The sequence below is a fragment of the Zeugodacus cucurbitae genome, chromosome 4 (genome assembly GCF_028554725.1).
Source record: "Zeugodacus cucurbitae isolate PBARC_wt_2022May chromosome 4, idZeuCucr1.2, whole genome shotgun sequence".
NCBI lineage: Eukaryota > Metazoa > Arthropoda > Insecta > Diptera > Tephritidae > Zeugodacus > Zeugodacus cucurbitae.
Genome location: NC_071669.1, coordinates 19,393,575 through 19,681,932, shown reverse-complemented (window position 1 = coordinate 19,681,932; position 288,358 = coordinate 19,393,575). Strand labels below are relative to the sequence as shown.

General features: G+C 35.6%; 4 protein-coding genes across 13 annotated transcripts; 2 read left to right on the top strand and 2 right to left on the bottom strand.

Moving 5' to 3' along the window:
- Positions 1-111,568: 111,568 nt before the first annotated feature.
- Positions 111,569-259,017, top strand: LOC105216464 (putative uncharacterized transposon-derived protein F52C9.6). 10 transcript variants are annotated; one of them, XM_054230068.1, is made up of 6 exons: positions 111,639-112,012; positions 113,929-114,733; positions 146,196-146,230; positions 185,796-185,858; positions 227,355-227,790; positions 257,083-259,017. In XM_054230068.1, exon 6 carries the CDS (start codon positions 257,248-257,250, stop codon positions 258,931-258,933), a length of 1,686 nt encoding a protein of 561 aa, XP_054086043.1. In that variant the 5' UTR covers positions 111,639-112,012; positions 113,929-114,733; positions 146,196-146,230; positions 185,796-185,858; positions 227,355-227,790; positions 257,083-257,247; the 3' UTR covers positions 258,934-259,017. The 10 variants fall into 10 exon arrangements, with proteins under 10 accessions (XP_054086050.1, XP_054086043.1, XP_054086044.1 ...); XM_054230069.1 differs by lacking the exon at positions 185,796-185,858 and adding an exon at positions 137,423-137,631 and having other exon boundaries at positions 146,196-146,227; XM_054230074.1 differs by lacking the exon at positions 185,796-185,858 and having other exon boundaries at positions 111,639-111,897; positions 114,034-114,733; positions 146,196-146,227.
- Positions 259,018-259,130: 113 nt separating this feature from the next.
- On the top strand, positions 259,131-262,854 carry LOC105216477 (uncharacterized protein DDB_G0283357-like). Its single transcript, XM_011190990.3, has one exon. The coding sequence runs from the start codon at positions 259,132-259,134 to the stop codon at positions 259,750-259,752; it is 621 nt and encodes a 206-aa protein (XP_011189292.1). The 5' UTR covers position 259,131; the 3' UTR covers positions 259,753-262,854.
- Positions 262,855-277,837: 14,983 nt separating this feature from the next.
- Positions 277,838-279,924, bottom strand: LOC105217632 (odorant receptor 67c-like). Its single transcript, XM_011192722.3, has 4 exons — positions 279,103-279,924; positions 278,571-278,772; positions 278,334-278,489; positions 277,838-278,268 (listed from the first exon to the last, which is right to left on the bottom strand). Exons 1-4 carry the CDS (start codon positions 279,894-279,896, stop codon positions 278,200-278,202), a joined length of 1,221 nt encoding a protein of 406 aa, XP_011191024.1. The 5' UTR covers positions 279,897-279,924; the 3' UTR covers positions 277,838-278,199.
- A 1,837-nt stretch (positions 279,925-281,761) lies between these two features.
- LOC105217623 (odorant receptor 67c-like) lies at positions 281,762-283,517 on the bottom strand. The gene is made up of 4 exons (XM_029043370.2): positions 282,724-283,517; positions 282,115-282,316; positions 281,884-282,039; positions 281,762-281,827 (listed from the first exon to the last, which is right to left on the bottom strand). The coding sequence occupies exons 1-4, from the start codon at positions 283,515-283,517 to the stop codon at positions 281,762-281,764; spliced, it is 1,218 nt and encodes a 405-aa protein (XP_028899203.1).
- Positions 283,518-288,358: the final 4,841 nt, after the last annotated feature.

The window sequence follows — 288,358 nt, the reverse complement described above, 5'->3', positions numbered from 1 at the left end:
TTTATCAGAATACATTATACAACATATTTCTCCAAGTTTTGTTCTAATTTTTGCTTCTGAATGTTCAATTAAGAGTCTGGGTCTATGTTAGACTACTATATAACCATTAAAATTCGAGTAAAAATTGGAAGTTGAGTTCTTTAATGAAAAAAATTCTCTGACGTTTAATGTTGTTGAACGCCTTAACCCTTTCATGTCAGAATTAAAATGGGAGGAGCTAACATTTTTTTTAGGACAGATATACATTAGTCTTAACTCAAATATGAAGTGATAAAAATTTCAAAGTCCTATGTATCCTGGTTCATTAGTTACAGGATGTTGCTTATAGGCACAAATTAGATTATTATAAAAAAACTAAACACTTTTTTCGACAAATTTATTTTTAAATAACTCTCTTATCTTTACTTATTTATATAATTCATTTTGTTTTAAAATAAAACAATTTTTTTATGTTTTTGAGCACTTTTTGTATAAACACTTCAGTATAACTTTTTCGCGAAACCGATTTTGACAATTCCACTCTGCGGAGAAGGCCTACTGAATGAATACGTGCACAGCTCATTACAAAAAATGTAACTGTAAGCTTGCACAACACATAAGTCTACATAATTGAAAAAACCGCTGGTCAAAAATATTTAAATAACGAGAGTTAGAAGCCGATAAGTAACGGGTGATTTTTTTGAGGTTAGGATTTTCATGCATTAGTATTTGACAGATCACGTGGGATTTCAGACATGGTGTCAAAGAGAAAGATGCTCAGTATGCTTTGACATTTCATCATGAATAGACTTACTAACGAGCAACGCTTGCAAATCATTGAATTTTATTACCAAAATCAGTGTTCGGTTCGAAATGTGTTTATCGACAAATTTTGTTCAGCGATGAGGCTCATTTCTGGTTGAATGGCTACGTAAATAAGCAAAATTGCCGCATTTGGGGTGAAGAGCAACCAGAAGCCGTTCAAGAACTGCCCATGCATCCCGAAAAATGCACTGTTTGGTGTGGTTTGTACGCTGGTGGAATCATTGGACCGTATTTTTTCAAAGATGCTGTTGGACGCAACGTTACGGTGAATGGCGATCGCTATCGTTCGATGCTAACAAACTTTTTGTTGCCAAAAATGGAAGAACTGAACTTGGTTGACATGTGGTTTCAACAAGATGGCGCTACATGCCACACAGCTCGCGATTCTATGGCCATTTTGAGGGAAAACTTCGGAGAACAATTCATCTCAAGAAATGGACCCGTAAGTTGGCCACCAAGATCATGCGATTTAACGCCTTTAGACTATTTTTTGTGGGGCTACGTCAAGTCTAAAGTCTACAGAAATAAGCCAGCAACTATTCCAGCTTTGGAAGACAACATTTCCGAAGAAATTCGGGCTATTCCGGCCGAAATGCTCGAAAAAGTTGCCCAAAATTGGACTTTCCGAATGGACCACCTAAGACGCAGCCGCGGTCAACATTTAAATGAAATTATCTTCAAAAAGTAAATGTCATGAACCAATCTAACGTTTCAAATAAAGAACCGATGAGATTTTGCAAATTTTATGCGTTTTTTTTTTTAAAAAAGTAATCAAGCTCTTAAAAAATCACCCTTTACAATGTTGCCTATAGGCAACATTTGGCATGAAAGGGTTAAGAGCTAAGAGCACACCTCAAATCAGGAACCACGGTTTCTTTGGCAATGGACGATGCATTATAAAAGAAACAGAAATCGTAACAACAGTAAGCCGACTGGCATTGTTATTTTCTGATACTGTATGCGGAACCCGTTTATTTCATTTTTCAAACATTTTTCTATTAACTTAGACTTAATGCTTCTGTGATTTTAAAGATCGGATTTACTCTATTTAAAAGTCAGAGATTCTTTGAAGCCAGCCTATAATTCACTTGTTTGAACAGCGAAAACCACGCTTAAGAATCAGAGTTCAAGGACCCTTTAATACTTTAGCTACCTGAAACCATGCGTTGTTGCTTTATAAACTGAATTATTAGAGATAGTTCTTGCGTATTTACATACTCGATTCATTCACATTTCTTCCTTTCTTATTTCCTATTGAATCAAGAATATCTGGTTTAAGAACCGTTCAGTGTTCAATGTTAGGAAGATGTTTCTTGTAGGCTTCGGCCAAATTGCTACAAAAGTGCAATAATCAATACCCTAAATCCAAAATTGTCCAATTCTCTACGCTTCTTTGACACCCCTCAAAGTGCAATTTTCGGATACGTATACAAATTAATAGTTTCTTCAGTAATTTTATCCCGACCCTTGACATCATATGCCTCCAAGACGCTTATTGATTCCAACACTATGCCATCATTACGGCACATTTACTTTGGTATGAAACTATTTAATACATATAGACGGACTTTATTACAAAACTGATAATATATATTATTGCAGCTTTAATGATTTTGCGGAAATTAATTTTGCCATTACGTGCAATTACCGCGATAAGGCAGCCGAACGAATGCGAATGTATGCGAAAGCTATATGAATGAATGACTGACGTAGCGATAACACGGATATCCTGGCAGCCGGTGTTGCACGTGCAACATGACGCGATAACTCAAATGGTGGCACAATTCGATTGGTAAAGACCAAAGCAGGGCGTTGAATTTGACTTGCTTCGGCGAGGAGTGCACATGTGATGATTATGAGAAACCGTTGAATGCCTTCATGAAGGGAGAGGTGAGAAATTTTTGTAATAAACTTTTGTGCGCTTGCAATTATGCAGCGTGGCCGCCATAGCCGCTGGGCTTTCATTTATCGCACGCCGTGGCGAATTTAGCCGCAGAAAAATGCGCCGCAGAAGAATGGAAAATGCGGGAAATGACAAATCGCGCGTGTCCGCTGCCACACGGCCGGACGGCGTTGCAAGTGTTGGGCTACAATGACGGCGGTGACAATGCCTCAAGGCCGGTTTGTTGCACAAACGGGCGCGGCAACTAACAGCCAAGCGGATCGAAATGTGGCAAAGTGGCAGGACAAAAGTGCAACACAGAGACGCCTTTGCGGTGTCGAGGAACATGTGGCAACATACAAAACGTGCAACACACACCTATATTGTATATGTATGTGGCTGTAGAAGGCTTTAGAGAACATTACTAGGTGGATCGCTGTGTCAGGATATGTTTGAGGGAGTGCCCACCTCCATATACATATGTATATGAATTATTTATTTTTATACCGTTGTGCAGTTGTGTAGGTGGCACTTGCTGTAGGCGCTACAACTGTTCGTGCGCAATATCCGTTTCCACCAAAACACGCACATACATTTTTCTACAAATACAAGAAACATGCCTCAACTGTTACTAATGCAACAACAAATACGCGCATTATGCTGCAATTAGAGTGTTGTAAAATAACAAAAACAACAGCAAAACATAGAATAACAAGTGCGCTTGTAATAACAACTGCAATTATGTGCATGTGGCAAGCAGCAGTTTGCCACAATTTTTATTATATTCTTCTGCGCTCCGTGTATCCTGTTTAGCCTGCAGGGTGGATATGTAACTTGTACATGCTTCGCTGACATTTGTTGTACACTCGTGTGTTTTGTTTGGCGTTGCTAATGCGACAAGTTCGATAAACAAACGTTTATAGTGAGCACAAACACACATACGTAGATATACGTTGCCAATAAATGCTTGCAACGCGCACTTTATCAGCCGCAACTATTTATTGTGGACAATTATAGAAACGCAAAACAACGGTATCGAGTTGAGCAGTCGACGGTGCCACACACACACCAACACACAACCACATTTATTTATAAAATATCCGTAAACACTGTAGTCACATCAATTCGCAGCTCACTTGGGCGAAACAACGAAATTTATGAAGCGTGCAATATGTGCTTGCACATGTCCTCATGTCCTTTTTGTGCACCACCACTTGTGTGTGCCACATGCAACTTACCTACAACACGTACTGCATACAATTAACTAACTGTTTGTGGCATACAAATTGAAGGTGCATTTATTGTACACGTACTTATCCACCAATATACTAAATATATATGGAGAGTAAGGGTAGCAAACAAGTTGCCCCACTTCATTTGTCCAATTTATTACTTTTTTACCGAGCGCTTATTGAGTTTTCCACTGTCCACCGCTTTACGAAGTTATAGCATACATATGTATATAGAAATAACATTTATATTATAATGCTTGCCTCAATTTGTTGCACAAACATAACATTTTACAACAAAGTTTTGTTAGTTTTTTATAACAAGCGTATAAAAATTGAATAAACTTTGGTGTAATTTGTCATATTGATGAAGGAAATCGACGCGGAGTCAAATTTGACTGCTATAGAAAAGTACAGACAGCAAAGAAGTAAATATAGGGGTGGTTGAAATGGTAAAAAATGTGCAACACGCTTGAAATAAAGTTAAAATGAGACACTAGTAACACTACATAAAGATATATTTCAGGGATGTCCAGAAAGTCATTGGAAAATGTCTGAAAAATCTGAGAAGCCTTTATGATTATTTTCAAGAAAGATACTATAATGCACACGATCAATACTGACAGAAGAAAAGGGAGCATTGGAAAGAAAAGTTGAAGAGCTACTTGGTATTTCCAATAGACGCCAAATTTCAAGAAGGTGAAATGAAAAACGAGGTTGTTGTTGTAGCGCTTACCCAGGCCTGCCTGAAACGACAAGCCTAGCCTAATTGCCATAGAAGTTATCTAACGGGAGGCCCAGAAAATGAGCTGTTTCGATGGGGTCGGACCAAAGGGAAAGAGGTGTTAGATGATTAGAGTTAAGGGGGCTTGCAAAGAAGTGGTTACTGTCATGCGGGGACTCTTTGCATGCAGGACATATGTTGAGTATGTCAGGGTCTAATCTGGATAGGTACAGTGACCAGAACGAAGTTGCGCAAGGGTCACTCTAGTTTCGCGAGGCAACTCGAGTTCTGTGTCTGCAACGGGGGGTGTTGTTTCTCCAAGTACATCATTCACGGGGACGGAGTCAATGAAAGTGTTAATAGCTCATCTGTGAATGGCGTTCAGAGCTTGTCTATGGCTAGACGCATTCGAAGTCCTGTCGGTGATGGCTCTGGGAGGCGGCTCGTCTTCCAGCAGCATTCCAACAGAAACTGCTTGGTAAGCCTCATTATGAAGGTGCTCGACCGGAGACATCAAGAGGCAACCTGTGGCTGTCAGGAGAGCGGTATTTTAGCATGTCTGAAGCTTCCCCATCTGCGTCCTACTGCATCCAGGCGACCATATTGGGGCTGCGTAGTTAAGGACCGACCGGCCGATTGCCCGGTAAGTTGCCAACAATGTTTCTTTGTCTTTACCCCAAGTGCTGCAGGCTAGCGACTTGAGGATTTTGTTGCGGGTCTGTACCTTGGTTACAATCGCGGTGGGGAGTAAAGGAGTACAGGCTATCCAATGTAACAATAAAAATTTTGGGGTTATTAACCGTCGGATTTCTAATACCATCGACTGAAATGTTCAGGTCTAGACTGTACTCTTTCGTCCAATTAGTGAATAGTGTAGCTGTGGATTTGGTAGGGGAGAGTGTTGGGCTCCTAGCAGTGAAGAAGTGAGATAGGTCGAGGATATAGCCGTTTAATTTCGAACACATGTCATCGATTCCATTGCTCGACGTCAATATCGTACAATCATCAGCTCATCAGTTTCGAAATGTAGAAGTGAAATAGTAAGGGGGATAGAACACCACCCCTTGTTTAATACTTCTTTGCTTGGATGCTTGCCTTCGAAACGTTACTATTTTTTTTTTATTTAGGTCTTATTGATAAGAGCAAAAACAGTTTGGGATATCAATGAAATTCTTTATTCATGTGAAAGTACATTCCATTATGTATGGAACCCGATACTGCCGCAATTTCATGTTCGATATTCGTACGAAGTTCATCAATCACCGCTGGCCGAGGCGCGAAATTGAAAACACCTTTATAATTAAATTTCCAATCGAAATTTTAGAATTTTCGGAATAGATTTGGCACGATCTAATCTTCAGATTGGATCCTATTTCGATTAGGATGAACGAACAGAAAATGAAGTTGTCGTGATTTCGGTAAATTACATGGATGTTATGAAGGAAGAGATTCAGGCCTAAAAAGGTTATTTGACAAGTAACTCAATTGTATTATATCAACAATATCCGTAAAGAAGGAGCTCTTTCATTGAGTCTTGAAATTATTAAAGTGTTCCCGAGAGTTCTAGAGAAGAACAAATCATATTGGTGAAAGTACACCATATAATTTTCAATAATATGGGAAGAGAACGCGTTTCGTTTGTGTTTTTTGAAGAGTTCGTGTTTTTGGAAAAACATACTAATATTCAAATCCTTGTTGACTAGACATTTAGTTATGGTTTTCAATATGTCGGTGTTACATAAACAAATACATTCTTCATAAATTTATCAGGAACAGAACAATATACATTTTTGAGTCCATTTTGCTACAAATAATCACGGAATCAGTAACTGCGGGACCAGCATAGATCAGAAGAGGGCAACAACTATGCATGGAACTCTGCTTTTTAGATTAATTGTTAAAGAGCAGCTAGAGTTTTTGGCTGTTGAGTCGAAAAATGTCTTCCAAAATGATTCTATATTTCATTATGATATTTTCCATGTTCAAAGTGCTTTATTACTAGGACATGTTCTTATATGTAACATATCTAAAATCACGAGTTATTAGTTAGATATATGTATGTACGAATATGTAAATATGTACGTGTTTCTAAGTTCAGTGTTTATTTCGAATATTTTCTGACAAAATATAACTAACTAACAAATATACACTAATTCTAAAGCTTTTGCATGTAAATATTGAACTCGAGAGTCAAAAAGCTTGAAACAAATATTTTCAATACCCCCATAGAGGCATTTCTAAGCGCATATATGTATATATTCATATGTAAGTGTTTGCAAAACAATAACACCAACAAAAGCCTGTACACACACACATGTGCGCGAAAGGATGAAGTCAACAAAATGTCAATCATTCGCGCCGAAAATGTCAATTTGCAACATAAATAAATTTCTATATAAATATTGCATGGTACAATGTGAGCATATGCACATACGATGCCGAAAAGCGTTGAAAATAAAAGTTTGGGAATTCCTAAAATAGCCGCGTATCGCTAACAAATCCGCTAATAAATATTGCAAGCAATGTCAGAGATGCACTTTGATGGCATTAATGGACGCTGGCGGCAAATACGCGTTAGCAAATATGTTTGTTTAGACACACACATGCAACATATAACGGTAAACGAGAAAATAGTATGCTCCTAAACAATTTGTTGTTGCTGTCGTGAGGATTAGATGCCAGCGAAAACGAGCGAATAAACAATTGATTGCTCGCGCGCAAAGCACGAAGTGATGGCGCGTCAATAAAACATAACAACAACAACAATAACGGCAAGGGCACTCACTACAAATAGTCAAGAAGTGTAACACCACCGACTACCTATAGTTACAAGTCGCCCACCACCTCTACAATAATGGCGCCACATTATTGCCCCCTAAAACATTGACAGGTTACTGCGAGTTCCACACACACACAACGAAGATGTCTGTGTCTGTTGTGGCTGTTATAACGCGCTCTATTTGCCATGAACCTGAGCTGTTAAAAAAACATGGAAAGAAGTATAACAAATCTGCAAACGTACCGAAAACTGACTGACAACATGTTGAACATGTAACGACATGGTGTTGCAACAACTTGCTACCGTTACAGGGATTTATGTGTTGCACGAACAAATAAACATAGTTATGCACCGATGAGTAGTGGCATATGCATAAGTGAGGTCAGTGAGAAACACAGAAACACAATGGTACAGAAAGGGTCCGTAGGAAGCTCTGCAAGTGTTCAGAGATTGGTACTAAACCAGAAATATAGAATATGTAGCTTCTTAGTGGTACATATCTTGCTATAATCCAAAAGGAAAATTCACCAAGACTTTAGCCATCTCTTTTCTAAAGACCACAGTCTTGATACTAAATGATCTCGATTTGGGGCTGAGCTTAGCAGTCAAGTCCAAAAACCGACTTTAGTTAAAAAGGCTTGCAGAGGTCTTGAAAGTAAGTGTCACACAAGTTTTAATTGGCACTGTTTTAAAGCCCTCGGAATAAATGGTAGAAAGATGTGCAAAACTATATTTACTGTTTCCGAGATATCCTATAATTGAAATGAACCAAGATCCAGACGTATGGAGGCTCTATGTGCATCTAGGAACTATGAGGAAATGTATGTATGTAAGTAAGATCCGGACGAAATAAGTTCCGATCCCGATCAAAAGAGATTCGTACTCTCAATAAAGAGAGCAATATCAATATATCCAGACTGATAAAAGATGTCTGAATTTCACAGTTCTTAGAAGTTTCCCTATCCATTTATGATATTCGATGACGTACGGTTAATGCTAGCTAATATAGACCGAGACAAAGATCGACTTCGAGATGTAGTAAAGACAACACCCTTTGCTTCCAAACGAGAGAGAGAGCTTAAGTGATACCCGTTTTCTAGCGAGCTACAACTTAGATTCGTGACTCTACATCCCATACAATTGGAAGAAACTCGATGCAAGCATACTACAATTCGTTGGGTCTTCGAGAATATCAACGGCGATAGTTCATGGACCAAAGGTCCCATAAATATAAATCTTATTCAACTACTGTCTTCTCGAATCATCAGATTTAATTTCTGAGTCTCATATTTTATCGATGTTCTTAGATCAATTTAAGTTTAACTCAAATACAGAAACTACATTTATCTCCAATCCTCATCCGTTTATTTCACCTACCATTTCCTACCAACCTCACGAATATCCGCAACACCTCAACTGCTGTATGCACAAAAGTGACAAAGACGACAGAGGTGAGCAAATATTTTGACAATACAAAGCGGATCGGGTGCGCATGAAAAACTCGCGACTTATTCGTACCTGCAGCCATCACGGTAAAGTAACTGTGATATTATTTGCGCGCGCTTTTTTGTCAGCTTTACCAGTTACCATTCATACATACAGACATACGAGTGCATACTATACAAGATATGAACACGAACTTGTTTTGTTGCGAAAATCCGTCTCGTGACAGTTGACAAAATGCGTAAGCGACTTTGGCATGTCCGTTGTGTGTCTAAATAATGTCAAACAGATCACATTGAGATACGCTTAAGTTGAATTTGTAAACATTCAAATGCGAAAAGTCAATAAGCAATCAAAATTCAGAAAATATTATTCGTATAATCTATAAATTATCACTAGATTTGTTGTGTTTGCGGTTTTGCACAAGACTATCATATATATAGGGTGCAAAAGCTAGTTTCTTATAAAAAAATATATAATTTCGTGATCTTTCTCCACGGTAGTTCTTCTAGGTTCTGTAAACTCTGTTTTGAAAGATCTGATGCCAGTGCTTATCTCGACCTCATCAATAACTCTCTCTATAATCACTTTAAGAACCTGATACGTTGATGGATAATATCCACATGTCAAGGGACCCACAAATAAAAAGTATTAAAGTAACCGACCAATCAACCTCCTAAAGACAACTCATACCGTCATTTGTCGAGAAAAATTCGACTTTTACATAAGTTTTGTGTTATTGACCGTCATTCTGCTCAAATATTGGCCAAATTTCGGTTCCAAAAAAGTTTAACTTGCTTCAGTAGTGAATCGCATTTTGGTTTTCTTCTGGAGATTCACAGAAAACCTTAGCCAAGGACTTAAAATAGATGCAGAGCTAGACTTTAAAATCACCCAGTTTCCAACTGATATCATTTATTGGTGAATCACCCTTTACCTATAATATACTCAATTAAAGTGCCTTGTACTATATTACCATCAATATAGCAACCACAATAGTGGCCTATCATAATTTAGAAATTTTTATTTCATTAATTTTTTGGTGTGTCATATTAAATTTTTACACTTGTTTAACTAAAAAATTATGGCATTACCAACAATAGCTGTAGTCATTGCTGAACGTTGGGATGACTCGTCGTTTTACAAATATTCCATAGAAACAATAACATTATTTTGAATTTACAACATAAATTGTATGGTGTTAATTGTTTATACCAACATTGGAGGCGCACAGCGCACCACAAATGGCTAGAGAGCCCAAGCAATGGACCAGTCGAGAAATTTAAAATATTTCAGCGCTGCTGTGAATTGGCGACTGCTGGTGGTTGCCTGTAATCGGCGCATTGGTGCTAAATTGCTTTTAAGTGATTCCCAGAAATACTTGCGTATATTTATAAAAAAAACCTCGCATGCCAAATGGTCACTACAGCGCTAACTCCACTGCGGACTCTGAGCTCTGTCAGCTCCAACGTTCGACTTTCCACATCACTGTCTCTCGCCACTTTGTCGCATTGTTGATAACCAGTCGTTCGCTCTGTTTATCTGTTAGGTGTCATTGTTGTTGTTGTTTTAGCACAACAAAGTGTCATTCATGTCGGCGGCGCTTTGAAACCGGTATTGTATTAACCGTTCGATGCGTCGCGACGCGATGTGTTGCCCTGGTTGTGCCCGCTAGCTTGGGGTCCGCGCGCCTCACGGTCTCGCTAACTGCCGCTGACGCGCATCTTTTTGACATTTCTTTATGTTGATGTGCGAGTTTCGCGACAGCTTGGATAAGCATTTCAAAGTACTCATCAACTCGGGCGCTTTTTCCCGACACGGCTTTGTTTCCCACTCTTCAATGGACCTGCCAAATGTTGATGTTATTGAATACTCTGAATCATCACATGGTCGGTTGTTGGAAATGTTGTTGTTGTAAATTCAGAAAAAAACCGTTGTTTAATTTATAAAATGTGTGGCATATTCGTGACTTTGTTTGCTAACCGCCGCAATTAAGGAGTTATGCGTCGGCTTCTCATGCACTTTGCAGTAAATTGTTACATTGTGGGTTCGGATACAAAAATATACACTGAAATACACACACTCCTGTAGATAAATAAATATTTTTGAAATTTTGCTGACGTTTTGGTTTACTTTGAGTGCTTTTCTTAAGGTTTTTAAGACTTGTTACCGTTATATGGCTTTAGCATCGCTGTGAATAGCTCTTAGTTGCGAATTCGTTGGAACTGTCATTTTGCGAGGTGTGGCTTTACAATTGCTAATTTTGTAAATAAATATTTATTTTGAAATTCAGTTGATCAACAAATGTCCATTATATCGGTTAACTTAACCTAAAATATCCAATGTGCTACATTCCAATGAAATGATGACAGAAAATGAGTCAGTTGACATGCTAGCTCATAGGTCAGATAGTCGAGATAACGTTTATAGTATACTACAATATTTAACCTAACCTACAAATATATCATCCAAACCATATCAACTATACATCTTTGTTACACTCGAATAGTTTGTTATTAGAAACAAGTAAGGAAGGACTAAGTTCGGGTGTAACCGAACATTTTATACTCTCGCAATTTATTTATTTAACTTTATTTATATTATATAATATACAATTTGACCCACATATTCGTCATATATATTGTATAAAGTCCATTGAAAGTTGGAAACCATAATATTAGGTTAGAAGCACCGAGGTCCTCGTGTTCGATATATGGGGCCTTAAAAACCTATTGTCCGATTTCGGCGATTTTTAGAATGGGGCTGCCACACTATAAACATAGTATTTGTGCAAAGTTCTGCACCGATATCTTCACTTCTTCTTCTTCTTCTTGACTGGCGTAGACACCGCTTACGCGGTTATAGCCGAGTCCAAAACAGCGCGCCACGTATCCCTTCTTCTGGCAGTTTGGCGCCAATTGGTTATTCCAAGCGAAGCCAGGTCCCTCTCCACCTGGTCCTTCCATCGGAGTGGAGGTCTCCCTCTTCCTCGGCTTCCACCAGCGGGTACTGCATCGAATACTTTCAGAGCTGGAGCACTTTCATCCATTCGAACAACATGACCTAGCCAGTGTAGCCGCTGTTTTTTTATTCGCTGGACTATGTCTATGTCGTCGAATAACACATACAGCTCATCGTTCCATCGTCTGCGATATTCGCCGTTGCCAATTCTTAAGGGACCACAAATCTTCCGCAAAACCTTTCTCTCGAAAACTCCTAGTGCCGTCTCATCGGATGTTGACATCGTCCACTCTTCTGTACCGTAAAGTAGGACGGGAATGATGAGAGACTTGTAGAGTTTGGTTTTTGTTCGTCGAGAGAGGACTTTACTTTTCAATTGCCTACTTAGTCCATAGTAGCACCTGTTGGCAAGAGTGATTCTGCGTTGGATTTCCAGGCTGACATTGTTATTGCTGTTAATGCTGGTTCCCAGGTAGACGAAATTATGTACAACTTCAAAGTTATGACTGTCAACAGTGACGTGGGAGCCAAGACGCGAATGCGCTGACTGTTTGTTTGACGACAGGAGATATTTCGTCTTGTCCTCGTTCCCCACCAGACCCATACGCTTCGCTTCCTTATCCAGTCTGGAGAAAGCAGAACTAACGGCGCGGGTGTTGTTTCCAATGATATCGATATCATCGGCGTACGCCAGTATCTGTACACTCTTGTAGAAGATTGTTCCTTCTCTATTTAGCTCTGCAGCTCTTATAATTTTCTCCAGCATCAAGTTAAAGAAGTCGCACGATAGTGAGTCACCTTGTCTGAAACCTCGTCTGGTATCGAACGGCAAAGAGATGGTGTGTGTCGATCCTATTTTCACGGGTCTTCTCCAAAATTTGGCGCATGGTGAATATCTGGTCTGTTGTTGATTTTCCAGGTCTAAAGCCACACTGATAAGGTCCAATCAGTTCGTTGACGGTGGGCTTTAGCCTTTCACACAATACGCTCGACAGAACCTTATACGCGATGTTGAGGAGGCTTATCCCACGGTAATTGGCGCAAATTGTGGGGTCTCCCTTTTTGTGTATTGGGCAGAGTACACTGAGATTCCAATCGTCAGGCATGCTTTCTTCCGACCATATTCTGCAAAGAAGCTGATGCATGCACCTTATCAGCTCTTCGCCGCCGTATTTGAATAGCTCGGCCGGTATTCCATCGGCCCCCGCCGCCTTATTGTTCTTCAAGCGGGTAATTGCTATTCGAATTTCTTCACGGTCGGGCAATGGAACATCTGCTCCATCGTCGTCGATTGGGGAATCGGGTTCGCCATCTCCTGGTGTTGTACTTTCACTGCCATTCAGCAGGCTAGAGAAGTGTTCCCTCCACAAACTCTGTATAATCTGGTCATCAATAACTAGATCACCTCTGGGGGTCCTACAGGAGTGTGCTCCGGTCTTGAAACCTTCAGTCAGTCGCCGGATCTTTTCGTAAAATTTTCGAGCATTACCCCTGTCGGCCAGCTTGTCAAGCTCTTCATACTCACGCATTTCGGCCTCTTTCTTTTTTTGTCTGCAAATGCGTCTCGCTTCCCTCTTCAGCTCTCGGTATCTTTCCCATCGCGCTCGTGTTGCGGTCGATCGCAACATTGCGAGGTAGGCAGTCTGTTTTCTCTCCACTGCGAGACGACAATCCTCATCATACCAGCTGTTTTTTTGACTTTTCCGAAAACCAATGGTTTCGGTTGCAGCTGTACGTAAGGAGTTTGATATGCCGTCCCACAGCTCCCTTAGAGCAGGAGTGCAAGTCGATATCTTCACTAGTGCTTACTTTATATATTGTAAAGTAAACGATTCAGATCGTCTCCAAAGTTCTGGTATATAGGAAGAAGGCGTGGTTGTGAAGCGATTTGGCCTATTTTCACAACATATCATTGGGATGTAAGGAAACTATTACAAACCAAGTTTCAATGAAATCGGTCTAGTAGTTCTTGAGATATGGTTTTTGACCCATAAGTTGGCGACGCCACGCCTATTTTCCATTTTGTAAAAAAATCTGAGTGTAGCTTCCATCTGCCATTTTTTATGTGAAATTTAGTGTTTCTGATGTTAGTGAGTTAACCCACTTTTAGTAATTTTCAACCTAACTTTTGTATGCGAGGTGGGCGTGATTATTATCCGATTTCTTTCATTTTTGGACTGTATTAAGAAATAGCTAAAAAAAACGACTGCAGAAAGTTTGGTTTATATATCTCTATTGGTTTCCAAGATATGTACAAAAAAACTTTTTGGGGGCGGGGCCACGCCCAGTTTCCCAAATAAATTACATCCAGATATGCCCCTTCATAATGCGATCCTTCATACCAAATTGTATTTCCATAGCTTTATTTATGGCTTAGTTATGGCACTTTATGTGTTTTCGGTTTTCGCCTTTTTGTGGGTGTGGCAGTGGTCCGATTTTGCTCATTTTCGAAAGCAACCTTCCTATGGTGCCAAGAAATTAGCAACTTTTGTTGCGAGAGTATAAAAATATATCTCTTGACATTAAAAAAAAAAAACAATAAAAACTCCAATTTTCCGGAGTCAAACTTCAAAAGGAGTCTAAACTTCGAAAATGTAGAGATCTTCGTCGTCTTTGTCAGCTCGTAAAACCCATCGTGAACCACTCTTTAAAAACTATGTTAACTGTATCCAATGATAAAACTGTACCTAATCAAGTGGGAACCCTTTGGTTTTCATAAGTAAGTAAAAACAATAGAGTTGGAGATCTATTTCGCAAAACTTAAGTCGTCTGGATCTCCCGAAGGTTATAGAATAACTATAGAGTATATAATAACTTTCGACGGTTATGGAAAATACTGTTGAATATGACTGCTTCAATCCAGGTGCTAAGATGAGGGTAGGAAATTGTGAAATTTTCTTAAAACCAAAGATTTTCGAATTTATATTTAAAATCTTCATCTCAGCTAAAAAGTGGATTAAATTAGGACAATATTCGTGCGATGATTTTTTACAACTTTCGACGTGGATTAACTCAGCAACAGAGCATCGTTGATCTTAAATAAATGTTTGGCGATGATGCTTTATCTAGGACAAGTGTTTATCGATGGTCTGGTGAATTCAATCGAGGTCGTGGATCACTCCAAAGTGAATTTCGTGAAGGTCGTCCAAAATTAGTTGTTGTTCCGGAAACTATAGATGCTACGCTCAAACTGATATTGCAATATCGTGACCTTGAGATTGAGACAAAAACAAACTACGACGACGGAAATCCCACCACGATAATGTGAGCTAAATTTGCTAAAACAACTGCAAATAAACATCGATTTGATGAGTCAGCCACCGTATGATACTGACTTGGTCACAAATGACATTTTATATTCCCGTACATAAAAAATAAACTAAGAGGCCAACGGTTGTCGACACCCGAAGAGGTTGTTGCGTTCAGAATGCATGTTTTGTAGATACTTCAATCAGAGTTGCAGAAGTGCTTCGAGAATTGGTTCCAAAGATTTTAATGGAGAATATTTTAATAGACAATAAAGCGATTTTCGTAGAATAAATTTTTCTTGTACTGTAATCTCGAAATATAAAATAAAACCATCGTAGAATTGTTTCAGAAATATAGAGAAGAAGATATTCAAGAACGCGGAGTTTATTACAATTTAAATTACCGTGAACAGTATTTGTTCGGGTATATAACGCTACAACCTTGAATTGCAACAAAATTAGTCCGCTGGGTAGATAGTTATGTATTATAATTTCTGATAAAATTTGTATAGAGAAATTTCTCAATCCCCAATTAGAATACTTGAAAGTAGATCGAAATCGTAAAACGTTAACCTCAAGTTAGTTCACACCTACAAATGACTGTTTTGCAAAAAGTAGAGTTCTTGAGCAAAGTAAAGGTATTGAAGACGATTGAATGCGATTGACAATTCTTAAAGTTTCTGTTGTAAGGGTTGGTCTCCAGAAAAAAAGTTCCTTACTTGAAAAAACTTTTCGTGTTCCATCAAAAGCGACAACCAATTCATCTTACTAATTTGACTAAGAGACTTGTAATGCAGCACAAATTACAAATTTATAGAATCTTCATGCTTTCAATCAAACCGAATCCGCGCTAAAATGGGGGACAAAAGCAGGAGTTAGATAAAAAGACAAACATACCAATATGTGCAGAAACGTGAGAAAAGAGTGAGCAACAACACCAGCTACACCACCACCACCAAATCTCAAGAGCACTACAGTATTTGGGGTCAGTCAGAAATCGTTTAGATGCGAAGCACTTGATAAAAAAGCAGCATAAAAGAAATCAACTTAAAATTGCATTACCCAGCTACCGAAGCAGCCGAGCAGAATACACTTAGCAGCAGGGTGAACTATATACGAATGTTTATAGATCTGGCCGAGTGGCAGATAAGAGTTCTGGAGGGGTGGTGACTACTGCTAGTGGTGGTGGTGGTGATGGCTAGACATGCATTAGTTATCAACATGTGCACAGCATCCCCTCATGAAAATTGATTATTTTGACTCACACCGCGACGTCCCACATTCCCATAGGACCATCCTTCCTAACCGGGGCATATCATGTTGCAACATCTACATTTAATCGCAAACTATGTATAATCTATGGTATGCCAAACAATAGTGATGAGCCGAATAGGAAAAAAAAAACAACAACAAACATAAAATAAAATAAAGTAGTGGAAGAAAGCATATAATACGAGTATACTATATGGATGTGTAAGCACATCCGCAATCCGCTGAGCGACGGGTGGCGGCAGCAGCCGCATTCTTACGCATTGTCTGCCAAATCGGATTTTAGTTTTACACTAATTTCTCTGGTCTAAGTCGGTTTGGGATTTTTGTGTTTGTGGTATATTTGAATTCCTTTTTTTCTGTGGTTGTTTTTGTTTTTGTGCTGATGTACCGTTTATTGCGCACATGCATGCAAACGCACAAACAAATAACGCATTAGCACGCCTCGCTGCACTTTAAGAGAGTAACCGGCTGCAGCGGCAGCACCACCACTAGCAGCAGCAAGCAAGCCACGCCGTGGCACACGCGTTTGATTTGAGCTTCCCTCCTGCCGCTGAAGCGCTTGCCGTTTGTTGGCTGCTGGTGCGTCTGCTGTGCTTTGCTGCTTGTTCGACGATAAGATTTGATCTATTCCCACTATCAGCGACCAGCTCACAGACAGCCGCATTATATGAGCGTCGTAAGCCACTTTGCCACATGCCTGACTTTTTCTATTACACATTGATTACCGTTTTTTTTTTGCTTTACTCTGTTTTTATTGTTGTTTTGTCTTGTCTAAAAAACGTAATTGGCTTAGCATTATCCTTTGAGTCGTACTTTTTACACAGCCGCCGAATTTATTTTTTTGCGGTTTGTACTTGCTTGCTTTCGCTTCCCTTCTCATGCTTTTGAGTTGGTGTGTTGCACTGCTCTCAGGCTGCTTAAGCTTTGTGCAAAAATTAATTGTGTCTACTTTATTGTCTGCTGCTGTTTCCAATTAATCAGCATTATTTTGGTGCTCTACAAAATGTTCCCACATTGCATTGGTCCACTGATACTATGTAGGTTATTCAAGTAAATAGGATTATTTTGAAATCCTTATTGTTAAGTTTGGTATCCTGTTTGGAGGTAATATGGGCCTTCTTTTTAAGAGCTTCATTATAATGCGCATTAAAGACATGTTGGCTATTTTCCGAAATGGTAACGCCGAAATGTAGCTTTCCCTTGCTAGGTTCGGCTTCAATATGGTCTATAAAGTTCAAACTATGAGGCAGCAGACCCACTTTAGAAGATCTAGAGAATCTCTCTTAGATATTTGTCAATATACAACTAACTTTTTATTCGAAATGTATAGTAAATATAGAAAAATATAGTTTCGTTGGCCTTCCGTTGAATTTTAGGAGTTTCATTTCTCATTATTTCGTCCAGCTTTAAAACTTACTGATCTGAACTAGTTGAGAACTTAAAGTAAATTTTCCTCGTAAATTCAAACATCTGTAAAAACGGAACGAACCCTAAGATACACAGATCAAGAACAATATTCTCAACACCAAAACCTGAAACTTTCTAATTTTCCAGATTACAATTTGGTAGTTATTTAGCACCTATGCGCCTCGCTCTCATGCGTGAGCATTCCAACAACATTTAAGCTTTCAATACCCATATGCAGCAGAAAAATTCATCCGAATCTGGATTAGACTCAATGGCAGCTCGGAGAAGAAGAATATAGAGCAACCCTGCTGCAAGGAGTTGTTCCAAGAATGGACAAATAATCTTACAACTTATCAATGAACCTTATCCAATCGGGGTTAAAATAACTGCGCTTGGTCGGATAAAATGCGGGTCTATTCCAGTAACGCAGAACCGGCTGCTGTGGAAGTTGAATTTATGCTTCTTAAATGCCGCTTCATAGTTTTACTAGTAGCGTCTCTTTCGAACACGGTATTCAGTTTTTATACTTCCAAGATTTCAATACCATCTTTGAAGCTTTTGTGGGTTGCTTAACTTTCGTTTATCCAATTCTATTCCGATTTACCTCTTTTTGATAAAGCTCATCGAGACAGCATGAAGCGACTTCTGAGTTTTTCTAGAATCATATTCTTCGAAATACAAGCAAGGCCACCTTGCGTCATCGATAACTCCATAAAATACATATATGTAAGTAAATTATAAACCAAACTGTTTTGATGAAAGTTGGGTCACCGGAACAGACTCAGTGCTTTTATACTGTCAACTCGGAAGCTTTCTAAACATTTTTAATTTACATATCTGTTATTTTTTGTGGCCGATATCATACCTTAATATCCCCTGAGTCATTTCGATCAAGTAGCGCTTTACTTCAGTGCCGTTTTAAATTCTAATTGGTTTTATTAGATACTTAAAGCGTTTTCCTTAAGCAGCATCTTCCCAAATAAAAAAAAAAAATGAACGCTCCTTTTACGATGCCTCCCACTCCTTGCGCTCTCTGCAGGTTATATCGATTACTTTTTTCCGTTTGTTTATTATTTGAGTTTCTAAGTGCATTTCCCTTTAAGTTGAAGAATAACATTTTTCTGCGCCTTTGTAGAGCGCAGAAAAAGTCATAACCACTCAACTTTAATGTTGTTGTTGTTGCGTTCTCTTTGCGCTGAAAAGGCCACTTCACTCACAGCTGAATGATTTGAAGGATAGGTAGCGGCGACTTGGCGGCAAAAAGGTCATGTGATAAAAACGAAATAAAAACAGCGCAAATAAGTGAAGTAAAATAGAAATTAAAGAGTAAAGCGGAGCGGTCAAAGTATGTTTAAAATGGCTGTACGTCGGTATGTACGCGCCTAAAAGTAAAGTAGCACCAAGCATCAAATACAAATAAAAAATACGCAAAAATTCTAAATATCAACATTGGTCATCAAAAGCGGAAACGGATACTTGCTGGGTAAACTCATGGCGGTGGTACGCGGAGGGCAATTGCTTTAATGTACGCACAGGAAAAATGTGGCTTTGGCATAAAAATGCTAAATAGCAACAAAAATACAAACAAAGCAATAACAACAAGTGAGGAAGTAAAAGTATATGCGAAAAATAATAAATTTTAAACCCAACACAAAAATTTACGGTTATAAAAAGTTAACGGTTTTATTACTTTGTGGGCAATTTCGTAAAATTTTTTTCATTAATACTACTTTCATGAATAGCTGTCTTTGATTTTGTAGAATTTGTCCAGTTTTGTAAGTGACGAAGCGAACAGGCAACTGGTATAAATTCCATAAACTGGTATAATCGGATTGTGATAGAGTGAGAAACAATTAAACCACCTTATGGAGGTGAGATACAATATTGTCTAAACTTGAACTATTTCTGGATACAGACCGAATAAGAAGGGACTCAAATTACAACTGATTGAGTTTTATCATAGGAGTTTTACTGATCTGTTGAGTATCATGATCATGATCTAAATCTGAAGATTAGATATTAGATTTGTGATCAGCCGATCCAACGTTGGTCAGGTCGATAGGGTAGGCAGGCATTTGTAACGGAGCTCTTTTCCTGGAAATTGTTCCAAGCAAGCCCAATATCTGCAGTCCATTACACGTTATTATAGTTGAGAAGTTAGTCAGGGAATACCTACTGATTGAAATACCATCCAAAAGCTTGGACTCCCTATTGTAATTTCCACGACGCAAGTAGAATTCTGCTTTAGTTTTTACGAAATTGTCATATGAGACTCATATAAAGACTTACTAATATCTGATATTGCTTCGAATGTTGTATGTGTAATCTAGCTCCCTAGAACGATTTAGTTTTGTGACTCAGTATTAATTTAAAAATGTGTGAAGTGATTGGGAGGGAAGGATCCCAGATAAACAGTTTGAAAGAGGCTACGTATATAAAGGAGCGAGAAGTTCTATTGAATATGCGATCGCCTCTAGTTTGCGCTATGAAGTATTTCCGAAATTGATATACTTGATGGAAGCTGTACAACTTTCGATTTTTTTTTTCGAAAGTGCCAAGCTTTACTCGAGCAAAAATTCTGTTTACAAGTGTTTAAGCCCTGGGTATAATAAAATGAAGCCAACTGAGAAAAAAATTCATGAAGAATTTAAGTGTTTAAATTGCGGTTGGGTGGCTACCGCGCTGACGGAGAGCCATAACTGCGTGTATGTGTCTGTTCCACCGGCACTTGAGCTGTGTCCTTTCGTCTTGGCACGCCACTCGTATTGACCGCAAAAAGGCTGCGTCAATTTGTTGCTGTTGTTTTATAATGGCGCACGAGGACGCTAGACAAACCGGCAGGACGTAAACAAATACAAATAAATATCTATGCGGCCTTTTCTGCCAAACGTTTCACCTTTCACGTTTAGGGCACTTGAGTGAATGGTCGGTCATCAGCGCAAGCACAACAACGGCAACAACAGCGTGGAGAACAACAAAAAACACTGCAAATATTAAAAAGGCCAACGTTGATTTCTAGGCTGATGCATTTTTAATGAACATTATTATTGTTTTTGTTTTATTTATTTTTGTTTTGTCTTTCCTCGTTGTTGTTGTTTTGCATAGCACGGCTCAGTCAGTTCTTCCGTTTGGCAGACGGAAAGTCAATGAATATGACAGGAGAGGAGGCGCACACGCCATTCACTGCTCATTTCTGGCTATTTGGCGCGCTTAGAGCAAGACTTATTTCCATTTGGTTGCACAATTATAATATTGACAAAGTTGAGTGGACAGCATTTTGCTTGACTTGACTGCCGGCGATGGACAGCAAGCGGCAAGCGGCAAGCGACAGCGGTACGTGGGTAGGTGAGCTTTCAGGTGGAGGCGATGAGAGGGGTTTCGTTTGCGTAGGATTTTAGGTTTCTTCGCGTGTTTTCGTAGTACAAAGTAAAGGATTTATTACACAGCCTTGTGCTTTTTTTGTAATAAATATTTGATGTTTTACTGCTTTCGGAGGAGGTATAGCTTCAAATAAATACCTTTTACCTCCGCTAGCAGTCTCTCCGCTTTCTTAGCTCCTCTTCTTCCAGCTAATGTGCTTTAATAGCGTCCACCGTCTTTGTTGTGTTTCCGTTTACTTGCTGTCGCCACATAATTTATGCAACACAAATAATTACTAGACAATTTCTATGTTTTTGCAACAAACTTTGCCGGGTTCTGCGTGGGTTTCTTTTATTATGAGTGTATGTGGGAGTTGTGTATATAAAAGTACTTATATTCCTAGAAACACTACCATATTTCTAAAGGGTCTAAATATCGTTATACAATTTCTTAACATTTTCATGTGAAACCCTTTTATATTTTTGCCTACTTTGTATTTTATTTGCTTATTAACTTTAACAATTCACTCTAAATATTTAATAAATAACTAATAGCAGCATAAACATGCAACACATGAAAGATGTTTGCTTTATGTTTGCAGAATTCTAAGATGAAGGTTTTATATTTGGAAGCTCAAAACTTTAGGGTGTTACTGTATTTCTTTGAATTTTTAAACAAAGAATTTGCTACATATATTATTAATATTACAAAAAATTGTTTTTCCATCATTATTAGAATTAATTTATAATTTAAATATGATACTTATTTTATAAGTGCAAGATTTTTACGAAGCTCTTCTGTTCTTAACTCATTAAAATACAGTAGCAACATATGCCTCCAAAAATGCGTCAAGTAAGATTTAAAGATTTCGTCAACTAACTATATACTGTAAACGGCCGCGTTCCAAGGATCTTATGCATATCTGAGGTTCAACAAAACGACTATGATAATATACTGAATTCAAACTGCCGTCAGCCTATTTAATAGATTTTGAGCGCATTTATTGTTTTTCTAAACTTAACTCACCAATTTTGAAACTTCTTGATCGAAAAATATGAATTAATATACGTTTTTTTCAGTTCTAAAAAAAATTGTGTGATATTTTTCAATGTTACAAAAATTCTAAAAAGGCATTATATTATATTTAGCCCTAACAGTCTCAGATTCATCAGAAGATATCCCTAAATAATGGACCGATTCGACACTAAATCGGAGCAAAGTGCAGTTTGTAAATTTCTTATGCAAGATATTTCTTCATGTCAACACAGTTTACAAAACATAATTCAATGAATTTTTGCATTGAAGGATTGTTTGGAAACACTATCAATTTTAATGTACATATACTAAGTATGGCAAGTACATGAATTAAATGATTTCGCTAAAAAAATATGAAATGTTCATACGTATGCTATGTATAAAGCGCTACAGAGCTTGTATCTGGCAATCATCGCCCAGGAGTTGGGAGTTAGTCACCAAACCATTTTAAACCATCTGCAGAAGATTTGATACACAAAACAGATTGATGTTTGGGTGACGCATGATTTGACGCAAAAAAAAACCTTCTGGACCGAATCAACGCCTGCGATATGTGATGAAACGGAACTCGAACTCAACCTATTTTTGAAGCGGATGGTGACTGGCGACGAAAAATGGATCACATATGGCCAGACGCGTAATTCTTCCATCTATTGCGAACAACTGGACCGCTTTAAGCAAGCGATCGACCAGAAGCGACCAAAATTGGCCAACAGGAAGGGAGTAGTGTTCCACCAGGACAACGCCAGACCACACACTTCGTTGATGACTCGTCAGAAGCTACGGGAGCTCGGATGGGAGATTTTATCGTATCCACCATATAACCTGGACATAGCCCCAAGTGATTACCACCTGTTCCTGTCCATGGCCATTGGTGGTGTAAAGTTGAACTCAAACAGGCTTGTGAAAAGTGGCTATCCGAGTTCTTCGCAAATAAGAGAGAGGATATTATGAAGTTGCCGTCTAGATGGAAACATATTATCGAACGAAACGGCGCATATTTGAACTAAATCTGGTAGCTTCCTTTGACTATAATACTCAAACAAGCCAGAGCAAAAATACAAAAAACTGACTGGCGCATTTCTTCAAATGCGATCGATTTATTCGATATTTTTTCCAAGATTTTCATAATGCTTTATAATAGACAGTGAGACAGTGCACGCTCATCTCAAAACGCCTATGTATCTGATTCAGTGCTATAAAGTTCTCCTTCATTCGGTTGCAAAGCGAGGATTGGGATGGGGCTGAATTTCATATTTAGAGCCTAAATCCATATCCGATGCACAAGGAGCCTTACTGTTGATATCAGTATATGGGGTTGATGTAGCCTTCTTACTTATCCAAATAACATTGAAAAAGTCTTTAAATCCTTCTGGAACGCAATGCTTCTGGCTAAGAAGTTAGCAAAAGTCAAATAACTGTTAAGAAATCTTGACAAAGCTTCTAAGGAGACTATGTCTAATTCATCTCGCCGTTAGATGACACTGAGCATTCAATATTCTCAAGCTTTGAGTCGCTTATATTAGAGCTAACTCTTCGGCAGTATCAAGTAGTAATGATTTCTTCGAAAAAATAGAATTCACGTAAAAAGGATTTTGACTAGGCCGTAATTTTTATACTGTCTCCTAGAAAATTTTGCCGTCTTCACGTCTGATAAATTTCCTTTGGATCGATTGTTCTATACAAATTATGACAAACCATTTGCGAACTTCAGCCAATATGGGGACTAACCTTTGGCCTGTATTCAAAGCTCTACATAATCGGAATGTATGTGGATATATAGCGAGTTAAATACTGTCAGTTCAGCAGTGATTCCCAAACTCTATATTAGAGAAATATGGTATTAATTGTGATGTTATAGCAACAACAATTTGTGAAAGAAGTTTGATAATTTCTTTAATATTTTCCGATATTACACAAGGGTGTGGTTAGTACTTTGAAACTCATTTACTCGGCTACTTTCCTTTCTCATGTGAATAGTTTTGTATGTAATTAATGCTTCAAACATAATGATATCCTGCTTGTCATTTCATACAAAACTAATAATTAGTGTGTTTTAATAACACGATTTTTGAATGTAATAGATTTTCGCGGAATTGTTTTCATACGCATTTACTGTGCAACAAAGTATAGCGCTGCTATGAAAATGAGAAATTGTAAATAAATACTACAAGTACTTAAGCATAGTAGTGTCATAAATACCCAACCGCAGCCCTTTCGGCGCGCGAGTGTGCGCATTTAACCCCTGCTACAGCGGCAGCATCATTTCCGTTGCTTTTATGTCACCGAGGGAATCGTTGGCAGTGCGAAAATTATTACTACTTCATACAAAGTCGTAATGCACAAACACACACTCATTCATATTTAAGGACCGTATGCGCAAATGAATATGTCAACCATGGCGCGTATATAATTAAGCTGTCAGATTATTTTGACACATAGTACAAGAAATGGGAAGTAATGAACGCTGAACACTGAAGGGGTCGCAAAACAGGCGGTAAAGTACGAGCGCGGTAATTGCAGGGTAAGCGGCGACCACAAAATCTGCGATACATTTTTGCAACGCCACTTTTTTGTTGTTGCCTTTGCCTTGTGGTGAACCATAAAAAACCAAAATAAATTACAAAATAATAAATGTGAAAAACACACACACATACATACATAGACGTCTCGAGGCAAAACAGTTAATTTGCGAGCGTTTGTGTGTGTGACACACCCTTCCGTTTGGCGTTTAGCAATAAAAAGGGGTGCAAATCGCCAGCAAAGAATAGCTGGAAACTGCGTATTTTCGTATACATTACAGACGCGAGGTGCGTGAAAGAGAACAACAACAATAATGATTTTTGGCAAATAACTCACCGCTAGCAACATTTCCACATTGAATTGCGACGCGCGCTACACAAAACCTTTTACAATTTTACGATTTTACAGCGCAATTAAATTCAACAGCATCGCCCTTTACCAATACGCGGCAGAAAAAGTTCATGCGGATTAAATTTTCGCTACCCATAGCGAAAGAATCAAAGCGCTTGCCAGCAATTGGGCGAAAAAAGTATCAATGGAAATCGACAAAAGGCGCGGTCCCAAATCCAAATGGAGTATCGATTTTGTCGCACGCCATTGTTGCTGTTGTTGTTGTGTTCTGCTATACTTCCTTTCTATTATCACTCACACGACTGCCACTGCTGCTGTGCGCGTAATCCCCGCAGGAGGTGCGCTCGTAAATTGAAAAGTAAAAGCGTTTTGTGTGCACATAGGGAGCAGCGCGTATCGTCAAAGTTTAAATTATTGCATTGGCGCTGGACAGTTCCTGCATTCATTCACACTCGGCGCTCGCATACAGTGCCTGTGTTTAGTATGTGGACACTCATTTACAAACGTATAAATTAATATTTCAATACAGCAGCGTAGTAGATATGTGCACTAACGGTAAATAGGTTGCGAGCATGGGGATACAAGCGTGCACCACTAAGTAAGAATCGTTGTAGGACATATGTATGTAGTTGCTGCTTAGCGCGAGTCTGCGTTAAATGGTCTCACTTGCTACTCAGGAAAACTGGGTTATCGTTTGTGGACAGTCGTTAACGGGTTGTTGGCTTCCAGGCAGCTTAAAAGCACGAGCGGCGTGAACACTTATGGAAAGAAAGAGCATTTTCTAAAATACTGAAAGTCGATGAAAATAAGAAGCTGTGAGCTTTTGCGGATGAAAGCTCTCTTCTGGAGCTTTTGTGAAAAAAATTTAGTCTATATTGTATACTGAAATTTTACGAAAATTATTTGAAAATGTTTTTATACGAAGTTCGAGTAATACATCTTTCCGTAAAGACCGAGCTTTCTTACTAATGCTCGAGAAACCCCGATTGCCTCCTTTTATTTCGTTCCTCATGATATTGTGCTTTATTTCCAACAGCACCTTTATGATCTTCGAAGGCTAATTCTGGATTGCAAAGTGGTCACCTTAGATTCACTTTTAGGTCGGATCCCGCTTTATACGAGTATTTTTGTTTGAAAAGTGAAAACCACTAAGAGGCTTAACATTATACATCCAACAGAATGAAGTCTCAGATGTAGTAGTAAACCAGGAAGATACGGTAGGAGGTAGCTAGTGCGATTCACTGCAAAGTCTAAAATAGGGAATATTGATCGGCTATCCTTTCGCCAGGGAACTTTTTACTAAAAGGACAAATAAGAGTATTAACCTGCATAGATAATGGGTTCATCTAAACGACTTTGACTGTCTTCTGAGGTAACACTCCGACTATGTTCTTCAATTGACCAGCAATTTTAGAAATATTTTATACTGCTGCTATATATATTTCTGGCCTAATAATGAAAATAGGAATATTTATCAACGAAAATGGTTTTATTGTTTTTCAAAATATTCTCCATCAAGATTTATACACTTTTGCATGCGCTCAAATCAATTTTCGAAGCACTTTTTTGAGCCTTTTTTGACCGATTGTCAAATTGTGCGGGATCCAACGAGAACAAACCTTTTTTATGGCCAGGTGTTCATGCAATATCGAATGTATGCTGGTGGGAGAAATGCATAGGCATGCCTCTATCTGAAGGTATGTTACATGACGATCTTGCATTATCAGTTCACTTACTTTTTTAAGAATTCACGATTAAATGACAAAACGTTCTGAGTGATGTTATGCTAAAAAATGTCAAACTTTCCAATGGAAATGTCAGATTGCACCTGGCCAGAAATATATATAGCAGCCCTCGTATCTACGAACCTTTAATACCTTAGGAATTAAAAGAAGGTTATATGGAAGAAGGGTTTCTTTAGATAAGCAAATAGGGATCCTAACTGACGTTTTATAAACAACCAGAATCGGATGTTAAGCTAATCCAATTTAAATCTTTTTTGAATTGAAAGCCTCTTTAGATGAGTTCAACTAAGAGTGATTTGCTCTCTCTACAAATCAGTTAATAGAGAGAACTAATAAGCGAGGTAATTCATGAAGAAAACTGTAGTCTCATGGTAAACACCTCAGAATACCCAAAAATCTGAAGCAGCTACGGCATGATAAAAACCAATGCATGAGTAAAGAAAGAACCCCAAAATCCCTCTTTGCGGATGTCGCTGTTCTTACGTTCAGCTACACACACTTTCCTATAAGCATATTCAATATCCAAACATGCTTAGTTACCCTTTCCTTTTTTCTCTTCCTCTCCCTTATCCTTTTGCACTATTTCACTATGCGCTTTCCGCTCTCCACTCTTAAGGACACATAATTTTAAACGACGTATGTATTTATTTAGCGCTACTCTTTGTGCCAACCCGCTGATAGAAATACAGTTTATATTCAATACATATCGCTGTCCGCAGGGATATAAAAACGAAATCAAAGGGAGGAATAAACGCAATCCTGGAGTAGGTTAACTACACATACGCACTCAACTAGCTGGTAGCTACCATCAGTAAGGCTGTTGGAAGGTTGGGTCGTCGTATAATTTCCTTGGGGGATTAATAAATACTCACTTGTCATTACAAATGGTGTCACTGTCTTTTTAATAAAGTTTCTATATATTCATTAACTATTTCCCGTGTTGCTTGTTTGCCATATTTCAATGAAGTTCCTGCCATTAGATACGGGGATTTGAAACCGGGTGAGATGGGTTAAAGATTTGTGTTTTTGAGTGAGAGACTGTTACATTTTTCTGATTTATACAAATATAATAACACCTTGTATCAACTGTATAGAATTCATGAATTGTTTCATCAAGCTCAACAAGGTATGAAAAATTCCACAAGGGCTTATTTAAAATCTCAAAGTTTCGATACTTGATGTACTATGGGACGGTTTTATTGATTTGTTTCCTGAACGATGTTAGCCCATGATCATATCTATTCGTCGGGCAAATCTAACTGACTAGTTAACTGGTGAGAACCGTGGTTTCTCTATATGAGACTATGTACAGAGGCTTTACAGTTTGTTCAGAATAATTGAGAACTAAATCTGCCATTCATGATTATTGATTCTCTTTTTCCTTAGACAAGGGTAGGGACTGGAAATTTCGCTAGTAATCCTTACACATATTTCCGAAGATTTCTCCTGAATTGACTCATTATTTTGAAGAACCTTTCGTCTTTTGAACACTAATTCGAATTGTTCTACAAGAATGTCCGTTGTAGACAAATTGTTGTCATTGATTAAATAGTTTATATCTTTGATAACATTTGATGTAGTCACGGCATTCATTGGCGCTTTAGAGATTGCCTGTTTTGAAGACCCTCTACTGAGCTCAGTGGCTCTACTATTGACTCATCACTATTTTTTCTTTCATATGAGAATTCGGAAAATAAGATAAATCCTTTCTAGATCGGGATCCTGTGGGTTCTTTGGTTTTTGAATTTTGAATTTTCTTACAAAAAAGCTCATAAGCTTTAGGCGATTTTGAGTGTTATATATCTCTTTAAAAAATTAAAAAATGTCACCTCGAGGACATCATTCCACGGCTAGCGTGAACACGTGCAGCCAAGCGTGACAAGTGGATCACCCAGCTAGTTATCTACATATAGCATGCAGATTTTATGGAAATTCACACCTCAATTTTCTCATATTCAAAATTAAGTCGCTATCTCTCGAAATCTACACATAATAGCATATAATATATAATTTTACTTTTGTTTTGCCGCGAAGTTGTCACAAAGTGAAGGTCCTTTCGCGTGCTTGAACAAAATATAATACTTCATACAAACACACCTGCAGGCGCAACTACGAACTACGCAGCGTATCGCGAGTGTGTGTGGCATGCAACGCGCCAGCTCAAGCTCTGTAATTAGCGCGCTTAACGCTTTGAGGCACCCGCCGGCGTCAACGTCATTATACACAAAATTATCAACATTTTTCATCATTCTACGTAAACAACAACAATAACAACAACAGCAGTCGAAGTAGCGCGCCACTTAGACAGTTGTGGGGCTGTCAGCCAGAGCTTGCATTAACCACTCAGCGAATTGTGTTCATGTATGTGTGTGTACCTGTGAGCCGGTGCTTTAAATTATACATCCATGTGTGTGTGTGTCATGCAGCCGGCTGCATGTTTCGCAAGGATCTCATAATTATCCACTTTAATTGAGTATTTCCGTTGCTTTTGTTTGATGCAAAGTAAAGTGTTGCAACGTGGAGCTTGATGAGTAGATTCTAATGTGTCTTGGCTCTGTGTATGTATATCTTTGAGTTTTTATAACTGTTGTTGAAATGCTTAAAAACTTTTAACGAAAATACTGGTCCGAAAAAAGTATAGAAGTAGTCCAGTTGGAGAGAAGTCTTGAAAGAAATATAATTGGTACTCTTAAAGTCCAGGTCTATCTTGATATGATCAACCCTAGAACTGTATCAATCTAAATCTCATGATCCAGAAGTTTAAATATATCCTTCCTGGATTTTATCAAACTAAATCCAGGTAACTCTCCTTTATAACTGAAGCTTCATGAAAAAGCATCCATCATGTTGTTACTAACCAAATCTTCAACCTAAAGAACCACTACCGCTCCAAAAAGGGTTAGTTCCTCATTAGTGAGTTGAAAATCGTAGTCACGTGATTGTCGCTAACTACCGTTGTTTATACCTTTCTTCTAATGGGTGTTTTTGTGAACTAATTGACGCAATGATGATGATGTTATCACAAACACACGCGCATACAAAAATTCACGTGTTTAGCGTCTAACACGCTCCGTGTATTAAGGCAACGCTTGCAATTAGTCAAGGCGCGCCTTTTGTGCTTACCCCAGCGGGCCTTGAGCTACAAACGTGCTTACGTTAAGTGTGTGAATTCCACAAAGGTAGTTGTTACAAACTTGATAAGAAGCAAACAAAGAAAGCATAGATTTTTTTCGCATCTTCGGATTAAAGTGGAGGTGTGAAATTTAAAGTGAATATTTTTTTTTGCAAAATTAAAAATAGAAAAAGAATTATGAAATTTAATTAGGAAAACTTGTTTTTTTCATCATTGATTTTCAAGTTAGGAGAGATGGAACTCATAATAAAGATGTGTTATGTGAGTTATATTTTCGTCGTGTATCTTTTACAATAATATCTCACTCTTGGAATTGAAACATTTTGGGCCATTATTTTCGAAATAACGTCTTTAGAGTCACAGTCATATGTATCAGTTTAATCATTAGTCTCAAAATGAAACTGATAAATTAGATCTTTGCAAACAAAATATACATATATTAGTTAACGCAGGTTAAGGGGATATACCAGTGTAATCCAAGAAAAATTAGTCGAATTTCGTGAATTTTTTTAAAGAAAATACTCGATCGAATGTTTCGAAGTATTTTGGACAAAATAATGTATATTTTCAGGTATATTTTAAGATTTTTGTTTTTACAAAAATATTGAAAACAAGTAAGGAAGAGCTAAGTTCGGGTGTCACCGAATATTTTATACTCTCGCAATTTATTTATTTAATTTTATTAATATAACAAACAAATTGACTCACATATTCGGCATATATGTATAATGTATAAAGTCCATTGAAAGCTTGAAAACCCTAATATTAAATATATGGGAGATAGGGAAGTTATGACCCGATTTCACGCATTTTTGGCACGGAGACATATTATTTGAAAAAACATATTCGCTCTGAATATCTTCAAAATGTTTGACAGACTTACCTATATTTTCGGTAAAAAGTTTGTTAGAAGCACTGAGGTCCTCGTATTCGATATATAAGGTCTTGAAAATTAACCGATTTCGATGATTTTTAGAAGGGCGATGCCACAGTATAAATGCAGTGTTTTTGTTCTGTTTCGATATCTTCACTAGTGATAACTTTATATATTGTAAAGTAAAGGATTCAGATTGACTTCAAATTTCTGGTATATGGGAAGTAGGCGTGGTTGTGAACTCTCATTGGGATGCCAATAATATGAACCGAATTTAATTGAAATTGGTCGAGTAGTTTCGGAGATATGTTTTTTGAGCCTCACTTTCTGTACAATTTTTATAATGAAATTTGAGCTTTCTGGTGTTTTTCCACACAGAATTAAAGAATTTTTAGTAATTTTCAAAAGCGGGGCCACGCCTAATTTCTCCAAAAAAATACATCCAAATATTCTCCTTCCTAGTGCGATCCTTTGAACTAAATTTTACTTTTTTAACTTTATTTATTTCACTTTATCTATTTTCGCCATTTTGTTAGGTGGCAGTGGCCCGATTCCGCCCATCTACCAACTTAACCTTATTATGGTTTCCTTGTCACCCGTGTACCAAGAATCAAGATATCTCAATTTGTACTAATGATCTAATGACCCTCGCCTATGCTTTGCTCCATATAAAATACGAATTGTATTTTGTTCACCAAACTGTGGAGGGTAGTGAAGCGAACAAATAACAAGTGTAATTCACAAAAACTGGTATATAGATATGTAGATAGGAATGAAAGAGGTTACACCACTTTATTGAGGCAACCAAACTTCTTACATAGAGATTCTCATCAGTTAGATAAGTTCGCTGTGATTTTAGTGATTTTTAACGCAAATCAAAACGAGTGCACATTTGTCTAGTCTAATCCTTGTATTTAATACCACACAATAAGATCTTGATCTAGCGCTGAGTACCTCTGTTAAAGCTACACAAACTTCACTGCACTTTACCTGCGGCTGCAGCAACGCAGTTATTTACAAATCATCAATTCCACAAATGTTACATTTCCGCAAATATGCAACCACATATAATAAGTACTTTGTGGAATTGCAAAGCACCGAAAAAAATGTACATAAAAACTGTAAAAAATTACACCCTTCACTGCATGCTGCACTTGGCATATTTTCCCAGCGAATGCCAGCATTTTTGTGCTGCTCCCATACTGCCTACATTCTTCCGCTCGCCGCTGGGTGGGGAAGTTCTTTTTCATTTGCTTAATGCGAATGAATATTGTTGTTTTTGCTGCTCTATCTACGCATATTTGTTCGTTATTTTTTTTTCTTAGTCCGCTGTTATGTCTGCATTCTGCGGTTGCGCTATTTCTCGATTCAAATGTCAGTCGGTATGTGGAAACACACACTCTACATACATACAACCATTCGTATGAAGCATAAAATATGTTCTTGGAAATAATTTTCCGCTGCTTGATCGGTTTCAGTGCAATGCACAAATTCATTTGAAGTTGTTTCTTTGACTTTCCATCGCGATTGCAGCGTTGCATTGTCGTCTTTGTCGTCTTTGGCGAAACGGGTATCACAGGAAAGCGTAGACAACATAAAGAACGCGACAATTGCATTTGTTGCTGTGAAATTGTCGAGGTGTGAAGAGCAAATAATTGCTTTAGATAATTTTCTTAATTCCTTTTAATTGTTAAAGGCAGCCGGGGTGACTGTGGCATGTTGCAATCAGAGAACTGCAATTATTCCCTTTTTTGAGTCATTGGTTGAGTAACACAAAAAGTAGTATTAGTGCATATAAGTCAAAAATCATCAAACACAAAGATCCACTAAAACACATTTACGCACAGCACACAAAGCGAGAACATGAAAAATGAGTAAGTTTCTCTTCATACGTATCGTTGAAGTGCTCAATTGTTTCATGAGCCAATAATTCAGTCAAGTTAACCAAAAATGAGCCATACCACCAAAATAACACCAATAGTATAGCTAAATAAATAAAGTTATACGAATAGGATCAAAGTAAAACTGACGAAGGCTGTGCCGCCGCTAGGCAAAAGTGCCCTGCGGGAAATGACTAACGATGTGTTTTGTTCTTTGATGTCGTGTATTACATTTAATGTTTTAAGTTAATTAATGACAGTAAAGTTAATACTTTTAGGTTCTAATATATATCTTTTAATAGTAATGTATTGAAAATAAATAAAGACGCACGAAAATGCATGTTCAATGAAATAATGAAACATGTAATGTGACAAAGTTCTCACTGGGTATCTTTACTTTCGTGCTCAGCTACGAAGTCACAATTCCACTCATACCGATCAGTGTAGCGAGCTCATTCAAGTTTATTCTCATCGTGACCAATGAACAAGTGAGTAAAATGAAATTTTTAATATACGCTCGTTTGAGTCATAAATTGACGGCACATATAAGTGTAGAAATACTATGAGTTTTTTTTGGTTTGGTGGAAATGAGTCTTTGTCATTTTTGATATTTGTATTAGTACTCATTTACACCAATTTGTTTGGCTCATGAGTTTGTGCACTAATTTCATTATTACTCAATGCAGATCTCTGGTTGCAATGCCATAAATGTAAGGTTGATGTAAAGGGAGTTGCAGTGGTATGTCAAACTCATTACTTGATTATTCGTTAATCTCATTGGTTTAGTAAGGAATATGACGTGTAATATTTGTATTATAATTTTGTATAATTATCACCTGCTTGACTTGGGTCGTTACACCTTGCTGCCTTCTTTGAATTTCTACGGTTGCATAAATATAAGAAACTTCTCTAGAACTTATTATTGTCTGTTACCTTTGTTTAATAATCAACCAGAGTTTGCCAATAACTCAAAGATTTGTGGTCCTACCATCAACATTTTAATAGCTAAAGCTAGTTCCTAACTAAATTCGTTTGTAAGGGAATGATAAAGGAATTCGTAGGTCGTGGTTTAATGGTTAGACATACGCGTTAAAAATGTAAAAAAAACTCCATCTCCAATTTTCTGCTTAATACTTTGTATGACCCGCCGTTTATCGAACTACAAAACCTAATATAAGATCTCCGCAAAAATCGTATCTATAGCAAATAATTTAAGTAGGATAAATCAAAGTATTTTCAGTGAACTTCGGGTTCCAAGACCCTTTTCGTACCAGACTTTCCTTACATCAGCTGGGATTTCACAAATAATGTACATAGTTGGTAATACTACATTCATTCCGGTTACCAATTATCCATATTATGAAGCCACTATACTGCTCTTTAACCTTTCTAATAACCGGTAATTATATACTTAATGAACGGAAGTTGCTGAGAGTTCTCTTTCTACAATAAAACACGTTAATTGAGCCTGGGAAAGTCACTGCCGCTCCTGCTATACTTTCGAACACACTGGTATTATCGTCGGTAGAAAATTTCGAATGACTTCTAAAGTATAATCATAGAAATCACAATGTATGGAAAAGCTGAAATCGCCGGTCCTTTGACCCAGCACCTTTTGAGTCTAATAGCCACCTACGCAGCAATACACTATACATGGAATGGTGTTGAGTGTCAACGTGGACATTAATGGTAACCATTTTTTACCTTCTTTCATCCACGAATATTATACGTTTTCACCTGATTTATTACTTATAATTGGAGTGGTGCACTGAAGCTCCTATTATAAATTTAGAATAAGTTTAGATTCTTGGTCATAGGGTAAAGATTAAATTGCGACTTGATCTTTTGACAAATATATGTGTTATACTAAAAAGCAACGTTCCCTTTTTCATTTAGAAGTCCGTAGAATATCACTAAATAAAGCGAGCTTGAGTTTTTGCCAGTATAAGAGTAATACACCAAACAAAAAAATTTACGACCTTCATGCAACCAATTTTAATCATTAGTCACAGATCTAACCAGAACGAATATATGCATGTTCTCAAGCGAACATTAACGGGTTCAACACAGCAAATGAATTGGCTGCTTTTTCAGCGCTGCGCCGCCAACGGATTATTTCCTCACCAATTCCGGCGGCCAACTCGAGCAATTCGCAACGCAAATACTCCAGTTCTTAGCACTGCACTAGAATGTGCAGCGCCTTCCTTTATTTCGCGCATTTTTCAATTTAACAACTTTTTGTGCACTCCACTCCGCGGCTCGGCTCAGCTATAGCAATGTTGTTTCTCGGCTGTATCTGATTTCCTTTCTCTAGCTTTAGTTAGCGCGGCCTTCATTGCCGCTAGCAAAAACTGGCAAAAAGAATACGTCGAAAAAAGTAAAGAAAGAAGCTAAAGCCAGTCATCCGCAAGCCAGTCTTTGCCACTATAGTTCTCACAGTTTTCCAGTGCAACCGGTAAAGAAAACGGCCAGCCGAAGAATGGTAGGCAAAAAATCATTTCTACAGAAATACACAACGCAGAAGAATAAGTGCGGCGGCAATCCAGCAAGCGCGATAGTGGAAGAAATTGCTGAGTGTTGGACGGACTGGCGCTCTTTTTTGTTGCTATTGTCGTTGCTGTTGTGTATGGGCTCGCAAAACGGCGATCGCTGCCGGCGGCAAATCGCAAAATTGCAACAGACAATGAGCGGCTTGGTTATAAATACGCATTGTTGTTGTGTTGTTGCTGTGGTTGTAGTTATTGTTGTTGTTTGTGGTGGTGGCAACTTCAACGATATCACCAGACTGCAGCTGTCGGAAGTGGGATGCCTTTGTCGCACCTTTGCTTTGAACTCTTTGGCCAAGCTTCGGGTGCGAGTTTTTCGCCGCACATAATGGTTAAATGTATGCAAGATTATTGTTGCTGCAATTGTTGTTGTTATGCTTTTTCTTTCTTGTTCTACTTGTGCGCTTTGCTTAGCAATTTTCTATTTCTTATTTTCGTCTTTTTTTCTTCTATTTCCAATCGCTCAGCTATTTCCTTTGTGTTCTCATGCTTTTGTCCATTTCTTTGCGTTTCGAATTGTGTGGCCGCGAGGCTTGTGGAATATTAGATTCCATTCATAACAGTTCAGCATTCAACGACAGAAGTGGGTTAATTTTATGGTGTATGGAAATTTAAAAAGAGTTGTTCGATTGTTTCTGAAATGCTTTGCCTTAAATGGGGAAATCTCTTTACAGACGCCCTCGGGCTGTACAGCCATTCTCCCACTTAGCAGTCGCAGGTGTCTTTTTTATGTGGAGCTCGCTGATTTAGTTAGAAACATTATTGGTATTGAATATTAAATTAACTCTTTTGTTATATGGTAGGATCAGATAATCTTAAACAAATCCTCGACCTCTAGAAGCTATTTTTGAATTAATGGGTGATGCATTTCGAGGTTCCCTACTTTTTTAAAGAAAAAGCACACACATTTGATGAGAAATATTTATTATCATTCGAAAGAACATTCTTTGGCATTTATTTTTTAAAGATTATCTCTTTGAAATGTTGGCCGCGGCTACGTCTCAAATGGACTTACCGTTGAGTCCAATTTTCGATGAGTGGTTTGAGCATTTCGATTGGTAACTGGCGAATAACACGCATGATGTTTTTCTCGAAGCCGGATTGTCCTCTCAATAAATCTAGGAAGTGTTGCCTTCTTGTTGAAACCAAATGTCGCCGAGTCACGATCTTCAATTTCAGGCATCAAATAGACGGCGCGATAACAGTCGCCATTGACGGTTACGTTCTCACCGGCATTATTTTTGAAGAAATATGGACCGATGATTTCACTGGCCCACAAACAACACCAAACCGTTGATTTGTCTGGAGGAAATGAACAAAAAGGAACAAAAATAACATGACAGCTTGACACGACTCACCACTGATCTGTCAAAAAAAAGCTATTGAAAAAGGTACCTCTACTTGGAACACCCGATATGCATACATATATATTTTAGAAGTTAGAATGTTTGAAATTAAATAAGCAATGACAGTCGAAAAGAGACGGACAAACACCTTGAGAACCTTTACCAAATAAGAGCAAATAGCAGAATAATTTTCAAACAGTATGTTCGACAGACATAGATAGGGAGACGAGTCCTTGAAAAATAAATCAGGATATGTTGCCATATATCTTTACTTAATGACCAGACGTCTTTATATATTTTATGAAAGCTATGACTACTGCGGGGCTCTCAAGTACTATATATAGCTTTGTTAGAGGATAATAATTCCAACGGGGCCAGATAATTACCAAAGCAGAATGTTTCAAATGTTTAAAACGTGATCCTTTTCAAATAGTTCATTTTTCATAGTACCAACGAAATTTAGTATACATAGTTTCCTAAAACTTATGGGATAGCAAATTATTTCTAATTGTCGTTCAAATATTTTTAGAGTAAGACCATTTCTGGTTCACCAACAAGGTCTTTTTCTTATTCCCCTTCTTCAACTTATTGCCCTAAGGGATTTCCAAAGATCTCAAAACTGTAGAACTTGAATTGCTGGTCGATGAAACACATTCTTGTCTCAGGTTCCTGTGACTTTTTCATGAACTGATTTTGAGAACGTTAATGAAGACCGAATAGAAGATTTACTTCACTCTTGTACCATTGGAAACCTCTTCCTGCCTAGTGGCCTGCTTAACTCGGCAGAAATTCGCTTGGTCTCAAGCGTAATCTGTAAAAAGTTGCATGTCCGAAAATGTGTTTGCCATTTCTGAGCCTTTCCCTACCTCATTGTACGGTCACAAACAATCCGCATAATTATCTTTGATATGCGTTTAAATGTATTATTAAATCGTCGCGGATCAAATTATCAGCGATCGTCGACTTGGCAAAAGGTACCCCCAAATATAATCCGCACTAATTGCACCTCTATAAAATCAGACGAAATACAAAATGAGGAAAAAGGAATTTTGGAATACCACACCACAAAGATATGACAATAAGAACTTTGATTTCCAAAAGGAAGCAGATGAAAGAGCAAATGAAAGGCCTGGCAGTGTACAACAACGGACAAGTAAATCTCGCGGACATCACTCAAGTTCACAGACAAAAAATCATTTTGAGCTTTTATCTCGAGCAGGCATAAGCCAACGTAGCCGTTCGTGGCAGCTGAATGCCAAGCCAAGTGTAGTAAATGCATTTTCGAACTTTGCTGATTAAGCCGCGACTGCAGCGCTTTGACAAAACTCCACTTAAAGAAGTTTGAAAGAGTTTCCAAAAAAGAAGACGACTCATCGGACGGAGGTGAGTAATAAAAGTTGGCAATAAAAAAGAGGAAGATGTATGTTTATATACCGAAAGACAAAAAATTATGTCCCTTGACGGCAGCAGCTGACAAGACGGCGCAAGGCGGTGGACGCAACCGGCACGGTTCGTCGTTGAGTGGAGATGTCGAAAATTTTACGACACGTCGTCACGCTCTTTTGACATTTCATCCGCAATCAGCGTATTGTCCGACATACACCTCATACCAGCGACGACCCGACAACGCGAACATCTCAAGACTTGGCAACACAATGCACTCGCGCTGCCGAAAGCCAGGCATACATAAATACATATACATATAGCAGCATATATAAAAGGGATTTGATGGACGCGCCACATTTCGGGTCCATCAGCCTTACTGTTTGTTGATTATGCAAAAGCCAGTCGCCTGAGCAGCAAACCGCCAACCATTGTTTCGGCTGTTCGGGGCCAGTGTACCAAACGTCAGCTGCTGCAGCACGACACGCTACACACAACAATGGAGACTTTGGGCCGCGGCGCACAAAAAACAACGAAGCTTTGCGGAGTCAGCAAGCGCGGGTAGTTGAAGCGACCTCGACTGCGACGGCGGCTTACAATCCTTTTACGGTTTTAATGCGATTGATGGTCAGCGTGTTTGACAGGCGAACACGAACGCAGATTGATGGATTCACATTAACAGGCATATTTTTTCCAACAGTTTGTCTCCACGAGCACAGCGACAGCATCTTCCTTCTGCCAAATCCGCCACGTCCACACTTCTTCCGCCCGGCCACCTTTCTAGTAGTTTTCGGCTAAAAGTTTTTTCGCAAAGTTCTTTTCAATTCGCTCCGCGCTGGCTGCAGTAAATCTATCGTCGTTGTCGGTAAGTGCTTTTTGTCTACTGCAGCAACAACTCCGCCGCTTTCAGCTTACGACCTTCACTTCACTGGCGATCTTCATCCCGACTCTATCTTGTGCCTCAAGTAAGCCGACAATATTCTGTTATTATTATTATATTCACTGGACCACTTCAATTGGCGAATTGTTGTTGATTTGCTGACGGGCTTTGAGTTATACATATATTTCTTTACTTTATTGTTGCCGTTGACGACATGATCTACAATTCAGCTCAGCTCGGCTCAAAAAAAAGAGATAACCACGTCTTGTAGTTAGTTGTAGGTAGCAGCGGATATATTTATACATTTATACGTATACTTAACTCTAATCTTAACGATCGGAATGTCGGTCATTGAAAGCTTTCAACTTCGCTTGCGTGTTGTTGTGCATTTTAAGTCGCACAAATCGCTTCGACTTAAATAAAAACCATCATTAAGCGATAATTTGGTGCATCATTAGAGTTCGAGCATGTTTGGCATTCACTTCCAAGAATATTATAGAAGAACCAGAGCACAAATATACGTGGCTTGTTAGTGTTTTAATGTTAAATAATTTATATAATTAGTCGCCACTTTGCTTTGCACTAGTGAGTAACAAATTGTGTTTATTTAGTCTAACTATTTGGATGACTCAGTTTAGACCAATTTTTTGAAAATCGCATAATTGAAGATGAGACATGAAATTCAACAAGTAAAGAAGGCAATACATATAAAATACATAAAAATAATCATAATGTTCTCATGTTCAGTTAAAAAGAGGCGATGAGAATTCCAATTTTCTTTGTCATAGCGAATCGAACAAGCAACTGGTCTAAATTATATAGACTGGCCTAGCGATTGCATCACTTTAATGTGGCATCCACAAATACTTCTAGATTAAATTCGACATTTCTATTTTGTTGTTGCTTTCACATGTGAAAGCCTTGATAAAAGAGCCGGGGCCAAGTTTAGCGAGCAGAAAAATTAAATAAAGTTTGGTTAAAATGCCCATTTTACAATGTTCCTTTTAATAATCGAGTAGACTCTCGAGAAGTAAATGGCAAAAAACTTGGAAACACACTCAAAACATTAAAATGTATTTAGGGCAAATAGTTGGCCCACTTCTCCCTTAATAGTCGCATCTTCAAACCGTTCTTAACACCTCTCACCCTTCTCACCTTATTAATGACACATAATCATGTCAAAAGTTAAAACAACATGCCAACTTTCTTACAGTACTTGAAATCTGTCACCATCCCTACCTGCGCGAACCGCAAGTTCAAGTTAAAAACTGTCACTTCGTGATTGCATTGAATTAACAAAATGTACGGTTGAGCGAGTTTTAATTTTTAACATTTTCGCATTTCTTTTGCTACTTTTGCGGTATGTTGAGTAGTAATCACATACACAAACGAGCATATAAACTTTATGTAAATATACAAGCTGGAGAGACAGTGTTCATGTTTGGCGAAACAAAGGAAAAGTTGTTTTTTTCTGACAAGACAACTCCGTTTTAATTTGAGGTTTTGTTAAAAATAATCACAGCTGTCTAGACATTTTTGTAGACAATTATCAAATGAGATGCACATATTGGAATTGACACTCAAAAATTTGAAGGGGGCTTAGGTTTAATAGCATTTCGAAAGGGTAAATGATTGAATGAATGAATGAAGTCAGTTAACGTATTGGAATACGAAATAATTATTACGACGCATTCTTAAAATTAAAATTTGGTTGACACATATTTCCACTAAACTATTTAATAAATGAGAAACCTATTTAAGGTCCTCTACATTAAGACCTTAGAAAAAATTTGTGTTTAGGTCTCACAGTAATAAGACTTCAGATCACATAAGCATATATCATATGTAGTATCGTACGAAGCATATCATACTGTCTCTGAAAATTGTTACGTAAAGAGAAAAAAATATATATATCTAAGGGTAAGAAACATATAAAACTCTGTATAATAGGAACCATTTATTTAAATCTGATAATGCCTTAAGTTTATTACCAAATAACTAACCTTTGGATCTATTTGTGTATCCATAGTGAGATAAAATCTAATCTCTATCCAAGAGGCATATCTGGTGATTACGAACATACATATCTGTTATATAAATCTGAGATATTTTAGAGGCTTGTGAAATTTTTATACTCTCGCAACCTGTTGCACAGAGTATCATAGTTTTGTTCACATAACGGTTGTTTGTGTCACCAAGAAATATAAGAGTTAGATATGGGGTTATATATACATAAATGATCAGGATGACGAGTAGATTTGAAATCCGGATGTCTGTCCGTCCGTCTGTCCGTCTGTCCGTGCAAGCGATAAATTGAGTAAAAATTAAGATATCTTAATGAAACTTGGAACACATGTTCCTTGGCACCCTGAGGAGGTTGCTTTCGAAAATGGGCAAAATCGGTCCACTGCCACGCCCACAAAATGGAGGAAACCGAAAACCTATACAGTGTCATTACTAAGCCATAAATAAAGTTATGAAAATGAAATTTGGAACATAGGATTCCATTAGGGAGGGGCACATTTGGATGTAATTTTTTTGGAAAAGTGGGCGTGACCCCGCCCCCAAATAGGTTTTTTGTATATAACTCGCAAACCAATAAAGCTATATAAGCCAAACTTTCTGCAGTCGTTTCTTTTAGCCATTTCCTTATACAGCCAAAAATGAAAGAAATCGGATAATAACCACGCCCACCTCCCATACAAAGGTTAGGTTGAAAATTACTAAAAGTGGGTTAACTCCCTAACGAAAAACGTCAGAAACACCAAATTTTACATAAGAAAAGGCAGAAGAAAGCTGCACTGAGATTTTTTTACAAAATGGAAAATGGGCGTGGCGTCGCCCACTTATGGGTCAAAAACCATATCTCAAGAACTATTCGACCGATTTCAATGAAATTCGGTACATAACACTTTCTTGACACCCTGATGACACGGGTGGAATATGGGCGAAATCGGTTCACAACTACGTCTACTTCCCATATAACCCAATTTTGAATTCCATCTGATTCGTTCACTTTATAATGTATTCATAAGGAACCAATGAAGCTAGCGGAATAAAACTTTACACAAATACTGTATTTGAGCTGTGACATCACTTGTGGAAAAATTGTTAAAATCGAACCATGACTTTTCAAGGCCCCTGATATCAAACATGAAGAACTCAGTGCCTAAGGTTAATTTTTCACCGAAAATATAGGTAAATCCCTCAGATATTTTAATGTAATTCATTCCCTCTGAATTTTTTTCTTATAACAGTTTCTCTGTACCTGAAATGGTAAAAATTGGGTCATAACTTCCCCCAGATCCCATATACCTAATTATAAGTAATATTAAATTAAGTGAGCGTATAGTCTTCGATACGTTGTATCTTGGTGGTGAAAACGAGTGAAATCGGTTTAGGAATTACCTCAGTCCCCATATACTATTTATGATGATTTTCGTTATTCTATTGAACTTTATGCCGAATATATGGGTCGAATTGTGTTGTCTTTATAAAATTACATCAATAAATTGCGAGAGTATAAAATGTTCGGTTACACCCGAACTTAGCCCTTCCTTACTTGTTTCAAAATATTTTTATAAATTTTTAAGCTCCGATTTGAGGTACGCCTTATAAAGAGAGTAGGGATGATTTCTTTCCGCATTTTGCACATTCCATAAATGACTTCTAGTTAAAGTTAATTCCGACACTTCTCAAGAAAACTGGTCACAATCTGACTATATGTATGTATGATAAAAAAAACGACCTTAAAAGGTTTACAAAAAGTTCTCTTTTATGTATAGCGTCTCCATTTGATATATAGGGTCAACCAAATCTTAATGTGTGCATATCTTCCGACATATTTAATTCTTATTTATTTAAAATATTCATCGCTCACCTTGTGCAATGAAAAGGCATTATTTTCTTTAAAAATGCTAAAATATGTTACACCAATATTCATAAATTTGTATTAATTCTTTTATTTTTGTGTGAATGTATATTCCAGTTGCATAAATTAACATTTTTGAAAATTCACATGAAATTGAAACGAATTACTTAATTAATGCAAATGAAAAATTGAATAAAACAACTTTTAAAATTCCACAAAATCTAGATAGCGGCTATAACAACCAGTCATTCATCATGCGCATGACAAAAGACAACAGACCAACCGACACACAACGAGATCAGACCACGGCGCTAATGCGAGCAAATCAAAATGCCATACAAGTAAATATGCGTGAAGCGTTTTTATGTTTAGGTGTATATGCACCAAACAGGTATGGGTTGCTAAAAGTTAGTAGGTGTTTTAATATATTTGAGATTTCTTAGTAGCGTATAATTAATTAACCAAGTAAGGTGAGCACCAGAAAATACGTGATAGAAACTTCAGTTCAAAGACATATTTTACATAAATATGTATTCTTTAAATCCATCATTATTCTCAAGTATAAGATGAGTATGATTCTGTTGCAGAATTTTTCGCTTGCAGCTCAGTTAAATTACTATTTTTTTTTTAAATGTAAAGGACAGTTCGTATGCTTGAAGTCCCAACCTAACCTAAATTGCATTTCGAAGAATGATTGAAAATAAGTCAACCCTTGCAATGTGGGAGTCTAGAAATTTACTTTCATAATATGTAGGGTACTGATTGCTGGGGAAACTATTTAAAGAATATACCACTAAAGTCAAAGAATTTTACTGTAAACTGAACCATTGTAAATGGGCCAGGAATTGTTCAAAGAACAATGACCAACTTTACAGAAATTCTAATATTCTCTCATGATAAATAGTATTCTTATAAGAAATGTAATTATAGCAAGATAATTTATGTAGTTTATTGTATTGTAATTGGAGTATTGTATTTAAGGTTTTTATCAGAAGATTAGATGAAAGATCACTTTAGCTATGACAAATTCATACAGGTGGTAATACAAGAGTTTCATTTCGGAATTGACAAAGTTCAGGAAATTAGAATACAACAGCTGCAATGAATATGAAATTTCTTAGGAATGATCTGAACCTGAAAATGCAGATTCTTACTTGGAATATCTTATAGATAGATCACAATGATATTGTAGTCGTGACAAAGTCTAAGTGGTATGAGTAGCCAATAGTTACTATGCAAGATTTGGTTTGTGGGATCACTGCAGTACAGCATTCGGAGCATCTGTTCAAGAACGAAATCGCTGCTATCGGGCTCCGAATAAGTTATTTCTTAAATTTATATGTATATTCACGGTACAGACTTCTTCTACATTTGAGCGCTCTTTCTCTTGTTGGTAGTAGAATAAGAAGAGCTGAATCTTCGCATGAAAAAAATATGGAGAAAGTTAAATTAATACTTACTGGAGCAAAGCAAGAAGAATGATCTCAATGAAGTCCGTTAGTTCCGAAATGTATCCCAAAATCGTGAATAAATCCGTGCCGCATTCGAAAACCCAACTCTTTTTAAAACTAACAGATCTGGTTTTGTTCTATAACATTATTCACACATCTGAAGAAGTTCAGTAAAAATGGTAAGTGTAGGCATTTCATTTAAAGGCATATGATAACGTATATATTTGGATATCTAGAACTTAGTAAACACCTGGTCGTTGGCAGATTGATCAAACCTTAAATTTGATTTATGGAGTATTAGCGGGCTCGCCTTATTTTATAATTGTACGAAATAATTAATAAAGAGTTAAATAATTAAATTCTTTGCCAAAATGAGAAACCAACCTTTCAAAGCCGAGACATATCAATCAACCTATTTAGAGCAACCTTTTCCATTGCAATGAAACAAGAAGCGAGAAAACTCTCAGGGGCCACATTAAAATACACGCACAGTTACAAGCTCATTTTTTAGCGAAAATATACGACGACGGTGGCATTTGATTGACATATTCCATGGACCTCAAGTCAAAGAAAGCACAACACACACATTGTTTGGAAAATAAGTACACTGCCCAACAAATTTGTCCACTCATTCAAAAGTCGGCCCACACTGACACTGACCGCTGTCTATGACAAACAGCGTCGATTACGCTGACTAAAGCAGGTACACAAATATCAGTTACATTGTTGGGGAACGGGGAAAAAATTTTGTGGACAGACAGCTGAACAAATGGCGAACAAAGAGTTGGACATGCTTGCTGGTTGTTGTTGTCTGTTCTCGTTTTTGTTGTGGGTTGAAACGGGTAAGGTGCCATGCTTGAGTTGAGGCGCGCTTTGCTGACTAACGGTCTATGTATATATGTATACATTGAATGATGTAGAACATTGCTGGAATTTGTAGATCGTTGGTAAAAATTTGCATTTTTATCCAACCATTAGGGAATTTTTAATTAATTAATTAATTTGTACAAGTGTGCCTATCAACAATGTTGTTACTAACAACGCGTAGACTCCTTGCAACCCAAACAGATACTTGAGAAATTGGAAAATAGGCAAGCGGGAAAATGTGTGTTGCATGAAAATGTTAGAAAAACCAACTTCACTCGATTTTGCTGTGAAAAAAATATTAAATTTTCTACTCTTGTATATTATTGTTTGTTGTAGTTGTTGTGCGCGGCTACTGCATATGCATGAGTTTAGGTAACATTTTGAATTAATACTTTATTATCTTAATTATGCATCGACAGCGCACCTTGCCACACCAACAGCGTCGAGCTCAACGGTGGCGCGCACTCAGCGCAACGGATCGGATCATATGCAACAACACAGGCATATAGTATGTATGTAAGTATGTAGCTTAAGCGCCCTCTCAGTCACCTCAGCATAAGCGTCTGTCCAGCATTAGCAACGGTTAGCCCTTCACTGCTATCGAGTAAATCAAGCGACGTCGTTTCATTTCTGACTACTGTACAATGGGTCACAAGTGTTGTTGTTGTTTTCATGATTGTTGTTGCATATTCGGATGACCTTTCATTTAACAAATTGTGGCCATAAATTAGTTGAACAGGTTAAGCAGTGCATAAACTCATATGACAAACAACAACACTAACATTTGGTAGATAACAACAAAAATATTTAAATGGTTTTTGGTCGAAAAAAGGTAGCAATATTCAATAAATTTGTATGCCTTACTTAACAGTTAAATATGCATAAATATGAAGGCACACATTAGTAAACTTATAATCTAACTCTTAGTCACTAAACTGCATTAGTTCGCTTGATCTCCAGTTAGTTACTTTGTGCCCTTCGGTATTTTAGTTTCATGTAGATTACAGTTTTGATAAGTCCACTGTTGATTTTTTGGTCTCAAACAATTTTTATACACGCCTAATGAAAGGGTTAATTAATAAATGTGTTTTGTTATTTTTTTTTAAGTATTTCAATAAAATTTGTATATTTATGCATAATTAAACATGCACCTGGGAAGTGGCGTTTGCGTCGCAGACATTCACTTTTTCAACTGTTTGCTTCTGTGCTTCTCAAACTCATGCGCGTGTGACAGGAAATGCTCGTATAATTCGCCGAAGCGCTTATCTCAAGCTTTATTTCTTATTTTTGTCAAACTTATTTCTACATTAGCTTGATTTACCCTTAACTGCAGCATTGATCTAAAGTTGCGATTGAGAAATTCCGAAATTAACCTACAAAATTGAAATTGATAATCTTGGAGGCCAAATTAAAACTTGCTGTAAGCTCAGGTAAACTGGATTTTTGTTGGCAGGTGTTAGATGGAGATGCGCTTTAAGTGTGTAGTTGTTGTTGTTTCCCACGGAATAAAGTTCAATTAAAGTCATAAGCTGGGATGAGTTTTATGGCCGGTAATTGAACTTAGTTCGATCTCCGAATTCTGTGCATTCTGACTACTGAGAAGATTTCGGATCATAAAAACTGTATCCGCTTTTGTTTATTCCCTTGATATTTTTATAAAATCCGATCAACTCTACACTCCATCCCTTCATCAATTTCACCTTTGCTAATAAGCTTAATTCGTATATTTCTTCTATCAACCATTGTAAGAACCTTTACTTTAGTTCTAATTAGATCTTTAAGATTTTAATCATATCTCTGCATCTGTTAACTACGAGTATTCAGTTAATCATTTTTTTTTTTCAAAACCTTTTGTAATGAATTTTGATCCTATTAAATCTGTAGTTCGGTCCTTTACCTGACTCTAAATAAATACATTATTTTAAAGGTTCTGCGGTGTCTAACCAATATAAAAAAGTTTCTAGGAAAAAGATCGTCCAAGTCCAAAAAGTTCAGCTATAGAATTTAGTATAAATAATGTCTCAGTCGATCATCAAGTAAAAATGACCAACTAAAAGGTCTGTCAAAATCTTTCAGCAGATTATCAAACATAATGTATTTTTATATCCGTGATTTTATCTAGCCCGTGAACTTATTAAGTGATTTTTATCTTAAAAAGCACAATACATTCTATCCTAAGTCAGCCCAAAAAACTATTTATTTAAAGAAAATTGAAACTGGAGTGGAATAAATCCATTAGCTCATAATCCTCTTGACACAAACATCTCTCATATGAAGACCGAATAGTCTTATTAGAAGAAGAAAATAAATTTTAATACAAAATATGAAATATTCAAGATTTCTGCAACAAAAATTTTGGATACTTTAATGGACCATCAGTTCCTATAAGGGTACATTTTGTATCGTAAGTGTAAAAACCAATTGAAGTACCAGAAAAATCAGGTTTTAAATAGTTTTGAATGTTGATCACCCTTGGTCACTGGTAAAGTCACATATCCGTGTGTATTGCCTATTAAAATTGAATAATTTTTATACTCTCTCAACAAAGTTGGCAAAACTAAACGAGTTAGATATACGGTTAGGGATGAGTAAAGTTCAAATCCGGATGTCTGTCTGTCCCTCCGTCTGTCCGTCCGTGCAAGCTGTAACTTGAGTAAAAATTGAGATATCTTGATAAAACTTGGTACACGTATTTCTTGGCACCATAAGAAGGTTAAGTTCAAAATCGAACCACTGCCACGCCCACAATATGACGATAACCGAAAACATATAAAGAGCTATAACTAAGCCATAAATCAACCTATGAAAATGAAATTTAATAAATTTTTTGTACATATCTCGTAAAACACTAAAGATATATCAAGAAAACTTTCTAGAGTCGTTTCTTTTGGCTACTACCTTATACAGTCCAAAAAGGGAGGAAATCAGATTATAACCACGCTCACATCCCATACAAAGGTTATGTTGAAAACTACTGAAAATGTCTTAACTCTGCAAGGAAAACTACCAGAAACCTAAAATTTCATTATAAAGAAGGTACTGAAGGTTGAAGGGCTGCACACAAATTGGTATACAAAATTTTAAATACTTCCCCCACTTATGGGTCAAAAACCATATCTCCGAAACTACTCGACCATTTTCAATGAAATTCGATTCAAATATATGTAAATATAAAAATATATGTAAGTCTCCCAGACGTGCTCACCATGGTATATGCGTAATGAAAATATCCATAAAGATCTTGGTATTCTCATGGTAAAGAAAGAAGTAGAGAACAGCAGAAATAAATATTTATCCAAACTCCGAGATCACCCAAACCCATTGGCTAATGCTTTATTACATTCTTGTAATCATTCACGTCTAAAAAGAAGAGATATGCCAGCACACTGAGGAGCAACGTTTCACCAAAACAACTCAATCAATTGGTTGAGCTTGTCTAGTTTTAATTAGAATTAAGATTTTATAACTTATTGTTAGGCTTCAAAGAGCAGATTCAATAAATAAAGAAATATATGAAAAAAAAGTCTCCCAGACATATTGAAGAAATTTTTAGGAAATATATTTGTTCTAAAAAGATGTCTTTCGAAATCGAGTTATAACTTCCCCTAGATCCCATATACCTAATATTAGGGTTTCCAAACCTTCAATGGACTTTATACCATATATATGCCGAATATGTGAGTCAATGATGTTCACTAACACCCGAACTTGGCCCTTTTTACTTGTTTTCTGTTGTCTTGAGTTTTCAAATGAAGATCACTACTCTATCTGATATTGTACTAAAGAGAGGTCATAATAAGTGGTGTTATGATATACGAGTTATATAATTTTGTGTTGAAATTAGGACTGATTAAAATAGTACACAATTACGAGGGCTGCTATATATATTTCTGGCCTAATAATGAAAATAGGAATATTTATCAACGAAAATGGCTTTATTGTTTTTCAAAATATTCTCCATCAAGATTTATACACTTTTGCATGCGCTCAAATCAATTTTCGAAGCACTTTTTTGAGCCTTTTTTGACCGATTGTCAAATTGTGCGGGATCCAACGAGAACAAACCTTTTTTATGGCCAGGTGTTCATGCAATATCGAATGTATGCTGGTGGGAGAAATGCATAGGCATGCCTCTATCTGAAGGTATGTTACATGACGGTCTTGCATTATCAGTTCACGAACTTTTTTAAGAATTCACAATTAAATGACAAAACGTTCTGAGTGATGTTATGCTAAAAAATGTCAAACTTTCCAATGGAAATGTCAGATTGCACCTAGCAACTTAGTGTTGCCTAGGCCAGAAATATATATAGCAGCCCTCGTATAATGCTAAAGTTGAGGAAAAGACAATTGGATTTTTTGTAAGAAAATATGATTGGTTTCATAGAAAGAAAGATTTAAGGAAAGATAACCAGACATCATAAGGTTCCAGCCTCTTAATGATATATCTATGAATTTTGAAAATTTTAATAATTGTTCAATACCATTGTTTTGTTATGATTTACTTTGGCCAACAATCTCTTTTTAATTTTTTTTTAATTCATCTCCATTATTTTTAATGCACCTCACACTAATTTAACGCTTGCTGGTTCGCATTTATCGCTTATATATATAGTAAATGAATATGTTTAGCTACCAAATCATAGGCCCACATTATCGAATGCACCTATGAATATGTAAAGCACACACATAATTTCATAAACCACATAAAAGTGCAGTGAATGAGTTAGTTGCTTCGCAATGCACCCAGTTGCGCACTACTTCCTATCGAAAGCAAAAAGCTGTGCACATGCGCAGTGAAAAGCAACAAAAGCTATTAGTGGAAATGCAATCGGTGTTCAAGATTTTCTCGCTAATAATGAGAAGAAAAACATTTGCTACACCTGCTGAGTATTTAATTTATCTGAAAACTAGTAATTACTACATTTGGCTGTAAGTTATTAACGGAAAAGTGGGGAAAAGTCTGTCAAGCGTTGCTGACCCAGATTAAGAGATTATAAATTTGGAGCAAGTTAATTGTATTTAGTCGTGAAACTTTCTAACGAAAATGAAATTAAAATTCACGGTGTGAAATACTAATGGTAAAAATATGTAAAGGTGTATTTTTTATTACTTTAATATATATATTACTTACGTACACTGAACAAACTTTGTGAGTGTACTGGCATTTTCAGCAATAAAACAAACAATAAATAAATTATGAATTAAATAAATATTTTAAGTGTACTTTGGTTAAGAAAAACTCTAATAAATATTAACAGAGCTTCAAAATTATTATACAGTTTTTAGTAGTTTCTCAACAGAAATGAATGATTAACTAAATGAACAGAAAATCTTAATCTCTTGATGTACATATGTATACGAGTAGGTCATAATTAAAGGATTCCAGTCGAGCTCAATGTTTATAAATTTAAATCGGACTACAACCACGCCAAGTTTTTTTTTTTTTAATTTTCGATCCGTCTGATGCTTTCACTATACAAATTATAAATTAAGCACCAAAGAAGATATTCGGATAAAACTTGGCACGTCTAAAAATGGTTGTAATCAGACCATACATTTTCAAAGCCGCTGATATCAGATATGAGTACCACAGAGACATGTTCGACTATTTAATGAATACATTGTTTAGTCTCTGAGATATCTTAATGAAGTTTAGAGACCTTTTCCCACATGGATCTCAAAGAATCAATTCAATACTTCCATTATACTCGCATACCTAAGATTCAAGATTCAAATTTCGGTTAATTTTTTACGGTACCAAAAAGATCGATTACTAATCTCAATTCTAATTGATGTGAGAGATTGAGAAATCTAATTGAGCAAAGAGACTCAGGTTATTCGATTTTCTCATTATTATCAGGTTGGCACTAAAACCCGATGTCGCTATTGACCGCGTCGGTAAGTTTTCGCCAGCCAAGTCAATTTGGTATCGCGCACGACGGTGCCAGTTGGAGATTTGAAGTTTCGCCAGGTCTATATTCACTTCCATCTGAGAACTGGATTGTCCTTTTCTTCGCTAGCTACCAGGGAGCACTGAATCGTACATTTTGCGAGTGTGAGTGTTTTCTTTCATGCGAGTAACATAGCCAAGTCAGCGCAGCTGCCAAGCGTAGGGGGGCAAAAATCCTTCGGGGAACTTTTCGCTCGAACGCTCCTAAATAATGTTCATCGTTCTTTGTCATCGTCCATGTTTCCACACTATACACCAGGGCATATATTTATTATGAGTGACTTTTAGATGGGAGAGTCGCGGTGAGCTTCTTCACGGATGGGTCGAAGTTGGCGGGGGTGTTTACTGTCGGGAGCTCCGCATCAACCTTAGTTTCAGGCTTCCCGATTACTGCAGCGTTTTTCAAGCGGAAGTGGCTGCTATTAAAGCAGCGACTGATATATTACTTCGAAGCGCAACAACCTTTAGAGAGGTGACGATCCACTCGGATAGTAGAGCGGCGATACTAGCCCTGAGTTTATTGACCATGCGCTCAGGGTTGGTTAAGGAATGCCTATTCTCACTGTCGGTGGCATCGTTATACTCTTCAATTAGATTAGTCTGGGTTCCTGACCACTGCGGAATCGTGGGGAACTGTATGCTTTGCTAATGCACAGATTTGCCTCGGCTGAGCTGGGCAGACGCTGGCCAGTTTCCAACACATGCATAATCGCAAAATCCTTCTGGCCTAAGGTAAACCGCGGTAGGTCTACCGAACTTTTCGCCCTCAGTAAACCTTACCTCTTACGGCATTACAAAGGACTGCTCTCGATTGTTTAAGTGGGTTTCCCCCTTTATAGGGACAGCCTTCGTACCTAACCTAACCTAACCTGAACCTTACCTCTCCTTGGTCGTAGGGGTTCTTACAGGCCTTAGCCCCATCGGGATCCACGCGGTAAGGTTAAAAATCTTACCGGGCGCTAGGTGTAGAAGTTGCATGGTGGAGGATGAGGTGGAATCGTCTCAACATATCAAGAAAGAGATTTCTTGGATCCCACTTTTTAGAACAGGCTCGCGAAATAACGAATATAGAAGTTAAAAGTCTCTGCAGATTTGTAATAGGTTCAGGGCGCTTTGTTGACTCCTAATTGTTAATCTAGGGGGATCCAGTTTTCACAAAGGACTATATTTTAAAGTCTGCGTGTGTTTCCCTTTGGGAAACAGCCTAACAACCTAATATAACCTATAGAACTTTAGTTTGGTTTTGCGAGATAAGGTCCTACTTTCAATTGGCTACTGAGCGCAAAGTAACATCTATTCTATTGAAAAAGAGTGATTCTCCGATTGATTTCATGGCTGACATCGTTGCTGCTTTTAATTTTGAATCCTAATTTTTTCACTACCGATAAGTTGTTATTGTCAACAGTTATATAGTCTCCTAATTGCTGAGACCCTTTGCTTAATGGCACGAGCTACATATTTCGCCTTGTCTTCGTTCACCATCAGACTCATCTGCTTCGTTCATTTTTCTAAACTATGCTGCGTTTTTTTTAACTTTTTTAGAATTTACCGAATTTCAATATACAGTGGAACTTCTCTAACTCGAATCACCATAATCCACAAAAAAACTTCGAGTTAGAGAGACTTCGAATTATAGAAATTTTCATTAAAACATAGATTTTTCAAAAATGTATAACATATAGATTTACCCACAGTTTTAGTTATTTACTTCGCAAAAAGTTTTATATAAATACATTAAAACGTGTGTTCTGTAACTTTGTTTCTTGCACTTTGCTATTGTTTGGCTCTTGACGTCTGTATCTAATGCCTTTGTTACACGATTTATGGAATCTATAAGTGTAATTTCAAATTTTTTGTTCGCCACCATACGAATATAAGGACTACTTTAAAATTGTTCCTTGATAGTAAAATTTTAAATTTTGTATTAAGCCCTGGTCGAAAAGTTCGACTTATGGAAGGAAATGTGTATGAAATTTGACTTCTATTGCCAATTTAAGAGTTCGAGTTATGGAAGTTCCACTGTATATATCCTTATTTATCTTGAAATTTGACAAATGACAAGCTAATGAGCTTTATTAGAGGCTTTTTAGTCAGAAATAATGTTTAGAAGTACTATTAAGCAGTAGGAGTGACGAGTATTATTGGAATTGTTAAAAAATTGTATAATTAATAGAGTTTTTCTCTTTTTTGTTGAACGTTTTGAGGTTACTCGAAAACTTTATAACCTTTCAGCTTTTCTTAGAAAGCTGTTTCGTAAAAAATAAACCAGGAAATTCAACTTAAACTACATAGAGACGACCTCTATGCTATTTCAAAACCAGTTTTATAGCTTTGATTCGACTATATTTGAAGTGGTGGTCTAATATCTTATATTATATAAATACCAGCTACATTTAATAAATTAAATTGCAATGGGACCAACAATAAAGTGATGTTTATAAAGAAAACTAAATTATAATAATGTAAAAGGAATGATATAGTATACATATAAATATACGATATATAAACATATATACATCCTTTAAATGTTCTTGTTTTTACTACCTTGACTAAAAGCTTTTTTCTCTTTGTTACCAAGCTTTATTTATCTATTCAGCTGCTTCCTTTGAACAGAATTCATTAACTTAAGTTTTTTTCGCATAGAATACATTTTTGCTTGCACTTTTTGGTGGTCCGAAAAATCTCCACCACTATTTGCTGCTGTTGCTGGCTGCTTCAATTAATTAATTGCACCCGACAGACGTTAATTTGAATATTTCCATTAAGGCAACTTTTCGCGGCGTCTGAATGAATGTTTTGACTACATGAATAAAGAGGAGCATGCAACAACAACAATGACATGATGAGACTGCCAGAAAAAAAGAGCAGTAAGTTAAAGTGAGCTAAGTTAACTAAAGCAAGAGCGCAGCAAGCCTGCCACGGACCAAGCAACCAACTAAAGGAACCAAAAGCGGCCAACGCGGTTAGAGGCTTTGGCAAGGCGCACAAGCGTGCCACGTTGGCTTCCGCGCTTGGTAAAACAACTGTTGGGCAACGGCAAGCGGACGATGGAGTAGCGGGAGTGATGTAGGTGTAGCGTCCAGCAACCGCGTGAGGACGTAGTGTGAGCCACAAGTGTTGAAGTGTTGGAGCGGCGGTGGCGTTGGCGGCGGCATAATCAAAAGTCCCATCTTGGCCTGCCATTATAAATTCAAATCAAACAGCATAAAGCAATTACAAGTCTGACTACTCGAAGGCAGATTGCTATAAACTTGCCAAAGACACCGAGATACTCGTAAGTAGTCTGCATTAAAAATGCGCAGCAACTAATATGCCGCCGCATACAGATATCCCTAAAGTATACGCTGACTGTAGGATGTTGCTTTTATTTGTTAAAACCCTCTGTTTATATGTATATGTAGCTATGTACAACTGGTGCGCGGTCTTAAAACGCTTCACTGCACTAACAGTTAGATCAGTGGCTGCTACAATCGTTTTACAGGTGGCTGCGCCTCACTCGACTTAATCTCAGATTTTGTTTTTACTTCGTTTTTTTCTTCCTCTGCCGTACTGCTGCTTTATTTGGCTGCTTGCCCGCTGAGTGGCTTGAGCGCCTTTTCGAGGTGTGTCGGTTGCTCATCCGCAAGTTCTTCAAACCGGCGCAACTGACACCTTCTCCTTAGCGCTGGCAACATTTTGAAGTTGTTGCATTGTTTTGTTGTTGTTGCTTTTCGTCGCTTTTTGCACGCCACTTGCCATTTTTGGCTCGAACTAAAGAGCGCGCAACTGGCTTTAGCTGCCGCTAAGATTCTTACTACCTATTCGCATGCGATTTTTTTTTTTGTTTTGTTTTGTAAAGATTTTCCACTTGAAATGTGCCAAGTACTTACCTACTACTACTGCTGCAATGAGCGCTCAGCTGTTGGTGATTCTTCCACTTGGCTGGACATTAAACCGCAAAAGTATACTTGTAATGGCAGTGGCATGGTGTAACTCCACTTAAGTGCCAGTCTGTAAGTTTTAGTTGTTGCTCGCAGCGAAGTTGTTGCGTGGCGCAAAAGTAGTGCCACACAACAATCAGACGTCGCACTAGCGGGAGCTAGAGTCAACGAGTTCCAGGTACTGCGTCTGCAACGGCACAATAGACACTAGGGCAATCGGCCAGTCAAGTGACTAGATGACTGTAGGGATATGCGCGTCTGTCTATAAATGGTAAAGTCGCCGCGCCAGCGACTCCTGCCTTGTCTTGCCAGCGGCTCGTCTACTTCCAGCCGTTCTGTTGGATGTGGTTGACGTGTGCGTATGCCACACAGCTACTGTCAATCTCCTAAAGCTTCATTACCTAGTTTTACTTTCCTTTTTAACTTGTGTATCCACTTCCGTCCCTTCATGCTTTAGGTTCACTTCCAATTTTCGCTGACGCTGGTTCGCATCGCATTACTCGGGCTGTGTTAATGAATTGCTGCTGTTTATTTTTTGATAAGATTAATTAAATCGCAGCTAATTAATGTTAACGTATTCATAAACAGGTCAAAACCGCCGGCTAACAAATAACCAACAGCCACGAACAGCCAGCAAGCCGCACTAGCCGCGTCTTTCGAAACGCGTATCAACAGCTGAAGTTGGTTGTTGGTATGGTTCTTGTTGTTTTTTACCATTATCTGGCTTGCGCTGAAATTCTTGGAATTTGCTAAAAGTTGCAAATTATTTACGTCAATGGAGATTTACACAACAGAATACTTAAGCGTTGAAGGATTTGTTAGTTATGTCTGGCTATTTGTTATTTGAAATGATTTCATCCATTTAAAGTTAGTTGAAATTAAAGAGTGTAGAATTTGTGAAGTATTTCTTATACATTTCGATTTCACTCGAGATATGCGTGCTTTCGTGAAATCAAAGCCTAAGTTTTGTAGAACACATTCCGCTGAAAATTCATTTTTAAGATCATAGTGAGTTCTTGCTCCAAATTAGAAGGATCATACCGGGTTCTGGTTCCAGTCGCGTTTTTTTTAATGATGCCAACACGAGCGAATATTCTCAAACAGGTTTAGTGTCCCTTTTCTTCTGATCTTTATCTTACACCAATGTAAGATATATCGGAAAAATACATGGTTTCCGTTTTGGTATTATATATCGGGAAAATTCTTTTACACATTTGATACGAGGAATTATGAAACACGACTCAACAAAATGTCCATCACTGAAAACTTTATGGAAATATATACTTTTAATCCAACTTTCTTTCACTCAAATCAGTTCCAAATCACTGATTTATCAAATATTAAATATCTCACCAAGTTTGGGGTCTGCAGTTAAATAAATGGAATTTCTATGCACATGAGTTCTCGATCATTGCTCAAGATTTTACTATTTGAAGTAAGATACTGTGATACCCACGAATGCAGCGCGCCACTCGTTCTTTCATCTTGCTGTTTGGCACCAATTGGAAATCCCAAGTGCGGTTTCTAGCGGAGTGGATGTCTTCCTCGAATTCCACCAGCGGGTACTGCATCGAACACTTTCAAAGCTGGAGCGCTTTCGTCCATTCGAATTACATAACTTAGCCAGCGCAGCCGCTGTCTTTTTATTCTCTGAATCGCTCATCGTTCCATCATCGGCGGAATTCGCCGTTGCCAATGTTTAATTGACCAAAAAATTTCTCTAAAACTTTTCTATCGAAAACTTCTAATGTCGTCTCATCGGATGTTGACATCTACTAACCATTAATGATAAGAGACTTGTAGAATTTGGTATTTGTTCGTCGAGAGAGGACTTTACTTTTTAATTGCATACTCAGTCCAAAGTAGCACCTGTTGGCAAGATGGATTCAGCGTTGATTTTCAAGACTGACATTGTTATTGCTGTTAATACTGGTTCCCAGATTGACGAAATGATCTACAACTTTAAATTTATAACTGTCAACGGTGACGTTGGAGCCAAGACGCGAATGCTCTGACTGTTTGTTTGATGACAGTAGATATTTCTTCTTTCTTGTCTTGTCCTCGTTCATTTCGTTTACCTAGTATTAAAATGAAATCTATGCTCACTAGCCAGATCTAAAGCTGCAGTGACAAGATTCTATCACCTAATTCCTGATTTAATTTTCATACGTCTGTCACTGACAAGTTTAAGGTCGTCCACATAAAATAGAAGCTCCCATATTTCCATCAGCCAACCAACCCAGTTAATTAATTCATCAGTTACTTTCATCACAGTTGTTGTGGCAATCATTTCGCACACACACAATGTTGCATGCGTCAGTTTCAGCAATAGAGCACCGAGTTGCGCTCGCCTCCACTTCGTTAGCTGTAGAATTGTCTTTACTTTTTTGTTTCGCAATTTGACCGCCCGACTTACCGACAAATGCAACAACGTCAACAACAGCTATTAATTGCTTGCAACACTGCCGCCCAAGCATCCCGGCCGCAACGTCGTACAAATTCACGCTGAACTTTGAATCACTTTGTGAACTCACCACACCACCATCAACACCTCGTGCTGCCATCAAAGCTTATTAGTTGCACAGTTAGAGCGCGACATTGCTGGTGCTGCTGCCACTAGCACGTTTAAGGACTGACAATTTACAACTTTAGTTGCATTTTTATTTCCTTCGCCAACCAAGCAACCAAAGCGAGCCCAGGGTCCAGGCGCTGGATTGAAGAGTGAAGTGTGTGTGGATGACAGCGTGCTGCACGAAGCACTCACTCGCAGTTACATCAGATCCTTAGCGGCAGTTGCCCTGCCCGCGCTCTGTTGCTGTGTTGCACTCGTTGTTAAGTTTTAATTAAAAAGGTCAGGTCAAGTTTAATTCACACAAAATGCGCGCTAAAGTGTTGCTGCCAACACGGCGCTGTGAGTGAAGTGGTCCGCTAATTCCCCATACTCTCAGTATTCAATTCTTTTTTGTATGATTTCTCTCATTTCCAACCCTACAGCTATCGCTGCTCTAGTATTTCTTGTACCTCCTGAGTTCGCGTGTTATTCTCCTTTCTCTACTTATTCATTTTTACTCCATAACAACCGTTTTTTTTCTCGACTGCGTAGTTTATTTTGTTGCTGTTGTGTATTAACAATTGAAATGAACCCACTGCTGACCGCTCGTTAGATTTAAAGCGCACCTCGGCGGAGTCAGATAATGCACCAAGAGTCAGAAGTATTAATTTACAGCGTATTTCTAGTGGCGCTTCTTCATAAATAGTCTGTAGATATGTATGTATTTTTGTAAGCAACTCTGTAATTTATAATTTTGTCATGTCCTGGTGTTAAAAGGATTTATAGTTGTTTGAAACTTTCTATAAGAGTTGTTCTATGGTTCATGAAAGCTAATGAAAAGTCAAGTACAATAACTACGCACACTTTTGTATTTAATTGCTAAGGGGAGCAGGGAGTCTTCTTTTTGTGGTTCACAAGCCAAAATTACTGCGTAGTACATAGGCATGTCTTTGAGACAGTAGCCAGGCTGCGAAACCGATTTAAAGTCATAAAATTATTCCCGAGAGAGTACCTTTGAAGTGAATTAAACAAGCTTGCATATAAAAATTAAGGTTAGGTTTGATAAAAAAATAATAAATATTACAATTTTTATTCTTTAAAATGCAATCTTTGGAGGATAAGACAATTATGTGAACTCCAGAGCTCTCTTCCTACATTTTAATAAAAAACTTTTTAGCTGCTATGTAGCTTAGATATTTGGCATCGACTAACTGAGTAAAGAAACTGTTATAATAATCTCGTCTTTAACGATATGAAGTCTGCGTCACTTTCCAATTAACGGTACATCTCTTCAAATAAAATTTGTAACTTTATCAATAATATTCGACACCAGTTTTTATACCAGAAATATGCTCTGACGCTTCTTGCTTGTAAATAGAAATTAAAACAAGTAAGGAAGGGCTAAGTTCGGTTGTGACCGAACATTTTATACTCTCGCAATTTATTTATTAAATTTTATTAATATTGTATAATACACAATTCGTCATATACATGGCATAAAATCCATTGAAAGTTGGAAACCCTAATATTAGGTTAGAAGCACCGAGGTCCTCATGTACGATAAATAGGGACCTTGAAAACCTATGCTCCGATTTCGGCGATTTCTAGAAAGGGGCCGGCTGCCACACTATGAATTTAGTATTTATGCTAAGTTCTGTTTCGATATCTTCACTAGTGCTTACTGTATATATTGTAAAGTAAACTATTCAGATCGACTTCAAAGTTCTGGTAAATAGGAAGTAGACGTGGTTGTGAACCGATTTGACATATTTTCACAACATATCATTGGAATGCCAGGAAAATATTATCCACAGAATTTCATTGAAATTGGTCGCAGTTTCGAAGATATGGTTTTTGACTCAAACAATACTAATTTCTGTACCTTCTTTATAATGAAATTTAAGGTTTCTAATGTTTTCCCTTACTGAATTAAAGCATTTTTAGTAGTTTTCAACAAAACCTTTGTATGGGAGGAGGGCGTGGTTATAATCCAATTTCCTCCAGTTTTGGACTGTATTTTCGTAGTACCTAAAAGAAATGATTCTAGAAAGTTTGGTTGATATAGTTCAAGTAGTTTACGAGATATGTACAAAATACTTAGTAGGTGGCGGGGCCACTATTGCCAACTATCCAACCTGCGTTGATTAGGATTAGGTTAGGTTAGTGGGCATACTTCTGCATATGCGGGAAAATCTCACTTGGACAGTTTTGCGCGCTGTCCTTTGTGATACCAATGAATCAACAAGATCCTTACAGATCGGGAAAATGCTTGAAAGTGAGCCAGCTGAGATGATTCCACATTGCCTTCTTCCAAATATGTTTGGCAGCTTTCATCTGCAATCTGATTCGAAATCTCAACGCAGAGTGCATATCGATCAATATCCAGTAAGCACATCAATGATCGCTCCGAGATGGACATTGTGGAGAGAAAACGGAAGGTGCTCATGCGATATATGTATGTCCAACGAACTTGCCCAAGTGGACCATGAACTGCGAATCCGCTCCCGATCTACGTCGAGTAAATTTCGCAATGTTGTTGCTGCTGTCAAGCTGCTTTATAACTTCTTTTAAAAAATTCTATGAAATCAAAGGAGATACATTTCTAATTTACCGAAAGTACCTTCCTGAGGAAGATAAGAGTGTTCATCAATGTCAGAAATCCCTCAAACCAATGAATGCGATGGAATGTTCTGAAATACTTCGTTAAGCCCCAAATCTGGAACCCACCTAGACCAGCCTTTTCAGGTTGTCCAACTCTTAAAACCAAGAAAACTGAATTTTACTAAATTATATTGTCAAGCTTGCTAGTATTGTGTGACATTTGCAGTCGGCCATAAGATCTTAAATTTGATTGACGGTTTGATCTCGCCCCATTTTAATTGTAAAATCGTTCTTGAAAATTGTAGAGTATTTGCTCTCTTGTCGAAATATTCAATATCCACGAAACCTACTCTAAAGAGCTAATACAAATCAACTATATTGGAGCCCTAACCAGTATCGATAAAAGTAACAGTAACGACGCAACAATTCTTGTCGTGGAAGCACATTGGAAAGCCGTCTAAACGTTGGAAATGACACGAAGGAAAGCATTGACACTTCTCTACTAGATATTGTCAAATAAAATTCATTCAGGAAGAAGGAGTTTATCATTGACTTCAGTGTTATTCCACCACGAGTGTTATGAATCCACGGAGGCTCTGGCATGAAACAAAGCGACACCTAGCAACAACTCCTTAAAATCACACCAACTGCAATCATAAACATCATTTAACACGCTGTGACTAATGTTACCCATTATCTCATGATGTGTGGGATCGAATACGTAATTGTAATGTAATTCTCAAATTTGCGATTGCATTGTATTGACAGCTCGACATGCCACAAAGGCTAAACACGTTTGTTCACCTCAGTGGTGATTGTAAACGCACCACACCAACGTGTTTAAGGACAAAGGACCAATTCGATCTGCACCAGAAACCAATACCTAGAACATTTTAACCGATACGAAGCTCCGTGTTTGTGTTTGAAAGCTGCAATATTTCTAAGCTAACATGGCTAAAATGTGTGGTTGTGTATGCTGCTGCTGCTCAGCAAGCCAATATTTCATGCTCTTTTATGCACTGCAAATGTCCTTTTAGCAAATTAATTGCAACGCGACGGGCTACGAATGCGGTTGGCAGCTTAACCCCAAACTACGCTGCATGTGCTATGCTCCCCACTTCACCCGCAGTGCCTGTTAAGTGAACAGCTTGCGATTTTTTCCACACCGTCCGCTCATCTCTTACCCACATTATATCCTTCACAAGTTTGCTGATTGTTTTCAATTTTCACTCGCTATTGTTTGTTCGGGAGCATTCGTACAACCGCTTGACCAACAGCCAGTGGTTGACTGTTGGTATGGGTGCCCATGAGTACCCAGCAATGGTTTGAACTTAAGAAGAGTGTCTTTCAGTTACTGTAGACGTAGTTTCAAAGAGATATAAATATATATTGTTGGGTTTGGAGTTAGATAATATGACGACACAACTCTTAAGCCCCTTCGCTTTCAACCAACATTACTACCGTGAAATCTTTTGGTTTCGTCAACTTTGGGAGCTCCCGCCTTCGAAAACACCATAAATAAAGTATCGTGGTCAAAAAGTTCTGAGTACCGAAGAACCAATAATTGCTTCGGTAAACTGTATCCAATAGTGGTTTATTCAAAACTTTTACATGTGTTGTCTTCATCAACATATTCGGCTCTCTTTTTCGAGGACACCGTTACTTCTAATTAAGTAAATTATTCCTATCAATTTATTTAAATTTCATACTGAAACCTTCGACATGGGACCTTGGGTCCTTCTATTTGTAAAATACCAAGAGCAATTTTTTTTTCCAGAAAGAACATACATATCAAAAGTAGTTTGAGGATGTTCAATATTAATTCCGGAGTAAATTCTTAGTTGAAAAATTAATAATGAACGAATGGTTGTCAATTTTGGCATATAAAAAGGGGGTCTTAGATGAGCAAGCTACTAAAAATAATGTCTGCCTTCGCATATTGATTTTCATACGTTTTTTTCTATACAGTATCTGCAGAGCTGATCAGTTTGCAGAAAAGGGCGCTCTAGCCGCAACCTCATCAGATTCGGAACGAGCTGGTGCCTCACTGTCCTATTGAGTTCTGGCACTGGATCTGTGGACCTCGCACGAGTTCGGCAGGCGGTGGTTAATGATTATCACCAGCGTGATTGCGACATGCTTTTGGTCTAGTGTGGATTGGAGAAGATTCCCTGAATCACTTGCTATTACCATGGTTCACCCCAATGGTAGGAGTCCTTACAGGTGCAATAGCTAAGTGTCTAGCACAACTTTCAGAAACTGCGGTCTTCACTATTTGCTGATGGGTTAAACTATGTGTTACTGAGTGTATCCTCCTCTGTTTGGCTGCTAAATTGGTTAGTCAATTGGTTAGACTGTACGATTGTTTAGTGCTGACCATTCATTGCTGTTTTACTGGTTTTCCAATAATTTCTTCTACCCCCTACTCCGTGCTACATCGCACGTTTGTTGCGCCACAATCGATTCCTTGCGGCAGCAGTTGTTCTTGTTGTAATTGCAACTCTACTTCGACGCTGTCATTTGAGGCTATTGTTTGATTTGCGTGTTGTTTATTGTTTTGCGGCAGCCACCTGGTGCGTCGACTACTGGCCAACGTGTCGTCCAAATGCGGCGCTAATGACTGTGGCACTAACATGCCACTAAGTGAGAATACAAAAAAATGCCTTCAAAGCTAAAAAGCTAGTTTTGCTGTAAATATTTAATTTAGTGTTGTAATTTTTTTCGATTCGAGACAAAAATTTTCATTAGCCATAAACAGGCATTGTTAAGCTTCATTTGCAGTTATCGCCGCATTGTTTGTACAATTACTCACACCTCTGGCAACGTCGGCGGCGGCGACAGCCGCGACATGAACTTGTGAAACGGCTCCTGCGCAGCGTGCAGCTTGTTTTGTGGCAAGTGTAATGCACCGCAGGGCGTTGTCGCATGACACATTGTGCTTTAATAAAATGCTGTACGCACACACACTCAGACACAAAAGGGCGTGAAATTTTTGTTGGAAATATTTAAATCACTTGACAAATGCTTCACTGAAGAATGCGTGAAGCCTCTCGCCGCGCAGCAAACAAGTGAAAAGTTAAATAAAATTTCCGTATTGGCTTTAACAACCATCTACTCTTCACCGTGGCACTCCCTGTTGCACCCTACACAGTACTCTCAACTTAATCTTTCACTTAATTTCGGCTTATCGCCTGCTCTGCAAGTAGTTGTATGCCCTGCGTCACGCCTTCTATGCGTCCAAGCGGCATACACGTTTGTATAGAAATCAGATAAAATTATGATTAACGATATGTGTCGGCCGTCGATATACAAATGCTTGTTGCATGAACGCCAACTGCAGCTGCTGTGACATAAGCAGGTCTCATCACGAAGGCTGGCGGTCATTGTCAGTAACTGGTGTGTGTGTGTGTGTTTAAACGTCAACCGCTTTGATTGTGGTCATTTAATGGACACTTAAAGTGAACGGTCACCTCTTGCCTCTCTCTTGATCACATGTTGCTTCGCTCGCCACTTGCTGCGCTGCAGCTTTGTTTTCTTCACATTTTCTTTGTCTTCTTCGATTTTTCTCAGCTTTTAAGTACCAGTAAAAATTTTATCTGCCGTTTTCATTGGTTTGCCATAAAAAATGTAAACATGTCATTCTTCGTAACGGCGGGATATCCGTCTGTTTCTTTGATTGCCTTTTTGTTACCATTTTTTATTGTCGCTCAAAAGTTAAATGAAATGAATACAAATCGAGTAGGAAATCTAAATATATAAGTGTTAGTGGCTTTGAGGGACGGCAGATGGCTTTAAAGTTTCGTATTATCTCAAGTAGATACCTTAAGGTATTTCTTCTTTACTTCACCTATAGCCATTACCACCCAATTTTCCACGCTTAAAATAATTTTGGAAAATATTATTGCTTAATATGTTGCAAGAACTTTTAAGTACATCCCAGCAAATTAGGTGCCATGAGTTTTAATATTCTGAAATTTTGAAGAATGAAGGAAACATTTGTGGTTTTATGGTTATCTTCGGAATTTTAATCAAGTTACAATTCGTTCCAATTAATTTTTATTACCAGAGTTCTTGAGAACTAGTGAACTTAACCTTTAAAGTCATATGAAGATATGCATACTTGTTAAATCGCTCTTAATTAACAAAGCAACTCTGAAGTTTTATTAACTTGTCTTCTGAAGACTTATTTGTAATAATCCCAATAATTAAATCTTCAGAATGAAATTGAAAGCGTTCTAATAAGAAGGACTGTCTTTAAAATTAAATTTATTTAAAATTTGAGACCCCTATTTTCTAGTAAATAATGGAGACAAACCTTTCACATCTGAAAGTATTTTTTTTTCTTTCTCATTTTAAAACTCCCTGTTTGGACGAACGTTATTGTCAAATTTTCTCGAATAATGTACAGTAGAAATATTGCTGGAAATATCTGGGATGTCCCAACTAAAAAAAACTTGGTTTTGTCCTGGTCTTGTTATAAACGTTAAGTTATGGAAAGGCAGTTAGAAAAGTCTGAGTACCAAGTACCAAAATTTGTTATGATATCTATCCATGTTATTTTTTACCTGAAGGTGATTCGAGTAAACCTGCATTAATTCGCCTATTTGTAAGTTACCGAGAGAAATTCTTGTCCCGAAAGAAGCTTGACTGAAGTAGTTTGAGAACCGACCATTCTGGAGCCAATTCATTTTGAAATAATAAAAAACGTTCAGTTATTAAAATATGAGAAATGTTCTTTTTCAATACCAACTTTGATTGATGGTGTTAATGCTTATAAAAACTGAAGCTTAGAAGGGCGAGCTATACATCGTAAAAATAATTTCGGCTTATCCATATTGACCAATACTCTATATAAATACAATAATTTAACATCAACAATAAATAACAATCAGAAGGTGGTATATTGATGGGTTTCAGGCTATATAACAGGTTTTGGGGTCTATAACAGCTATTTCAAGCTTTAATGATCTAATTAATCTAACCACTTTAGAAATGATTCTATAGTGAAAGTTAAACCGCAAATAGTTGCAAGATGAAATGTATTTGCCCGACGGATCGGTACGCTTTGGATTGGAGAAAAAGAAATACTGGCAGATCAGTCAATAATTTCGGAAAAAGCTTAGTATAGAGCCATGTTACCATGGGAATCATCATATCATTCATCAGCAGAGAAAATATGCAAACCAATTCAAGATAAGATACCAAATATTGGATTCAACTGTACATGAGACATGTATTCATGTTTACTATGATATTTAAGGGGATTTAATGTTGTAAAAACACAACTGTCGCACAAAGTATTAACGCATCCTACATAAATGCTGAGAATGACATACAACTTAACGAATAATATTTAGCTTTGCTTTACAATTTACAATCAAAGTTATTAGAAAACTCCTAACTCAACAACTCACAACTTAGACGTGAGTACACAGTAATCCCACTCATGTGACCAACTCATGTTTCAAGTAATTATCTGTAGTTAACAATAAATATGCATTAACTCGAGTATACGCAAGTCCCTAAGTTACTTTAAAGTTTAAACAGAAGATTAGAGCATGCAACAAAAGGGGTAATCAGTGCAAAACTTCGCAAACAAATAGCGTGAAATAAAGCACACGAACTGAACGAACGGAAAACAGAAACTGAGGAAGACAATATACAAGCGATTTTGTAAATTATACCATGGATAATATCTGTAGAACAAATGTTGGGGCCAAAGCAATAGTGTGTAGCAACAGCGCACCAGGCACGACCCCAAACCAACAACCATGCAATGGCGCAAGCAGCGAGCGAAACCAAGCAGCCAACAGTGAATAAACAAACCAACCGTTGAACCTGTAATTACGTGCTGGTACTTGCCACGAAAGTAAGTATTAGCATAAGGCTATTAGCGCGTCAAAGTCCAGGGCACAAAGAGCGAACAAACATGCAAAACAATCAACAAAGAGGAGTGCACTTGCGGAGGGGTTTCGGAAAAGGTTCGTTGGGATAAATTGCTTTATTGCTGTCGAGGTTCTTATTGACGAGTAGAGTTTTACTGATCGAAGACCCAGCATTTATATTTACAACTGCTCCTAAAATCCTATAGGTTCCATGAAGATTTAGTCCTCTCGATCTTGGCCGGTATTTTCGGTATTTCTTGAAGAGGTTCATGATTGTAACTGCCACTTGAATAAATTAAGAGTTCGTGATTTACACCGAAGGCTGTGGACACAACTGGCATGTTTAACTCTCTTTAGTGCTAAGGTTTATTCGCTGTTCAATCTAGGACTAATCAATATACAGACTTTTTAAGGGGTCTGCAGAACATCTAAAATTAAAGTTTCGTCATAGAGTAGCCCTAGGAGATGACCCGAAAATAAATATAAATTTCCTTTCGAAGCAGTGGGTTTGACAAGTCTCCTCAGAAACAAAGTTCTATAAGTCAACAGGGAAGCTTGTTCTAAGGAGTAAATCAAGGGACTTGTTCCTCCATTATTCTCGTAGTAGTTAACAAAAACAGCTTTTTCCGGACCTGATCGTAAGAAACCCCTTCTTTTACCTCCAAATTATTAGTTTAGAGCTTCGGAATCGGAATCCCTTCACAAACATAAGCAACAGAAAAATAAGCGAACTTTTCCCAAGCCCCCCACCGCTGAAATCATTTGTATGTCGATGAACCAGCAAACAAATGAACTTGACTTGTGTTCACTTCAAGAAGGTGATGCATAGTTCAGTTGGCGAACAAAACGGCATTACAACTGTGATGACCCGCTGGCAGGGCGCCTCTTTAAGTAAGGCATTGACTACAACAACAATGGCGGTTAGTACGAAGTGAGAAGACGTCAGAAACTCGCCAAGAAATCCAATGGGAGCCAGTTGTCTGGGCAACAACTGACTTGGCGATACGAAAACGTGTTGCAACAACAATAAGAACAACAACAACAAATGGAAGAGGAGCACAGCTGATTGACTTGAGTAGTTAGTTGAACGGTTGCAACTGGTTGGCTTTAGAGGCTGCTGCTAAGAGTGTGGCATGCTGCAGGTAGTAGGCAACACTACACAGCAATCATTTAGCATGTGGCAGCAGAGTGGCAGTCACGCTGTGTGTTGCTGACGATTTATTGCTTCTTTTTTTCGAAACTGTAGCAAGCAGTCATTGCATGCTGCATGTTTGCATTGTTTGCCACACATTTGATATTTCGCGTTGTGTTACTAGCTTGCAACACTCAAGTGTATCAAACTGACTTCGCTGACTGCATGACAGTGTGGCGAATTGACTTGCCGTTGGCTGCGCTCCTGGCACATTGCAACACCGTTGCAGCTGTGATTTTGTTTCAGCTTGCATCTTCCATCGTTGTTTGCTTAGATTTGCCTATGTTGGATGTTCAACCTGAAACATGCGCACGGACAGCACGAACAACAACAACAGTGCAATAACTGCAACAACATCGTTACAACTTCAGCAACAACTAGTAGTAACTCTGTGGCAGCAACATTTCACAGCAACTTCACTTCAGCTGCGAATCTATGCAGTAAGTAGTGTCATGTTGCTTGCAACATGCTACAACATGTTGATTTTCACATGTGTATATATATGCTCCTCCAGCTTAACCTTAGTGACGTTATGTTGAGCACAGCTTTAATTTTCGTAAGTTGTTGTAGTGTTTTTCTCACAGCAGCAACAGCAACTACACAATGCATGCAACAAGCTGTTGTCCTCATAGAAAAAAACATTTTTGTTACGTGTGGCAGACACTTAAAATTCAGCATTTCTATTCTTTTCGATTCACATTCAACAAGTTTTCCAAATGTCTTCAGTAGACAATTGTTGTTGGTACGCTTGTAGAGTTGCCCTGTTACATGCTAGAAATGTGGACGGCTAACTGATGCAAGTGATAATTTATGTGTTCTATGTATTTGGTTAGGTCTCCTATTTTCCATATAGACTCAAATTTTTGACCGAGAAACATTGTTCGAATAATGAAATTGTTTCTGTTCTGAAGTCTTTCGTTAGATGATGTTGAAGGATAGACTATAGATTAGATACAGAACCTAATAAAATCCATGGACGAAATAATGAAAAGAATTTCCACATACTTCCCAATTGGTACTGAGATTCGTCCTTTTATAACCACTTATAGTACCCATATTTCGGAATCACCTGGCCTTCAGTTTCATTTAGACGACGCCGTAAAATTAAACCTCTGTGCTTATGAACTCTTCTAAAATAATACCGAGCTCAAAAACTCAAAAGAATTAAATTGAAACCCATTGAACTACAGAGTCCTTTCTGGAGGAAGAAGTATAATATTTTATAGGAGTCTCATAACTTCGATTTTAATATATATGGCGGAAATATGTGCACGGAAAGACCGGAAAGAAACGGAAACATTATTGATAACTAAAGCTACAAACGTCCAGCTGATCGTGATAAAGTATAGTGAAATAAGTTTCTGATCCACTAAAATACCATACTCGTACCATGTCATGATGTTGCATTATGTCCTCCAATATTCTTACATAGCATAAACTCTAAAAAATGACAATGGATAGCAGCATCTCTGTCGTCTCAGAACATCATCAAAAGTTGTATGAAACCGTGTTCCACAAATTGGTGTTGAACATCAGTCGGTTAGCTCAAAACCTTTCTCATAACGTCTCTTTCTATGACAGGCGAACATTACCGGTAGGAGGCGAACAGTCCGTTTTGCTTTGTGATGCCCGAGAAAAGATGCCCGACTCATTTCCTTGACCTAGAGTTTAAACAAGACGATAATAACATCCAACTCAATAATAAACTTGGCTTCAATAATTGCAATAACAAAAGAGTGTCCTCTTGATCAATGACAACGAAGTATATATCACACAAAATCATATAGATCGAAGACCATATCCTACACTATTCAATCCATTTAAGTTAGTTCGGTATTGCAGAGTGCCTAGTAGCGATAAATAAAAGAGCTGACGCCTTACATTTTTGTGGATTAAAATTCTTCTTAGCATCCGTATACACAGCCTGCATCGAATGTGACAAGTTAAATATCAACATAAACATTTCGGAGCTTTAGCTTCAATTGTTCTTTAACACTCATATTTCTCTAATGCGAATATCATGCGTGTATTATGTAAGAGATTAAAGGATTGTGGCAGACACCAAAGCGTCCTCACACACACGCACACACAGACTTAACGGCGTGCTCAAAATGCCAGTCTTATTTGACAGTGTTGCGATAAATTTCAATGTTTATCGGAACACAGGCAGCAAAATCTACAAAACGACGATTCGCAATACAACCATTACAATAACAATAATAACATAAATGTTTGTTGGTCATAAAATTTCGACTTTGTACATGATCTCCTGCTGCTGCTGCACATTGTTGTTGTTGCTGTTGTGCGTCATAAAAAATAAAGAAAAGCTTAAGAGAGGAAAGCTAAGAATTTTGAAATTGCTGAAGAAAATATGCGAGCACAGCTAATCTCAACGAATTTAGTGACGTAACAGATGTGCGCGAAGAAAGCGTGTAAGTGTATGTATGCTTGTAGCCAAGCTAAGCGCTTAATCCGGCACAATGGTATCAGAATACATATGTGGGTGCATGTCTCATATGAGCATATGTGTTTCAAGTAGCATTGACCAGTAAGCCAGTTGCTTGGTGAGTACGTATATAAGAGAGTACATAGGTGTATAGTAAGTATATGTATCCATGACACTTGCCAGCTGCTGGGTCTCTGCTTGCTGGCTATCCACCGCCTGCAAGGTGTAAATTTACTATTGCCCATAAAGTCATTTGTGAAAAAATCCGAAATCGTGCTTGCCACACGCGATTCAAGAAGCTGTATGCCACAGGTCTAGCAGCACATTAAGCTATATACCTTACAAACAAACAAACAGATACTTATATAGTGGGCCCTCTAACACCTACCAATCCCACCACATCGACTCTTTGGCTACTAGGATGCGGGTGTGTACTTGAACACGTTCTCTACTATTTATAAAGCATCGTATACATATGTATATATATTTGTATATGTGTATCTACACACAATCACACTAAATAAAACGCAGTTACCATAATCCAAAGCTAAATGACAGGAAACTATTTACGCAATGAGCGTATTTCTTAGCTTCTTTTTTTACGCTGGTATCTTTTTTGCTTTCCTTGAGAAAATCTTCCCCAATTTACGATGTGCTAAAAAATGTGTGTACTAAATAATAGATATGTGCGTATATTCTCCTTTTTATGGTATTTTTTCTATAAGGATGTGTGTTAGTAATATGTAATTTTACAGCTAAAAGAGCATTTAGGTTAGGTTAGGTCTGAATAATCATAAATAAATAATATTTTGGTTTCAAAAATATCGTAAAATCATAATCTTATTATCAAAAGCTGTAGTAAGAAGTCAAGACCTAAAAGAATAAGAAACCTAATCTACAGTTTTAATATTTAATAACCAAGATTTTTATGGAAGACATTCTGATTTTATCAGATACAGTGAAACTTCCATAACTCGAACTTCTATAACTCGAAGTTCTCTATAACTCGAACTCTTGAATTGGAAAAATGTCAGAAGTTCCTCCATGTAATATGTTCATACCCACATTTTTGAAATGTTAAGGTGTCGTAAGATTATATTCAACATTCCTATGATGATTGAGTCAACGTAACCAGAACGGACCCACAATTTAATGCGCCTAGGGGCTATCAACTCAACAGCTGTCCCCAAAATGAACTGGGTAAAGTTTATCTCCACTACAACAGCAAAAACAACAATGATTTTAGTTCTAAGCTGGTAAAAAACTTTTAGCAACAACTAGACGTCTAGCACTGTACGATGCTATCCAAATAATCGAAAGCGTAATCGAACATCTGTTTGTAGATAGCGAGGAGTAGATGGTTAAAATTCTAAAACTTCTCGGTTTGTTTAGAAATTTATATGTTAACAGTTTTCACAGGTTAGGTGAGGTTATGTGGTTGTCAAAACGACGCCTTTCCTTTCCTATACAGAGCCTTACATCCACATAGAAGGTGTGTTTCTTCCTCTTCTTCTTCCTGGCAGCTTCTGCAGTAATCGTTACAAGTTAACCCCAGTCTGCTGGCGTGTCTACCAATCAGACAGTGTCCCGTTAACACCCCCAAGGGTTCTTGTGTCATACCTCTTAAATTTCAATAAACTACAAGTGCGGCTCTTTCTCCACGCTGGCCACGTTTGTCTACTTACGGAGCAAGTCGTTGATTGTTTCCATTGTGATTCAGCCATATCAACAGCATGTTTGTCTATTAAACATCTGCACGTAGCCAGAGGTATATAAATTCCCTCTTTATTAGCACCCAACTGCAATGTTGTGCCCAATCTGGCTAATTCATCTGCTACACAGTTTCCAGGAATGTCACCCGGGACCCATTGCAGGTGTATCGTGAAATATGATGTCATTGCCATTAGTAAATCCAAGCAGTCTTTCACTATCTTCGATGATATTCTATGCGACTTTAGTGATTTTAAAGCCGATTGACTATCCGAGAATATGAATATGTGCTTAGTCGTTAGCACTCTTTTTGACAAAACGAGAATGCTTTCTTTAATTGCAGTGATCTCTGCTTGGAAAAGACTGCAGTGATCCGGTAACCGGAAAGCGATTCTGATATCCAGTTTCTCTGAAAATACCCCGCCTCCTACTCGTTTGTCCAGTTTTGTCTGTATAGATACTTATATCTGAATCTTTGTCCATTTTTCCCATTTCCCACTCCTGTCTAGAGGGAAAGGATATGTATAGGTCCGAGTTTAGATTCATTTCTATAGGATTGCGAAAGTCCGTAATATTCGGTAGAAATGGGAACTTGCCGAGTATACTGGAATGTACCCTATTGCAGTTTTGCAGTAGCGACAGGTTAGATATATATTTTTTTACAGATCATAATCATCATTCAGTCTCAAATGAATTCTGTATTTCGTTCTGTATTCCGGTCTGCCGTTTGAGCTGAAATATCGACTTTGACTCGAAGAGTATATCAAAATATGTAGAGGGTATACTAGATATAAGTTATAGTACTCATATAAGGTATAAAGACTCTATATATCTCTTATAAAGTCTCGGATAATGTGTGTCCGGTACAAAGGGTTCTTTGAGAATCAGAAATCGTCATAAGAGGTATCCGACCCTCTCTCTCGTTAGAAAAAAGTTACGCCAGTAGAAAAATTAGTAGTAAAAGGCTACTTAGTTTCTTCTAATATTGAGTATGGTACAAAAAACCAGAGTTGTATTCTGATATAATATTTTGTTGGTGAATATTTTTAAAAGTTATTGTAATAATATCATAAATAATTATATTTCTCTATTTATCATGAAACAGTATCAAATATTTTAACAAATAAATTCAAATATATATTCGAATATAAAAATTTTAATTCATATAAACAATTTGCAAATATCCATGCATATTTTTTTGCATAAACAACTTTATACATTTCTCATAAACTTTATTTAAGTTTCTCATAAAAATTTATTTTAAATTTTAATAGTAAAATTTTAAATGGTTTCCAATTTATTTCACCGTAAGGGAAACGCACACAAGCCCACTCACATACATAAGTGTATTTGTAGTTTACGTAATTGCATATTTGCTCTAATAATTTTTCATTTTTCCGTTAACCTTCGAATGCTTTTAGCGCATTCCAACAACAACAACAGCAATCAAATATTAATAAATAAATAAAAACTTATGCAAATATTTATTTGTTTGCTACACTCGTATTTACAACATTATCGGTATTTAATTTTTATGCCAAACGGACATGCCACCCACCCACAGGCATACACATACACCTACGTAGTCATGTGTTTGTGTGGTGCGCATATTTGCACAGTAGCAAAAATCAACGTTTTTTCTTTCGTGCTTTTTTCTTAAATTTTTTGTTGTTTTTTTTTTAGCTGTTTGTTAAGTAAAAGGTCACTTGTGTTGCATATTAAATTTCACTTTGGTCAGTTGAACAAATCTTTTCAACAAATAAGCGGAGAAAACAAAATGCGAAAGTGAAAATAAAATTGTTGTGTAAGAAAGATAAGAACTTGTAAACACTGTAAAATGCCAAGGGTTGAGAAATTACAAATGGAATTTGTTTAGAAAAATTAGGAAAAATCACCGAGCAAAAAAAGGCAAAAAAAATCGCACTGTCAAGTTGGACAAATAAGTTAAGTACTTGAGCACAAAGCTTAAGACCGGGTAGCAAAATGGTAAGTAAACAAGAAGTTTCGGAAATACAAACGATATGTAAATATGTACATATGTATGTATATATAAAACACATATGTATATATTGGATTGAAAATTAAATTTTAAATTTATAAAATCTTTCATGGTAGCTGCTATAGTAATCGAATACCTATCAATGGAATCAGTGGAAGATATCCTATTTTGATCTCGCCGAAGACTGCACATTCTTAAAGGTAATCTATAACCTTATCATCCACCATATAATTCTGCCGATACAGCCAATCGCAGACAAAGAACGTATATATAATTACAAATATGGTCTTTGTCGCAGAGTTACATTTCATTTTCTTCTTCTTCTTAACTGGCGTAGAAACCGCTTACGCGGTTATAGCCGAGTCCACAACAGTGCGCCACGCATCTCTCCTTTTGGCGGTTTGGCGCCAATTGGTAATACCAAGTGAAGACAGGTCCTTCTCCACCTGGTCCTTCCACCGGAGTGGAGGTCTCCCTCTTCCTCGGCTTCCACCAGCGGGTACTGCATCGAAAACTTTCAGAGCTGGGGCACTTTCATCCATTCGAACAACATGACCCAGCCAGCGTAGCCGCTGTTTTTTTATTCGCTGGACTATGTCTATGTCGTCGAACAACACATACAGCTCATCATTCCATCTTCTGCGGTATTCGCCGTTGCCAATGTTTAAGGGACCGTAAATCTTCCGCAAAACCTTTCTCTCGAAAACTCCTGGTGCCGTCTCATCGGATGTTGACACCGTCCACGCTTCTGCACCATAAAGTAGGACGGGAATGATGAGGGACTTGTAGAGTTTAGTTTTTGTTCGTCGAGAGAGGACTTTACTTTTCAATTGCCTACTCAGTCCATAGTAGCACCTGTTGGCAAGAGTGATTCTGCGTTGGATTTCAAGGCTGACATTATTATCGGTGTTAATGTTGGTTCCTAGGTATACGAAATTATCTACAACTTCAAAGTTATGACTGTCAACAGTGACGTGGGAGCCAAGACGCGAATGCGCTGACTGTTTGTTTGATGACAGGAGATATTTCGTCTTGTCCTCGTTCACCACCAGACCCATTCGCTTCGCTTCCTTATCCAGGCGGGAAAAAGCAGAACTAACGGCGCGGGTGTTGTTTCCGATGATATCAATATCATCGGCGTACGCCAGGAGCTGTACACTCTTGTAGAAGATTGTGCCTTCTCTATTTAGCTCTGCAGCTCTTATAATTTTCTCCAGCATCAAGTTAAAGAAGTCGCACGATTGCGAGTCACCTTGTCTGAAACCTCGTTTGGTATCGAACGGCTCGGAGAGGTCCTTCCCGATCCTGACGGAGCTTTTGGTGTTGCTCAACGTCAACTTACACAGCCGTATTAGTTTTGCGGGGATACCAAATTCAGACATCGCGGCATAAAGGCAGCTCCTTTTCGTGCTGTCGAAAGCAGCTTTAAAGTCGACAAATAGATGGTGTGTGTCGATCCTTTTTTCACGGGTCTTCTCCAAGATTTGGCGCATGGTGAATATCTGGTCAGTTGTTGATTTTCCAGGTCTAAAGCCACACTGATAAGGTCCAATTAGTTTGTTGACGGTGGGCTTTAGTCTTTCACACAGTACGCTCGATAGAACCTTATAAGCGATGTTAAGGAGGCTTATCCCACGATAGTTGGCGCAGATTGTGGGGTCTCCCTTTTTGTGGATTGGGCAGAGTACACTGAGATTCCAATCGTCGGGCATGCTTTCTTCCGACCATATTTCGCAAAGAAGCTGATGCATGCACCTTATCAGCTCTTCGCCGCCGTATTTGAATAGCTCGGCCGGCAATCCATCGGTCCCCGCCGCCTTGTTGTTCTTCAAGCGGGTAATTGCTATTCTAATTTCTTCACGGTCGGGCAATGGAACATCTATTCCATCGTCGTCGATTGGGGAATCGGGTTCGCCATCTCCTGGTGTTGTACTTTCACTGCCATTCAGCAGGCTGGAGAAGTGTTCCCTCCACAAACACGGTATACTCTGGTCATCAACCACTAGATCACCGCTGGGGGTCCTACAGGAGTGTGCTCCGGTCTTGAAACCTTCAGTTAGTCGCCGGATCTTTTCGTAAAATTTTCGAGCATTACCCCTGTCGGCCAGCTTGTCAAGCTCGTCATACTCACGCATTTCTGCCTCTTTCTTTCTTTTTCTGCAAATGCGTCTCGCTTCCCTCTTCAGCTCTCGGTATCTTTCCCATCCCGCTCGTGTTGCGGTCGATCGCAACATTGCGAGGTAGGCAGTCTGTTTTCTCTCCACTGCGAGACGACAATCCTCATCATACCAGCTGTTTTTTTGGCTTTTCCGAAAGCCAATGGTTTCGGTTGCAGCTGTACGTAAGGAGTTTGATATGCCGTCCCACAGCTCCCTTATACCGAGATGCTGATGAGTGCTCTCAGAGAGCAGGAGTGCAAGTCGAGTAGAAAATCGTTCGGCTGTCGGTTGTGATTGCAGCTTCTCGATGTCGAACCTTCCTTGTGTTTGTTGACGTGTGCGCTTTTCTACACAGAGGCGGGTGCGTATCTTAGCTGCTACAAGATAGTAGTCCGAGTCGATGTTGGGACCACGAAGCGTACGCACATCAAAAACACTGGAGACATGTCGTCCATCTATCACAACATGATCGATCTGGTTGCGAGTGATTCGATCCGGGGACAGCCAAGTAGCTTGATGGATTTTCTTATGCTGGAATCTAGTGCTACAGATGACCATATTTCGGGCCCCGGCGAAGTCGATCAGCCTCAGACCGTTTGGTGATGTTTCGTCATGGAGGCTGAATTTTCAATTCGATAAAAATTCAATTAAAAATTAATATAGATTTTTATTTTGTATGGTAAATCGCTCTTAATAAGTGTTTGAATAGAGAGGCCGGTTTATTGATTAATTAGATCCTGTGTAAAATGGCTATAAGCCTTTTTGCTAATAGCTACTATTCAAATCTGATCAGGAGATCCAGTTGGTCTGCCTTCATTTGATAATATCTCGCTAATTAAAAATTAGAGAAATCATAGAGACCATGAGCCTTTGAAAGTCGTTAGAGTTATTAATTTGTGGTCCGAAATTTAACGAAAATTAACTTCGATTTTTCGTTTCAGAAGTCTAAGCAGACTGTATACAGTCCTACTTCACACAAGAATTTCTTAGAGAAATGTTCGCTGATCGTGCCGCCGATGTTCGGCGATCTTCTTAGATCAGTTTTGAGGGCCTTAGATCTTAAGGATGATATCTGGAAATTGTAATTTGGAATTGAAAATTGTCTGAAGTTCAGTGCCTGTGGTTTAAGCAAAGGTTCTTATAAGCTCCATCTTATGGCCATAACTGTGTAAATCCTTTAATTTTTTCTAAAGAAATAGTAATTTCCGATCGAAATATACCTTTCCCTTTACAAAAAAGCCCATAGCTCTCTTCAGTCCTAAAACTCGCGTTCACTGGCTTTAGATATACTTTCGTTTGAGATTATTTTTAAATCAACCTTTTGAAGGCAGATATCGAGATCTCCAGCGAATTGTTTTTAAACTGAATTAAGGGGTTTGGGGTAGTCAGAGACACGAAAAAATTAAAAGTTTCAGTATTTTTTTTGCTGTTAATTCAAAGGATTAATAATATCGCATTATTGCACAATGTTTTGACTTGAAGTCACGAACATTCGAATAAAAAATATATAATTTCCAAAGTTATAGGTATTTGTGTTGACCCAGTTCAAAAAGGTCCTTGCGGTGATAATCATAAGTCCTTGGAGATTTGTCTAAAATCAATCGGATAGGAAAAATTAGTTTTATAGGTAGATAATTCTGAGCCTGATCGAAGTTTTTTTTCTTTTTAAATTAACAAAATGGCGCCCTCAGGATCTATCGTTTTAGAGTGTCCGAGCGCTCTTTGTATTTTTCGAATAACTCGAAAATTACTTATGAGATCAACTTCAAATTTTCAGGGAATATTTTTAAGATGTTACACTTAACGATAATGCAAAAAAAGAAAAGGTGATTTTTTGAAAAGCCTGGCTACCCCTAACTCCTTAACAAAATACATTGCCAGAAAATCACTCATGGTATCCAGGTAAATCAAATGCATAAGCGTTCGAAAATTATGCTTTATTTCGATTATGATATAAAAACTTCGGGGACACTTGATTCCTCTAACATTCTTTGAGGATTTGAAAAGATGAAACCATGAAGACCACTCGAAGTCTCACTATTTGGGTTTTTGTTCGATCTACTTTTTGGAACTTCTTGTCATGTTCAACGAAATAAGCTTTGGCTTTGTAATCACCATTTCTGTAGCAACTTGCAAATTTTCATGTCATAATTTTATCAAAAACAATATCCAACAAGAATCAGCATGTCTTAAATCTCTCTCCAATTTAATTTAATATAAAATTGTGTAAACAAGTGTCTTACTTGCATAACTTTCAACAAAGAAAACAAGTATCACTTTCTTTTCAATTTAAAATATTTTAATCTTCTTCGCTTTAATATTCAATCAATGAGTTTTACAAAAGAAAGCAAAAGTGGCAAGTGGCACAAACTTTTCTTGCTTGCCGCTTCCCCTTCAATCAAACTTTTTGCAGTTTTTACATGTTTTATGAGCATATTCAACATTCTAACGCTTGTTAACTTGGTAAGAATTCAACACTTTTTTACGAACGTGTGATAGGTTGGCTGTGTGTGAGTTTGATGAGAGGGTGACATTGTGGGTATGACAGCAGTCAAAATCGAAAGCATTAAGTGTGCATAACTGGGAACCAAAGAATCGACAAAGTACACGTAGAACTAAGAAGAGCAATCGAGGTGCCGCTATCTACTAACAACAAGTCACACTGATAAGCCGTTATAAGCATGTAAATATGTATGACAGTATGTTTATGGCCTTCAATGCACTTTTCAAAAATGTCAATGTGTCACCAGCCGACGCGCCATCATACATCTGTGCCGCCTATAATTTAGCATCTCACATACTGGTAACAACAACAACACATGGAGATGAACAGGAGGACTAAACAAAAAAGCTGAGCATACATACACACAAACATGGCGAAAAAATGGGCGGAAAAACTTTGCGGCAACCGGAAAAAGTTCACAAAACACAAACAAAACCACCACCAACAACAACAAAACGAATGAGACCCCAAAAGTATTTCCAAACTCAGCCAATATGCGGATGCAGCTAAGCGGTAAAGCAAGTGAATAAGTGAGGTGCCAGTAGCGAGCGGAAGTTGGCGGTTGAGCTGGAGCCGGAGTCGAAGCGGGAGCAGGAGTCGGAGCTGTAGGCGGAACTGGTGTGTGGGGGTAGTTATCAACACCGCGACTGATGGGAGCATAGAAGTGTTATGATGTTGAAAAATTCATGTTGTCATGTGGGCGAAAGTTCGACTCAACACATTTGCCAACGCTCAACAACAACAACAATAATAATAATAACAATAGTAATAACAATAAAAGTGAGATCACCAAAAAAGACCGCGCTTAGTTCGAGTGTGCATAGTTAAGCGCCAAACTTTGACTGGAGTTCGAGTGGTAAGTGGCTAAAAGGGAGTGTGAAAAGTGTTGCGTGCACGGTGGTAGGAGAGTGTGGTGAACTTAGAGTTAAGAGTCGCAGTGCGGGCCAACTGTGATTTTTCTATAGCAGCGAGAGTAAATGGGTTTAGTAAGCGAATGGCGCTTATTGCCGTGGTTTGCGACTGTTGCAAGTACCAATAGTAGTACAATAACAATGATATAATGATAATGGTAATAGGTGGGCGCATGCTACCATGACGGTGCTTAGGCCAAATTTTTCTTTAAACAGCTTATGGAGTTCTATAAAAGTCACTGAAGATCATACATAAAGTCTAAACCGTCTAGATAAACTAGATCTTCTCTATTTCGATGAAGCTCAAATTGTTCAAGAACTAACAATTTCCCTCGCATTATCAAAGTAAAAAAGCGATCTATAAGACGAATATGCAAAATCGATAACATTGTATAAGTCCTTCCTTTCTTCCTTCATACTATCTAAGACTTTAAAAAAAGGGGAGCAGATAAGGTAACCGTTATTGATTGTCGAGGTAAATGTACGAACCCATCATCTGCCGATACTATGAGACCAATGGATAGGATCATTGTTTTCTTTAAAAGTGTATACTCTTTAAAATTTTTTTGAAAGAGTTAAGAAACTATAGTATATGTTCTTATTCCTAAAGGATTAAAAAGTACTCTGCCGAAAAAACGATAGTCTCTCAACTTCAAGAAGCTTCCCATACAACTGATCTAATACCGTTATTATGGACTCATTTGTACCTCAAACAGTTTCCTAATCTGAGACGAAACCCTAAAACCCTGGTAGAGGACAATATTTCAAAAAATTGTTATGAAACATGAATTCATACAGAGGAGGATAATGTTATGAAACATGAATTCATACAGAGCAGGATAATGGGATAACTGACACCTCTCCACATACTTTTTTGAAATATAAGAAATATGGCGTTTAAATAATAGCTAATTCATTATACATAAACCTATTAACAGGACAATGTGTTGATTTTGGAACTAGAACATAAGACACAATCTCAGACGACATAGCCTTAAAGGTCATTCATTCAATAATAATTCTTTCTTTGATTCGTGTTTCGTGCTAGGGTTGCATAAATAAGCATGACAATTTCGAAACTCTACGCTTTATAGCTAGTTACATAGCCTTAGGTTCCACAAAAACTCAATTCTTAAAATTAATTCCCATTGTTTAAGAACGCAAATAACATTGGAGTCACCCTCGTATGCCACCAACGACCTAAGCAACACTATTATCATCATTGCCATTGTGGGGATTATAGCACTGCTATTGGTTGCCCTATTCACCAACACTCACCGCTGACCACAAATTCTGTAACCCCCCCTCGTTTTTCAACATTCTGTAGACTGTGGCTACTGCTGTGGTTGCTTTTATTTTCACTGCCGATGTGCATTGTTGCAGGGAATTTCGCATAATTTAGTTTCAATTCCATCCAGCCAGCAAGCTCCAGCGCGCAAGTGTAACTAATCTATGCCATTGCATGTGGCAAACGTTTGCCTTTCACAAATCGCATTCTAACACTCACACACATATACACATACACAGGCAGTATCGACCACAGAAAAGTTGCCAACCTCCGAACGGCGGGCTGTGCGCGTCTAATGCATTTTTGGTTAGTTGGACGCTTGGATGGAAGCCTTCATTGCTTCATTGCACCGGACTATGGGCGCGTTCTACGTACCTCACGTTACACTTAAGCGCACCGGCTGCCAGCACAGAGCAACGTTCAAACCATCGTTCAAGCAGTGCTACGGATCTTGAACTAGAAAAGTGTTAGCTTTGTAGCGTTGGCCGCAAACCGCGCTGCAGTCGACCACAGCCGGTTCACATAAACACCATGGCACAGGGGCAGCTGGTTTGTGTTGTTGCTGTTGTAGTTTCGGTTGGTCTTGCATTCGTCTAATGTTTCTAGCTTTCTGCATACTATTCTTTTTTCTGTTTAATACTTTTATTTTTTACGAGCTTGCATGTTGCCACACTCGTAATCGCTATAAATTATGCACACAGACATTTAGCTTTGAGCTGGTCCACATGGTTGGAAATTATTATTATAGAGTCCTAATATTCTTAAAAAAATCGAGTTTTAATAAGATCACAAATAATATAAAATTAGAGGTAACTATTACTATTAGCATCTTGCGGCATATACGGAAATCCTAACGGTTGATGCATATAGCGGTTTCAATTTAAATTTTCAACTAGTATACCAGATGCCAATGTCATCTGGTAATAGAGCCATCAAGATCTCATATAGTCTTTAACTTCCACAGAGATCCCGTCGTTACTCACAAATTATTTCCCTTAGTATCTAAGACAGTTCAACGCGATATAGCCGAGACAACCAATAACAATTTCTCAAACATGACAAGTAAAAGTTCGGTTGTGTCATGAGATGAGTGAAATAAGGATCCCTCTGCAGAAGCTAAATATCGACAGGTCTTCCATATAAACTAAGTATGTTAGACCATCAATTCGTTCTGAAGAGTTTCTGTCTAGATTTCCATTCTCAAACCACAGCTTAAAGACTGCCAATTGACATTGAAAACCGACATAAAGCAAGATAACCGAATTAGGAGCACAAAAGAGCGGCTGTGTCAAGAAATGAGTGAATTGTTGAAGCCAAAGATCTTACAAGATCATAACTCCAATTTCCCATCAGCATCTTAAAATAAAAATTGTCACTTTCTAAGTGAGTCTAAGATTCTTATTTCCTTATACCTGGATGAGATCAACAATTTACTAGTTCAATGGATATATTTGACAACACATCCACAGACAAGTAAAAGATCTGAGGGGTCAATGATACCTCTGAAAAAGAGGAGCAGATCTATTTAGGATAGGTTGTGTCTTGAAATTAAAACGAACTCTATTTCATGTTTATCACTTTCAGATACTATATGCTCTAATCAAACTACTATAAGGATCACCCTATAGCCACCACAATCTTATTTCAATTCTACAACTTCACCACCAATGAAACTAGCACACATTTTTCGTCTGCATTTCAATTTACCTATGCAGCTGGTGAAAGTTTCCGATTGAACTATAAAAATGAAAGGAAATAATACGGTTGAAATGAAAAATTATGTAGCATTTCCTTGTGCTACAAGTAAAAGAAATAATTTGGTTCAAATCATAAAATTGCTTACTTACCTTACACTTACGAATACACTGGTACACGTACCGCCTAAACTGCACCTTTGCAGTGTCTTTCCTGCGCGCTTCGAGTGTCTTAGTTGTGACCCGCAAACGAAGCGGCCAGACTGAACACATCTTGTACGGCAATCAGTGCTTTAAATGTGCCTGGAAAAGGTGCTGTAGGTTGTGCCTAAAATGAAGCAAATTTTCCATACACTTGCACGCTTCTAAGCCACTGCCTACTGTCTTTTGTCATCCGTTTTACCGTTCGTTAGCATAAGCAGATTTTCTGCAATTTTTTTCTTGTTCCGATAGAAAACACAATTCGTTGGTGAATGTTAAACATGTGCTCCAGAATTGCTGTTGATGTCGATGTTTGGCTTTTATCAAGTCGTATTCAAATTGAGGTTAAAATTTTCTCATGGGCGAACGTGACTGAAATTCTGCGGTAGGGTAGGAGAGTATATTTTCTTAAATTTAGACTTGATTTTCGAAATGCTTAGGGGAAGAACTTGTAGATAATCATCCAGTAGTTTTCTAGAGGCTCTGGATTCGAAAAAAATTATTCGTCATAGGTGGGGTTAAGAACCCGAGCATCAGCCACACAAATGATACAAAAAGAACTCCGATAAAAACCCCGTGCCAAAGTCTCTCCCAAACCTCAGAAGCACTCGGTTTTGAGATCGGGTCAAATAATGAGATGCCGAGCTAATATGACTGAATAATCCCCCTTTTCTAGAATTCTCTACTTCTCTCTAGCATCTACAACAATTCGTAAATACCTATTCTTGCTGATAAGGAAAAAAAGATTCTATGAAATGGTTCCCATAATTCGGGAATGGTTTTGTGGTCCACCTTTACTATAATTCGTATGTTACTTCTTTGGTCTCGATATTTCGCTGTACGGTCCAGAAATACCTCTATGTATAATCACGTCTACCAAGGTATGTATACGACCTCTTGGTAGACCTCCAGTGCTATATGCAGTTCAAGTCTCCTATGCTTATTTCGTAAAAGTGGCATCATTGTCTCACGTTAAGTCACTCTTTATTTGAATTGTTAGCTTATCAACACTTAAACAATTCACGCTTGACTAGCATTTGTCGATTAGGCCTACATAGGAGCTCTCCCCACTATGACTGGCAAATGAGTCATTCCAACAAGCTCAGCAAAGTGTGAAATGCCAAAGAAGCTTGGCTCTACTACATACCTACCCACATATGGAACTAGGTATATAATGAGACATACTTAAAGCTACAAGTCAGTAACAATTCTTTGCTAAGTTCGTAACCCTTTTCCATATGATTCTTACCCACTTAGCATCCGTGGCCAGTATGTGTGTTGTCCTCAGACGTGATTGAAACATTCGCGTACTCTTTCGCCGGCCGTGACTGCTCATCTGCTTGTTTGCCCATTTACCTGGCTCGGTCCGTCTGTCTGTCGGATCGACGCACTGTTTGTCTGCCAATCCGCTACGAATGACAGCCAATAGCTTCAATACTGCTAACAATTCAAGCGCTCCCGTGGTGGTCTGTTGTTCAGGGATGGATTGTGGGAAGCTCTTGCGCGTGCGCCGCACGACTAACCGCCGCCGCCGCTGCTGCTCCTGCCACTGCTGTAGAAACTGCAGGCGCCTATTAAGGAATTTATCGACTACGTCGGCGCACGTCCAGGTACTTCGAATGAAATGGCATAGAGTGGTTGCGCGATGTGGTTGAGTAAAGAAAAGGTATCACTGCTATAGCATTTTGCACGCCTCGTGCAAATGTTTGGATTTGAAATGTTGGCATTGATGGATAAATCACACGTAAGCGCTATATGCGAGCGCTAGTTGGCCGACCGCCGCTTGATGGGCAAGTAGCAAGCTCACTGACTAGTTGGCGGTGGTGGTGCAACGCAAGAAATTGACGAACTGGCTGATTGTCTGCCAGATTGGTACTACGTTCGCGTGTTGTACCACTTATGTGCGCGTAGTCTACGTCTCGTGGCAGCCAGCTTCTTCTAACGTCTTTGCGCGTTTGACCATTTACGTCAGCGATACATCAAATTAATGAACATGTTTTGACTGTGAATGATGAACGGTAACACTGTGAATGATGAGAATGTACTTGCCGCGTGCTTGCGTTGCATTGTTGATGCAAATGAAAGGTGATTGGGTAGTGAAGTTGTGGACATATGCTATTTTCAGAGTGAATATAAGTCGTATTATGAAAACAATAAATTTTTAATTAACTGCAGAGATTTTTTCCACGTGTGCAACGCGAAAATTATGCAGGCGCCAGAAGTTTAGTTTTGTTTTTTCCAACTCATACCTTCAGCTACCATATGGCATAAGCTGCATTGCCCATGTGTAGATCTTCTATGAGCCAGAAGACTACTATGAGACAGTAAATCACCAGGAGTCTGCTGACGTTTCACGACAACAAGATTGGCCTACTAAAGCAACTGGACATGATGAATGAGAAGTCCTTAGATAATAGGCCATATTCCTCAGTGGAGAATTATCACAGCCATAGTGCTTTCATGGGATGAAACTTTATTCAAACAGGTAAAGGTTTGAAATATTCTGTTTCTTCTTCTAATGAGTATTATTTTCTTCTAAGATGAAAAAAGTAACCTCGTCTTTAAGATCATGGATTTCGATATCAATAGGATTTTTCTCTGTCGTTAGGGCAACAGCATCCCAACATTGATATAATGAAATTTAAATTTCAACAATATTGTAGCTCTTGTGACAATTAAATTGAGAACAGGGCAGTGCGTTTTTCATGAATACTCAGACATTTTGTCGAAATCTATTCGATCTCTATCCCTATGTTATAAAAATATCAGAGAGAACTGTTTCAGGCGCATGTATTTTGCTGTTCGAATTAAGTCTAATTTCCAATTGTAAGATACTCTCATAAATACTTCTTGTCACTATAAGTCCAACAATATTGGCTAGTAGACTAGAAGATTCGGTAGCCAGGAAAACCAACTAATAAGGAATGAACCAAAAGTCAAATAACTGTCTTGACTTTGGAAAGTTCCGATCTAAATGAAATAATACTAGTTAAAGTTTGACTAAAAACCTTTCGATAATCGACTTGATTAAAAAAAATTCCACCCATACATAAAATGTGATAAAATCGTAGAGTCCGCTCCAAACTGAACTAGAAGTGTATATGGTATAAGTTCGATCTGAGAATGAGATTCAGCGATGAGGTCGTTAAGCTTTAGCTTTGCTAAATTAGGGTCCTCGAGGTGTCCATTAAGGTTATATCCAATACCGCGGTAAAATCCGTCAATGACTTTGGACTTGATGTCGTCAAGAATGATGAGGAATAAAATGGGAGTCATGAGACAATCCTGTCGAATATAAATGCCGGATACAGTTTTGGCGTCATTATGAAGAACTTTGCATTTAAACTACTGAGGCTTGAGTAGACTAATAATTTTCGAGGATGTATATATCGGTCTTGTATAATTACATTTAATAAATATACATATTAAAGTCAGAGTTTCTTAAACACTACGAAGTCTCGAGTTTAAGGTTTCCATAAACTTCAATACTTGAATATATTAAATTTTTACCAGGATTTACTATAAGCAATTTCTCATTATTCCGTTTTCAGTGTGGTAGTTCCGCAATACCTTACAGTAACTTGATACCTTAACCGAAACGCTCTTTTTCATCACAAAAACGAAACTCCTAGCTGCATGCACTTTTTATTTACTCTTTCCCATAGCTCTTGCGCGTGTTCTGCCGGATGTGACAATGGGTCAGAAGCAGGTCATCAGCGCTTTATCGCGCAATGCCCCCCTTGCCAGAGTTAATTATGCAACCTGCCAAGAGATTACGCCATCCAGCTAGAGCACAAGCGAAAGGAAATAAAAAGCAATAAAACATAGAAGAAAAAGTTGAATTGAACTGCACGTCTCATTAAGAACGTGAACGTGCAGTTGCTTAAAATCGCGCTGCTAAGTGAGTGAGTGACTAACGACTATCAGCAGGTCGTTGAGTCGACGCTGAGTCGCCGCTATCGTCGTCAAAGTGACTTTGACTAGCAGCTGTGCGCTATCTATTACACTCGTGGCATGCAGTAATACTCGACTGGGTGCAACTTGGTGTGGGTGCACCGTTAGGCTGTTGTCGCCAGCGATGTCCACAATAACTCGTTATCCTTGCCACATTATCAGCATCATCAGCGTCTTAGCGCAATATTTCCGCTGCTACTTCGACGTGCAAGACGCAGGGATGCAATGTACAACGACTAATCCGCGCCACTGTCAACTGTCGCACGTACTTATTTGTTTAGTATATATATATGTGTATGTACTTATTTTCAAGTACTTCAATGTGGCATGCGGCATCATGTCCTCTGTTGACTACAAAAGTACTTAACGCTATGTAGGGCTAGTGGTTGCACTTCGACGCTGTTATGCACGCGCTCACGATGCTTAAGCGCGCTTACCAGCTTATACTTCGGTGAACTACAAATATTGTTTAACCCTTTCGCAACATGTTGCACAGAGTATGAGAATTTTGTTCCACTAAAGATTATTTGCAGTACTTTATCAAAATCATGTTCCATATAACGGTATCTTTTCAATATAAAAAGAAAATACAATATATGTATTTCGAGATCTGTTAAAAAATGTATCAATGGGCCTATCATCGTGCACCTTTATATAAAATTCAAACCAAGAAAAAAGAAAAAATTAAGAAATAACGTTCCAATGATACCTTTTTAGTTCGACTGGATATAGGTTGCATCGGTTTTAACCAAACTCATTTCTTTTTCTCTTACAAATTACTTAAGTATTTGAATTTAGCACCCATAATGTCCTTGTTATTTGAGAACTCTTCCAAAAATTTAAAATTTTACTTTGACTCATTTCTCCTTCTTGCTTTCTGGCGCCAACTGAAAACACAAAGTGATGCCATGTCACTTTCTACTTGGCATACGCCAGCAGCTTTACACTCTTATAAAATATTGCACCTTCTCTATTTAGCTCTGCAGCTCGTATTACTTTTTCCAGCAATGGCGCAGATTGTGGGGTTCCCTTTTTTTGGATTGGGCAGAGCACACTGAGATTCCAATCGTCGGGCATGCTTTCTTCCGACCATATTCTACAAAGGAGCTGATGCATGCACCTTATCAGTTCTTCGCCGCCGTATTTGAATAGCTCGGCCTTCAATCGGGTAATTGCTACATCCGTTACCAGATTACCTGCTAAAATGCTCCGATCTTGAAACCTTTGTAAATCGCCTCATCTTTTTTAATACTTATATGTAGAAGTTCATGTAAGTGAGGAAAGTTTCTCTATTCACTTGGGAGTGACCAGGAACGATTCTTTTGCATATGAGTCAAGCAGCTCACGACTTGCAGTTTTAGACCAAGTATCTCCTGGGTAGCCAACAGACATCCGTTTGGAGGCGAGCTAAAGTGAGAAGGTGAAGCCCGCTACTGCAAGTGTGCGTAGGGTTTGGGACCCCCACATAAAACAACCTCCCCACTGAAAGGCCAAACAGAGCCTCGGATGAGAAACTCCACTTTTGATGATCGAAGACTCTTACACATCAAATATATCGATCTTACATTTTTTATATTCCTTAAGTCAGGAGTATGATTGATTGCTAAAGAGGGTTTGGCGGAAATCATGTTAGTGGAAGTTACAGATCATGAGGTTAGTCAGCGTTAAGGTTAGATCTTTCAAAGTAAGGGAAACGTGGTAATTCCGAACTAACGGCGGTGACCGCATCTCTTTCTCATATCTATATCCAGATATACGAGATCATCTGTTTTATAATCACGGCATATTTGACACTAAAATTATTAGAGTTTTTATTATTCGGTTTCGAACGAAATTATGTGCATCTTACTTCCTTTATTTCAACTTATTCGCCTTAGAATTTCGTGGTGTGGCAGAAGATAGATTGTAAGTAACCGCGCTGCTACAGATTATGCCAACGCTGTAACTACTTATGTGCAGAGAATTCTTCTTCAATGGACCTGCTTTGTTTCGTGCAACACACACACATACATACATGTATATAGAACTTGAAGAACGCCTTGAAAGCTTATTCGTACGCCTGCCCGTTTGTGGCCTCAGCCGCGCTTGACAGTCGGCCAGCAAGCCCGCCTTTGTGGACTGGTTATGCCTTCTCGCGCGCAATTATTATTTACCACGACTTTGTCATGCAACTAAGCAGTGCAAGAAGTTGCAACATTGGACGAACGATATACCGTCGCACTAAGACTGAATGCGCCGTGCTTCGGTTGATCCACCTCCGCCGCCACAGCGCAGGCAGTTCATGAGATACTTTATGGCAGGCTATGCGCTTTTGTAAAGCCGCATCGGCTGAATGCAGACAATCTAACACCCGGCGCGCTGAAATGCTTTCTCGCAGCTATTGTGGTTTTTATTTACTCTTGGTTTTTATTGTTGTTGTAGCGCTTATTTTTCCACACGCTGTTGTGCTTGATTTTTGGCTCATTGTGCTCGTGTTTGTTGTTGCATTTGTTATTTTTTTTTGCGCTTGCAAAATTCATGTCCCAAAATTGCTGCCACATCTGCCAACGAGCCACCAGCCAGCCAATGTTGCTCCAGTTCGCCTAGTCAGAAATGAGGCCAACTACAATGGGAACAGCAACAACAACAACAAGCACGTGGTAGCCGCATTATTATGGCTCGCGGTCGCTTTGCTGTGCCTAGCGGCTGTAGGTGCTAGCTATTGTTGTAGCAGTTATTGTGGTTGTTGTCGTTGTTGTACGACAATGGCAACACTCGGCGCTTGACTGCACTTGCTACACTCGACTTGACTGCAATGCGTCCGCCGCCGCCGCCACTGGTTGCCTTTACGAGCGCCTTGCACCTATCACGAGGCTCGCATGCCGCTGGCCACGGATGGCAATGCATGGTGGCGCAGAATTGCAGGTGTGTTTCTCACGCTTTGCCATTTGCATAGCATCAAGCTCTCTAGCGGCATATGTATGGACGGACGGGTGGACGGACATTTCAGCGCTTGCATGTTGCTCCAATAAGTGCGACCACAGTTGCTCTCGTTCGCTTAGCATGCGGCCGTGGTATGTACGAGAGTGTTGGTAAAATGTTAATGTATCTGGGCATCTGTAACACTTGACAAGTTCGTTGGTATGCGCTAAAAATGTATAATTGAGTTCTGGGAATATTTTATTTCAGCGAATATTTGTCGGTTGTTAAAAAATTCTTTTGTCTAATGTGAGAAGAATAGCGTTGAATTTTATTCGCATATCAAAGCATTAGAACAATTTTATCCTAACTGTATGGAATTTGAAGTAATTTCTGCTAGTATAAAACTGACTCGGACTCCTTAGAAAGCCTTTTCGTGTTAATATCCATAGGTTTTTCGAATGATCAAAAGCCGAACCGATCAAGCGTTATCCCAGATAATCTCGAGTAAAAGAACCAAAGTTCATAAGTCCTTCGAATAATATGTCACTAGAATAGCCCAAAGCCCCTGTCACATAAGACCCATTATCATATATTATGATGGTTATATTGGGATTCTTCGATACTTCGTTTAAAATATTAATAACCCTGTCCAAAGTAGCACTACTAACTTAATGTCGTCTTCCATGGTATAGCTCTGTCCAAAATATATCACTTGAAGGGGCAAAACTCGAACTTAAATTTCAATATATTCCTTTATTTTCGCCGTTCTTCTTCAGACTCATTGTCTGGACCAATGTTTGTTCGGCTTACAGTTTTTTTGACGAATAGCATTTATCGGAGAAAGATCTGTCCGAAATGATAGTTGATAATGTTAGACTTTTATGGAATCTAAACTAATGCGTCGTAGTCACAGGCAATGGTCCTTGAACAATTATCGGATTTCTGGTGAATTTCTCGCCCCAATTTAGAAAGTCTTAAATTGAAGTCTATTCAGCTACTTAATAACTTTTCTAAGTGTACATCAGGCTTTAACGGCTGAGTTTTCACTCAGAACTGTGAAGAATGAACCAAAAATAAAGCCAATGAACCGTTAGTCTGCGGATGCGTTAGAAATAAATATTCTTGCCAACATAAAGAAATTAACCCCAAATTAGCAAATCCTAAAATTGATTGCCACGCGAGGAAACATGTGATCAGACGATGACAGTTCAATGCGCAAAAACAAGTAAACTCACGGCAGTGCCACCTAATTAAAGCGCGCTTTCAATCCGGCGTGTATTGAATGTCACACAAACACCACGGGGAGTAACAACCTGTGAGCGGCGCGTCAATAAGCCTGCCGCATGCTATAGCGCTTTTGTTGTCTTATCGACTTGCAGCATATCGAATTACAAAAACAGCAGAAAATAACTCAACAGTTGCAGCGCGTTTAATTGTTTTTGTGATCCTTTGATAATACGACTAGGGGTATGAAGCGACGAGGCCGCGTGCGCCAACAATTGTGACGCGTTTTGCTTTCATGCCACGCGCAGGCCAATTGTCACGTACATAACTGCAATTACCCATGCCGGCGGAGAGGCGCAAATCGAAGAGAAAAAAGAAATGAATGAAAATCGAAATGAGAATAAACAATGAAAACAAAACGCCTAATATAGCGAGAGTCCAATGTACGCACACACACTCTCATACGCGCGAACAAGTTTGCTTTGGACTGCTGCGCGGCGCGTGTTGCATGTCAAGCAACTCTCTATGCACTTTTCAATAAACAATTAAGTGCATACCTTGCACACGGATCCATGTGCCGCGCGCGCAAACAAACCTAACTGCATTAGTTGGCATAAGCACAACGTGCCACATATGCCAGCAGCGCACTCACCGCGCTGTAACGAAAGCGAATTATTTCTTTGTTGCATTTGCTGGCTGGCTTAAAAAACCAGTACGCCCACTCTAGCGACGCGAAACAAGTGCACCATATGCAGAAACATACATATACATATGTGCCGTTAAGCCACTCCACCGCCTTATAAGCGCGGCATGCTAACATACCACAACGCCACTTGATGCGACTTAGTGACCCACAATGCCAAAGTCGCCGCCTACGCAACAAAGAAGCTCGCTTCGTGCTCTACACAGCCAGCTCTACAAGCTCCACTTTAGTCAAATACTTACAACATTTAGCAGCCGGCAGCAGCTCAGCTTGCTGCAAGTCCACTCGAGCTCACTCTACCATGCACCAACTCATTCATTCGCATTTTTCTAGACCCCTTTCGGCACTTCGATTTCGCTGTGTGTGCGCTTGAAATCGTGCATTCAACGCGAGCGATTAGTGACCGTCGGCAACATATCGACTTTTGGTGGCAAGATTACAACAATATAAGTACGCGTGCTGCATTTTTAATGCCACAAATGTAGAAGTGAAGCATTACTGCCACTGCGGCTGTGGCGCGTTGGCGGCTGTAGACACTTGTGTGAATAGCGGCTACAAATTCGGTTTGTCAACGAAGTGGAAATCAATTGAAGCTTATGAGAAAGTGAAAAGCTGAAAAGCTGATACATGATTGACACTCGTCATGTGGCAGTCGCCAGGGATAAGCACGTGGACACGAGCTGCCAATTAATTTCAATTTAATAGCATTCTTTTTATCGAACGCGCCAGCCAATTGATGTGGGTGTATGGATTTTAGAAGCGGCAATAAATTGTGTTACGGAAACCGTATGGGTTTTGAATAGAAATGAGGGCAGTAATTTGCGGGTAAATTAGTTCGAAAAATAACATGAAACTCCACCGCTTCGTACCACTAACAGCCGGTTTAGGTATTCTGACCCGAATTTATATTTAATTGATAAATGTGAAAATTTCAAATTTTATTTCAATTCTTAAAAATTATACCCCCGTCCTATTTTTCAACATACCTTATATTTTCCTGCTCTCCAAGTTCATTTTCCACGGAAATATCTCCTTACATTCGAACTATTGTACTCCAGAGCTTAGTCTTAGATAAAATAATTCCCCGGATATAGTTATATCCGTGTTTGTTCCACACAACTAGACCCGACAGTCCTGGAAACCAAAAAAAATGGAATCCTCATTTGGACTCAACTCAACTTTTTTAAACCAACAAACCCTTTTCGAAGATCAAGCGCTTATGTACCTATAGCTTGAAGACTTTTGAATACGGATGAAGCCACATATGGTCTCGGACACTATTACCAGATTTTATGATATTTTTGCTTAACATGAAATGCATAGCTGTCAGACTACTTTTGAGTTATAGTCCAGAATTTCTTCGTATGTTTTTTTTTTCAAAATTCTCTAACAAAACTCCGACGAAAGTATTCCAAAATATACTTAAATTATCTTTACTCCCGTCCAGTTCAATTAACCAGGTAAATCTACAGTGTTTTAAACAAATATTCATTCGAATCTGTGTTGGTTTACCTGGAAATCAAAGAAATTCGTCGAACTTCCGAAAGGATTTCTAGGTTTGCGAATAATTACCACAAAAGGTCTGATTGTTACTATAATATAGTTACATCCAAATTTCTTTAAATTAGTTTTGACTTTTCTCTATATAGTGTTTGAACATAAGCCTTAGCTTGATTGTCTTGACATTTTTGAGATTGTACCATGAGATTGTACCACGAAAAATCTATAAACCCCGTTTTGATTACACTTTACTGGTGAAAGCTGATAATGCCGTTTATGTGACATATCATAACCTAATTTATAATATTTAAAGTGACCCCTTGTCTAAAGGAGAGAAAGGAAATATTAACACTTTTCTTCCTTTGGGATTATAAGCATATATAGGTAGGATATGTCTCATTATAGATGAGGGAAGCGAAAAATACATCAACTCTTGTTCTGCTAAGGATTTATATGGCTTTAAGCTCTGAGAGATTCAGGAAAATACCAATACCATCGCAATATTTCCATCTACGATATTTAGTGTACTACAGGCCGTCTTTGGTCTTCGATTTGTTCATATAGACTTGGCTCCTAGACAAATTGAGTTATCCACAAAAAGTATTTGGATCATATCACAGTTCCAAGTTGGACACATATTGCAAATTTGACTATATTGCAGCTTGTAATTGGCTTAAACGTCCCTATTTCTGTTTACAATTTAAGCTTCGTTAGAAACAAAGAAAAGAATTCTGAGAAATTCGAATTTTAAGAAGCTTGTTTGTGAGTTCCATAAAATGCTTCTGAAGATATTGTTTCTTATTTGTATTCCTCCATTGCAGAAGCTTCACGCTCACACCCTCTAAAATGTGTCCGAGGTTGTGTTCACAAATCTATCAGTTTTTTTTTCAATTAGCGCTTCAAAAATTGTTGTCTAAGCTAATTGGCTGTTGATTTTAAAAACAATTTAGATTTTTTATTAACATTTTTTCCGAAATTCAATCGCGCTCGTGCTACCAATTTGAACTGTGAACCCGCACGCTATTAACCGAAATCCATTACCACACTCACACCGCCGTGCTGTCAACATCGATAATATTTGGGAAAAAGTCAAAAACATTGACAAAATCAGCCAGCTCAGATTACAAGCGACTGCCTGAGTGACAATTGTTATTTTAATGCAACGCAAATCCAGCAGGCGAACTCGACCACAACACACAGACAATAGCAAAAACCCCATCTACGTTGCTCAGCCAAAACGGCAGTAGGACGGTCGGTCAACTTGTCACAGCCGCAGTCGGAGGTGGCCAAAAAACCAGTGGAGTCGGCAGTGAGCCTGCATTTGATGGCAATAAAATCTTTTATACATAGAGCTCACGCCAGTTTGCATGAGCTGAGCGACTGATTTACTTTGTTGGCTGATGAGTTGGCTGGCCACTTGCCAGCGTCACCAGCATAGTCCGCAGTAACCTCACCATCAGCCACCTCATCATCATCCACAGCATCATCACAGTCAACTTTCAGGCCGCAAACGCACCACCAATGTGCCACACACACCAACAGAAATATACACACCCATATAGGAATAAGTTAAGCTCGACAGTATCCAACTGTTAGACCCCTCTATTTTGTTGTTATTGTTTTTATGCGCTGTCAGTAGCATTTTGATTGTGTGAAATTCGATATGCTGCACAGCAAACCAAAGCCAGCGGTGTGTGTGTGTGTTGGTGGCGCTGGTGATGATGATGATGAGCACAGATGTACTGCGGCGTGTTGGTTTGGGGTGGTATGAAGACGCCTGCTGTTGTTGTTATTTGGTTTACGGATTTTGTTGCATTTACGGTTGCGATAATGACAGCTTTTCAACGTAAACTCGATGTCCAACACAGATATAACAACAAAAGAGACACAGATATATATCTATATATGTATATCTGCAACAACAACAATAACACCGACCGACACTTAAATTTAATGCAAACGTACAGGTTGTGGGTGCGTTGCTACTGCTTACTGTTGTTGTTGTCTGTTGTACTGTCTGCAAATTCATCTTGGTTGTATCACTTAGCTACCAGAAAGAAGGACAGCGCTCAGGATTATGACAGCAGCTGTTGGTGTTGCCGAAGTGAAGTGTTTCAATTTTTAAATCTTCATGTGCCCACATGAGGATTCTTACACGCACACTCATACACAGAAATATGCAAAATATATAGCATGTATGTTTTTGTTCGTGGCTGCCAAAAACAAAGCTGACAGTTGGTGGTATTGATTGCGCACAACAGCTGCTATCGAAAGTTGTACATTGTAGAGAAAAAAAGGTAAACATAGACTGAGGAGCATATGACAAGTTTTGGTTAACTTTTTAAGTATTGAATTCCACTGACTACTCGAGAAAGTTAAAGAGATTCATCTATATAATTTCGAATTGAAGTTAAGATGTTCTGTAATGTCTTAAAAATCCATCAAAAATAAACATTATGAGTTATAGAAATGCCCAAAAGATGATTTATAATGATGGCCCAGTGTCTAATAAGTACCAGATTTCAGCAATCGCACAAAAAGTTGTTTACCAATGTCTTTCAAGATGATATAGCTGGCATTTAAGGCTCTCCAAAAGTCTAATTATTCGGGATTGTTGCTAAGTAGCTCAAGTAGCGATTTATATCGACTAAATTAATGGCACTTGAACTGCATAGAAGACTTTCTGTACTTCATATTTTATCCCACTTCGGCTAAATATACTTACTCCTTAGATTCTCTATAGATTTACGGAGTATTTCACCATTTTGAGCTGTTTGAAGTGTTAGTGATTACAAGGTTAAGGTTAAAGGTTAATGATTACTTCAAGAGGAAAAGGTATAATTTTACCTTCGGATTCTCCAAAACATTCTTCGGACTTCATCAATATAATTTCACCTTTGAATTATCAAAAATATGCTCCAATTGGTTAAGGTTCCATTTCGGATTTGCAAAACATTTTCCGAACTTCATTAATATAATTTCATTTAGGATTCTGAAAAACATTTTCCTAACATAATTAATGTAATTTCTCTTTAGGATGCTCCAAAATATCATCAGAAATTTACCAGTCTGTCAGCTATATTCTAGATCAATAGCGTTTTCTTTTCCTAAAAAAATTAACATTTATTCTGTCCTGTACTCGGGTTTTCAAATCGTAAGATGAAGAATTGACCAGCATAATGGGAAGACATTTTCTTGTTCTTTTAAAAACTGGGACACATTCAAAGAGGCAATGCAGCATGTGTATAATGTTGATATATGAAGAGGCAGCATTTTCATCGAGAAAGGTATTTGAAACATGGGTTCATATCTGAAATCCATATGATTTCTATTAATATGCACTTAGTAGAAATATTACAACGACTCTCAAACTCCAGCGAGCTCTGTAATTGAGAAAGACCCTGTATAGTTTCAGCCAAGTCTAATACATTCTATACTGGGAATTGGTTGTATGAAAGAGCTAAACTGCAAATGAATCAAATGAAATGGATTTGGTCTACCCAGAAATATTAACATCGAGAATTTATACGAATCTCATGTTATCTTGAACTCTGTAAACTAGTTAATCTTAAACGTTAGAAAATCGTCTTTAAAATCAGCTCTCCTCTACCATAATTTCTTCTAAGCAAATAAGTATCTTGGACCTATCATTTGTGAATCAAAAATATATTTGGAATACTGAGAACACCGAGAGAAGAAGATAAGAGAGTTTAATGACTGAATGAAATTTTTGTGAATACCTCGGAGAACAAAGACACTATACATCAATTAGGGACCACGGATAGCCTATGAATTCTGGAGAAATACTTGGATCCATCTCTGTATTCTCGGTAATTTTTGGAATCAACCAACTTTTTGGGTAACTTTTTCACAATCAGATATCTCGAACCTATGTAGAATTCGAAAATATTATAATTGGATGTTCCCTAAACCTGTGATATACGGGTAAACTTCGAGCGAACTTCTGAAGTAAAATCGACTTTCAAATGTATTAAATCCTATGTATAGACATATTCTAGAATTCTGTTACAGAAAATAAATAAACTCGCTCTAAACTCGGCGTTTTTGCACTTTGTAAACCAACTGTAAGAAATAAATTAAATGACTAGTGGTTTTTTCATTCGTGTCGTTATGAAATTGACATAATTCTCAACTGATTAGTAAACGTTTTATTTTGAGGGGTTACGTTTGGAGAACGATAATACATATATATTTGAAACCACCTGAAACTGAAACATTATAACTTGTGGATATAGAATATACGAGTATGCTCCACATTTGCTCCTGTCTTCGGCAAAGTAGTTTTTAGCTTTTTGATTTTTTTAGAAAGACCTTACGCTTTCACTGCACTTTACGAAAGCATTTTCAAAATAAACTTTCAACGCCATTTATCACATACAAAAGTTAAATAAGGTCGATAACTAACGACAGGCAACTCCAATACAAACTGCTCTAAATCTCTACGCCAAAGATACACTGCTCCAGTTTACCCATATATTCGTACATAAGTATATATACTTATACGCTAACCTACTATCAAGCGAGCAGTAAAACAGAACTGCCAATACACTTAACGGTGTAAATAGCAAATACCAGCAGGTATTGCCTCGCACACACACACACATGAAATCAAATGTGGCGGCAGGAGTAAGTCGCACTAGAGACCTGTAATCCTGATTTGAGTTTCTCCGCACAACAACAAAGCTTTTTATATGCGTGTGCGCGTGTGTGTGTGTATTTGTGTGCATAAATAACAACAGACGGAGTTTTAATAGTGATGGAGCGACAAGCCGGTGCACAAAGGACTTTACGACGATGCATAACTGCATACCCATGAACGAAAATTTCTCTGTGTGTGTGTGGGTATTTTCAGGAATTTTTGTGCTCTTTAGGTTTTTGGTTGCTTTCTTTCACAACTTTTGTCATGAAATGTGTGTTAGTGGGTGTATGTCTGTATTTGTATGAGTGTGTGTGTTTGGCGAAAGTAAATCAAGTTGAATGTGAGCGCACAGGCGTTGCAAATGGCTGACTGCAGCGCAGAATAGTCGAGACACATAGCTAAGTAAGTGCATACGTAAGTGTATAAGTAAGTGGGTAGTTGTGCAACGGCATATCTGGGCCAAACTTTATAATAGTTTTCGAGTTAAACTGCTGGCCGACTGTATGCAGGTGGTATAGCGCACATATTCATATATATTTATGTATGCGTGAATAACTGGCATTTAACGTAAGGTAACACTTGTATATACGAGGACGAATCGAAAAGTTTCAAAACCGGGGGAATTAACTGGTTGTGCGAGGAATTTCTAGCCACTGAGTTGGCTAGTCTTTTCGAGACCTATTTTAAGTTAGTTTGATTAGGAGGCCGATCCTTGCGTTTGAGGTTGTAGCGGATCCCACTTGGTTAGCTTGAAATGTTGGTCCCTTGTGATGCCAACGAAAACACTCCTATGGATCGATACAACCCTTACATATCCACAAAATGCTAAGGATCTTTCTCAAATTTGTCGGTTATTGATTTTAGCCGGCCAGTTCACTGAGTTCGCCAAAGGTATGCTTACCTCAGTCTGGCAAAGCCTGAACCTTAGAGATGAAATTATTCCGCCTCGTATTCCTCCGTGCAATATTGGTCGAAATAAATTATTTTAAAATAACCAATCTCATATGTACAATGATGCCTACTTCCAGCTAAACAATCAAAAGCTAGTTCCAACAGAAGCTCACATAAAATAAGTAGGAAGACATACAGACTTTTATATCAAATTATTCCTATGTTCTGACTGAGCTCTCCAAATATTACAGAAAACGTTATCCCACCATGATTGGATCTAAAAATTCCTAAAAACCCAAGAAGCTTATTTGATATAAAATTTAGTGAAATTAGTGAAATCTCATCCGGATGGCAAAATTTAAGTATGAATGAGTTTAACTTCACTTCAAACTCGATTAACCAAAAGAGTCAAAGACAAACCAATATTGATGAATATTACTTTAGACTTTGTCATATAGATACATTATTCTTTAGAGGTTGAATTCCAGACCCATATCTTTTAGAATCCATGTTATAATCTTGATCTGAAACGACTAAGTAAAGTGTTACGAGTTGATCCATAAGAGATATGTTGCTTTCGTTGTTATTATAGCGGCAGACATATTCTCCGAATAATTTTATAGAGTCCCAAGAAGTTAACAGTCCTTGCCTGGATATATTATCCATTTCAATACTTTTAAAATCAGAATAACTCTAGTTTAATGAACTTAGGACTGGTTATATGTGAGGTTCATCTGACCTTCTCTGAATCACTTTATTCTAGAACATCTTATGAAAGCTTGGGAACCCTTCTGCAAACTTGTTTTGATATTTCAGATGCCTATGCCTTTCAAGCAGTATGAGGAAAAAAATTTTAAGCCTAATAACTTTCTGATTCTACCTTGTAGTATATGGTAAATACATATCACTCTGCCGTGGCTTCTTCTAAACCTATACAAGTGCTGAAAATGAGTCTACACACTTTTGTTGTTGAACTTTTAAATAGAATAACTCATGGTCTGCTAAGGTAGAAATAGCACAAACTCCAGACTGAGTTGGCATAAGAAACTTTTTAGTTTACACAACATTCGGACACTTGACGCTGGGCACGTTCTGGCCACACATAACGGTCATTTCCAGGTGTGTGCGCATGTGTAGACCAGAATACAGCTGTGCTCGGGAAGCGCCGTTATATATGCGCTTAACAGCTTGCAATACTTTTACCGAACTAAGCTACTTACGCTCTTACTTAGTAACGCTAACTTAAACGAGTTGAGGATTTTACGGTAATGAGGTTTTGAAATCCGCGAAGAAAAGAAACTCGACTAAAAACGAAGAAGAAGTGAAAAGATTTTAAAGTTTAAGTGGTCATTACGCAATTGAGTTGGATTTATGTGCGCGTGGGTGTGTCGGTAGTTGGAGTACAAAGGATAACTGGAATTTAAGCAGGTAAAATGGTGGAGTTGCATACACCAAATAAGATATTGTTGCAAAGTTTTGTGATTATTCGTGAATATCTTTTAGCTTTGGTAGTTAGATGTTTATAGGAGTTTATTTGGTTGGTAATCTTTACCAAGTCTTTTGGAATGCGATATCTTTTGCTGATTATTTGAACTTTCGAGATCAATATCGACGATAACATATTGGGAACAGATTTTGTCTGTATTAGTCTCAGGGGTTCCAATGTCTCTAATGAGTGTTTCAATACCCAACAAAGTTGGTTCTGTTATTAAAAGATTGTTGGTTTCGTCGATAACAATTCATATTAATTTCAGAAGATTTTTTATTATTTCAGATGCGATTGTACAAATTCTCCGTTACTTATTATTAAAACTAAATTGGTTTATTCATTAACGAGTCACGCTGAACTCCACAAACTTGTTATGTCTCGAGGCCGTTCATAAACTATTTCCAGAAAGCATAGATAAAATTCACATTGAAGAACGGTACCATATATGTATGCATAGGATGAGCATTTTTCCAATTAGTCCTGGAGTTTGCCCATCATAGTTGAATATCGAATCTAATCAACATAAACCACGAAAAATTAAGCAATATTTATATATCACAGTGTTCCTAAGTTCTGTAGTCTCAGGTCCAAAAGTATCTTTCTATTTTATTTATTATAGGTTAAGGTAGGTTTTGATGCTAAAAACCTCGGATGTTGGAGATAATCTGAATCTTAATTACAAAGCACCACAACAAAAATCTAGTAAGCCGTTATGGAAGTTATGACCAGAGTTTTCATAGACACATTTTTTTGTCTCATAGACACTTTATTAGAAGAAAAGGGAGAAAATGATTCCCTCTGATTTGCTTCAAAATATCTGAGAGACTTACCGATATGTTCGGTAATAAAATTATTCTTTGGCACTGGGGTCCTCATATTCGATATTTGGGGCCTTGAAGAGATATAGTCCGATTTCTACAATTTTTAAATATGCGATGCCATACCTCCCATGCAATATTTGTTCAAAGTTTTATTTCGATATCATCATTGGTCTTGATTAATATATTTTAATGTGAACGGATCAGATGGTATTCAAAATTATGTTATATGAGAAGTAAGCGTGGTGAACCGATTTCCTCCATTTTCCAGCCGTAACATCAGTACTAAATTTCGTTGAAATTGGTCGAGTAGTTCCTGAGGAAGGAAACATCATCTCAAGTAATCTTTAGTATAAATGGATTGTACACCCTATAAAATATGTTCAAAGAATCTAACTTCTCAATTAAAAGACCTTTATAACATGAAACCAGGGAATGACTGACAAATGTATAAATTAAATTAAACGACAGTAGACACCATGATCTTATAGTTCTCTCAAAGCGGACAAAACCTATCAACTTTGTAGTCGGAACGCTTCATGTAGCACATATTCTTCTCTTATAACATAAAATAACTGGTTGTCACTATTCCAATAAAGTAATGTAAAAATTTCAATTCTGACTCAAACATGGAAAATTGTTTGTCAGAAAAGTTCGAAAAAGATAATCGACAAACACGAATGATATCCTAACTTGACGTAGCAGGTTCACTAACTTCAGCTCAAACTAAATCCTTGTCACAAAAGATGTCATTCTAAAGGAGGGTTTTAAGAAAGCAGATAATTTTCCTTATAAATATACATATGTAAGCTTTCGATGGTTTATCTCGATACTTCAGTAGCACCACTCGTGTAACTAGTATGTATGCTTGGAGTACAGTAAAAGTACCAAGGTGACATTTTCTCACGACCGAAGAGCCTCTAACGAAATTTCGCTTAACCCTGCCTCCATAAATTAAATTTTATTTTAGTTAAAATATTCCCTGAAGATAAGCGAAGTTTTAAAAGTTGATGAGTCTAGATAACCGACAGCTTTTTAACGTTCAAAACTAAACTCTCTCACAATTTAAATTACCGTAAGCAGTACGGTTGGTCGATAAGTTTTTAGTATACATAAAAATTAAAAAAATAAAAATAAATAAATAAACTTTTAAATCATTTTTAATTTTACGAGACAACTTGATCTATTACAAATGCCAACTGATTGTTTCGTTCACTACGAAAGTGTGAGAAATTCCACTTGTCTAACGGTAAGAAACTAAAAAACATATCTGAAAGACTATTATTTATGAGGTATAATTAAATTTTCAACACAAACATCGATCATAGCGCCATGGACAGGGACAGGCGTGAGCAGTGGTGACAATTATAACGGCAATGCAGACACGATGCACATTGCGTAGTGAGGGAGCAAAGGATTATGGAAGCAGTGATAAATGCCTGCTTGCTGCGGGGGATTACCTAAGAATGCCAATAGTAAGGGTGACTGCAAGACAACAACAAATAGAATGCTTAGAAAATACTTTGCGGCGAGCGGTGGCGAACGAGCGCTAGTACAGAACTGATCTAGTGTTGATCGCATTCCGAGTGCGCTCGGTACGCGTAGAGGTTATGTAGCTCCCCAAGTAGCAGCGCAGTCGAATTTCTGTTCTCTGCTGATCATCAGCGTATGCGCCAGGGGACAAGTGTGGGCATTATGCATTTTTTCTACTCTCTCTGTAAGTGTATGTTGGTCTTGGCGACACATCTGTCGTCTATTTAGTTAGCTAGTGTAGTCGTTGTTGTATGCACCATTACAACAAACAAATTGCTACAAACAAAATTATAATTTATGATCCGCACTGCGGCAACTTGCTGAGTTGGTGATTAATTTTAAATTATTTTGAGTATTTCTAAGAAATCTGTTCTGGAAAAAAATTTGTTCCCCAAAGAGTTGGGCAATGCAATGAACTGTGAACTATAAAGCAAGAGATTTTTTGGAGATTTTCAAAATTTAGTCGGAGAACATTCCCACACTTGGATTTTTTATGGATTTCAAATATTTATCGAAAGCTAAAAAATTGTTGTTACAACAAAAATTTCCAAAATTTTACAAAAACAACAAAAGAGTGTCAATCGCGCGCATTTGCTCACAACTACAATGTATCAGAAAAATAATTTTTTTCTCCCTTCTGGCTCTTCGCTATTTCACTCTTATCCTGCGCGCATAAATAATTATCCAACAATTGATTGTTGGCAGTTTTTTGCGGATAACATAATGCCACAAATAATTATCAACTTGTAACGACAATACAATTTATTATGAAACTCCAGCCGTCATGCGCGAACAGCAGCAGCATATCGTGTAGACCGACCTTTGCCCGCCACTCGACGCTCGTTACTCGCTGGTAGGAGTAATTTGAATGTCTCTGCGTGCCCCAGCCGACCGCGCCACTTGCTGCCAATATTTGCCACACAAAGAATACGCAAAATTGATTAATGATATCAAATTATATATAGTTGGACAATAATCTAGATAAAAGGTCGCCAGCGCGCAGTTCGCCGTGAGCGGTGACTCTTTTGCTCCGTTCCCAGCGACAATGCAATCATCGCTGTTGGAGCATTTATGGTAGCGCATTTTTCATAAAACTTTTGTGGTTGCGGAAATTGACATTTTTCGCACTCGTTTTATGTTATTTTGTGTTGTTGTTGCAAATATTATTGTTTTATTATCATTGACAGGAATATTTCATATATATAAATCCACACGATTATAATCCATTGAACTCAACTGATTTGAAATGTTAAATGCTGATATTTTTGGTCTTCAACAACGAGAAAAGTGGAGGTTACTAATTTTGTTGATTCTGAGTTTCATAACCTTAAAATTTTCTACAGATTCAGAAACCAATTGAACCCGAATCAGTTCTTAAACCAATACCGTGTTTTTAAGGTTTATCGGGGTTGAATTTTTGATACCGAATAAATAAATCGTATCGTCCTGCCAACCATCGGCCTTCAAAGTGTGAATGGGTCCTTGACCAGTCGTACTTTCGAAGCCCAGACCAGCTAACAACCCAACCCAATCCAGAAAAAGCTAAAATTCATAAAGATTTAAGAAACTTCTAAAAAAGTCTATGGCTATTTGTCATTTGATTGCGATAAACTAGCAAGGTTAAGGAAGAATGCCTAAGAAACGAGCTGTTTTGACGTGGTCAGACCAAAGGGAGTGGGATTAATTCAGCATTGAAAAGAGCTCCCGTGTGATACTAACCACTCCTTTCTTGCGGAACATACGTTTAGTATGTTGAGGTACAGTCAGGATAAGTAAATCTGCTACAGTATCCAGGACAAAGTTGCAGCAAGGAATACTCCAGTTACGCGAGACAACTAGAGCTCGGTGCAGTGGCTGGTGATTTAACTCCAAGGATGTCATTCACTGGGAGAGAGTCAATCAAGGTGTTAATAGCCCCTCTGCTAATACGGTTCAGTGCTTGTATGAAGTGAGTCGCGTCCGACGTCTATAAGGGAGGCGGCTCGGCTTCCAGCAAGTGACTGCAGGTATGGTTTCTGCGCAGACATTCCACCCAGAAACTGGAGGAAAAACTTGGAGATCATTTCGTTATACTCTTTACAGGAAGCATACGGACTTCGTTATGATGGACTGGTCAATTGCCTGCTACATTTCTTTGTCCTTTTACCAAGTACTGCTGGTTGGTACTGAAATTTTGGAGTTGTTCCCAGTCAGAATTTTTAAGACATCGACAAAAATTGGATATAGACTTCGGTCCAGCTGGTGAATATTATAGCTGTGGATTTAGTTGGGGAGATTGTTATGCTCCCAGTAGTAAAGAAGCAAGATAATCTATAGTCTTCACCTCTCAGATATCAAACAAACTGATGGTAACAGTGGGTGGTAGAGTTCGGGTTTTAAAGAATATATGTATAAGATTATAATTTGCGGCGCAGAAAGCAACTCGAGCACTATTGAAGAAGTTATTTTCAATTTGTTAAAATCATATTTTTATAGCTATACCTGTTACTTACTTTTTTTAGTCGGAAAATAATCTCATTCATTTCGAAAATTTTTTTAGGATTTCATAATTTCCACACAGGTTCAATTTGTCTCTTCAACAGAATTTCGTTCACATATTCACTCTCTATAGAAACGTATTTCTGTTTTAATCGCCACATTCATAATGCCCCAATTTTTTTGCAGTTTCAATTGCTGTGGTTTTCCGTCATAATTTTGCTTAATATGTTTGCTTTTATTTTTGCTCTCGGTTAAATATTTATCCATTTACCTTTGTGTGATATATGCATCCATGCAAACAACTCAATGCGCATAATTTGAACAATTTGTCACAAAAACTTTGCGAAAATGGCATTTGTAGCCACTAAAAGCGGTCGGACGTACACAAAACGCGAGAGAGAGTTCCAAGGGAGAAGGGTGGTTTTTGGTATTTTTTTGCGTAATACGATTAATATCAAATAATTAATTTTAATAATGAATGAGTGTGTAATTAATCGTTTGAGATGCGGCGTTTAGCCAGCACAACAACAGCAAAACAAACGCGAAATGTGAGAGCAACGCAGAAGGGCAAGTATCAATGGGCAGAAATTCTCATATAACCAGTTAGTCAGCGGCCAACGCCACTGACAGCGGCACAATGCAAATTATTCACGTGCCATAATCCTTTCAAGCCTGTTACATTGATTCAGCAGTAGGGTGAAACAAAAAAGAGCAACTTTTTGGTTCGACAAGTTTGTGTTACTGGCAATGAAGCCGAAAGGTGTAGAGCCTACATATGTATTGGTTCGCCCTTTAGTTAGCATTTTGTTGTTGTTAAAATTATTTGAAATAAGAGTGCTTTGACTCATGCGCTTCCCTGTGTAGATCAGTAGGTATTTTAAAACCCGCAAAGCTTCTTGTATTAAAGATTATATTTTTTTTGTAAACATTATTATATTTTTAAAGTGAAAATAATACCTTGAAAGAAGATTTTAAAAGAAGGAAAAGTACAACGTAAGGTCTATTGTTTAATATTTTATTATTTCGATGAGCTCAGAGAAGCTTTAGGAACCAACTGTTTTATGACAATAAAAATAATATAATTTATTTTTCCCCTTTTCAAAGACTGTTGCAGCGTTTTTCAAGCGGAAGTGGCTGCTATTAAGGCAAAGGTGGATATATTGCTTCGGAGCGTAGTAGAGATGTGACGATCCACTCTGATGGTAGAACAGATATATCAGAGATACCATCCTTGATTTCGCTGACTATGCGCTCAAGACTGGTTAAGGAATGCTTATCTTCACTATGTGGTGTATAGTGACATCGCTTTACTTTCAATTAGACTGGTATGGGTTCCTCGCCACTGCGGAATCACGAGAAATTTTAAGACCGATGAACTTGCAAAGTCAGGTACATCTTTCACACTAATAGTTGCATGGAAACTAACAGGAGCACCGTGATCCTATTGTGGTTTACTACTGGACAGGTGGGCCTCGGCTGAGCTGGGTGAGCGCGATCTGTCACTAGCAATTGCGCAGTCACCAGATCCTTCGGGTCTATGGTGAATCGCAGGAGGTCTACCGAGCTCTTCGTCCTCAGTAAAGTTTACCTCTCCATAGTTGTAGGAGTTATAACTGGCCATTACCCCACGGGATCCACGCTGTAAGGTTAAAAATTTTACCGGATGCAAGCTCTGCCTTTGCGAGATCAAGAAAAATATTTACCGGATCGGATTTTTCAAACAACCGGGAGAAATAGCTGATATGGAAGTGAAAAATTTCTGCAGATTTGTAGCAGGTTCAGAGCGATTCTGTTTCCCGAAATTTTCTACCTTTCGCTGTTGTATAGTAAAGAGATCTACAACTTAAATTATTTTAAGATATTTCGTCTAAGGTCCTGTGACATTAGTTTTGTTCCTTACTGGTCGCTCCTATAATTGAGAAAATCATACTCAAATAGTGATAGTTTTATACTTTTTAGGGGGAAATATTGTCAAGTCTATCTTCTACATCAGGGTAAGCAGAAACAGAACTTCTTTAATTAGTAACGGTCTTCAATCCCCCTACAAACCATTATTACTGATAAGTTTGGCTCCAAACTTTCCTCAAACTCTTAAAACATTAAACGTGTCTACGACAAACATTTTTTAATAAATCCCCCAAAGTTTTCAAAAAAATTACAATAACAAATATTTATAAAAGAAGCCTTTGTTTGCTCAGAGTTTCCTATCGGTTATGATATCTTTTTTCTGTTTACTCATTCACAATGAATATAAATATCCACTAAGCAGGCCATCCATCAAATCCGCATCACAATTATTTTATTTGCTAATAAATTTCTAATAACACGTACATAAACGCGTGTAATCAAAATAATCAACAGAAGCAGGAAAACATTCACATTTGACAGATGCAACAACAAAGGGATAACGCGCGGAAGATGCATTGGAGACACACACTCGCTCACATACATACATACAAACATAATTATGACTGACTACGAGGGCGGGTGCAGGAAGAGTGAGTACAGTAGCGCGGAGTTTGCACTTAAAAAGTTGTACATCTGTGTATGAGTTCTCCGCTTGTATGAACCGCACCGTATATGCCTGCAGCGCGAAAACAAGAAAAACACATTTTCGGCACTTCATCACTATTCTGCTCATACAATTATGACTTAATTCATGCCTAATGGGCGCATTATGAGTGAATATTTTCGAAAGATTAACAAGCGACAATAAATGGGTGGTGTACAATAGTGTATGTGAAAGAAATCGTCGGTATGGCTGCTAGTGCTGTTTCGCTACACTGGTTAAGAGAGTAGCGTAGACACAAGTGGCTCACGAAAATGTGTGATTTTTCTCCCGGACTTTGGTTTTGGTCTTTGGTGAGCAGTGTTTAGTCCAAATATTCACGAAAGTTGAGAATATTTTCTGCTGATAACCGGAATCAAACGATACACCTTGAATCAAAACTCCATTTATAAGGCTTCATCGAAAATCAGACAAATCTTTTGTTAAGAGAATCTTTTTTAGATGGGTATATGTACTTTTCATTTATGAATGGGAAGATCTCGATGTGGTTTTAATCTACTATATTTGTTAAAAATGTTAAACTCATTCATTTTATAACAGAAACTTGAAACAGAACAGAAAATGTCGAGCCAAAGTAATCAAACGCTTCATGAACTTATTGCTTAAATCGGGATTCCCTCTGGTCATGAATCATACATACAATCGGACTTGATATAAAGCCTCTAAAAGTATTCAAATTTGAAGCTTATGGATAAGGAAACTCAACGAGAGATATATTTCTAGTTCTGCTCAATATGCGGCATATTTCTTAATTCTATGGAACAAAAGGTTTGAAGTCCAAATTAGACCGAATAAATAAATTATAGAGATATTGAATTAGACCAAGAACGAGGAGGTAATTGAAGCTAAAAGACATTTCCATATGAATTTATTCGTGGACCGTCCAGAAGTTAAATGCATATTAATCGCCTTTAATTTCCTAGAATATTGGTCTCCAAAGCTATGATCTGATCTGTATAGATATGATAGTCTGATACCACCTATCGGATATATATTTTTGTTATAATTCCTTTCTCCAATATAGATCTAGAATATATCCGAAATCGGAACATACATAAGTACGATTTTATGTAATATATAGAGGCTCCTGACCCCTAGCGCGAAAATGTTCAAACTTGAGAAGCCAACTGTAGATTAATAAATAGGTCTATCTACTACCTGATTATATTAATCAAAAGGAATATGTTTGGACTTGGCTTAAGAGGCTTTGAAATACATTTTACTTGTATGTTAAGAGTACTAAGCTGTAACTGAAGTTCCAAGTTTACTCTGAAATCATTAGATTTTGATGAACTTCAAAAGAATCTTCTTCGTTCCAAAATTGTAAACCCGAAGATCAACTGGCTGACCTAACATATCAAAAGCGATTTGTTGTTCTAGAGAGAAACCAATATCGGTCGACAATCTGGTATTCCGAATGATATAGAGTCAATAGGAATATGAAGAGTTCTGTTCTAAATACATACACATTTCTAGTTGAATAACTTTGTATAGCACTAAAAATACCACTCCACCTCAGTGTAGCTGAGTGCGCTTCGAACTACTCTAGTGGAAAAATTGGGGATGAAAGTATGCTGCTGCCATTGCTAGAGGCACGATTAATGGGGAAATTGTAAAGCAGTGAAGGGAACACGGAATCACGCATATGTTGACAAAAAAGAAATCATAGAAAGTGATGAGGGGATAGAATAAAAAATATATGAAATAAATGCAATGCAAGTGGAAATATGCTTATGCATGCGTGCAGCGTGCACATGAATACATGCAGATGGATATGTGAACTTAATGCGACATATTTTCATATAAAGCGCCGCGCTGCATTCGAAATTATGCGCAGGCAATTACACGCGAAAATCAACGTTCAGCGAGCAAAGAAAGACGTCAAAAGCAAATGTGAGCTGAAAGGGAAAATCAATGGAGGCATATGAAAAACGCTTGGAGAAGCACAAAAACAAATACAAATCTGTTATGCAGCGCCTACTGAAAGTAAAATCCAAAGGCGCAAAGCCAAGCCGACAATGAGGATTTCCCTCAAAGATGAAAAGTGTGTGTATGGTGTGATGTTGGGCGCCTGGTGACAATCAGCTGACTGCTTGGTGGCAGCAAGAGGGTGGTGTGTGCTGAGGGTGTTGGCTGGCTTTCGAGTGACTACTGAGCTATAAACATTGCGTGTAAAGTGCGTTGCAATAGCCGAGAGGCAGAATGCCACTCAACAACCAACAACTACACAAAAAGCAACAACAAAACAAATATCATTTCTAAGCACAGCAGAAGCAGACTACTCAACTCAACCAACAGTGGCGAATGAGTGACAATCTAAAGCTGCAGCTGCCTCACAACAATGGGAAAACCACAGCAAGCAACTTCCAACAACAACAATTTTAGCGAAAATGTTTGAGAGCGCCCACCGAGTGTTTGTAAACAAAACTATGAAGCACACACACTCTCGCACCCAAACGACTGACCATTTGTCCATCGCTTGCGACCTCTTGCGGAAAAGCTGTGCAACCATAGAGAGCATGCAACGGGAAATGCAATTGAGTTGGCGAAGTTGTGAGAGTAGGGTGTTTATGGGAGCGGAAATTGTTGAATTCGCGAAATGGGCGTGAAAAGCGCTTTAGAGAGCATGAGAGAAGCTAGCAAAATCAAAGTAAACTCGAGTAAATTTGTGAGAGAAATACTGGCACAGCACAAAGAATGCAAATGAAAGCAAATGAACTGTGCTTGAGTCAAATTACTTTACATGCCCTCGAGTAATTAATTAATGGAGGGCGATTTTTTACTAAAGAAACGGTTCTGTATTTATTTTCTACGCTATTCTGATTCGGTGGCAGGTCTTTCATAATGTTTAATAAAGTCTACTTTAGGAGAGGACACAATATATGATTTAGTCTGTCTTTCAGGTGTATAAAAGAGGAAGTTTTATATGTTTTTTTACCAATAGTCTTAAGACATATAAGAGCTCAAGTTGAGCTCAATAGGCCTTACTCAAATATTCATTAATATTCTTCAACAGTTTCTCAAACTACAGAATTATAGCGGTTGGATAAGAAAAAACTTTGAGGAAACTTTACTCCTTCATTACTCAAGTTTTTGTTACGACTATTTAAAGTTTTTTTATTGAAAATTTGATCCTCACAATTTGTTACTAAGCTCAAGTTTACAATCTTATTTATTTATGCATTAACCCATTGTTCTTTCAGTTGATATCAAGATAAAACTTTTGGGGATATTTTGGATTCTCAACCTTGTCTCTAATCGCTATCTAATATGGCTTTAGAAACATATATTTCCTTTAATCCAAATCCTTAGAAGTCAAATAGAGCATACAGAATATTGACTTGAGAATACCCCATATTCTTAAAACCCTTAAACCAGCTTGTGTCTTATAAATCTCACAAATCTTTAAGCACAAAGAAATAATGTCATGAGAAATCAATTCGAGGGAAATTATATACATATGTTAAATAATGGAGAGCAATCGGACTATGATTTGAGATGTATGTCAAGAACTATAAATTCCTCATAAATCAAAGGAAACATATTTTCGATGTTTTGCCTCGTAGTCCAGGTAAATACAATGGCAATACAAATCAACCGGAAACAAAGACAATCCAAAAAGGATACAGAAAATGCTCAACTATTATCAATCCAATAGATTATCAATGTTGTTTGCTGTGAATTCGTCTAAGTATCAGAAACGTATCTCGGTTTATTCATACGGTATACATCTACTTCCCGGCAGGCAGGCCTAAGTTCATTTTTTCTTGTAATCAAAATTTTTTTGAGTTGGGATCTCTGAAATCTACTTAAGTTGGACAAGTTAATACACGCCACTTCAGATCAGATCAAGTACATATATCTTGCACGAACTCTCAAAAGTCGACATTTTAAATAGAGAAACATCAGAGGAAAGCTAGATTAGTTCCAAAAAAGATAAGATGATTCTCGAAAACGGGGAAATATCTTACTACCTTTAATGCCTTCTCAAATATTTAATTCATTAATTATTCCAGAATAATTTTGGACCTGTCATAGCAAGAGAAGATTAGCGAATATCGAGAATTATATTTAATTTTTTGGATCAAAGCGTGCTTTATTCTTGAAGTCTATTATATATATTCATTGAAAAATAATATTTCAACCTATTTCTCAATAACATTAGAACATTCTGATGCAGAAATCTTATATCCACATGAGTATGTATGTACTGTACAATTCTTTCCACTGTTATAATCTCATTTTACAGGAAAAACCACATTAACAACCGCTTTAATTAACCCATATCTAATCAACCAGCTTCTAACGTATCTTAATCGTTAGACGCTGCAATAAAAACTTCCAGCAATGATAGCCGCTAGTTAATAGCTTTCGCCGCCCAATCAATCCACATTGCATTCTTTATCAATGGAATCACAGACAACGCTAACACACACTAACACTCGTAATGATAAGCCAGAAACAGTTAGTTGCATTGCTGAGAGAGCGCATTAGCGACCCACTATTTAGCGAAGTTTCGCACCAAAGTTGCTCGCACGCGCTCCCGAAGTGCGACAAGTTTGAATGCTACGCGGCAGAGTCAAAACTTTAGTCACTCTCTATCTCTCTCAGAGGCGCGCTCTCTCTCTCCCTCACAGCCAAGTTCAACTCCCGCTGAGTAACTGCACTTCGTGGCGCAACAGCTCCCATTGCTAACAAACACACATACACAAACGAAGATGTTTGTGCGCGCCGCCAATTGGCAAAAGTCTCGCTGGCAATCTTTGCGCTCGTGAAAATTTAGCTTTGCCTACCGCCGGTGCTCGTGCTCTTCTTATCATCTCACGATTGTGTTCCTGCTGCTGCTGCTGTCACTGGTGCTGCCGCCACGATGATTCTCCGCAATTTGCACCGATGGCAATAGCGACGAGTGTGCCATGGCATAGCACGCGGACGGACAGACACGCATTGGCAGCGCTGACGCTGGCAGTTGAGCGGTGTACGTGAACGTGAGTGGACGTTATTGCCACGCCGATTTGGAATCGTTTAATCGTGCATTCGAGCAGATACAAAACGTATCGGCGGCGACCGTGTTTAGTTTCTCGTGTGTGTGACGACGACGACGAAACGGCCGTCGTAACGTGTATAGTAAAGTGTGCGCAAACATACATACATACAGCGAAGTGAATTTGTGAGTGAGTGAGTCAGTCAGTGTGTGTATGGTAGATTGGTGGTTTTCATGCTCATAATTCGAGGGTGAAAAGCGAAAAACTTGTTTCAAATATAATTGCCGACGAACGGAAGAGGTAGTAAGAACGACGCTGGTGCATAACACACACACAAAAACACAAATACAAACACATATTTATGTAATTCCATGCGTGCCTGCGTGCGTTTGTGCGTCAAAGCGGTACGCTAGCCAACAGCAATAACAACAAACACATGTGTTGCTATAAAAATTATATAAAACAATAACAACAAACACACAAACAAGCCAAACAGCAATACGTAACATTACGTGCGTGTGTGTTTTTTCTTGCTTTCTGCTTTTCTATTTCTCTTTGTGTTACTGTGCCGGGCCGGTTCCGCAGAACGCACGTTTGTTTTACGGTGTCTATTAGCGCCGCTCGCCGCTGCTTTCCGCTGCCACCGCATAGCAAACGCTCAGCTGTTCCACTGCTTTTGCGAGCGCTTGTTTGTTTGTGTCTTTGTTGTTTGGCCAATTGGTGCTTGAAAACGGGGCGTAGACCCGCTATGCCAAATTATTTTGCACATCTATGAGATACATAGGCAAATTTTTGCAATATACTAAATTTATTATCTAAAAGAATTTCTGTGCGAATATTTTATAAAAGAAGTACTAAAATATATTTTTTGTTGAAGATATTTATTAGCCAAATACATACAGAAAATACGATTAATATTTAATATAGATTAATAGAATTTAACTTTTTTAAATATTAAAAATAAATTTAAAATTTCAGCTCAGAAAAAAACTATTTTTATTATCATAATTTTTGTAAAATTTATATTAGGAGAATAGTCAGTCAAATTCTCATCAAATAAAAAAAAAATAAAATCACAATAATATTTGGGAATGATTACAAACCAGACTTCAAATAATATAAATAAAATCAAAAAAATTGAAAATCTTTTAGTATTATTCTAAAAGTATTATTATTTTTTTAATAAGTATTTGTAGTTAAGCTCTTAATGTGTTTCATGTAATTTTTTATATAAAATAAAATTTAAAAAATTTGAAATTGAAATTATTTTTACAAAGATGCAATCACTTTTTTTTTATAAATTAGCCAAAAATTATGAAAATGTTTACTTAAAAATATTCTAAAAGTTAATGAGCCAAAATTATTATTCAATAGGCATTTTCAAAAAAAGTTAGTTTCGACTGTATATAAATATTATCTGACCAAAATAAAAAAAACTATGAATATTAAACCAAATTAACCAACAAACATGTCAAGAAGTTTTTAAAAATATTATTAATAATTTAATAAAACAATAACAATAAATAAATAACAAATAAATAATGTATATTTTCAAAAACATAGTACATATGTATATCTGAAATTTATAAAATACAATACAAAATTTGCTTTGGAAGAAAGTAAATAAATAAATAACAATAATAATTATAAAATTTAGAATAATAATAATATAAAACAATTTATTATTTAAATTTTCTTAAATTAGAAACCTAAATTATTTTTAATATACGCCGATAAGCAAAAAACAATTAATAATTATAAAACAAATGTTAAAAACAAAAAAACAATATAATGATTATTAAAAATATTTTTATTTATTTTCATTTTTGATTTTTATTTATTTTTGCTTTATAAGAAATTTGCTAAGAATTCATTATTTTATAAAAAAATAATTATTAATATTTTATAACAAAAAACTAAAAATAATACTAAATAAATAAACAAAAATTAAATATTTGCAAAAAATAAACAAGCCAACAGTCAATGAAAAATATTTTATGCAAATAAAACGAATTTAAATAACTTCATTAGCGCAGCAGCGCACTCAATTAGCATGACTAGCGATACCGGTTTCGCGTTACCAAACACGCACACAAGCATGCAAATACATAGTCAAATACACGCCACAACGCCAGCCATTGACGCGTGTTAGCGCTCGCATATGCTTCTAACAAGCGCGCAATTAATAAAAACAAGTTTTCGCCTTTCATTCACAGAATTTTCTTTCCATTCACTTGTGACTGCCGAACAAATTGCAACAAAATCGACAAATTCGCCAAACAATTTTATGCCAAACGCGTCTGTTGCACGTGTAAGCGCAGGGCGGCAAGAAATCAAATTACAACAAAAAAGCAGCAGAAAAAACGTACAACAAAAACAACGCTCATGCAAACTTGATGGCGCGCTAAAGAAATAGCAGCAGAAAAAAATAAAAACAAAAAAATTTGAAGTGAAGTTTCTTTAACAAAAACGCGCGTTACACGAGTCAGCGAAGCGTTGTTGTTGCTATTTGTTTTTGAAATTTTTTTCTGGCGCAGTGTGTGTGCGCTTTCTTCGCAACTACGGTGCAGCCAACATCATTAAAAAGTTTGCCATTCAAAAGTAAAAACAACAGCAAAACATTACAACAACAAAAAATAAATAACAACAACAACAAGAAGTTGTGGCTGCGTACAACAAGCACCCTTCGAATAGGCCTCAAACAACACGCGCCGTCAGTCGAGCGCATTGCGGCTCTAGAGAAAAACCGGCCGCTAACAGCACAGCACAAACACACCCACACCTATACATATGTAAAAAGGGTGCTACATTCATACATACCCTGGCTAGGGTTGAAAAAAATCCGCACAAGTCTGCTGCATTGTATATTCATTTCACTGCGTCCGCACCCACTCGTGCGAAATCATCGAAAACGGCATCCCTCTAACCACCTATACAACAACAGCTGTTGCGTTGCTGTTGTATTTGTACGTGCTATCATCCGACCAACGCTGGCCTGACTGCATTTTGTGGATAATTAGTGTAAGTTTTAATGAGCTTTTTTCCATACTTTTACTCGTACAGCAGCAAGTAATATAATTTTGCTTATCTCATGACCCCGTCCACACCGAAAAAAGAAATAGAAAAACAACACCAACAACCCCCAGCTAACACTGCTTATTTGCTGCCATGAATTTTTACGTGAATTTAGCAGTGTTCTGCTAGTTATCTCCCGACTACTGACGTTTATTTATTATCACTTTTACTCTACAAACACACACACCACTCACACATACAGGCGCACGTAGCAGATTTGAAACTTTGCATTCGCATCATTGCACTGCGTAAATAAAATAATTTTGTATTTTTAATTAGCAAAGTTTCGAGATTTGCAGTTAAAATGTTGTTGTTGTTTTTGTTTTTCTATTTTCGTTTTCCATTTTTCTCTATTCCACCTCTCCACTTTCGGCTGTCATTCGTCTGCCTATCTAGTCTATTTGTGATGTTTTTCTACAATTTTGCGCTGTTTACATTTGCTATTTGCGAGCGTGTAGCTCAAGGTTAGCACATGCCGGCAGCCTAACAAATACAACAACAACAATAGCAATAAAAGCTCTTTATTAAATTGCAAAGCGTATTTTTTGGCGTGTAAAGGTGATGAACTTTGGCGCTTTATTATTGTTTTTGTGAAATGTGAAATTAAAACAAAATTCAGAAAAAAACACATTAAATTAGATTTACGTTGCTTTTATTGCTATTGTTGTTGTTGTCGTTGTGTGGTGGTAGCTGATAAAGTGCTGTGTATAGATGTTTTTGAATTTATTGTGGCAATTTACAGCGTTTTTAATTAATTTGTGGCACTTTCTTCTTTCACTTTTGTTTTCTTATAAGTTGTTATTTTTGTTGTAATTGTAACCGTATAAAAAGTTTACCATATAGTTTAGCAGAATTCTACTGGAGCGGAAGTCCTGATTCGAATAATAATCAGAATCCGCTTTAGTAATTTGGAGATGACTGCTGTAGGAAAGATATTAAGATATTTTTTCAACCACATGGACCAATCCTATGATTATATTTACAAGTCTCTTAAACCATATAGGGCTCTACATATGTAGTCGTATATCTGCTCTGATGGTTCATTAGTGTACTGTCTTCTAATTGTCTTTGCTATATTTGAATGAATCCGATTGGATTTCACTTGAAGACTAGCACCATTAAAAAGCCTGATATGCCTAATTCTGTGAATAACTTAACCATCACAAAACTAATGGATATGGTTTCTATCAGAAATTCGGAAATCCTTGCGGCCTTCATTTAAAAGATAATTCATTTCACTTGGAGCTCATTTAAAGCGACAATTGATTTACAGCTATCAATCTTATGGTAAAAGCTTTTAAGGATTTTTAAACGAATAGTATTAAAATTAAGTCGACTTACTGGTTGAAACTTTAGTTGCTCTAAGTTCTATAATGCTGAAATAATTATGAGTTGTAAGTCTTTCATAAAGAACAACTCATAGACTCAGTCACTACGCTATTACGATTCCATAAAAAATACAAGCTTTAAACCTCAGCAACAATGTCTGTCTAATACTCTTATACCCTTCCTACTCTTGGAGAAAACATAACATAAAATACGTCGTACATAGGTTAATCTAAATCTGAAAGGAACCAAGTAAGAATACATATTGGGAACTTCTCTGACTCCTAACTACTGTACGATTGGATTATTGTACAAAAAGCGGAAGATATCTGGGTTGAGTTTCAGCAAATGTCGCAGAGCTTTAAGAACTTTCTTATTCGATGTTCTTCCAACTTAGCACTTTTATTCACGTTGATTTCATTTTCCGAAAAATTATGTTATCTTATAGACTTGTAAATAACAAATGACCAGGCATAATTCTTATAAGTTAATATATAGCTTATAATATCAGAAGTGTTCGTTTCACATTTCGCTATGTAGTGTTGCTATGCTCTTTTATATACAATAATTTCACAATAAGAATCTCTCTTTCTCTCTCTTCTACATATTTAATGTAGCATAACCGGTAGCTATTATACTCTTTAGTTAAACTACTGTATTTTATTGGCACCACTTGCTTGTTCGATTCACCACTCTCTAAGGCTAGACAAGTCGAATCGCTTTATTTCAGTGCAGGAAATTTCGAAATAAACTTTTAGAATGAGTTGGATATAGTTTACATATGATTATTTAAGATTTGAAAATAAGATTAGGTCTGATTAACGATTATAGTTTGTGCTCTCTCTACATAGTTGTAGAACTTATGTTAAGATTGCCACATGTTGTAAGAAATTTGTGGCATGAATGGATATTCTTGGTTATGTTCTGTCAAGCTTCCAAGTCATTCTTGCATGACCGCCAATAGTTATTTTCTTCTCTTTTCAAGTTTATGTGTTTCTTGTATCCACATTCTTATTGGGAATCTAAAACCTTATAAGTCCACTAGACTCCAGCGAACATTGACTCAATAATTACTACAATTTTAAAGCTTTCATAATCATATACACAGCAAAGCAAATCAAATGCGGCTATAAAATTGCGAAATCATCACTCGAGCACACCGTAAAACCGCTTGAAGTCCACTCAATACTATGAAAACTGTTTACACTAACATAATTTCTTTATTTAGCTTGCACAAATATTGACTTAGCTTTGCGGTTTGAAAATAACTTCCTTCAACAAATGTAATAAATCCCATGTATGTCTAATAGCCAGCTGCATTTATGAACTCATTTCACCTCAGGAACTCAGCTAAGTGCGCCGTAATTCTAAATAAAGCACAAAAAACAACAAAAACAAAGAGTAAAAAAAAATAATTGTAAACAAACATTAATGTTGAGTATTAACAAAAAGCCAAAGTGTTGCTCAATGCATTCGATTGTGTTGGGTCGAGTGTTGTATGGGTGTGTGTCGAAGAAATTATCTTATCAACACTGTGCTCATTTTTCAACGGCTCTTATCAAGAAAATCAATTTAACGATAAGCAAAGTACGCATAGAGACACAAATACATATATAATTTTTAATACTTTCACATATAGACTTTAAAAAGTGTGTGGCGCAAAGGTGTTGCATGAGTAATACGAAATTTCTTGCGAAGCCACAGATTATTAGTCAATGAACGCCATAAAGAAAATTAATTTTGTTTGTTGTTTTTATTGTTGGCTGTTTACTCACCTATAATTATTACTAACGGTACTTGCCAGGGCGGTAGCTATATACAAACGTATTGCAGAATTATAGATATTTTTGTTTATTTACTTAAGTGTGGTTATAAAATATGTGTAAATATAATTAATTTATTGGAAAAATATTGAATAACCTATGGAGGAAGCTTAGCAGTGTAATGAACTTTTATAATCATACATTGTAGGCGGTTGGAAACCTTAGAAAAGTGAGGCACAACCAGATATTTTATTGAATGTGTAGCTTTTGTGAGCTATTATTAGATACTAGATGATTCATACTAGAGTGATACTTAAATGTACAAAGAAAATATTTCAATACATTTTTTCAACCTCAAACTATAAATTGTTACTGCTGTAGTAGAAGATATAGTACGAAATCGCTCTATAATCTGTTATCAGTTTATTAAACTTGGATTCATCCTTTAAACCCTTCATTAGCACATAAACTCTTCTAGAAACAGGGTCAAACAGTATATGTATTTCACCTTTCTGAAGCAGTGGTTATTCTGATTCTTATTTTAATAGCTTATAATAGGTCTCTAACTAGACGAAAAATGTGAGACAGCTTTTCGGTTTTAGTTGCTATATTTGAATTTTTTTTAATCTTCATAGAGAAAAGGCCAAACTTTGACTTCTACCCTAACCACTCACCCACCCTGAATCCTTTTCAATCGAATCTCAAATTTATGTGAAACATTCTTGACTGTAGTTTAACCTACTCATTGGGTGAGGCGGAAAACAATTTTCATTCTTTGAGCAGCTTTATTTTCTATAGTAAAGTGAATCAGAAAATATTTATTATTCTTAAGTGTAAATTATTTCGAGGAAAATCTAATTTTATTTCTTATATAATAAAAGATTTCAACAAATAGCTTCCCTAAGTTAATAAATCATAGTATTTTTCATTTTTGCACCCTCTATATAACATACAAGCCACAGTATACACACCTAGAAGAATGCTTTTGCCAAATCCTTTCGTCTATCGCAGTCCTAATCTGTATAATATTCACGTTATATTAGTATAATTGTATAATATTTGATACCTTAGTCATCTTAGTCATATCTCTATCTTGTCGTACTCATTTCCGCTTATTTATTGAATAATAAAGAAACAATTGTTTGGATGGTCACATAGTAGCCACAATAGATAAATAGTATGAAGTCATCAAATATATATATATATAAATTAGGTATAACATTAAAATAATAATAGAGCACAGTAAAGAAATTATTTGTATGCCAATTTTATAATATTGGGAACGTTTGAACCGATAGCGGCCTAATAAATTCATCGAAAAGTAATTACCAATAAAACACTACTACTCTACAAGCTTCTCTCGATTATTAGATTATCTTTAAAGTCGGCAATTTACATTATTTTTTGTGGCCCAAGAACTAAACCTCAAACTAAGTAAAGTCTTTAAGTGTACTTTATAGTGGTCTCCAGCTGCTTTATTCGTTATGTCTTCAACTCTCTTATAGTATTCTGACCACGGCAGGTAGTGTCAAACTAAACAGCTGCTTGAAATGTCACTTGTGCGGTTTTTACGAGCACGAGGAGCAAGAGAAAAATCGCTTACTCAACTGAAAGCTGTCAGAGTGAGAGCTGTTTAGAACATAGTAGCTCAGATGTTTATTTCATATAAAACCACAAATTAGCTTATTTAGATATTCATGCTGCTGCTCATGTACGTAGCGTCACGCCTCAGACAACTTTAAAAAGCGTGAATATTTTGAATTTCTTATGCAAAACTTCTAAGTGCTGCGCTATATATAAATACATATGTGCTTGTGTTTGTATATATGCAACTGTATGTACTTCTATCTTTGTCTTTATCTCTTAACAAAGAACAATTTTTAGCTTATAATTTACTTTCTGTTTATTTACATTTTGTGGTGTTACAAAACATTAAACATTTATGCGCCAACTAACCTTGAGCAAGAAGTCATATGCCTAAGCGCATGCAAAGCTAAACACCCTCACACTCCATACGAATATAAGTGTGTATGTGTGTACTTATCTTGTTTACTTAGCGTAATTATCAACAGCATCAGCGCTATCATCAACGCTAAAGTATGACCACAAAAATTTTTTTGAAAAAAAAAGAAACAACAAAACACACAAAAAAGCGCAACATTAACAAACCAGCACATTAGCAGCATTTTTACACTTCATCTCGCAGCTGCGTCAGCGCCTCAGTAGCAGCTCCTCTGACCGACCTCAGCTAGAGGTGTCGCAGTGGAGCCTCGCATTTCCGCGTTTCATATTATTTGTAACTATTGTTTGTAGCATGAGTGCCACCTACGACAACAACAACAATAGAAACAACATTAAGCCAACAACCACAATAACAATAAGCCACACCGCGCAACGCAACGCAACAAAGTTTCGAATGTATTTGGCATTTTTAATTGCCGCCACCACTTAGCTAATGTAATTTATGTTACATCTTTAGCTATTCTAAAAGCTTTAAGTAGCTAGCATAACAAAACTTTGTTTATATTTGCTTAACATTGTACTTGAAGTTGCAGCGCGCTCGCCTATGTACATATGTATGTATGTGTGTGTAGAATTATGTAAATTTGTATGTGGAAGCAAAACGTGCGGCAAAACTAATACAGTAATTATATACTAGCGGTATTTAGCTACATTTATGTTATATTTGTTGTTGCCACAAAGTATCTAGCGATGTTGGCGCGCTGACATTCTCTACTTGCTGAGCGTTAGCGCCTTTTCGCTGGCTGCTAGAACCGCCACTGTCTCGATTTTGGCATTTGTTTATTTCTCTAAGCAAAGTAAATGATATTTTAAATAAAAATAACAAAAAACGAACGCAGTATCGTCTACTTGTCGCTCATAATGACTCCAAATAGATACATTTGTTCTGCTTCGAATCAAGCAACAGCTAAAGTGGAGGAAAAGAACACTTGCATAAGTCACTTGGCTGTTGCTTAAGTATATGCATGTATTTGAGTGTGTATGTTTGTATGTATGTATATATGTATAATTTATTTATCTGCCATTAAACGTCTGTGGCATTTACTCACTCCACATGCTAGCATGGCACGACATTGACTGAGATACAAAGACGCATACATACATACAACTAAACCTTCACATAAATAAAACTGTGAAAAAGTTTTTCTCTTTAAAGTCATAAATTAATACGGCATGTTTAAAATTTACACCCGCTACAATGCAAATGTTTACATGCATCCATATACATATACATACATATATACATATGTATGTATATACAAACTTATATATACAAACATTTCTTTATTTGTCAGTTTGTATGCCTTTATGATCTATGGCAGTTGCGTAAATTTTCATGTAAACATGCTAGATTCGCAATGTTACAATAAACATATATACATATATACATACATATGTATATGCATATAATATATATTTGTTGGCCATAATGCACAATTGCTCGCATGCAAAAATTTATTTGTTTTATAGCATGTTGGCATAAAATATGCCCTTGTTGCCAAAGTTTTGGGAGAACTTGGAATTGATATGTTAAATATACACACACATACATATATATTTATATGTACATATAACAAAATTTATGCTCCATTTCTGCCTTTGTGGTTTTTATTGTTTGTGGCGCATAAAACTGTCGCGCAAAAAGTAAATTTCTTTGTTGCTTGCGGTTTTTAAATAACTATTTTCTAAATTGGTTCTAGGAACAAATATGTACATACATACATACATATATATAAACATGTATATATACAAGTGTCAAAAATTAATATATTTTCCCTTAAATATACTGTAATTAATGTATGTATTAATAACAAAAAAACAGTAAAAATATTTTTTTTTAATTATAAAAAATAACTAGAATAAAATATATTATACAACATATAAAAATAAATTTAAAATAAAATAATAAAAAAAAACCGGTCCAAAAATAAAAAAGAATATTATTTAGTATTTTAATAATAAAAAATAATCAAATTTTCTTCCAAAATACAGTTGAACTTCCCCAAATCGAATCACTATAATCCACAAAAAAAACTTCGAGCGAGAGAGACTTTCGAGTTATGGGAGGAAATTTATATGAAATTTGTCTTCTAACTGTATATATTTTAACACTCCTTTTTGGTATTTTCTACATCCCAAATTAAGGTAGTATACTTTATGTAAGCCCTCTTCGATTCGCCTCTTCTATACTCGCTTTGAGTCGGCTCAGTTCGCTTACTAACCTTTTCATACCTGAAAATAGTGCCTTCAACCGTCTGCAATGTTATCTCCATTTGTTTATGCCGGTTTGTTTGAGTTATACCAGATGTTTGTTCGACTCGCTACTCTCCAAAGATTTTTTAGAACAATGATATAAAACATGTTCCAAGTCAAGTAATCTCGGTTATCTGAGATATTTTTCCCAAAGGCTATCTCAACTTCTCTAATAAAATTTCTTAACAGCGAGATGGTAAAATTTGAATAAAACAAAAAGAAAATCCTTCAAGAGTTCAACATATTAGTTATGGGTACTACCCATAATAATATCTATGTGTGTTTTACCTATGTGTATACATACTCTTTATTATCTCGAGTGTCTCGATAGCAATAATCAGGTCCTATAAGGACGTTATGACTTATAACAGCTTACGGGAAGATGGGTGACAGTTGTACCGCGACTATTGAGTATAGTGAGAGGCCTTAACCAACGAACAACCACAGTAAGGCGCTTCAATGGTCTGCCACAGTGGGATTTAAAATATATCTTGATAATGGTCGAAATATCTCTTCTCTTAGGATCCCTGAAACCTATTCGGTGATACTAAAATAACAACAAATTGGATTGATGTTTATCATATACTACTTGAATCAAGGTACTAAGATTTTTTTATTATAAAAAAAGCACTTATCGAAGAAACAATTAAAGATTATCAGCTGTCGACATCAATGCCAGAATTCGAAGAATGGCTCGATGTTTCTTTTAATTTTTATATAAAAAGCTCCTTGGACATCTGAAGCAATTTTCAATTCTTCGCAATAAGAGACAAAGAAAATTCCACACTAATTTTCGATTATTAAAAATATATGTACAGGCACATCTGTATACAAACATATAAAATTTATATATATGTATGGATATATGAATGTATATCTGTGTATGCATAAGAACAACTAATTGCCATATAATAGACGCAGTTCTTTTTTTCTAATATTAATCTGTCGTCTAGTTATTTGCATATAACCTTCGCCTCTCTAAGCGCATATATTTTCCCACCGCCTTTAATGTTGATGTACAAAAATCAATATAATTATAATGTTGTATGCACGTATATATGTATGCACTTATTATAATCACATACAACTTGACTTCAAACGTGATTTTTCAAGTTTTTCAACTAATCTACTGTACACGCCCGTAAAAACAACAAAAAAGAGCTGAAAAAATAGTTGAAAAAGTGGAAAACACAACAACACGTTGTAAGAAATTAAAAAATTATCAATACAAGTGACGCCAAGCCGAAGCTGAGCTGAATATACGCGCACACGTAGCGTACTTGACACTGTCACAAATAACCTACAAAAAGCATTTAACGATTAGAAGGCGAATAATGTGGAATTTATGATGAGGTACATAACTATTTATTATATAAGTATCCGTTTTGTTTTGTATGGGCATGTTGTTTTTGGCTATAAATGAGCATTTAAATGAGATTGAGATTGTGGTGGGAAAAAATAATAAACAAATATAAAAATATAAAAAAGAAATTAAAAATGAATTAAAAAAATTTTATTTGAAAATTAAAATTATGAAGTTAAATTATAAAAAATATAACAAAAATATTATTCTTCGAAAATTATTAATTAACAACAAAAAATTGAAAATAATTTTTTTTGGAATCTTCACGAAAATTATTTAAAAAATTAAAAAAAAAACAAAACGAAAACAAAAAAAAAAAACATTAAAAATAAAAAAAATACTAAAATTTAAAAATAATAATAATAAATGATAAAAAAATTAACAAAAATATATTTCAATAATTAGCTAAAATTAATATTATATAAAACAAAACATTAGGTAAATAAAAAAAATATTAAAAATGCAAAAAAATATTTGAATTTAGCTAATTTGTTAAAATAATATAAATAAATATATATTAAAGAAATAAGAAATATTAAATTTTATTGAAATAATTAGAAAAGTGAAATCAATAATCAAAAAATTTCCAAAAAAAAAAACAAAAACTGATAAAAATATATAAAAATTATTTTAAAAATAATAAATGTAAAAAAATATATATTTTTGACAAATCCATTTAAAATAATTAAAAAGAAATAATAGAATTCAATTAAAATCCTTAACTCATTTTAATTCTCAACTCGTAATTACTTGTATAATTGTTGTTTATTTCACCTACGACCAGTAATAATTGAGTTATTAAAATAAACCTACATAAAAACTTACTTTAATATTTATATATGAGCTGATAAATATGCAGCGTGGCAAGTGATTGCACTAAAGTGCGCATGAAATCGCTGCGTCATTTACAAGCGTTATGACTTTTTTATTAAGACATTTACATGTATTTATAAGTGTATGTATGTCTGTATATAAATGAATTATTGTAAAGACATGCCTCACTAATAAATGCGATCGCTCATTGTACTATAAAAGAATACAAGAATACATTACAGTCATACATATTTACATACCTGTTTGTTGGCATTGTAATAAAGTGTGAATATACATAACTCAACGCTATTCGAAATGAATTAAAAAATTCTTGGGCACTCAGCTACAAGCATTCCACAAGATACACAGAAACATACAAACATACAAGCATTACAAGTATTGCACTGCCACCTGCGCACACGTAGTAAGTATTTCAATTACCACGTAAAATTACTGCGGATCAACGCTGCATTTTAAGTAGCCACGATGCCAAGCACAAAGTAAAAGTGGGCAACAACAATAAAAAGTACAACAACAAAGGCGCAGCAAAAAATCATATACGTATACTTAATGTTAATGTCAGCGTTGTTGTTTTGCAGCAATATTGTTGTTGTTGTAGCTGGTAGTGCATTTGCACTTACTGATTTGCATACAAACACACACACCCACACACTTACAAGCGTTTTACTATAAAAGAAGTTTATTTGACATTAGTTTAATATATGCGCGGGTGTGCGCGCAATCTCTTTGTGTTTGTTGCTGTTGTTGTTATTTTCACTTCATTTATTATGTAGTTTGATTCTTCTGACATGCTCAGCAAATATGCAGAGTCAAACAGACAATGTGGCGACGCGACTTGATTGTACGCTCGTGGGTGTTGTTGCTATATTTTTTTATGGTGTAACAACTTGTGTTCATTTTTTAGAATTTGTTCTGCAGATATTGCTTATTATTTACTTAAAATATTTCAAAAAAGTTTAGAAAAAATATTTTACAAAAGTTTCAAAATATTTTCGAAAAAAGATTTAAAAAATATTTGAAAAGAGTTTTGAAATTATTTATGAAAAAATAAAAAAAAAGAAATTTAGAAAAAAATAAAAATTGAATTTAATTATATTATTTATTATTAATTTCAATCAATTATAAAAAAAATAAAAATACTTTTAAAAGTATTTGAAAAAACTAAAAAAAAAATAATGTGAAACAAAATTAAAAGAAAATTAATTACTTCAAGAAATATTTAAAAAAAATTCTAAAAATTAGTGCTTCCTTTTAAAGTTGTTTGTTGTTGTTGAAAGTGAATTTAAAACAAAAACTAAAAACATCATACTGAAGGCACATTTTATTTTTTCTCATTTCTAAAAATACAATTTAATAATTTTTCAAAATTTCAAACTACATATATTTATTAAAAATTTCTTCTATTTAAACATTTTGCTATAGTTGGCAACACTGTTCCACAATATTCACAAAGCCAATATTGCTCAAAAATCTCCCAACTTTTAACGAAATTATTGTATTTGTTATAATAGAGATTTTTTTTACTAATTTACGAGTTGGCAACTCTGGGCAAATACTTTTTTCTGAAGCTTTATTTATTTTTACAAATCTTTCTATTTGACCAATTTTTTCACATTTGTATGCTTTTAATTTTATAGACATATATATTCTCGAAGTTGTTGAAAACCCTATTCTAAAACATTCCTGCTTAAAGGTTGTTCAAAACAATTACTTTCTGTCGATATTGAAGTGTTTTAGTTGAACATCTGTTTGTATAATTTTTTTGTAAACATTAAATACTTAAATGGTGGCAACTCTCTCAAAAATATTTTTTTTTAACAATTCTTAAATACATTTCTAAAACACCCTCCATTTTCTATCTTCGCTTTTTGCGTATTTCATATTGAAATACATTTTTTCTTCAGTTTTGAGCTATCCGAGTACGATGCTTTGTAGCCCAAAAGTTGATTATTTCCTTTCTTTCGAACAAATTAACTGTTAATTATTGTTGAAAAAATTTTGACGTACACGCATGCTTTGAAAGTTATTATTATATACTTATGTATACCATATAATTACAGTTATTATCAATATATCACATTGTTTTGTATGAAATTAGAAAAAATTGCATGTTAAGCTTTTGTAGGCTTATGTTTTTCATAATTTTACTTTTTATTTTGTTTTTGTTGTAGAAAACGGTAACAGCAGTCACGCAATTTTCCCCTCAAGTCATTAATCGTGCACCAGAGAGACTATAGGTAACCAAATGTCAAAGGTCTAAAGGAAAAAATAAATAAATGATTTATAAATAAAAAATAACAACAAAGATATATATTATAAGCTGAAAATAAAAAGATAGAACGATAGATAATTATAACAATACAAAGCTATTAACTGTAGGACAAACAAAAGTATTATAGTTGTTTTTGTAGTTACATTGAATATTCATATGTAGGTACAAGGCATTTTTACAGTTTAAAAATATATTTATATGCCTTATTTAATATTTAATATGGAAATTATTATACTTATATGTGAAGAAATATATATTTTACTTACATATATCTGTGTATAAAGACATACAAATCTATAAATATATACGAACAATAAGCTCCACTGTATCTCTAGCTTCCATTCAATATTCTAATTCCAACTCAATATCGTTGTTGCTGTTGTTTTTATTTGAGTTGTCGTCTTACAGGAATAGAAAAATAAATTTCATGTCTCAATTCCCCAAACATAAAATTGGGTTATCAGTCGACAAACGACCTTTACAAACAATATCAAAAAGCTGACTTTCGCCCGCTCCGCACTCTCTCTCACTATCTACCCAATCCCAGCCGACACACAGTGGCGCCACTAAATAACAGTGCTTTTCCTTCGTTGAACGACAGTTTACTCTTTCATTTGTTTAGTTGTTAGTTACTTGTGCCACTATACTACCTCAACTCTCCCCATTTCTCCACTACTCTCTCCGTTCGTGGAAGGCAAAATGACTTGGACACTGCTCATAAAATATTTATAATATTTGTGTATTCCAATGTTGGTCGGCAAAAGCTTACGTACATAGCCATAGTTTCGTATCCTTACCGGCTTGTATTTGTTGTCTTTTGCTTTTCGGTTGCCTACTTTTAGGCTGTTAGCATGCCTTTGCTGAGAAATTTCTCTGTCCAACCGCCTAAATGTATACCTCTGCATGCTTTGCTTCAGTTTATTGAAATATTTTAAAAGAATTTAATTATAACGTGCCTAGTTGACTTACAGTTTGCATACTGTGTCAGTAGTTGCTGTGGTTGTTTTTGTTCCCCAGCTCAAACTCGAATTTCATACCTTTTCCTCATGAATTCTCTACTTATTTGCTTTGTGGTTTTGCTAAGTTGGCTTAGAAAGTTATTCAAATTATCTGCTATCAATTTGGCATTTCTCTTCAAACAATTTTTAATTAGTGGTCAGATTTGAGGACAAACAGCCGTCAGTTGACTGTGGGCGTTTGCATGTTGATAGTATACTTTTCGGCTTGCTGTGGAATAAAGACGGCTGGTGGGCCTATTGGGGACTTCCATTGATATGTTTGTGAATATTTTATGAGAAAAATAATTAAAATAATACAATGGTAGAAATAAATATGATTTCAATGGTATTTAGTTCACTGTAGCTTCATGCATATTTAATGGGTTCGGATGTGGTACTTTTAGGACATTTTTCCATTCCAAATGTGGTTCGATTTTTATAATAAAATCATTGTTTAAGGATATGTTGTTATGAATACGAAATAATGTTGTGCGACTCATTTCGAAATACTCAAGGAAATAGTTTTTTCTTCTTCAGTCAAAGTATCTGAACAGATTTGAAAACATGTAAAAAACAACAATCACCAATAAAAGTGAAATTAATTAAACAATTTACCAGCCAATTAAACTCACTGGAGTGAAAGCTATTATCAAAAATGAAAACAAATAATTAATATTGTCACTAAATAGAAGTAGAGACAATTAATGCATTGTGGTATTAGCTAATGAATTTAATAATACATTCAGACTCAATCTAAGACTATGGTCAAATGAAACCTTAGTTGGCAATTAATAAAATTAGTTGTTAACTTACGAAATCACAATTAACTAATTGTCAATTAGTTCTTGATTGACAGTAAATTATTTGCAAATTAGGAATATCAAATATAAATATACGAAATCCAAATTAACTGATTGTTAATTGTACCTTAATTTGCAGTCAATTAAACGTCAATTAAGAAAATTTATTGTAAACATTAGAAGCCGCAATTAACTAATTGTCAATTCGGGCCTAATTGTCAATCATTTGAGCTAAATTTTGCATGAAACGCTCTGAAATACATGAAATCAATGAATAAAGTAAAGTATATCAAAAAGGTAAAAAAACTGATAAAAAATAATCTTAATCAAAAACTTAAGCGGCTTAGCTCTAAGATAACCTTTTGGTAATCTTTTTCGTTTTTGCTTACAAAATAAAAAATATTTATACGATAATAAGATATTAATTGCGAGAGTTAAACTGAGTGTGCGTGAATAGAAAATACAATGACTCAATTTATAGTTTGATTGCCAAAGGAAAGCTAAACTCAAATAAAACTTCCCTGAAGATATTTACGGTATTATTAAGAAAAACGAGAGAGACCTTGTTAAAGTTCTATACATATTTGCTTGATTTCAGCAGTTTGTTCGATTTCTCGAATCGACGACAGGTGATATTCCAAAAAAGTTGGTTGGCAAAGCCGAAACATTCTCACAAAAAGTATTTTCAACTCTTTCATTTAATATCGATTTTAGTTCTCTGCAAATGACATATGTACATATTTTGCTGTCAATTAAAAAAATCTTGGTAAATCACCATGTCTACTGAACTTCATATATCCACATGTAGGCCTACATAAGTCATACGCAAACTAAATACACATTCAATAGTATTTTTGTGGTAAAATATTCGGTGCTTTTCAAATTTTAGATTTTTTGTTTGTTTTTATTTTTATTTTATTATTTCCTTCTCTTGGCTGCAAACAATTTTTAGTTTTCAATAAAGCTCGTAAATTTTCGTAAAACCTGTACGCATTGCCGTCGTGCTGTCTATGCTGCCATGAAGAACGTGTGTTTGTATATATATTCAAATGTACGTTATCTGCTAAATTTATAAATGTTTCTATGCAGCCAGCCATATTGATCGTAAAAGCCCACCTTAACTCCATTCTACATTTTGTCGCTCAGCTTGTACTGTTTAGTCGCTTGCTTTGTCCATAATTTATTTGATATTTATTATTTTAGCATATATTTTAAACCGGTTTGCTCTGCGTCTTTCGCTTTTATTCTGACATTCAAATTTGAATTTAAATGAGTTTTTTGTTATTATTTTTCTGAACATTTTATTTATATTTATGTGCTTCGATTTATTTTTGGTATTTGTATTTAAATTGATAAAAATAAAACGCATTGTTCTCTTATCTGTTATAAATCTTGACGCATTTATAGAACTTTTTAATTAGAAAAAAATATATTTTTGGATTTTATACAAATTTAAGCTGTATAATTTATGCAATATTTTATTTAATTTTCAAATTTATGTTGTCATATTTATTTATTTTATTTTTTATTTATTTTTGCCAAATTGTAATAACCAATCTTACATTTAAATCAGTTGAAAAACATTAATTTTTTTATTTTTTGCTTTTGAAAATACCATTAATGTTCCAAATTAGCCTTTTAATTTCATACAACATATTTGTGCGCCTGAAATTAAATTTGAACTTTCATTAAAAGCCCTCAACCAAAATTATTTAAAATTAACATATTAGTCTATATAAATATGTATAGCTAAGTAAAAGCTCCAAAAATGTTAATTCCTTATCTAAATTATTGCGATAAGCCTTTTAATTTATAGCCGCTTTTAATTTCACTGATTTTTCAGTTCAACTTTTTGAAAGCTTTCACGCATTAGAGATAAGCTTTGAAATTTATGCTGTTATAAATACTTTTTTCGTTCAATATTCGTTTTTGGATACTTTTGAGGTCGTAAGGCATAAACGTGTACTTCTTTATCAATGAATTAATTTAACTGAAATTGAGGGAGAATATATTGATGAAAGTTTTAATGCCATGGACATTTAATTACAGAATATTGAGGTGTAAAATGTTCAAAGGCTTGGCGAAAAACGGTGTAGTTTCATTATTACTATACATTCTGAATCAAGTATTTGTCACATTAAACCACATCGATTATATTTTTAGTAATTTAGTCAAATGACTTTAAAAAGAGCCTTGTGAGTCAAGATCAACTTGACTGAAAGTTTCCGTTTAAAACAATGTGGAATATGTGATTTTTTCTTCTCTGTCAAGTTCGAGAGTATCTACTAATGGAAACGTTTTTAAAATATCATTTCATTCGATCAGCGTTAGGTTTGCACTTCTCAACGGGTTTATGAATTATTGAATTTGTTTAATTAGAGGGGGATCTGCTGCATTGATATATTATAGTTAAAGATATTTTGGATTTAATAATCGGTTTTAGTAATATGATGCTCATACACCCGAATGTATGATTTAGTGGACCGTCCATAAACCCACTTTTTTCAAAACACCTTCAAATCTTTCTGCCTTTTTTTATACAAGTTTAGCTAAGAAAATATTAGGTAATTTGCTTCTTCTTGAAAATTCTCGTTAGTGGAATGAATTTATTTTAACTAATAAAACTTCCTAAGTCCCGAATCAGAAACAAAATTTAACACTTTTTGTGGAATTATTATTTGAATTGAAGAAGACTTCATTCTCGAAAATATATTGGTTAAGTTTTAAAAAATATCATGTAAAAATGTGCCGTTCGCTATAAACTAAAGTGCAAAATAATATTGTATTGTACCATAACCTCAAAAAAGGTCACCAAACCGATTACTTTAGTTTAATGTTTCTTCAGAAAATGAGTATTGATTATTCTTAGCTTCAAATAGTCACACTTCTAACTGACTTTTTAAGCAACATTACCCACTTGCCACCACAAATGACGTGCAGAATTTCGGATTAAAGCATTAAATTCCAGGCTGACAAGTGGAAAAGTCAGTCAGCTAAAGCTGTGGCATGAGTTGGCTATCTGCGTATATACGCGCTAGTATAGTCATTAGAGCAAAGCCTAAAAGCTCATATATGTTTCTACTATATGCTAGAAGCTATTTACAACTTCACAAATGCCTGTATATTTGTATGTCTCAATGTGTCTGACACAGCAGAAAATGCCAGCTAAAGTTGCAGCTCAGACAGCAGCGTCACAAAAGTGCTGCTAAATAAGAAACTATTTTCATTTCTGGAGAAACCAATTAATTTTCAATGTGAAGGAAATGCGAGAAAGGACATTGGGGATGTGTCGGGATGGTAGATATACATATGTATTTGTATATATAAGTATACTTAGGTATTTGTATGAAGTTTGAATGTGTTCATGAAATACTTATACAACTTAATATTATGACTTAAACACATAATATTTAATTACAGGTTTCCCTTAATTATATTTTGGCAAGCATTTTCACACCTGCATATTAGCACATATGATGTGTATACACTGAAACTAAATATTTGTTGCCATAAAGATGAAAAAAAGAAATAAAATAAAGGTACCGAATTATTCATACTGCAAATGTGTAAGGTAAATATTTAATTAACAACGCTGTGACAGTCCCACCCACACAACCACACACTTACACACATACAAATACATATGCATGGCTAACACCTCCTAATGGCGCCCCATATGCCTCCTCTCTCAGTGGTGCTGCTGTAGTTACTTTAAGACGCTGTAAGGCTTCGCAGCAATTTATTTATTTACTACACCAAAGTCTGCTAAGTACACTTGTATACATTCGTATTTACTTACATACTTACAGATGTACATATGCACATATTTACGAGGTTGTTAATTTGTCTACAAACGCATGACTTCACTTAACTTTTCTTCCTCGTACAAACTTTTACATGTAACGGAAAAGTCAGCGTCGTGCGTTACAGTGTGTTTTGCTCTCTTCACACTTTATGTTTGTGTTAACAGCCACTCACACACACATATGTACATATGTAAACATTATTTCATGTGTAGTCATAACTGTAACGGGCTTTAATGAGCTGACTTCATGCTGGGTTGACTAATCAAATTACGAACAGTGCTGGAATAAGTACGGAGGGAGTTAAGGTGAGGGGAGGTAACAGAGAAAAAAACACAATACTATATGGTTTAAACTTATTTTTATGAAAAATAATCAAAACAATCACTTGTGACTCACCTGAACCTTATTTACACAACCAGGATCATCTTTAAAACCAAAAATCTACCTTAAAATCTGAGCGAATTACTGAGCAACCAATAACTGATAGGATGCTTTCATAAGAAAAATACTTCCGACTTGAGATAGAACCATCTCCAACTACTGACGACATTCGACATAACATTAAACACACATAGTATGATCCTCACTAGTTTTCACTAGTTTTAGTATTCCTACGAATCTACTCAACTAATACCCTCTACCGGCGATCCAAGCCGAGCATCTACGATTTTTTAAATGATCTTGACCTCAAAATGGAAATTTCCTTCGAGACGAAACAATAATATCCAGGGTTCTAGCGACAAAATTTTCCAACTAGACTCTTAGCTGTGGTTATATCGTCTCTGGGTGCATAGAGGATTTATAGAAAAAATGTAGTTCTTTATTATTTAGAAAGCAGAGAGTAAATAGTAAATTTGTTCAATCATGCGCTACGTAATGGTCATAGTTTCAGAATGGGAGTTTAATCGAGTGGTTATCGATTATTCTTCCTTCAGTTATTTTGTTTCGACGGTACACTTAACCGCATTTTACGGATGCCCTAAAGGATTGTTCTATCAAATGAATCTCCAAATAGAATGCTTGAGTTATTTCGAATAACCATAATATTTTGTGAAGAGAGTATGTAGCGATTAATTATTGATCTCTTGGTAGCTGGGTAATAAAGGCTCTGGCTCTATTGGAAGTAAAATGTTAAAACTGGAAAGTTTCTTCAAATAAACTCCCACTACAAGAGATATGATTCAGTGACATGAGAGACAGTGTCCACATTTTCCTATGGATTTATAAGTAATGGTCTTCTGAAACGAAATATTGAAAATGTTTCTAGATCTCAAACCTTCGGAGAAACTTTCCTAGCATTGGCTAAACATAGACTGAAAGTAGATTTTTGGGTTTGAGAATCGTGAGAATACCAAAGGTGATCTAGCTTCAATGTCGTTTAAGGAGAATTCGTTTGATTGTATCAAGTTCAAACCCTATATATTCCAAATTTAGTTCTAATAAACCAGTCAAGAACCGGAAGTACCATTCCAACATGTCTTAAATATAATCCCTTCAGATTTTAAGCGTAAAACTCACTTTCTTTTCCATTTCTACTTATAAAGTTACATTCCTCTGACTACATTTAATTCATAAGTAAATTTATTTAACTTGCATGCTTAAGCATTTGTAAGTTTACACTACAAATATGCATAAATATTTACATTCCTCGACGGTATTTTCCTGCGCTGCCACTTTTCTTCAACTGCAACTCTGAGCCGCCCTTTGAAATTGTGTAAGTTTCTTTCTTTCTTTACCATTTCGTATTTGTTTTATGAGGTGAAAGAAAAACACTCAAAACATGTTTTATTACCACACTAAAGTGCAAACTGACGGGGTAAACACACACATACACACACATACACATACACAAATATACAAATATTATGAGAAAGATGTGTGCGTAGGGTACACAAAAGGGCGCTGTTGCCGGTGGATTTGTGTAGGTGGGTGCTGAGGGTGGCGGTAACTACTAAGTAAGGTATTTCATAAGTCTAAGCGGAGCAATGAAGTGCAAATACGGATATGGATATGGACTATTTGTTTTCCTGAAGTTGGATTGGACGCTTGTGTAGAGGTATTTGTTCATATTCACGTGCTGCAGTACTCCGATAAGAGCTAATTGAGAGTGTCCGAACTGTCTGTAAACTGTGCTTGAAATATTTGACGCACTGCGTCTGTGGAGTAAACTTTTAATATTACATAATTTTAATTGTTAATAAAATAATTTTCTAGCGTGATTTGTATTTGAGTCTGCATTCTTTTCAATAATCCCTTATAAGAATCGTAAAACTGTAATTTGTGCCGCAATAATAACTTTAATAAACGAATTTCTAACAATTTAGTCTTACTCTCAAGCTCGAAGTCTATTAAATAATTAGCAGACCCGGCCACACGTTTTTGTGGCTAAGGTATACATTAAATTAGTAAATCTTTAAATGCAGAAAAAAAATTCTTACGCATAAAGACGAAAACGTTATAGCCGATAAATTTTAAAATGATTGATAGACATTATTGTAGATCTGTGTTAAGCGTAAATCATCATAATTTGTAAAACTTTGATTTTTTTAATCATATATTGGAGAAAGTAACAAATGACAAAATTTCATAGTTGGCTTTATCTTGGTTTTGGTGCCGATATTGATTACCTTCTTCACAGCCAGTCTTGTTCTTTTGCAAAGTTTGATGTTGATTTATGTTACGCAGCTTGATGACAATTCACACTACTTAATTGCAAATGAGTGGGGATAGTACAGCAATTTGAAATAGTCTGTGGGATAATTGAATACGTCATCCTGGTTTGTAGCTGTGTCAACTCTCCTTTAACGAAATTCTAAATTGTCGCATTAAGATCAAAGAGATCTTACCACCAATATAGGTCATTCAATCAGTCATTTATGTTTATTATATTATGGTTTCATGTCAGGAAAAACACGATGAATAAGCTCCTCTTTCGAGGCCATGAAGTGACAGAAACCCGTTAAAAATGTTATTAATCCATCGAGGTGTCAACTGCGTCGCTACCATTTACAACTATTTCTACAATCGCAGTATGATATTGTTGGAAAAACACTCGTATGTTATTTGTTAATTGGCGATTCTTTATGTGTCGCCACAAATTAGAAGATTTTAGGAATATGTTTAGTTCGTCAGTTTATCCAAGCAGTCTGGCGAACATCACCTGCCAACAGAATCATGGCTCCACCAAAAATATTTTCGTTGTCGCGTAAATCTTTTAAAGTCCTGTGCAGCACCTCCAGCGACTTGAATATCTGGAAAATCTTCTTTATAGCTCTTTTTTGGCGATTTTGCAGACTGGTGTTTCGTTGATTTGCAATTTAGGAGTAATTTCAAGGCCGAATTGCCGCTTGTCTGCCTACTAACAGGTGCCAAGTTGCCCCTATTCCCATTATAACTGGTCGTTGAAAATGAGTGAAATCGGTTCAGGAATTACCTCAACCCTCATGTGCTATATATGCTGATTTTCGTTATTCTATTGGACTATATTTCAAATTGTGTGTAATAAAATTACATCAATAAATTGCGAGAGTATAAAATGTTCGGTTGCCTTTCCCTACTTGTTACAAATTGTTTTGGGCTATCGACACAGCCTTATACAATTGAACAATGATAAAAATATTTTAACAAAGCAACAATGACAACTTTCAAATTATTATTATTTTTTGTTTTGTTTTTTTAATTTTGTTGTCAATACAAATAAAATCATCTTCTTGTTATCTTCCTCACAATTTTTCGATATATACTTACTTTCTAATCCTTCCCTGGCTTTCCATAAACATTTCAAAACTAAAATTAGCCATATCGGTTTGGCCGCTCTCGACTTTTTTCGAGACTAACGACACAAATTGTTTGTATGGGTGATTAGAAAATTGTGGATTTAAGACTTTTTCAAGCAGTTTTTCTATTCTTTCTTTCCGTAAGAACCATCCCGGTACCTCTAAAAACATTCTAAACAAAAAATTTGCAAAATCGGTTCAGCGGTTCTCGAGTTATGCGCTTAGCAACACATTTTGCGATTCATTTTTATATTATAGATAAATATCATTTAACTCGTCTTAAGTATAACTTCTTTTGGTGTTTATGGAAATAAACTATTTTTTGCCAAGTAAGTTAAGACAAAATATTAGGTTGGCTTTCGCTTTTTTGCTTTTTATTCAATGCATTATAAATGCTTTATGAAAAGTGTTAGAATGGTCGGATTTAGTTCAAATATGCGCCGTTTCGTTCGATAATCTGTTTCCATCAAGGCGGCAACTTCATAACACCTCCCTCGTAGAAGCCCCTCTCCTTATTTGCGAAGAACTCGGACAGCCACTTTTCACAAGCCTCTTTGAGTTCAACTTCACACCACCAAGGGCGTTCGCCATGGACAGGACCAGGTGGACGAAGTGTATGGTCTGGCGTTGTTCTGGTGGAACACTACATCCTTCCTGTTGACCAATTCTGGACGCTTCTGGTCGATCGCCCGCTTGAAGCGGTCCAGTTGTTCGCTGTAGATGCTAGAATTATGCGTCTGGCCATATGGGAGCAGCTCATAGTGGATGATTCCATTCCAATCCCACCAAACACACAGCAAAACCTTCCTGGCCGTCAATTCCGGCTTAGTCACTGTTTAGGACGATTCAGCGGCCTTCGACCAAGACCGTTTTCACTTGATATTGTCGTATGTGATCCATTTTTCGTCGCCAGTCACAATCCGCTTCCAAAATGGGTCGAGTTCGTTCCGTTTCAGCAGCATGTCGCCGACGCTGATTCGGTCCAGAAGGTTTTATTGCGTCAAATCATGCGGCACCCAAACATCAAGCTTTTTTTGCCTTCGGCAGATGGTTTAAAATGTCACGAGATGCCACATACCGGTCTAACACGATGTTTTCCATGATTTGATCGGTATTCGTCGTCACAGGTCTTCCGCCGGCTGGCTTATCCATCGTGTCGTTTTCACCCGCTAATAATTTAGTATTAAAGAATAATCAATTTACAACCACGTGCAATTAAGTGGGACCCACTTAAAAGTAGTTTCTTTAACGTTTAAATTTTCTTTAAGTTAAATTTTCTTTAACTCATTTATACTAGTTCTATAACCCCGTTGTTCTACTAAACCAAATTCAAGTAGGCGGCACATAACGGATATTTGTTGTGCAGCTACATTTCTTTATATTTACTGAAACTAATTACATACTATTTTCTTTTCTCGGCAGTATGTGCGTGTGATTAATAAAGCAATTTCAGTTGGCCTCTTCCACTTCAACGCAAAACAATTAGTGAGAAAACCGTCGCGTCACCGCCTTCAGCACAATCACCTGATTGTGCTAATGTTGTTGTAGTTGCTTTAGTGCTGCTCACACTTCACGCCTTCTTTAGTAGCCGCCACTTTACGATTCACTTACTTTTCGGCGAAAATTTTTAGGTAAATATTTGACAAGAGATTGCGTGAGGTGTTTCAGTGGAGATGGAGGGGCTAATATAAATGTATCTACTTAGTATAGGAGTATATGTATATGTAAATATTTATGTACATATGTATAAAAGCACATTAATTTTTCGCCATTGCTACAACGTTCTGCAACTTGTCACTGTTATTATTGTTATTATTGTTGTTTTTGTTGCTGCCAGCTTACTCATAATCCTCCACAAAATCCACCTCATTCATAGTTAAGCCCAGCGCTTTCGGAGCCTCAACAGCAACATGATTTCGGTCATTTTTTCCCAGACATACTCACAGACACATGGATAAACGATGTCTCTCCTACCGCAGCTTTTTTGCGCTCTATTAGCAAGCATGTGCGCCTATTTATATACATGCATATATACAGCGTACAACCACATATTCTTAATTTGCTTGCGTGTTTGTGTGTATGCATGTGTGCGTGTATGCGTGCTTATGTCAGACGTGCAAACAATTATCGTTGTAGCGTTAATTAATGCTGCGTGTTTATATGGCCAAATTAATTTCTCGCGTTCAAAGCTCATTGCTTATTTGCTAAGCTACGCTCACGCATAATGTTTGAATGATATATATACAGACATACATACATATACTTATACATATAAATATGTTTATTCATATATTGCTCAAAATATTTTACTATGTGATTTTCGATTTTGTCTTTTTTTCGGTACTCTCGCACTCAACTGCGTTTTGGCGACTTTAGTAATGAGTTGTAAACCTTTTAACCTGCTTATTAACTAAATTGAGTTTTACTAAAACATATAATAAAGTTCTCAATTCATTTAGCGTGTAAAATTGTTGTGATTTATGGCTGTGAAGTGTTAAATGTTTTGAGGTCAATAATTTCATTAAATGGACAATGGGTTAGCTGGTGCAAAGAAAGATAAGTAAATAATTGGTGGGTACAGTGGTGTGCATAGAAATATGGATCGGGTTATTATATAGGAATTTATGAGATGAACATGATACTCGGAGTAAACCAATAAGTGTTTGAACAAATTTTTTTAGGTTATGCTAGGTTGCAACATGAGTTGCACTGAAAATACATTTGATCATTGGCGACATCTCATATAGCCTTGATCTATTACAAGCTCAAAGCTTTTGAAAAGCTTAAAGCTTTCATAAGGTTCAAAGATTTTTGGAACACTCAAAGCTTTTGCAAAGCTCTAAGTTTAGGAAGGCTCAAAGTTTTGGAAAGCTTTAAACTTTTGGAAGACTTAAAGCTTCTAGAAAGCTTAAAGTTTTTGGAAAGCTCAAAGCTTTTTGAAAATTTAAACATTTTTGAAATCTCAAAAGCTTTAAACTTTCAAATAGCTTAAAGTTTTTTAAAAGCTCAAAGCTGTTGGAATAGCGGTTCTCCCTCATCTGAGAACTTTTTCTATTTTACCATTTAAAGATTACTTTACCTATAATTTTTTAAAGACCGCTCAGATTTTGTGGAACCAAAACTCGTAGTTCATCAACAGTGAGCTCATCCTCATAACAATTAGAAATGGCGTATGTTATGCTTAACAGATCATCATCAAGAATATGTGTTAACCTGTAATAGTTATGAAGCCTAAACTCAAGATCAGGATTGCTAATACAGGAAAACGATTCCTATAATCATAAAATCGTCGTCTAATATACAGCTTATAACTAAATCACAATTTTGTGGTCCAGACACCTTGTTTTAGCTTAAAGAACTGTGAAATAAGTATATCATAGATGCATGAGCAACATGAGTGAAATTTTCGGCAGTTTGAGCCAAAGGTGATAGAGTGCTTGCATTGATTAAACATAAATAATGTTTCCTTACATATATGCGGATGCACTTTCCTAATATATTTACATATGTACGTGAGTATATTTGCTCTGGCGCATGTGTGTTGATTTAACCCAAATAATTTTTCAGCCAAGCAAACATTAAATAAACAAACTAGCAAACAAATCAGCTCGACAGAAAATCAATATTCACACAGAACCAACGACATCGATACACCAGCACCAGGGATGCTACATAAATATGTGTTGCAAGCATACAAAGCTGTGAGTTTGTTGCAGACAGCAGTGTCGTGGCAGCGATGTGGCATGTTATGGGCAAATGCAAGCATATTTTCAGCAAGTTTTTGGTGCAGTGATGTAGCTTTTAGGTTATTGAAGGGAAATTAATATTTTAGATGTCATCGACATATTTCTTGAAGCAGTTTTTAATATTATTAACCGTGAGTAATCAAATCAAATTTTCAAAATTTTTTGTTTTCTCAGAACAAACCATTATATTGAGTTTTTTGTTTTGTCACATGAAATCTCATTTGGACAGTTAAAGTCGCCAGTCTTTTGGGATGCCGCAAACTCCTAAAAATTGATCATAAAGACCCTCAAGAGCCGACAAAGCATTTTGAGCCGTTCACAAATTTGTTGAAGCGACAAACAAGTATTCGGGCCAGTTCATCTGGTGTGCTGAAGTTTGTCCAACCGAGATATTTCAGACTCAGTCTAGCGAAAGCTAAACAGTGTAAGTGAAAGGAACTAGACAAGTAAATCTAATATCCATGCAATTTTGCGAATTTTAATTTGACAAAATGTTTAAGGCATACTCTAATAGTTCAGTAGATATCCAGGGTACTGGTCGTTAATAAAAGCTACTGAGTTCTTCCGATGTTTACTGATCCGGTGCCAGAACGTTCCCAATCTGTTGAGATTGTAGCTATAGTGACCTTATTTGCTAGCTCTTCGGCTATGTAGTTCTCAGAGATTCTGCTGTAGCTTGGAACCCAAACGATTCTGATACTAAAGTACTTATAATTGATTTTAGTTTTTGTAGTTTATCGGATATTTGTTATTTTTTGTATAGCTAGTACTAGAATTTTGTTTATTTTTCATATTTCCAATACCTTCCATCTCCATTCTCACTATATCTATATTCATTTCACTTGTATTAATGTGTTTATTATCCGTCAAAATTAATACTGCCTGACGCATTCGCCCGCCTTGTTTACCACCCAACAACCGCGAGTATGCACCGTGATTACGCCTCAAAAGTGGGTTGAGCAAATATTCACTTTGCTGTCTGTCAGTCTCTGCCGACCACTATATACATACCCATATGTGATATGTATGTATGTCTACATAGTAGAACCAGACAGACTAATCAGCACCAGCTAACTGACTAATGGCTATCTCGTCGAACTCTAGCTCATGTTTAGAGCGTCTGTGTGGCTATCACTCCGCAGCTCATTACTAATGTGTGCCCCCACCAATTTGACTGTCTCACATACGCTCTTTCATCTATTGATTACATGCTTTTCCAATTTCACAGAAATTTGTTTGTATTGGTATATGGGTGTATGTATGTTTATGCTTTTATGCTGTTGTCCGTCGTTTACGCATCACTCTTTGTGTGAATTGTTGTTATTTTCACGTTATGTTGTTGTTGTTTTAGTTTCTCATATTTGTTGTTGTTGTCATTCCATGATTTATTTCCCCAGCACATTTATCTAATGTGTACTTAACAGTCAACTAATTATCCAACAACAATAAATGCTAGTACATATTTTCGTAGCTTGTTAGCTTTTTTGGCGGCGTATGCTCTGTTTTGTATGTATGTATCACTCATTTCCAGAGCCATCACTTTGCACTTTGCTCCAGCAAAATATTTGCGCCGACCCTTTTTAATGTGCGCACATTCCTTACTAGCCGCGGCCTAACCAAACCTCCCCTCTTCCACCAAAGCTTTATCAGCGCTAGGAGGAGGAGGCAGCGACTGTAGCTACCGCTAACTGCCTCTTTTTTTCTTGCCTCAACTAAACCAAACTCAATCACACTGCGGACCGCAGACTTATTGGCGTTTGCACTAAACAGCTTGTTGTTGTTGTTATTGTTGCTTTTGGGAATTTTCGTTGAGATTTCCATGCATTACTGATGAGCTAATTTCATTTCATATTTAAATAATTAACTAATTCTAATGCAGCAATGCTCGGTATGCGCTTCTTGTGTGCTCGCTTCTAGCCAAACAAAGCGCCCACTCGTCCGTGCGCCCGCGCCAGTATGCGCCTGACCTCAATTTAAATAAAATGCTGTTTACATTTAGAGCTGGTATTTACAATTAAATGGCGTTTGTTTTCGTCTGTGAAAACATATTGTAGTTGGAAAATGGAGCGCAGAAAGTGGCTTTCGCTGGAGCGGGCGCTTGTCTGGCGGTGAGGTGGGGGCGGTAAGTGGCGGTTTGTTTTAATTACATTGGTAAATATTTGCAATCTTGACTAGCATGACGATAATGCCTATTTAAAGTGCATTATGAGAGATTAATATAGTGAGACATATGTACACACAGATGTGGGGAGCAATGATGACGCGGCAATTTGTTGCTTTTCATTTCGAATATTTTCGGTTAGAATCAGTTTTCGCACGTACATAATTCGCTTTTGAAGATTACAAAACAGTTTGCATTTTCTTTAGAGTTCTTTTCCAAGATTTAATCCCTCACTTTATGCTTTTAGTATACTGACAAATAATAGGACTTGATACTTTCCATTTAGATATATAACACAATTGTTATATTTAATATAACAATCCGTAAGTATAACGAAGATTTCTTAAAAACATTTAGAATCTCCCAAGACTCAACAGACCTATTGTCACTCTTTTATTGGAAATGGCAAAAACATTAAATAACACATAGATATTTTTTATATCATTCAGCCCACATCGGAGTCTCCAAAAGTTCAAATGGAACCAAAAAAGAAAAGTCCAATCATCAAATATTTCTCAAGGGTTAATTTGGTTGTGAGTCTTTAAAAAAGTATTCAAAAATCATAATAATGTTGGTAGACCTGCTCTTTTATTAAATTCCAATAATTAGCTCTTTAGAACTACTTCAATATAGGACTCAAAAAAAAAAAGTTTCGATCGAAGTGGATCTCACTACGTTACTTATAAAAGGAATAATGTTCTGGATGCAAACACCAAAATGTCCTTTCAACTTTTCCCATTTGACCTCATATTTCCTCCTATTACAATTGAAAATTTAACTTAAATATTAACTGTCTTGAATTTATGAAAAGTGTGACAAATCGAACAAACAACTGGAATAAAGCAAATAGACTAGCATATCCATATGAAATATAATTTGAAGCGGTTATATCACTTTAGAGAAGTGTCTATAAACCCTTTGAAATGAAATTCAACTAGAAAACTATTTTAATTTTTGTGAAGGGAGAAGCTCTAATCGGGACAAGACTAAATTGTTATGTTTACATAAGAATTCTAATCTAATATTAGCTCCTACCATAGGGTATGCTCTCAGAAAGCTTTATATTGCGGATTATTATATATTGATTTTATAAAATTGGTTTAAATCTGACTTGTAATTATATTAAAGTAATTTCTATAAGGACCTCTTCGTAAACCTGAGACTATACGAGTTATTTTTTGTTTCATCTGAGAAGAAGCTGTAGGTCTTTTTAAGAAAGTACCACAATTCGCCTTGAATTATTTTGAAAGCCAGATGTCCATTTTCAAGGATGTTGAGGACGAGATCCAGATTTACGTGCGAATGTCTTACTTTCCTCTTTGCTGATTTTGAGATCTTTAGTATAGTTCTTGGTAATAAAGCCTTTCAGATTAAGAGCAACTACTATGCTTCTAAGTTTATAGAGGATGATACATTGGGATTTAGGTCTAAAATAGTTCAAGAAAACACAAAATTTTCGAAAATGTTTCTCATTTAACCAAGAACAGTATGTAGAATTCCGGATAACTAACTTAGCGACTTTTGATGTAGAGCTGAAAGTTATTCTGTAGCGAAGATTTACTACCCAGATATGATTGTTAAAACTGGGAACTGAAAAAACTGCCGTCTATAGCAAAAATCTATAACTGATCTTACTATGAAAGTCATAAAGAAAGGAGAAAATTTTATATCACTTCAGATATCCTTTTGTAGAGATACATATGTATATGAAAGAATAACAAATTTTTGTTTTTGTAATACACCCAAAACTCGCCAATTAATCGCCACCTGCTTGCCATGACCTTCTTTATTGCATTTATTGTACCTAATTCGCTTTTACATTTTTACTATAAGCTTATTTGCTGGCCGCTAACATTGTTTATATTTGAATTTATTCCACAAGCGCTTAGCATTTTTAACAGCTATTTACGCTTGGTAGCTAATTTAAATTGTAATGCGCCACGAATTTTGTTTACCCAAGCAATATAAACACCGGCATGTGGCCCTTAACAGCTGCATTGATGCATTTACATATATTGTCAATTGAACAAATATGCCGTTAGTGGCATTGTTTACACATGCAAATGGTCAAATAGGCGAGTAAATAAACAAACAAACAAGCTAAAAACTAAAAGCATTTAAAAGCAGGTGAAAATGCAGTTAAAAAGCTTCAAAGGTCTGCTAATGAAAATTGTACAACAACAACAAACAAAGCGAACTTAGAAGCGCAAGTGTTAAAGCATAAGGCCTTCAAATGCATGTCGAAATGCAGTACTATAAAAATTTTGTTGTTATTCGATATGTATACAGTATGTATGTATGTACATTTATGTGTGCTTTGCTAATTGAAACGCCTTTGAAATTGCATTTGTTTTGGCACTTGTTTTTAACATTAAGCAATTTCGCTTGAATAATTTAGTGGGAATTAGAGAATTTTAATGCACAGCTGAAATTATGTATATTGTGTTAAATGAAGATTTCCTATAATATTCTTAAGATTTGCGCTTAGCTTTCGACGCGCTTAATGCATTGTAAATTTATAATTCCAGCGCTGCATTTGAAATTTGCGTCGAAGCACTCATAACTACTTCTAAGTATTATAAATATACACATAAGTACATATAATCAAAATATTATTTTTTAATTTCAACACAAAGCTTTGTAAATCCCTTAATCACTGCAACTGGCATTTCGTTTGCCAACAAAGCTTTTGCAAAGTGCAAACCTGTCTTGCGCGCTTTCGCCCGCTTCTCGCCGCAGCTCGCACTTCATTAGCAAGCGGCCATAAATTATGATTGCTTTATTTGTGAATTTTGCGGATTTAAATTATACAAAACTGGTTATTTTAAACGCCTGTCAAAACCCGCAATCTTTGCATTTATTTGCTATGCAAATTGCGCACAAACGAAATTCATAATCTTCTGGTTTAGATTTTCTTAGAAGCTTTGCATATTCATTTCGTGAGTAATTTGCATTGACAGTTAGCTGCTCATTACATTTTGCAAAATTAATTAGATTTTTAGTCTTATTTTGCTTTCTTAGCTGTAGTGAAGTCAGCGCAGGTGTAGCGTTTGCTGTTGATGAGCTCATTTTTGTGAGTTAGGGTACTAAATTAAACTCATATGTCGATATTTGAAATTTATAGCTTATTATTTTATATTCAAAATATGCTTAAATTTCCTCGCAATGGATTTAGTAGGCCATTTTTGGGCTTAACTTAAATAAAATTTGTTGAAGCAAACAAAGCCTTGCGTAAATAGTTGAAAATTCGATATTCATTACTTTATCGTGTGTTCTTTTAGCGCTCGCTTACAACAATACTGACATTTATAGTTGCTATAATTTTTTGCTAATAATCTGGATGGTTAAAAAATCTTAGAAACAACTAAAATGCCACAATTTTTAACCACTTTAACATTCAGCGCTTAATTCAGTAATTTTTCTCTTTAGCTGAATAAGTGCTGAATAGCCTCATATGGAGTTCTATCTGTAGTAAATCGACGTTAACATATTTTAGAGTAAGTTACAATATTTCTTGACGCATTCAGCTATCATTAGGGTTAGCTGAATAGGTGCTGACAGCTAAAAGCTATTCAAAAGAGATGCAGTTCGAAAGGATAGTTCATGAACTCTAAAGTCGTCGATATACTTACAATTTTCAACCACTTTAACATTCAGCGCTTAATTCAGTAATTTTTCTCTTTAGCTGAATAAATGCTGAACAGCCTGATATGGAGTTATATCTGTAGTAAATCGACGTTAACATTTTTTAAAGTAAGTTACAATATTTCTTGACGCATTCAGCTATCATTAGGTTTAGTTGAATAGGTGCTGACAGCTAAAAACTCTTCAAAAGAGATGCAGTTCGAAAGGATAGTTCTTGAACTCTAAAGTCATCGATATGCTTACACTAAAATATCTTGCTATCCTTATATGATCCCGGCAAATGGCAAATGGTAGATAACTTTTGAGATTGCTTGCATTTGAAAAGCTATTAAGCTCTTGGTATACAAATTTACGGCTTACAGATAATTTATTAACGTCGCAAAAAATAAATTTTTGCATTCCTGTGACCCTGAGATCGTTTATAATCGGATAATTGATCAGGTTATCTTCTTGAAATATCCTAGCAAGAATATGGGATCTATAAGCTTTGGTTCTAAAAATTTCCAAAATTTCCAAAACGTCTTTCAATATATTTATACAGGGTGTTTCTGTTGAACAAACAATTTTATAAAAATTCTTTAGTTTTTTACCAACTTTTCATATAAATAATATTAATTATTTCATATTTTTCATATCTTTACAGTTCTTCTGAAATGCAGTTACGTTGAAAAATTTGTGGTAAGTACAAAAGAGACATTAAATAAAGCAAATAAATTAAAATAAAACTTTAAGCAACATCCGTGTGGCAACTTCAGTCAATCGCTGAATGAAGATAAAAAAGCAATTAGCGACAAAACAAATTGTAAAACAGAATTCAAAAATAAAATAAAAACCTTCACTCGTCGTAAAAAACTATGACAGCGCCGGTTGCAACCATACCTAGGCTTGTGCAACATGGCATTCGCTTGCACATTTACATAAATCCAGTAAATGTATGCAGATATGTGTTGACTCACCTCACTTGCCACATGCCGCTACCAAACTGTCAATGTGACACGTATTTGATATGTGGTCACGCCGGAAATTTTGCTTATTGCCTCGACCTACCAAAAGTGGCAGTGCTGCAAGCTTGGTGCCGTCGGCTAGCGGCCCCAAGGTATATGCGAAAATTATGCACGAAGCATAAACAAAACGAAATTTGCATAAAAAAGCGACAGCACACAATGATTTTGTTGTTGTTGCAGTTTTGTTATTGGCGTGTCTTTGTTGCACATGTTGCACATACTGCTAACAGGTTGCAAATCATGGCAATGCAGTTTTTCAAAGCAAAAAAAAAAAATGTTTGTCTTAGCAGCAGGTGACAGCAGACTGGAATTGGACTGAGAAATTCTTCTTTACATTTACAAAAATATTTACAATAAACGGCAGAGGCGTAGTTTGAAGGGTAAATGGGTATTTTTTATAAGGTCTTTGGTTGTGCTTTCTTTTATATGTATGTATGTATATATATGTATAATTTAAAAAACCTAGTCTTCTAGACCTTTATGTATTTATTGTCTAACTATATTCGAAAATAGAAGTCTATAACTCGGATCGATGACATATAACCCTATAGCTCTCAATTAAAATAGATCTGGTGCTTAACATTCCTTACATCTTAAGGTGGCTTAAAATGTAAAAGACCCTCATTTCTCTAATTATTCAATATTCTAATTATTCAGGCACGGTATCTCTCTATTGAGATGATTGTCGTTTCATTGGATCACATGAGAGGTCATTTGTCAGAAGATTGGAATTTTGTATATTTTTTTGCTTGGTGAAACATTTGTTTGGAAATACATATGTTCCAGGCTTTCAGGCTTTTCAAGAAGATTCGATGAAGTTTTCTTAAATTATATATTTCTGGACGACAGGGAACCAGTAACTCATTTCTTCGAGAGTATATCCCACTTTTAAGACGTTGTGTGAGTTTCCTTATTTTCTGGTTCAAGAGATAAGGAGAAAGAGAGTAGTAGAGTAACTAACAGAGAGACAAAGTGAGTGAGAGAGACGATAAGAGAGAAATAAAGACAGCGAGGTCCACCATTTCAGTTTTAGGATAATATTGTTATAATTACAGTTTCTGAAACTAAAACCTTTTCGATAACCACTGTGTTCTTATCCAAGATTTGGTATGCGAAAATATTTATTTATTCAAGCAAACTTTACCCCCTTATCCCGCCACATATTTGTTGGCAATATTGACTTGCGCTTGCGTGTGGCATTCTTCGTTGCTTTCAGCCACCTTGTCGGCTTGTTCAACGGCAAAGGCGACGTGCATGGTGCACAGGTGCTGCAAAGGCCCGGCAGGCTTGAAAGCACAAACAAACATACGCATGTATGTATGTATTTGTAGCTGCAGCGCATGGCACGCATATCGGTTTGAGTTTTACTCATTTCATTCTTTTGACGTTGTACACTGAATGGACATTAAGGCAACAAACTGCTGGCCAACTGACGGCTTGATTGTGCGAGTGGCAACAATAAAATAGAATAAAATGGAATAAAATAAAAATGCACTTGCATTCAGCAAGTGGGCATGGCAGTTAATGACATTTGTGGCAGCACACATGACAGACCGATTACAAGTGGCTGAGCGCAGGTTTAACCACTATTATATATATCTGTGTCTGTATGTATGTGTGTGTCTTAGCAAATATTTCGTGCTTGCGCATTTCAGGCCTTTGTAGCTTGCCTTGCCGCGCCGCATTTATCGCATAACTATGCAACATCAATATCTACTTACAAACATATCTATGCTTGACAGCAAATATGCTGGACATTCCAAGGCGAAAAAGAAGCAGAAAAAATTGTCCGCTTCTGACAATAAAATGCCAAAGATATGAGTTTCCACGTGCGAGATATGTATCTCACACTCCAAGCTAGCGCATAACCAACTTGTCACACAACAACAACAATATCGCAAGCTCACACCTGTACGCTAAATGCCTCTACGTTGTGTGTGTTGCTACGCTAGGCGGCCATAATGTCTGCAAAATAATATTATAAAAATTCACAAAAATGAAAATAAAAACTTGTAAAAGCACCGACTTCACCAAATGCCGCCATTCACTTTGGAATTCATGGCTGCTGTAATAGTTTGTTGATTTTTTTATGGCCCACCACTGGCCTATCTATTTAATCTGGCTTCCCTCGACAGCGTTTGACTATTCAGTTTTATTATTTCACGTTTATGCACTCGCATCTGTTAGATATCAATTGAGTTGATGCTCACACGCGCGACATTTTCAACAAGCAGTAGCAATGCTTAACAACATCATCGGACTGATTGCTAGTATACCCAGTGAGCCATGTAGCTGAGACTGGAGGCAAAAGTATCGTATTCGTGTGGAAATTCAACTTACTAGAGGTTAGAATACAATTATTGCATATCAAAGTCGTCATCTCTACGTTTACTATCGGAGAATCCTATAGAACGTGAAATATTTACTCTCAAGAGTCAAGTATTCAGGTCTTTCTCGAAATATTAAATTATTCAGCTGAGCTTTCACAAGTTATAGAAATTCATAATTGAAACCATATTGTTAAGCCTGACCCGATCTCAAATCAAAAAGTGTAGCAACATTCACAAAACAAAATTATATTTCTTCTCTCCATTTCCTTTGATCTTTTTTGCAATTATTAAACTTGGTGACTAAGCTAATTCAAATCATATGTCTTCATTATAGACAAAGGGCTTATTGGACAGCAAATGAGAGAGAGACAGATAGGAAATGAGAGCGAGAGAGACCGGCGCTTTTCAAATGTGATATGAATATCCAAGAAAGATCTAAACAAAAGTAATCTTTTTATATTTAATTTTTTCTGAGCTCATCGAACGATAGATAGAGCTTCAGATCAAAGAAAAACGATATAACAATTATTGAGCGATATAAAGAAAAAGACAAAGAAAGAAATAGAAAGTAATAGAAAGTAATAAAAAGAGAAAAGATGGAGTGATGAATCTATAGAATCCTCAGTGAAGGATGAAATTTAATTAACTAATCCTGCTGGACTTCACTGTCCAATAATAACAAAGCTAAGAACTTTTATGATAAGGTGCATGCATCAGCTTCTTTGTAGAATATGGTCGGAAGAAAGCATGCCTGACGATTGGAATCTTAGTGTGCTCTGCCCAATCCATAAGAAGGGAGACCCCACAATCTGCGCCAACTACCGTGGTATAAGTCTCCTCAATATCGCATATAAGGTTTTGTCGAGCGTATTGTGTGAAAGACTAAAGCCCACCGTCAACGAACTGATTGGACCTTATCAGTGTGGCTTTAGACCTGGAAAATCTACAATGGACCAGATATTCACCATGCGCCAAATCTTGGAAAAGACCCGAGAGAGAAGAATCGATACCCACCATCTTTTTATCGATTTTAAAGCTGCCTTCGATAGCACGAAAAGGAGCTGCCTTTATGCCGCGATGTCTGAATTTGGTATCCCTGCAAAACTAATACGGCTATGTAAGCTGACGTTGAGCAACACCAAAAGCTCCGTCAGGATCGGGAAGGACCTCTCCGAGCCGTTCGATACCAAACGAGGCTTCAGACAGGGTGACTCACTATCGTGCGACTTCTTCAATCTATTGCTGGAAAAAATAATACGAGCTGCAGAACTAAATAGAGAGGGTACAATCTTCTACAAGAGTGTACAGCTCCTGGCGTATGCCGATGATATTGATATCATCGGAAGCAACAACCGCGCCGTTTGTTCTGCGTTTTCCAGACTAGATAAAGAAGCGAAGCGTATGGGTCTGGTGGTGAATGAGGACAAGACGAAATATCTCCTGTCATCAAACAAACAGTCAGCGCACTCGCGTCTTGGCTCCCACGTCACTGTTGACAGTCATAACTTTGAAGTTGTAGATAATTTCGTTTATCTGGGAACCAGCATTAACAACACCAACAATGTCAGCCTTGAAATCCAACGCAGAATCACTCTTGCCAACAGGTGCTACTTTGGACTGAGTAGGCAATTGAAAAGTAAAGTCCTCTCTCGACGAACCAAAATCAAACTCTATAAGTCGCTCATTATTCCCGTCCTGATGTATGGCGCTGAAGCGTGGACGATGACAACATCCGATGAGACGACTCTTGGGGTTTTCGAGAGAAAGGTTTTGCGCAAGATTTATGGTCCTCTAAACATTGGCAACGGCGAATACCGCAGACGATGGAACGATGAGCTGTACGATTTATACGACGACATTGACATAGTTCAGCGAATAAAAAGACAGCGGCTACGCTGGCTAGGTCATGTTGTACGGATGGAAGAAAACACTCCAGCTCTGAAAGTATTCGATGCAGTACCCGCTGGAGGAAGCCGCGGAAGAGGACGACCTCCACTCCGGTGGAAAGACCAAGTGCAAAGTGACCTGGCTTCACTTGGTGTTTCCAGTTGGCGCCAAAAAGCAAAAAGGAGGAATGAGTGGCGCGCTCTGGTGGATTCGGCTATAATCGCTTAAAGCGGTTCCTACGCCAAATATATATATATATAAGAACTTTTATACGAGTCTAATATTTAGTTGATTTCTCTATAAGACTTACCTTAACCAAGGGTTCTATAGAACTACCAGAAAAATCGCCTAATCGCTTAAAGTTTTATCCTATAACTGTCGGATTACTTGTAAACGGTCAAAATAAAGAAGAGAGATTGCCAACCATGAAAAATATATTTCTAAACGGAAATAAGTTAATCTAGAGTCAAGCTGGTAACTACCAGAATCTAGCGAAAAGCTCAGTTATGTCTAACAGAATTTATTATGAGCTTAATAATTTTAGATCGAATATAGGAGCAAATCCGCCAATTAAGATGTAATTTGAGCTTTTATAGAGCTTTTTCTGAGAGAAAGAGAGATAAACAGTTAGAGAAAGATACTACTTATGTATATAGAATAGATCGAAATCGTATCTATACATCTCGATCCCTGTTTCCTATTATAGACGATAGACTAGTTTCATGATTTCGTAAAAAGTTTTCATTCCTCTCCGATTTAGTAACTTGTCAACGCCCCCACGTATTTACCTCTAATCAAGTACTGTTATCCGCAGCACGGCACGCATTTGAACACCAGCGCTGCACCATTTAAAGCGCCTATTAAATCGAATTTGGCACTCGGGCGACAGACAGACAGCCGAACACAGTCAACTACAGCTGGGACCGCTGCGGCACTTACGTGTGTGTAACGCAATGTGTATGCGCCGCTTCCGCTACCTTCGTGAGCCATCTCCCACCGCTCACGACACTTACGTTACTGTTAAAACGAATTTAAATTGTTACGTGACTGGAATTTCAACAACTTTTAATTGCGACGAACGAACAAACGGTGTGAACTAATAAATTATTTATTTGTAGGCATAAAAACAAGAATTTTGCGAACGCAGACAACAACAAACAAAAAAGCGGAAAGAGTATTACAACAATATTACAACAACGACAACAAAAATGTATGAAATGAATAGCAAAAAAGCAGCAGCAGCGCGACGTGCGTAACGCAGAAATTGTGTGCAAGAAAAAATGAATAAAATTTTGTAAGCAAAAAAAAAAATGAAAATTACAATAAAGTGGGGAAAAAACGAAAAATAAAATGCACAATAAAAGACAGTCGTTGGCGCTTGGGCGCAAGCGAAGAAGGCGTGCAAAAGCAAACCGACGCGGTGAATGACGGGTGCGGCAGGTAGGTCGCTACACACTGGTTATGCGTGTCCGTTTATGGGCAGCAATTTGTGGCGGCTTGCGCAGCGGCGCTAAAAAGCATTTGCGTGCCGCACCACACTGAGTCGGTGCAGGGGATGCAGAGGAGACGCGCTGTGCATGTTTATAACTTAATTGGAATTTATTTAATGCGAGACGTGCGCGCCAACAACGGTGCTGCCATACAAAGGATATGGCAGAAGAAGAAGTATAAAAAAACAAAAAAAATGCACTGAAAAGGCAGTTTGCGGCTGTTTCGTGGCTGATGGTTGGATGTGGAGAGCGCGGGTAGTGGCGCGTAGAAAATTGTTGAGCTATAGCGGTAGCCGCTATGCGTAGCGCCTGTCAAGTGCTTGTAATTGCAAATGCGTCGGCTACGAACACGTACCTGCAGCGGTGGTGGTGATGGCGGGGAAAATGTTGTTGACTACTTGGCATTTACAAGTTTGTTTCGCTTGTTGTTTGTCAGGACATTATTGTACAGCGGTGGGCGGTCTATTGGGGACAAAGCAAAATTTTTAATTTTCGAAGAGATGTGTTGTTGTTGTTTTTGTTGGTGATAAAATTCCTTAAAATATCTAGCTCTCTCCTTTTGTCACTTCCTCATCCGAGGTTGGGGGATTTATAGACATATTTTGTTGTAGAAAAATAATTATGAAAATTCAAAAAATCATTTGAAATGTCTTAAAGCTTTGCAAAATGTTACCTTTTACTCGTTTCTCCTGCAATTTTAAAACAAAAGGTAACCAAACGCTTTTTTCTGTTCTTATTTCTAACTTTTGTTTTTCCTCTCGCATTTCAAAAGCTCGTTGAGAGTGTGGTCTTTCGTCAGTATTGTTTCTCTTTGTCCTAATTCTCCATTCATGTTTGTTCGACAGCTCTAATTTGAGATACATATATATGAAACTGCATAAAATTTATGTTCCACAAGTTCAACAATTTAGTTTAAAATCTTCGAATTTTTTGTTGATTTTATTGAACGATTCTCATTATTCTAATATTACGGGACATTTATGGAAATAATTCAATACGATATTGGGCAATGTTAATAGATCTTTATTTTAAACTTCTACTCTCTGAATCGGTCTTAACTACTGACTATATAATAAAACTCATTTGGTTTCCTATAAAGGTTGGTGACTATGAAGTATTATTAGATTTGTACTGAATATTATGTAGTTTTGATAACTTTGTCTGCATTAGAATGACATATCCTCATTTCAGTGCCCACCACTGTATATACATCATATCTGCATTTTTTCGGCAGCCTTCTCCATAAGCTGGATACTTCTGACTTTGCCCATTCTTCTTAAGTGTCACAGACACTGTGTATAAGTAGTATTTTAACAACTTTTTTGTTGTTGTTGTCGTTAATGTTGCCAATCGACAGCTTGAATGGTCGCCGTGATCTCGCACACTTGTTTTGCAGCCACATACGCAAATACAAAATACAACACAATAATTTAAGCGTAGGAATGTTGCATGCCACTTATGTGTTGTTGTTATTGTTGTTTTACTTGGCATTTAGATTTATGTGCGGCGCTGCTTGTAAGTTTGTTAACGCGGCAAATGCAAAATAGTTTCGCTGATTTGTTGCCACAATTATGCACACAAACACATACACTTGTTTACATATATATATGCAGATAAATGTATGTGTGGGCACCAGCAATAAAGCTATTTGCCGCAAAATATGCCCATGTCAAATGCCAGGCATTTTGGCAATTTTTCATTTATTTGCGTCTTGCTGTCAACGTCACTGAGCCAAAGATATTTATTTCGTGTACGTGGTAGAGCTAATTGCACACGCTTTAGAAAAATATGCTTGGAATTAGGAAAAACTCGCAGTGGCAGTGATATATGATCGCGGCGCTGATTGCTGTTTAGCACAGTCTTCTTTAGTTTTACTTCGTTTTATAGATACATTTTAATTTATTTCTAATTCTGATTTACTGTTAAACAATCATAAACAGTTATTAAGTATATTGCCTCATTATAAACTGTTTGAAAATGGTTTGAATACATGCGAAATAATTTATTACCAATGAAAGCGTGAGGGAATCTCAATATTGATCGACGAAAATAGAACATCTCCTATCTTAATGCATAAAATTTCGTTGTTGTTGTAGCGATTGCTCGAACCCTATGGAGAGATGAGTGGTTTGACCTTTGACATCTAAATGTATTATCTATTCTCAAGATCGTAGAGATCTTTATATGTTTTCTTTTACAAATTGCTTTACTTTTCCTGTTCAACTGTTTGTCAACCAATAATCTTTTCTGCTCAATCATTTCTTTTAAACCCAGTTTTATCCACTTTCTACTGCTTGGAAGTTTTCAAAGCGTTCACTCTGCTTTTACAATTTTATTAACACCTTCTAATGACTTCATCTGAACTTTCTTTAGTATCTGACGCCCCTTAGAATGTCTTCGATTTGGCGAAACTTTTGTTTAGACTCTTCATTACTCTTCCATTACGATCAGCTCAGGGTTGGTGTTCCCGCGATCATATATATTATCTAGATTTGGACTGCGATAACTAGTTTTTCTATTTGAATCTTCAAAATTGTTTATTGTTTGGGGACACTTTAAAAACACATGTTTGTCCAGTAATCTTCCATTAAATTACTTACGGAGTAGAGGTTCAGAATTAGCAGAGGTTAAAAGGATCTAAAGATCATCCTCATTCAGTAGGGAAAATATTCACCACCATATCAGGATGGCGTTACTGGCCCTCAACTCGCCGACCGCGTACTCGGATCGGAACTCCCAGAAAAGAGTATCGAAACGTGAGCAAGTGGGAGCTAACGTGAGATTTGCTAGTGTTCAACAACCTACAATGGCGTGGTCGTAGAGCCCTTCTAAAACGAAATGTATAGCAGGAGGTCTGCTAAGCTCTAATGATGATCTTATGATGTTTTGCTGGTTTTCTGATTGTGATTTTAACTGGGTGTTAACTGATCGATAACCATGCGGTATGTCTAAAAATTTTATAAAATAGCTGCACTCTTCAATATTGACTATTTTTTCAGAAAAATTTCAAACTTTAATTGATATTAAAAAATCATTAAAAACTTTATATATTTTCAATATTAGATTATAAATATTTATATTTGCAAAATTTAGACGAACACACATATACTCGTACATACATACATTAATATCATAGAATATTTCAATTAAACACTATCGCTTTATATCGCGATTGTCAACTAAAAATTAGGTCATCTCTATGGTGCAAATTGCCATAAAATTGCACTTAGCGTCACTTTTGTTAGAAAATATTAAAAAATATATTTTCATATGAATAATATTTCTATATTTGAAAAATATTAATTGCAATAAAAATTTTATGTTCGTATGTTCGCATATTCACTTAAATAATTTAAGCACGCTTTTAATTTTCTGCCATAAATTATTATGTTCAATTAAAATTTTGTGCTAGCTCCACTTTTCTTTATATTCACTCTTGTTTTAATAAAAGTGTAAAATAGATTGCTTTTGCACCGAAAGCAAATTTCGCCATATTTCATATGTGGAATATGCATATAAAGAGCATGTCATAAATTGAAATTCGTTTTCAACGAATTTATGGCGACTATTAGAATTGATAGATGCTAAAATCAGTGGTGCCATCAATATAAATATTTCAGTAATAATTAATTTAACCTTCGTTAAAATGACACATCAAATTATTTGTGACAACTCAAAGGCGAACTGTTTACGAAGAAAAAAACCCCGATAAAGTAAGTGTGGCAAGAGCAAAAATATGGGGGGTACCATGTTGACAAAGAAGCTTGTGTATTTGTGTTCAATATATGTATATTTGCTCTTATGAGCATAGCAACAAAATTTAGGCTTTACAGTTAGTGCTGATAGAATTGAATTCGTTTTATAAGCGAGGCGAGTTTATACCTGTAGGAACATATTCGCTGTGAGGTGACTACTGAAATTTTGTGACATTTGCTGGACATCAGAGTATCGAAAACTAAAATAATATTCGTTAATTCTTGAGAGTGATTGAAAGAAAGTAGTTTAATCCCCCTTTCATTTAAAACGTTTTTATACTCTCGCAACCTGTTGCACAGAGTATCATAGTTTTGTTCACATAACGGTTGTTTATGTCACCAAGAAATATAAGAGTTAGATATGGGGTTATATATACATAAATGATCAGGATGACGAGTAGATTTGAAATCCGGATGTCTGTCCGTCCGTCTGTCCGTCTGTCCGTCTGTCCGTGCAAGCGATAACTTGAGTAAAAATTAAGATATCTTAATGAAACTTGGAACACATGTTCCTTGGCACCCTGAGGAGGTTGCTTTCGAAAATGGGCAAAATCGGTCCACTGCCACGCCCACAAAATGGAGGAAACCGAAAACTTATACAGTGTCATAAGTAAGCCATAAATAAAGTTATGAAAATGAAATTTGGAACATAGGATCCCATAAGGGAGGGGCACATTTGGATGTAATTTTTTTGGAAAAGTGGGCGTGACTCCGCCCCCAAATAGGTTTTTTGTATATAACTCGCAAACCAATAAAGCTATATAAGCCAAACTTTCTGCAGTCGTTTCTTTTAGCCATTTCCTTATACAGTCCAAAAATGAAAGAAATCGGATAATAACCACGCCCACCTCCCATACAAAGGTTAGGTTGAAAATTACTAAAAGTGGGTTAACTCCCTAACGAAAAATGTCAGAAACACCAAATTTTACATAAGAAAAGGCAGAAGAAAGCTGCACTGAGATTTTTTTACAAAATGGAAAATGGGCGTGGCGTCGCCCACTTATGGGTCAAAAACCATATCTCAAGAACTATTCGACTATTTCAATGAAATTCGGTACATAATACTTTCTTGACACCCTGATGACACGGGTGGAATATGGGCGAAATCGGTTCACAACTACGTCTACTTCCCATATAACCCAATTTTGAATTCCATCTGATTCGTTCACTTTATAATGTATTCATAAGGAACCAATGAAGCTAGCGGAATAAAACTTTACACAAATACTGTATTTGAGCTGTGACATCACTTGTGGAAAAATTGTCAAAATCGAACCATGACTTTTCAAGGCCCCTGATATCAAACATGAAGAACTCAGTGCCTAAGGTTAATTTTTCACCGAAAATATAGGTAAATCCCTCAGATATTTTAATGTAATTCATTCCCTCTGAATTTTTTTCTTATAACAGTTTCTCTCTGTACCTGAAATAGTAAAAATTGGGTCATAACTTCCCCCAGATCCCATATACCTAATTATAAGTAATATTAAATTAAGTGAGCGTATAGTTTTCGATACGTTGTATCTTGGTGGTGAAAACGAGTGAAATCGGTTTAGGAATTACCTCAGTCCCCATATACTATTTATGATGATTTTCGTTATTCTATTGAACTTTATGCCGAATATATGGGTCGAATTGTGTTGTCTTTATAAAATTACATCAATAAATTGCGAGAGTATAAAATGTTCGGTTACACCCGAACTTAGCCCATCCTTACTTGTTGAAATTTTGTTTATTCAAAAATTTCAAACTATTTTCAAAAATGAGGTGGCAACATCATAAGTTTTCTTGCTTAGACTTTTTCGTTTATCATTCGTGATACACATTGCTCTCAAATAATTATTTGTTATAATATATTTAAAAATGTGGCAACCCTATTTCAAAATAGAGTTAGATTGAAGTTGTTGAATACTTATAAGCATTTTTAAGACATTGTGTAATAAATTTCGAAGTACTTGTAATTTTTCTAAGCAAATTTTCTATAATCAGGTGGCAACCCTGTTGAAAATTATACAAAAATTTGGGTTTTTAAAGTTTCTTAAGCACATTATATTGCGCACTGTTTACATACTTATCATTTTCAAACGAAATTTTTTATAGACAGGTGGCAACACTACTGGAAAATTTGTTATTGAATAAATATTTGAAATTTTGTGCGCATATTCTATTTTACATATTAGATACATGCATATATCCGGCATACTACAGATAAAAAAAATATATATATATAATGTGGCAACCCTGTTACTTTTTTTGGGTACATTTTTTTTCTTCATGAATCTAATTTTTTATGCTTGTATTAGAAGTCGATCCTTATAGGTTTTGTCTACAGGGTTGTCTGTATATAATACATGCAAAATATATTTGCATTCATGTAACCTAGATTTAACAATTACTCATTCTTAGTTGTTGTAATTTTTGTTGTTGTCGCATGATTGTTTATTTGCAATGTACCTTTGAATTGTGAAATGAAATGTATGTGGCAGTGATTAGCGCCAAATTGTTGACAATCAAAAGTCAAATACGCTGTGACATAAACAATCTGCCACACCACACACACACAAACAGCAATTCCACGAGCATACATTTGTATGTAAATGTAAGTATAAGCTTTACAACTGTAAATGCACGTACAAAGCCACAAAGTCCCACTGGCATACAAGCATTCCTCGCATATTCCGACACAAACACACACATACTCAAATATTAAATGAATATTCGTGCTTATTACTCTGTGGCACAGTCACTTGCTGCTGTTGCTGTTACTGCTGTTGCCTCCGCTGAATTCAAATAAAACAGCCACAAAATGATTAATCAACACATATTTAATAATGATTGACAGGCAGAAGTTGTGTCATTTTGCCTTGTTAATAATGCATGAAATAGTTAAAACAGCAACAAGCAGCAACAAAAAACAACAACACTCAACGTGTAGTACAAAAAAAGCGTTGAAACAAGCGTCAAGCAATGAGAAAATGTGTTTACCCGCGATTTATGTAATCACGAAGCGATAACACACACGTATAGACATATGTACATATAGACATATATATTCTTGTGTGCGCTTAAATATGACAATTGCTGGCAGCTGCTCGGCATGCTGCTTTGAATATAATGTGAAATTGTTGTTTTTGTAATCACGTTGCTGTTGTGCAAATTTGTGACATATTGCAGATTTCCTTGTGACTGATAAGGTAAAGTCGGCGATAATGACGGTGAAGAGGGTGCACTTTGAGTTGTTCCAAGAATTGTTAATTATACCTACGAATACTCTGGATGTAAATATAATATTGAGATAATGTTTAGAACGTAATCCCTTGTCGTCTAGAGTAATTTCCTCCTATCAGTAAGTGATTCTACAAACAAAAAATTCACGTAAGGTAGTTCCCATTATGGAACAAAGTCGACCCTTTTCAAATTACTTCTTCCTTTCGATTTTTGAAGTATATCAAGACCAGTTAAGGAAAATTCAAAATCTTGGAGCTAGATAAGCTCAATAACATATTAATCATTACCTTGCTTCGAAGCAATATTTAAAACTCTTCTCATATTTCTTCTATACTTTTAGTACTTTACTGATCTCTTCAAAAATCCAAATCTTTCCAATCTTTGAAATTGTTCGAATCTATCGATTTGCTTCTTTCAAGAACTCGTAAGCACATATGTATTTACCATCTTATTTATCAAGTTCAAACTGTATAAGTTCAGTTCTAATGTACCCATAGTATGTATTTGCACTGGATACAGTATATAATATGAGTACAATCATAAAACTCCTTACATTATGGGAAAATTTCGACAGCTTTCAATATTCTCTTCCAAAAATGGAAACATTAGGTGAATTTGAAACTCCTCCGAGGTAGCCTTGCAGTGAAAAGTAATTACCCTAAGTTATTAAAGACAGCACTCTCTGTATTTGTTTACGCTTTTTTCTAAGATTTGAGTATATGGTTCTTGGTAATCTACTCCTGGAAAATCAACTCTAACCTCATAACTTTATTACATAAACCTACAGATTCAAACACTGGAGTATAGCCACCTCCAGCTCTGAGAACTAATATACTCTCTGATAATATTGGAATCAATAAGTGGATAATGATAGCTTCTATGGGAATCAGAATCAGAAACTGATCATACCAATAGCAGTTATATAATTTATTCCGATCTTTCAACTGCATCGTTAAGCAAATTGGGGTATTCTTAAGACCTCAAGTTTGAACTACTTGCGAATGGTATTTTGTTTTGGAACATCATAATCAGATCACTTCACAAATATGCATTTATACAAATTATAGACCTTCGAAGATCTGGTCCCTTATTTTAGAAGATATTTTCTTTAGGCATTAAGAAAGTTGGGATGAGATCAAAACTCTTTTCATGGTTGTCTAACAAAATGTTTTCAAAATAGTACAAGTTGTACAAGTAGTATTTGTGCATTTTCAAAGAGAAGTGATGAGAATTATACTTTGAGTGCTTAAGTGGCCTGCTGAGCTCATGTATTGAATACATAAAAAGAATAATTTTTTGCAAATTTGTATCAAACGACAACTTGTGGGACTTCCGGCAGTATGCAATTGAGACCGTAGAGACTAAGCGGTATTGAAATTCCAATGTTCTTCGTCGCATACCATATAAAACTGACATAAATTCAACTTATTAAGATGACACTATGGCTATTTAAACCGAATTACTTTAAAAGTAACTATTAAAGCCTAAAAAGTAACTGTAATATTTATATAGATCATTTAGCACTACTCCTATTTCCGTCATAGGTAATAACGAACTTCAAAGAACATATAATTTTTGGGTCATAATGACTCCGGGTAACAGTCGTAGGGTTAAGTCGCAATGCAAAACTGTCGCTAAAAAGGCTTGAAGTAGGTTAAGTAGGTACCAAAAGGCAATATTTCTCTAAAATAACTGAGATTTCATTATGCTAATTGCAGAACATGTTTCTTAACTTACGCAATTCTTGGTGACATACAAGAAATAGCTACAAATGAAACCTTCGTTTATTAGTCACTGGCTTTGCAGTTTTTCTAAGGTTACCTCTAAGGTTTGTTTTATTTAATTTAGTTTTTGTGTGTTTTTTTTGCCTTGCTACTTAAGTATAACAACATGATTTATCCATTTGTCAAAGGTGATAAGAAAAATTCTAGCGAATTTCAAAGCGCTAAATAAACTGGAAATGTGTGTATACATATGTATATAAACATACACATGTATTTAGATACGTGTCAAGTCACAATGAAGCAAAACTTGATTTTTTTTTTTGAGGAAAATATTGTCGTTAGTGGCGGTCACCTTAGCGCGATGCATGTTTGGTGTGTCGGTCGAGCTGGTTAATGGGCTGTCAGGCTTGGTTAGTTAACAGAATATTAGAAATAAACACACACAAATTTACAAACATACAAGCAAATGCAAATAAATGTGTTGTTGAGACGATGATGTCAGCCTAAGCAGCAAAAGCCATAAGCTGACGACCGACCCCACACCGCACCGCACAGCACAACTAACGCATTGTAGCCGCAGCTGGACTCGAGTAAACAGGTATGAATAATTTTTATGATTGCACACTTATTAACACAACAACACGAACATACAACGGCAGAAGCACTTGCAAGTGAGTGCTTAGAAAAGCTTGAATATGCATATGAGGCAGTGCTGCCATAGAAGCACATGAGTGTCGAATGTGTGCAGTTGCATGTTTTTGCCACATCTCAACGTCGCGCATGCAAATTAAAGTCTCAAGCGCAAAAATAACAACAAACACACACACTCGCACACTCACACTGGGGTTTAATAAAGAAACGGTGTTGGCAACTTGAAAATTGCGCGCACAAAAACGTTTGACATGCGAAAAGGCCAACTAACGAGTAAAATACACTCGTTAAACTTGTTAGTAACGGGCGCAGGCGCATTAACAACGCGTCGCTGTACTTGCGACACACAGTAGGCACTTAAATATAGAAGACCTGCTTTTGCTGTGGTGTTGCGAATAATGCTGGAAAATTAAATAGGGTGTTGCGTTATGTGTGACTATTTGTGTTTGTGTGTCCACAGAGCAAAGGTTCTATGTTAAATTGCAAAATAGAGAGGTTAAACTGCGTTTATAAAGTTCATGTGAGTTTCAGGTGAATCGAGAATTAAAGTTCAGTCACACATGGCTTTTATAAGCATATATTTATTATTTACTTGAATATGAAGAAATTTATCTACTCAGAGGTTGTTTTCAAGCTGTCTAAAAAGGTGCAAATAACAACGAAATCGATTGTTCACACTAAAGTATGATGATATGAATGGATCTTATTGGAGTTTATATCCGGCTACGGACGACCAAATTAGCACTATTCATCCATTAAGGATCTACAACAATGACTAATCTTTCTTTATTGCCAAGAAACGGAAGATAGTAACATGACCCGCTCAGCAAGTTGAATGGTTCCTGTTGAAATATGAATTGAGAATCATGGTTTACAATTCTAAACCGATCTAACCGTAACTCAACCAAACTTGACGTCAGTTAAACCACTCATTATAGAACTCGCCTCAGTAAAGATAGATGATTATACTTTCATGTCTCTTAACTGATTATTGTCGAGTTATTTCAAGGTTAAGTATTTTATTTCGAGATCCAGAGAAATTTTAACGTTAATGGGTTTAAAAAGAAAGAAATATTATTTTGACAGCTCACATAAGGCTCCTCTAGGAACAAGGTGTCTATTTATTTATAAGATTACCGAGTGGTTTTTGTGTTCAAGTATTTTTCGAGTTTCCCAAACAGTATCAGCCTGAACTTGAAGCAATATTAACTATATTTAAGGAGTTTTCGAAGACAATTTTAATATGAAAGAATATGTGGGATTCCGTTCACTGATACTACGATAACTCACTGTAATCCGTGAATTGTTTCAAAACAATCTGTTGAGGCTAAATTTTTTCTAGACCAAATTCTCTTTTTCTGGATCTACTGAGATCAGCGGGGCTGGCTATAGGGATGGGATCATGTTATGAAATCACTAAGTAGTAGTCGTTTTATTTCTTCTTTTCTGATAAATATCCGAGAAGTTAAGTTGTGAAAATAGAAATATATGAGGTTGGCAATCGCAGTTTCGAATACCGTAATCCCTCCACCAATTAAAATTCCTTTTTTTTTTTAATTCAAAAACAGCTTTATCCATTATACTCGTATGTGAACTCAGCAACCGCCATTTTTCACCTGATTTTCAGTTAAAATTCATCATATAAATCTCCAATTAATTACAAATAATCAACAATTACCTCCTGGATATTTATAAGAATCCGCATACTTTCAATCACAAAACAACAAACACTCTTCTCTTACATAATAAATTCTTCTCCTACATGAAAGAGCTACAAAAAGCCATATCAAAGCTACAAAATGTTGAGAATGGCAAGTGAAGAGTGAAACGAAAAATTTGCAAGAATTACTGCTGATTATTATCAAGAGAATAATCGAGTTGCAAGTTACACTTTCGCAAGTCACACCACCGGCCCCCCGCGCAAACTTGAAATCGATCTGTTGAAGTATCGCACAACAAATGATATACCCCGAAGGCGTGTGGCTGCCAAAAACAATAAAACTGACACAATTTGCTTGGCATTTACAATACAGAACCTTGACATGCTGGCCCCATGGCGCAAGCGTCACAACGTGCAACGTGCCACAACGCGCTCAGCGCCACACACACACACACAGCGAAGGGCATAATATCCTTTGCAGCAGCATTTTTTCGATTTATTTCGCTTTTTTCCACTTTTCTTTTCCACTTTTTCCGTTGTGTTTTACTGTTATTGCTGTTGTTGCTATTGTCGTTATCTATATAAGGCTATAAGTGCGCTTGTTGTGCGACAGCGTCGAGTCTCATAAGCAATAAATGAAATTTGCTATAAGATATGCAAAGGAACGGAACTGCGGCGCATACATACAAACACACACATAGACAACAAGTGAAACCCGTAATAAACGTAGCAAAAAAGCATAGCGTATGATGTGGAAAGAAGTGGGTGTCGGAAGGAAGTGGGAGAAAACTGCTAACAATCACGCAATCGCGCCGCTGCTGTGCTACCGAAGCGCCAATGTTGCCAATGCCATCAAAAATCGCACGCACACACAGTGGCAACAACAAAAACAACAAAAATGCACATAACAGTCTAATATTTTTGTACATTGTTGTCTATCGATGCGCTTTAGATAACTCCTACGAGCATGCGCTCAAGTGCCAGCGTTTGTGTTGGTGGCACTCAGCGTTTGCTATATATATATATGTATGCACCCTATGTAAGCGTGTGTCAGGCATTTTTCTATAGCATCATCGAGTGATTTTTTTCTTCAATTTTTTCATTTTTATTCCTTTTATTTGCACTTTCTTCACTTTCGTTCACGTAAATCATGAAGTGTTCTTGTTGCCGCTCATTGCTGGCAATTCCACCGGCGCTCTTCCGATGTCGGTCGATGGCGCTTTCAAGATCATCAGATTACCAAGTTCGCTTGCTTTATTGCTTCGACACTCGCTAAGCTCAACCAACCGCCCACTTGTTTCTTGCTATCTGCTTGTGCCTTTGCTCCCATGCGATTGCCAAGTTTTCCACGTACTTACATACTTATTGCTGTGCATAAGTTAAGTATTTCTTTAGAAATTTAGCGTTCTTCGCTTTTGAGATGCACCTTTTTTGCTTTCTGGCGTTTGTTTGGTTTTTAGGTTAAGTATTCTGTGATATTTTTGTGCGGTACTGTAGTGTAGTTGGGTGGTACAATGGTGTCTCATGTAATAGTAGATATTATTTCTAAATTTTTTCTATCTGATCTGATAAATAACCTTTTCTTCTTTGAAATATATCGAAATTTTTCTATACTTCGGAAACTATGAAAATGTTCTCTCAAAACATGGCACCAAAATGTTCTCTGATTATTTTTTCTTAAAGAATCTCAAAACATTTTGTAAAACTTCAATTTTTCAAACTACGTCTTCAGATTAATACTCACTTCCGTTTAATAATCTCGAGGGGTTCTGAAGGAAACTAGAGACTAGTTTGGACCATGAAACAATATACATTATCTCAATCTTCCAAAAAAGAATCTAAAATAGATATTAAATCTTCAGAGAACCTTTAACTCATTATTAGAAAGAAATAATCTAAAATAGATGTTAAAATAGTATATAAATAAGAAACATATATAGAAAATTGGCAAGCACATTCCAGAGACCAACATTATTTTTTTTTAAATATCTTGAAGATATCTGTCAAAAGAAAAGACACAGGTTTATATTAACAAGAGACCCGATGGGGTCGTTTTCGAACCAGAAGAAAACATATTATTATCTAATTTCTAACATTTTATAGAAGAAGCAATGCATTCAAAGATATATTCCGAGAACTTCTTCTGAAATTTCTTCAATACTCGAACCCTCAGTTCCTCTAACCAAATAATACGAGCTACATCTATTTGAGCGACTCTGCCTCTCTTTCCCCTTTGCACAACAAAATACTGATTTGGAATAATTTACAAGGAGGAAGATGCTGTGCATTTTTAAAACAATCGGTTGTCAGACACGATAATGAATCCGGATTTATATCAGGTCAAATACTGTACTATTGGGGCCCATTTCATACCGTTACAACAACAAGAATAACAGTGGGTTGAAGAGTGCGTCAAGGAGATTCAACAGCTCTTTTTGAGATAAGCTTTATATAGAAAATTTCAAAACAATAAAGATAATGATGTAAAGAGACTCAAGTATTAATTGTTATAGTCCGCAGAGAAAATTAGTTCAGAGATCTGTTGGCCATTCTTAGCTTTACTTGGAGGCTGTTACAGGATATGAACTTCAGGGCAAAAATATAGTAATTCTTCCTAAGTACGGACCGACCATGCATGCTATAAGAAATTTTGGTTTCTACGAGAGATCTCACTGATGAACGTTATTAGAAAAAGCTTTTGTGAAGTAAATTCTCTTTGAAACATATTTTTACTCACTCTCTCACTTATGGTCCCCACTGTGCTCTCGCTAAAATCAGTAACGCTGACAAGCGCTCACCGCATTGCTGCCAAAGCAAATACAACCTTGTTGGAAAATGCTGATTTGTTTGTTAGGCTTGATGCTTCTTTTTTGACTGCCTTGTCTACAAATCAACACACATACATACCCATCTAGCTACTTGTAACGCTTTGAACCAATTTACAATGTATAGCGTGAAGAAGGGCGGAGGGCGCCCATTTAAGTGCGAGAGTGTGTGTGTGGAAGCATAGTTCAAGTTGACTTGATTTGATCTGATGCTCCCAAAACGGCTTTCTACAGTCTACTGACATTACAGCTGCCATTGTTGATATTATTGTTGCTGTTGTTGTTCATTCATTCATTTCGTCTGACCCCAATTTTTATTTGCTACTATTTGCGTTGATTTGAATCTTTTTAAATCGCTGAGTATTTGGCGAAAATTGACTGTCATCTTGTAGAGTATATTTCCATTGCAAGTACATGAGTACGTGTGTCTGTACTTCTGCTTGAGCCTCGCTATGTAAGTCAAGTTGAATTGTCATTTGATTGCTGGGAAATGGGCTCAACTCAGTGAAGGCACAAGGAAAAAAAATAGCAAAAATTTTTTGAAATTGCTTCAAAATAAAGCGTATGGCAAGACAAAAGCTTTGTTGCTTTGCTTTTACTGTGAAAGCCAATAAAACTAAGCGCAAATCAAATCAAATTATATGTGAAATTAAATTAAAATTTGTTGCAAGTAGAAATTCGTCTGACAAAAGGTTGGCAAGCAAGCAATTTGACTAATACAATAAGCAACAAACCACTTTTGCAAACTTGCCACACATATCTACATACCTAAAGAGCAGCACACACGATTACATTCTAATTTTATATGCTCGCCTTTGGCTAGTTTTTCCTATGACCATTTAAATTGGGTCAATTTTATACAGTTATATGTGCTACCAATGCTTGTGTCATGCTACGAGCCATATGTTGCTACAACACAAGCGTTGCAACAATCGAAAAAAAGAAAGATATGTGCAACAATGACAAACCTTTCCACTGGCCATACATACTCGTGGCGACTTTCTCCATTCGTCGACCACCTATGCTGCCGCTGGCACTGCTCTATTTTCCAAACATTTCTGTAATTCAGTTACTCCCCACCTCCCCCTCTTCAAACCAATTGCTGCAATATCGTGATCTTTCTGCATCGCTTGCTGCTTGCTGTCTGCTGCTGCTGCAATGTTCGATATCCTCTTTGTCAACATATTTCAGCCTTTGTTTTCTGCTTTGATGTTTTATTTCGCTTGTTTGGTCTCAGCGAACGGTGCATTGTATTGGCATTTGTTAGCATTTCGCTGATGTGACTATTTTCAAATAACAACAACAAGAACTTACTACATACAATGGCGAGTCTTTGCAACCATTACTTATTGGTTCGGGCAGTAATGCATTCCATTCTAAAACTTACAGCAGAAATAACGGAGCAAGGTAAATTTCCGCAAGGTAACCTAATATTTATTGTGCTTTAGTATTCTTTCTATTGATATTATGGATTATTGATAGCACAAGAGTGACATTAAACAACTAATTACTTTGTGATTACATGGTAATCAATTACTTCTGCTTTCAATAGTATTGCACAATAGTATTTATTAATATAATATGCAATAATAGTAAACATTAGCCAAAAGTAATCATATATTATAAAGTAATTATAATTAAAGACACTTCTTATTTAGCTATGATTACCACTATGAATAATAAACTGCCAATAACACATTTAATTTTATTTTAATCACCAATGATTACTAAGCTGTCAATAATACATGTCATTCAATGTATTTTAAATAGGAATGATTTCAAACCTATTAATGTTAATAGTAATCATAATGTAATCATTACAAAGTATTGAATACAAACTTTTTTGCGATTGTGTAATTATATTATATGCCAAACTTCTCAAACTCGATTAAAAATAAATATAATTTAAATTCATCTTGATTACTATTGTAATCGTAAATAATCATAATAATTACGGTGTTAACATTTTGGTTAGCTTTAATTCAATACTAGTTGTCTCTTTTTTAAACGATTTTATATATATTTTGTAATGATTACCGCTAAGTATGATCAAATTGTAATCATTACTGTCAAATAATGACTGAAATACTAAAAAAATATATATGTTTTCTGAATAATCATAAACTTAAATACATAGTCTTGAACAGAGTTAAATTGAAGTCATCGTCTTCAAAAACATTTTAAATACTTATTTCGATTATTTTTGTAATGTCAAATAATCATTACTTCCTTTAGATTACTTCCAGTAATTAAAAATTATTAACTTTTGGCTGCTTCTGAGCATCTTTGGTATTTACTTTAGTAATGGCAAATAATCATGATTACTTTTTGATTACTTTCAGTTATAAAAGATTCAGAATTCTTAGTGAACTATGGCCTTGCTAACATAACCACATTAAAATTTTATTTCAATCTCTATTTGACTAGGTTGACTGGTTTATATCAGGTTTTTATTCGATTCGCCTTCTCAAAGGTTCAAGGGTTCAAAGGAAAGAAGTCAGTTGCTTTACATAAGTAAAATAATGAATACATATCAAGTACTATAAAAGTATATTAAATTACAGCATATAATATATTTATATTCCAACTTTAGCTGACCTTTAATTGCCAGCATCCTGTGTTCTAATTTCTTCTATTTATACAACATCAAAAGGACATTCACTACATTTCATCAGCTAGAACTTTTAAGCAATTTCTTCCACTTTCGACTTTGGCGGGCAGCAACAAAACAATTTCGCTTTCATGCTTCCACAAACAGTCTCTCTCTCTCTCTTGCAACGTGCCCTCCTTTGCTGTCTATTGTTGGAGCTCGCATTCTTCGCAGTTGAATAGTTTGCACTTGAAAGGATGTGCGCTTTCAAAACTAACGCTAACTGGCGGCACAGCTGTTGCACGTACCCGTAATAGCAGCGGGTGGATGGCGGAAGGATGCAGAGAAATTATATTTTATTACTTAACATTTTAGCTTATTGTTGAGCAATTTCTTTGGAAATGCGCAGAAATGAATGCGTTTGTAGGAGTGCAGGAGAACTGAAGAAGAAGCTTGTGGGAGGTTTCTTACTGATTGTTGGTTTGTTGTTATTATATAATTCTTTCATTTCTTTCGTTTTCTTTTGTCTCACTTGTAATGTTTGCTATTGGTGTCATGGTTATTTATAGTTGCTCACAATAAAGTGATTTAAAAGACTATGTTAAGATTTGTGGTGAGATTACTATATTTTAAAATCTTTAATGATATTTATGAGATTTTTACATAATCTTCAAACCCTGAAAGACCCGTATAAGTCTGAAATTCTACAGAAAGCATTTTTAGATATACCGCTAAGCGCATCACTCGCTGTTTGTTCGATTCCATTCAATCAAAAAGTCTTCGTAAAGGGTTTATCTATATCTCTATAAGTAATAAACAGAAAACACATTTTAAGGGAAAAAGATATTTTTTCTCGTTCGAAGCTTGTTTCGTAAATTAATTAAAATTCTAGATTCTAGATTTCATGAGGGAAGATATAGTTTTCGAGCTCAAATAGACCACAGATTTATGAATATATTTCTCTTTCATCCCAGCTATGAAATTAGTGCCGTTGGTTTGCGAGTTTATATGTTCCAAGCCTCTCTCTATAGAATATTATATATCGTCCAACTTAACTTAACTTCCACATACTTTTTCACTACTAACCTTATATTTTCTCTTAAGTGTGTGCGAACAATGGCTTAATCTCCGCCAAACCAACTCATTAACCTTCATCAAAGATGTCTACTCAACATTTCGATGACACATATTTGGGTCATAGCAGATTTTAAAGCACTTTTTACGCTCTCTCAACCAACTTCTTGCTTGCAGAATGTAGTCTAGTTAGAACCCTATAAAAACGTATACACTTTGGCTATTTATTTTCATAGCTTTCCATTACATTACATGCTTATTATAACTGCTCATTGGCTATTGTTTTTGGGAAGAGTGCGCTGCTGCCACCGCGTTTTTATTGTTTCACTGATTTGCTGCCAGAATTTGTTTGGCTTTTATTGCTTTTATTTTATAACTTTCATTACAAGACTGCCAACTGCGACGGCGCGCTAAGCGTGCAGACACAACCAACAAATATTATATATTTTACAGCAATAACAACAACAGAGATGATATTAGATATTAGTGTGCATTGTTACGCTGATTATGATTATTGTTCCGCCATCAAACCGCGACTTTGGTTTCGTAGTCGGCAGACTCCTCAGCGGAGTCAACAGCAATATCAACAGCAGACTCATCATTATGCTCATCATTGCATGCGTCGTTGTTTGGCTTTTTGAAAGCGTAATGCAATAAAAATTATGACTAAAATATGTAAAAAATTTTATGAAAATATTGAGTTGTAAAAAATTATTCGAATTTCGGTTCTTTTGTTTCAACTTCTTTCGTCAAGTGCTATTTGCTTTATTGTTATAACTTTTTATTATTATTTTATATTCTTTTTTTTCGTTTTTGCAAAAATTAAATATTCAAGCGCTTCGTCACAGTTGGTGTTTGCGAAAATTTCACATTTTTTATGAACTTCGCATTCGCAAAATGAAAAAGTGAAAACTCAATCTCCCAAATAATATAGGGCGCCACAGCAGCGCATGGTAAGCACTTCAGGCTACCGCATAGAGCTACTAAATTCGCGCTACGGGCAATTTGCCAGCGTGTTGTAATGCTGATTGATTTTAGTATTGCGAAGATGTGTGCAAATTGTAAATTGATTTAAAAATAATTTTCTACGAATTTCATTTTTTATTACTTTCTTACTTTTATTTTTATATTTGGCCGCAGTTGGGCAGCTGAAATAAATTGCAAATTAATATGCTTCGACATGCTCACGTTTCTTCTGCTGTTTTTTTTTTTTTTAATAATAATAAAAATTTATTTTATTATTCTTTTTTAGCTTCTTTTTTTTCTACTAATAATCCTAAGCTTTTAAGCACCGTTTGGCCTTAAAAATATTTTTTGTTAGAAATTTTTAAATCATTTGACCGCCCCTCACTTGCTGTGTGGTTTTAAGTAGGGTTAATGGGTCAGCTTTGTTTTCATAATTAGCCCTTAAGCGCGGATTACGGTAATTTTTCTACGATTTGTTAGTTTTTTCTTATGTTCGCTCTATCAACTAATCCATACGTGCGTTACATGCAGCTTGGAAAAAATTTACATGAAAACACCATTAGACAGCATTTAGTGGTGGCTTAGTGTGCTTTAGTGATGGATAATGGATTGGATTTGAAAATAATGTGTGTAAGTGTTTGTGAAGATAGTGGTATTAACTATTGTTGATTTTAGTATCTTTTAATAATATTTAAGACTTGTAAATATCAAATAATGAATAAAATAAATAGAAAAGAAAAAAAGATGAGAAAAAATAAGAAATAAATTTTAATACCTAAATAAATAACTGAAAGATAAAATTTTAAACAAAAAATATTTTTTTCGTAAATATACAAAATTTTGTAATCAAAATATTTCAAAAAATGTATTTCGAAAAAAAATTAAAATCATTCGTTAAACTTAAATTAACTAAGAATCACAATTTTAAATAGTTATTATATCTTGAGTACTTTCCTAACACGATCTCGCAGTTGATGAAGCACTAAGGCCCGACGATCTCTTGAGAAAACACAAAACCCAAAACTATTAAAGTAAAAACAGTAAAACACATAGATGATTTTGAGGGGTTAAAGGCACGCACTGAGAAAAATTTCGTTAGAAATATGCCTCAAGAAACGTGGAAAACCGTCGCATTGAAATACCTTCATCTCTGACATCTATCGTATGACCTATTGTTTCCTAAGTTTAATAAGAGCGAAAGCTAGTCAATGAGATATATTTAATATCGGTACCCACCTAATGAATTTAGCCTGTCTATGGAGAGAGAATACCGCAAACTTCCTCCTATCTATTAGTCTGTGAGCTCAAGGTGCTACAACTGGGTTTACGCTACCTTTTAACAGCAGAGGAACTTGATAGAAAATTTTTCATTAAAGGAATACACTGGGATATCTGCAAAGTGGAGCTGCTATTAAAGGGATTAAGTTAGAAAAATATACCAAATTTACGTCTACGAGGTGTGATATTACAAATTTCAACCACTACAACAAGGCCATCTCACTATCAAAAAACTATACCACAACAAAAAGAAACCGCAAACTATATATGAATTCTCCCAAGCTACCAGCCTCCAAAACACATTTCGCAACCAGCTACTGAGGCGAGGTCAGTAAATGAAAATCCCAACTTGTCAATCTCAGCTGTAAAAATGCCAGATTGAAAGGTTTACATATTGCACACATTCTACAGTTGGGTCATAAATTCCACGCATGCCAAATACGAATTGTGCTGTGTACCAGACACGAACAATAGACCGTAAAAAGCCGACAATAAAGCTACATAAAGGTAAAGTACAATGTAAAGGGTTATGAAGGAAAAGGTGGCAACTACATACGCCGCACAGTAGGTTAGCTTTAAACGATTTTTCCGCTTTTTGGCGTACATTGTACAGTTTGTTGTGTTTATTTGCTGTTTTTCTTTTTGTTTTGTTTAATTTGAAGCAATTGTTTGTAAAGCATGGCAGACGGTTTCAAATACAAATATATATATATAGCTATATATAAATGGTTATAGATGGAAGGGCTTGAAATAAACAAAAATAAACAAAAAACTGCAGCTTTCATGTACCGTTTTTCTCACATAACCCTTCTGGGCGTGTACATTTCGTACACACTGTTGGTCGTCGGCTCATTTGGCTCACGCGCTGGTCGCTTGGGTGCTGGGGCGTTGCTGCGCCCACTCGTAAATTGCCTTCACTAACCGCAAGGTGCGTTCCAATAACAATAAAATCACATAAATTGCTGTTAGTTGTTGTTTTTAACAGCAGTTTTTTGTTGCTGCGCCCTTGCTTTGTTGCCACTTTTTATTAACTATTTTATTTTTTATATTTACATATGTATATTTTTTGTGGAGAATTTCACTCCTGTGACTACCGCGCGTATCAATCAGTGGCAGTTAAATGTCATGCAAATGTCTTTCATAATAAAAATGAAGCTAAATAACATAACAAAAAAAAATGGGACAACAATAAAAAAGCAATGAAATGAATATTTGGAGCACGAGTACAATGTGTGGCACACAGCAGCTGTGTCCAACTGTGTCATACCTTTGCGGCAGCACTTGCCAACTTGCCACCATCCAACAGCGGCCATCAATGTGCTTGGTCAACAGATTTATTACACACATACATAAAAATAAATTTATGGTACAAATAAAGCTGTGTGTTTGTATGTGTGTACATATGTATTGGCTTTTGGCGGATGCCAACTTTCCATAATGAATTCCGCAAAGTTTAACCTACATTTTTATTACATCGGTCAGCGTTATTTTATTATTGTTGTTTGTATTTGTGTTTTTTTATTGCGCTTGATTTTCCCCACCCTGCTGTCGTTACCGTCACTACTGTGGTTGCTATTTGTGACAGTTAAAGGTTGACCATAATGGCCAGCTAATAGCCATATTGGCGGCTTGCAGTTAAGTGTTCCACAAGTTCATATTGCTGTGGGGAACTGATTTTGAGGAGGTAGTTTGGCAATATTCTACTACATAGAATGTTCTTTCGGAAATATCTTTTATATTAAATATTAGAAACTCACTCGTTGTAGCTGAGTTCAATAGCTTTTTAGTAGTTCCTACTAAGATGAGCTCTTTGAATACTCAAATATTTCCGAAAGCCAAATGTATCTATCTTATCTCGTGTTCCAAAAATGTAATTAAACTTCGAGAAAATTTGATCTATCTATAAAATGAGATACAGGCCCAATTCGAGACTTATTAGAGCATGCATTAAAAAAGAGTGTTCCAAAGGAAAACTCGAAATGTTTTAAAGATAATTATTCTACATCGATAATCGACTATTATTTTGTCTAGACGAAAAAAGAATCGATTCAGAACCACGCTCATAAGGTCTGTAATTTGCAAATGTTTGGAAATCTGATTAAAAAGAACTTTTTCTTGGGCTTTTACTTGCTTTCTTTAGTTCAAATTTTAAAGAGTAAGAAAAGAGGCGGAGAGAAAATGAATAGGTATATCAATCTTAACCTAATAATCGAAAGAACCTTATCTCTAGTTCTTTAGAAGTGACGAAATATACATTTTAGAAGCTGCTTAACTTTGTTTCTTGGTATTGTTGTTTTGGTCGAAAAAAGCCCGACTTTTTATGCATTCTGCTTTGCTGACAGTCTTTAGTTGGATATAATTTCATTTAAATGGGTCCGAATGTCTTGGTTATTAGGTTTTTTTTCTTTTATTTCGGTCTGTTCGAAAGCATCTGATACTAGTATGCGCATCCTTCGAAGAGATTTGCGAAAAGGTCTTTAGAGCAGAATCTTATTATTCAGATCCCGAAATGTTGAATAGTTTGGAAATAATAGTTAAGTGTGGGAACTCTGTTCCTATCATAGAGTTACTTATATTAGAGAAGTATTTTGAAACCAGTTCAGAAGAAAGTTAAGGAATTACACATACTATTACATCTACATTCTATTTCCAAAAGACAGTCTACTTTTATTCGAGATTTTTTATCGTCTGTGCCTTCCAATATGGTATAACTCGACCAGACTTCCAGATAATCGGAAGTGTAAGAACATATCCGAGGACAGACTTATCTAAGGTTTTGCTATGATTTTCAATTTCTTCAAAAAGATTTCAAAATTGAAATTTTGAACAAAGATCTACAGTATCTCTGTCAAAATGGTTTATTTCAAGTTTCCGATTTCATCGAGTTGAAATTTTACCAGTGTTATTGAACCCTAATTTCAAGTTTTGCTCATTACCACCCACTTTACAAATGTTGCACACACATAGCACTCGCAGAGTTGCAACAAACTAACACGCATTGGCAACTTTTTAATAGCCAATTTCAGCGTAACTCAAAACTTTCACATTTTTGTTGTTATTATTTGTGGCCAAAAAGTGAAACAGTGCTTGGCGACGCCATGACTGAAACTCATTCCGGCTGTTAGATAAACGAAATTGTCACCGCAGGCAACATATTTCATTGCCGCTACGCTGTGGCGTTGCCATATTTTGCAACGATTGCAAGTAATTGTGGCAAATGCCAGCAGCATATGCAATTACAATACAAATATGTATATGTATGTGTGTGTATTTTGCACATGCCGGCAAGTGGGGTGCAACAAAAACTAGCAACAACAACAAGAACAAGAGTAGCAACAAAAAATTTGCACTAAAGTAGGTAAAAGGAAAACAGCTATAAAATAGGAAAATGCATTGACAACACAAAAAATAAATAAAGCGCACAATAGCTGCAGCAACAGCAACAACAACTACAGTCACACTCGTAATGCCAACTGACAATGAGCAGAAAAGTAGCACAAGCGACACTTGTAATGACAATGCTGTGGCTGTGGCAAGCGGGGCAGCTAGTAGCAGCCAAAGCAAACATGCGCACAAACAATAACAACAACAAATGATTATGAGTATGTCTGTGTTTGTGCCACAAGTGTGTGCTTGACTGCATTTACGGCGCATTGCATTGCATAGAAACACTTGTGTGTTGTTGTTGTTTTTTCGCCTCGAATTTCATGCATATTAAAATGATAATTAAAATTTCACGATTTCGCACATTTTCTATGCGTTTCGCATTTATTTATTTTTTGCCGCTTTCAACAGCATGTGGCAAGCAATGTGGCAGCATTCATTCGGCATGTTTTGCTAATTTATTATGCAAATGCATTTAATTGCGATGCATTATGTGTCGCACAAACGCACTTACACGTGTAATTGCAACAAAAAAACGCAAACAACTTTTGTGCGAATTTGTTGCAAGTATATACATATGTATGTATGTCATGCGTCAGGCATTCACTGCAATGCGCTCTCTAATGAAATTAGTAATAATTCTGCAATTACTTGCGTACGTGTGCGGCATGCAATCAGCATAACTAACACAACACCATCCTCTCGCCTTCCAACACATTACTGCCACACCCCACACTGCGTTGCTTTGCGCTAATTTGCTGCAGCAAATATTATTTATTTGTTTGCTTGCCGGTAAATTTTTGCTTGTTTATGAAATTAAAATTGTCGTTGTTGTTGTTGTTGTTACTCTGACTTTGTTGTTGTTGTAATTCATATAATTGCGCATGTTGTTGTTTTTGCCAGCTATTTAATGAAATTATGCTGTTTGCGGTACTTTTGTTTGCACTTAATTGTCGCACGCTGACACGCACACACGCATACAGCGATACACAGCGACAACACACATACACAAAGCCTGTGTAATGTCATTATATGCGTCCGCTGTATTTACTTATACATAATGCAATAATTTTAAGTAAAATTACGCAACAAAAACCCAATAAAGATAATTTTAAAGCAAATTTGCTACAATAAAAGCAAAAACAACAGGTAACAACAACAACAAACACCAGCAATTTATTAACCCATAAATAACGCATTCATGCTTTTAATGGGAATTTTGCAAAAACAAACACACATACATAAGCAAGCGCCTGCTGGCAGGTCATCAGGTCACTAATGGTTGCTTTATTATCATCATATTGCCACTTTTTTGTGTGTTTTTTAATTAAATTTCGCAACCTATTATACGAGTATGCAGCAGCGCTCGCTGGTGCATTTTAGTAGCTCGTAAATGCGTGAGTTTTGTTTTAATTACAAAAAAAATTAAATTAACTGCAATATCTGTTTAATTTGAATTACAGAAATAACAGTTCAATGAAATATTTATTTATTTTTTTTTCATTTTTTTTTTTTCAAATTAAAAAAATGCATTTAGCGGAATTCGTAAACGATATACGCCAATAATTTCTTTTTTTTTGTTTTTTTAGTGTAGCGCGAAAACTTTTTTCGAAATATTTGCTTTAATTTTGTGCTGATTAAATTCATGGTATTTATAAAAATAGTATTCTATTTACTAAAATTTCAATATTTAAAATTGGATATTTTAAATATTTGTTTTTTATTTGAGGTCAGTTTTGTTAAGGTTAAATTATTTAATTAAAAAGTTAAAATATTAAAAAAAGCACAATTCATTGAAAAAAGTACAAAAAATTTGAAAATATTGATTTCACTGAATTTGTATTCTAATTATCTAAATTCGAAGATTAGATCCTCAGTGGAAGAGACAATGCAATTTGGTAGTGGTTTTTGTTTGTCAGTTTACATATACTCATTCCTTCAAATATGGTTACCGAATACGACAGTGGTTCAAACGCCTTTACAGCATCAAGAACACGCTCAGATATTTTAAATTTAAAGACGACATACTTAGCAGGCACGCTATACCCTTAACATTGTCGTAAAATTTGAAATTCAAGTGAGCATCTAGTTACTGGAAACCCCTACGAAACCGATTAACATAATTACAACTCGATTACCTCAATATAAAAATATTCAACTAGACTTTATTTTATCTTCATCATGGACTCTTTCTTAAATATCTCTCATGGATTTGAGTTTCATGCGTACCTTCATGGTAATATTGAGTACTTCAATACTATATTTAGCTTTATTACTTATAACATTTGCTTTCGATTTGCTTAATAATTTTTCATAATGTTAATTAGGTCTCATAAATTATGGAGAAGAGTAATTTCTTATTATTCTCATAAGAACAATCTGATCGCAATACTTAACTTTTAAGAGGATATTAGTTTTTTAAATTTAAATCATACACCCCTATTACGAGTGTAGACAGGTAGTAGATGATCGACTACTGAGCGAGTTCAACACTTACTCGCTCAAGCATCGACTATGACTGATTTTCAATCGCTTATTTGTCGAAAGTTATTTTTTAGTCATTAGAAATTCTTGAGTTTTAGCGCTATTAGCTTTTATGTTCAAAGGTTATAAAAGTAGTAAAGTGAAGTTCCTACGTGTGGCTAAGTGTGGTAATATAAGTGATCATTATAATTTACTCAATATAATAAGTCTCAATAAGTCTCAAAATAACTTATATGGAGATAATTGGAAATAGTTCGAAATGTACCCTATAAGTGGGAGGTATATAACTGAAATTAAAAAAAAAACTAAATTTCTATAAAAAAAATTTGCTAAAAGCTTCCTGAAAACTCCAATTATTAACAAAAAATTTAATAATGAAATATTTCTAAAACGTGTTGAAGAGATACCCTTTACATGACTTCTGTTATTTATGTGATATGCTATCGTTTGAAAGTGTTTTAGGTTCCCCTCGACCTAATGACCCTCATTGTTCTACCCATTGTTTGTTCTTTAGACCGCTTGTTTGATTATCGCAAAGCTTTCAATCACTCAATTTTTTGTGAGGCTGTGGATTAACACATTTTGTAAATACATATATTATTAAAATAAATACGAGTACACATATATCTGTATTCATATTTGCATTTAAGTTTCCCACAAAGTCATATTAATTTGCCTCAGGTGAGTCGTTGAGTATTTAAACATTTCAAACATCGAAATGCGATCTACTCGGTCATGTCAAAACGGTATTTAAATACCACAACATATATATTTATAAATGTATATTTACACACGCGTGAGAGAACAGATGCGTGCTTTTGCTTGGCGTTTCCCCACAAATCAAATCAAAACAAATAAACACACACAACGGGGCGCAGGGCCATCAATATTTTGACATATGTTTTTACTTTAAGCTGACAACTAGAAATTTAACCGCAAACACAAATATTAAGAAGTGAAACTCAAACGCTAAGCACTCGGACAATTTCTACAAACAAAATGGAACGATGCGCAGCTGTGAACTAAAGCGTTCAAAGTGAAGAAAAAATAAAACAAATTAAAATAGAAAAAGCACAAAATTTAGAAATCTTTCGTGAGCAGTTTCTTTAAGAAATTGGGAAAAAATTGATTTTTCGAAAGTAAGGCACCAAGTTTGTTGCACGCATTAAAAGCTACGCCAGAGAATATCTATCACATTTGTCAGGTTGGCACTTAAGCGCAACGAAGATGAAATATAGCTTCGTGGAAGTGCAACGAAAACGGTGGCAATGACAATAACAACAGTTGAGTGCTGCTGTCAAGTAAGGTCAAAGCTGATATGTAGCCTCAGCGTTGAAGAAGAAGAGGGAACAAATTGCTGTAACGGTATACAGAGAAATGTAGAAGCCGATTATATTTTTCAATTTAATAGAGCTTTAGTGATTCTTATTACGTTTTCTTTAGGTTTCTTTAATTGTTTGAGAATTTAGGTTAGAATTGTCAGTTCCCTGTCCTATATTCGCTTGTATTGGCTTCGATATTTCTCATCAACAAAAGTTGATAATTTTGCATCACAATGGACTCTGCTCTTACAGATGAGATTTTGTTATAGTTCGCTGGTTACGATTTCAGTGGACTCTTAACCGAATTCACATAGTTCAGCTGAGGAATAAGGTTCCGTACAAAGTATAGCCTTCAACTGTTACTGGGAAGGTCTTGATATTTTGTTCTGTAATTCGTCTGGTCTCGAGCTCATAACCCAATGTGTAGTAGCCATGTACTCGATTACTCCGTCACAAAGGAAGCTCTTAAGTAATAAATCTTGATAAAATTGGCAAAATAATTGTTGTATCATCCAAACTACTAAGATTTTTCGTTTCTACAGCTCTATTACAATCTTCTTTTTACTTCTTTATACTATCTTTTGTAGCTCCTACTAACATTTCCCACTGCATTCCCTTTCATTTTTGATATGCAAATAAATAAATTTTAAATGCATTTTAAGCTGCCAGCGGGATACAATTATATTTCTTTAATGAATTATATTTTGAAGAGGCGTTTCCCGAGAAGCAGATCTTATGCAGTGAAAGTGCTTAGTGTGGTATTATGATATCATGTCGTCACTACTCGACACTAGTGTTAGTTGAATTTGTTTTTTTTTTGGTGTCCGCCGTCTTATTTAGTGCTTTGCTTGAGTGGAGATGACACTGATGCAAGAGACAGCCAGCGCCGGAGACGCCGAAAAGCTTTCTTATGCGCTTACTATGCGCTCTGTTGGTCTACCGCCTCTGCCGCTGGGTGTCTGCACAGCTGTCGCATGCGTCATGCAATACTTTGAATATTGTTTTTCCACATTATTTATTTAAACTAATTTTATTTTCTGGTTTTCTTTTTATTTAGTTGCTTTGGCGTTTTTTCGTCTCGCATTTAGTTTAGCCGTTTCCCTTTCTTTATTTCTGCATTGTGCGCAGTGAAAAATGCAAAGCGAAAAGTGAAACCGACAACTGAAAGAGTCAAAATAAAAAAGTCGAAATATCGAAATGAATACCGCCAACAAAGTTAGCGTGAAAGCAAGAAAGCAGCTACTTGTCTAGTGAAAGATAATATGAAAATGCAGCAGAGGCGTTGGAAGTCGCGTTGACGCCATCGGAGTAGTGGAGATTGTCAAATTGCATTTGTGGGAGCGAAACAAGTAAACTTAATACAAGGTTTTAATCACTTCAGTTTGTTGGTGTGCGGGTACTGGGAGTCCGGATACACAGTGGAGTGGAGATATTCCAAAACGACAAAAGATCCCTCTCCATTCACTCTTTTGTTAATCTCGATAACCGAATTTTACGAAAAAGTAAAGTTCCAGAATATTCTGACATATTCGATTCATAGGGTGTCTCTTGAATTCCAAATGTCACAACTGTTCGTCCTCAACTGTCCCATAGTTAAATTAGAGAGAAACATAGAGCTTTAGTTTTTGAAATGTTCTGGTCATTTTCGGCGCCAAATTTGGTATGAGTCTTTAATTACCATTATAGTCACCTAGAATATTAACAGAAGGAGGGTGTAACACTAATCTTCTGGATTTTATCTGCATTTTAAAACCTTATTTCCAGGAGTTCGTAGATTGGCGTTGGTTCTTATTGCCACAGACTACATATTCTTCCTTCTCCCTTCTAATTCTTAATACCGCCTTAAAGAACCTCAAGTTTCTGTAGAACCTGATTTGAGGTATCCCTCGATTTCTATTATCTATCTGTCCTCTTTGACAGTCATAACTTCGAAGTCGTAGATAATTTCGTATACCTGGGAACCAGTATCAACAACACCAACAATGTCAGCCTCGAAATCCAGCGCAGAATCACTCTTGCCAACAGGTGCTACTTTGGACTGAGTAGGCAATTGAACAGTAAAGTCCTCTCTCGACGAACCAAAATCAAACTCTACAAGTCGCTTATCATTCCCGTCCTGCTTTATGGTGCAGAAGCTTGGACGATGTCAACATCAGATGAGACGACACTAAGAGTTTTCGAGAGGAAAATTTTGCGCAAGATTTATGGTCCTCAGAACATTGGCAACGGCGAATACCGCAGACGATGGAACTATGAGCTGTACGAGCTATACGACGACATTGACATAGTTCAGCGAATAAAAAGACAGCGGCTACGCTGGCTAGGTCATGTTGTCCGAATGGACGAAAACACGCCTGCTCTGAAAGTGTTCGATGCAGTAACCGCTGGTGGAAGCCGAGGAAGGGGAAGGCCTCCACTCCGTTGGAGGGACCAGGTTACACTTGGTATCTCCAACTGGCGCCGAACTGCGAAGGAGAGAGACGAATGGCGCGCTTTCATCGATTCGGCTATAACCGGCTAAACGGTTCAACGCCAATCACATACATACATCTGTCCTCTTCGGTTTTATAAAACGATCTTGGCATGATGGGAATATTGGATTCAAGAATTGTTGTAGAGCATATGCTGGGAGCAGAATAGCGGAGAAATGCTTCTTGGTCTACATTAATTCATAGGGTGGTCCGATAAATTTTTGGTTTGTGGTTTTTTGAAAAGGTCTTGCAAATTCTATCAAATTGAAGACTTTTCCGCTATTAGAATATATACTAATTTCTTAGAAATCATATTGCGAAGGAAGTCTCGCAGTGCTTGGGAGACCGAAAACATATTTTTTTCGGCAAAATTTTGTTTCTATCAGCCCACTGTCAGCTCTCTGCAACTGCATTTAATTTTTTAACACATTTTTACCCCAACCAGCCCACTGTCAGCTTCGCAGCTGCATTAAATAGATCTTTTATTGTTTTTACCGGCAAGGCGACGCATCTGTTGCACGCATTTCTACGCTATCACCAGCAACATTACTACTTGTATCACGCTTTTTTATGAACTTTTGATGCATTTTTATAGCTAATACTTCGCGGTTGTTCGGCGTTTGATAGTGTTCGCGGCGGTGCTGCTGTTGTTTTAATGACATTTTGGTTGTTCGTTGGCGCGCAAACATTAATTTTCCAATTATGAACATAATACTTAGTTTTTTCTTGTTGTTGTTTTAAAGTGACTAGTTGCTTGAGTTTTTGTTGTTGTTGTTTTAAAGTTGACTGGTGCTTGATTTTTGTTATATTTTTTGTTTTTGTTGTATTTTAGTTTTTGTTGTTGTTTTTTTGTTTTTCTGGTATTTTTTAGTTTTTGGTGTTGTTGTAATTGTTTTTGTATTTTTTCATATTGTTGTTGTGTTTTTGTTGCTCAGCGCACGCGTTGCATACAATAAATTTTATTAAGTGCCGACCGCAGTGACTATGATGTTGTTGTTGTTTACTTTTTTTAGTATTTTCATCCAGCTTGTCTTCCTCTAATGCATTATCATTATGCTTTTATTTTAATTTCCATTTCATTTTAAAAGCATTTGCTTTCATTGCCCACACGCATGTGCCTTGCATACATATGTATATATATGTGTCTGCCCGCTTGTATTAATAGCGTGTAGGCATTTGTTGCAGCAACACCCAACCAATCGAGCAACTTAAGACATTCATCTAATCGAATCGACTAAACAATCTATTATTTATCATTTCATAGTAGTGGGCATATAAATAAGCACACAATTTAGTTCAAGAGACGAGGAGAGTGTAGTGTGTGCGTGTTTGAGTGAGTGCGTCCGCCTCAAAATGACATGACGTTATGCATTTTCGTGTGCAAGTGATTAAAGGAAAAAAGTTTTCATTTTTCACTTTTTGAAAGCAAAAGCGATCGGTTGCATATGATTGTATATATACATACCTATATACACGCATATATTTGTGTCAAATGCCAAGAGGTGGAAATTGATGCTCAGCGCCTTGCCTTGTGCAATCGATTTTGTATTTGTATTATAATTCTCACTCTAGCTCCGCTCACTTCGAACTTCTTGAGCATGCACTTCATAATTATGATGCCATTGGAATGTGTCAAATGCATACTAGACTGACACACACGCACCTCTACTCATACTGATGCACAAACCCCCTCTCCAAACTTTCATATACCCATCATTCAGGCAGAAGATCAGTGATTAATCAGTTTACATACATACATACACACGCATTTATTTGTTTATTTTCGTTTTCGTTTCGCTATCATTCGTTTGCTGCTCGGGCCATGCGTTGCGCCGGCAGTGACAATCTAGCGCTTGTGCTTTCAAGTTCAATAGTCGGCGCGCCGTGTTAGTTAGTTAGTTACGCGTTAATCTACGCAGCGAATGTGCATTAAATTATAAATAAATAAAATTTTTGTGAAATTTCCTATTTGGAAGAAAAAATGAAGCAATTAAGCATGATAAAATGCCTGTCGGTGCAGTAGCAAAAAGAAAAGTGGCATTTAAGCAGTCACAGTGTGAGTCATTTAGTGCATTTAGTGGAAATGCCTAATCGTGTTGGGTTTGACCTAAATTCGGTGCGTTATCTGGTGTGCTATTGGAGTTATTGCATTGGAAATTGTATTAAATATTACACGCTATTTTATTATATTTATATATAATATAATCTATATAATTTATTGATATTTTTTGTGCTCAAAGTGTAATGTGGTCTAAAAAGCTTACAGTAGCGTGCAGTTGAAAGCCAATACAGAAATAGTTCAATCTAAAAAATGTCAAATCATTAATATTGATAAATTTTTAAATAGTTTCATGTGAAAAATGATAATGTGAAAAATAATTTTATTTTATAATTAAAAATATTTCACAACAAAACCTATATAAATGTTTAAAAATCTAATAATAAAGTTAACACAAGTGCATAAAAATAATTAATATTTAAATAACTACATACAATTTGGCCCATGGTGAGTGTAAACATACTATAACGTAGTGTATAAAGAAAAAAAAAAATAATCCTATATTCTCTTCTTTAACGTGATAACCACTCGATTACTTGATTAATGAAAGCGTTTTTAACTGTAGCTTTCTCATACGTAGTGAAGTTTATGTATGTTATTCCTAATTAACAAAGATACGTTTGTCATATAATTTCAGTGCTTTAAATGTGCTATAGTCCATTACCTGTTAAAAATTTGTAAGCTTTCCGATAGTGGAAACTCTAATTTATTGAGAATGAAGCATAATTTATACTTGACCTAGATAGAAATGGTCGCACGTTGGCTTCCGATGATTTTTAGTAGTTCTAGTAGTGTAGCTCTAACGGCTAATCAAAAACTTTCTCGTTCAACTCTGCATCGAGATTATAGATCGCTAGGTCATCTAATACAGGTATTACTGATGTTTCTGGCAGGAATGAGATCGCCAAATTTTGTTTTTAAGACAGTTATCCAACTGTAATAACTGCCTAACTAAAATGTGAACGTTAGAACTTAAATCTGTTAATTTCTGTAGACAGATTCATCCAAATTCTTCTGGAAAAACCTTATGAACTTGTTGTCAAATATTAGTCGAAGTATAATGTGACTAACATTATTTTGAATTTTGAGAGAAGTCTCGCCGTTTTTTAGGTTATGGTGGCGTTTTACGAGAATATATATAAAAGCTACATAACTATATTGGTGAAAAGAAGTGTTATCGACTTAAGGAAGAATATACTATGATGTTTAATAAATAATACAAATCAAACGGCTTTTATTGAGAATATTTGGAAAGAGATATGAAATGTTTTTGAAATACCGGACCGTAGGTTTTTCAGATATCTTTCAAAGTATTTTCCACGATGATTTGATAATTTGCGAGCACAAATTTAGAGCGATTATTTAATTGTGGTCACCGATAATGGCCAGAATTTAGAGTTTAAGTTAGACAGCAACTCTAAACTGATAGAAATATAGCCGTACTATGTACTGTTCTAAGAAAATATACCACTTGCTCGGTTTCTTGCGTTAATACTGGGATTACTATCAGAAATTATAGATTTTGTTCTATCATATAGCAACCTCCTAAATCTGTCATATCTGATAGTAATCTCAATATAATAATAACGAATATCTTCTTTAGCAATTTGGACTCTGAGATCTTCACAATAATCAATGAAACTGGTAATTTTGGTAGTCTTAGGGAATTCCCGTCAATATAATAAGATGTTTAGGTACTGTTTTACAATATACCGTTGATTCATTTTGTATATATGTATATGTATAAAATAGCTTAAGTCGACTTAAATAAAAATTTTGATTTCTTTAGAAGAAATATATACATATAAGACGCTTTAAATTCTTTGTTTACTTAATATTTAATCAAAAATAAGAATAATGATTACTATAGAAATGCTCAATAGCTTGATCAATTCGAAGAAATTTCTCACAACACAAGCGTTCGTAATTTATTTTATGGATTTGCATACTGATTTTTCGGTATTTTCTTTATAAAAATTATATTGCCATGACATATGTATAAAATACACATATACGAAAGAATTTCTACTAAAATATGAATTTTAATTTTTTTCTTTGCAGAGTGTGCAATTTTATAAGCTTTTACGACAACAAGAGCTTTATAGTATATGCGTAATTCTAAAGGTATGTTTTTCTGTATTTGAATATTTCTAGTTAAAAGTGAGAATATAATCTCATTTGAATGTGGGAAAAAATATTTTACTGTTTTTTATATGAGTGATATAATATTTTAAATGCAAAAATACGAAACGATTTACATTTTTCTACAAGAAAAATTTAATTAATTTTTTAAATGAAAAAGATTTTAAAACCTGAAGTATTTTTTGAAAATATTAAAAGAAATATGCAGCAATTTTCGTTCTAAATTGAAAAAAGTGTCTTAAATATTATCATAGCGCAAAATATAGCATATTTTCTCAATAAAAATATACCATTTAAATTTCTGACCATTCATATCAATTACCATTTGCACGGATTACCATGAAATGGCACTTCCGCTTTGGGCTTACACAGACATACAGGTGGCTGTATGTGCGCTCTTACAAGTGCTACAAAGCCATCAAGTCTTTTTGAATTGCTTCTGCCACAATTCACAGTGTTCACAAACAATTTGCAGCCTAATAGCTTAACTTCAAATGCTTCACGGTAGTGTGACTAAATTAATGATTTAATATTTTTTCGTTAAAGAAAGCCAACAACGAAAAATATGCATACATATCTACAAACCAGTCTATTATGCATATGAATATGAGTAGCCAAAGCCAGAAATATAATTATGAAGAGCAAAAACAATTGTGAATTTGTCATAAAAAATTGTTAAAAGATATTCAGTAATTTGAGCAGGCAGCCAAGTCTTTTTGGTGAATGAATGTGAGCTACCAAAAAAAATTAAGAAACAAAAAAAAAATAAGCAGAAAAAAAAATTAAAAATAAAATGAAATAACAAAAAATAAAATAAAAACATTACAGAAAATACGAAAATTTAAGTGTTTAAAAAGTTTGTCAAGAAAAACGAAAAAAAAGAAAAAATTTGAGCTTAACCAAAATTGCGCTTAATTATCAGCAATTTGCTGCGCTCGCTGCTTGTGGCTGTGCCAATTGCTTTTCGTTGTCATTTAAGCGAGTCTCCGTTCAACAACACTGGCTTCTGCATGCCGAGCGCATCATTTGCCGCTGCGTTAGACTGTGGGAAATGTCTAGAAATACACGACTGAATAATTGTGTTAATATTTTTTTTTAATTTTAAATATAATTTCTTAATCTGAACAGTGGAAACTACCGTTATATTTATTTATGTTTAGTGAGTTATGGACCGATTTCACTCATTTTTGGTACGGAGCCGTATTATTAGAAGAAACATACTCCCTCTGAATTTCTTCTAAATATCTGATAGACTTACCTATATTTTCGGTAAAATTTCCGAGGTCCTCATATTTAATATATAGGGTCTTGAAAACTTATGGACCGATTTCGACGATTTTTAGAAGGGCGATGCCACTCTTTAAATGCAGTATGTTTGCAAAGTTCTGTTCCGATATCTTCACTAGTGCTTACTTTATATATTGTAAAGTACACGATTCAGATCGACTTCAAAGTTCTGGTATATGGGAAGAAGCGTGGTTGTGAACCGATTTGGACTATTTTCACAACATATCATTGGGAAGCTAGGAAGATATTATAAACCGAATTTCATTGAAATTGGTCGAGTAGTTTCGGAGATATGGTGTTTGACCCATAAGTGGGCCCATTTAAAATTTTGTTTACCATTTTGAGTGCAGCTCTTCTGTATCATCTTTATAATGAAATTTAAGGTTTCTGGTGGTTTTCCTTACTGAATTAAAGCATTTGTTGTTTTCAACATAACCTTTGTATGGGAGGTGGGCGTGGTTATAATCCGATATCCTCCATTTTTGGACAGTTAAGGAAGTACCTAAAAGAAACGACTCTGGAAAGTTTCCTTGATATAGCTGAACATAGTTGTGAACAAAACTATTATACTCTCTTAGCAACTTTGTTGCGAGATAATAAAAATAACTATTGAGAGAGGTGTTGGTTGATATACATATAGTGGACCAAAAGAGTGTTTCTATACAATCCTTTATTTCTTTATAACTATCCAAAATAAAGACCATTATCGTTTTAAAATGGACAAATTTTTACAAAAATAAGGAATAAGTAGAGACCCTTTGAATTTAGGATATAAAAATATGTCAACAAAACTCCGAAAACTTCTATGTTATTAGGGGTCTCATATTCTGTCCTTACTCTTAAAATTTCAGTGCATGCAAATTTATAATGCTACTTATGAATTTCATATTTAAAAAGGATTCCCTTCAGTAAAATATTATTAACTGACATAGATGTGAAGGTGCAACACAGTGTTGCAAGTTAAAGAAATGCATAAATAGTATGCAGGCATATGTGTGATGTATCTACATATAGATTGACTGACATATTCGAGCAGTATATTGACGAACGAGCACTTAATTATATTTGTTTACAGTTTCAAAACTTTTCTCAGCTTCCAGAAAAAAGAAGTATGAAAAAAAAATAATTCCAAAAACATAAAAATCACGTCAAAAATATAATAAAAAGCATATTCAAGTATGTTAAATGAGATAAAAGAGTGGAAAAAGCAAAAATTAAAAAGCGCTAAAATAAAAGAAATCAAGAGCAGAGAAATATGCAATAAAACAACAACAACAACAAACAGTGTAAACCAAAAACCGAGTGCAAAAATGAAAAATATAAAAGCGCCTGTCATAAAAATTTTAATACTTTGCACACTTGTAAATATGCGCTTAAAACAATGCAACAACACACACATGTATATATGTATATAGTATGTGTACAGTTACACACATAAGTGAGGTGCTTTCGCTGTTTGCTTATGCGTTGTTTGCCCGAGCGCTCAGAATGGGTATCTGTGTGGATAATACTGCGGCTCTACAAACAATGCTGCCACAGCGATGCGGCAAAAAGCCCAGGCGCCTATAAATATGTATGACGAAATGTGCATACAGATACAGCTATGCATATATACACATACATAGAAGCAAATGCATAAAAGCACGTGAGTTATATTGCAAGTGTTGCTGCAATACACATATATATGTATATATAACAGTGCAACAGCAACAGTAACAACCCAAACTTGGCGGCTCGCAAACCATCAAACCAGCGAAACCTCAACAATTTTAATGCGCACACGTTTTGGGGTTTCAGACGAGTCTGCCGCGCGGTCCTACGGCACCCTTCTGCGCTCTTCTTCTTCTGCTTCTTGGCTTCGCTTGCATTTACTTAAAATTGTTGGGCAAACCGCAGCTTACGGTTGTTGCAACTTGCAAGTATGCCGTGGACTTGCCTTTAGTTTACTTTTAGTTACAGTTGCTTGTTGTTGTTATTGTTTTTTTCGTAGCTGTAGCTATTGCAAATAATGCAGCTTAAAATGAAATAAATACAAATAACAACAGGCAACGTGTAGACAAACGAATTGTTATGCGCTCGCATGAAAATGGAAAACAAATTATTTGTGCCGAAAGGAAAGGGAAATATGTAAGTGAAGGAGCACAAAAATAAAAAACAATTGGCTTCGCATTTGATGGCAAGTAAATGCAACTGTAATCGTTGGTAAGCGCCAAATGGGTTGCACTTTGTGGCACAAAAAGGAGATCAAAATTTTTTTATGACATACCTTTGCTGGCAGTGTCCCTAGTGCTCAAATTGTACTTAATAATCTAGTAATGTCCACATTGAAGGAAATTCAAAAAATATAAATTTGTTAAATATATCCATAGCTATATGTTAAAGAATTTTAAGGCGACGTAAGTTAAAAGTGATATTCTAGTGATTATTACAAATCATTGCAAATACTTTACCGCATTTTATCGTAATCTGAAGCTGGGACGCGAATACTTTGGTCAAACTATGCCCATCGACTAAGGTAGACTGATGCTATTTTTAGAACCTCTTTATGAAAATCAATTGTTTGTTAAATGAGCTAATATATTTTTGTTATAAAAAGCACTTCCAGTAAATATTTTAGCATATTTCGTATTCATGAAAATTTGTTACACCCAATACATAAATTATCAACTACAATTTTGATAAATTTATAATTGAATAACAGAGAACATATTCCAATAAAATTCAATTTGTAAAACCATTTTAAATTTTTCAAAGGTCAAGTGTGGCTTAAAGCAGCAATGGATATTGTTACAACAGAAAACAAATACAGAGACGTATAACCACATAAATATATATGTAAATATGTATATTTTTGTAGCAATGCTTTGTATTTATTCTGACAAACAATGAATATGTATGATTTCAGCACAGAACAGCTGCTTACCTTCGCGCAAGCTTAAATACACGTTAACGAATGTTGCATTTAACACTTGTCAAAATATTTTACACGCGTATGTATGCGTGTGGTAACTTAATAATTCAGAAATTTTCTGTTTATTTGTATATTTAATGAAGTAAAAATTAAAATATATGTTTTGTATTATGTGGAAATGTATATGCATGTACACTAGGGTGGGTCGAAATTGTTGAGAAATTATGCCTTCAGAAAGAAACATTCTGAGTATTTATGGTAAAAGTGGTAGGAACTGTCGAGTTTCGTCCACTTTTTTGTGAAATTTCTTATAAATATTGTTGAAACATTATAAAACTATCGTCTGTATTCGTCTTATAAATCTGAAGAAGTCGTTAAAAGAGCCCTATATCTGCTTTGATATAATTATGTGTAACTTTTCTCTTTGTCAGTTGACTTTTTTAAATAAAATTTGACGTCATTTCTATGTCAATCTGCTAAAACAGCATAATACCTGAGACAGACATGTAGTATACATTGTAGTATGCTTCAGAAACCATATGTGTATCACCGGTTTTCATTGAAATTTTGTGGTGTTGTGAAATGTACTACAATGGATTGCATTGAACACACCGAAAGCTTTAAGCTCTTCTGCCACAATCATATGTTTTCTGGCATTTTGACATACAGAAAATAAATTAAATTCAAAATTAATTGAAATCAAAAAACAAAATTTGAAAAAAAAATGATGTGAAAAATATGTTATATGTAATAATTATATTGGACAATAATATTTTAAGATTGCTTGAAGTTATAACTAAGTCAGGATCAATTTTCCTGCCTGTTATTCATAATTACATTTTGCTTGAATTTATTTGTATCAGCTGCTGTAGAATGATATAGTAGCTCAATTTTATATCAATAAAGTTTATAAACCGTATAAATTTGTCTTTACTAATTCTCAGGGTCCAACTGTAACCATAAGTTATGAGTCGGTCTGTAGTTAAATTTTTAATAATATCAGTTCGGGATTCGTTTAGACTAATTAAGTCTCAATTATAGCCTATTAACACTAAGTGGACTCCCTTTAGATATAAATCTCTCTCTCTCTCTCTTTCAGTATCAAATCTCTTTCATCCAAGTTTAGGCGCATTACTTTTGCAGGGTTGCATTTGAGTACCTTCATTCTGTCAGTTAATACGCCGACCCACCTTAATTTCTGTTTTACCGTCACTCATGCATACAATATTTATTTGCACTTATTTTGCCACTCATTCACAACAGCATTTATTTAGCCCACATTCCAGACGCGCATTTTGAAGTTAATTGCGAAGAATTTAAAAGTGAGAAAATATTTTCCATAAATGTAAACACATTTTTACAAACACACAGTGTACATATTGCGTGTGCAATTACAAGTTAACAATGTCTACATTTTTCATTTACGATATTTTATGAATGCGCGCTTGAATAAACTGGGCTATAACAATCATTGAAGGCCGATTTATTATGACGGTAAATGTGTCAGAGATATTTTAATACAAATTTTGCGCTCGCCTGTCTATCTACTGTCTATCCGCACGTCTCTGCTGTCTGTCTGTCTGTCCCTCTATCCGTTTGTCTGCCTGTCACACTGTCTACTCTGAAAGCTATCTGCAGACATAAAATCATATCTCTTTATTCTCGCTATTTAGCTCCGTGTGTGCATAGTTCATTTGAATGGTGTCGGCCTGTTTATTTAAAGCATTTAAGCGATCGCTCAAGAACTGATATAGGTATATACTATATATACTTGTGGGAATAAACATACGAACATACTCAGATTTGCCAGCGCTTTTCAATGACAGCTCACTGCGCTTGTGAATGCGATTTTAATGCTCTGCTAAAGCAGGCGAATAACAAATTCGAAAAACACGTGTTTTGAAATTGTTTTTGTTTTCGCTGTGCAGTAAACAACAATCAGCTCCTTTGTTTTCGCATGTGGCAACGTGTTTGCATGGTAGAATACACCTTGTAAACATAAAATCATGCATTACGGCGGCGAAGATTGACACAGGAGGTGGCATATTTCACACAGTTATGCGTAAACGAGTGATTTTTATGTTTTTTATTTGCTTTATGGAGTAGTGGGTGCGGTTTTTGGAATCTAAAGGCAATGAAATGTATATGTAGCTGAAGTAGAGTGAGCTCAATGAGCTTTCATCCAATATAAACTTCAATAATGGTCCTGACCTCGGTAATGTTTATGAAGTCGTTATGACTGAGTAATCTGGACTGGATTATCTCAACTAAAACTTAAACATTTTCTTTGACGGCCAGTCTGTAATAAATTCTGTTGTGCCGATGATACTGAGGATGCTGTTGGCTGGGTAATACCTGATAAAACTCTTGTTCGTCGTATAATGCTTTACAATGCAGTTTATGGCAGCTCCAGCTGAAACCGGGACCGCCGGTAATGCAAGACAGATGCACATGCTCGAAAACATTATCTTTATAAGAAAGCTTTGTGGAATAACTAAGGCCATTACCTGTTTTCTTTTTTTCTGGATAAAGATTCCGACCAACTCGTAAAAACACTTAATGTTTCGAGGCATTATTGTCACCTGACCGTCGGAAACCAGGAAATTATTTATGTTGATCAAAACCGTTTAATATCATCACCGAGTTGATTATGAGGAATCATGTAATGAAATGATCATCTAATTTTGTTATGAACTTCATCAGATCTTGTCGATGAAATATCGATGTTCTCGATACCGGTTAGATGAATACTTGTCTGAAAAAAGATATTAACGAAGAAAAGACTATCTGTGACTACTACTTATATCAAAATCGGGATTATTTCAAGAATATTTTTAAGATCATGTTTTGTCTGCGAATCTTTATATTGACAGCATTGTTACAAACACTTTAAAGAACCCACTCTTCCGCACTTATACTCTCCCTTTGTGTCTTTCATGTCCTCAATCTCTTTATCTCCCTCTCTCTCATACAAACACCAGTCCTCTTCCTCACTCTCTTTCTTTACTTTTATCAATCGATTCTCTAATAACTTTTACTTCGTTATTTCTTGATTATATGTATGGTCTAATTGTTTTGATTTTACAAAGGCTTTATTAAAATTTCAATTTCACTAAGGTCTATCGACTCAATCTGAGGAGTATATAGTTTTATATACTTTTCCATTTTACCGTTGATCATCTAGTATCAAATTATCGATTATATTGTTTTATCAATTAAATATCGAACGATTTTCGTTTTATTTTGTAAGTGATTACCATTATAATCAGAAGAGCTATGAATATACTCGTATAATCAAGATCTCTTGCTATTTTTGGATTCTTCTCCTTCCTCTTTATTTATCCAATTTTGTGTTTGTTAATCCAATCTGAAAAATTAAGACCACCGCTGTTGCTCAGTGACCACCTGCCTACTCTGTTGGCTGTTTCTAAGCGCTTGTTCTTTCAGAGTCATTGTTTCAAGCAACTTTTCTTTAGGAGATAAGTAAACAAGATAGACAATGGGTTGCAGAATATAAAGAAACTAAAGCTCAAAACTTAAGTAATAAAAATAAGCTTTAAACAAGCAAAAAATTACAAGCATATGAGAATAATTTTGAGCTTTTTTTACTTCTGCCTCAAAACAAGTAATACTCCAATTTTTTACAACCGTCAATTTTGCACACTTGAATCATTAGTTTTATTTTCGGGCTTTTTTGCATTATTTTTTTTTTTATTTTGTTGCTGTGGGACACCTGTGACAGCGCTCACAAATCAAGTGCTTTTCGACTTGGCGTTCTAATTTCGTTCATGGCTTGGCAAATACACACATGCAAACTACCACTTAAGCCTGTCATGAGAAAAATGTACTTTGCCGAACTAAACATCTACAATCATTTGTTGTTGTGTGTGCTAAGATTTAATGCTATGGCTTTTTGGCGATAAAAAGACAAGAAAATTACTGCGAACAGTGAACGCCATTAAATTGTGAATAAAGCTGTAACATATAACAACTATGTTATATATTGACTCTATATATTCGGCTATAAACATTTAATGTAGGTTACTGCTACATAATTTTAATGTGAAGCACTTTGGCGTGATGTTTTTTGTATTTACTTAAGAATAATACCGCATAGTTGACTGGGAAGCTCGTAAAAATAGCTATTATTATTTGTTGTGCTAATTTTGAGTATTGTGATTAGATAAAAATGCTTTGTCTGCAACAAAGTTAGTATTATTATTGAGTTATTATAAAGTTGAGACTAGCTTGTAGTTAACTCAAGGTACAGAATCTTATTAGAACATGATAGAAGATGAAATTTACCAAATTTAATAGTAATAGTCGTTAAATACCTTTGCATTAACTGGAACTATAGGCTAACCCCCTTTTCTGAGGTTTGGATCAAATAGTATTTTTTTTAGAATTTGAGTCAAAAATAGAAAAAGCTAATTAATGGAGCTTATATGATCTATGATCGATTCAAAAGTAGAAAAGGTCAAAGTTAAAGCTCAACTGGCTTAATGAGACACCTTCAGCATCTATATTTTGGTAGTAAAACTCAATTACTCTAAGTTCAGAACTTCTAAGTGGAACAAAATATCTCCTGTTGCAATAATTTGCACTTAAACCACTAAAATAAGTGAAAGCTTTTAACTGAAAGCTCATTTGACGCACATATAGCAGATTTCAGTTCATTTTATGTTAGTAAAGCTTTCATCATATAAGCTTTAGCAATTAAAGTCAATCATGCTGAATCCGATACTTTCAGTAGAGCAAAATTGGTATTTCTCCGTCTTCTTACAGTAATTTGTACTTACACCACTTAAACAAGCGAACACTTTTAAGTGAAAGCTCCTTTTAATCCCATATTGCAGCTTTCAGCTTACGCAACCACATTGTAAGTGTAATCAAAAATCTTGCAGCCTAACAACTTGTAGCCACATATTAAAGCCAATAAAGCCTACACCTATCAAACGACCACTAATATCGACAACCTTGTAGTGGAAGCTCAAGCATTCTCAGATTAATTATACTGCAGTGAAAGCAAAATTAGGGTCATAACGCACAAAAATTGTGCGAAAAGCAGCAAGCAGCAACATGACCTTAGTGCGGCACACTTGAAAGCTACTTTTCTATGCAGAACTTCATTAACCAAAAATTAGACAATTTCAGCTTTTGACTTTACCGCTATGCTAAGCGTAATTTGTGTAAAACTCAATATGCAACAACATGCCACATACATAATTATGAGTGTATGTGGGTGCTTGTAGCTGAGCACGTGCATCCTTTGGAGCGTTGTGGCAGCTTTTGGGTGTGCAAGCTTTTTGCCACTTATCCCTGTAAACCGTCTAATATGCAAATTCCGTTTTCCTTACACAAATTAGACAACGAGAGCGTGCCACAAGTGTGTGTACAGTGTGTGCCATTTAATACATACCCAAATGGGAGTGCTTGCTGTGGGTCCTCGGCTAGGCTGCTTAAAACCCACTAAATATTCATGTAGATTTGAGTGCCAGGATCTATCGATGGGGATGTGTTAGGAGAATCATGTGTGCCATTATATGTGTTTTGTTGTGGTTTTGTAAGCCATGAAGCAGGCACAGTCCTTGTAGAGTAGGCGAGCTAGGCCGCAGATGAAAAGCTAAGAATCACGCTTGCCACAGTTGATTTACGGCCAAAATAGACTATCGCATACATACGCATGTAGTTTAATATTTGCCTTTGACTATTTGGCAGTTTGTTTTGACCTGTACATATTTGTATGCTAAAGCAAAGCTTGCTGGAAGTTGTAGATGCCACATACATATGTAAGTATTATACATATTATACATACCTTTGTATAACCCTAGTTATATGTATGTATGTATATATATCGGTGTTTGGCAAGGGAGACGATTTGTTGCCGCTGGTTGATGTTTGGCTGACTTTCTTTGGCAGTTTGTGCACTTAAGCCATTTTCTAGTCTAAGCTTTTAGACACTATTTACAGTTGGTACACATACAATGTGTACTAAATATACCGTATACAAGACGGATTGTGTGACAAAGAAATATGTATGCGTATAAGTTGACTAACAAACTTACAAACAACAATATATATTAAACTTTGTCTATATACATATATAGATATGTGTAAGTAAAAGCAGTTAGACTTGCATTGGATATCGAATTGCATGTTTGACTTGTCGTTGGACGCTATTGTGATGGCTCATGTGACACATGAGGCATGAACTAAAGTCAATCTCAAAGACACTGTAGACCTTCACATACGAATATCTATTTTAGTATGGCCATATCTTTTACGAGGAAATGCAATATGTAATAAACAAAGGTATACATTTTAACTAGTTCATTTTGGACTAGTTAGGTACTAGTTCAAATTTTTCTTATAAAGTGTAATACTGGAAAAAAATTACATTATATTAGTAATAAATCAGCATATTAGAATACCCGAATCATTCAGTTAATCCTTGAAGGTCCCAATATGTGTTCATGATTAGGTATAGGATTAAATAACTAAAATAAAGCTTCCCAGCTAAGATCGAGAATTTCACATAAGAATTTTCATACAGTTTTTCATATCATATTTCATACGTTCTTTCAGTTGATTATTTAAGTTAGTACTCGAATTAATGTCAATGACTTTCTCACAAAGCTCATGACGAATACTAAATTTTATGAAAGCTCTAACCGAAAGCTGTGTTCAAATTCAATCTAATTAGAATTTCGATTCCCAAAAATGGAACATCGCTGGAAAAATTAGAAAACGGGAAGTATTTTAGATTGATTTTACAACATTCCTACAGTATATGAAGCTTTTGAAAGCTTTTTTTTCTTAAAACATATGCTACTATCTTCTTATGTTCGAATTTGGACCAATTGAATTTTGTAATTGATTTCAAATTAAACCAGTGGATATTTCGCCAAAGTTCTGGCTTAAATATACAATATATAGCTTTTACTATATATCCTTCGAGTGAACTCAATTGTATAAAATCCCTTGTGAATTAATGCATGTTCTGTGAATTATTTGCAAGGTGGAGAACATGTTGTTTCCATAGTGGTTCCCAAAGATGGTTTTAGGGCTCAAGGATTTCATAAACACCAACCTTACTGGGAACAAGGCCAAAAGTAGTAGCGATAAATTCATTAAACAGAAATAATGGAAGAATTACGGAAAACACTTGTATACGAATCTTACCCAACGCCAAATTTCGCGTTTTATCTGCAAAACTGGACGAATAATCTCAAGACTCTACCCTCATTGTAACAAGTTTCGCATATAATGCTGGATTAAGTAGAAAAACATTTTGTAAGAGAGAAAATATGCAGGTTTTAAACGTTTAGGTTACTAATATCGATGTCCAACACCCCTCTAACACCGCTTTGAGTAACTAGTGTATCGTTCCTCCGATTTCCAACATATTTTTGCTTAACTTTATTATCCAACTTCTACTGTCTTCCCACTTTCAGCACATTTCTTTAACATTTTGTAGACATTTCACATTCTCCACTACGCCTAACGTTTGCACAAAGCTCAATTGTTGTTGTTGCATGCTCGCTATTGTGCGCAATGTTGACTTATCGCCGGCTATACCACAAATAGACGGCGACTTTGGCGGTAGCTATACACTTCTATGCTTTCTTATGGCACTTTAGCCAAAACCAACGCAAAGCCCACTCTGTGTTGTTGTACATTTATGTGTATACATTTATGTATGTGTATGTGTTTGTCATATTTATTTATGCTTTGTTTGTTGGCTTTTATGCTTTGTTTACAAGCTATTTTTGTCCAATTCTTTACTCACACACACACAATTTTAGCTGGCGGCTTTCGAAAGCCACTATAGCATAAGAACAAATACAAACACTTGACTTGTATGTGTTTGCTGTTTATGTTTGCATATGTGGATCAAGACGCCTACCGACATTCTAATATTTCTATATCGATACTTTGACTTAGCGTCTGCGAACCTCCTTAGCTTTCTATGTTGCTTCAGTGAGGTTCTAAAGTGTGTAGATTTACTGCAATTCCACGCTTTGCCTTGCGTTTGAATCCGTGTATTGCTTATTTCATGTTCGTGCCACTTGCACCATTTAACCACTTCAGTGGCAGTAAACATTGGCAGTTCATAGGCAATGCCAACAAATTCGATCCAGATTATATTCCACTCGGTAGACAACATAACATAGCGTCTCTTATATGATAATGCGACACACATACAGATACACATAAGTAAATCGTATACTAACAACGTGACTAATACTTGACTCACACACTTACTCACTTTCATCTAATCTCTAAACATCGTCATACTCGAGTGTCGCCCATAGAAAGAGAGTACATAGTCATTGACAAAATATTGGTTTTCTGTGCAAACGAGCATCAAATGATGTTGTCGATTTCCATGCCACTTCCACGTAGCACATACATGAGTATGCGTATGGATTGATTTTGTGGCATGTGCGTGTGTTGCAAGTTCCTTAGTATTCACCACAAAGTGTCCCAAACAGTCAACTTCGTACGTGTCGATTTCGCTTTGATGTTCTATGCCATTCTATAATATGTGTATATGTGTGTGTGTGTCTGTAGTGATATAGGCCAAATAAGTAGGCGTAGCACATATTTTTGCTTGCCACAATTTCCTCTGCTTGCTTGCGGAAATTATTTGAGGTCTTTAAGTACGGTACTTCTCATACATAATTATAAATTGTGTTTATTTTGGAATTTCAGATTTACAGTAAAAGATTAAAAACTAAGTGCTATTGAAATTTTAATTCATTTAAAGTATAAATCAAAGAAACCGCTAGAAAGCCTCATCCATCCTACTTGAGGCTATTTATAGAATCTTTTGCAAAATTATTATATTAATTTACAACAAATTGAAGCAATCATTAATACTATATTGATATAAAAATTAAAAAAAAAACGAGTTTCTTTAAAAATCTATGACACAACTTCGTCGAGAATTTTTTTTATTAAGAAAAAACTTTATTACTCGTCTCACTGGCAATATTTAGGTGTTCTTCCAGAACACTGAAAGCCCTATTTTGCTGGAAACCTGTATCAAGCAGTTTTTCCAAAAATCTAAATTTCAATAAAATTGTTATAAAAACGTTTTTCGGATAAATTAAACTTTTTCTTGACCATTTTAAAATTCTTTTCTGAAATCTGAAAATAAATCTCTACAATTCTGGAACAAATAATATATAAAATCTGAAATATGGACTGTACAGTCTAAAAATAATCTGATCATGTATCACGATTGAAGAAATGCTATTCAAAATATGAAACATGAAAAGGCTACAGCACACTATCTAACAGTCTTAGATTGTCGCAGCAATGTTCTCAAGATGTTCTGTCTCCAAATGTGTAGTCTTTTTTCGTGTGTTTATCTTCATAATTTTCTGAAAGACTCAGTAAAAGTATAAATTTATTCTCTAGCAGAGTATAATAGATATTATGCCAGTAGTTGTCCGTCCTTGATACGTCCCTTTGGTCTAAGAAAAATCGCCAAAGCCGTTGTAAGGATTAATGGATCGTTGTTGAATCAGATTCCACATTATCGAAGTCAAGATGTGAACATCATGTCATCAATGAAAGGGATATTATGGAATGGTATATCAAATGGGGTTATCGTTTTGATTAATGAATAAATATAGTCTGGCTTTGGGGGGAGAGAAAGATAGGCAAGTGATTCTGATGTAACGACAGACTTAGATTTTTTTTAGATTTTTTAGAGATTAAAAAAAAATCGGTTTGATGAATATGAGGAATTAGTTGGTTGAAAAGAATATCGACGATATGATAAGCAGAGGAGGATAGATTAGTTTACTTTTGCTTCAAATCTTTTGAGATAAGCATTCGTTACATTGTTTCATCTTATTTTGCTTCGGAATGATATCAGTCTTATTATTTAGAAATCTTATTGATTTGTTATATTAAATTTGGTGCTTGAATATACAAACATTTTTACATGTGCTCCATATAAATTCCTTAATACATTTCCGAAGCTCACGAACTTCATCAAATGATGTGACATCGAATCCAATACAAAAACGAATCAGTCGCATGAAAAATTGTTTGCTTTTGAGCTATGGAGTCGAGCACAATGCAATTGCATGCCAACTTCTTGCGCCACATAAGTGCGACCCGAAGTATGTAAGTAAGTCAGGCACACCTACATAAACACACACGCATATATATATATATATATATATATATATATCTTAATGCATGTGCAACCGTTTGCCGTTACTAGTTTTGCAATTGTATGCCAAAGCGTTGCATGCACAGCTGTATTCCACGCTGCCAACATAATAATGGCTATGCTGTGGCGATTGCTTGTACGAAGTTGCTGCTTCCGCGTCGTTACCACACATCTTGGCCATCATTAAGCGCGCTCAAAAACACACTCACCCATCCATATACTCATACATACCTACAAATCGATGCATTTAACTATTTGTATCGTCAATGCTATGCAGCGTCTTCTTCCTCAATTTTCTTGCACAATATCGCATGCCTTTGCCGCTTGCTGTTAAGCTGTTTTTTAACAACATTTGTTGTTTTTGCCGTCGTTGCACTCATTTCGAATGGAGATTCCAAACGTAATATACTGGCTTACAACCATTTCAACCACGATATATGTATGTATCTCCATATAAGATAGATGGAAATATATAGTGAAGCTTGCTAGCATGTCGTCAGCTTGTGCCAGTACCCCGAATGGTACGTGCAACATGCGGTACATTGAGCCAACCATGTCAGTACTCCTTAACATGTCGTCTGCCAGCGGCAACAATGGACGAGGGACGGCTTCACACCGAAGCGCACATAAAATTACAAGCACTAAGAGAGGTGCAAGCCTGGTAGGAAATGCTTGTGGGTCGAAGTTTTCGGACGAAGTCATCATCAGTTTTATCCCTTCTGAAATGCACAGAAAGAAATATAATTCCATTAGAAACTAATTTTCTGCAAAGTAAACTTGATCTAAGATCTTTGACTGGATCTGTCAATCGTAAGTTCGTTCAACTCAATACCGGAATGTTTTCTGAGAGACCTAGAGTAACTTCGAAATATTGTCTCACGTTCTAATTTTGATTGATTTGAAGACTGATTCGTCGCGCTCCAAGGTTGTCCTTAACCCTTCGAAACACCAGCCGATCGGTTTCTTGCGGAATTTCCACTTTTGGATGGATCCGTTTGCTTCTTTGGCCTGTGCTCGATATCTCAGCACGGGTTTGAGAAGTTCGAGACGCCCTAATTAGGTATCCGCTTGGCACCATCACAATCACAGCATTCCTCTCAGCATCGACCTCGTCCTAAATTATCCAAAGGTATCTATCTAAGTTGTACACGAGCTTGTTCCCAAGAGTTTGATTATAACTAAATATTCTAGTGGCCGATGATTGCGACTGGAATTTCTCGAAGGCTTGCCTTAAATTGATTTATCTTACATCTTCTTTCATACTCTTCCTTGATTGTACATTCATTTCGGGATCTTACGGGAAGTTTGGTAAAATCAATCTTACTAATATGATTAAAACCAAACCAAAATGTAATAGACTTTCCTACAGGGTAGAAACACTTCCATATGAAATCATGTACCACTCTTGCCCAGTGCCAAACTCCAGCTATTCCACCAAACGCGCCACGTACAAGCAGATATTTAGATAGATGGATAGATATGTGGCAGATATACGATGAGTACAACCGACAACGAGCATCGCCAGAAGGAAGTGAAACGTGTATCTGATGTATGGTATCTGGTATCTAGTATCTGACAGTAGCGACGCAGCTGTCAACGATGACAATAGCGCTGGAATGTAACAGACGCTACGGGCTAAAGTTGAACACAGTGCAGCTGAACTGAGCTGAGCTGCGCCGAGTTGGTGGTGTTATGTGGTGCAACGGTGCTGGTGGTTGTGCTGTCACAGCCGCTGCCTTGCCATAACTTCTGGCGTCGCGCGTGATTTTCTTGTGGTTTTCCAAACGCCACTTCAAAGTAGTGCACATTTTTCCTGTTCCACATACAAATATATTTATTTATTTTTTGCAGACAGCCTCATACATTTCCTTTGTTCGTTCGCTACTTCGTTCCTTAAAGATCTCTTTGCTGGCTGCTTTCAATATTTTTTGTCGCTCGCCAAAAATGTATGACAATTGAAATGAGCGAAAGCCCTGAAAATCTTGTGCAATCGCTTTGAGTATTCGAACTCATAAAAAATGCAAGGAAATAGAATGATGCTTTGCGGCGAATTTGAGATTTCTGCTTTCAATTATTTATCTTCCATTTACACGTGTGTGGCTATGTCGCAAAGAGCTTCGTAGAACGAGTTGAAATTGTGCAAAAAAGAAAAGAAAGAAGAAAGAAGAAATATATAAGAAATTAAAAAAAATGTATTTTATATAAATAATTTGATATGTGAAAATGTGATTGTGCACAGAAGTTGCCGGTAATGGAATTGCGGCGCAAGTGTTGCATTTGCGAGTAAGCACATAAATATTTAAGGCATATTAAATTTAAAGCCTACACGGCATTTCTTACATTTCTTAAGTGATTGGATACATTTCATTTGATTTATTTAAAAATTGTGGTTGTAAAATGAGTTTATAAAATAATAGAAAATCGAAAATTGGTGAATTTATTTATTAAAAAATAAATAAAGAAGTTTTAAATAAAAGTAAGATTAAATAATGCTGTAGTATAAAAAACATGTTACTAGCGTTGGAAAATGCAAAAAACAGTTTTTGAAGAACGTACTCGTAAGAAAGTCGATTTAGAGATCGTCTTGGAACAATACTAGCTGTTATCAATTGGTCACTTCTCTGCTCGCTATCTTTGGGCGCTGCTCGCCTGTCACAAATTTTACATGTGAAAGCAACAACAAAGTTATCTAGTTGAATTCGTGCAGGAGAGTATGAGGATACCTCATTAAAAATTTTATCAGCGCTTACTGAGTGCTGCCAAATTTGGTTTCACATATATAGACTGCTAAAAAAAAAACGACTCAAAAGACAAATTGTAGACAAAGATGACAATACAAATATATATTTTTGTTGTTTTTCTCTGATATACACTTTAATTGATTGAATAAAACTTAAGGCATAGACGCAGCTCGAAACAAAGGGATACAAAAAATACTTTTGTGAATTACAGGAAGTGCGTTCTATTGGCTTCTCTATAATGCTTAGCCAATCGATGGCAGCTACTATATACTTGATGTAAGCAAGGTACTGAAATAATAAAGCAAAACAACAAATAAATGAATATGCAAATTGTCAATGAAGCTTACCTCTCCCAGGTTAACTTCGCTTAAAACCAAACTCGGCAACTCAATTTGATCCAAGGCAATTTCGAAAAATTATCAACTGCGTTCCTTAAAAACCTTTACCTCTTACCTTTAAGTTAATACATGCGTCTCCGATTCGCTACTTCAATGCTCGCTAAATTTGAACCCCGCTCTCTAATCAAAATGTTTATATAAGACAACTTAGTGATCTAGTTTAATTTAATACATGTAAATACCTCTTAAAGTGATAAAAATTCTCTCTTTCTCTATCTATATAACCAAAGTAGTATATTTGATTTAAGCTAGTGGTCTGTTCGATTCGTCGCTTTTCCAAGCTTTGAAGACTCGACACATTTAATATCTGCTCTTAGCTGTGAAAAGCTGTTCACTATCGAAAAGCTGGTAAATATTTCAGAACAAAAAAGGACAAATTGGAACCTGAAAGAAATTTTGTCTCCACATAAATATCAGTATTGAGGAGAAATTCAAATAATTAACTTTCTCGTTATCTTTCAATGAAAATAAAATTAAAGTATTGTACGAACTTTTTTGCAAAAGACTTTTCAGTACTTACAAACGTCAGATCTCCTGACTCTGAGGTCCCATATTCAGTTGAATCGTTTGGTCTCTATGTTAATGTGGGGTCCTGTACTAGCTTTTATCAGAAAACTCTTCAAACTTGAAAAAGCGTGGAAATAAGGCTGAATATGCTAATTTAGATATTCTTATTTGCTATTTTGGGAAAATTATGTTAAGATCTGTAAATACTGCTGGTATACGCGTCCCATAGTTTAAGTTAATTTTCTCTACTCATTTGTGTGACCTTAGATTTCCCATGACTTTTCTTAATTTTCATAGCACTTGAAAACTTTGAAGCTCATTAATTTACATTCATAAATATTCAAAACTCAATTTTCACTTTCAAAACGAAAACTATTTAAATGTTATTACAATCATAACTACAAATTCAGCACTCAAAATCTGAAAGCTAATTATTAGCTGCAACAAAATTTCGCATTTAGCCTCATTTATTAGTGCAGCTTCAAGCAACGCTTTGCATACCCACTCGGCGGCAAGTGAGTGTACAGTTGCACTTGCCACTGTGGCGCGTAGTCGCCGCTTAACAGCCTACCACAAATTACTCAAGCGGCGGCAGTGTCGGCAGCCGAGCCGTCAATTGGGAAGTGAGCTACAAAACCTCCCAAACCTCAAATCAGCACACCCGCGTGCTACTTTCTACCAATTTGAGGCAGTTGCTTATTGTTTGTGTTTCTTACCACAATCAACTCACCTCACCTCACCGTTCTACCACTCCGCTTTACGGTTGCTTTATTGCTTGAAATTATTAGTTATGATTTTTTTATTAACATTATTTTAACTGTAATTCTCTTTGATTTTCTATACAAGTTGTTGTTGTTGCTGTTGCTACTGTGCTTTTGCTGTTGCGGTTTAATCCAGCGAAGTTTCTCTTGTCTGACACATTCGCATCATTTCACAGCTGTGCAACCAAACAATTGAAAACAAGTTCGACGAACAAAAAATATGGAAATAAAATTTGGAAAAAGAATAAAAAATAAATAAAAAATAAAAAAAGATAAAAAAGTGCTCCATACCCCACCACATACCTGCCACACAGCATACATATTATTTGCTCGTTCAACTCAGCTGTGCACTTGTTGGATTTATGTGGCAAACCCCCAAAGAAAGCCAAAACCAAATCATATTAAAAGCAAAAAAATCAAGATAAACGGCATTCAAAAACAAAAAGAGAAACAAAAAAACAAAAACACGAAATTACACACTTTGCACTCGCACTGAATGCGGCGGCAAAAATATCGAATGAATTACGCTGGAGCATAATTTTCGAGGCGTGAACTTCTTGAAATTCAAGTTCGGCATTCAATCGCCAACTTTGCGGTTTTATGTTACATTTTCTCATTTTTCTACACTTTTTTCTCATGTTATTAAGCTTTTATTTTTTTTGGCTTTCATTGTCGACACATTTTGTTCGAGCGTCTTCTACTTTTTTTATTATTTTTTCTTCTTCTTCTTCTTATTTTGCCTTAACTTTTATTACTTGCCGACAAGCGCATATTATTTTCCTTTTCTTTATTATTATATTATTACAGCTTCGATTCTTTCTTGTTTCTCTCGCTTATAATTGTTATTGTTATTGTTATGCAGGTATTCAGTGAGCACTTGAGCAGTGAAGCACTTATAATTTCATTGCTTCGTTGTGTCTTGTGTTCGGTAAGCAATAATTCATAAATTCACTTTCTTATTCAAATTTATTGGTCTAATGTTTCTTTGTTGGTTATGCCTAATTTGGTTTTTATTGAAGTTAGAATGGGGTTTGCGTTTCTTGCTTTTATTGAAAAGGAAGTGAAAGCTTTTGAGTCTGTCTGCAATTTAAAGTAATATTTTTCGTAGATATTTATAAAATGGTTCTCATTTCTGAAAAACAAAGGGTGAATTCTTTGTATGAAATACTTACTTCTAGTATTCAGGTCAAAACCGTTCAACCCTACTTAATATTTATGAAAGCTTTCGTAAAATTTCACTCTAAAGTATGTAATTTAGAGATTGAGAGCTCCAAAACATCCAGAAAACAAGCATATAATAAATCCTTGCTTCATAAGTGATATGTGAAAGCTTGACCATTTGTGAAAGCTCTTGAAAGCTTATCTGATTATCTGAAATTTTTGAGAATAATTCAGTATCTTTTGCATGATACCTCCGAAACGTTTTCAAAATAATACACAAAAAGGATTTTGTTAAAAAGCTTTTCAACGAATTTCACATATTACATATTTTAGAAGCTTTCACTAAATAATAATTTTAATTTAGCGAGCTTACGAACATAAAAAAAAATAAAAAGGAAGAGACTAAAAAATTAATCTGTGGCGGAAAAAGCTTCAAAAAAACTGGGCTACTGTAGAAAGCTTTCATAAAAAAAATCTTACTTGAAAGCTCTATAGTTGATTTATGTTGTTATTACGTCACTATGCAAAGAGCTTTCTACGCAGTATGTGTATCGAATTTAATTTATTGAGAATTTTCAAAGATTTTGGATAAGAATTCTTGAAACAGTAGTCAGTTTCCAGCTTATTAGCAGCATAACTCAAGCTTTATAGCATGCTTGAATAATTATTAGCACTGCTTGAAACAGTCTAAATTTATGAACGCAACCCTCCCATTTCATATACTCTCTTTTAATACGCCTTATATAAATTATATTAAATTTCCACTTCATAGCAGAATCGCTTACATACTCGGAAGTACGTACTTCGCTTAACTGGCTGCTTCTCTTCAATTAATTGCCGAGCCTCATCAACATTGAATTATGAAGTATAAAATTCCTATCAGCATCCGCCACATACAGTTAACCAGCAACTGGCACACACATACAGACGCACATTTTCATTTCAAGAAAGCATCGTGCGCGTTCTGCTGCAGATCATTGCCGCTGTCACTCAGTCAATCAAGCGCGAGTCAGTGCACACGAGCTCAAGTGCTGGCTTTATTGCAACTGTTCCGCACTTCCTTCTCTCATTCTCTTTGGTGGCATTGTTCTGCTCATTTCATTGCCATGCAACAAAGCATAACTGTCACTGACCAGTGCAACTTCAAACTAAAAGCACTTAAACTACCACAGTCTTTGTTTTGGCGCACAAATACTCGTAAGCTTACTCTTTCATATAAAGTCATACCCGTTGTTAGTCTTACACTCGCATGCAAAAGTGTGTACACTTTGTGCAGTTGCATGCCACGCGAACTTGCGTGCACTAGCTAAATTTCAATGACTCTTAGCTGGGTTTTGTCGCTGACGGTCGTCGCACTTGAGTGAGCGCTTAAACGAAAGATTTCTTATATACCAATATGTGCATATGTACTTATGAATTTTGTATCTTCGTATTACATATGTATATGAATGTTTGTTCAAGAAAGGCAGGGTGTTGAGTGTTTTATACTTCTAAAATTTTTTCATTGGACCACTTTTTAAATTTCCAGCTAACGATTTGCTTCCGAAACATTTATATTTCCGTTTCAAAGTAGAACTTTTAAAACTATCGAATCCAATCTGTAGTAGTGTGGTACGCACTGCGACGCACTTTCTAAATGATACCAGAACATATTAGTATTCCTTTAAAATGAGCACAATTGAATGAAGGGAAGTCCTGTTAACGAGCTTGTAAGACTAACTCTTCTTGTAATCGTCTCCCTCTTTATGTCTTTGGATTCTTCAAGTAGTAATCTGTGAATTCATGTCTGGGTTCAAGGGGTTCCAATCCATCATGGAATCGATATATGATACTTGTCGATTTACGATCATTCGGGCCGAAGCTTGACAACCTCTAGTTCACGTAAAACTTTTTGTTAAGCGTTAGTAGTAAGTATACCTAATGATAGTATGAATCGATAGTAGTCTTACAATTTTGTTATCACACCTTTTCGAATACAATTTTTGTTTTATACTTTCGGATAGGGCTCGATTATAAAATAGGCCTCTGTCTCTATTATTACTAAATCACGACCATTCCCTTGATTCAAGGCTCCCCTTAGTTGGAGCCGAGTTAATGCTCTTCAAATATTATGAGAATCAACTAAAAATATAGGTTCTTTGAAGGAACTCATTTGATGAATTTAGTTCCATTGGTCTGTGTTTAGTCATAGAAATAATTATGTTACTATTTTCAGCCCCAGGTTGACTTTAAGCTGTTACAGAAACTCTGACATTAAAGGTATTTGAATCTTCATACTATGATTTGATACGCTTTATAACGATTCTTAAAACTGTCGCTTAGGTCTATCCGTAGTTATAGTATTATCTCTTTCTTAAATCGCATATTTGAGCTGAAATACTTATTCATAGTCTACTTTCAGGCTGATATACTAATAACTCCATTAACATAGCTGTCATTGAGGATGATAGAAAAATTTTAACGGTCTTCTAATTTTGTTTGATATCTTACGAGTATCTTATCTATCTTATCTTATAGTCTTCTTTTTAATAAGATCATCACTTATTTCACTTCAAAATAGCATTTCCAGTTATGTTTTCTTTATTACGTTCAGTAATCCGTCTCCCTATCTTTATCAGCTCTTCGCATCCACCTTAGTATACATATATTTTTAGCCTGATCACCTACATATAGTACTCTCTTTCCTAAAATCACATTTTGACCTACAATATTTATTCGTAGCCTACTTTCAGGCTACTACACCTAGTATAACCCGCTGCGTTAAGAACTATTACGACCGCTTAAAATGCTTTATTGCCAAACTTTAAATTGCATTTTTGTGTCCATTGTGTAATGGCTGCCACCAACGGCGCTACAAATTTTCCACCACTTTGTTTATATTATCAAGCAAATTGAAATTGAAAAACCAAACGCACATATTTCAAAACAGCTGCCTTTAATGCAAACAAATGCGTTCGCAGGTAAAAGAGTGAGTCAATATACAAATGTAAATATGTAAACTTGATTTGCCAACCAATAACGGTGCTACTAAGTAGCTCAATAATACGCGCCGATATCTGCTTACATACATATGTTTGTGATTTCATACATACAAGTACATAAAGGCACTTCTCCATTTTCATTTCTATAGAATTTTGAGTTGGTTGCTGCGCTGGTTGTTGTTTACATTTAAATTCCATTACATTTAAGTGTAAATAAACAAGAGTACAAAACAGTTCAGCGCTTTATGGTTTTGTGTTTGAGTGTATATGTGTGGTGCTATGTGTGGGTGGGGGATATGTGAAATACCGCGAAAAAGCAAAAAAAAAATTAAATACGAAAACTTGAGCGCGAAAAGAAGTATTGAGTATATTACACCGCCACGGTGGCATTATAACAACTCAGTTTCGCTGCTAGGCAAATGAATGAGCTATTGAGGCAGGTAGATGTACATATATACATATATATATATGTGTGTGTGTATGTAAATTATGCCTATTTACGATTTTCCCCCCACCAGTATTGCTTTTTGCTTCCATTTCGCATACACACTTAACTGAAATACGGTCCAATTTCAATTTCATTTTCAATTTCAATATTTATTTATCGTATCTGCGCACACATATACATACACCAATGCATATGTATATAGACATAAATAAATTTTTACTTATTCGTCATGAAAAGCTATCGATAACTGTAACTGCGCGGTAGATATGTAATATCATCATCAATACAAACAGCTATTTCAACATACAGACCAATGCGGCTTGAGGTATAATTGTGTGGTCGGGGTGAGGTTGGGTGGCTGGGGGTCGTTGTGCGCGTCGCATGGCGTTTGGCGGTTCATTGAACAGTAGGATACTTTACACCGCATGGGTTCACTGATGGATTTATTTGCTTTTTTATGCAATAAAATCTCAATAATCGCTTTAAGCGGAACATTGCGGCGAATAGGCAAGAAAGCAGCAAAAACAACAAACAAATAAAACAAAAAGCGGCGTGCGGTTTCTTAGCGCAACAACACATGTAATTGAATAAGGAAAAGCGAAGAAAAAAATACGTAAATTTTATTTAGCGCAAATAAAGAAAATATGTCTCTCTATATACATATGTATGTATATATGTATGTATGTAAGTAACAACATAAAAATCGCTGAAGCAGTAAAGACAGTTTGTAGAGAAAGCAAAAATTTATTGCCAACAGTTGATTGACTTTTGCTTAAAGAGCCGCTGGTTATACATTTATATACCGATGTTCATACTTACATGTATGTATGTATGTATGTATATTTCCGCACAATAAACAAATTTGCAAATCTCTGTAAGCATAGGCAATTTCATTTTAATAAAGCGGAATGTCGGCATTTTCTCTGTTTACAGCTTCCAGCTCATTTTTTCTGCACTACTTTGTAAGGCGATCATATTTCCTTATTTCCTATGAAGTCTGTAAAATAAATAATAATTGTTCAGCGTGAGCATATGTGTGTAATGTGTAAAAATATTTACATTACTTTAATAAATATGTGGCAGTATACCTGTGGACGTATTAATAAGGTAATTACAGGTAAAAAAATTTACAAATTATATCTATAATTTTTCAGCTCTCCTATGGCACTAAATTCCTTAAATAAGGCACCGATGTAAAGGTATAGCCTAGCTCTGCTTGACAATCATAATTTTGATGGCGTAACATTTTTCTGAGTCAAGATCTCTTGATATTTTATCCCTTTTCCTAACCACCTGTAGGCCAAAACCATTCAATATGGTGTGGTTTGAAAGGTATAATTTTCGAATTTTTTTTTACGTTTTTCCAAACGCCTGTAGAATTAAACCTTTTGAATAAATTTTTATTTTAAAGGCAATCATACTACTTTACCCGACGACAACAGTATTGAATCTTAAAATCCAAATAATAGCCAAAAAAAGTGTATCACTTTAAAACCATTCAAACTGTTCAGTCTATAGTTCCGCGTGCTACTTAAATATGCTAAAGTGCTTATTAGCCTAGTCATCAACTGAAAAAAAGAGAATATCACGTAGACTGAAATATTTTCGCCAACGATAGTATATAATATTTACAACATTTTGCGAGCTCATTTAATTTCTTATTTATTTTGTAATTTAATTTTTTTTTGGTCTTTGTGTGTAGGCGTCTTTCAGTAGCGATAACGACTTGGATCGATTGCTGTGACTTGTTTACATCAGCGTAAACACAGCCATTTAATATTTAATAAATAAATTATATTCTATGATGGTTTCAAGTTCACAGCGTTTGTAGTGCTTGTGTGGCCGTGCAGCCTGTTTTCATGCAGGCACCCACACATATTTTGAGGCGTGTCGGCGCGTTTGCAAAATTCACTGTTTATTTATTTGTTGTTTACTTGGCAATTTGAACAAGCACGAGCAAGCCGGAGATAAGCGGCATAAAAATCAGCTTAAAGGCAAGTCAGTTAGTGTATAGCTGAACAGCCCGACATACCATAAAAACTAACTGTTATGGATCGAAATGGCATATTTGTTTACTGCTTTCGAATTTAAGCCTTATATTCAGTTTGGATGATGAGAGCATCGATATCGATATGTTGTTAATCTATTTTATTTTAAATATGATTGGCTGTATATTTAGTTATGTAGAATTTCGTATTTTGAGTAATAAAGTAGGAATCAATTTAAGCGAAGCTCCAAAAAATATGTATTGCTCATAATGTATTATTAAGCTTTCAAGTAGATTCCAAAGCCTTTTTAATTCAGTGATATTAAATCTTCAAAATTAGATGTCTAATAGCTATTTGATATAATAAGCTTTTTGAAAATTCCAACAGTCGTTCGTTCAAAAACGGAAAGCACTTGCCACATAAAAGCTTTTGAGCTTTTGGGAAATATTCTTGGAAGTAGAGATCACATTTCTAAACATAGAACAACAACTTAATACTCTACTAAATACTCCATAAATTGTTTTGTGCTCTTCGTGAAGGCTATCCATTAAGAGGTGTTGCTTTCATATTTAATTTATTTTAGGTTCCAGAGAGAGTAACTTCAAAAACAAATTGAAATGGGTTCTGAGCAGTTTCAAAATTCGTCAAATTATTAGAATGTTTTCTAAATAAAATATTTTACTATTGCCAGTAGCGAAAGTAAATTCCATCTTTTAACGGGTGGCTTGAAACTATTTCTTAGAAACTTGGTTTGTTTTTCGACTTATAATATTTCTTTGCGAATTGTTCGTAACCTTGCTTATGATTGCTTATATTAGCCTAATTGAAGCCTCATAATAGAGTTTATACAACAAAAAAAATCAGAAATGTCAATATTTACTAACTTGTAAATAGAAACAAGGGATCTGTTTCGATAATTCAGTTCTTATTACCAAATAAATCAGGTTCCTTCTCAAACCTTCTTAAAAATACAAATTTTAAACTCCGTACAAATTTTAAACCGTCTTCCGAATTATTCTCCCTATATGGAGAATATAACATAAATCCTTTACTGTGAACATAACTCTTAGAGAGTTCGGCAAATAGTACAGTATAAACTCGGTAACCGCAACCCTCGATACACGCAACTCCTCGATTCATGCAACACTATAAAACATACATTGTAACCTTTATAAGTGCAACTACTCAAAAATATTGTCCTCAATAACTGCAACTTTACATCTAAATATGTTTTGCTTCAGTTCTTTTTTCGTCGGTTTCTTCTTATGGCATTTTTTTGCATGTATTCACAAACTTATCGTTATTTTACCGTTGCTCTGTCGACTTTACTGTTTCTGTGTGTGTGTTAAGAGCAATTGTCAACAAATGACTTTCATTATCAGTTTATTTTGCAACGCGCCAGTAGTGTTTTATGTGTAAAAGTCATGGTGGTCACAAAAAAATTAATAAAACTAACAATTAAAGAAATAACTGAAATTTTGGATAAACTAGAAAGTGGTGTATCGAAAAAAGCTCTTTGTATTGATTATAAAGTTCACAAGTCGACAATAACGAGAATTAAGAAGAAAAAAGCTTGTATACTTAAATATGCCACAAATATGGAAGCTGGGCCAGGAAAACGGCAAACCTAAAAATCTTGTGAATACCCAAGAATGGAAAAGGCTCTCTACAAGTGGTTTTTGAAATAAAGGTGTGAAAATGTGCCGTCCGTCGGTATTGTCAAAGCAAAAGCTCGCAAGCTTCATGAGAAAATAAAAGAAAACACAGGATGTTTTCATGCAAGTAATGGTTGGGTATCTAATTTCAAAAAGCGATATGGCCTCCGCCACATAAAAAAGAAGCTTTCCGCTTTCCAATAAGACAGCGTCCGTCGACCCATTTGTAATACGTTTTAGAATTAAAATCAAGGAGCTTGATCTTTCTGCAGAACAAATTTATAATGCCCACGAGTCCGGATTGTTTTTCAGGCAGATACCAGATAAAACGTTGGTGAGCTTCAAGGAATCATCTGCTCCTGGTCGGAAATTTAGTAAGGAAAGAATAACATTTCTCGCAAGTTAAGCTCTTTATCATTGGAAAAGCAAAAAACCCTAGAGCATTCAAAAATTTTCAAAAAATGCTCGTTGTCTACAAGGCTAACGAGAATTCGTGGATGACTTATTTGTTTCTCGAAGACTGGTTTCATCATACGTTTGTTCCTGATGTGAGAAATACGAAATGTATTGAATTTTTGTTTAAAATTTATGTGTATTTTTTTGGATTGTTATAGGTACGCGAATTTCTAGAATCCAAGGGACTTCCCAAAAAAGCCCTATTGGTCTTAGATAACTCCCCGTGTCATCCTAAAGACAATGAAATGAAAAGTGATGATGAAATGATATCCGTTATGTGTCTTCCACCTAAGTGTACCGCGGTCTCCAATCAATGGACCAAAATGTCAAAAAAAGTCTTTTGGAGCATTTAATAGGGAATAAAACCCGATATGTTTAAAAAATAAAATTTTTAATAAAAAAATATGCTTTCTATATCATAAAACGATTTTCATTTGTCATATTTCTTGTCATATATTTTTCCTCGCTGGGTGCAACAAACTCAATAAGTACAACTACCTAGATTTCTATTAGTTGCGATTACCGAGTTCGTACTGTAATAGCCTTTACGCACAGGAGTTAATTGACCAATTAACCGGTCATTGCTCGATTAAAGCGCCTATTTAGATCGATTTACCATACAAAAGACACATTTTATTTTACTATATTAATTTGTAATAGAATACAAATCGAGTTGAAATGAGACGCTGTAAATTTTGCTGTATTTATTGAGAAAATCAGTTGATAGCAATAAGTTGATGAAATTTAACAACTTCATATGAACAGCAAAACAAAAATATCGATCATCGAGTAGTCGGCTCTGCGAAAGGCAAAAACTAGTTTGTGAACTATAATCCTAATGTATTAAATCAATTTGGCTGTGCGAAAAGGTAATAAGGGTACAGAAAACCTTTGGGAATTGTAATGTTGTCTATAATGTTTATTAGAAATTTTTAATATTAATAATTTTGTAAGATATTTGTGTTCAAATCTGAATTACTAAATATATTGAACTAAGAGGCTCTTTTAAATATCTTCTATTTAAAAATATTTTTTTTTAATATTCAATTAAAATATTTGAAACTTTGCATTATTTGCAATTATTTTTCATATTTCTTAGCAACTTAATAATATTAGAAAAAAAAAATTAAGAAATAAAAAAATATTAAAGCCATTTACTTAACTCACATTAAAGAGTTTAAATTTTCCGAATATTTTTTGTTGAGTTAAAATTTTTATATTATTTTCTATAAAGTTTTATTAAATTTTGAAACATTTTTCACAAATTTGCTTACACATTTTTTGCCCTGAGCCAGTGAGCTTTGTTGTGCCAATAACACTTTGTGAAACTGCAATAATAGCCTGCATAAATAAATAGAGCTAGCAAAATATAGATATTTATAGATAAAAGCAAAAACTAAAGGAAAATATAAAATTCATAAATTTCATTTTCACAACCAAAAGAGGGCCAACAAAAACATCCTCTGCTTAGCCAGTCGAAATTCAGTTTAAATTTATTTATGTCAATTTATATGCATATTTAAAACTGAAAATGCAATAAATATAAATGTATATGTGTATGTGTATATATATGTATAAACGCTTGCATGCCTTAGATGTTTATCAGCTGCATATATGAATGCATTTAATATATGTAACAAATGCATTTTTATGTATTTGTATGTATGTATATATGTAGTTATGTGCGCTTGTTCTTGTAATTGTATGTGTATGTGGCAGCCTTCATCTGATTGCCGTTGCAAATTTTATTTATAGCTCAACGAATTGGCATAAATAGAAATATCGACGACAGTGGCCGTGAGTTAGTGAGTGCATAATGAAACGTAGCCACAGGCAATAAAGTTAACAACAACAAGCACCACTACTATAGCCACAACAACAACAACATTTGCGAATAATGGCAAAAATGATTGCAAATTGAATGTGGCACTACCGAACGTGCAACAGCAGTCAATAGTAACAACAACAAGAACAAATACTACGCGTACTGCAGGCGTTTGGGAGCCGCCAAAGCGATTGCGCGCGCAAATAATGAAAATAAATAAATAGTAAATGCGAAATGCAAATGCAGGCCGATATACACACACATGCAAACATAAAAATCAACTCTCTGTAGTTGTTTGTTCTTGTTATTGTTGTTGTCTGTTGACGATCAATGCCGTGTTGCGGCGCTGACATTTTATTGAGCGGAAGGCAATTTCAATAAAAAATATTGCTTTTGAATTGGAAAAGTTAATGCAGACGCACGCACACACAAACATACAAACATATATATATAATATATATATATATATATATACATACATATATAAATATAAGTCGATATGTACAATACGCGTGCGTTTGCCTGAAAGTGAATTGGGTCAAATTGTCGCTACATACATACACAGCTAACAAGAAGAGACTGGATGCTGCTGCAACAACTACAACAACAACTCAAAAGCGCTAACAACTACAACCATTAGTATGACTGCAATAATGGCAAGCGATTGAGTGACAGCACGCAATCTAAAAGTCAATATAGTGCGAGTAAACCACACGGGAGTAGGCACACGCACATATTCATATATTCATGCATATGTACATACATACACATGGAGGCCGCTATTCAAACTGAATGAACCATTAACAATCTAGTAGCTAAGTGTTTGCAGCATGCAATTCAATGAGATTGCTATATATGTATGTATGTGTGTGAATCTGCACAAGTAGTAGTTGTTGTTGTTGCAGTACGCCTCCTCTGATTATTGTCATTGACATTGCAAATGCCATGTACACATATCAATGCACGTGTTGTACTTATTCTTGTTGCTGTTGCTGTTGTTCTAGTTACTCTTGTTGTTGTTATAATTATACGCGACCTCCTCTGCGGGCGTGTCTCTCTATATGTGGTTCTCTATCGGCACTTCGGTTATATCATAAATTGCCAACGTCAATGACAGCACTTGATATGAGTCTGGTTGCTTGCTTGCATGCGCTTATGTACTCAATAAATATTGTAAATTGAATGCAGAAATGCATGTGCGTTTGCAATCGCAGAGCCTTGAACCAGTCAATTGAGCATAAATAAATGTTTGCGTTCAAATCAATAAATGCCCAATAGCGAAATGAAAATTATGGTTGTACTTCAAATAAATTTGTTTAAATTGGCAAATTTTGATGAAGTGAATATATGTATTTTTGAGCCTAAGGGTAATCTTTGAATTGACTTATATTAAGGATAATGCTTCTCTTCGATATTTTTATACTCTCGCAACCTGTTGCACAGAGTATTATAGTTTTGTTCACATAACGGTTGTTTGTGTCACCAAGAAATATAAGAGTTAGATATGGGGTTATACATACATAAATGATCAGGATGACGAGTGGATTTGAAATCCGGATGTCTGTCCGTCCGTCTGTCCGTGCAAGCGATAACTTGAGTAAAAATTAAGATATCTTAATGAAACTTGGAACACACATTCCTTGGTATTCCTGAGGAGGTTGCTTTCAAAAATGGGCAAAATCGGTCCACTGCCACGCCCACAAAATGGCGAAAAACAAAAACCTATATAGTGTCATAACTAAGCCATAAATAAAGTTATGACATTAAAATTTGGAACATAGGATCGCATTAGGGAGGGGCACATTTGGATGTATTTTTTTTAAGTGGGCGTGACCCCGCCCCCAAATAGGTTTTTTGTATATAACTCGCAAACCAATAAAGCTATATAAACCAAACTTTCTGCAGTCGATTCTCTTACGTACCCCACCACACCTCATGAAAATAGTTGAAATCGAATAATAACCACGCCCACCTCCCATACAAAGGTTAGGTTGAAAATTACTAAAAGTGGGTTATCTCCTCACGAAAAACGTCAGAAACACTAAATTTCACATAAGAAATGGCAGTTGAAAGCTGCAGTCAGATTTGTTTACAAAATGGAAAATGGGAGTGGCCTCGCTCACTTATGGGTCAAAAACCATATCTCAGGAACTACTCGACCGATTTCAATGAAACTTGGTTTGTAATAGTTCCCTTATCTCCCAATAATATGTTGTGAAAATTGGCAAAATCGCTTCACAACCACGCCTACTTCCTATATACCCGAACTTTGAAGACGATCTGGATCGTTTACTTTACAATATATAAAGTAAGCACTAGTGAAGATATCGGTGCAGAACTTTGCTCAAATACTACGTTTATTGTATGGCAGCCCCATTCTAAAAATCGCCGAAATCGGACCATAGGTTTTGAAGGCCCCATATATTGAACATGAGAACCTGGGTGCTTCTAACCTAATATTAGGGTTTCCAACTTTCAATGGACTTTATACAATATATAAGACCAATATGTGGGTCGAATTGTGTATTATACAATATTAATTACGTTAATTAAATAAATTACGAGAGTATACAATGTTCGGTTACACCCGAACTTAGCCCTTCCTTACTTGTTTGAATAAAAAATGTAATTTTTAACCTCTTAAAATTCTTCAAAAATTTGAAATTATTGGAAAATTCTCAAATAAAAGCTGTAAGAGAATCCTCAATTCGTTTAAGAACGTGATTATATTCCTTTCGAAATAGTTTATATTTCTTATATTTATAAAATTTGTTTATAAAAGAATTCATTCGGATATTTTTATTCGTAGTTAAACAGATTTGAAGACGTTTGCTAACTTTTCATCTAACAAACTATCTAATATTATAAATGATATATGTACCACTCTTATCGGATCGATTTTTATGGTCTGAAGGCCAGCAAAGATATGTGGACCTCCAATGATTTCATATGATAATGGATATACGTGATATTAAAATCCATTGTATGAAAGCCCACCGAAATCGCGAAACTGTTCATAGTCCTGATTGGTCTTATTTTGCCAACTTTCTACCTGTACTAAAATATGTCAAGTTAATGATACACTTGATATTATTTAAATTGGTACAGTAGATTAAGATTAGATTTAGGGAACCCTAAATCATCTGGACGTTGGTATGAAACCAATCTGATGGTTCGTCAAACTTGTGGAAACTCTGCAAGAATGAATTTGGTAAAGGCAGATTTCGTTCGTATTCGGTATGTGTGAAATCATTTTGTATTCATTTATCTTTGAACTCTATTATGATCCATTAAACCAAAACGGGGATGATCTAGATAGACGGGGATGGATAGATAGATGCCGTGGACCAATATATTATATATATAAGATGATCTTATTACAAAGTGCAGTGGAATAAAGTTCTTTAATAAGAGCTGAGATAAAATAGATTAGTCAGAAAACAATTCCTTTGGATAAAATTTTTCTCAGCTTAACTAAGAAGCAGCTCTTCTCTTTGATTAAACATTATCATTCTGTCGGGAACATTGGAGTCCACAACGCATATATTTGTAACACAAAGCCTAGACCGCTTCTCTCAAAATGTATAGTGTGAGCCACATATAAGAGTGAAGCATAAGTTAATGCAACCGAATGAATTCTAAAACAAAATTCGTTTATCCATTACCTAATTGAAAAAAATTTAAAATAAAAGAAGTAAATTTGCATTATCGATTCCAAGTACTTCCTCAAACCAATAATTATTATGCCGTACTACGCGCCACACTTATGGTGACAACATTGTCATTACCAGCTGACATAAAATTCTACTACAATGTTGCAGAGACGTGTGCAATATTAAGGTAGCGCTCTTGGAATGTATGTATGTATGTATGTGTATATGAATCCATCAATACCCAAAGAGGTGTCTTTATGCGTGCGGCCACGCAACGGAAGTGGTTTCGTAATAAAGGTGTGCTAGCAGAACCTAGGCTAGGCCATGCCGAAAGAACTGACCCATGCTAACCCGCAGAAAGAACCAAAAAACAGCAAATAAAGAAAAAACAAGAAAGACAGGAAAGGCAGGAAAGGGAAGTGTAAGGCCGCACGAGTGCACTTATAATTCAAAGTGTGAGGAATAAACATTGTATGCACTCTTTCTGTGGAATTAAAAACTGGAAGTGCGTGCGCTAAGCCTATTAACTAAACGCATCCATGTATGCAATATGCAACATGCGGCTCGTAAGATATACATACATATTTAACTTCTCACTTTGAATGCAAGCGGCGTCATAGAAATTCTGGAGCAACGCAACACAACAACAAGTAAGAACCTTTATTCTCTGGTAATTATGTAATCGGTTAATGTACTGCCCGAAATTGGATGCGTGTGTGGAATGAACGTTACAAACATAGAATGAAATGGAGTAGAATTTCAGAGACTACCTGTATTTACCAGAGTCAGCGGTGTATGCGTGTGCAGCTCCAAAGTTAATGAGGCAAGTGGTCAGTGGTTTTTGTTGTTGTGAAAAGTAATTAAATATATACATGCAGCTACTCAAGCCTGCGTTGCATGTTACTTTTTAACTGATTGTCGTTGTTGTTTTTGTAGTTGTTGTCATGTTACAACTTACACATACAAAGTATGTTAGCTGCTATTGTCGCATGCCGCTTGAGGCACGTGTCGTTGTTACTTTGTAGATTTTACGATATGCAGTTACAAGATGCAATCGCTTATTACCTTTACCGGTATATACGCACATATAATATGTATATGCATATACCCTATCACTATATATTATATTTAAATGCTTACTGGTATTACTTCCTTGACATATAGTAATTATTGGTATATATCATGCGTACGATCTCAAAATCTATGAAATTACATAATTGCTTTTAAGTATTGTTCGACAGCAACTGAAGGCTGCAGGGAAAGTAGTAAACAAATAAAAGCAGGCTCTTTACTTTACTATACTGTTCAAATATATTAATAAAATTCTTCGTATTGGGTCAATAATGAAAAAAATATATACGTATATGATATTTATAAAATCATTAAAAATTTCGTGAACAAACAACTATTTCACATTAAAGTCGTAACTTATTCCAAACTGCTGGGTTTGCTGACGAAGAAAAAGTATATCTAGGCATTATTGTACAGAAGATCGAAACTGCACTGAAATAACTTGAACTTTAGGCTTATCTACATGTTCGATCTCAGTATTAAATCTCTACGAAACTAAAGGTCAACTTACTTGGAATCCATGACAAAATATACATATGTATACGTAATTTCATACACTAGCAGTCATTTTATTGGTATTCCCTAACTCTGTATCACTCGCTCCTACATGCTCACCATCATTCTCATTATCTCACCATTATTGATGCACCCTTCTTCTTTGCATAAATACTGAAACAAATTTAACCCCCTATAGACTTTCATAGATTTCAAATAACCTATTGCCTTTTGGACTCTACATCAGTATTTTCCATTTTTTCGATCATCCCTGTAACTCTGGGTCTCTCTTAAGCAGGAATTGCAGTTTATGTGACAACTCCAACTTATTCTCAATTAGTGATGCATATGGATATTACGCTATGAGCTTTCTTAATAATCATTCTATTATAAATGGTCAAGAGCAAGACTGATTATCTTTCCTCTAAAATTTCGTACATTAGGTATTACTCTAAAATTTTCTAACTGCAGATTAATATCCAATAAAGAGCTATATATTTACTTCAACCTGGTTACTTTTTGAAATTCGTATACTACAAATAATCCTTAATAAAAAAATTAAATATTTCACTTACTTCTTCAAAGCAAAAAACAATATTTTATTCAGCTACGACAATGAAAATTAATTATTAATTTACTAATTCACCGCTTGACAGTACTGTTAAATATTTAATTAACCGCGCATAGAAAAATAAACCGTAACTGAATTTTATTGTTGACAGAAATAACATTTTTGGCTACTTTATTTCATTAAAAATTTCGTTTCCTCTAAAAAAATTAAAATTTTATGGATTTTCAAGTTCAACAAAACATGTTTGCCCCAAATCTCCCAACTATAAAGCTGTGCATACATACATACATATATGTAAATATTTGTGCATAGATAGGTATTTGTGTATTACTTGTTTTCCAATTAAGCGCATAATAAATACACACCTGGGACAGTATGGAGGTCAAAACGTCAAATGCCTGACCTGCGCACCTCTTTTGGGGGCCTCTTTGTAGCTTTTGTATGCAAATATCTATGTGTGACGGTGTGTATTACTGTGAAGTTAAGCTAAGCACAGCAACTCATTAAGGTACATAAAGTTAATTAGTGAAACTGTCACAGCCATAAGCTTCACTATCAAATATAAATAAAAATACATAATTTTATATTATAAATATACAAACATAAATTTAAGCGAACATGGCGAAGACATTGAATGAAATTGCATTGATTAGTGGTAGCAAGCGGCAGAATTCTCAGAAACAAAGCTTGTTTTGAAGCTTAAAATGAGTTGCTTGAAGTTATTAATAAACTAAAAATTAATTATTTTTGTTGTACATGCATGTATACAACATTGTTTGACATATTTATGTTTATGTTTAATATATGCAAACAGTTTATGGTTTAATGAATCGATAAATGGGTGAGGTCTCTTTTTTTAATACGAAAAAATATGAAATATTTCTTAATTATTAAAGCGTTTTGATATAGCATTCGTTATGACTAATAAAAAAGAAAATAAATTAAAGAAGACCCTGATAAAGATATATTTATAAACATACATATGTAGGTGGGTATGCATTGGAGAGAGCGGTGAAATGTGAAGGAGAACCGAGTTTTTTTCTATTGAAACGTCTAAAGAAGAACAAGAAGTTTAGAAGTATTCAAATGTTCTCACAGAACCCTCAAGAGCATGCTAAAGATTAAGCAAATTGGTTCCAAAGGGATCCTATTCTAGGTTTTGGAGCTGTTCTAGGAGAGTATAAGGCATGCTATCACCGAGCGAATTTTGGCTTGCACACTCAACAGAGGCAACATTTAAAATTTAGGGATATTCTGAGGTGATGATTATAAAAACTATATATTATTCCATTATCAACTAGATCATATGTATTCTCATAGATGTGTATTGTATTGTGCAAATCATATAAGATATCTTAATGTCAATTAAATAGGTTTGAAATTACAAACTTGCGTATTATTTGTCTTTGATTCACCAGATGTTGGAAAGTGACTAACCGAACAAAGAACTGGTATAAGTGGAATAGACTTAGGTTAGACAAATTCACATAGAGTCTGTTGTATTGATGTCAATACGATGACTTTATTGTTGTTTGTTTCAATTATTTTGCGACAATTTATTAACTCTTTTATATTTATATTTTATTTTTTTTTTTTAAGTTTTGATTCTACAAAGAAATCATAAATATTTATTTTTAGTATCAGTGAATATTTGTTGTTGGTTATCCAAAGCTTTCAAATTTATTCCTCTAACGCACTAAAAGGAACCTTTTTGTATACAATTCAATTTGTGAAGCTCTAACCAAGCGAATATATTCAACTTCTTGGGTACATATGTGTGTCCCTTCATTCGTTTCTATTATTTATTCATAAGTGTTTCAAGTATGACACATTCTTCAAACTGTCAGCACATCTACCGATACTGAATAGCCTTCTTATTTGAGAAAATCTTTCAAAGAAAGAATGAAATAAATAAATAAGGCGAAAGTAATTGAACGCCTAAATGCTCTAAATATGAAATTTACTAAACCACGCCCCTTACTACTTACTACATAATAGCTAAGTGATTGTCGCCTAATGGGCACCCCAAATAACAAGTAAATAAATAAATAAATGCTAATATTTGTTATGAAATAAGATGAGATGTGAAGAACAGAATCGCAAAATTGAATGTGATATAGAAAGTCATCGATATTATTGTTATTAGTATTATTTATATACATATGTATGTAAATAACACTCATAGCATTGTGTTATTATCATATATTAGTGGTATTTGCAATATATGAGTGAATATGTGCACGATTTTATCGCATTCGAGAGTCATATGCATTAATTTTCAGATAGATTGGATATGCGTACATTTCAGATAAAGTTACTTAAATAGAATATGTATATATGTGTTAGATAAAATATGAGCATTTACATAGTTATTGGGCTACCACGATATATTAATCCAAACTAAACTTCATATCACCATTTCGAAGTCACTTTTTGCAATTTTTGATTCTTTAGTTTAGCTATCCAAACTCTTCACCTAATTAAGCTTTCATTATTATTTGATTTTCTGTCCATTCAAACATGTATGCTTCATTTGCTGTTAAATTGATAGTACTTCTTGTTAAATATAATATGATAAAAACTCTTCGAAGCTTTCGAAGCTAAGGCTAAGTTTTAAAACCTGTCGGTGGGTAAACAAGATGAGACAACAAAATAAGACAGCATGGATTGTTATGTGAAATTTTTTAGACATTGAACTTCATAAGTGTGTTCCAAGCTTTTTGATACGACGAAAGATTTCATATTTTAATGCTATAAAATTAGCTTTCTTCTACTAACTCTGAGTTTTAGAACAAATAACATTCAAGGAGTTTAGTAGCCCTTGATCATACCTTTAGTGCCACTGATTGGTTGCTACAAAATGATTTGGTGAATATATATATGAGTTCTCTTATAGGAATAATTTGGTATAAACCACACTAGGGGATTCTTCTGAGCATAAGTGTATTACTCGTGAACCATATGGTCTCTAAACTACTTAAAGTTTGCAGCTATGAAAGCGATTATGTTTATCTTTCTTAGTGGAAGCTATAATAATTTTGTAAAAGTCGAGGTTGTCCACTTAACAACCTTAATTTCACCGCTTTAAGTCACTATATCGTAGAAAACTACTTTAAGCAGAAAATAAAAACAAAATCGACAACAACGAAAAACAAACGGTTTCATTCACTTGTTTCAGTGGTGAAGCTTTCACGCGCATGAAAGCTCTTCATACGCGACTAAATACCACTCACCTCACAATTGCAAAGCGCTGAGCAACTTTGCTAAGTACAAAAAATCCATTAACATTTCTAACAGCAATTGTGTATATGAGAGTGTTTGTGTGTGGGGCGACGCAAGTGCCGCTTACGAGTGTGTGAATTTACTGCCGCACATTTGTCGCAATGGAATGTGTCGTGTTGGTGGCGGGTGTAGAGCGGTCAATGCTTTGCCCGCTATTTGTCACACGTACTAGCTCGCACATACACACTTGCACCGAAGCGAGCGCGACGAAACCGCATATGCATAAGTAGACGCTAGTTGATGTGACGTGACAATGCTAACAGCAACAACAACAAGAACAACATATGGAAATAATACGCACATATGCTTCTATGTATGTGTGTGTGTGCAAGAGCATCGTTAAACACCCGTCACTCGCCACAGCCGCAACCGCATGAGGCGTTGCGGTTTTCTACACTGCCGTTAGCTGTTGCCCATTGCGTCGAGCATAACGACGCGTCCATGCCGCGCTTGCCACACAGCGCAGCGCCTAACGTTGCATATTCATTTTGTATTTCTAATGTTGCCACAAGGAGCGTTGGCATGCTGCCTCGTTGTTTTTTCCTACTTGCGCATGTGTGTGTATGTGTTGGCGTTTTTTATGACTCTGTTATTTGCTCGCCATTTAAACGGTGACGGCGGCGCGCTTGCATAAATGCGTATTTAAGCGCGACACTTGCAACATTAACTGTATATGTATGTATTTGCAGTCAGACATGCTTGCCACTTGCCCCAAAGTGTTGCATGTTTGCTTGGTTAAGCTTTTTGCCACAATGTTATTGTTATTGTTGAACTTTGTTGCCTTTAAAGTAACTACTATTGTTGGTAGTTGTTGTTTTTGTTTTTGTTTTTGGTATTATTATTGTTGTTGCTTTGCGTATTATTGTGTGACACTGCGTCCTGCACTGCTGTTAGTGACACATTTGTTGTCTTGTCTTGTTATTTGCTGACGCTGTTGCTGTTGTTGTTGTTGCTGCTGTTGCATGTTGCCTCTGCCACAACCGCAACACAACAACATCGTTTACAACGTTGCACATTCTCAAGCGACAGACAACTTATACTCTCACATACAATACCATATATATTTACTTAACTGCTTGTTGTTGTTGTTATTGCGTATGCGGTTACTTACAATTTGCACTCACACACACTTACATCGACGCACTCAGTCTGTATTGTGGCGAAAAAAATTAAGTTCAACACAGTTCACTTCAACGCCATCCAACTGGAACGTTGGGTTGGGCCACGACGACGACCCATCATCAAACGTTTCATTGCTCCATTTGCATGCTTGTGTGCGACGACGCTTCCACACCCAGTAGTTGACTCGACGGTATATGGGTCAACGCAAAAATGTCAAATTCACTCGCTCAATCATTCACTTGCTCTCTCTCCACTGGCGTGCAACTCATACACTCACTCACGCACTCACTTAGTCAGTCATTCACTCAAATTGATGTTGTTGCTGTTGTTGGGTCAAAGGTCAAATGCGACTTTGCTCGATTATTTTCACCTCTTAAGCATATTGGTGGCTGAACAAAAAGCAAATAACAACAAAAACAACTACATTGTATAAAAACTAGCAGCTAACCGCCGCCACCACCCATCGTTGACCCAAATAATTATTGACTTTTTTTGTGTCAACGCCAACAATATTGTGGCCGCTATGCGCCTTTAAATATGCTACAAAAGTAAACCGCAAAAGTGGAAATTGCTGGTAACAAGAGCACTGTGTAGTACTTTCATTTATCGCTGCTACCGCAGTGAGTAAGCAAAAGCAAAAACAAAAAGTTAACTGGCAAAAATATGTCACAAAACCAACAAAAACAACAACGTTATTACAAGTTACGAAATGCTTTTCATTTTTGTCGTCTACTTTTAGGTACTTTAGCTAACTTTAATAACTTTTGCAAAGGATTTACCAAAAGGTAACCAAATAATCGAAAGTGTAAGCTTAAAGCAGTCGAAAGTTAAATTGCATGGAATGGAATTCGGTGCGGTACTCAACAAATACAAACCAACCCATATACATACTTGAAAGTGAGTGTTACAGTTAGTTAGAGTTGTTGTTGTAGCGAAAGTGAAAATTTATTAGAAATACTTTAGTAAGTTCAATTTAATGTGTGCCATATATTTTAAATGTAGAGTAGTATTGTTGTGTATCCCTGAATGTCTCATGAACTGTGAAATTGTGAGTAAAAGACAAAATGAAACCTTTTCTGAGAAAAATTGTCTGCCGAAAGCGATTACAATTTGAAATGGAAACGAAAGGGACCAAGTGAACCCTTTTGAGAGTTTAAAGATTTTATATGTTGTTGTTGTAGTATGAGAAGATATTACAAAAACAATTATAATGAATACCCTCGAGTCTTTTTATAAACCCGTGATCGTTGAGGTTATGTATATCCAACTTCTGTAAGAACGAATTGAAGTTAGATCTTGTTGGCTAGCTCTGTATAGTCGCGAACAGTTCTATTTTGTGTGCGCAACCCAAATTTTCGGTCTAATAAGATTCTTCTTAAATAATAGTGTCTAAGGTTTGAAAAATTAAAGGCCATATAGATAGTGGACTAGTTCTAGAAACCTTCGGTGTGCTTTGTAAATAGTTTTATTATGTTAGTCAATAGTCAGATATAATCGTAAATCCGATCTCGATCTATACAGGGCTCCATCTGTCAAACTTGGCATTTTGCAGGTATCTTGAATTTACTTGTCATGAATGATTCTTCCGTAAATCTTCTCATTGAAATGATTGACTTGTTTTGTGGGATTACTTAGTCAAGTAATACTTCCCGGACTTTTATCAATTACTTTTATTACTTATGGTATTTTTGGATTACGTAGAGGACTCTTAATGTCTCGTCAAAGTCTTGGAAGGGGTTCGGATACTTGTTCTTCCTTTGAATTTAATATGTGCTGGATCTAATAGTATAGCTTTTAATATACGTTTTTTGTTTGATTTTTCAAGTATATCGATAGCCACCAACTAAATCTTGTCAAGCTTTTCTATTTTTCTTTATTTTTAATGAAATTTACATTTAAATCATTTATAAAAATAAATTAATTATGACTGAAATCTTTAACTAATTTTTCCCTCTCTTTCTCTCTCATTGCAGCTTAAATATACCGCAAAGTGTTCGAATACAACAATACGGATTGTATAACAAATATGCGTGTTGACAATTGTGGTGGCATATGCAAAACAAATAAGTGCGACAACAACAAAAAAATTAATATTAACACAACAACAAAAGTAATAGTATGCTGTAATCAATTTTATAACAAAAGCAATAACAACAATAACGTTAAAAATCGTAACAAAAAGCAACCGTAACCGCTTGATAAGTGCAGCTGTGTGGCAACACCACTTGGTAACAAACGACCAGCAACCATTAAAACAAAGTGCCAATAAAACACGTTTAAACCAATCAAATTAACAATCATTAAAATAAACTCACACGCACACACAGGTATATATAGTATATACAATTAAGTGCGTAATTGGAGAGACCACTAATAAAATACAGAGAAACGAACGTTCATACAAAAAAGGTAAGTGGGAAATATGATAGTATAAAAAAACAACAAAAAAAACTACAAAAGCAAAAAAAATGCTTAAAAAAATATTAAAAAATTTTAATTTTTTGTATAAAGGAAGTTTCATAAAACATTTACTTTTTGTTTGTTAATAACAATTGTTAAGCGCATATTGTAAAATTATATAAATCTGCAGATTTTTTGTATTTTTAGCTCATAGAATTATTGATGGGTTTTAACAGGTTTTAATTGTGGTGTGCGGTTGCCTACGGGGAAATTATTGCAATTAAATGATTATAAGGGAAGGTCAGAGGGGGGACTGGTGAACATTTCACATAAATTTTTAATTATTTTTGCTTTAATAAATAGTTTATACGCTGAAATGTTTGGAGAGTTGTTAAACGTTTTTTTTTTTGCTTTGCATAAATACTCCATTTAATGATTTCATAATTATATTTTTTTCACAATTAATTGGAATAAGAAGAATGTGAAAAAACGAGGAAAACGAACTATAATACAATTTTTTCTTGGTGGGACAGCTCAACATTCTAAGTGTAGATTGATGACCTTTAAAACTCTATAGACTAGTTGAGTTGTCTTTATAACAGGCCGACTGTATTTTTACTCATTGCCTTCTCTCTTTCTTTTAACTAAATTATAATGCATTTTATGAAATTACATCAAAGAGAATCGAACAGATTCTAGATTTTAGATGAGCCTTTCAATACTACTGGAACTAAAAATTTGACTCAGTATATTAATATATTTTGCACTACGTCTCGTTTAAATATTCCACCGAGCTTCTTTTCGCATTTATGGTGTGCGTCGTATGAACCAACCAGCTGCAGGGCACCTTTGCCGCTCGCTGTAGCTCCGCAGGTATAATGTCGTCCGGTCCTGGAGACTTGAACGGTTTAAAATAGTTCAAAGCCCAGGTTACGTGGCGTTCATCCAGAAGATCAAGGAAGGCGATACCGCACTCCTGAAGCTCCTCGATGAATGCTCCTTCCGTTGAAAGATTTCTTGGGAAATGAGCGTCCAAAAGTAACTCCAATGACTCTTCACTACTCGAAGTCCAGTCACCAGATCCATCTTTCAGATGCGTCTAAATCGCGAGGGATCCTGGCAACCTTCCAAGATTTCGCTGTAGGATCGCCAAGGAGACCGTTGGGCCATCCTAATCTCGGATTTATAGATGGCAAGTCCTGCCTTATGCAGAGCCCAGTCGTCCCTTAGACCACTTTTTCGAGCCTTGTTGAAAAACCTTCGACTTGAAGATCTAAAATCAGAAAGCTCCGGTGTCCACCAGAGAGGTTTCTCTCTGTCGTTCCGAGTTCTCAGAGGACAGAAGCTTTCAAGGATGACCCTGCACACGGAGCTGAATACCTCGACACACTCATCTATGGCACGTAATCTAACCTGAAGTGTCTGAGCTATCGCTAATGGGATCTGTTAGGTTAATCATTGTTCTCCAGTGGTTTTTCAATAACCTATGAATCAGTGTTGTTTTGTCGATTTCGGAAAGAAAGTTGGTGGGGTGGGCGTGTAATATTGTTTACAAAATTAAATAATAATCGGGACAAGTAAGATCGTCACCGGTGTTCCTTTTAAGATTACGTTGGATCTAGAAAATACTCAATAAAGCTATAGCTTATGAGTTTTTATTGAGCTGTAACGAGGTTCTCCACTGTCTGTTGTTGTTTTTTCATTACACCCTTCAGAAACTAAAAATCTTTGAAAATTTAAAAAACGTTAAAATTTTAATGAGTTTTTAGTACAAAATTTTTAGAATTTTATTAAAAAAACTTTAATTGAAAGCACAAAAACATTTTCTTCAATTAGTTAATTAATTTCTTTTTTGAAAATTTTAATAAGTCGCCTACAATTCCCTCAGCGTGCTGTTCTTAATTTGCTTTACATTAAAAAGAATTATAAATATACATCTATATATACCAAAAGTCCATGCAAAGGAAACGATAAAATAAAATTGTATCCACTTTAATGGCAATGCTCATTGAATTTATGAGCGCGTGAATATCCACTCAAAGCATAAAATTTTAATTTTAATTTATTGTTGCCGCGCAAATGCCGACCAATTATGAGATGCACAACTCGCAGTCGTTGCGCATTGTCTTAACTAGTTGCAGGGCATGGAAATACACAACTACCAACTGCCGCGCAGCTAACAATGTGACATGCAGCAAGCGCGCACACACACATGCATACTTACTTGACTGCACACGTACTCAATGAGTAGCCGCACATAAAGTAGACGAATTAATATAGCAGAAGGCAAATGAATAAGCTGCGCGCATCTGTTGCATCCACATGATGGAACACATATACAATATGTATATGCTCCGCTATGCTATGAAGCAATAGCTTTAACAGCTGCTTTGTGTGGCAAGCAACTGACAACGTGGAGGCGAGCTAAGCTTCACTGCCTGCTTGCCTGTCTGACGGCGCATTCGGCGCTTGACAATTGCGTGACAATTATAATTGCTCGTCGTTGAGTCGCCGTTGCAAGCGCATTCACATTCCTGCATTATGTTGCCACTTGCTGCAACAGACACATACATACAGCGTGCAATGGTCGATTAACCACATACCTACATACAAATATTATGTATGCTTGTATTTGCTGTTGCGTACGCTATAATTCACTTGGTTTTCATTCCGTCACGCGTTCAAAATGCTCACTGTTGCTTGCAGTTAACTATTAAATGAGCAAAACGTACGCGCTGTGTGGAAGCTTTGATGCTGGTGACTCGCTGGTAGTGCCTAACAGTATATAGTACTATAGGCGGCAGCAATGAAGCAGCCAAGTGAGCGCCACCAACTCATTGTAGTTAAATGTAGCATTTCCAGTTATGAATTTTTGCAGCGGCGCACAATCAATTGAATGAACGCGAGGAAAGCACAAATGTGAAGCAGCGCCTCTTAGAGGCTGTCACGTCGCGATGATTATCACAATTTTAGGGAAACCAAAGTAATTTCATTGAGGCTTCCTTAGCAGATATACTCTTCCAAGCATTTCATGAACCCAAAGAGAGAGATAATTTCGAAAATTTCATTAATCCTAACAATTCTATCAGTTTTTGGAAAAATATTGAAATAGATAACTGAAATCTGAAAATAATTAAAGTGTTGGAAGCTTAAAATATGACATCTAAACGAATGGAAACTGACGCTAGACGTCGCTACTTAAATCACCCAAAATCTAACAAAGAAATAAAAACTTAGAATATACTATTTCAGTTTCCAATTAGTCTCACTGACATTTTTCCTAACGTTATGCATTACCATCGATCTGTTAGTGGCTCTATGGACTTTAAAACTTCACCATTGTTCCCACCAAAGGTCTAGTATATAACTGAAACACAGTCAGTTTTTTATCCGACCATGAAAGCATTCTAACTTTTTTTCTGCCGCTCCAACAAAAATAACATCTGCTTTTTAAAACCGATGATAATTTTCTGATTTGAAAATAAAACTTCATCTCAAGGAACTGATGTATTGTTTTGAATCTTAATTTCTGCAATCTCTCGTGGAAACACCCTCGAGACGCTATATGTTCTGTCTACAAAGCAAGTATCTCGTTTTTAATATACACATAAAATACTATTCTTTTTGAGGTTCTTAGATTTCATATGTATAATAAAAAATAAATTTCACATATTTATTGTTTCGATCACTAATCAAGTGGATAATGGCACTGAATCAATTAACCTATTTTTAGGCAAACTGACCTAAAAAGCAGTGTTTCGTCAAAATACCTTTGTATTAGGTTGGCAACTATCTCCCTTCTTCTTTTTTGCTCTTTATTCAATGCTTTATATAAAGTGTTACAGTCATCGGATTTACATAGTTCAAATATGCGCCGTTTCATTTGATAATCTGTTTCCATCTAGGCGGCAACTTCATAATACCCCCTCGTAGGAACCCCCCATTTGCGAAGGACTCGGACAACCGCTTTTCATACACCTCTTTTGAGTTCAACTTTACACCACCAAGGGCCTTCGCCATGGACAGGAACAGGTGGTAATCACTTGGCGCTATGTCCGGGCTATATGGTGTAAGCGATAAAACCTCCCATCCGAGCCTCCGTAGCTTATGACGAGTCATCAACGAAATGTGTTGTCTGGCTTTATCCTGGTGGAACACTACACCCTTCCTGTTGGCCAATTCTGGACCCTTCTGGCCGATCGCCTGCTGCCACTGTTTAGGACAATTCACCGGCCTTTGACCACGACCGTTTTCGCTTGATATTGTCGTATGTGATCCTTTTTTCGTCGCCAGTCACCAACCGCTTCAAAAATGAGTCGAGTTCGAGCTTTTTTGTGTAACCAGCCTTCTGCAAGTGGTTTAAAGTGGTTTGGTGACTAACTTCCATCTCCTGTGCGATGTCACGTGATGTCACATGCTGGTCTAACTCGATGTTTTGATATTTGCCAACCTAATATGTTTGAAAAATTGTTTATCAAAAAATAACCATTACAAGTCTATTTCTCTAACAGAAAAAATTAATATATAGTATATATTTCGAGCTGACTTGAGTTGACATGCTTAGGGATTGAGAATAAGATATCCAGATCTGTATGCTGTTACATGTTTAAGGATATAAATATATGTAGATATGTTAAATCGACCAGTAGTCCGGTTTTCTTGGTTTTCTCGGTTTAAAACAAGAGACCATAGTTAGATCTTAGGTGTGATATAAAAATCAAAGCTCATTACAGCAGCTGAACGTCATTTAATATCCACTTCAATATTGTGAATATAATATTGTAACTTTGATAAAATGGAATGGTCGGAAACTTAGCGAAGACGCATCCCTATTTTATTTGGTATATTCTCCACTTATTTTGGCACATTTATTTTGGGGTCCTGTGAGTTAATTGTTCTGACCTTTCTGGCTGTTTGACAACGCTTCCAATTAAATTTCTTTGATTCGCACTATAAAATATAGAATTGTATCTCCAAAAAGTTGACAAATCATCCGAAAATGTCTCACAAATGATTGCATAATGTACTATAGCAAAACATCCATCATGTTGCATGCAACTTTGTGTAGTTCACCACGCTGCATTACTAGTTCACTTGCCAGTTGTCAGAAACAATTTAATGTGTCACAATTTGTTACGCGCATACAAAATAAACACTTGCCTGCACACTTAATTGCTATTAAAGGCAAGCGAATTGGGAGCGTGGCTGCAACGCCATGATTAGTACTGCCTGCCACAAAGGCACTAGCGCGCCCTCGCAACAGTGCGATTCATACAACATTTACTACACACTGCCATATATGGCACAACGAAACAATACAAAATGCGTACAAAGTGCATTATGTGTGTAATATTAATTAGAGCAGTTTTTATTGAAGCATATAATGGCAATACCGAAATTTCGGGATTCGTTACGGGAAGCTTAAATAACATTGCAATCACTATAATAATGTTTACAGCATTTAATTTTAGTATTTTAACTCAATCCCGAAATTTCGGTACTGATCCCGAAAAATATTTTTCAATTATGCATCACAAAAACAACATTATGTGTCAAGTAACTGTCACACTGTTATCAAACCAACCCAACAACGTGCTGCTTTCAGTTACATATTAATAAGTGCAACAAATACATCCATGCTAAGCCATGCTCATGAAGTGGCATGGTGTACGTGCAACTAGCAAATATGTTTGCTACATGTTGCACATACTTATGAGCACGTTCATCTAATGGCATGAGCATTCAACGCATGCTGCAATGTTGCACTTGCACTAGCATTACGTGTTTATGTAATTGTCTGTGTGTGTATGTGTGTGCACCACTTTGCTGCCGGCTCTCGAACAATTGAATTAATGGCAATTTCAATTAAATACGAATTGAAATAATGAAGTAATGCATTTTTCGAGTATTTCCCCAAAATTATCCAATAACACCGAAATTGAAATAATGTTAATGAAAATTAAATGCCGTTAGTGTTGCACTCAATGGCATGCGTCGGCTTGTTTACGAAATATGTTTGTAGGTGTGTGTGTGAGTGCAACATGCAATATATAGGAAAACATAAATTTGTTGCTAAATTGGCTGTGTGCTGCGTGGGCTGGCAGCATGCGCCATAAAATGTGGTCGCTGCTCAAAATTTGTACTTTTTGTGTGTGTGTTCTATGAAATATGAAAAGCTTTAAACAGCTGCATTTCATGCGTGTTTCTATCGTTTTTCGTTTTTGTTGTCGGTCTCACTATTAATTAAATAGCAAATTCTCATATTTAACGATAAGCCGTGACCGCCTATTTGGTTTAGCCAAAGCGGATATTAATGTGAAAGGTTTAGTTTAGCAGCTGCTCATTAATATTAAAGTGAAAATGTGTAATTCGGCTGGAGTTAAATTACGTAAGCCGATTTTTATAAATTCTTAAATTTCATCCTTTTTTTGTAACTTTGTATTTTGTAATTTTTTATTTGCCGCAAAAAAAGTAAATTGCTTTGAATTATTAATTAGCATTAATTGGAAATTAATTATTTTAATTTCACTAATAATTATAGGCAATTATATAAAAAATATTAAATAAAATAAAATAATGAGACTAAAAAGTGTGTAATTGCTATAAAATTAATGGAAAAACAGTAATATATATAACATGTATATATACTCCTATGTACGTGTTAGGGTGTTCGAACTTCTCAGAATACAAAAAAGGAATTTCAGTTTTATTTTAACCTTATTAGTTCGAAAATTATATTTCAATTAAAGATAATACCAGACGTATGATCATCACTCCTATATCTAATAAAAGCTACCCTGTCGGCTGAATTACTCACTACTTTTTTTACCATAGCTATTATACATACTCTATATATTTGTGGAAGTCGCTTGTTCTTCTTACTACTACAATTAATTAATAATATTAATTAAACTCGAGTTTAATATTTTTCGAGCTTATTATACATTTTCGAGTTTTTTAATATTTCTGAATAATAATAAACATCCCTAAACTCGAGTTTAAGATTTTTTGCGTTGAATATAATATGAACTTTTAAAAAATCTCTAATGCGGTTGAATTCTGTAACTTTAGATCCGAAATTTGTCACAAAAGATGGTTCTAATTGCATAAACACCAAAAACATATATTCTTTAAAAGGAGTTAACTGAAAATTTTCGGTATGATAAATTGTATGCTTTGCGAGTAGTATTCAAATACAAAAATTAGTAATTAACTCGTGTTTAAGTGTTAGTACATTACAAATAACTATATATTTGCCTTGCTTGTATTGAAATTATGTACAAATTTGGGGAAACACATTTTAGATGAAATCTTCCATATGAGATATTTTAAGGGGAGTCACTTTGATATTTGTATGAAAATGATATGAATTTATTTATTGATAAACAAACATTTTCAATATTCATTAAGTAACCGAATTAAGATAATAAGTTGAAAATAAGTTTAAATATTGTCATACTGATTTTTTTAAATTAAAAAAATTATAAAACGACATTTTGAATATATCATATATATCAGCCATTCATATTTTATTGCTTCATCGGCAATTTAAACTCTTAAAATTCATTCAAAAAAAATATGAAACTCCGAGTTTAACTAGCTTGTTTAGAACAATGTTGCATTGCCTTATAGCGAAAAAAAATAGATTTAAGGCGAGTTGACTGAACTTTTTTATACGATTCAATCTGTGTTTTGTGAGCAATAGGTAAACACAAAAATTACAAGTAAATTCGAGTTTGTGGAGGAAATTTTATTTATTGAAGTGTTAATAAATTAAATACTTTAATTTCAATAATTTTATTTATGTTAAAATGAACAGTAACTACCGATAAGACACTCTGAATAGAAATTGAATTGTGAAACCTCAGACTGGGTGTTATAACAGACCTATAAAGTTTTTTATTTAATACCCCTGACAGACGGCGGCGTTAATTCGGATTAACTGCTTTAATCGGGGTTAATTCGAGAGTTATCTCAGTTAACTCCGTTGGGAGTTAGCATTTAATCCTCAAAATTTTAGAGAGTTGGCGGGAGTTCGTTGGCAACAATGTTAAATATGGGCGCTTTTAACCTATTGTGAATGAAAATATGCAATACTGACAGCTGTCAATTAAATGTAAACAAAAACATACGCATGCTTATTTTTTTCTAAAATGGAAGTTCTAATAATAACGTATTTATATATATTTGTTGAGTAATATGTGATTTTGTACTAATTGTGCGACTAACAACCGCAATATTTGCTTTCTATCCAATTTTATTTTACCGAAATGGAAATATTATTGCCAATCAGCTGTTTATGGGAGTTTATAACTCGCTTTGCTGCCGTCTGTCACTTACATATCGTCTGTCTAGGCTATAAATCGACTTAATTCTGCAATACTGGTTTATATTACTATAAGTACTTATGTATGTTTTTAGTTTTATAGCAATCTTTAGCTTACTATACCATGGTTATAGCATTCCTAGCTGGTAGCTATGAGAATGGTCATATGAACATAGTATTTAATGTAGAACCTTACTTTGATAACAATAGAAAATTTATTATATTTCTTAAAAATTAAATAAAAATACGCAATAAATGCATAAACACTCAATTAAGTACAACCTTTTACAAGCAAATTATACACTTGTCTTTTGTAGAACAAGTGAAAAAGATTGCCATTTTCTTGCTGCCACTTTATTTTCTTAACAAAAAAATTCTAATTAACGCTATAAGCTTGCGCGCACAGTAAAAGTTAATTTTTGCAGCTTTCATTTTAAATACTTTTGTATATGAAGTAGATAGTTTTTTAACTGCTGCATGGCATATCACTAACTTACTTACTATATACAGACAAACATATATTTATGAAGGTATGTGTGCATACATTCATAGCTTTAGCAACGCTAACTGAGAAATGTAGCTGGGAATGCCAGCAAATGTACACATACAATGTAAAGTAATTAAATTCTTGCGCTTCAATTAAAATTTTATTATTAAAAAATTGTTTTATAAATTTTTAAATTCCATAAAATCTTAAGGCGCACATACACAAGCTAACATGGATATACATATGTATATACATGCAAGCCAAAGCGAGTAAACGAACCGTACTGAGTGCAAACGTAATGAAAGGGTAACTGGAATGGCTGTATATGCATAATGTATGCAAAGCAAGGGAATGTAGTATTACGGTGTATATGTTTCTCTATATGTATGTGCTTGCATGCCGGTGCGCCACATCCATGCTGCGAGCGCCAAAACTAAATGTGCGCACATATGCAAGTATGCTCGTATACGCATGTGTATGTGTGCTTTTCTTTGAATGTATGTACTGTATGTGTGTATGTTTGGCGGCATTTTCCTTTTCATTTTCTACTTATTCCACACTTTTGCAAAACTTTTCATTTGTGGCATAAAATCTTGCTGCCAGCAAAAAAGGAGCAGAACGGCAGTAAAAATATCAAATGAAATCAGCACGAAGGCGAAAAGTGCTCGCAAAAAAAAGGTAGCAAAGTTAAAACATAAGCGGCACAACCACAACGGCTGTCCACAGCTTGCCGTCAGCTAGCAGCAGCCAGCAGCCACCAACCACCGACAGCAACAGAGGCATAGTTGGCAACAACAGTGTTGCAGCAGCCCCAGAGCGGCAATGCCACACGTTGCAAGTACGCGTAGACATACTAACACATATATACGTACACATATGCATTGATGGAAGTATATATGCCACTCTCCTTGCACCGCTTGCTGTCGTACCATTGCCATCCAACAGGCATCACAGGCATATATGTATACCCAGCAATATCGCTGGTTGCTGTTTTTATAGTTCACCTCCACTGTTATTGTTGCTTTTGTTGTTGTTTTAGTGTTAGCATTCCGCGCATAAATTTCAGTTGCACTTAACTGATGTCTTGCAAAAATGGCCTCTTCTGTGCTGTAAGTTCGCTCTGTGAATGTTGCAACAACACTTGCGCTTGTATTTGTAGGCAGCTGAGTGGCAACTGCATACATACATACATATATATACATATGTATATGAGTACTATTGCTTACATAAACTGTTTGTGCTCTGCCGCATGATGTGCATTGCATTTGTTTATTTGCTTGTGTGCTGATATGCAGTTTTTCTTGCATAAATAAACAGTCGCTGCCATGTGGCAACCAGTGTATGTATGTGTGTGTGCCTTTCGCCCAACAGCGTAACGACAACACGTTGTCGGTGTTTAAAAGCGCATTTCTTTTCCTCTTAAATCCAACACCAATGGCAGAAAAAAAAGCGTCGTGTCTCTCGTGGAGGCTGGGTGATGTATGATATAGAACGTAGTGCAAGAGGGTGCCACAATGGCATGCATAAATTGTGCCAGAGCTGATTATAGTGTGACAGAATAGGTGTAGAAATGGGTAAAATGAATTTGATGAAGTTTTAATAGTTCCCTAAACATTTAGAAGGGGTCTCTATATGTTTATACCAGTTTGTATGCTTTATACCAGTTTTTTATTCGATACTCGTTATTCGTTCGGGTTAACACTTTCTATGATTTATATCAGTCGTTTCGCAGCATCTACTTAATTATGCCAGTTTATGTGATTTATACCAGTTGTTTGTTCGATTCTTTACTCTCTTAATTTTTACTAATCAAAGACATCTTTAAATTTTTTGTCTGATGCTAAAAAGTGATTTATACCGGTTGTTCGTTCCATTCCTTACTCTCTTAATTTTTATTAATCAAAGACATCTTTAAATTTTTTGGCTGATGCTTTATAGTCTACCAGTAGCCAATGAAAACATAAAAAGAGTTCAGAGGAGTCTTCAGATGCTTCTGACAATATAATTAGATCCCCTAGCTTCTCATAATTTCTCTTATTCCTGTTTTCTATCTATCATAAACCTCGAAGTTTAGTGTATCCTCTCATTAAAGTGGATAATTCTTATTCTATGAACAATTTTTAGTGGCCGCTATGTACTTTAAAATTTAAACTAGGTCTAAGGCCTTAGATTCTCAAGAAATTGTACTTCTTTAGATAATAAAATTGATAGAAATACTTTGGAGCACTATAATATATTTCCTTGTTCTTCCAATGGATTATTTGAAAAATCAAAAAAAAAAAAAAATCTATAAACATATTTCTTTCTCTCTAAACTCACAGCTCTAGTTTTAAAGTTAATCCAGAATAAGTTAAAAGGTTTATACAAGTGCTCCGAGTTAAGTCTAGTCTAGAGGCAACAGTGGAATGAGGTTCGAGGAAACTTGAGAAGAAGTTCGGTACCTCCAAAGAAGATATTTCAATTTATATACATAAATATAGTTGATGTAAAAGTATTTATTCAAGTATCAGGCCGAGGATTTCTAAAGAGTACCGATTTAGCAGTTACAGTTTCAAAAGTGAGAAATCATTGCTGCTAAAAACTGTCAATTAGAAGAGAAGGCAACTGTGGGACACGGATATTGTTAAATCGAAGATGACGGTATAATGAAGTATGATTTTCTTGGTTTCATAATGTGAATAATATATAATTTAATTAAGTTGTATCAGTAGGGTTAATGACGTCACATTAGCGAGCACAGTAAACAGTTTTCCATAATATTTAACCTTAAATATAATCACAAATCCACTTTTTTTATATTACCAGCTAAAGGTCGATATTCACCCACAGTGCCACTTAGTGGGGAACTAAATTCTCTAGTGCACTAAATATAATGCACAACACAGCTTTGAAAATGCGATATTTTACCGCACTCGTGATGGGAAATTCTGTTTATTTTATTTTTTTGCATTTACATACATACATATTTTTTTTTTGCGAACAATTCGCATTTTTCACCTCCACACTTACCGGTTTATGTGCTTTCTGCCACTTCTGCTTTGAGTTTCTTATTTTTCGATGGCATCGCATTTTCTACTATTTGCCATTTTATTCGGAAAATTTCGGCGCTGAAAGCATTTACAGCTGCATTTGTCGCGCTGCCTTCTGTGCGCTGCGTTCATGGGTGCAGTGAGGCGGCAGGGCAGCGAATGCTTGTTGCAGGAAAAAGTGTGCGGCTGCATTTAATAGAAATCAGCGTGTGCATTTCTGTATGTGTGTGTTTATTTGAAGGTGTAAAAACATTGAAGTGAGCCGATTTCGCGATTTCGTTTCGGTGGCTCATTGTCAAGCAGTGTTTTGTGCGGCAGCGCCAATGTGTCTGCGTTAAAATAAAATTTACACACAAGTATTTTGGATGTGTATTCGCGATATTTTTGATATTTAATTTTCGTTCTAGTTCTCTGACGTACATAAGTACTTGTCTAATGCCTGATTTTGTACAGGGTGTTCAGGTAAGGTGTCACTACATATGCATATATAAAAAAAAATAGTTAAAAAGTACTAACCAACTGCCTTGTTATTCATGTACCACAGAGCTTTAGCTCTTCTGTAGGGAGCTATAACTGCTAGTATAACTTTCAGACGTTCTCTCAGAGATTGATCAGGCTATCCTCACCTATTACGAAATGCAGTATCTCTTACTTTTCTTCGATATATAAGGCTCTCTTTTCTTCTCATATCTTGCTCCAAGTTTGTTACGTCGCTTTGGGACGTTCATTTATTTTTTCTGGCGGTAGAATATTCCCAGTCTTTCCTACGTTCTTTCGAAGTTAAAACCAAAGCTGACCTGACGGGGGTAGATCGAAAGTGCTCACTTCTGTCGAGTTGTTTCAATTTTCTTTCACACAGCAGATATGAAATAGAGCCACTCTCTTAAGAAGATAAGGACGCAATTTGATGTTAGGTCATTCAGATCTTTTTCTTCAAGAGGATCCTTCTTTTTCCATACATTTGTTCACGGTAGCGAAATTTTACGATAGAATCTCGAAGAATGTGCGTCGAAAGCTCCAATATCTTTATACGAAGACACCTAGCAGTCGGTCAACTTAGCTTTTCAGCAAGTGGTCGCATTATTATTATTTCATGGTAGTCTTTAAAACGTTGGTAGCTGAAAATATGAAAAGTCTCAAGGTCTTTACTTCAAGCTTTGGTTGCATCATACTTTTTGCGCAGACAGTGCTTTGAATCAAAAAATATTTTTTGCTTAGAAATTTACTTCTTCGAAACTCAAGTATTAGTGTGAAATGCTGCCAGTTTTACTGTGGCCAGCGCATCAGCTTCTTATGACTCTTTTAAAGACGAAAACACATCCACTCAAATGCATGTATATGGAAGAATAGGTTTTTTCATCTCTTTTTCTTTCTATTTCTTGCTCATTTCTCACAAATTCGCCTTCTACTGTGCTGTCTTGCTTTGTGGCAAGTTTGCATTGTCGCCGCGCGCATTTTCAAGGCCTGCCAATTCTTTTTTGCGCCACGCCAGCGAAATAACTTTTGTTGTCGGCGGTTTTCCCAGAGCAGACCACAAATATGCGCGTGGCGTATGCAAACTTGTTGACAGTTGTAAAACAAACACTTGTACTTGTGGTAAGCAATACCAGTACATATAGATATGTTTGTATAAGTGAGTGTATTTGTGCAACGCTTATTAGTGTGCGCATACAAAAATCTCTAAAGCTGCCATAAATTTAAGTTGTCATCGAGGCAGACACTTTTCGGCTTATGCAGCAGCAGCATTTCGCCGAGCTAAGCACATACATATTTATATGCGCATATATTTGGCTAGCCCCCCGGCTGTTGTTTACAGTTGTGGCATGCAACAAAAATCAGCTATTTTCAAAGCCGCAGCAAAGACTGGTGTTGGCGCGCATGTGCTCGCAAGGCAGACAAGGTCACCGGCATTCTTCTTACAGAAGCAGTCTAGAGAAATGAAATTTTAAGACAAAATTCTTGAGTGGGGGAAAAAGAATTCTAAAGAATTCGAACGCTACACAAACACACATACTCACTTGTATAAATATGTATGAGTCTATGCTGGCATTAGTGGCATTTTTCACTTAAAGTGCGCTGTCTTAAGTTGACAATACATACTTACATACATATATATTACATAAAATCTTGTATATTAGTGTGTGTGTGCTTTTGTTTTCACTTCAATAGCTCTTCACACCAAACGCCTTGTTGTCGCATACACTTTGTGAACGCTCCTCACACCCTTCGGTTTTGAGCGGCAAGACAGTTAACTTTATTGAGCACAAATTTTATGCTTCACATGTCGGACATTCCGAGCGCCTTGGGACAACATGGCGTCGTCTTAGACAAGCGCTCAAGTAGCCAGTGTTTACTCAAACTCGTAAATATTTTGTGTTTGGCTACCATTGTCTCAGCTGTGGGTTTAGACTTCTTGATTTGGGCAACACATACATAGATGCCATAATACATTGAGGGGTCCTCCCTCCACTCAAGTGTTTAGTAAACTTGTTCAAATGACATTGGAATTTCGGTGGAAAATTTATTTGCGGATTGTTGCTGTGGGCCATAGAAGTCAAGGGCTGTTGGATAGAATAGCAAAAATAAACACAATGGTTGGGTTCTGTTAGGCCTCACGGTAATTTTCGGTCCTTGAGAGCGTGAATTTTCGTTAATCATATATCTTAATTAATATTTTACAAAAGAAAATTAACGAAACCAGCCTTCAAAGCGATTTTCAAGCTTCTTTAAGATCAGGGGTTATGGTAAGTTCCTCTCATATTTGAAATTCCAAGTGATTCCAAATTCCTCACCCTCACGGGTCACAAGAGAGATGCTTGCATTTAAAACATTAATACATCTCTCTCTCTAGTCCATAGTTTGTCAAAAGTTTCATTAACAAAGAATCATAAGGAGGTTCGTTGGTATTCAAAATTTTGCTCTCTCTTTTTTTCTTCTTCTTTCCTGTCTCTATATCAGGATGTCTCTGTCACTGTCTTTCTACTTCTCTTTTACTCTCTATCACTCTCTTATTATATCTATTTCTTTCTATCACTATCTCTTTCTCCTTCTCACTCATCACTTTCTCTCTCTCTCTCTTTTTCGGTATGCAGAAATTGTATAGTTGCGGATTAATCCTTTTTCTCACTCTATCACTCTCTTATTATCTTTCACTCTACTCACTTCACTCACTTTCTCTATCTCCCTTTTTCTTTCACTCTCATTAAATTTATAAAAGCTTCAGTATTAACTTGAGATCTTACAGTGAATGTCTTCGAAAAAGCAATCCAGTATTAAATTCGAAACCATATTTTGAGACTGTATATAACTTCATATTTATTTCAAAAGAGACAATATTTTTTCGATAAGTATCGTATTATGCCAAAATTTTTATTTGACTTAACCATTATCTTTCGTACGAAAATCAATTCGCTTTAAAATAGAAGCCAGTTCAAGAAAAGTATACTTATATTAAGTAGATTTCTTCAAAATTTCTAACAGAATTAACTCACTCTTACCCCATAAAAGCATACTTTTAGGCGCTGCCACCCGAAATCAATAAATAAGATTTATTGTTGATTTATATGTAGCCACTTCACTTTTGCTTTTAGTATAAGCAAACATTTCAACTACAGCCTTACACTTCCTATACAATACCAAAAAGTACAACAACAACAACAAGAGTAACCACTTAAACTCAAGCATAAAACTATAAAATAACTGTGGTGTTATTGTTGTTGCCCTTTTTTGATACTTTGGCTGCTGTATTGCCGATGACTGGAATTTCTTAGCAGAAAGCAGAAAATTCATTTTTCGTAAGTACCAACTAACGACCTTGAGCATGAAAGCAACTTATGAAGTGGTGTCATAACAACAAAAACAATAACAATAACAATATATAGAAATAAAAACTGTGTAGTAGAAGCACAAAATGCTTTCTTCCACTTTAGTTACTTTGTTTCTACTGTACTTGAATTGCCGTTAAGTTACCACTGCCGTTACAATGCAAAAACAATAAAAAAGCAGTTAGTTATTCTAAGTAAAGTAATATTCAAGGTGCTGTGGTGGCCTTCAAAAGTTTTCGCCTGATAAGTTGTTACAATTTAGTGAGAATACGAAGATCTGCTTACACACAGTGTCGGCGGGCAAATAGTTTTCCGTGCATAATAATCTATTTTTAACAGCTTTCAAACTTTCGCCAAAAACCTTGATGTGTCGGTATTAGATTGCTGGAAGTTGTTTTTCAACCGAAGGGGGGGAAGGGAATACTTTGTATTTGCGGGATTATGATTAGGTTATGAATAATTCATGTGGTTTTTTTGGGGATGAGAGCTAAATAAATTTGCAAGAGCTTGAGTTCTTCCTTAGAAGTGTAAAGATGTGGGCTCTTTTTCGTTGTTTTGATGACACACGGAGGTCACGGCAGTTTTCGAATGAAAAAACTGAATTTCTTAAATGCTGATTATTACAGGGCTAAGGATCGGTCTCTTTAATTCAGCACACCTTCGTCAGTGGCCGTATTTGTTTTTTTTGTGTTTTATTGTACCTAGTATACATTGATTAGATACTAACAACAATTCAATTCTAATAAGTGAAAAAAATTATTAAAAGTAAAAGTGAGAGAAATTCATTTGCTGCTACAATTGCCTTGCTAAGTCTGAAGGCCTCTTAAGTTTCAGACGGTTTTCTCGTTCAGCAGCTCCGATGAGTCTGGATACCTCTTCATTTACATGCTGCCTAAATCTCATTTCGTGAGACTTTGCAATTTTGGTTATTTCATTTACTACCAAATCCACACCAAGATCACGGTGAAGGTCAGCAGATCTGACATACCAAGGAGCATTAACTATACTTCTTAGTACCTTATTTTGGAAGCGCTGAATGCAGGCAATACAGCTTTGACTTGACCAACTCAATAGGCCCAAATTGGCCTTAATACTTGATTATATATAAACAGCTTGTTTTCGATTGAAAGCGTGGATCTCCTACTGACTAGATGGTAAAACTTAGCAAATTTGAAATCAAGCTCACCCCTTTTTTCTTGACATGCTCTTTCCAGCGAAGCTTTGCATCTAGGATGATTCCCAGGTACTTAACATCATAGTGATGTTGTATAGGAGTACCATTTATATAAATGGGATGGTGTTGTCGTATTTGCTTGCAGGTATTAAGCTACCCTGTCTCGACAATCTTTACGGAAACACCAAATTGAAGCATCAATCTCTCCTTGAAATTGAATTTAGAAACTGCCTCATTATCAGCGTGTACTACTGAGAGTCTGGTTGAACTCGGTTTGCAATGGATGATCGATTTAATTAAAGACTTTTAAAGGAAAATCCCGAAGTCGATCTTAAGAGATGAGATGATCCTCTGATAACTACGCAACAGGGATGATTTAAGCTCTCAAAAGTCATTTAAAATAAATAAATATATAGTCTTACAGCATATATATGTGCTCATCATATAGGACTTAATGGCTTCGGCTAAAAGAGAGAAGTGGGAGCATTAAGTTCTCGAAGAGAAATCTTTATAGCGTCTGCTTCGTTCTTTTTACTAAGAAATAATTTGTTAAATCTTCGAGACATTTAGTTTTAATGCCAGTATACACACTTATTATTTATTACACCACATATTCACATTAAGTATTAATATTTTAGACGGATAATAATATCTAGCCAGCTTAGCTATAAACTTTACGACACTCACACGACTATAAGCTAGACTCTTCAAATGCTACACGTGGCTAGTACCGCACCACCAGACACATGGGTCACACGTTCGCTTAGTGCCAACACAACTCTGTATTAAAATTATAGCAAAACTGGCGACAGACAGCTAACGCTATAATGCTAATACTAAAACCCAGAAGCATTGAAGACATTTAAATTTTCAGCAATTCCATAGCGGCATTAAACTGATTGCTCTGTGTCACTTTTATGACACTCGGGGTGAAATAAAGTAAAGTTCGTTGACTAAAAGTTGACTTATTTTCATCCTTTGGGCAATACTTTTCCAGCGCTCGAAATATTTTTATCATTTTTCTTCAAACCATTTCTTTTTTTGTACTTTATTAAGTAAGAGCAACGCAATAAAGCAATAAAAGTAAAACGTAGCATAAACCACAGTAAATATTTGAGCAGCACTAAATGGTGAGTACTCACTCACCCGGACGAGTGTAGAGTCGTAAAATTGAAGGCTTATGTGAGCGGGGAATTAGGTTCCAAACAGTATCAGCATTTAGCCACCATTACCACAGTCAGAAGTGCAGTAGGCTGTGAGGTTGCTTAGTCTACTCACACTCTCCCGAAAAACAGCATCCTGAGAGCGGCAGCAGTTGGCGTGCGGGGAGCAACTAAAAGTTATTTGCGGTTGCTTGATGATTCAAATGGTCAGAATTGTCGGAATGTTGTTTTTATTTTATTTTTTTTTTGTTTTTGTATTTTTTTCTGATATATGGAAATGCCGGCCGTTAAGTGCGCGCATACCGTTAGTACGTATATAAAAGCACTTACATGCCAGCAAACACACGAATACAAACAAACATTTGTATTAATGTAGCTAACATTAAACGCGCATTTTTGGTAGCTCTTCTGTTAATATGCCTCACGGCGCTTTACTGCCAACTAACTTTGGCCATATTGCCTTGCCATGCCAGTTGAGTGGTTTATAGACAACGCCATCACCATCGCCACTGGATCTGCAGCAGTAGTTGGTTAACACGTCGCTACTAGCAGTGGCTGTTGTAGTAGTTGTTGTTTTTGTTTTATTCTGTGGTTGTGGCTGTCAGTGGCACTCAATTGTCTGCTGTTGTGTCTGCTGACTGCATATTGCTCAAATGTGCTCTTATGTATATGTGTATGTATGAGTGCACTTTATTAGTCATGTAGCCAGACAGTTTTTGGTATCATCAACTGACTAACTGGCTGCAGTTCATTATTTTTATCTGCTATTCAGAAAATAAAAATACATAATTTTTCGCGCATTTCAGCAGCAATTAACACTTCACTCAAGTTTCGTAATATTGTGGATAGAGCTACATTTAACAAGCTTTCAACTCTCAAAATTATTTTGAATAACTTAGAAAATATAAAAAATTATATATATTTCAAGAGTAGAGATCGGTTCCCGCTTTAATACATTTTTTCATTAGTCTTATTCAAAATACAAATTTTGATCCTGATTTGTTACAGCATCCCATTAAACCTTTCAACCACCTTGTAAAGAGCTTCTCGTCACTCTAATTCTCTCTCACTCTCTAAATCGACATTCTAAATTTATTTATTTCATTTGCTCTCAAAATTCCATTTTAATTTTCCATCCGAGAACTCAGACCCTCACAACCTTTCCTATTATCATTATCACATCATTGTGACGGTATAAATTTAAGTGTAATTTTATAGCCTCACCCTAGAATGTGAGCATTCCACTAGATATTTGTTAGTGTTTAAGATCATCGCTTGGGATCTTAAACTGATCTTACATTGTTACTCTTTTCGCTGGTAGAGAGCAATCTCTGGACCTTAACTCACCGCTCCTTTTCGATATAACGCTATAACTTTAAGTGGAAATTTAATACACGAATCTCACCTGAAATTCTCAGAACAATTTTTCAAATACTTATTCGTAGTAAATCGTAGCCTTTCATATCCATATAATTTACATATATACGATGTCTATATAATCTAAGTAGTTTCACTAGAGAAGTCTCTCTTGCTTATCATATCATTTAGTAGTCTCTTGACTGATAAGTTAGAAGTTTAAAGTTATACTTCTAACTAACTCTTGAACAAAAGTGATCGAAGGGATATACAAGGTCTTCGGACGGGATGTTTGAAACTTAATAATTCGCTGATCCATTTGGAAAACAATTTTCATCGATTTTGCTAAATTGATATGGATATAATTAGATAGCTATCGTCTTATACTGAAGAAATGTGTGTAGAAACTGGAGAGTTATATAATAACTCTATTATTCCCAAATAACATTTATTATTTTTTTACAAATCCTGTGAATCTGGTATAGGAGTCATTTTGTTCAACACCAACACTCTTCAGACCAAACGCTGTCAAATTGCCACACCGCACTCACTTTGACTCCCATTTCGCTAGCTCATTTACTGCTTGAACTATTTTAGTTTGAAAAACTGCCAAAAACTTTGCTGTACAGTCGGCGGTATACAAGAGCGTCGAGTCCGTCAGCTGCTTGCCCGCCTCATGCGCCGCTTCTCGTTTCGGGAATTTCAGCTTCCTTTTTTTTGTTTGTTGGTTTCATTGGCTTTTTCGGCTTAGCGTTTTTGTTTTGCCTGCCTTTTGGCATCCAAATGAAATTGCAAAATAAATGATTGTTTCTGATTTTATGCATTTCTCAAACTTTTGCAGTTTATTCAAACAGCTAAAAATTGCTTTATCTGCTACAAGTGCCGGCTTAAATATCAGCAGCAGCCGGCTCGTACAACTCTCTGCAAGGGGTATTCATGCGATAAACTAGAGTTTGGTGTGATGTTCGTTTTTGCGCATCTCTTTCTCTCTCTCTGCACCGCCGCCGCCATGTTTAAATACATTTTGGCGCGGCACAAACTAAAGTTGTTGGAGTTACAATTTTGCGAAAATTAAATGAAACTTGTAATGAGAAAAATTTGGGGTTGAACTGAACTGTGAGTAATGAAATGAATTCAAATTTATTTTACAATTGCATTTGGACTGGGCGCTTAGAGAGTGTTTGGTGGATTCAAGTGTGAATTTAGAAGTAAATTTATTGTTGAAATTGGTGATTTTATGAAGTTTACCGCTAAATTTTAGGCATTTTCAACTCTCTTTAGATCAAATCACTTATCTTTCCAGTTCTAGTCTACAGCTATATGGATATATTTTATAGATATATAATATTATGAAATAAATATATTTTTTTTTAATATATCAACACTGCTTCATACTTGGCCATAAGCTCCACTCTTTACTCACCCTTACTCATCTCGATCTTTGCTATCATAATATATACAAATACTCGTATCAAAAGAGATAGCATTTATTGAAAAAATTTGCATTTAAATTGTTTTGTAATGGTACTCGATTTAATACCCAAAGGGACTACGAGCCAACAGAAATTATCTTGACAAATAAACAAATAATACGAGTGTAATAAGTAATAAAAAGGAAATACTTGCCCAAAGCAAAATACATTTTAAAAGGGTTATTTGAAGGTTTGATTCTGCTTTCATTTACCTAAGGGCAATAATAATATGAAAATGCGCCTAGATGTAGGCAACGAAATTGGTAAGCTTGTATGTAGGAAGTAGTATGCAGGCAATTTAAGGTATGCGAAGGCAATTGGTGTTTGATAAATAATGAGTTATGTGGCAGAAATATTATATAAATTTTTAACTATATAAAATAAGCGGAAATTGATATTAAGTAGGGTACCAGGAAGCCTGAATTTATGCTATTGAATTGAAAAAGTGGAGGAAATTTAGAAATGAAAATAATAACAAGAAACGAAAACTAAAATGAAATTCGCAATTTGCTTAAATTAATAGCTGTAAAAAATGTGTGTTGAACAATTTTCACAGCAAAAGCACCCAAAAACTGTGCGGCTAAGCTTGCAGCAACAAATTTGAGAAATTGCAATGTGGCAGCAAGCAACATGTGTAGCAAACGCCTGGCATGCTGTTCATCACACAGTGCAAGGAGGATATTAAGGCTGTCCTACTCCACCACATACCAATACATATGTACCAGAATATACGCATGCATTTTACTTACACACACATACACATACACATGCTTACTAAGCTTGTAATGCCAGCATTCACTCAACTTTGCAACCCTGCAACAATTCGAGCACAAACTTCGCCAAAGAGTTATGTGATGAGAATAAAGAAAATGGCAAAAAGCAACAGCGCACCACATACAAACAGAAATAAATTCACGGAAATGCGCAGGGTTGCAATAGCTGTCTGTGTGTATATAGTTGTTGTTGCAACAACAGCGCGCTAAACAAATGTTGAACTTGAATAGCAAAGTGTTTTTGCTGCAACATTTGCTGGCATTCTCAACGCCTTTTCTCACATAAAAACAGCAACAACATACATGTACTTACAACAACAACATACATATTTTTACAACAACAAACCGACCTCTAACTCCAATGCAACTCTAAAGTCTCGAAAATGGATTGCTTCGCTGCGAAAAGACAGATAAATTTCGTCAGTTGCAACATTACACTTTTTTGCTGTTGTTGTAAAGCGCAATATAGCTATTATTTTTAGTGTTCCGTTAGCAATTGTTGTTGGTGTTTTTTTTATTTTCATGCAATGTAAGCGCAGAAATTATTGCCAGCAATCTATTATTGCGCTTAGATGGAATTGACAGATAAATAAAATGCTTAGCAATGAAATGTCGTCGGATGGGGATGTGGAGTTGTAGTTTTGCAATAGTAGAGTAATCGCTTGCTATTGTCACAGAATTTTTTATGTGTTCGATAGCGCTATTGATGAGGGAATTGATATGCTTCTAAAGTATAATCTTTTTTTGAAGTTTGCAACTAAATAAATATTTAAAACTGGTTAGAAAGAACCCTATTTTTATTTCAACTTATAATTTACAGGTATAGTCTTTTTGATATTGTAGAGTTTTATCTTCAGAATTTATAAAATCTTATTGATTTTTAGAGAGATTCTTGTAGTCTCTGAATATGTTGTTTGAGATTATCATAGTTTAAAGGAAATAATTTAAAGGAAAACAAATATTCTCACCTTTAAGAAATAGCGCCGAGTTAAGAAATAATAAAATATAAAGTAAGAGAGAACGAAAAATTTAGTAGTAACCATGACAAGATCTCTTGAAAAGTATAAAAAAATGGTATCTCTCTAAAAAAATAACTCCAGTAGAGATAGTTGGGTAGATAACATGTTAGCCTTACATAAATAACATTTTTATTAATGGTCTGTGGACTTAACACTATTAAAGAACTTATTTTGAAATATATAAATTATTAAATTTTCCATCTTAAAAATTCCCATAAATCATAAACTAACCCTCAACCTCTAATTTCATAATATTATATATGTATATTGCCTTATAAAGAGCTTCACCAGCTTCCGGTATATAAATTAATTATATATGTAATTAATTATATATTTTTTTTTAATTTTACTGAGTGACTGTACACAATTCAAAATTTTACCGAAAGATTGATATTAAAATTAAAAATTGATAAAACTGGAGGCAATACTTCTTTTATGTTCATTAGAATTTATATTTTTTGAACTATTTCCAAATTTTTCAATTATGCAAAATATAATATTATGAACTTTTGTCAGAAAAACTACTCGAAAATTAAACTAAAATGAAATTGCTTCATATGTATTTCCGAATTTTTATATTACACTAATCTTAGCATCTGTTTACTTGTATATTTGTGTGAGAATATTGCTAGAAATATAAGCATATTAAGTATTACGGAGAAACGACGCATGATTTTTAAATTTAAGCTTATATATTTCACAAAATTTGTAGGAATTATTCAATGGTAAAATCTAATTTTGGAAAAATTAATTAAAACATTTCATGAAATATTAAAAAAAAAATATTTATAAATTATAAATATGTAGTGAAATATGGTAGTGTAACAAATATGCATTGTTTTAACTTGCACTAGTTGAGGTGTGTGGCGTATGAGTAACCTGCTGGCAGTTACACTCAAGTGGAAAAGCACTACTGGCTTAGGTGCATCACTTGTATGTGCCTATACAGATATATTTGTATGTGTTTTCCAATATTTACGACTGCATAATCAATCCAAGTGGTGTTCAAAATATTTTTTTTTGTAAGTTGGACTGAAATTTCCATTTTCAGTTATGTGTTATTATTTAAGAGAGCTAAATGAAATATTTTTCATAAAATTTGTAAATCTTTTATGTACGCTTAAATTGGAGAAACAACTGTAAAACGAAGTTTTACTAAATTTCTAACACCTGTGGATCTAACTGGTATCATTTCATTTACTATCAAGGCTTCTATATATAGAAAGTGATTTTGGGTGCTTATACTTATATATATACATATATGTATATATATTTACATATAACTCTATAATAACTCTGAAACTGAAGAAATTGTAATAACAAATTTGCAATGTCATCAACGCACACACACAACAACTTATGGAAACCACAAACGAACAAGTCATGCATTGGGCCGTTATGTTGACTCCACTAAGTGGCATACTAACATGATTTAGAATGCTTCTATTTAAAATATGCTCATCATGCGCTTGCTTAGCTCTACTGTGTTAAGGCGCGCACCTAGTCACATTTTTACATATACATACATACAAATATATACAAAAGCAAATAAAACAACAAATCACTGTGTTCAGTTGTCGCTAACACGCTTGTAACGTCACTTTGCTTGTGCTCCGCTTGTATTTACATTTGTGTCGCCTCATCGTCAACATACAACAACACCAACACTAACAGCTCCTGCAGCGAGCGATTGCTCATCCTTTACTTACTTGCAAACGTTTGTTGTTGTTGTTGCCATTTTTATGCCAAACACACACACACACATACAAACAAATATATATACATATAACTTGCTCGTCATATTCCCTTCCGTCGCTTTAGCGCGTGTTGAGCATTTTGTTTGAACGCTTGCTCCCACAGCAGCTTTTTAGCAATTTAAATTTGTTGTTGTTTGTTATCTGGGCACACATCTTCATTCATACAAATTTTACATAATAAATAACAGAACAACAACGCATACGACACACACACACCCGCACTCGAGCTGGGTGCAAACAAGCAGAGGTTAGAATATTGTCTGGAAAAGTTGCTCTCGCATTTGCCTTTTTTACAGCTATTTCTTTTCTCCACGCTTTCTCCGCACACGCACACACCCAGCGAGCAAGCGTCTGCAAGAGCAAGTCATGCTTGTAAGGCGTTCGCAAATAAAATATTGCTTGCGGAGCAGGCAGCGTGTACAAACAAATAGCCGTAGACAGGCCAAGTCGAGCAAAGTGTTGCCACAAAACAGCCAGCTGTACCAGGCAGCTGCAACAGCAACAACAATACAACAATGCAAGGTTATGTGTACACAGCGAGTGGGCGATTGCTTGAATATTAAGACAAAGAGTCGCTTGTGTCGAGGAAAATGACCAAAGTGAAATGGAATTTTTAATATTTTGACTCGAGCGGAATGCTGAAAGATTTTAATTTTTTTTTGTCTGATTTGCATGCTTGCCAAAAATGGTAAGGGTGGAAAAGATTTTGGAAATAATTTAACTAAAAATAAGTCATGGTATATTCAAGGTTGTGAATGTTATTCGATGAGAATAATGATATGAGAGAAAGCAGGAAATATTTCAGTTTTTGAGGTCTAGTTCAATTTCGGAATTTTTTAAATATTGATCATTTATATTTTTATTAATACAGTTGAACCTCTCTAACTCGTATCACAATTCTCAAAAACAAAATATATAGAGTTAGAGAGGCTTCTAAGTTATGGAAAGAAATTTGTAGGAAATTTGACTTCTATTGCCAACTCAAGAGTTTGAATTATGGAGAATTTAGTGTTAAAGAACTCTAGTTATGGAAATTCAAATGTATTTCATGAATTATAAAACTATTCAAAGAAATAGTTCTAAACAGTATAAAAGGGTTGCCATATCGCACTAATTTAAAATATGTTGTGTGATAATAAAAAATTGTCATAAAATTCTATAGTATAGGTATTTAAGATGTATTGGAAGATAATGAAAACAACTAAAATATTTGCTATTTTGTTACCACTTGATTGCAATAATAAATTTATCAAAATAAATTGGTTATAAAATATATAATTTAGGTGGGTAGTATGTAACTTTAAATAATGAAGTGAGTGCGATAAGAGATTGAAACAGAGTTGCCAGCCAAGTTTAAAAACAAAAATATCTGAGTTTAAAACGAACAATTTTTTGGAACGCTTGTATTCATTGAAGAAAAACATACTCCAGAAGTTTAATATGCAAATATTACAGCAGCAATTATTTTTTGGGTAGTGTTGCCACTTGTTTATTAATTTTACTTTACTAGAACTGTTACAGCAAACAAATTTTTACAAGATAATCAACTAACTAGACATATTTGAGCTCTATATTTCTGAAATATATTTTTAAGTAGGGTTGCCGCAAGCACCATTTTATTGTTATTGTCAAAACATTTATAAGATGAAAAAGTACTGTAATAAAATCATAAAAATGAAGAGTTTTAAAATTTGTTACATAAAGTTAAAACTATTTGTGAATAGAGTTGCCATTTTGTTGAAAATATTTTTGAAATTAAAAAAATTACGGAGATTTTATAATTAGTTTTTGAGAAGAGTTTCCACAGCAAGAATTTTGAAATGATATACATTTGCTAATAATTTCTGAGCAGGGTTGCCACAAAATTTAAATTTATTTATTCAACAATACTGATAAAGGGTTGAAAACAGGAAACAGCTTTCAGAAAATCATCAGTTGAATTTAATTTTTAAGTACAGTTACCAGCTGTTTGATAAAATAAATAAGTAAAGGATATTGTTATAATAGTGTAGTATTGCGATGCAGGTATCAAATGATTAAATCCCGCATCATTCAGTTTAAAACTTCAAAATATGATCTCATTTGGATGATTCCTTGGACTGTTCATCGGAACTTACAGAGAATTGTTCCGATGAAATATTCTTTAAAATAAAATCCTCACCTCGTTGCTCGTTTTGTAGACTTAATTCCTAATTCACAGAAAATGCCCCACAAACTTTAAGAAAGTGCATATACTTACAGCCATACATTCTAACTTCCTCAACATTCCACACAGTTGTCTACCTAATTTTGATGAGGAAATCATGTTACACCACATATATAATATATGTATATGTATATATACAATCATTCATATAAACACATTAAAGCCTTGCGGCCTAGTAAAATTATATTTCCCGTCCACACCTTTTGACGCACAACTTTTCCGTGTTATCTATTGTTGATGTGTTTGTCGTTTTGTCGCTATTTGTTTATTTACTTTTGTAATATGCGGCGCCCTTATTTTATCGTTCAGTTGTTATGACAGACGCCCGCCCGTAAGAGCAGCCTACGAAGGTGAGCGTGTGCGAGAAAGTGGCAAAAGCGGTGATAAAAGCGGCAGTGAGTTGGTATTATTTTGCCAAGTAATTTACAAGCAAAACGCCGCAATTGCTCTTACCTGCGCCTATTTTCATATCAACATAACTGTATGTATATACTGTTAGTGTATGCTTTTAACACACCCTTTCGCATGTACCATGTGTCAGAAAATGCCGCAGTAAAAAGCCACACATCATTTTGCTTGTTGGTTATGGTGTGCCATAAAAAATGTTTGCTGCTATCACGGCAATTGGCTGCCACATACCGGGAGAGAGTGAGTGGAGAGAGGTGGGGTAGATATGAGCGTAGACAATGGAATTGAACGCATGAACGAATGCAAGAAAGCAGCGAACTGACAGGAAGCAAGCAGTAAGTAAGTGCTGAGCAAATAGGCAGTTGACTGACTGCTTGGCAAGCCAAAGGAAAACATACAACCCGAAAAGAAAGAGAGAGGAGGTTGGGGGTAAAAGAGAGTGAGGAATAAAGGTCGCCGTCATTTTAAAATGTAAACTGATATGAGGAAAATTTCTTCCTTCCGGTAAACGGTCCCATAAATTTACATGATAGGCAAGTGAGTGTGTGTATGTACTTCCCTCTTTACACCACTTTTTATACGAAGAAATTTTAACCTACAAATGGCTGCCAAATGCGCAATGTATGCACGTCCAACAAGTTGGTTATGGCAAAAGTATGATAATGACGGTATTATTTTTTGCGGTCAGGCCGCAGAGACTGATGACACTCAAACACACATGAAGTAGTAAAAAGAGTGAATATGCCTTTTCTTTTATTAAGAATATCTTTTAAGTACATACATATATGTACACATCTCTCCATTATGCAGGCGAATAATGCTCCCGGGTGTTTCTGCTGTATTTACATAATAAAAAGAAAAGTTAAAAGATATTCGCATAAAAGCATGCAAAAATGATTGAGCTGGGACAGCAGAACATGGCATATACACATATAAATACAACAACAACAACATTAAACACACTTGCTACCAACGCATATATTGACTACGTACCTACAAAACGCCTTAAGCCGCAACGTTAGCTGTCGCACAAGCCACCTACGTGTAGGAAGGCATTCAAGGCGGAAGGATGCCATCAGTTTAAAATATCCATTTACGCACATACTTACGCATAAAAGATTAATATTTTCGCAGCGCTAAGGGTCGCACGCAATGTCGTCGAATAAAAAGATATGGCGACCTAGCTAACGAATCTACTGTTGTAAAATTTCCGCATGACCTTTGACCTTTTTGTGGATTTTCTTAAAAATTACTTTAAACAATAGTTTCATTTGAGAAACGCTTGTAAAGTGATAAGCGTGTAGGCGCAAACCGGAAGTGAAACAAAAGGAAGTGCAAAAATCTGAAATTACGCATACGCCGTGGTGCAGGAATATGAATATTATATTTTCTTTTAAATGGGTATAAGTTTCCTTATCGCTCACTCTTAACCGGAGATCGTAATTGGCACAAGTCAAGTCATACATTAAAGCTGTCAGAGAACTCAGCGTAATAGTTTTTACATTTCTGGGCTGAAAATCAAACTTTTTAAATTAAGTTCTTAAAAAAGTGGTGCTTAATTAATGATTGCAATATTATTAAAATCTAAAAAATTTAGTGAATAATGGAGATACAATCAAAGAAATTTGTTTTTTTAAAGATGGTGTTGCCACTCAATTTTAAATATAAATGTTTTGAAATATAAAAAAAAATATGTTCAAATTTCGAAGAGAGATCCAGATATATGTTCTTAATTGTTTTCAAAGCAATTATAATTAGTTATAAAAAATTCAAAGTTGCCAGACTTAATAAATCTGAAATTTTATAACTATTAAAAATATGAAAAATAGAAAATGGATGTATCTATCATGATACTTTCATTATTCCAAAAAGTCCACTCGTGGCGTTGCCACATTTTTTTAAACGACTAAATTATTTTTATATGAGAATTTTAAATAGTATAAAATTATTCAAAGAAAAATGTTTTTAAGGTTTGAGTTTGAAAAAATATGGTTAATTTTTTATTATATAATAATACAGTTTTATCTACAATTTTTTATGAAGTTTATTTCCATTACCAGAATACAGATAGATTATATCAAATTGTAGTTTAGCTCTAACCGTCGTTAATATAAATGTTTGGTGTTTTGATGGGATCTAATATTACTCTGTGGAAAAATTATCTGAATTTGATATTGAATGAATTTTTTTTTACTTTACATATAAAATGTCTTCTAAGGTAGTCTGAAGCGCCTTAGTCCATATAAACCATTGTAAGATGGTTCAAATATATACCACTAACAGCTTTTTTTAATTTTCTCATTGCAGCTGTAAACAAGGCCAACTCTTCGAATGAAGTTTCGCAGTAAACGAAATCCAAGTCGAAGCACGTATGTTCAAAATAACGGAAGTTTCGCTGTAGCAACATAGCAACGAAGTCAACTAACCAATAATATAAACTAATTATACAAAATTAAAGAAACAATTTCAAAAATGGCAATGACACAAACACAAAACCAGCCGAGCGCGCCTTATCGGCAGCAAGTACACGTTAAAAGCAGATCTCTTACACTCTATGCACTCCTGAGCTGTCTTTGTGCACTCGCGTTATTAGTGACACCCACTAATGCGTTGGCGAATTGCCCGAGCAGCTGTCAGTGCGATGATGACACTTTGGTAGTGAAGTGCGGCGAAGGCACACTCGATGTGCTGCCCATCACGCTGAATCCTTTCATACAGCGCTTAGTGATACAAAGCAATAAAATCAAAACCATCGATTCTTCGCTACAATTCTATGCGGAGCTTTTGTTCCTCGATCTCTCCTATAATGACCTGGTCACGCTGCCAATGCGTACATTCCAGTTCCAACGTAAGCTGCAAGAGCTGCATTTGAATCACAATAAAATCGGACAGATCAGTAATATGACATTTGTTGGACTGGCCGCATTGACAGTGCTCAATTTGCGTGGCAATCTGCTTGCGGAGCTCGAACAGGGCACCTTTGCGAAATTGTCGAAGTTGGCTGAACTGAATTTGGGACAAAATCGTATTAATCGCATTGATCCGCATGCCTTTGATGGTTTGGTGAATCTGCGCACACTCTATCTGGATGACAATACATTGACTACAGTGCCGGCGCCTAGCATATTCCAAGCCATGCCCAATTTGGCGGAGCTCTATTTGGGCACAAACTCATTTACGTCCATACAAGCGAAAGCTTTTGTTGATCTCAAGGGTTTGACACGCTTGGACTTACGTGGCGCTGGTTTGCATAATATCTCCGCAGAAGCGTTGAAGGGTCTCGAGGGACTACGATATTTAGATCTGGCCGATAACCGCCTACAGGTGGTACCTACAAATGCGCTGAGCCACTTGGAAAGACTGGAGGAATTACTATTGGGACAAAATGATTTTGAAGTGATTGGCAGTGGCGCTTTTGCTGGATTGACGCAGTTACGCAAGCTGGAAATAACCGGCGCACAACGTTTGCGTAGTGTGCAAAATGGCGCCTTCAGCGCGAACACCAATCTGGAGCATTTGAATTTGTCATCCAACAAAATGTTGCAGGAAGTGCAGGAGAACGCTTTAGGTGGGCTGCCACACCTACGCCATGTCATACTCAAAGAAAATGATTTGCATACGCTTGCGGAGGGGCTCGTACCATGGACTGATCTGCAAACACTCGATCTCTCCGACAATCCGATCGTTTGCGATTGTCAAGTGTTATGGCTGCGGAATTTGCTCGTCTCGAAGAACTCCTCGACCGACAAGCTAATCGATGTGATGTGCGTTTACCCGGAGCCCATGCGTAAAGAGCCGCTGGCACAGCTATCGCCTGCCATGCTCGGCTGTTCGCACAGTGACACCAAGCAACAGGCAATGATCATAGTTGTTGTTGTCGTGACAACAGCTACCATAACCGGTTTGTCCTTGTTAATCTATGGATGTCGGCGACGCATACGTGAGACCCTCAAAGGCGGTTGGGGCAATTCAGCTTTGGGACGCAAGGAGCGTGAGTATCAGAAGACTTGCTCCGATGAGGAGTACATGACGCGGCAGCAACACTCTTGTAGCTTGAGCATACAACCAACCATGCAGTTCACCAACAGCGTCGGCTACAATATGCAACAGACGCAGCCGTATATGGGCTCACGGCCAATACCAGTCACCGAGCTATAGCTAGAAGCGCCACCCCCACCTCCACATCGAGGTTGGGGTACCTCGACCGCGACGGTGAATGCCAATAATGCAACAACAACTACATCATCAACGGCCACAAACACCCTACAACAATTGCAAGTACCGAATGGGGTGCACGCTAACGGCACACTGCCCGCCGAACTGCAGTCGCCTTTCGTACAACTCAGCCAGATCCATATGATGACGAACAATAACACTACCAACAACAGCAATAAAATGTCTAACGGTAAAGCGCCACCACCACCGCCACACGCACATGCCCTATCCTCGTTGCCACGCTTCGGCAGCGCACGTCGTGAGGCGAAACCGAACGAACGCGCGGAAAGTACGCTCTCACACGAGCCACCCTACAGCCAGCATCTTGCCAATCAGAATGGACAACGCGCCGCTACAGCCGATCGTTACTTACGCCTCACGCAGGATCATTTCAATCACAATCACGGCCCTTACGGCAGCATCGGCAGCAACAAGCACGCCAACACACTGAGCGGCGAACGTTCACCCCGTGAGAGCGAGTGTAATTACATACACAATAACTCGCATTATTCGCTGCCGTTGGATCATGCATTGAGCGCCGTCACGCCCACACCAACGCCACCACCACCAGCGTTGCCCGTGCGCAATGGCCAGCTAATGCATAATGGCAACAGCAACGGCGGACAGCGTGTCCAAGCTTATAATAACAACAATTGCAGTAATGGTTATGCCACGATAGGTGGCGGCAATCATTTTGGTGGTGGCGTTGCCATTGGCGTTGGTGGCAACAACAATAATGGTAGTTTAAGACGTTATCACTGATATACGCTTAAGGGCGGTTGGTGCGGCACGAGCCGCAGCGCCTACTATGAGAAATACGAATGCGCCTATGAACATCCGGCCGTGGCCAATCGAAACAGTTTTGAGATGTGTACATTTGTGAGGCCATAAAGGGGGTGAGCAGAGCAAGGTTAGAGTTAGGAACAGCAGCAAAAGTATCTTGAGAAAACTTAGTAGCGTAATAATATAGATCGAAACCTTAGTACGAAGAGCGCTCGAGGTAGAAAAATATCCCAGTGAAAAGTTATGATAAATTTGGCAAAATACCTATCTCGAAGTTGGTCGAAATACTTTGTATAAAACAGCTCTGGTATTGTAAACACTGCCGTCAAATATATAAATTCCAAAGTCCATGAAATTTTATATTGAAATTGCCATAGAGAATCAGTAGATTTCATAAAATTATTTCATAGATGTTTTAAGACAAGAGTATTACGGTTAATGAACCAAAAATAAGTCTACACAGAGCTAACCGAACTGTTCGCAAAATATAAGCTTTGAACTCATAAGAACCTTATCGAAAGTCCCAAAAACAGAGGGTAATATATAAGTATGAAAACCCTACTTAGCGAGTCCCTTTTGTGCTAAGAGCTGCACCCAATTAGCTCTCAACATTAAAATTAATATCAACCACTTATTCTATAATGTTTTCGTTAATGTAGTTTCCGCAAGTCCAATTCTCTAGTGACAATACTTCTATCTCATTGATCTAATTGAATTGGTGTCGTCCGATGACCCAGAATCCACAAAACGATATTCGTACCACGATTGTTCAGCCTAAGTTATGTGGATCTGAACCATAAGCTAGAGCAAGGTATTACTTAAGGGTCTAATTTTCATTTAAGAAGCCTTTTTCTCTATAATATCAACTTGATTCCCTTCGAGGTAGAGTATTTGATAACTGTTTTGGAGAATTGAAACACATCGTGGGCAGCTTCCCATGAAACTATCACTGAATTAGTTTTTATTTTCTACAGCGATGCGGTAAAAATCGCCTTCTGTCAAGTTATTAGCTCACTTCTTATGCTCTTAGTTCAAAAACATTCCCGAATTTCATGCTTCCTAGAGACTACTGGAAGTTTTTCAGCTTTGATTGCTTGACCCTTGATTTCGATGAAGGGTTAAAACTATAGTACTGGAAGTAAATTAGCCAAGACTTTGCTTAGCACATACGACATACTAGAGACCAAATAATGTGGTACCAAAATCTCTTAATATTTCTGGAGTATATCGATATAAATTTATCGATATGTATATATATTTTCTGTTTTTGAAGCTAAACTGTTCTTCATCATCTTGTCATTCTGTATAAAATCTCCCCATGTCCTCTCAAATATTTCACAAATCTTCATGCGTTAGATATAACTGCCGCCGTTGTTTATAGCGTGTGTTCCTTATCATTTGCCATCATCGATGTTCGCATTATTGTATTCACTAATGATTACTACAACATCAAACTAAGTAGGCAGCAATTTTCGTGATTTGGTTTTCGTATTAAAAACCGTTAATTTGTAGTTTTTTTAATTTTTTCAAAAGCAGCTTTAGTTTATTAGCTATACGCTATTTTATTGTAAATTTAATTGATATTTATATGTGTATGTAAAGTAGCTTTAAAGCACAATTAAAACGAATTGTCAATATAATTAGTTAACGAAACGATTGGCAATGCAATGAACGGGTCTCCAGCCGGAGACGCTTAATTATATTTATATGCATATGTGTGTATGTTATATGTACAGTTATGTATGTAAGCGTTGTAAATTTACTTGCAAACTCGGAAAAATACGTGTATTCAGGCAAAAGCATTTTTTTGTAATATAACTACATATTATATATATACATATATAAATTGTAATTTTTTTTCACGCAACTGTATTGTATTAAATAATTATAATTTTAATTGGTTTTCATTTGTAAATAAATATAATTATAATGTTAGTCAAAGCGGTTAATTGAAAAGCATAAACACCAAACACATGCATGCAAATATGGTAGTGTGTGTGTAATTATATTAAAAAGAAGAAAAATTGCATGTAATAAAAAAATGCGAAAAAAATATCGCATGCAATAAAAAATAATTAACGCATAATTTGCTGGTAAACTATTGTAGGCGGTAATGAGACGTTATAAAAAAGAAAAAATATAATTAAAAAATTTAAAATAAATAAAATATTTTTCATTTATTGCGCGCAAATGTAGCGTGAATTCTCATTTGTACACACACACACACACGCGTTTATTTGTGTGCGCGTGAGAAAAGACAGAAGAATGTAAGTAATGCGACAATTGATTTTCAGTGATCTAAATATTAAGTTTAAAACTAATTATTTGTAAATATCTCTATATAAATATATAATGAGCGCGTGCGCCGAAAAAAATTTAAGCTACATATTAATAATTATATATACATACATATTTAAATAAGTTTAAAAATAAATATATAAAAAATCAAATTATATTGAGTATACTATAAAAAATCAATAAAAGCAATCATATATGAAATAAAATGATAATTATTTAAAAGAAACTACAATGTAAAATATCAAAAAAAAAATTAAAAAAAAAATAATTTAATTAAATGAAATTATAAGAATTCCGCAGCTAGCAAACATTGATATTGAATACACATATTTGCAAATATTCAGAAAAAAGCAATACTTGTACGAAATATTGTACATAACAAACAAAAGCGAGAAATAAAAATTAAAAAAAAAATTTACATTCATATTAAATTACAAAAAAAACTTAGTAAACAAATATATAACTGTATTATATTCCACACTCTTCAACAATATTGTCTTACACAGCAACTTAACAAGAACGACTTAAAAACATTTCAAACTAAATTATTATTGGCAGCAGCTTTAGTCACCACAGTCCCTAGTAAAACTATGCAAACACAAACAGTTTAATTAAAATTATAAACTTTATTTGCTTTTGTTGTTGTATTATTTTTTAATTTCGTATTTTACTTAATATTAATTATGGTTTACGCCATTTGATACTGTGCTCTATGTATTTATTGAAATTTTACTCGGAAATAAAACACACAAACACTTATACTTATTACATGAACAAATATAATTTTTGCTAATTTTTATTTTATTCGATTGATTTGGTTTATACTTTCAGAACGGTAAGTTTTGTTAATCATTTGTATAATAATTGTTTAGTATTATCAAATTTTTTTCTATTTTTTATGATCAAAACATCATCAATTAAAGATGCGATCTTTCAATCTGAGCTTTTCTTTTTAATTTGCTTTTAAAGCTAATTTTATATTAAACCTTACCTCATTTATAGTGAGGACCATAACCTTAAAACTGGTCAATATAAGCGGAAATATGTATGTATTTGCCATGATTTCAATAGCACCTCAAATTAAGTCATTGCCACAAGCTCTTTAATAAACTACAAATATGGAATCCTCGATCATTTTACAACTTTAATTGAGAATAGCAAAAGTCTCATAAAATCGCTGTTTCTTTTCATAAGATCCAAGCGTTGAGGTCATAAAAAAATTTAGAAGAGTTCCAAGCCTGTTATCTACTACTGTCTGTCCGCCAGTAGACCATATTGAAGTTTAAATGCAAATATGAGAGGCCCAACTCGAGAAATGTTTTACTTAAATGTAACTCAATTAGTACTAGATAGTTAATCGATTTCTCCATAATTTCGTTCAATAAATTTTAAATAAAGCTATTATCGCTCGTGTTTACAAGACAGTTTTCACAAAAACTCGCAATCGGGTGAGTTTTTAACTAATTGTTTAAGCTAAATTGAATTCACTCGCTAATTCACATAATTAACAACTAAATTTACTTTGCTAATTGACCTCTCTAAAATAGGTTGTAGAATCATTTATCAAAGAAGTTTTAGTTGACTTTGAAAGAAGTGAGAGAATGGCGCACATTAACTATATAAAATTTTAGTTAGCATTACTTGGACAAGTGTTTAGTTCGAAATGAAATATGTATATTGAAATGAAATTTCACAGAAATTAAAACAACTCAAAGAATTCACCATTAGTATGTTCAGGAAACTATTTGAAATATAACGTGGATTAAAATTTCATTTAAATATAATTTTGATAATCGAAAAATCCCTGGAATGGTATTTCCTGAAAGTTGAAAAATTGCCCAGTTGAAGAAAACTGATGTTTACCTTTTTATAACGTTTTTCGACTGCTAAATTAAAACAACTCAAAGAATTCACCATTAGTATGTTCAGGAAACTATTTGAAATATAACGTGGATTAAAATTTCATTTAAATATAATTTTGATAATCGAAAAATCCCTGGAATGGTATTTCCTGAAAGTTGAAAAATTGCCCAGTTGAAGAAAACTGATGTTTACCTTTTTATAACGTTTTTCGACTGCTAAATTAATTTATCAATTAAAATCTTTATTGAGAAACCCTTTTATACTGCGGGCTACTCGATAACCGATTAGCTGTTACTCATTTCTGTTTCTGCTTTTCTTAAGAAGTTGGTAAGTTTCATCAGCTGATTAATATTTTTTAGCATCGACATCCACCGTTGCTTTTTTTTATTAAACACAAAGAACGTATATCGTACGTCTTTTTCGCAGAGTTGCATTTGATTTTCAAGTCGATTAAAATTCAATTAAAAAGAAATGAAATAAATAGATATTATTTTGTATGGTATATCGATCTTAATAAGCGTTTTAATCGAGCAGGGAGTATTTATCAGTCATTTTCGGTCACAGTAGAAAGAACAAAAACTGATACTGCATTCCACTTTAAAATACTGACAACTCATAATTTTTCTTTTCTTCGAATTAAAGTTTCTGCAAAAAACGTTGAAACAAACTGTCTTGAGTGGTGGCTTAATTGAGTGTCTATGGACTGTTTACTCAATTTATAACTAATTGACTCAATTAATATGTTAATTTTCACTTTGATTTCTGTTATGGCAGAAATTCTTACAGAGCTACGAATATTGGGGTGTTTAGAAAATTAGAGTTGACCACGCTGTAATATATTTTTTGCCAGTCAAGTTTATTCTAACTGGGTCAAATCATAATTATAAATATCTAGAGTATTCGCTGCTTATGTATCCGATATCCAATTTATTCCATGAAATTTTGAGTGATTCTTGTAAATTTCCCCCCAATAATCAACTATTATTGCATAAGTTACAAACATGCAGCTATTTTAGGAATAATTAAATGCTAATAGTATACATAACGAAAACCACTAAAACGTTTTAAATATCGTAAATCTACTATCTGCATGTGTACGCACACAGACGCAATAATTATATATTTTCCAGCATTTATGTTTTTGGATAGTGAAAAAAGGCTTCGGGAAAAACAAAGATATTCGCAAAATTTTCCAGCAAGCTAATTAAAATAATTTCGCTGCGCGGATAATCATGTTTAATGCATGAAATGGAAATTTTTATTTGAAAGCAAATAAATTATTAATAGGAAAATCCGTACATACATTTATAGCTAAACACATGCGACTAGTGGGAGTTTAGCAAATAATTGAGTGATATAATACTATTCCCAAAATTTTAAAATAACAATAAATTTTGTTGAAAGCAGGCATATTATTTTTAGAAAAATCTCCAAATTTTACGAAAAATCATTATGCATACACCGTTATTTGTCTGTTTGCATATATTTATTTATGTATTCTAACTCATCAGCACATTAAAATGCAAATTAAAATTAAAATTTGTTTGTTTTCGTGGCGTAAATATCAAACAAACAATCTACATATATATTTTTGAAAATAATTTTATTTTTGTTTTTCGCCAGCTTTCGTTATCAAATTGCCATACCTTTTTAATTTAAATTATTTTTAACCATATGTGTATTAATTTGCAGGGATATTAGATGTTATAGTTTTTGTAAAACCATCCAATATAAATAACAAACTAAAATAAAATAATGAATTAGTGATAAATGCAAATTAAACAAAATTCATTAAATGAAAAGTGTAATATTTCACGCTAAATTATGGCGTCTAAATATGCAATTCATCAGCAAGTAATTTGGATTTTGATTTATTTGCTTTTTTTATATTTTTTTTTTAACATGAGCTAAGTAATTAATGAGCTATTGATAACAAAAAATTTCAAAAATATTTACACAAATATTGAAAAACCAATGTGTTGGAAAGTATTATTAATTTATCTGTTTACTCTGTTGAAATGTTCATCAAACGATTTCTAAATATTATGCCAATAATTTCTAACAACTTCCTAAAAACAAATAAAAATTATAAATCTGTAGTTCTTTGTAAAAATAAATATTGTACTTTGTCCATTTAATAATGTTAATAGCGAGTTTAAATATTATGGCTCATAATATATAACTGACTGATCCAATATTTTTCGTAGTACGGAAATCACTAAGATTCAACAATTTCAGCATTTTGACATTTTATTGGTAAACAGAAAATCAAACTACATGATATTTGAACTATTTAAGTTCGAAGAACTCAATTAGTTTTGATAATTAAGTTGCAAATTGAGTCGGCGAGTTCGGTGTTGACATGCAGTAATGTTTTCTTACTTCGTAGAAATATATTTTCTAATTTGTAATGTTAATTTAATAACTGAATGATAATATTTTTTTGTTAATAGGTTTTATTCAAGGTCAAGTGCTATGATTCCATACAATCCAGGTATCGATTTTTTAACTTGCTGAAATTACTTTGAAAATTCTTTTTAATAGAATTCCCAGCTTATTTTGTATCGTTTCTCTGACTTTTCTTGCTTAAGATTTACATTTCTCATTAATTAAGTGGCAATTATTATTTAAGATAATAACGACTTAATTAAGCGATTAAGAAATTGTCTGTAAGATATTTCAAGTTAATTTGTTAATTGTTTATGGAATAATGTCTTTAGGTTAAATTTTATATGCTAAATTAGATAACAATTATCACTCTGAACTACTTAATAGTATGCTATATTTTGACTTAATTAAGGGTTAATTGGCTGAAACCTTTTTAATTGTTTATTTAATTGAGACTCAATTAAACATGATTTACCTAATATTTTCTTAATTTTCATTAAATTGACAATGTGGGCACATTTTCAAACAATGACATAAGTATATGTCTCTTCTGATAAATGTTTATATGAAGAGTTAAGCAAGTAATTGTAGGGGTCTAAAACCAGGCTGTACATTTCTCATTAATGAAGTGAGTAAATATATCGCGTTTAGAGCCTTAGCTTTACTTAATGTTGAGAAATTTAAGAAATGTCTGGTTTGACAACTCATTCAATAACATTGAGAGGAAATTATGATATTCACGATTCAGAGAATTAATTTAATTTCATTAAAATTGGCTAAATTAATGTGTTGCTGCTAATGAAGATCCATTACCTTTATCTAAGTCGAAAATATACTAATATGATTTTTTGACTTTAAAATATTTTTTAAAATTTATTTAAAATCACTGATATTAAAAAAAATCTTTATCATTGAATATCTCAGTATCCACCCACAAAGTCTGTTAATAATGCCAAAAACCTAAATTAAGCATTTATACACTTTAAATTAATATACATGTCATCATCACAACTCAGAAAACAACTTTTATGCCTTCAAACTCGTTAAATGCTGCATTCGAAACTCTTTAACACAAAAAAAAAACTTAGAAAACACATATGCTCGTAAAGAATTCCAAAATATTTATAAATGTGACTAAGAAATTGTAAATGTTTACTCAATTAACTTATGAATACTTAAAAAAATTTCAAATAAATCTATTTAATGTAAGCAAGCGACAACAAAAACAAAAACAACAAATGATAACAAATAAAAACCAATACAAGGGAGTTTATATACTAAATAAAAAGTAAATATTACAAATTATTGAAGAACTAAACCGAAATTAAGTCATTATGCATTTAAGCCATTAAGTGATTAGGCATTTAAGTACATACGAGTACACACATACATACATGAATAAGTGAGTAGTTAAGCGTAATTCTTTAAAAATTATACAATAACTGTAAGCAAATTACAACAGACAAGGGAGTTAAGCAAAACAAACAAAAATACATATAAATAAGCATGAATGAATATGAATTACATACATATATCGTCAAAGCAGCACAAGGGAATATTGAGAACAAAAACAAAAACACAAGTAAGAAATATTGTAGTAATAATAGTAAGCAACAAAATATCAAATAAGTCGCAGCAGGCTACAAAAGTTATTTCCATATGAATACCAAAAAAAAAAAACAACAATAGAAAAGTTGAGAAATAAAGCGAACAAGGAAAGCAAATGACATATAGCACAGTTATCAAAGGAGAATCAACAACTTAACGCATAAATAAATAATTGAATAAATGACAGCAATGAGCATATTGATAAACACATATTACATACAATGAAATACAATATACAGTTAGGTTACAAAAGAAGGAGTAAACGTATAATTGCTGCGTAAAGGCAAAACTTTTCGAATTTGAAATAATAAGCTGAAGGAAAAACCCAAATATAATAATAATAAGACGCCCAGAAAACTCTTTCTTTAGTTTTGAAAGTAACGCCCAGAAGTAGGCTAACCCACTACATAGAGAGATGCATTTAAAGAATTGTGCTTAGTCTACTTTTGTGCGCCGAGCAATTGTGTTGTCGCTGGAAAACATTGAAAAAATTTTCAAAATAAAAAATAGTCAGAGAAGTAATGAAATCATTATGAAACGAACATCTTAGCAGACAACAATGCTATACATACTAAACTGCAGTTATTTACATAAGCAAAAATAATATACAATTAAAGCTCAACTAATTTGCAACTTACTACAACAACAGCAAACCATATTTTCATAAATAACACTGTCATAAAAACCATATAGACAACGGTTAAGCGTCTATAGGAGTTACATTTCAAAAACATTTTTCTAATAAATATAAAAATTTTAAATATTTTTCGAATCATTATTTAGATGCGTTTAACCATTTTCGCAACAATTTTTTCATTTCAACCCTACTTATTTTCCAAATTTTTTAAACATTTCACAACTCATCGTTGACGTTCTACCTAAAGTAAACAGTTTCATCATTGGAACTCATATTCAAAACACACAGCTATACTGCATACATAGCCATAAAGGTAATAATTTGCAAGTTTATATAAAATAAGTATAAAATAAAATTAAAATACAAATGAAGTACAGTTAACCAAAACTTACGATAAACAAGGAAACAAGGAAATAGTGTAGTAATTTAGTAAAATATTTTAAATAAAGAACATTTAAATGATCTGAAATATTACAAAAATAAATGTGTTTTTATTCGTCCAAATGAAATTTTAAATATTTGATCGTTAAAATTCGCAGTTAGGGTGGGTTTACAGGGAAGTGATTAGCTAATCTACGGTGAGAACATCAGATAAAGGCATGATATGTCTTGTTGGTTTCCTAACTGTTTTAAGGACATCCGAACGAAAACATAATAAAAGGATACCACGTACTGAGTTTGTCAGGTTAAAACATCGATTCGAGTTTGGATTACCATAAGGTATAACGAATATGTTAGAAAAATTGTGTAATCAGATGGAAATAAGATTTTATTCATGAAAACACATTTTGTTTAAAAGGTAAGCTGTTTCCAAACGTTAAATCAAACCACTGTTGCTGATGAAGTTCCACTATCTTCATCGGTATAAAAAAAGGCCGGTAAAGAGTTTACTTAACATAATAAAACTATATCCTTCTCCTTTATGCTAGTAATTTTATTAATACTTATTTTGAAGGCACCGAAATGTCATAATATAATGTCATTAATCGAAGACAAAGTAAGTCAAAGAATGACAAATCAAAATCAAGTAATACATTTTAAATAAGGTGAGCAACAATCTTCTGCCAGTAGGACGATAAATTAGAAGTTATCCAATTTTAATAATTCGAATAATTTTTTCAAGAAAACAAGTAAGGAAGGGCTAAGTTCGGGTGTCACCGAACATTTTATACTCTCGCAATTTATTTATTTAATTATATTAATATTATATAATACACAATTTGACCCCCATATTCGTCCGATATATGTCCGATAAAGTCCATTGAAAGTTGAAAACCCTAAATTAGGTTAGAAGCACCGAGGTCCTCATGTTCGATATATGGGGCCTTGAAAACCCATGGTCCGATTTCGGCGATTTTTAGAATGGGGCTGCCACACTATAAACATAGCATTTGTGCAAAGTTCTGCACCGATATCTTCACTAGATCGTCTTCAAAGTTCTGGGATATAGGAAGTAGGCGTGGTTATGAAGCGATTTGGCAACACACACAACATATCATTGGGATGCAAGGAAAATATTACAAACCAAGTTTTATTGAAATCTGTCGAGTAGTTCCTGAGATATGGTTTTTGACTAATAAGTGGACGACGCCACGACCATTTTTCATTTTGTAAAAAAATCTGAGTGCAGCTTCCATCTGCCATTTCTTATGTGAAATTTAGGTTTTCTGACGTTTTTCGTTAGTGAGTTAACCCACTTTTAGTAATTTTCAACCTAACTTTTGTATGGGAGGTGGGCGTGGTTATTATCCGATTTCCTTCATTTTTAAACTGTAATAAGAAGTGGCTAAGAAAAACGACTGCAGAAAGTTTGGTTTATATAGCTCTATTGGTTTGCGAGATATGTACAAAAAACCTATTTAGGGGCGGGGCCACGCCCACTTCCCCAAAAAAATTACATAAAAATATGCCCCTTCATAGTGCGACCCTCCATACCAAATTTTATTTCTAAAGCTTAATTTATGGCTTAGTTATAGCTCTTTATGTGTTTTCGGTTTTCGTCATTTTGTGGGCGTGGCAGTGGTCCGATTCCGCCCATCTTCGAACTTAACCTTCTTATGGTGCCAAGAAATACGCCTTCCAAGTTTCATCACGATATCTCAATTTTTACTCAAGTTACAGCTTGCACGGACGGACGGACAGACAGACATCCGGATTTTAACTCGTCTCGTCATCCTGATCATTTTGATAGATATAACCCTATATCTAACTCGTTTAGTTTTAGGACTTACAACCAACCGTTATGTGGGCAAAACTATAATACTCTCGTAGCAAATTTGTTGCGAGAGTATAATTACAGCGTAGACAACAACCCGCAGAGTTGCATTCCATTTTCAACTCGATTTGTGTTCGATGAAAAATTAATGTAGAAAACGATATTTTTATTTTGTATGGTAAATCGTTCCTAATCATCGCTTTAATCGAGCAAATGCCGGTTAATTGATAAATTAACTCCTGTGCGAAAAGCTATTACGCTAAGCAAGTTACAGCTTGCACGGACAGACGGACGGACAGACATCCGGATTTCAAATCCACTCGCCACCCTGATCACTTTGGTATATATAACCTAACTCGTTTAGTTTTAGGACTTACAAACAACCGTTATGTGAACAAAACTATAATACTCTCTTAGCAAGTTTTATTGCGAGAGTATAAAAACACAGAAAATTCAAATTTAAATGGGGAATGCTACATTCGACGGTGACTCGTTTGAGTATTTCGTTTGGTACTTTACATATGCCCGCACTAAAAAGTCTAACGGTGTGATATCACAAGTTGTTGGTAGCCAAATGACCGGCCCAAAACGTAAAATTTCAAGCTCATCACAGTGTTCTCTCAATAAATCCATTGGTTGATGCGATATGTTAGAAGTGGCGCCGTCTTGTTGAAACCAAATGTCGCCGAGATCACGAGCTTCTATTTCAAGCATCAAATAGTTGGTTATCAAATAGACTGTTTCGTTCTCACTGGCATCTTTTTGAAGAAACGTGGATCGATCATTCGTTGTTCTTTCTGAATGAAATGACAGCTCTTGAATCTCTTTAAGTGGCTCTTCGTCCCAAATGTGGCAAATTTGCTTGTTTACATACCTATTGACGCCCAGTATGCCGATTATGTTGACCATAAGTTGAACGAAATATTTTGTTTTGAATACTGAACAAAAATAACATGAGAGCTTGACACGACATGTGATCTGTCAAAAAAAGGCTATTGAAAAAAATACCCCTACTTGGATCACCCGATATAATTTAATTTTAGGTAAAGTAGAGATTATCCTACAAAACTACCCACCACGCAGATAAATATTTCAGAAAAAAATTATATACAATAACCAAAAAGGGATAGTGATTATTGAAATAGCTTCATTTAAATAAATAACATGACCACATTTTTTTTTTTATTTAAACTCAATCAAATTAAATCGACTAGCAAATAAAGTCGTGTTCAAAATGATTGATAATGTTAAGGTTTTCTATATTAGAAACCCACAAATGGTCATATGCTACCGGATATAAAAAGAACCAGGTATCACAAGCCATAGAAAAGCCTCATTGTAGTAGTTAAACCTCGTTTAAGTTTGGTGCATATTGACTACTTTTGAATGTCAAACACTATGAGTCAATTAATATCTTAATTGTCTCAGCTAATTGACCTATTAGAATATGGCTCAATGTTCAGCAAAAGCTGATGCATCCTTATAGAGTGAAATTCTCGATTCGAATTTTTTCTTTAGTGCGCTAAGTTATTTTTTCCATTTCGTTAAACTTTTCTGACCATAAAGGAATAGCGGAATCTATTATATTGGTCCTTACATAACAAAAACAGTCGACTTTGATATTGCACACTTTGTCAATTATCTGCGACCACCCTCAACACTTCAACAGCAAATTTTTAGCTGTTCTAAACATTTTTCCACGCTCTACCAGCACTTGAATATTTGTCCACATAAACAACAAACGCATATTTCTAAATAGCTCATTGGTTTGTTTATGCTGTCATCGTTGTTGTTGCCATGCAAAATAAAGCTGACGCAGTTAATGAAAATTGTCTTTTTTGCATTATTGAAAAATTAAAATTTAACGCAACCGCATCAGAAAATTAACATATAAATTAGTTGAAATGATGTACGGATAACGAGTTACGAATAACAATAAACAAGAGAAAATGTGGCAGCAAAAAAGTAGCAAATAATGGCAAAAATTAATAAAGAGAACAAGCGTAGCAACAAACACTCAGCAAATAGGGATAGGGACAGGGAGTGTCACAATTGACTTTAAAACAAAATTTTGCATGAATTTCTACCCTCAAAAGTTAATAACATAAAAGGGACAATTTTAAGAAGGGTTTGTCGTGTGCTTCGTTGTTATTTGTTGTTATTGTTGCTGACAAATGGCCCCTTGCTTGAGTAGGAGCGTGTCACGTGGAAGTTTTTTTAGCGACGCACAGTGGTATAGATTATGGATTTTTTGGAAAAAAATCGAGGGAGTTAGAAAGTGAACTTTATTGGCTAAACATCGAAAATAAGTAAAGATAGAACTGGTTTGATTATTTTAAATCAATTTCTCGTACTAGCCTTACCTCAAAAATGTTTTGAAAATATTGAAAAGAACCCATAATTATGTGAACTTTTTTGATATTATATATAATCCTGAAGCTCTATTCATAGTATTATTATATTTTTTAAATGATTTCCAATACAAATTTGTTTCATCTTCCTTGGAACCTATCCTCGAAATCAGCATATATAGCATATCTCAACCAAAATCAGGAAAAATAAGGTAATTGAGGTTTCAGACTCTAATTTAGTCAATTAGGATGTTATTCATATTATTATTGACAGAAATTGCTAATTGACTCAATTAATGTATAATCGGAATCACATTAAGAGCCTTTAAATTAAGGTATTTTCTATTAAAAAAAATATAACACAAATAGTCCCACTGTGCACCATTTGCCCTTGCCAGTCGCATTTTTTGCATCACATCCCCTATTCTTGGTATAAATTAAGCAATTAGCAATGTTGTATAGCGTTCGTCAACTTTCTAATCCTTTTGAATTTTTCGCGAGTTTGTCAATTTATTAAGGACTAAAAAGTGGCAGCTCCATGCTACTTCTAAGAATTCTTTCAGAAAACAACAACAACAAAAAGCCGTATTAGTAAAGTAATGCAGCTTGATTTCTACCGCACCCAAACAGCGTTAATACTTGAAGCTTCGCGTAAAATATGCATAAAAGCAAGTTGAATAATTAATTGTTAATTGTTGGCTTGTAAAACTGTTACTAGGACAATGTTTATTTATTGTCGAATATTTTCAATTATTAATAGCTATTCCTTGGCTTTGAGTAGTTGTTGTTATCTTTTGACTTTGCCATGACAAATAATTAGTTCGCTTAATTGAAGTGACAATTTTCATTTTAATTAGTTTGATTTATGGTATAAATTGTTTGCATCATTTGAGTGCTGAAAGCTTTTGGGTATGAAAAAGATTTTTTTTAATTTGTAAAAAAAGTGTTTCAATCGCATTCTAAACAACACGAGAGCTAAAAATAACCGATAACTTTGAGTTTTAAGAAAAAGGTCAAGTCTCGGAAGTCCGTTGAGCTTAATAATAAGATATGTTAAAAATAACAAGGAACTTAATACAACAGGTAACAAACAAAACTGTTAGTTTTAGAAACGTTATTCTAAAAAAAAATATACAAGTGTCTTGAAAAGAGTTACTTTATTCAACCAACAGAGTTCATAGTAGAGTTATACTACTAATTAATACCTACATGTTCGGTGATTGTGACAAAATATATCAAACAAATTATTCAAATATCGACATATTCAAAAAATTCAAAATTTATATCGATATAAATAGGTACACCCACACTACACAACAGCCACTTATTTTATACTTACTTGCGAGGAGGCTTAAAAGCTCCAGTAAGATAGATATGAGTAACGCGATACTAACTTCAGCTATTAGATGATTAAGTAGACTTATTGTGGCCTCAATAATAAAAATAATTTTTGATGATACAAATATCTCAACAAAATCCCAAATAAGCTCATCTAACACATAGTATTTACGCATACTAAATGAAACTTCAAAAATCCGACTTTTCTTATAAGTTACCCAGCCTTATTGATGTCAAACTTTTTGACTCCATTAACAACTTAATTTTCTCACCTAATGGTCATGTTTTTATACGTTATCAAAGAAAATCGAAAGCTGCTTGTAAATATAATGATATTTTTTGAAGGATTCGGGTTAAATATTTTAGCAAATTTTCTTTTCATAAAAAAGTGATCTTTATGATAATTTTAACTATTTTGTCTCCGATTTCCCCAACTGGTTCTTTACCATCGACACGCTGTAAGAGCTCTCCTAACATGTCCAAAACAATCTCTTTCTCATCCACTTTGAGAAGTATGTATTTTTACTATCACATGATCTATCTGAGAAGGAGCTGAAAATACTGCCACAAAATTCATAACTTATCTAAACAAAAGGTGCTAGAACGCGGTCATAGATATGCATAAGAGTATGAATCTTCTTCTATCAATGAAGACAATCGAATAGTACTGTAGTCGTGGATGACTTATTTAGCAGGATCAGAGTTGAATCTACATGGTGTAGAAGATCCTATATCCCCACATCCCCACATGGTCAGCCTGGACACAAACCCATTAGAAACCAGTCGATTTGTGGGCTCTACATATAGGAACTCTAGATTTTTTAGCAGGAAGGAACAAGGAAGGAATTTTATGAACTCAGTCGGGGTGAGTTTTACTTATGAATGATGAAAAGAACCCATTCTCTAAGGTTTTATCACATAATATAACCTGATAGCTAGACTATTTGCGTTCATATCATATCTTACTTAGAGATCTAATTGCGAATCAGCAATTCGAGTGAGTGAGTCTCGCTGAGCTATAGGAAAACAAATTTATTTTATTGAACTATGAAACGAGTTGTCTGAGATCACTATTACTATGGAACCATGTATCAGTCAAGATGTGAATCCGTAACTCTACAAGAATAGTAAACTTATTAAAAAATTACAATGAGTACCTTTATATACAATTATTTTTTCTCAAACCGACACTTACAGGCTTTCGAATTCACAAACCTTCCCCAATGATTACCAGAGCTTCTAAATAAGATTTCTATTAATCTACAACTTTTTTCAAAAGAAAAATGACTCACATTTTATTTAATATTTTTCAACACACACTAACTCACATACTCGAAAACATATACATATGTAAGCGTTTGTGCTCCTTCCTATGCCATGTCCTTGTTACACTCGAGTGCACACATTCAAAATATGCAAGTTATTCTTTAATTTTCTCTATGTTTATTACCGAAATGAGAGTATGAGCTGTTACGCTTTATACGCGGCCACATTTCAAGCATAAAAAAGAATTTGCATAATTTCCCAAAGCGTGAAACCGAAAGAATGTCGCATACATTTATTTCGTTGGTTTCGTAATTTGCGGGACTTTTCGCTTTTGTTTTGGCATATACTATGGTATAAGGCAAAATAAAAAAAAAAAATAAACAAAATAAAAAGTTATAATAATAACAACAACAAAAAGACCGCAAAATGAAAATGCTAACGCGTATGACCGAAGCGATTTGAACGCTACAATTGGTAATAAAGTGACACTTTGCTGACATTTTCTAAAAAGAAATTCAGAAAAAATTAAACAAAGTCGAGAGAAACATGAAATTGGGAATATGATAAAGTCATATCTTTGTTGTTGCTTATTTTTTATATCTCATACTTTATAACATAATATTGCGGTATATTGTTGCTGTTGTTATGCTTTAGAATACTTTATCCTGTGTCTTTACGAGCATTACGCGGACATTTGTCCCTTTATTATCGCACCACAGCACCCATACAGGCGCACACACACTCACTCAAACAACCACTCCACCAACAATGGCCCTTCACAGCCACTTTTGATGGATGACAACATCGCTTTTATGGTCACTGATATTAACATATTACAGCGCGTCGGCAGCGTGCTGGACAAATGTCCAAATGGCGGTCGCTCTGCATGGCATGGCTCTCGGCTGTTTTTAGCAACTAAATAAATATAAAAAGTTTTTAATTGTAGGCACAAATTATGCAGACCTAATAGACGGTGTGGTTACGGCAAATACCGTTATGCTCGTACAAAAGGGATTTGCGACACAGCTGAAGGGGTTTACGTAAGCGTTATCATGTACGCCTGGACAATGAACAATGGCAAAAGTATGAAAAAGCGGAAATAATTACAAAGCCATAAAATGTGAATGAAAAATGTTGGTATCTTTGTATGTATGGCTGCATATGAAATTCTGTGTTTATTTATGTGTATATTAAGGTGGTGCTGGAGACGAAAAAATGTTTTAAATTTAACCTCAATTTTGTCTATAAAACTCAACCCAAACTACCATAGCTGATATCATAAGCTTATTCATATTTTATAGAGAATCTCTAATGAGTCAATAACTCAATATATTTTATAATATTATAGACCTCCAACTATGCTGTTGAGGATAGATGTCTTTACTACCACGGTTTCAGCCAATATGATAATTTTTTTATGATTATTATTTCTCTCTTTCTCTTATTCTCACTCGCTCCGTTTGTCCTTCTTTCTCTGACTCTCACTCTCTATTACTCTTTTCGAAAAGTACAAAAGAACATAGATGAAATAGCATACAGCTTTCAAATCCGTAGGACTGACTTCCCATTTCTCAAGTCGAACCGATGTTCATTAAAATTGAACTAGAATCTTCCCTAACCTAAGATACCTACGCACCAACGAAGGTATGTGATATAAACATTAAATTTCTACATTTACCGACAACCCTAATATACACAAAGAAGTTATATGAGTAGTAATTGAAAAATATTAAATGGTAGGATTTGATATACGCATACAAGATTTAATGGGTTGCAATTTACGCAATGAAAGTCTATTAAAACTTTGCGCGGAATTTAATAATTGCGTTCCATTGCGTTCCATTGCGAAACAGTAAAAAAGACTAAGTAGTGATAATTGTAGAGTCCTAAGCTTCAAAGAGTTGTCTTACTAAACAATAAATATTTACCGAAGGGCTAGAGATTACTTGGAATACATAAAATAAATTCTCGTTACCCCTTGATCAGGATATAGACCACAAATTTTTGACCAATCCACAGTTACCAGTTACACTTCAATTTCAAAGTATAAAGCTTAAGCTCATTACCAATGACAATTGAGGTCATAATTAATATCTTTAATATCTTCCAGAACGAAGAAGAACAGGGTGGCCATTAAAGTCGGAAAATCGGAATTATATAAGATCATAAATGTTACGGCTGTCTTTGTTGAAATCACCGCTTTGAAACAAAGCCACTTATTAGAATGATTAAGAATTATAAATGTATTTTGAAAGCTTCCTATCCGTAACAAAACATTTTACGATGACCTCGGTAATATTTTGCAACTTTAAACTATCTGCACTACTTCATATTTATTTCAATTTAATCTTTACTATTCCTAGGTCCTCACAATAGAAAGCAAAATGATAAATATATTGTTAAGCAGCTATCTTCAAAAGATCTGTAAGAGTCTCAATAAAAAAGTGCGCTCATTGTCGTTATTATTGAAAACCCTCTTCCTCGATGCTTGTCCTCAAGAGTGTAAAAAATTGGTAAGAAGTGGTACAGAGCTGTAAAATACAGTATTTATGAATCATTCTTCCAATCATATCTTGATCTATGGTACATATCTTACCGACTTAAAACTATCCATTGAGATCTCGAAGAATTTAAAAGCCGTCAAATGTGCATAACGCTGAGCACGTGCTATGGGTAGCACCAACATGCGTATATACTTGTAATTCCCATCGTACCAGGGATGGTTATAGAAAGCATCACTTATGCCAGTGCTCTTGGATTTAGAAAAAAATTATATTAGTTCGAATTTAAGTGTCAACATTATCAATTTACACATATAAACTTTTCAAATTACCAATTCTTTAAGATTATTGCCAAAATAGGAGACGAAAAACACTTGCACAATTGTTGAAACAAGAAAACCGATAAATTTTATAACACTCAAGGCCTCCGAGCCCAACACTATTTGAAGACCAATGAGGCAAAGTACCAAGCACGAACCGCCATAATTGAGTAGGGTGGCCAAGCTAAAAGTGCCATCGATTCGCTCAGCATAACTGGAATAATATTAAAATTTAAGGTACTAACTCATTACAAAGGGAGGAACCCTCAAAATTTTGCAAGCGTTCATTAATACTCCAATGATATTATTAATTTAGAAACGCATGATTTTAACAATAAATTAAGACAATTTAACAACTTTGGAGAGAATCACCTTCAGTGATCTTTCACAAATTTTTCATATATTGTCTATAACACAGAATGTCCCAATTGAATAGTGTAAGAACATATACAACATTTAGAGTGCTGAAGGATCTCACGAAACGAAATTTAATTTTTGTTACGGTAGTCTCTTTCTTTGTCTGTACATATATTTATTTTCTTACTCCAATATCTCATTGTGATATTCCAGCAATGGTCCTAGCACTTTCATATCAGCATCCATACCGGTTGGTTGAAAGCTCTCAATGCGATATATCAAATATTCCAAATGCATATTAACCAATTGCACCATTGAGATGAGCAATAAATCGCCACTCAAGAACAGCAGTGACATATAGAAAGCACCACAGCACTGTATGAAATATGAAATGGCATAAGGAAATGGATGATTTGTATCATAGTAATAACCCATCATGAAAGGTAACGTATAGACATAAGCGTCATTCTTATCCTCACGCCATATATAACCGAGAATCGAAGCCACCATAGGATGGAGAGCAAATATTGATGTTATACTTAAATGCCATATTGATAGGTATTTATTTGATGCATTAATTGTTTTGTAATATGGCACCAACTGGAAGGCCACGCGCTCTGCTTCCGTTTTCGGATGTCTGGCTATCAAACCCTTGAGTACAGACTCGATTTCATGACGGAAAAATACCATTGTGCCGCCCTTCATCATTGCATTCAGCGCAAATCCCCAAAACAATATAAACTCAGTTATATCCAGTGAAGTCGGCAATTCATCGTAGATGACGAAGAGCATCATGCTTACGAAATTGAAAGTCGCAAAAACGCAGAATGTGCCCATTAGTGTTATTTGCAGTTTACTTGTCCGTTCTTCTGGTGTCCATTTGAAAAGCTTTACACCCATAAATCTTATTTGAAATAATGGTACATAGACGAAATCCTGTACAGTTGGAGCATGTTCACGGCTTTTAAATGGCGGCAGCATTGTTTCGTAGACTTAGTGGAACTTAAAGGAGAACTGTTGAAAGGAAACGCTGGTAAGGGTTTTTATACCACATGTGAGAAAATCATCTAGCAAAAGGCGTCGTTTGAAGTGAGGGGGGGATCCAAAAGTAAGAATGTTAGACCTATCTGTCCCTTACTATGTAGATATTAAGAGTTCGTATTTCGTCAAAGACATTGCATGAAATTATAGGAAAAGAGTTCTCCATCGGAGACCTACATTCTTAAATCAAGGACTAAATTATAGTCCCCATAATCCTTCTGTATACACCACTGCCAAATAATTATGAAAATAATTAAATTGACTGTTTACATAAAAGTAAAAAAGTTTAAATAAAGTCTATTCCGAGATACATGTAATCCACATCAGCTGTTGGTTTGCAAATAATTATCTGGATAACAAATTAAATCATTATAATATTATTGGCGAACGGTAAACTGATTGCATATCAATATTATCTGCAATACAGTCATTAAAATATAGTTACCTTGAGAACATATAATCGAATATGAACATGAAAAACAAGACATTTGTCATTGAAGCTAATTTATTCATTAATAATTGTTGACCTTGAATCAAACCTACCGCATGCTAACTTTTGATTCAGATTTTTCGCATTTGTAAAAAGCTCATACAACTTGTCTACTTAGTCCGTATAATGATTACGGATGTTGCTGCAGTCGCCAAGATATACAAAGTCGAAAATATAGTCCCCATCTCCTGACCCTTACTTCTTAAATTATTGCTCGTAGCCAACATATATTTCGTCTTACCTTTTTTAGCCGTAAGACCTATATTGTCTTGTTTGAAATCTCGCTTGGTAGTAAGATGTTCAGAGATATCCGTTCGTACCCTGATAACGCTGTGATGCTCAACGTCACTCTGCAATGGCATATACATTTTGCAGTTATGTTTAGCTCAGACAATGAGGCATACACACGATCGCTTTCGGGGTATTCAAATTTGTTTAGTGATCGATCAAAGGCGGGTGTCGATTTGATATTCGAGGGTCGGTGGCAAAGACCTAAAGCCGCACTGATATAATACAATAAGTTTGTTTTCAATTGGGTTCAGTATTTCACTGAATATGCTTAATAGGACGCGAGGTGGTGCACCATTGGGAACGGTGCTTTTCAGCAGTTCCACCGATAGTCTGTCTGCCACTTTGTTGTTTTTAAGTTGCAGTAAAGAAGTACGAACTTTGTCGGTATATCAATACCATCATTTTCGATATTGATCTCTGAATTTACTTCCCCACATCCCACTCGATGATGACGCTTGACCTTCTAGTAGAATTTCCGAGCATCTTTTCAGCCCCCAGGTATAGACTATGATTAAGTCAGTTCATATGCATAACTGAACACTACTTTGTACCGAACGTACCGACAAATATATAAGATGTCTTTCTGGAATCAAAGAATATTTTCTGCTAATAGTGTTCCTCTTGCCTACATTACCCAATAAATATTTACCAAGTTCCGGTTGAAAATGTATTATCTTCGAGATATGTATAATAGTTAAGTACCAAACTTGAAATCGGTCGTTGACTTGCCAAAGGTTCCATATTCCGTTCACGAATCAACTGAATGATGCATAGCTAACAGTTAAATTTCGCGATTAAAAAGGAACTTATGTAGATATTTCAATGAAGAATTAATACAGCACTCAATGCTAATGGTTACAACTGATAAAAACCATACGATCCCCCAGAAAAATAATATATTTGAAACATTCAGCGCTTTTAATATTTTATTTCAGTTCGAGCAATACAATTCCTTGCTACGCACTACATAGTACATTCTTAAAATAGATAGTATCAAAAAATATTCCATTTGTCCGCGATATATTTAAGCACCATTATTCTCAATTTTTGTTCTCAATAGTGTAAAAAATTGGTAAGAAAGGGTACAGAGCTGTAAAAAAATATAGTATTGATGAAAAGTACAGGCAAACTTCTTTTAATCCTTACCGATTTAAAACTATCCATTGATATGACGAAGAATTTAAAAGCCGTTAAATGTGCATAGCGCTGACTCCGTGCTATGGGTAGCACCAACATTCTCATATACTTGTAATTCCCAGTGTACCAGGGATGATTGTAGTACGCATCACTTATGCCTGTGCTCTTTGATTTAAATATAATTAATCATAATACGAATTTAATAACAAAATTACAAATCTATATAGCCTTTCAAATTACCAAATCTTTTAGATTATTGCCAAAGTGGGAAACGAAATACACCTGTACAATTGTTGAAACAAGAAAACCGATAAATTTTATAACACTCACAGTGTCAGAGCCCTGCACTATTTGAAGACCAATAAGACAAAGTACCAAACATGTGCCGCCATAGTTGAGCAGGGTGGCCAAGCTGAAGGTGTTATCGATACGCTCAGTATAACTGAAAATATATAAATGTATAATATACTAATTAGAAGGTAGAACCTTTAATATTTTGAAAGAACTCGATTTGAGAGCCTTGGGCCCGTCTTTCAGTCTTCAGACTTTGATTTTTGAGGAATGAAATTCTTAATCATATTCCAATAAGTAGTCGTAAGTTAATAAAAGGGTTTTATTCATTTAATCTTAGTCGATTTTACCTCGTCAGTTCAATGTTCTGAAAGATTCCATTATCATTTTGTAAAATTTTGTATTATCTGAATCGTTTGCACGTATATTATAAAAGAAAAGGTAAGTAAAAAACAACTTCAGTTGTATATCAAGGAACATCGATTATTTCCAGATATATATTGAGAGAAATGTGGTCCCGTGATAATTGTTCTCTATTAAATACATTTATTTACTTACTCCAATATCTCTATGTGGTATTCCACCAACGGTCCCAACACTTTTATATCATCATCCGTACCGGTTGGTTGAAAGCTCTCAATGCGAGATATCAAATATCCTAAATGCATATTTACCAATTGCACCATAGAGATAAGCAATAAATCGCCACTCAAGAACAACAGTGACATATGGTATGCACTACAGCATTGCATGAAATATGAAATGGCATAAGGTAACGGATGATTTACATCATAAAAATAATTCATCATAAAGGGTAAAACATAGTCAAAATCTTCATTTTCGTCCTCACGATTTACATAGCCATATATCGCTGTTAGCACTGGATGAAGAATAAATATTGATGTTATACTTAAATGCCATATTGATAGATATTTGTTCGATGCGTTAATTGTCTTGTAGTATGGCACCAACTGAAATTCCAGACGTTCCTCCTTCGTTTTCGGATGTCTGACAATCAACCCCTTGAGTATAGACTCGATTTCATGTCGAAAACATAGCAATGTGCCGCCCTTCATCAGTCCATTTAGCGCAAATCCCCAAAATAATATACACTCTGTTATATCCAGTAAAGTCTCTAAATTTTCGAAGAGGATGAATCGCATCATGCTTGTGAAATTGTAAACCGTCAAACCGGAAAATATAACCAGCAGTATTATGCCCGATTTGCTTTTTGGGTCGTTCGGTGTCCACTTGAAAAGTTTTGCACCGATAAATGTTAATAGATATAATGGTATATCCACGAAATCGGGAACAGTTGGCGAGAATTCACTGTTCTTGAATGCCGGCTTCATTGTTTCGTGCTATATGAAAGTAAACTTAGCGGAACTTAAAGGAAAACTGTTGAAAATAAAAGCTAGTAGATGTTTTTATACCATATATGAGGAAAGCATCTAGCAAAGGGCGTTGTTTGAAGTGGGGTTCGAAAGAAGATGTAATATCGGAACTTTCAAGCGCCCCAAATTATGTAGGTTAATTCGAATTTCTTCCAGTAGTTAAGTAATTTCTAGGAATTGAGTCATCTAGTGAACGTAGAGCTTCAAATTTAAATTAAGGACTAATTTGTTGCCCCCATAATCCTTCTGTCTACACCTCTGCAAAATAATGATGAAAATAATTAAATTGACTGTTTACATAAAAGAAATAACTGAAATCCATTTCGAAATACATGGAAACCACAACAGCTGTTGGCTTGCGAATAATTATCTGAAAGACAAATTAAATCATTATCCTATTATTGGGAGAATAACAATAAACTGGGAGAATTTTAAAATTATTTCCAACACAGCCATAAAAGTATAAAGTCTAATATACACGTATAACTTGACAATGAAGCTAGATTATTTATAATTAGTTTACCTTGGATCAACACTACATGCAACTCTCTTTATCTATATCTATACTAATATTATAAAGAGGAAAGGTTTGTTTTTTTGTTTTTTTGTCTCGAATAGGCTCCGAAACTACTGAACCGATTTGAAAAATTCTTTCACCGTTGGAAAGCTATACTATCCCTGAGTGACATAGGCTATACTTAGTTAAAAAAAATAGGGTTCCTTACCAAAAATCCGATAATGTAAAACAAATACCAAAAAACTTTCTTTAATCGCGAATGCTGCGAAAACGATTGAAGATATAACAACATGATGTACTACAATTTTGTAGAACTTATCATTATCTACAAAAAACATCATAACTCTCTCGACATCATAACTCACAATAAGCGATTTTCTATAAAAACAAGTAAGGAAAGGCTAAGTTCGGGTGCAATCGAACATTGTATACTCTCGCAATTTATTGAAGAAGTTTAACCAATATATATATGCGGAATAAAGCTCACCGTATTTTTGAAAAAAATGAGACACACTGTTAGAAGAAAACAATTTCCTCTGAATTAAATTGAGATATCTGAGAGATTTACCCATATTTTCGGTTAAAATTTATCCTTAGGCGCTGAGTTCAACATGTTCGATATCTGGGGCCTTGAAAAGTTATGGTACGTTTTCGACAATTTTTTTCACAAGTGAAGCCAGAGATGATATGCACTAATTGTGTAAAGTTTTATTCCGTTATCCTCATTGGTTCCTTATGTTTACATTATAAAGTGAAGGAATAAGATGGATTTCAAAATTGAGTTATGAGGAAAGGCGAAATCGGTTTACAACCATTACTGGACATTTTTTGTCCGTGTTATCAGGGTGTCAAGAAAATATTATATACCCGATTTCCTTCGAATGGGTCGAGTAGTTCCTGAGGTATGGTTTTTGACCCATAAGTGGGCGATGCTACGCCCATTTTCCATTTTGTAAAAAACTCTGAGTGTAGCTTCCATCTGCCATTTCTTATGTGAAATTTAGTGTTTTTGACGTTTTTCGTTAGTTAGTTAACCCACTTTTAGTAATTTTCAACCAAACCTTTGTATGGGAGGTGGGCGTGGTTATTATCCGATTTCAACTATTTTCATGGTGTGTGGTGGGGTGTGTAAGAGAACCGCCTGCAGAAAGTTTGGTTTATATAGCTTTATTGGTTTGCGAGTTAAATACAAATAACCGATTTGTGGGCGGGGCCACGCCCACTTCCCCAAAAAAATTACATCCAAATATGCCCCCTCCTAGTGCGATCCTTTATTCCAAATATTACTTTTATATCTTCATTTATGGCTTAGTTATGACACTTTATATGTTTTTGGTTTTCGCCATTTTGTGGGCTTGGCAATGGTCCGATTCCGCCCATTTTCGAACTTGATCTTCTTATGGTGCCAAGGAATATTTGTGCCAAGTTTCGTCAAGATATCTTAATTTTTACTCAAGTTACAGCTTGCACAGACGGACAGACGGACAAACGGACAGACGGACGGACGGACAGACATCCGGATTTCAAATCTACTCGTCACCCTGATCACTTTGGTATATATGTGTCTATATCTAACTCTTTTAGTTTGAGGTGTTACAAACAACCGTTATGTGAACAAAACTATAATAATCTCTTTAGCAACTTTTGTTGCGAGAGTATAAAAATTAATTAAAATACCACTACTTGAAAATGCTCTTTATTTGTACCTTAGTATTAATCCTTATCGAAATAATTGATTTATTATTTAAGATCGCTTCAAAACCTTCATATAACTTTTTGAATTATTAGATTCTAACATTCCATTCAAAAGATATCACGGGTTAAAAATTTGAAAAGAAAGAAAAATTCACTCGCGCGGTCGGCTCCCTACTGAATGGTTGTGTGCGGAATTAAAAAAAATTGTCGCTTGATATATAATAATATAATATAACAAGTAAGGAAAGGCTAAGTTCGGGTGCAACCGAACATTTTATACTCTCGCAATTTATTTAGAGATTTACCTATATTTTCGGTGAAAAATTACCCTTAGGCACTGATTTCTTCATGTTTGATATCAGGGGCCTTGAAAAGTCATGGTCCGATTTTGACAATTTTTCCACAAGTGATGTCACAGCTCAAATACAGTATTTGTGTAAAGTTTTATTTCGCTATCCTCATTGGTTCCTTATGTATATCTTATAAAGTGAAGGAATCAGATGAAATTCAAAATTGAGTTATATGGGAAGTAGGCGTAGTTGTGAACCGATTTCGCCCATATTCCACCAGTGTCATCAGGGTGTCAAGAAAATATTATATACCGAATTTCATTGAAATCTGTCGAGTAGTTCTTGAGATATTTGTAAAAAAAATCTCAGTGCAGCTTCCTTCTGCCATTTCTTGTGTAAAATTTGGTGTTGCTGACGTTTCTCGTTAGTGAGTTAACGCACTTTTAGTCATTTTCAACCTAACCTTTGTATGGGAGGTAGGCGTGGTTATAATCTGATTTTGTCTATTTTTGGACTATATAAGTACCTAAAGCAAATGACTCCAGAAAGTTTCCTTGCTTTAGTAGTTTGCGAGGTATGTACAAAAAACTTAGTATGGGGCGGGGCCACGCCCACTTCCTCAAAAAAATTACATCCACATATGCCCCTTCCTAGTGCGATCTTTCATACCAAATTTTATTTCAATAGCTTTATTTATAGCTTAGTTATGGCACTTTAAGAGTTTTCGGTTTTCGCCATTTTGTGGGCGTGGCAGTGGTCCGATTGCGCCCAGTTTCGAACTTAACCTTCTTATGGTGCCAAGGAATACGTGTTCCAAGTTTCATTAAGATATCTCAATTTTTACTCAAGTTACAGGTTGCACGGACGGACAGACGGACGGACAGACAGACATCCGGATTTGAACTTTACTAGTCACCCTGATCACTTTGGTATATATAACCCTATATCTAACTCGTTTAGTTTTAGGATTTACAAACAACCGTTATGTGGACAAAACTATAATACTCTCTTTAGCAGCTTTTGTTGCGAGAGTATAAAAATGAATTGCTGTTCGTTTGTGCCGCAAAAAACCGAGAACGGCCAAACCGATCTGGCTAATTTTTGTCTTGAAATATTCGTGGAAGGCCAGAAAATGATTAGAAAGTGAGTAAATATGGAAAAATTGCGAGGAAGATAATAATAAGAGAATTTTATTCGAGTTGACAAGAAAAATATAAAAAGAGAAAACAAAACAATAATATTTTGTAGGTTATCATTGTTGCTTTGTTAAAATATATTTGTTATTGTTCAATTGTATAAGGTTGTGTCGATAGCCCAAAACAATTTGTAAAAAATAAGGAAAGGCTAAGTTCGGGTCCAACCGAACATTTTATACTCTCGCAATTTATTAATGTAATTTTATTAAGATAACACACAATTTGACCTATATATTCGGCATAAAGTCCAATAGAAAATCATCATATATAGTATATGAGGGCTGATGTAATTCCAGAACCAATTTCACTCATTTTCACCAAGGTTTCCAAGGTTAACGGGAATAGGCATCTGTTAGTAGGCAAGCAAACGCCACATTCGGCCTTGAAATTACTCCTAAATTGTAAATGAACGAAACACCACTTGGAAAAATCGCCAAAAATAGCGCCATAACGAAGATTTTCCAAATATTCAAGAAGTCGCTGGAGGTACTGCACAGGACTTTAAAAGATCTTGATTGTCGATGAACGTTTTTGGTGGAGCCAGGATTCTGTTAGTAGGTGATTTACGCCAGACTCTTCCAATTATTCCTGGATCAACTGTTACTGCGGGCTAATTGCATGCCTAAAATCATTTAATTTGTGGCGACACATAAAGAATCGCCAATTAACAACTAACATATGAATGTTTTTGCAACAATATCAAATTGCGATTGTAGAAGCAGTTGGCAGTTGACACCTCGATGGATTAATAGCATTTCCAACAGATTTTTGTCACTTCATTGACTCGAAAGAGAAGTTTTCCATTCATGAAACCTGAATATGATAACCATAAATGACTGATTGAATTATAGGTCATTCAAAATTGGTGGTAATAAAAAAGATATCGATGATCTTAATGCGACAATTTAGAATTTCGGTTGACACAGCTACAAACCAGGATGACGTAGTCAATTATCCCAAACTATATAAAATTGCCTGTACTATCACCATTCACTTTGCAATTAAAAGTAGTGTGAGTTGTAATCATGCTGCGTAACATAAATCAACCTGCAGTAATCAATATCGTCGCCGAAGCCAAGATTGGACCAACTTAATTTAATG

What these genes read in the sequence shown, in the direction of transcription:
- LOC105216477 (XM_011190990.3), top strand. Translation starts at nt 259,132, where the DNA reads ATGATGACGAACAATAACACTACCAACAACAGCAATAAAATGTCTAAC.
- LOC105216464 (XM_054230074.1), top strand. Translation starts at nt 257,248, where the DNA reads ATGGCAATGACACAAACACAAAACCAGCCGAGCGCGCCTTATCGGCAG.
- LOC105217623 (XM_029043370.2), bottom strand. Translation starts at nt 283,517, where the DNA reads ATGAAGCCGGCATTCAAGAACAGTGAATTCTCGCCAACTGTTCCCGAT. An exon ending in TACCACATAGAGATATTGGA is followed by an intron (nt 282,317 to 282,723) that starts GTAAGTAAATAA and finishes ATATATTTTCAG; the next exon opens with TTATACTGAGCGTATCGATA. An exon ending in CAATGGATAGTTTTAAATCG is followed by an intron (nt 281,828 to 281,883) that starts GTAAGGATTAAA and finishes ATTTTTTTACAG; the next exon opens with CTCTGTACCCTTTCTTACCA.
- LOC105217632 (XM_011192722.3), bottom strand. Translation starts at nt 279,896, where the DNA reads ATGCTGCCGCCATTTAAAAGCCGTGAACATGCTCCAACTGTACAGGAT. An exon ending in TATCACAATGAGATATTGGA is followed by an intron (nt 278,773 to 279,102) that starts GTAAGAAAATAA and finishes ATATTATTCCAG; the next exon opens with TTATGCTGAGCGAATCGATG. An exon ending in GCAATAATCTTAAAGAATTG is followed by an intron (nt 278,490 to 278,570) that starts GTAATTTGAAAA and finishes TCTAAATCCAAG; the next exon opens with AGCACTGGCATAAGTGATGC.